At 45.3% G+C, this 204,702-nt stretch overlaps 2 protein-coding genes and 1 pseudogene across 4 annotated transcripts; 1 reads left to right on the top strand and 2 right to left on the bottom strand.

The window, feature by feature from the left end:
* Positions 1-18,470: 18,470 nt before the first annotated feature.
* On the bottom strand, positions 18,471-62,999 carry XKRX (XK related X-linked). 2 transcript variants are annotated; one of them, XM_069985913.1, is made up of 4 exons: positions 62,834-62,999; positions 62,295-62,762; positions 25,394-25,656; positions 18,471-21,910 (listed from the first exon to the last, which is right to left on the bottom strand). In XM_069985913.1, the coding sequence occupies exons 2-4, from the start codon at positions 62,615-62,617 to the stop codon at positions 21,189-21,191; spliced, it is 1,308 nt and encodes a 435-aa protein (XP_069842014.1). In that variant the 5' UTR covers positions 62,618-62,762; positions 62,834-62,999; the 3' UTR covers positions 18,471-21,188. The 2 variants fall into 2 exon arrangements, with proteins under 2 accessions (XP_069842014.1, XP_069842015.1); XM_069985914.1 differs by lacking the exon at positions 62,834-62,999 and having other exon boundaries at positions 62,295-62,826.
* Positions 63,000-63,319: 320 nt separating this feature from the next.
* Positions 63,320-151,151, top strand: ARL13A (ARF like GTPase 13A). 2 transcript variants are annotated; one of them, XM_069986480.1, is made up of 10 exons: positions 63,320-63,850; positions 129,962-130,030; positions 138,637-138,707; positions 140,508-140,757; positions 142,343-142,448; positions 143,276-143,460; positions 145,086-145,200; positions 146,336-146,558; positions 147,692-147,790; positions 150,411-151,151. In XM_069986480.1, exons 2-10 carry the CDS (start codon positions 129,972-129,974, stop codon positions 150,503-150,505), a joined length of 1,203 nt encoding a protein of 400 aa, XP_069842581.1. In that variant the 5' UTR covers positions 63,320-63,850; positions 129,962-129,971; the 3' UTR covers positions 150,506-151,151. The 2 variants fall into 2 exon arrangements, with proteins under 2 accessions (XP_069842581.1, XP_069842582.1); XM_069986481.1 differs by lacking the exons at positions 63,320-63,850; positions 129,962-130,030; positions 138,637-138,707 and adding an exon at positions 139,886-139,942.
* LOC138766694 (U2 spliceosomal RNA) lies at positions 106,945-107,093 on the bottom strand (annotated as a pseudogene).
* Positions 151,152-204,702: the final 53,551 nt, after the last annotated feature.

Genomic DNA, 204,702 nt, shown 5'->3' with positions numbered 1-204,702 from the left:
TAAGAATGTCATGAATACCATGCTACCAGCAAACCTGCCAGACTGTAGGCAAATAAAGAACTATTCTCTCATGGTCTGTAGGTTGTACTAGTTGTACCCAGCAGCATCATATAGTTAACATGTCATTTTAACCATATATACATGTTGAAAATTTAAAAACCTACAAAATCAAGTGTCTTTTTTTCTAGTTTCTCCCCACTAATACTATGTTGTAAATTGAAGGGAACTGTCAAAAAACAGCAAAAATGAGAAGACAGAAAAAAAAATCTTAATGGTATGGATCTTAGGGCCCTATTCCACCGGACGATTATCGTTCAGATTATCGTTAAATCGTTCGAATCTAAACGATAATCGTTCGGTTGAAATGCAGTAACGATTAACGACCGAACGAGAAATCGTTGATCGCTTTATAAGACCTGGACCTATTTTTATCGTTGCTCGTTCGCAAAACGTTCGCAAATCGTTCGCATTGAATAAGACATCGTTCGGTCGTTCGCAATAGATACGAACGCAATAGCGAATAAATACGGAAGAAGAAACGATCGCAATTACGATCATAAGTAACGATTATCGTTCCATGGAAATGAGTGAACGTTTTCAGGTCTTTCGCAATAGCGGTCGTTTGAGATCGTTAATCGTTAACGATTATGCTAACGATAATCGTCCGGTGGAATAGGGCCCTTAGAAAGTGAGACGGCGCTCTGGAGCTCCCTAGTGTTCTACTGGTTCCCTCTCAGAATGTCTGCCTTATGTGTTCTGTGCTACACGGTACACAAGGAAGCATTTTTTAATCATTTTGATTGAAAAATTGATATATTTCATTTGATTTTACCAAAGAGATTGTTAATCAGGCAACAAACCAGTTAAACAGTTTTTTTCTGTTGATCAGTGGCTACAAAGCCTCTAATTCATTGACGCACAATTGATATAGAAAAAGTTCAAAAGGATGTTGAAAAACTTTAAGTTTCGGATAGCTCCCTATTGTGCACAGGGTGCTGAGAATGAAGCTATGTCTCTTACCTTCATCCTTGGTGGCGGTCCTGTGCAGTCCTCTTGCCGAACAGTCCAACCCCTGGCCAACCCGCTCCCCTGATAATCATTAGAAGGAGCGGGCCGGCCGGGGCGGATCCTCACTCTGGGGGTAGGGCGGTGCATTTTTACGGGAATGGTGCTGGGGATGAAGGTAAGAGACATACTTTCATCCTTAGCACCCCATACACAATATGGAGCTATCTGCAGGTTAGATTAGTCTAGCCTGCTGATAGTTCCCCTTTACATTTTCATGCAATATGATATATATTTTATGTTCTGGACTAGTAAGAAAATACATCTAACCTACAGTGAACTACAGTCCTAGCTTCCATACAGTGCACGTTATTGATATCTAGGTGTTGTCTGATCTATTTACTATGAGGAAGCATATGGTCCCTGAGGCCTATAGTCGTCACAATAACCCACCTCACCTATTTGACTTTGTAAGATCCATCTCAAACTTGTAACTGACTTAAAGGGGTAGTGCGGCGGTAAAGAATTATTGACAGAATAACACACATTACAAAGTTATACAACTTTGTAATGTATGTTATGTCTGTGAATGGCCCCCTTCCCCGTGTTCCACCACCCCCACCCGTGTACCCGGAAGTGTGGTGCGCTATACATACCTGTCACGTGCCGACTTATCTCCGATCTTCAGTCTGCGATGTCGTCTTCGGACGGCCGGGCCGAATCCCTCCGAGCGTCCTGAGTGCCGGCCGCCCTCTTCAGCGTCATCAGATGCTCAGCCGCGATTGGCTGAGCACAGTTTGGCTCAGCCAATCGCGGCTGAGCAGCTGATGACGCGGCCGCGTCATCGGCTGCTCAGCAGCGATTGGCTGAGCACAGTCACTACCTCAAGCACTACCTCAAGCACTACTGTCACCTACACCTATTACTGTTCACCATATTGCACTGTAAAGTGCAATAAAGCTATTCCCTGTTTAAAGGGGTGCTCCAGCATGGGGGCACTTTCTGGGGGGGACCGGGGAGGAGGTGGCTGAAATAAAAGATGTCCACTCACCTCCCCGGTTCCAGCCGCGGGTCACTCATCGCGGCGCTCCAGTACCCGGTTTCCGGCCGCTTCCTGGTGGCGGGAAGGAGGCGGGATCCGTTTGAAGTCCGCTCGGATCCCGCCTCCTTCACTGAGTGGCTGAGCGGCCCTGAGACGTAGCGTCTCGGGCGGCGTCAGACACCAGGAAGCGGCTGGGGACCGGAGCGCCGCGATGAGTGACCCGCGGCTGGTCCCCCCCAAAAAGTGTCCCCACACTGGATAACCCCTTTAAGTGCTGGACTCTGTGCTGATTCTCTCGCCGCACTTGCACTTGCACCCTCACGACTGTGATACCCTTACAAGTGCCAGTGCCCATGTGCCCAGGGGTTGGTAACACCCTGACAAGTGACCCAGCGACAAAACACCAAACGCCCAACTGGTGCTAAACACCACAGCACCCCAGGCCTCGGCATATATATTTGGCCTGTTCCCTGATGCCTTGCACCAACTCTGTCTGGTTCTTGGGAACCAGCTGCTGCTCACCCACCGGGACCTCACTGCCACCTGATTCCCCTTAAGCCACTGAAGTCCATCTTCCGCATCCTGGAGCGGGATAAAGGGTGAGGATCTAGAAGGAAACTAGAAACTCCGCTCCCTGGTGTGGCCCAAAGTCAAACCGGTTGAGCAGCACAGCGGGTCCTCACTGACTGTCTGTTACAAGGAGGCTACTACTGCAGTATAGGTAAGGTACTGCAGGAAGGTAATGAGGACTAAGAACAAATAGAAGGCAGTCTGTGAAGGAGGAGAAGAATGTAGAGCAGTTTGAGAGGAGGACCAGAGGGAGCAGTCTTTGAGGGACAAAAGGTTAGAGGGGAGCAGTCAGTGATAAAGGAGAAAATATGGTGTGATAAAAGAGAAACATTCTGTTAAAGGTGATGGGGGACATTTAGCAAGGTACGCCACGGTGTACACCATGGCATATATGCCCCTTCTCCGTAGTGTACGCCGGTCGTTTCCCCCGCTCGCCTAATGGGTGGGCAGGAGGGGCGCAGTAGGGTGGGGAGGAGGCATGGCTTCCCCCCATGTCTGATTTATCATGATTTACGCCCGCTTGCAGGTATAAATCATGATACAAATCTATTCCTGCTGAAAGCAGGTGAAGACTCACTGTGCAAAGCCTGGCCTATTGGCTTTATTCACTAATCGATTTTTTTTTAGCGAACGATAACACATAACACATGTGGGAACGTGAACGATATATGTAGTGTAACAAATAAAAGGGGTTATGTGTGAGATCAACTGATAGAGAGTCTAACGAGGTGAACCTGTGATTTCCTATACCCTAGGAGATAGTAGTGACAAGTGGACAAGAAAGGGGACAGGTCCTCAAGGAAGACTTATTTGTCAAAAAACAAGTGTAGATGGAGATAGTGGCAAATGGTATAAAGCATATAATTTATTTACTATGTAAGTCGTTGCTTATAATAAATGCATAAAATACATGATAGGCTGATAAATCATAAGAATATTGAAGACAGTTATATATTGCAGATAGACAAACATGTATTTAAAAAAAGATCCTAAAATCAGAAAGATAAAAATACATAGTACCAAAACCAGCAGACCTCGGGGTGATCAGCCCCAAGGTTGTTGGAAAAAAGTAAAAGTTGTAAAAATATGTATAAAGTTATCAATAGTTCATTTAGCCATAAAATGGACTATTATGGGGATGCGCAGGAGATGTATATACAGTACATAAAGCCCGTTAGTGAGAGCATCCTTTATTATAGTAAAATCTGCAATGTGCAGTAGAACTCATTAATCGGGTAATAACCGGCTTTTTAGAGGAAGTTAGGGCATTAATAAGTGTAGTTCGGCCCGATTGTTCAATAAAGTCTTACTAATTGCAGTAAGTCGATGGCGCTGTATGCACCGCTCACCCGTCTAGCGGCTTTGGAATACCTGTGCGGTGTCAGGCCGATGGAGTATCCGGGTATGCGCTGCTGTTGGTGAGTGATCTTCCTGGTTGCTATCAGCGCTTTGGGCGCTCGCGTGGGCAGCGGGTTGAAGCTCCTTTTATGGTGGAGAAAAACTGCGCATGCGTATTGTGCTTTGTTGACCGCCGGACCTCGTGGGTATTTTGGCGGTAAGTCCACTTGTGTATTATTATTACGATTATTTTGCGGTCGTTACATGGTCGTTTAAAACGTTCGCCGGGGTGATCATGACCATATGACACACCTACTTTTTTAAAAACGTTTTTATGAACGACTGAAAGATTTCTAATTTTACGAACCGATTAGCGAATTATCTTTCAAAGACCAACAATTTTTTTTCGATGTGCTGAAAAACAATTTTGAATGACCCACCAACGATTTTGCAGTTGTTGTTCGCCCGTTTACAGCTATTCCACGGAATGATTATCATTAAGGAGCGGTCGTTGGAGCGAGTTTATGAACGATAATCGTTCCGTGGAATAGGGCCTTAAGAGATGTATGCCTCTTAGTATATGTGTTTTTCCAGCCATCTCATCTGTGAAGTGGTAAAGTGCATAGGTGTACAAGAGTGTAAGAATGTAATGGTTCCCAACCATGTGACAGGTATAGTGGAGATAGTTGTGGGATTTACAAAATCTGCACAAGATTAGTGAGGATTACCAGGGTGACTTGGCCATTTAGATCTTGTGGTTACTTCTGAGTAAGGAAAGAGCAGTCTGTTTGAGAGAGGGGGCCATGACATGTATTGTGTGAGGAAAAGAAGTATGGGAGCAGTTTGTGAGGGATGTGTTCATAGAGGGCAAACTGTGGGAGGGAGGACATAGGGTACAACTGAGAAAGAGGGGGAACAGAAAGCAGTATGAGAAAGGGAAAACACACAAAGAGCAGCCTGTGAGGGACAGGGGGCCAGTTCGGAAGAGACTACGAGAGACATGGGCCCATGAGGGTATTGTTCGATAAATTATTAATTTCTACCATGTATGCTAGGCAGGGGTGCTAATGACCACAGCTTTCATGAGTCATATTTTTCTATTAAGAATAAGAGGAATAAGGGCACTGTACAGAGCTATCAGAATAGATGATTCATGGGAAATACAAATATTTTCTAAACGGCCAGGTCAAGGGAGGCCACCTAAAACAGTATTTCTCAATAACCTACAATTTACATGTTAGAACAATCATTAGTATTGATTCTTATCACTGTTTAAAATGGTACATGTACTAGCATTACACAGTTTATGCAATATCTTCTCTATCCACTTACCAGTTACTGTAGTGACTCAAAAGTCACTAAAAATAATAATAATAAATTATAATTTTTTTATATACTGGTTTGCAAGTTCTTTGCAGCCAATGGACATTTTAAGGCCTCATGAACAGGAGAGTGCTGATCTCCTCTAGCTTCTCCTCTCCTTCCTGCTCTGCTAGTGCACAAGTGACATCACAAGTGCACCACAGAGTTGGGGGAGGGAGGGCCTCTTGTGGCTGAAGGCATAATGCTGCCTTCAGCCACATGAGTGATTGACAGGGTGGGGAGCCAATGGCACAGTGCTGTATCTAACTGGGTGATTTACTATTGAGGCAAAGTGATATGCGTATACTAAATCACATTTTTGACTTGTACTGAGACATTCAGCGTGTCCCCGAGTAGACGCGCCTGCATCTCTCAACGTTGGGACCAATGTGAGAGATCATTAGGAGAGACATACAAGCGGTCAGTGACAACAAACATGTTTTATGCTTATCGCTTGTTTGTCATATCCTGTAAAAGTCGATAGAACAGTAGTTCACTAGCTTAGCACCTATGGCCAAGATGCTTTTACTCTGACCGTTATCTCTGCCTAAAGTACATTAACCCCATCATCTCGGTAAGAGAGGTATGAGACACCCAGTTCTATTTTAGCTTACCACTGCACAATGGTTGTTTGAGCACTTCCCATTTTATAATATAATTAATAAAGGTTAAGTTTTAGGCCTCCGGGCTACCCATAGCCCCACAGTAGAAAACGTTATAGCTTTCCTCCTAGACTTGGCTGGGATCCCCCCCTCGTCCTGTATCTAACTGTATGCACTCCTGATCACGGTGCATGCAATGCATCCAGAATTTTGGCCAGTTTCCGGGTGCTCCCATAGACTTTTATGGGATCATCCATAACGGAATTCTGGGCTTAAATAGGACTGGTTCTAAAATTTAAAAACTGATGACGCGTGGCCGCGTCATCAGCCGCTCAGCCGCGATTGGCTGAGCACAGTTATGCTCAGCCAATCGCGGCTGAGCTTCGGATGACGCTGCAGAGGGTGGCCGGCACTCGGGAAGATCCGCCGGCCTCCCGAAGAAGACGTCACTGCTGACGATCGGAGACCGTGGACAACACGAGATGCGGTGAGTATAATGCACCACACTTCCGGGTCTAGCGTGGGTGGGGGGAAACACGGGGAAGGGGGCCATTCACAGACATAACGTACATTACAAAGTTGTATAACTTTGTAATGTGTGTTATTCTGTGAATAATTTTTTATCGCCGGACAACCCCTTTAATAAAATCAGAACATGTGGATCATACAGTAAAGATACTACCTTTAGATAAGGTAATATTCTTTGAAAAAGGAGCAGATTATTCCCCATACTTCCCACATTTTTTTCCAGTCTAAGGTTTTTTTCTCTCCCTCAAACACTATTTTGATCTTCCTGTTTTTGAGGCTTACCAATAGGCTACCTTGCGGTAAACCCACTGTATTTACTTCGGTAAGATGTTCATTGTATTGTTGACATTCTTCAGAGTGTTCTTCAGCTAACCGACTCGTTTGAAGAGGTGTTAACTGAGGAAAAAGGAGTCTGTGTCAAAAAGGTATTCCCATGTATTCCTGGGACATACCAAAGGGGTGGCCATAAGCAAGTATAGTCTCCTTGTAACGTTTCATCTGTTTTGCAAATATGCAGTGGACAGAGAATATAGTGTAACCATTATAGAGTGTGAACTCCTTTAGCTTGGAAGAGGTAACCTTTTCTGTTATGTTAGCCCTCTAGGCAACAAGACAGTTATGGCATACAAAAGTTGCAAATTTTAGCACAAGCCCAATTTTGCACAACAGTTTATGTGACCGTTCCACTTTTTTGAGGCTCAGACCACTTAAAAAAAAAAAAAAAAAAAAAAGTAGTTAAGGCTTATTGTAGGGTTCATGGCCTCCAGAGGCGGGTGGATTTACTATTATACACGGACTGGAGAGAAAGGAACGGCTGCACAACCCATCTATGGCTAATACTAATGCCGCTAGGCCTATATTAAAAATCAACACCAGAGTGTCTGTATATGATTTGATCAAGCCATAATAGCCGCTAACTCCACACCGTGTCGGTCAGTGACCGCCGCCCCCGCAAAGCAAGCACGTGCAGGGAAGGGGGGCCATGGAACGGCCCTGCAACCCCCATGTCACAGGACCAGACCCAAAAAGCCCCACAAGGACCCAGCCAGCACCACCGGCGGGGAAGGCTGCCCCCAAACGACACAAGTATGGATATGGTTTTACACTTACCATTGCTGCTCTCACAGAATGGGGAAAACATAAGGTACTGACATGTGAGCACAGGCATATCCTGCTAATTTTGGTCATGTGGGTCTTATAAAAGAGTGCGAGCTGTTCAGAGAGGGAGAACTGTAAAACACGGACTGAAGAGAAAGGAACGGCTGCACATCCATCTATGGCTGACACTAATGCCGCTAGGCCTATGTTAGGTCTTCCCCGCCGGTGGTGCTAGCCGGGTCCTGGTGGGACTTTTTGGGTCTGGTCCTGTGACATGGGGGTTGCAGGGCCATTCCATGGCCCCCTTTCCCTGCACATACACGCTTTGCGGGGGCGGCGGTCACTGACCGACACGGTGTGGAGTTAGCGTAGGGACCCGTGTGAACCAGAGGACCTGCACGTTGGTACATGGGGCTATTATGTCTTTATGAAATCATATACAGAAACTCTGGTGTTGATTTTTAATATAGGCCTAGCGGCATTAGTGTCAGCCATAGATGGGATGTTCAGCCGTTTCTTTCTCTCCAGTCCGTGTTTTACAGTTCTCCCTTTCTGAACAGCTCACACTCCTTTATAAGACCCACATGACCAAAATTATCAGGATATGCCTGTGCTCACATGTCAGTACCTTATGTCTTTCCCATTTTGTGAGAGCAGCAGTGGTAAGTGTAATACCATATCCATACTTGTGTCGTTTGGGGGCAGCCTTCCCCGCCGGTGGAGCTGGCCGGGTCCTGGTGGGCCTTTTTGGGTCTGGTCCTGTGACATGGGGGTTGCAGGGCCGTTCCATGGCCCCCCTTCCCTGCACGTGCACGCTTTGCAGGGGTGGCGGTCACTGACCGACACGGTGTGGAGTTAGCATAGGGACCCGTGTGAACCAGAGGACCAGCACGTTGGTACATGGGGCTATTATGGCTTGATCAAATCATATACAGACACTCTGGTGTTGATTTTTAATATAGGCCTAGCGGCATTAGTGTCAGCCATAGATGGGATGTGCATCCTTTCTCTCCAGTCCGTGGATTTACTATAATCCATATAAATAACAGCAGAAATCCACACTTGCTTGGTGCTGGCGTAAGTTTCATTGTGCGGCAGACGATATGTCAGAGACTCCCCAAACTCATTAACCCCTTTAGGACTGGGCTAATTTTGGCCTTTAAGGACCAGAGCCCACTTTTCAAATCTGACCTGTAAAATGTTGTAATAGTTCAGTGATGCTTTAACTTATCCAAGCAATTTTGAGATGACATACTGTACTTTGAGGTATTTGGGCCAATATACTTACAATTTTTCTTGTAAAAAATGCCAGCATTTAATGAAAAAACTGCAAAATTATCATTTTTCTAACTTTGTATTTTCCGCGGTCACTGTGCAGGTTATATCATGTGATAATTTTATTGCCAGCGTTGTTATGCACATGGCGATACCAAATCTTATGTTACTTTCCCACTAGGGGCAGATGTACGTTGGATTATAAAATCCAACAGGGGCAGGGGGAAATTGATTATTAGTACAGCACTAAATTACCTCCCACCGTACCCGAGACATCATCAGAACTTGGGGGGGAAAAGTCCTGTCGCGGCTGACGGACTGGCCGCTCAGCCAAGCAGTGACTAGAGTGGCGTCCTGCCTCAGTCACTGACTGGCTAAGCGGCCACGGGGAGAGGTGACTAAGTACTTGTAATCAATTTTTCCCTTGCCTCTGCCTGCTGCCAGCCTTTATAATTCACTGGACTTCTACTTTAACTGATAAGATATATAGTGCTGATTTGCACTGCAGTGTATTATAACTGTCAGTATTACACTTACAGGCATAGCAAATCAGACTTTGTCTTTACCCCCCCTCCCCCCATATGTAGTATTCCCTGGCTGTCTCTTTTAGTTATGCCCCCCCCCCCCAGCAGACAGCATCCCCATGTTAGGCACCTCCCCCACCTATCTGCAGCACACATCTGGCACCTCCTCTTTCCATGCTTAGTGCACACCCATCATGTACCAGAGTGCTTTGGTTGGGAGTGGCCTCTTGTGGCCAATGGCTCCTCACCCATTCACTGCTCACAGTTAAAAGGAATACTTGCAGCAACCGGCGCAGAGAGAGCTAAACAAATGGGGGCCATGCCGGGATGGCGGGACATCTCCATAAAATTGGGAATGTCCTGCCAGATCTGGGATTGATGTGATGTATGTCAATGTAACTAAATGACTAAACACAGCTTCAAATCTACACAATTAAAGCTGCTGCAGTTCCTCTTAATAGACCGATAAAAAGAATTACGTCCTGATTCTGTATATAGGAGGGTGGAGGAGGAAGAAATATCATACCTTGTTACTTTCATTTCTCCCCTGCTAAGTTTCTGTGACCCCAGGCTCACATACTTTTCTTGCACAACTTATCCTCCCCCACATCTAATTAGACCAGTTGTTGCGTCTGACTTATGGGATGACACGACATGTAATGATATGTGCATGTTGACCTAGGTGTAAGTACTATGCATAAACACTACACATCTGATACTTTCATTTTGTAGTAGGTAACATACGTCTTGGACCTCAGACTCTGACTTTTAGCCTCAAAACCAAATTTTTGGGCAAAAGATCACTGATCTCAGGGAGACAAGCCAAAGAAAACACTGTTGGCTGCCGAGAAAAGCACTCAATTTTTTTATCAACAGGGTTATTCAGGAATAGGAAAAACACTTTTGTTTGCAAAGACAGGAACCCTCATTGTCCCATAGGTTACGTGTGGTATTGCACCTCAGCTGTATTCACTTTAGAAAGGAGCAGCATAATCACTTCCAAACCGAGGACAAGAGTGGAGGAAAGTGGCCATGTTTTTCTAAGCCTTGGCTAATCTCATTAAAGGGTACCTGTCACCCTGGCTTCCGGGTCGAAGCCAGACCAACCACCCGGTGGAGCCCCTTATACTTATCCCCCTCTCAAAGTCACGGTCCCCGTCCCACCGCCGAGAAATCCCCGCCAGAATCCGTGCGCGCGCTCACCAGAGATGAGACCGACGCCCATAGAGAATCACTGGAGCAGTCATTCTTATTCCTATCTCAGCTCATCTCCATCAGAAAATGGATAACAAGCTGATTGCTGGAGGTCCAACTGCTGGGGCCCCATCCAATCCCAAGAATAGAGATTAATTATCCTCACAATAATTATACTGCCTATACGACAGAATGTGCTTCATTCATTTTCTTTGAAGCCACTCAACTTTTCAGAGCACCATGGAGGATGAATAGCGTGCAGGCCACAGTAAGCCCTTCCAATAATTAAATGCAGAGACAATTGCACCTCCACTCTCAGGATAGGTGGGGGTCCCAGTGGTCAGATGCCCACCTATCAGGTTCTTATCCCCAATCTTATGGCTAAGGGATAACAAACCTTCAGAAATAAAAGTACACAAGAGAAATGGGACATATTTAAGAGCATCCTGGGTAAATCGTGTGAACGACACATACCATATGGGAATAAACGTAGTAGAAATAAGAGAAATCCAATGTGTTAACTACAGCTGTAAGGGGTGCAATAAATGATAAGAAACAAGCGTTCAGACTACTAAAACAAGAGGGTAGTGGGGAAGCACTGAGCAACTATAGACAGAAGAATAGAATGTGTAAAACGCAAATAAAAGAAGCAAAAATAGCAACAGAAAGAAGGATAGCCACAGAAAGTAAAACAAATCCCAAAATGTTCTTCACCTATATAAATAACAAAAGACTTAAAACCGAAAATGTTGGTGCCCTCAAAAATAATCTGGGTGTAATGGTGGAGGGGGAAGAGGAAAAGGCCAATCTACTAAATACATTCTTCTCTACTGTATTCACAGAGGAGAATCCCATAACAGACGACATGACTAGGGATAATGTTAATCCTCCCATAAATCTCATCTGCCTAACACAACAAGAAGTGGGGAAACGCCTTAAAAACATTAAAATCCATAAGTCACCGGGCCCAGAAGGTATCCATCCTAGAGTTTTGTAAGAATTAAATACTGTGTTGGACAGACCGTTATTCCTAATATTTAAAGATTCTATTACGACAGGGATTGTTCCACAGGACTGGCGCATAGCTAATGTGGTACCAATATTCAAGAAGGGGTCAAGGAGTGATCCTGGAAACTACAGGCCCGTAAGTCTAACATCTATAGTAGGTAAAGTATTTGAGGGGTTTGTAAGAGATGCTATACTGGAGTATCTTAACGAAAATAATCTTATGACGCAGCACCAGCATGGATTTATGAGGGATCGGTCCTGTCAGACTAATCTGATCGGCTTCTATGAAGAGGTAAGTTATAGACTGGACCTGGGGGAGGCTGTGGATGTTGTGTATCTGGACTTTTCAAAGGCATTTGATACTGTGCCGCATGAAAGGTTGGTCTACAAAATGAGGATGCTGGGACTGGGGGAAAACGTATGCAAATGGGTAAGTAACTGGTTGTGTGATAGAAAACAGAGGGTGGTCATTGATGGAAAATATTCAGATTGGGTTTTAGTTACTAGTGGGGTACCACAGGGGTCAGTGTTGGGTCCACTTCTTTTTAATATTTTTATTAATGATCTTGTAGAGGGGCTACAGAGTAGAATCTCAATTTTTGCAGATGATACTAAACTGGGTAAAGTAATCAGTACAGAGGAGGATAATATCATATTACAGAGGAATTTGGAGAAGCTAGAGGCTTGGGCGGAGAAATGGCAAATGAAGTTTAATGTGGATAAATGTAAGGTTATGCATTTGGGCCATAGAAATAATAAGTACAGTTATGTGCTAAATAATAAAACACTGGGTAAAACTACTTCCGAAAAGGACCTGGGGGTATTGGTGGACAGTAAACTCAACTTTAGTGATCAGTGCCAGGCAGCAGCTGCCAAGGCTAATAAAATAATGGGGTGCATCAAAAGAGGTATAGATGCTAAAGATGAGAACATAGTTTTGCCTCTTTATAAATCACTAGTCAGACCACATATGGAATACTGTGTACAGTTTTGGGCACCGGTATATAAGAAGGACATAGGTGAACTGGAGCGGGTGCAGAGGAGGGCAACAAAGGTCATTAAGGGAATGGGTGGGTTACAGTACCAAGACAGGTTATCAAGCTTGGGGTTATTTATGCTAGAAAAAAGACGTCTTAGGGACGATCTGATCACAATGTACAAATATATGAATGGACAGTACAGAGATCTTTTTAGTGGTCTTTTTACTCCTAGGTCCGTAACAATGACAAGGGGGCATCCTCTACGTCTAGAGGAAAGAAGATTTCATCATCAGCATCGACACGGGTTCTTTACTGTACGAGCGGTAAGACTGTGGAACTCTCTGCCACATGATGTTGTAATGGCCGATTCATTAAATAAGTTCAAGGGAGGCCTGGATACTTTTCTTGAACAATATAATATTACAAGTTATGGGCATTAGATTTCTGGTGATACGTTGATCCGGGGATTGTTCTGGTTGCCATTGCAGTCGGGGGAGGGGGGGAGTTTCTCCAGGTGGTGGGGCGGTTGTCTTCTGCCCCATAGGGGTTTTTCGCCTTCCTGGATCAACACAGTAGGATTCTCCTAGGTTGAACCTGATGGACTCTTGTCTTCTTTCAACCTTATTTACTATGTTACTATGTATGTTACTATGAGAGTACCTCTTAAGGCTATGTTTAGGTCGTGTTCCCGAAACACTGATGAACACATTTAGTTTAAACTACTGTCCCATGCATGTATGGATGGCCATTCACTGTAGCTGGGATTATCAGCAACATTGTGCTACCACTGGTGACTGCATAGGGGTGTGAGTTCAGCAGCGTGCATTCATTGGCATGTGAGAAAGCAGACAAAAGGTAGGAAACACAGAATGGGGGAAGTATAATGCTTTTACATTTCCCTTTCCAGCTGCATCCTCTGCTGCAGAAAATCTGTAATTCATTTTCCTACCAATAAGAAATCAGTGTTTACTGATCAGAACTATGGATGACTTACTGAACGTATTGTATCTAATATAGGACTGTGTTAGACATCTGTACCACTGATACTTGTGTAAAGCAGATCTTAGGCTGCATATGATTTTGGGAGTTTTACAGTTTAAAAGTTTGTGCTAGTGTGCTGTCACAGCTGCGCAGCTGTGTCAGTACACTAGCACAGACTTTTAAACTGTCCAGTCCACAGAACACTGTGCGTGTGGGTGTGAGAACTGCGTTTGGATCACAGTCCAAATGCATAAGTGGACACACAGTCTCAGGTTTAACCCAGCTTTGGCATACCTTTGGCTAGAGCTAGCATTCCTTAGACCAGCGTTTCCCAACCGGGGTGCCGCGGCACACTGGTGTGCCGGTAGAACCCGCCAGGGGTGCCGCGGGATCCCGGTAGGAAATGCGCGCTGTCACTTTAAGCACTTTAATGCACAGATCATTTTGATGTTCCGCCCGCTCACACATTAAAGTGAGCATAAAATGTAGGAGCAGGAAGTTTCAGCATCCTGCTCCTACATTCACTCCCATAGGCTGCCTGCACTTCATACCAGCAGCCTATGGGAGGCCGGGACGTGACCTCTCCGGCAGGCGTGATGATGTGACGTCATCACGCCTGCCGGACGTCCGGTCCCCGCGGCTTGCAAGATGGAGCCAGAAGAGGAGGAGAGCTGCTGCCTGCAGCCACAGTGCGGATTAGGTGAGTAGGATGTTTGGTTTTTTTTAGGGGCAGAGCAGAAAGGCATTATTAGTTCATGGGGGGCACCATTACTTCTTGGGGGCACCTCTGGGGGAATTATTACTTTATGGGGGCACCTCTGGGGGCATTATTAGCTCATGGGGGGCACCTCTGGGGGCATTATTAGTATATGGGGGCACCTCTGGGGGCATTATTAGTATATGGGGGCACCTCTGGGGCCATTATTAGTATATGGGGCACCTCTGGGGGCATTATTAGTATATGGGGGCACCTCTGGGGGCATTATTAGTTCATGGGGGCACCTCTGGGGCATTATTAGCTCATGGGGGCATTATTAGTTCATAGGGGGCACCTCTGGGGGAATAATTAGCTCATGGGGGCACCTCTGGGGGCATTATTACTTCATAGGGGGCACCTCTGGGGGCATTATTAGTTCATGGGGGAACCTCTGGGGGCATTATAAGCTCATGGAGGCACCTCTGGGGGCATTATTAGTTCATGGGGGGCACCTCTGGGGGCATTATTAGCTCATGGGGGCACCTCTGGGGGCATTATTAGCTCATGGGGGCACCTCTGGGGGCATTATTAGTATATGGGGGCACCTCTGGGGGCATTAATAGTATATGGGGGCACCTCTGGGGGCATTATTAGTTCATGAGGGAAACTCTGGGGGCATTATTAGTTCATGGGGGCACCTCTGTGGGCCTTATTAGCTCATGGGGGCACCTCTGGGGGCATTATTAGTTCATGGGGGCACCTCTGGGGGCATTATTAGTTCATGGGGCACCTCTGGGGGCATTATTAGCTCATGGGGGCACAGTGCGGGATCCTACATACAGGGGGCATCCCACATTCCTACTCGCTTTACTGCACATAACACCAAACAGCGCAGTTACTTTGGGAGCCTACAGGAGGGAGAAAGGAAGTTGCTAGAAATGTGCGGAGCCTAAATTGTTTGTCTCGCAGGTTCTGAAGAGATGAAACGTATCTGGAAAGAATCATCATGGAGGACTGGACTGGATGGAGAGGAAAAGGGAAAGTGACGCCTCAGATCAAAGAACACCTGTGAGTCACTGTATGATGGTTTTCTTATTTTGTAGAACATTATTTAGTAGGGGTGCCCCGAGGAAATGTTTTTTTCCAAGGGGTGCCCCGAGGTGGAAAAGGTTGTGAAGCACTGCCTTAGACTATGTTAACACAAAGTAAAAATAGAGAAAAGGTGGCTGCTTTTGCTATTTAAAAAAAATGACAGTTTTTGCCGTGATTTTAACTGACTGCAATGGCAATGCATTGAAGTCAATGGAAAGACGGACGTCCAATGCACACAATGTATTGAATAACGGACCTTTTTACCACAGACGTCAAAATAGCTGGATCCATTTCACGAGTCAGTGTTTAGTATTACTATTTATAATTCAAAATAAGGAGGGGAACAAAAAAAAAGTATAATTTGGGCGAATTTACTAAAACTGGTGTCTCACAAGGCAGTCTTGCACAAAATCCCGCTGCTGTTGGATTTGGCAGTTTCATTTTGGGTGCCCACTTTTTTGTGGCGTTTTTCTGGTCTCCAAAAAGTGCTAGAAAAGTGTTTTGGGTTTTTTTCATGCATTTGCGTTTTCTTTGGTGGTTTAGGCATTTTATGGCTGTACTTCCCCTTCCTCTGCCATCACATGACATAGTTGCTGGACCAAAAGGGTGCAAAAACGCATAAAAAAAAAAAAAAAAAAAAAAAAAAAAAGCCACACACAGCAATGGCGTTTTTGAGATGACAAGAACATTCCCATTGAAGTCTAAGGGAGGAAAACACCAGTTTGCAAAAAAAAAAAATTAAAAAAAATGCCACACCCTTAGCATGAGTTTTGGAGGAACTGCCCAGAGCCCCAAAAAAGAGAGGAGACAAAAACGCATTTTTATTGGTGTTTTTCTGAGATTTTAAGTAGTATGAAGCCAGCCTCCGAGCTATGCTTCGGGTAATGAACCAGCCACTGGAAACTGTATGTAGATATCTATGTGGGCTCCAAAATACCGCAGCTTTCTACAAAATTTTGGTACTTACCATCCTGTCCTCTTTTACATGAAGTCCATGTAGGGTGGTGGGTGGCAACAGATTCGCCTTAAGGGAGGCTTATATAGGAGAGGGGGTAGTTCTTACCTTGGTAACTTATTGTGGACATTAATGTCTGATGAGTGGAATGTTGTCATATTTCTATGCAAGAGATTACAGGCAATTTTACGTTTTGTTTTTTTTTTACATTTATTTAATCTTTGAAGATGGCAAAGTAATACCTTACAGGGGTTGTCCAGAGAGCAGAAAATGGAAAATACGTTCACCTGAGACAAGAGTGAGAGCGTATTATATTGCAATCATGACATGCGAGTAAAAAAAACAGCACAAATGCGATGGTTAGTAGGCACGCGAGGTCAATGTAACAACAGGAGACAGGTGCAGGGGGGAAGTGGTGCATCCGGGAGAAAGAATAGGTTTCTGCCTACTGGACAACCCCTATAAGATGGTATTAGCACCTCGTATAACTTAACATTTAGATACATATGGACACACAAAAATTTATGGTGTAAAAGTTTGCAAAGATGGCATATTTGTACTTATAAATAAACACAGCAACAAAAACAACTTCAATTAGGGTATGTGCACACTTCGGAAAATAGATGGAAAATCCGTTGCGGAATCCGCTGCTCGCAGACTGCAACACACGCGTCTCCGGCATGTTATAGACTCCATTCTATGCAAGGGCGTATTCCGTAGTCCATCCAAAGAATGAACGTGTTCATTCTTTGGATGGATGACGGAATCTGCCCGCGCATAGAATGGAGGCTATGACACGGGCGGAGACGTGTGTGCCTGTCGCAGATCACGAGCGGCCGATTCTGTGATGGATTTTGCGTCTTATTTTCCAAAGTGTGCACATACCCTTATAGAGGAACAGTGCGTCACCTATAAAAATAGTAGTCAGGCACATGGTGGTTATGTCTCACATGTAGATAATAGCACTATAAAACAGTGCACATTTGTCCCCAAATTAGCTGTGGCAAATTCACATGATTTGTTGCGTATTTTGCTGTGAAAATGCTGCATATAGCCAAACTCTGATGGGGATGTCTGAAGGTTCAGAAAGTTTATTGGCAGGATTTTTTTTTAAATATAAAGTACTCAATAGTTAAAAGGGGTATTCTAAATTATATTAATATATTATACTTAGCCTCCTCGCTCCTCCATCTTTTCTGTGTCAGTCCTCTCTTGTACTCCTTTGTGTCTGTGTCGGTATGAGGAGCTTCCAGCTCTGCCAATCAGTGGCCCCAGTAGTGTCCTGTGACTGAGACATGTACAGCATAGTGGGGAACCAATGTGGAGTGGCAGTTGATCAAGGTGGGTAAGTATAGTTTTTTTTTTTTTTTAATACTATTTAAATGCACCCGAAGCACAGTTAGATAGAAAAAAATATCTCTGGAATACTACTTTAAATCCCTATCTTCATCCAAGCTCAAGTCCCTGCCAGTCTTTGCTACAGGGTACAGCAATAATATGGTGCATCAACATGCTGTATCTAGTGGCTTGCAACAACTATAGCCAAGAAATAGATATAGCAGCCACATGTGGGGCAATTGCACTGGTGAGTGGGAAAGGAATAGGTGAGTACTGTTTTTTTTTTATTTTTATATTAGAATATTTGTGTCCCCCCCCCCATAGTACAAAACTCTTTTGATGATGCTCTTTGAATCAAAACTTAAAAGATTCCTGAAATGTGAAAAACACTTGAGAATGTTAACCTAAGGCTTCTACCTTTGCCAGATGAAGCTTTATTTTAATTCCTACATTTTCCACCGAAATCAATATACATATTTCATAGTGTTCAGTAATAGCCTCAATGGGGGCTGTATGACTACCACTTTAAGTGGGCTAATGGTCATACAATGGAAACAGCATATAAATTTAAAATACAAAATAAACCCAGGATTATTGTCCAATGAGGCAGAAGCGCAGCAGACATTAAAATAGGCCAGCTAATCCTCCTGACATCTATAAAACACAGCAGTTATCTGATCAGCTTTGCGAGTGGTAAAATACAGCTGTAAAAAAGTTACAGAAAAAAAGGTTATAAGAAGACCCAAGGCCCTGTGTACCTTACATCAAGGCCCTGTTTTAGGTCTATATGCTGAGGAAAATGGTTATATACTAAACATATCCAAGGGGCCCCATTCACACAAGAGTGTCCTTTTGGCCTCCAGAGAACTGGTATACATAGCAATGGCATATACCTTTATTAGCAAATATAGGAAAGCACAGCAGACTGACCTTCCTTTACAGTGGGCTGCCACAAAAAATAAGTTACAGTTTTCCAAAGTCAAAGGTGACATGTGTCCGTGTACACACTTACACATACGTCGCAGGAATAAGTCTAGAAATCTTCCTGATTTTGGTTCGGTTCGATTTCAGCTTTTATCACATGTACAAGGCCACATCACACAAAAATGCAGTTGATTTTCAATCTATATGTGCGAGCAAAAAAATTTGTGTGGAGTGAGCACTAAAATGTTTGAATGTCAATGGGAGACTTAAGCATTTAACCAGGTGTCCCCTGCTCGGCAGAGTGGAGGGTATCTGGTTGAACTAAAAACCTAAGAAAGTTCTTTCTCCCACACCATGTTATTCTGTGTGAATTTACTTATCACAGCATGAATTTGTACCTATGTTGCTTTTTAAGGTGAAAAACAGTAACAATGTAACAAAAACATGCTGTGATAAATACACACAAAAAGAAGCTGGCAGAGGAGGAAGAACTCGGCATAGGCAGCGATCACGTCTTTGCAGGATGCACTTGACCATGAGTTGCATGCTTCCTCAACACAAAATTAAATACTTTCCACTAGTAATTTTGGATTTCCCCATAGGATTCAGAGTGGACAATCCACAGAAAATCTACAACATTTAATGTGCTGTGGCTTTAAAATCTGCACCTCAATATCTGCAGCAATATTTTCCTGCCATGTGTGGATGAATACTGTTAGGATCTCATCCACTTTGTTGGTACTGTTATACACTACAAATGTCTTTCCCCAAATCCAGCATAGCGGCCCAGTGTAAACGCACCTGAACACTGCTAATAAATAACAAAATAAAACCATCTTATTTGCATTATAATCAGAGATGTAACTAACGTGGTAACATGAAATACAGTGACAGAGGAGAAGGAATGTGACATATCTTCTGACAGCTAGAATACCCGGAGCTATAATTAGAAAACATGAGTAAGAGATATACTATGGGTATTGGAAATTACAGTATTTATGTTGCCTCTTCCACAGGAAGATCCAGTGACAGCACATTATGAACAAGGAAGTAGAATTTTAATCGACTGACAATAAATGTAATCACAGTAACATAGCGCTTTTGTGCCGCAATTTCGGAAAACCCCGTGGCAAAACTGTACCGTGCGGACACATCCTAGACCACTCAGTGATTAAGAACAGGTATTAGTCAGCCACACACCTCTGCTTAAGGATTTTACTCCCAACACTGGTGTATGTAAAGGCTGAACTAGCGATCCAGCAATTGTACCTGTGGCCCTCCCCACTCTATAATAGAGCAGTATAAAGCTCCTTAGACGAGCACAGAGGATTTAGTTTTTTTCACCGATACAATATTTTATATGATGTAAAATTCTATTGAAATAGTAACATATCAGAAATACTGCTGCTGTTGCCCATAGTAATCAATCAATTGATTACCTTTCCCTTTGATCAGCGATATCTGTCTATTCGGCCCATAATTTTCCCAAGTAACAGGGCCCTAAAAACACTCGATTTTCTGCTTTAGCTAAAAGACGAGGGACACCTTTTAAAATCAGACTATATTCTTGGTGCATATTCACATTTGTCATCCTAGTAGGACTTGCAGAAATCAAACTCCTGACGTATAACTTTACGTAGTATTAAGCCAATGGCAAATCCAATGCACATTCTGTATGTCTTACGTGATTTCAGCTTTTTCACAGCACTGTAATACATTCAGATTTTAAAGGGAATTTGGCCACCACATGTGAATCCACCCTGAAAGTACACTAGAAAAATGTAAATGGTGTCAGTGCTTGTGTTTCTAATAGACAGTCTTGAGAGGCTCTCATGTGGAAATCTATTAGTTGTAGAGAGTTGGGCAATTCTACCTATGGAAAAAGCATACATGCTCCTCTAGTGCCATCTATAGGCAGCTGCCCTGTAAGGCAATATCCAGTGCAGAAACTGTCACATAGAAATACCATATGGAATCACTGATATGGTAATACAGCTCTGTAAGCAATAGGACCGGGTACTTAATTTAGGTTCTCCATTGCAGCATTCTGACACAGTTATGCTCAGCCATCAGCTGCGTTATCAGCTGCTCAGCCGCGATTGGCTGAGCACAGTTATGCTCAGCCAATCGCGGCTGAGTAGCTGATGACGCGGCAGAGGGCGGCCGGCACTAGGGACGGTCGGAGCAGTTCGGCACAAGATAGCGGACGGGGGTCGGCTAGAGGCAGGTATGTATAGAACACGGGGAAGGGGGCGATTCACTAACATAACATACATTACAAAATTGTATAACTTTGTAATGTGTGTTATTTAGTGAATAATTGTTTAGCGCCGCACTACCCCTTTAAGATTTTGGAATAACCCCTTTAAATAGGTCATATGTGGCAATGTGGCTACCTACAGGTGACACTAAAGAGATAGTTTTCTTCCATCTGAAGGAGCTAGTTTACATAGGCCAGATGTCATCTTAAAAGGTGACTCATTATTATATGTACCAGCCAACAACACCTGCAACAATAGTTCTAGTTAAAATGTTAAGGTGTGTGACCGCAGGAAGTAGCCTGAGAAATTTGATAGCTTTGAACGCAGTAAAATTTCATAGTGATGATGACAATTTACCATAGCACATAGCAGATGAGCACAGTGTGCCTCCCAATTACAAGTCAGGCTTCCTCTTTACACATCAGTCTCTTTTCCGCCAACAAGGGTATGAGTCGGCTTTCTTCTTAGGCAAGAACACATTATAAAGTCTGAAACATTGTTGCTAAAAATAGATCGGCAAGGATGAAAATACTGATAGAAAAGGAGCATAAATGAGACAGCAGCACAGTATCCGACCAACAACTGTACCACGAGTAATGGGGAACAAAAGTACTCAAACCCATCCTCTTTATAAAAATACCACAGTAAAATAAGGGCTGCATTCTCCAGCAGTCTGAAAGTATAATGTAGACCCAATCTCCCCCAGTTCTGAGACTGGTCAATTAAGTCCCTTTCACTTAAATTGAGCTGAACTGCTGACCAGCAAAACATGTTGATAGCAGAGTATAGCAAGGTGACCGTACCCAGAACAGTCACTGTGCCTAAGCAGCTGAAGTTCTTTTCCACATTCTGAGGAAGGCTCGACCCACTCTTCCAAAAGTAGATCCACGGTAAAAGGAAAAGAGCAATCAAGTTCACCAATGCCACAGCTGCCACCCAGACCTTAAGCGCAGAACAGAACAACACCAGAACAGTGACACGGGTGGCGATCTCCAGACATCTCCATACAATGATGCAGAGGAAAGCTGGTACGCTCAGATGCACCTTGTAGTCATCATATTTGATTTGGATGGCCAAAACGTTTAGAACCAAAGCGCCATAAGTGGTTGAAGCTAGAGACATAGCCATGAGGACAGCTGAAAGAAAATGGAAGAAAACAATAATGTTACCATAATACTATTATTAATGTAGTTCAATGTAATAAACTGACAGTTATTGTAAATTTATTTTAACATGCCCTGTGTGAACATATGACGGAGTGCAGTTACAGCATAGTACACAGAGATACTGTAGTGACCAAGCAATCCTGGTTTAAATTTGGCCAAATATGGTGTAATGCTGTAGACTGCAGTAATTCTAAGAAGAAAATCCACAGCATGTATAGTACCAGAAAGGGGGAAGAGATTTTATAACTCTCATCCACACGCTGCAGAAAAATCTGCCAAGGAAATTGACCTTTTCAAAACATTCTGCATTCACTTAGCACTTTTTTTGTGTGATATAACTTTTGTTGTGTTGCATACACCTGTGTTTTAATATATATTAAGTCATGATTGACACCTGCTATGTTCAGAATTTGCATTTAGAGACCCACAATAGTCTGTCATCATTTTTGGTGCTTGGCTTAACCTTCATGTTTCCAAAGATCCAGTGATGTTCTCTCCCTTTTTGTTTGTTTAGATCTTATTAAATGTATGTATATAATAAAGAATAGAAGGAACAAAGGAAAAAAGGAAGGGTGTACGGTCCAGCACTCCAAGGCATTCGGGGAAGATAGGCTAGTAAAAAATAACTTTTAATCTGTACTGTTAAAATAACGTTTTAAAACCAACGCATTAAGCGCCATGGCGCGAAACGCGTTGGTTTTAAAACGTTATTTTAACAGTACAGATTAAAAGTTATGTTTTACTAGCCTATCTTCCCCGAATGCTTCGGAGTGCTGGACCGTACACCCTTCCTTTTTTCCTTTGTTCCTTCTGTGAATCCACGTTCGGCCGCGTTTGGGATCCGTGCACCCACCCATCCCCCTCCAACATACAGGGAACCTACTGTCTGCCAGTTCCAGGTGAGCTGATCCAACTCCTTACTACTTTCAGTATAATAAAGAATAGTCTATGTATACCACTTCTGTCTCTGTATGAGCAATCAGTACACAATGCCTAGTTCTGCCCTACTGTCAATTGAGGTTGTGTGTCACTATATGTATAACTTCTAGTATTATTGGTACCACTGCTGGTTCTATTCCTAGTGCTGCTGGTATAATTAAAGGGGAACTCCAGCGAAAGGTTTTTTTTCCTTCACATCAACTGGTGTCAGAAAGTTATACAGATTTATAATTTACTTCCATTTAAAAATCTCAAGTCTTCCAATACTTATCAGCTGATGTATGCCCTGCAGGAGGTGTTGAATTCTTTCCAGTCTGACCCGGTGCTCTCTGCTCCCACCTTTGTCCATGACAGGAACTGTCTAGGGCCATAGCAAATCCCCATAGAAAACCTTTCTTGCTTTGGACAAACAGAGGTGACAGCAGGGAGCATTGTTTCAGACTGGAAAGACAACAGTTCCTGCAGTGTTGGAACACTTGAGATTTTTAGATAGAAAGTTATATAGAGTTATCATTTACTTCTGACAGGAGTCGATTTGAAAGAATTGCATTTGCTGGAGTTCCCCTTTAAGAGAATATTTGTCCCAATAAGAGTCCTTCCAATAAAATGGCCATTGGCAATGTGTAGAAGAAAAGGCATGCAGCTCAAACCTAATACCGCCCCGTCCCCCCTTTTAAACTTTCTGGTTCATGTGCCTAGCAGTGGGGAAACCATGGTTGCTTGCAATGGTTGTTCTAAAAGCATGAAGTAGTAGAGAGAAATATATGCAATATCAGTGTCATACAAGGTGAGTAAATAACAAAAAAGCTGTGACATGAGCAATGTTAGCAGACACCGGATTTGAAACAAGCCAGGTACAAAAAACGAAAGATATGAAAAATAAACAGAAGTGACTCAACAGGAACCTGTGGAATTAAACACTATTCACAAGCTCATATTTCCCAGCTACAAGTTTGTGAACCTTATCAACATATTCTGCAAACATTTGACCTAAAACAACAGATTGCTTAGTCGTATAGGTAGATTTAAAAAAATAAATAAAATCAAACAAATAAGTCAAAAATATTAGACCTGATAATTTATTCACTGAGGAAAATCACTATCAGGTCCTCTATCACTATCAATGGCCAAAGTATGTGAACCTTTAGGCCATACCCCCATGCATACACTATTGGCCGTGCATTGCTGGCAGTATTATTAGGAGGGAACGGTTTAAGACTTTAATTTTGTATGCGGTATATCTTTAGTGGTCTTGCCCCCACCTGTTATAACATATATTCAATATATAAAAGTTTATACATTTAGTCCAAGAGAGACATAATTTTTTACAACAGTCTTCTAATATGGATGTAGCAAAGTTACCGCTCCTGTAGTCCACCAGGGTAAAATCCATAAATAGTAAAAGAAGGTAACAGCATCCAAGCGTTGTAAAGTGCAAAAAAGCTAAATGCTTTATTCCATTATGGCAACATAACAGCGACGTTTCGACCAATGCGGTCTTTTTCAGCTTTAAAAAGACCGCATTGGTCGAAACGTTGCTGTTATGTTGCCATGATGGAATAAAGCATTTTGCTTTTTTTTTTTCCACTTTACAACGCTTGGATGCTGTTACCTTCTTTTACTATTCAATATGTAAGTCATGATTAACACCTGCCATATTCAGATTTGGATCTAGAGACCTACAATAGAGTCTGTCATGATTTTTTTTTGGTGCTTGGTTTTACCTTTATGTCTCCAGTGCTCCAGTGGCAAGTGTTACCTTCAAGTGTTTCTATTTTATTCATTGTATTTATATAATAATGAAATAGAATTTTTTATATTACTATGGAGTGATCTTTTTTCTTATGTAGGATTCTACTGTTATTGAAAATGTATGGCCACCAAAGATCCCACTACTTTAGCCGATGCCTTCATTAATTCTTAAAAGCAAATTCTTTGTACAGGTATTCACCAATAGGTGGCTCTGTATCAGTATTTTTTGCATAAATTGAGGCAGTCATAGATGTATAGGTGATCAGCCAGTATTTCCAAACAGTGTGGCCTCTTCGCTCACCTGACCTCACTTTGTGTAATTTCTGGTTATGGATTTTCTTGTAAGGGCCAAGTTTATTGTTACATACCTAAATCAATGCCACAATAAGTGACCACTAAGCTGTCAAGTGTAGTCATAACCTTTAACATTTAGCTGCAAGTTCTCGTCAGGAACACTTGGAGTTAAAGAGATTAGCAGCATCTAGGAACCTGTTAGACCACGGGGTGCAAGAAAAGATGACGGCTTAGGGGGCCCAGTGTATTGCAGGAGTGGGACCCCTGATGTGGCAGGCCTCGTAGCAGTCGCTATGGTGGTAGTTACGCCCCTGAAATGAAGCTGCACTGTATGAAGGGCTAAAGTTCTGATGTAAACCTGATGTAGTTTTAGGCCAAATTATGCAGAAATATAGAACATTCTTAAAGGTTCACAAACTTTCAAGCACTGCTGTGTAAAGCAATTATGAATTCAGTATATAGCCTTACCTCGTGTTGCTGGGACATATCGCTGCAAGACACAGACGTACAACTGAAGGGTTAGTTGTGGTGTTGAGCCGAGGAAGGCTTGAATAACAGCCGTGCGCTTAAAGGCATTACGGTGTGTAGCCAGTCTTCTCAATGAATGTCCGACTTCTCGTTCTTCTTCTTCAAACACCCCCCAACCACGTAAATGCTTTTTGCGAGAGATGCTCACATATGGCTCTTCCTCACGACCCATCTGGCAGTATACGATTAGGGCTTCCACACATCTAAGGGATAGTGTAGTGGGACATTTTTATTATGAGATAGAATGGTTTCTTCATAGTAAAGTAGAAACATGCTATAGATTTATGCATAGTAAAACCTGAAAATATCTATAAAACCAGGCAAACTTTGGCCGGGTTCACGCTTACTGTATCTGCGGGGGGAAGGGGGGGGGGGGCCAGAGCGGGGACCTGGTAAAGTATGTACCCGGCCGTGGTGGTGTCGGGGTTAGGAGCGCTAACATACTCGCAGTGGGATGACAATCCCGCTGCGAGTATGTCATCCCATTGAATTGAATGGGAAGTTATCCGCGGTGGATTTTGCTGCAAACTCGTAGCGTGAAATCCTCTGCAGATACAGTACGCGTGAACCCAGCCTTAAAGGAGTTATCCTGCGCTTCAAAAACAAGGCCACTTTCCTCCAGAGACATCAGATTTATCTGTCAGATAAATCTCTCTGTGTAAACGCACCCTAAGGGTACGTTTACGCAGAAAGATTTATCTGACAGATTTTGGAAGCCAAAGCCAGGAATGGATATAAAAAGAGGATAGATCCCAGTCTTTCCTTTATGACCTTATCCCTGTTTATAGTCTGCTCCTGGTTTTGGCTTCAAAGATCTGTCAGATAAATCTGTCTGTGTAAACGCACCATTACAAAACCCCAGCCAGTGCTGTCTCTGGAAGAAAGTGGCCATGTTTTTGTAGAGCTGAATAACCCCTTAATTACCAGGGGCATACATTTACGCCCCCACCGCCTGGGCCTTGGAGCAAGAGGGCGTAAATGTATGCCCTGCCGGGGGTCAGCTGTATGAGGCAAGCTCAGGAGCTAAGCTTATGCTGCGTTTACACGTAACGATAATTGGCCGATCGTACGATTAACGATGTCGGAGTAACGATTTTTTTTTCATAACGAGCAGCGTTTAGACGGTACGATATATCGTACGGAAAATTCGTTGTGCAATCGTTTTGCGAACGCTTAAGCCTATCTCACACATTGGTTAAATCGGCGAACGACTGTTAAAAAATTCGCAAATTGTTCCGTGTAAACGACGAATTGATGACATGTTGAAAGATCAAAATGCGCGATGTATCGTTCGTCGTATGATCGTTCGCTGCGTTTACACGTACGATTATCGTTCGAATTCGATCGTTATCGCGCAAATTCGTACGATAATCGTTACGTGTGAATGCACCATTACTTTATAGCGAGTGAGGAACAGCTGCTATCAGCAGCTGCGCCCTCACCCTCAATGGCGTCCCTCCATTAAGCCATTAAAAGCTGCGATCATTTAAAGTGTCACTGTCGTAAAAAATTTTTTTCAGAAATCAATAGTACAGGCAATTTTAAGAAACTTTGTAATTGGGTTAATTAGTTGAAAAATGATTTTTTATCATGAAAAAGCAGTTTGAAGCTCTCCCCCTGGAAAAATAAGAAACCAAAACAGGACAAAGAGTTAATTAAAAGCTACAAAGCGGGCTCTCTCCTCCTACAGTCACCACTGAGCTATCTGACAGCTGAATAGCCTCTGAATAGCTCCCCTGCTGAGGGATCCTTTGTTCTGTTTTCTGCTGTTGACATTTCTGCTCCGTCTCTTTTCCCCCCTCCCCTCTTCATAGAACAAACAGGATGCGTCTGATTTAGGTCTCCTGATTCTGAGGAGTGGAAGACAGAAAGGAGAGGAGGGGGGACCTGGGAAAAGGCTTTTTAAATGCAGATAATGGCATATTTGCCTAATGAACCCAAATACAAAGTTTCTTAAAATCGCCTGGACTATTGATTTCTGCAAAAAAATTTTTTTACGACAGTGACTCTTTTACACAGAAAGATTATCTGACAGATTATCTGCCAAAGATTTGAAGCCAAAACCAGGAGCAGACTATAAACAGAGATCAGGTCATACAGGAAAGCCTGAGATTTCTCCTCTTTTCAAATCCACTCCTGGCCTTGGCTTCAAATCTTTGGCAAGAGCCCTTAGTGTAAGTGACAGGAGCAGCTCCTGTCACTTACCAATCGGAACCCCTGCAGATTGTTTGGCCTGACTGCCGGAGGTCTCTTAACTTCCTCCGTGCAGTCAGGTCTTCAGTCTTTTGATAGAGTCTGACCGGCAGGCTTTATCAGGTAGATCACAGATTACACTGATCTCTGCTATGGCATAGCAGTGATCAGTAAGTGCAATCAAATTTATGTATGTAAAAGTCCCCTGGGGGGACTAAAAATGTGTGAAAAAAAAAAATACGTTTTTAAAAATGCCCCAAAGCCGATTCCCCAATAAAAGTCAAAATCACCCCCTTCGCATTTTATAAATAAAACACACATAGGTAATAAAATTAACATATAATATACTGTAGCGTGTAATTGTCTGATTTATTAAAACAAACCAATATTATTCCCGCACGGTAAACGGCGTGAACAAAAAGCGGTAAAAAAACTCAAGGATCGTTTATACTTTATTAATCTGTATATTAAAATAACAAAAGGTTATCAATATGTCCCATCTACACAATTGTGATACTAATAAAAACCAGAGATCATGACGCAAAAAATGACGTCCCATACAGCCCCATAGGTGATAAAATAAATAAGCGTTATGAGTCACAATAGCGCTATTGTAATCATACCTATTTGCAAAAAAAAGAATAGAATAAAGAAAAAAAATGGCAGTTCTACCGTCAAGTGCATTACGTAAACATGGATGACCCCCCCCCCCCCCAATTTGCAGAATTGTATTTTTTAATCCCAATTTCACCCTATGAATGATATTTTTTGTTCCGTTTTATGGTAGATTAAAAGGCGGCATTACAAAGTACACCTGTTCCTGAAACAAACAAGCCCTCACATGGCCCAGTAGCGGGAAAAGTTATGGGTCTTAGAAAGCGAGGAGGAAAAAACGAAAACGCGAAACTGAACATTGGCGCGGTCCTTAACCTCTTAAGGACATAGGACGTACCGGTACGTCCTATGTCCTCACTTGCACTTCAAAGCGGGGCCGCGCGGCGGCCCCGCTTTGAAGTGCCGCGATCCCGGGTGCCGCGTGTAGCCCGGGACCGCCGCTATTAGCGGGCACGGTCTGATCGCCGTGCCCGCTAATTAGCTAATCGGAGGCAGCTGTCAAAGTTGACAGCTGCCTCCGATTACCGGAGGCAACGTTTCCCTGGTGTCTAGTGGGGGAGATCGCTCCTCCGGGACCTTGTCCCGGAGGAGCGATCTCCGTTACTGATGCCGGCCGGGGACGCGTCCAAGATGGCGCCGTCCTCGGCTCGGCACTCGTTCGTTTTCGGCTGCAGCAGCCGAAAGCAAACGAGTGCCGATCTCATGGATCGAGGAACATGCATAACAAGTCAGTTTTACCCCAGGGCGAATGGCGTAAAAACACATTTCCCCCAAATAAAAGAAATGCGTTTTTTTTTTCAATTTCACCACACTTCGAATTTTTTTCTGGTTTCGCAGTGTACTTTATGCAAAAATTCAGCCTGTAATTGCAAAGTACAATTAGTGACGCAAAAAATAAGGGGTCATGTGGGTTTCTAGGTGGAAAAATGCAAGTGCTATGACCTTTTAAACACAAGGAGGAAAAACCGAAAACGTAAAAACGAAAATGGGCCATGTCCTTAAAGGGTTAAGGGGTTAATGAGACAGATTTACTTTACTTGACAGTGTACTTAACTGTACCATGGGCTCTGGGCTATTCGCAAAACTTGCCCCCCCCCCATGGCATATCTACCGGTATAATTCACCTTAGGCACCTACCCACCTATTTACTCGCTCTCCATCCATACTGACCAAAATGGTAATAATGCCCCCTTCTGCAGCCCATGCAGTATAAGTTTCCTTAATAGAACCCCCCCTAATACTACCGCATAAAGTAGATGCCCCCACAAAGTAGTTACCCCTTATTTCCCCCATGCAGTAGGTAATCACATAATAGTGCTCTACATAGTAATTAATTCCCCCAATAGTGCCCCCTAAATTAAATTAGTTAAAGGACAAGTGCCATGAAAAACTTTTTCCCAGTAATTGAAGCACATTACAAAGTTATATAACTCTGTAATATGCTTCAATCACCTATCTGCCTCCCTTCCCTGTCTTTTCCCCCCCTCCACCCCCCACCAGGAAGTGTCCTGACTCACAGAGACCTGATTACTGTCGTCACCGTCACCAGGCAGCTCCTTCTTGTGAGGATGAGTCATCAGCAGGAGGGCTGCTCTAGGTCCTGTTACACCAGCCCCCCCTCCCCGCCTTGTCAGGTGACTCTGCTTGCTCAGCTTATCTTCTCTAGTGACATGACTCCTTCACTGAGTCCATGGCAGCAGGAGAGAGGGTATGAGGGGAGGGGGGAGCTGCCTATGTGCCGGAGTCAGTCTGAGGGAAGATAAGCAAGTGAGATGTGACAAGTGATGGCTTGCAGTTGTTCAGCCAATCGGAGCTGAGCAAGCCTGTCACCTGACAAGGCAGGGGAGGGGGGAGGCTAGTGTAACAGGAGAAGGAGCTGAGAGAAGAGCTTGGTGACGGTGACGACAGTAATCAGGTCTGTGTGAGTCAGGACACTTCCTGGTGGGGGGTGGAGGGGGGAAAAGACAGGGAAGGGAGGCAGATAGGTGATTGAAGCATATTACAGAGTTATATAACTTTGTAATGTGCTTCAATTACTGGGAAAAAGTTTTTCATGGCACTTGTCCTTTAATTTCCCCAAAAGTGCTACAATACTTTTCCACAAGTAGTTAACTCCCCCAATAGTGCCATGCAGTTCCAAAATTGGAACTCCAACTACCCCCTCCCCCCCACCAGGTGACAGGGCTGGCTGCAGGATGCGTCCACACCACTCTGCCTGTCCTCGGACAAGACTCCCCAACTTCTAGGCCGCAGGCTTAAAGGGGTACTCCAGCGGGGGGAGGCATTTTTTTCCTGGGACCAGGGAGGAGGTGGCTGAGGGAAACGACGTCCACTCACCTCCCCGGCTCCAGGGGCGGGTCCCGCATCGCGGCGCTCCGGTTCCCGGCCTCTTCCTGGTGTCTGACGCGGGCCCGAGACCTGAAGTCTCAAGTCCACTCAGCCAGTCAGTGACGGAGGCGGGATCCGTTTCAAGTCCACTCAGATCCCGCCTCTGTCACTGACTGGCTGAGCGGACCTGAGACGTATCGTCGCCACTGGAACCGGGGAGGTGAGTGGACGTAGTTTCCCTCAGCCACCTCCTCCTCGGTCCGAGGAAAAAATGCCCCCCCCCGCTGGAGTACCCCTTTAATAATATGGGCGGTCCAGGCAACCGTACAGACTGCCCATGTTATACCTGCTGCAATGTCATGCTGGCCAGCTTAGGGAAATCTATTGATTTCCTCAGTGGGACAAAAATTCTTGCACTAAGGGCCACATTTTGACATACCTGCACTAGAAAATGAACAAGATTTATCACAATGGCTCATGTGGTTCAATAACTTTGGCACTGTAGACACTCTATTAGTTGTCAAAAATATTTTTTTTTGGCAAAAGGCTTTCCCAAGCTCCTCAAGTGCTGTAACACCTTACTCCTCCTCCCATAACTGACCCTGCTTGGGACTCATTTTACAGGTGTCAATCAAGCATTGTAACTAGACATTCCAGCTTGTAACTAGACTGGTAACCTACACAATGAGCTGTCAACAATGGGAGGCCAAATATTTCATGTGATGTGCCCTACAAGCTTAAAGGGGTACTCCAGCAATTTTTTTTTCTTCTTTTAGATTAGCTGGTGTCAGAAATTTATATAGATATGTAAATTACTTCTATTTAATAATTTAAAATTTAAAGTGTTTCGGTACATATGAGCATGTTGTAAGTCCTGCAGGAAGTTGATTTTTTTCCAGTCTGACACAGTACTCTCTGCTGCCACCTCTGTCCCCGACAGGAAATGTACAGAGGAGAGATTTTCAACAGGGATTTGCTACTGTTTTGGATAGTTCCTGCCAGGGACAGAGGGGGGCAGCAGAGAGCACTGAGAGTTGTAGTACAGCGCTATCCAAAGCAGGGTGCCACTCTCCTATGTAATGTATATTCTTACATACAGTACACAGTGGGAGACTGTCCGACACAATCGCTGTGTGAGGCATGATCCTGTTGGGAAGGTTCCCCCTCCCCCCGGTTCTACGTATAAGGATACTTCATATGTTTTTACGCCATCCGCGTTGTGGTAAAACTGACATGTTATCTATGTTGGTGAAGTCAGTATGTTTACGACGATAGGCAATTTACATAACTTTTATTTTACTGCTTTTTAAAAATTAAAACTTAAGATGTTTAAAACTGCTGTCTTATCATCCTTATAACACTTGGGGGCGATCTGAGACGTAATTTTTTGTGTCATAATCTGTTCTTTTTATTGGTAGTTTTATCAATTCGTGACGACTAATAGTAGAGATCCCCAATTCCTGATAGTGGTATAGTAAGGAATCACGTTGCAAACCTTTTTTGTACCCCCCTGGCAGTGCCATGACTGTGCTGTACTAAGGTGGATGGTTAATGGCCATCGGATGGTCAAAACCATTCAAATTCCTCATGTAGCCCTATGGGAAAATTAATTGCCCACCCCTGGGTTAAAGTAATGTATTAAAATCTGATTTTTAGTATTCAGAGTACCTCTTTACTGTACATGTTAAATGGACAGCAGAAACGCAGTATGAACGAAGCCTAATGTGTAAAATGTGTATTTAGGACTGGGGGACAGAAGATACCTGCTCAGCTGCTCTTTTCTACTAAAAACAAACTGAACAGTAGAGATGAAGTGAATCTGACGAAATCAGTTTCGCAGCCAATCGGGCACTTAAAGGGGTATTCACCCCCAAGAGCTAAAAAAATGTAATGCCCCCAAACCTAGCTGGTCTTACTCACCAAGTCCCCCTGAGTATTTTGAGACGTCTCCCATCTTTCTAGCTGCTGCCGTTCCTGAGTTACAACTTTTTCTAAAACATGGCCTATATCCAAGATAGGAAACTACATTTCCCATCATGCAATGCTTATGCCTGATGATGGTGAAGTAGCAGAGCTGAGACAATGAAGGAGATGATGACAGTGTAGCAGAGCTGAGATGGCTGTGTCGGCGTAGCAGAGCTGAGTTGGGGAGACCGCGTAGCAGAGCTGAGTTGGCGGGGACGCCGGTGTAGCAGAGCTGAGTTGGCGGGGACGCCGGTGTAGCAGAGCTGAGTTGGCGGGGACGCCGGTGTAGCAGAGCTGAGTTGGGGGGGACGCCGGTGTAGCAGAGCTGAGTTGGGGGGGATGCCGGTGTAGCAGAGCTGAGTTGGGGGGGACGCCGGTGTAGCAGAGCTGAGTTGGGGGGGACGCCGGTGTAGCAGAGCTGAGTTGGGGGGGACGCCGGTGTAGCAGAGCTGAGTTGGGGGGGGACGCCGGTGTAGCAGAGCTGAGTTGGGGACGCCGGTGTAGCAGAGCTGAGTTGGGGACGCCGGTGTAGCAGAGCTGAGTTGGTGGTGATGCGGGCGATTGCGAGGGGCGGAGCTTGTCGCGGGGGGCAGAGCTAGTCGCGGGCGATTGCGGGGGGCGGAGCTAGTCGCGGGCGATTGCGGGGGCGGAGCTAGTCGCGGGCGATTGGGGGGGGCGGAGCTAGTCGCGGGCGATTGCGGGGGCGGAGCTAGTTGCTGGCGATTGCGGGGGCGGGGCTAGTCGAGGGCAATCGCGGGGGCGGAGCTTGCCGGGGGGGGGGGGGCCGCGGGTGAGTGCGGAGGCTATGCTGCAGGTGAGTGAGGGATGCCACGGGTGATGGGGGGGGGGGGGGGCTGTGTGCTCAGGGTGAGTGAGGGATGCCATAGGTGATGGGGCGGTCGGTTGTGGGGCGGGGGCTGTGTGCTGCGGGTGAGTGCTGGACGGTGTGCTGGGAGAGGGGGTGAACTCTGGGCTGGGGGTGACCAGGTGGCTGCTGTTAGAGAGGGATGCAGTCACAGCTGCGCTGATCACTGTCTCCCTCTGTAACAGCAGCCATCCCATCAGTGTTCTCAGTCACTTTACTGTGCTGGGACTGAGGACACGTGATGCCGACACGGAGGGTGGGGGCCAGGAGCAGGGAGTGTGTCGGGTTGGACTGAGGTCTGATGATTCTCTGCAATCCGTGGGGGTGAATGCAGCTGGATAACAGCAAAACTGTGCAGAATCCATAATAACTTTATATGGGAAAGATGGAAAGCTACGGGTGGGCAGCGTATTAATGCAAAAATAATTTTGGGGGGAATACCCCTTTAACCTCTTAAGGACATATGACGTACCGGTACGTCATATGTCCTCACTTGCACTTCAAAGCGGGGCCGCGCGGCGGCCCCGCTTTGAAGTGGCGCGATCCCGGGTGCCGCGAGTAGCCCCGGACCGCTGCTATTAGCGGGCACGGTCGGATCGCCGTGCCCGCTAATTAGCTAATCGGAGGCAGCTGTCAAAGTTGACAGCTGCCTCCGATTACCGGAGGCAACGTTTCCCTGGTGTCTAGTGGGGGAGATCGCTCCTCCGGGACCTTGTCCCGGAGGAGCGATCTCCGTTACTGATGCCGGCCGGGGACGCGTCCAAGATGGCGCCGTCCTCGGCTCGGCACTCGTTCGTTTTCGGCTGCAGCAGCCGAAAGCAAACGAGTGCCGATCTCATGGATCTCTGCAGCATATCTATGCTGCAGAGATCTCTATGAGAGATCAAAGTATATATACTAGAAGTCCCCCAGGGGGGCTTCTAGTATATGTGTAGAAAAAAAAAACAACGTGTTGTTAATAGTAAAAAGCCCCCTCCCCTAATAAAAGTCTGAATCACCCCCCTTTTCCCAGGTTTTAAATAAAAGTAAACAAATAAATAAATAAATAAACATGTTTGGTATCGCCGCGTGCGTAATCGCCCGAACTATTAATTAATCACATTCCTGATCTCGTACGGTAAACGGCGTCAGCGCAAAAAAATCCCAAAGTGCAAAATTGCGCATTTTTGGTCGCATCAAATCCAGAAAAAATGTAATAAAAAGCGATCAAAAAGACGTATATGGGCAATCAAGGTACCGATAGAAAGATCACATCATGGCGCAAAAAATGACACCTCGCACAGCCCCATAGACCAAAGGATAAAAGCGCTATAAGCCTGGGAATGGAGCGATTTTAAGGAACGTATATTGGTTAACAACGGTTTGAATTTTTTACAGGCCATCAGATACAATATAAGTTATACATGTTATATATCGTTTTAATCGTAACAACTTGAGGAACATGCATAACAAGTCAGTTTTACCCCAGGGCGAATGGCGTAAAAACACATTTCCCACAAATAAAAGAAATGCGTTTTTTTTTTCAATTTCACCACACTTTGAATTTTTTTCTGGTTTCGCAGTGTACTTTATGCAAAAATTCAGCTTGTCATTGCAAAGTACAATTAGTGACGCAAAAAATAAGGGGTCATGTGGGTTTCTAGGTGGAAAAATGCAAGTGCTATGACCTTTTAAACACAAGGAGGAAAAACCGAAAACGTAAAAACGAAAATGGGCCACATCCTTAAAGGGTTAATTCGGCTTATTGTGTTTTTCCCAGATTTGCTTTGCATGGTGACCATACGTTAACTTATACTTACGCAGTTGTAAATATTATGCAGTTGCGTACATCACAAGATAAATGTTCGCATGTACGAAAATGATTGTTATAACCATTCCGATCAGCGAACAAATTGTTCGTATCGGTGAGCACAAACAATTAGCGGCATTTTCATACATGTTCGCTCGCCACTATTTTTAATTAAATTAATTTGTATGCAGTTCATGAATATTTGCGAATTTGTGCAAATATTCGCTAACTTTGCAAAACAAAATTCCGAGTGATTCGCTCATCTCTACTGAACAGGTTAATAACAAATATTGCAAAAATGTTTAAATTACATTTTTCAACTAAAAAAAATAAATACATTGAGGGTTAGGCTGGGTTCACACTTTTTTTCATCTGATTTTGCAAAAAACGGATGGAAAACAGATGCATTTGGGTTCATCAGTTTTGATCCGTTTCTCCATTTTTCTATTTTATAAAAAAAATTGTGTACGTTAAAGGAGACCTGTCACCCCCCCCCCCAGTGCCGGGACAGAGCCCGGCCGACCCCCCGATGCAGACCCATATACTCACCGCTTCCCAGAAGTCCCGCTCCTGGACCTGCTCCCGCTGCCGAGATATCTCAGTCCGAAGCCATGCGTGCTCCAGTCATTCTCTATGGGCATTGGACTCATCTCTGGAAGCGTGCGCACGGCTTCAGATGGAGATATCTCGGCAGCGGGAGCGGGTCTTCCAGGATGCGTTGAGTATATGGGTCTGCACCGGGTGGTTGGCCAGGCTCTGTCCCAACACAGGGGTTTTGATCAATTTTTTTAAATAATGGATGTCAATTCTTGTTCAGTCCTCCAAAAAAACCTTCAGAAAAACTGCCAATGCATTTCTTCCATGTATTTGCATTTTTTCTGTAGTTTTTTACTTTGTGTGAATTATCTTTTTTGTGGTTTAGGCTTTTTTTTGTGCTAAGCCAGAAAAAAAAAACAGCAATGGCGTTTGGGACATCAGAACAATTTTACTGAAGTCTATGGGAGAAACAATGCCACAGTTTACCAAAGAAAAGCCACATCCTTAGCATGCTGTTTTGGAAAAACTGTCAAAGCCTTAAAAACGCCAGAAAGGAGAGAATTAAAGCCAACCTCCAAAAAACGCCATGTGCGTAAGGCATATTATAAACCTTCCATTTACATCTGGCTGCTGGAGTTTAAAAAAAGCAAAAACACATTTTTCCAAGAGTATAAAGCAGTGTGAAGCCAGCCTGCACAAGGCTGTGATGGAATACAGGACAATAGGCAAGAACATTGGCACCTAATAGAAAGTGATGAAGATGTCAAAGAAATCGCTATGAGACAGCCCATCTTTTTATATAGACGTACACGTACAATTAGGGACTCACTTGCCACTCTGAACACCATTAGCAATAAAAGACACAGAAATTGGTTGGAAAACAGCGCCCCTAAAGGTAACCATAGATGTGGGTTTTGTTCCTTTTGTAACCATATGCAGGAGGGAAGGGATGTGACCGTAGGAGGCACAGGATGGGAAGTTAGACAACTAATCACTTGTAGACCTAGTTTTGTGGTCTATGCCATCCTGTGCCCCTGCGGTCGCTTCTACATAGGTAAAACCATTAGAAAATTGTTTATTAGGTTCAGAGAACATTGTAATTCTATCCGGACAGGAGTAGGCTGTACACGCTTGATAAATCACGTAATTGAGGAACATAATGGTGATAAAGGTGTCCTTAAATTTCTAGGTCTGGAAATTGTAAAACCTTCTAGTGATGGAGGAGACCGCCATCAGCGGCTGCTGAAGCGGGAGTCCTGGTGGATTATGAGAACAGGAGCCCTAGGAGCTCTAGGACTCAATGATAAAAATGACATGAGTATCTTTATATAGTTGTCTGTTGTTCATCTTTGTATTCCTTTTGTAATGGTTTTAAACTGTTTATATTATATGTATTATACTACTTTGTATGGCGTGTCCACATTTTGGTTGGTACATATGGAGTTAATATGGTAACCATGACAACAGCTACAGTGTACGCATAAAGCTGCGCCAGCTGTATGACGTAGATTATGTGAGCCAGTTGAAGCGCGCAAGCGCGAAACGCCGTGGCTCTAATCTGTGGAACGCACCTTCTGCTTGTTCACTGCTCTTTTCCTGTAATAAAGCATCGTATTCCGCTCTACATTGGTGAGTTGCCGTTGTTCATCTATTTTACTATTAAGAACCTTGGTGAAAAGGCAACAACTGTTGCGCAAGTATTAGAAAATAGAAGAAACACAAGATGACAGTCAATGTTTCACGGTCTGGGGCTCAATGTAAAATCCCTCCTCATGGGGTAAGGATGATTCTGAAAAAGGTCAGGAATCAGCCCAGAACAACACAGGAGAACCTGGTCAATGACCTGAAGAAAGGCGAGACCAGTATCAAAGATTACCATTAGTAACACACTACGTCGTCATGAATTAAAATACTGCCGGGCAAGCAAAGCCCTCCTGCTCACGTCAGCAGGTGTCCAGGCCAATGAAGTTTGTCAGTGACCATATGGATGACCCAAAGGAGGAATGGGAGGTCATGTGGTCAAATGAGACAGCACCGTATTGACGGGAGGATAGATGGTGCTATGCATCATGAGATTTTGGCCAACAACCTCCTTCAGTAAGAGCAATGAAAATGGGTCGTGGCTGGGTCTTCCAGCTTGACAATGACCTGAAACGCACAGCCAAGGCAACTAAGGAGTGGCTCTGTAAGAAGCATTTCAAGGTCCTGGAGTGGCTGAGCCAATCTCTAGACCTAAACCCAATAGAAAATCTATGGAGGGAACTAATACTCAATGTTGCCCAGTCACAGCCTCAAAAACTGAAAGATCTGGAGAAGATCAGTGTGGATGAGTGGGACAAAATCCCCGCTGCAGTGTTCGCAAATTTGGTCAAGGGCTACAGGAAACTTCTGACCTCTGGAATTGCAAACAAAGGTTTCTGTACCAAATATTATGTTATTAGTCTATTGTATCAAATCATTATTTCAGGCAATAAAATGCTAAATCAATATTTAAAAATCAAACAATGTGATGAATGGAATATATCTGTCTCTCACAGTTGAAGTGTACCTAAGATAAACTGTAAGCCCACTTCCAAATACCAGCTTAGACGACCTCTTTGGATTTTTACTGTGATCTGTATTCCATATGCTTTGTATGTTTTGACTTATTACAATAATGTGAAGCTTACTTACACAGTAAACTGGTTTTTCCTGTTCTGAACCAGTCCTGGGCAGATGTAGGATTTTGGTTTGCATTGCAAGAAACACATTTAAAATTTGATAATATCAAGTCCATTTAAGGTGATTAACTCCACTTCTGTGCTATAAGGGCAATTGGGTGAAAACATTTTCCTGTATGATATTATCCATGTCTAGAATATTCTCATTTACCAGGAAAATGAATGTTAGTGTAAATGCGATAAACAAATGTAATGGAATTATTCATTTGGGAGTTGTCCACGATCCTTAATGGATATTCTTCTTATGTGTGCACTAACTTGGCAGACACCAAATCTGTTGGCCTGCTGCCTAGCTACAGCATGAAACAAGTAACAACAAGGCAGCGTCTTATTCCTGTCTGACCAGCCTTATCGCCTGTATTGTAGATGTGCCACCGTGATTTCTCACTGTTCTGTTCAGTGTTATGGCTTCTGTTTATTGAAGCTGGGAGAACATGGCATCTCACCAAATATACAGATCAGAATCCTCTGCTAGTCTACTGGAGACAAACACTGGAGTGTGGAATGGGGGGCAGGGTGCAGTGCTTCAGAGAGTGAGCGAACATCACTGTATATAGCATCCAGGCCGGGCCAGAGAAAACCCATGAACTATGTAAGGCCCCATTCACATTGTTGTGTACCCTCTCTCAGGCCATGCATTAGCATCCGTAAAAGAAACCGTTGCGTTGCCAATGACATTAAAGTGTAACTGTCATTTCAGGGTCAGTACAAGCGATTTTAAGAAACTCTGTAATAGGTTTTATTTAGCAAAAGAGTTTCCTTCTGTCCTCAAAAAGCAATTTTCCTAGCTCCCCCCTCACTTCAGAAGAAGCAGGTTTTCTGTGTCCATTATGTTCTATGTAAAGGGGAGGGGCTGAGAGGAGTGAGCACGGAGGAGAAAAATAGCAGTCCTGTACAGCACAACACCCTGCAATCTTCTCTCCGCAAGTTCCTAGATAAGCACTGACCTTTCTGACCTCTGAATCCAGCGTTTTAGGTGCCCAGACCGTCTACAAACAGCTGCCCTTCATGTCTCCTCTTCCTGCTCGCTCATCTCCCTCGGCCCTTCTCCCCCTTCATAGGGATATAATGGACACAGCAGAACCTGTCTTTACTGGCTTCTCTGTAATAAAGCCAGATTTGCCTGATCATGCAATAATGCACAGATAAGAAGTGAGAGGAGGCTGGGAAATTGCTTTTTGAATACAGAAAGAGGCTTTTTTTTGCCTAATAACCCCTATTGAGTTTCTTATACTACTGATTTCTGCGGAAAAAAAAAAAAAAAAAAGACAGTTACACTGCTGATTGAGGGGTGAGGGGGCCAGTTACACTGCTGATTGAGGGGTGAGGGGGCCAGGCTGGGGGGCGCTAGCAGGAGCCGGGGGTGCCAGGGCGGACTGGGGACAGCGGCAGTGGGACGCTGGGGCACACCGGGACGGTGGCACCAGGAAGCCAGCAGCAGGAGAGGCAGCAGGAGGCCGGGGACCTGGGTGCAGGCCGATGTGTTCTGGGGGAGAGGGGTACAGGCGGTGGAGGGTGCGCAGGCAATCCAGAACACCAGACGCTTTCCTGACATGTATTAGGAAAGCGTCTGGAGCTCCCATACACTTCTTTGGGAGCGTCCGGGCCGGAATTACTGACAAAAATAGGACCAGTTTTAAAAATAAAAACCACTTTAGTTTTGCGGAACGGTCCTAAATGGAAATTGAATTAATTTTACAGCTATCTGAAGCTACAAAATGCTTCTGTACATATAGACAGGAAACATATAAAAATAACAGCTTTTTGGAGGGATTTTTTTCCCCTCTGAGAAAATAGAACAGTCCTATAGATACTCTGAAGGACACTCTCCTATTTTTAGCTGCACTGACGCCTGAAGTAAATAAGAAAAAAAAAAACACAACTCACACATACATATATATGTGGAGACTACAGCCAATAGATGATCCTTCAGTGCAGCAACCAAGATACTTACCCTCCTACAGTATAAGGCTATGTTCACACTGCACTACCACTGCAGCCACTATTCAGTGAATAGCGACCGCAGAAAACCCTGTCAGTTCACACAATGGAGTGAGCGGCTCCAGCCGCACGCTCCATTGTGTGCTCTGGGGAGTTCTGATGTGGGCGCGCACGGATGGGCCTGCATCAGAACCCAGCGGCGCTAAAAATCATCCGACCAGTACTGCAGTACCGGCCGTGATGATTCTTTCTGAGACTGGCCGGGTCATGGAACGGCCAGTCTTATACAGCGTGTAACCATAGCCTAAAGCGGCTGCACTACTCGAGTTTTGAGTGATGCTGCCTCACATACTCAGTACAGTTATCGGACAATAATACAATGCCCTCATTTTGTAGCCTGTTAAAATAAACGGAGCTTAAAACACAGAGAAAATGAGCAGCACAAGAATACTGAGCGCTAAGAAGGAGCACGGGAGTCCCAGAAGGAAACTCATACAGATTGACTGCACATCAGGGCCTATCAGGACAGCACGCATGATGTGCAGCATTTAAAGAGGTGATACAGGACTAGAAAAAACAGCTACTTTTTTGCAAAAACAGCACCGCCCTTGTACTAAGGTTGTGTATGGTATTACAATTCAGCTTCAATGGAACCTCACCCAAACTAAGGACAAGAGAAGTGCTCTTTCTGGAAGATACCAGACATGTTTTTCTGAAGTCCGCTCCATATCCAAAATAGCGCCAGCCCGGAAACTATATTTCCCATCGTGCATTGCTTCTCCCTGATTGGTCTGTTTGTATCTGCCCCCCTAGGCTTTCATCACTGATCATCACTACATTGCCCAGGAAGCACAGTGATCAAGGGGGGCCCACACAATGATCAATCATCACACAGTTTGGGAGACAGAGGGGTGCTGCCAGAGAGAGGGGGTGGGGGTTGCTCTCAGCACAGAGCAGAGACTAACCTGCAGCAGAGACTGGGGGGCTGCTATGAGAGACCTGGGGGGGCGCACTATAAGACACCTGGGGGCGGGGGCGCACTATGAGAGACACCTGGGGGCGGGGGCGCACTATGAGAGACACCTGGGGGCGGGGGCGCACTATGAGAGACACCTGGGGGCGGGGGCGCACTATGAGAGACACCTGGGGGCGGGGGCGCACTATGAGAGACACCTGGGGGTGGGGGCGCACTATGAGAGACACCTGGGGGTGGGGGCGCACTATGAGAGACACCTGGGGGGGGGGGCGCACTATGAGAGACACCTGGGGGGGGGGGGGGGCGCACTATGAGAGACACCTGGGGGGGGGGCGCACTATGAGAGACACCTGGGGGGGGGGGCGCACTATGAGAGACCTGGGGAGCCGCCGCTACTGTATGAGAGACCTGGGGGGGATGCTGTCATGCCAGGGGAGCCTGCTGCTGCAGATGCCTCCTTCTCCCTCACTGTGTGTCCCGTGTTGCCCGTTGCCACCACCTCTGATGTCCTGGAGAGCAGTTGCTGCAGATGCCTCCTTCTCCCTCACTGTGTGTCCCGTGTCGCCCGGTGCCGCAGCTGCTGGTGATGTCTCCTCCTCCCTCACTGTATGTCCCGTGTCGCCTGCTGCCGCCGCTGCTGGTGTTTCCTTCTCCCTTACTGTGTCCCTTGTCGCCGCCGCCTCTGATATCCTTATCCCTCACTGTGTGTCCAGTGTCGCCCGTGCCGCGGCTGCTGCTGATGTCTCCTCCTCCCTCACTGTGTGTTCAGTGTCGCCTGCTGCCGCCGCTGCTGGTGTTTCCTGCTCCCTTACTGCGTGTCATGTGTCGCCCGACACGCAGCACACAGTAATGGAAAAGGAAAACCTAGCGGCGGCAGCAGGCGACACGGGACACACAGTGAGGGAGGAGGAGACATCATCAGCAGCTGCGACACCGGGCGACACGGGACACACAGTGAGGGAGAAGGAGGCATCTGCAGCAGCATCCCTTTCAGGTCTCTCATAGCGGCTTCCCAGGTCCCAGGACATCAGCAGCAGCAGCGGCGGAGGCAGCACCAGGTGAGACATTAGCAGCAGTGGTGGCGACACAGAGTTCACAGGGCAAAGAAGCTAGGTGTACAGCACAGTGACACTACACATACAGGAGGAAGGAAAGTGCTCTCATTGGTTCACATGTTCTCCCTCTCTTCAGTGGGCAGGGTTAGAAGAGCTATAACCCGGCCCATTAAAGAGAAGGAGCACACATGATTCCGCCTCGGAGGGTGGGTGCCAGGAGCAGGGTCGGACAGGACTGAGGTTAGATGCTTTTATGTGTCCAAAGGGAATTTAAGCACCTTAATAGCAGCAAAAATGGTCCAAAAGCCATAATAAGTTGATTTTACAAAACAGAAAGCTATGGGTGGGCTATTTATTAATGCAAAAAAAGATTTGGGGTGGGGTGGGGGGGAATACCCCTTTAAGCACTCTATATTTTTGCTTTGTACCACATATTTTTCATGGGAGTTAACTTCTGTAAACCAGAGCACCACTTTAACTGGAGCCTTAAGGCCCTATTCCGATATCGGCCGCTACGAACGAATTGTCCTGTGGAATAGAGTGCAACGATCAGCCGACATCGTTCATGTCGGCTGATCGTTGCAGTCGCTTGTTTTTCAACATGTTGAAAAACAAGCGACTGATATAGCAGCGATCTGCTGCTGTCGCTCCATTGGATAGGAGCGTCGGCAGCAGACGCTGCTATATCCTATGGGCTGCCCGGACGATCTAGCGATCCTCCGAGCAGATGCCGATGCCAAGATCCTCCTTTCAAACCATGGCCCGCACACGGCGCTGGTCTATTCCCGGTCACTGCCCAGCCCCCCCTAGTGTGACGATCTGCCCTCCACTCGTTGACGCAGCTCCATAATAACCAATAGAGCCAGGTCATTGAGGGGAGAGCAGAATGTCTCACTGAAGGCAGACAAGCCCGTCTCCAGTGACTGGGAATAGAGCGGCTCTGTGAGTGGGAACCGGACCGCTGTTCAAATTACAGAACGGCGGCACTGGCACCAATCTAATAATGTAAAGATCTTAAAGCAATGTACCTGCTGGTACATTCACTTTAAGGCAGGCAGATATCACCCTGTGGGTTAGGGCCAGTGATTGGCCAATAAATACTTTGGGTCACCTAATACAGTATTTAGCTGTGGTGTGTGCCAGTGACTGGCTGACCGAGCATTTCCCGTATGTTGAGAAGGCAGCTGGGCCTGAGCACTTGAAATTTTTCTTCAATCCCCAGACAGCCCCTTATTACCCCCTATTCACATTCCAATAGACTGTGCCATTTTCCACAAGTACCTAAATATAACAGACCTCATTCACACATGACTATTTCTTTTCAGGCCTCAGAAACTAGGATCAGCAATGTCCTAGACTAGAGAAACCATCCATATGTAAATTGTGATGCACTAGTTTTTGCAAGACCACTGGCAGGAGCCGGCCTAGGGGTTGCCAGGCAGTGCATCAATAAATATGGATGTAAGTTGTTCTTTTCAAAACAGACCCACTGATTTCTACGGGAGCCTCTGTGATTCAAAAATTGACCATATTCAAGTGCTATTTTTTGTATTACACATGGATCTGTTATACAATTGGATGTGCAGATGACTCCCTGGGTCCTAGTTCTGTCAATAACTCAGGATCCTGATTTACAGACGGAAAATACTAATGTGTGGATGGGGCCTATTTCTTTCACAGCATTCCAGTGTTCCTTGTCTACACTACAGGCACTACCAATACTTCCTGACTGTGTGCTGGATCCCAGTTTTCTATGTATGTAATATGTATCATAAACCTACTGGGGCAAGAAATGCTAAGATGGAAAGGTTCTTGTGAAAAGGACATCAATCTGTATTCAAGAACTTAAAGCGACTCTGTACCCACAATCTGACTCCCCAAACCGCCTGTACCTTCGGATAGCTGCTTATATTTCAAGATGTTTCCTGGGGTCCGTTTGGCAGGTGATGCAGTTATTGTCCTAAAACACAACTTTTAAACTTGCAGCCCTGTGTCAAATTGGAGTGGCCTAGAGTGTGTGTGCCCAAGCCTTACACCGCCTCTCCATCTCTCCTTTCTGCCCTCCTCATCATTAGGAATGCCCTATTCATCACCTGTCTAAACACTGCACATGTGCTGGATCGTTCAGGCCCATGTGCAGTGTTCACACAAGTGATGAATGGGAAAACTACTGCCCAGGGCATTCCTAATAATGACGAGGGTGGGGAGGAGGGACGGAGAGGCGGTGCAAGGCTTGGGCACACACACACTGTAAGCCACATCAATTTGACACAGAACTGCAAGTTTAAGAGTTGTTTTCTGGGACAATAACTGCATCGCCTGCCAGACAGACTCCAGGACAGATCTTGGATTAAAACCAACTATCTGAAGGTACAAGTGGTTTGGGAGCGGGGGGTGGGGGTCGTACAGATTGTGGGTACAGAGTCGCTTTAAGGCCACTTAACTACCTCTTTGCTATGCACGACCACAGGTATACAAAAAACGGATGCCCAACAAAGGCCTATTCACAGTCAGTTGTTGGACGCCGTACGCAAGAAGGCAGAAAGATGCGTTCCTCCGTACAGCCTGAACTGTCCTATTTAAATGAAGGGAATTAGTTCAAGGATCCATTAAAATTTCACTCTCACGCAATAGCAAAGCACCAGAGAATGTAAACAGATGTAAACCCAGCCTTACAATGTATCACTCCAGTACAAAAGTATACACAAATATACACAGTCATGGGTGGAATACATAAGTATTATAGAGAATCTGTCAGCTCTCATGACTGGTCCGTTTCTTGCATTCCCAATGAAGTAACTCTGCAGCAGTTTTTTTGAACTCTATATTTTACTGATTCTATTCCACTGATTAAATAGACAACTGGCTGTTACCATTCCCTTTCTCCAATGTCAGTGTAATGCCATGCACAGTCCAATGGCGTCCGATCATCACGGATAGTATCAGACTGTGTAGAAATATATCTGGTAACATCAATGTGCTGGTGAGATACAGAGACTTTCTGTAGATGATTAATTTCCTCTTTTGTGTGACAGCTGCAGCTCACATGATCACACACAACTCAATATATATGTTTAGTTATAGTCCTAATGCGGATAGTACAAGATCCATTCTATTCCTTGGGCCACTGCACATTACGGTGACTTTCTCAATGCATCTGCCTGGAGCCTGGGTGTGTACAGTCCATGACTGTGGGAGGCCCGCACAAACCACTCCATTGGCTGCTTATACCCGGTTGGTGGTTTGCAGGAGACCTTACTCATACATTTCCTGGAGGAAGAACAGAAGTTCCAGATGCTCCAGAATTCAAATAATCACAAATACTACAAAGATTTACTATAATGGTGCAGTCACACGTACAGGATCAGCTGCGGGTATCAAATCAACTAAGTGATCAAACATAGCATCAAATCTGCTGTAGTTCCTGTACGGTTCACAGCTGACTTTATACAAGCATACCTACACCTGTAATACAATCTTGGGTCTGATGGCGAAACTGACAGCCGAGACGTTTTGTAATCTATATTACAGCCATATTTATATCTGCTGGTGTGACACTGGCCTTAGAGCCATGCCAGATAAGGCAACAAACAAATCCAGGGACATCCTCCCCGATACTTTACCTTTCTTTCTTCAGCTGGCCAAAACTGCCCTGGCTACCTTCTCCCAGCTACAGCCAGACTCTGCAGAATTTTCTGTCTTCAGAAGAGATGAGCGAGCAGTACTCGATCGAGTAGCTATTCAATCGAGTATTGCACTACTCAAAATATTAGTTGTCAATCGAGTATCAGATCGAAAATTCGAAACTAAATGAGTAAAGATGAGACCAAGTCTATGATGACACCTTTAGAAAATGATGCAAACACCTCTGGAATGCAATTGGGAAAGCAGGGAGGCAGTATTACACTACTATCACAGGTGTGTGCATCATTTATTAAAGGTGTCATTATGGACTTGGTGAAATCAAAGTGGTCGAATTTAGGTTTTCAAGAAATTAGCATTTTTTCCCCCATAGACTTTAATGGGGTTCAATATTCGATCAAATAGTCGAGTATTCTGGTCTATTTGTATCAAATTTCGAACTTTTGAATATTTTACTCCTCGCTCATCTCCAGTCTTCAGTTTCTCGCTATCCCACAATCTATCTTATGGGTGCCTTCACACCTACCGTATCGCAGCAAAAAATCCACAGCGGATCCGCAGCAGATTTAACTAAATGAATGAACACAGCATCAAATCCGCACTTACAAATCTGCTGCGCATTTTCTACTGCGATACGGTAGGTGTGAAGGCACCCTAAAGGAAAATAATCACAGCATCCCACAGCATGCCCCCTGAAAATAATAACACACTGTGGGCCCAGAATATAATGACATTGTCTAGTAAAGGCCTCTTCATGACATTGCCAACATTGTATTTCTGGTTCTTATTACATCTTAAATAAAAGAGGAACCCATCACTGAAGAGGATAGACCTCCGCTCCAGCCCCATTGTTATCTTGTTCCGCACCATAACATTTCAGCTTATCCTTCTTAGTGATGCAATGTTAAAGGAGAAGTCCCCCTAAACGTTATTCAAACCAGCAATATACACTTATTACAGGAAATGCTTATAAAGTGCTTTTTTCCCTGTACTTACTACTACATCAAGACTTCACTTCCTGAATAAAATGGTGATGTCACGACCCAACTCCCAGAGATGTGCGGGCTGTGGCTGCTGAATGAGAATGATGGCAGAGGGATGCTCAGTGTCCCTCCAGTACCCTGTGTCCCTCAGTGTCCCCCTGTCATCATCCTCTCCAGCAGCCACAGCCCACACAGCTCTGGGAGTCAGGTCGTGACATCACCATTTTATCCAGAAAGTGAAGCCTTGATGCAGTAGTAAGTGCAGGCAAAAAAAGCCCTTTATGTGTATTTCCCATAATAAGTGTATATTGGTGATTTGTATAACTTTTGGGGAGCAATACAATATGTTAATAAAATTTTTTTCTCTTCTTTTTCTCTTTTAAAGGCGTACTCCAGACTGTTAACTTTTTTTTGCCAATACATTGCTTTAATAATGCTAAATAATGTTTATGACTTTGTAATATAACCTCATTAAAATAAATGTATAGTTTTTTTCTGTATTACTGAGCTTCCGTTTAGTGGCAGCAGTAAGAGGCGACACAGACACCTCTACTGTCACCGAGACTTCCAAGGTCCCAAGTGCTACCATTTATCGCTATGCAGAGCAGGGTCCCGTTCCCCCTTGTACTGTAAATTCTTACAGTATATTGAGGAGGAGAGGTAAACAGACCCAGGCATACTTACATGTGTATTTCTACATGGGGCACTCATACTCTATAGTACGGTAAATACACTTCACAGACTGTATGAATAACAAATATAAACTGGCTATTATGGTCCCATCTGCATTTACAGCAGCAGTGGAAAGATTCTGTTGCATGTTAGACAGTGCAGACATTTTTCCTGTGACCTGCCTGACCTCCCTCCCCCAGCACTGTCATCCGCCCTACAACTACATAATAAAACTCACAAGTATTCACCACCCAGTGTCCTCAGGAGCTACAGCCTTGAGCAAGAGGAGGAGAATACTGAGAGTTCAGTAGAGGGTTTGCGGAGCCTAAATAAAACTCTCCTATCTACAGATTAACCTAAAGATGTTTAAACACCTTCAATAACTGTTGGCTGAGCTATTTTTCAGCCAACAGTTCTCTCTCCCATGCTTCCTTACACACGAATGTTCAACATGACAAACAATTCATATAATCTCTATTAGGAAGGGTGGCAGCAGCTTATCTCTCCAAGAACAAAGTGGTCAGGCAGTGGGAGTCCAGAGAAACTCTGGCAGTCACCTGTATACACTTTATAAAGGCCAATGTCCGTAAAAAGCGTATAGGGACCTTGGCTGGGATAGCTGTTGTGAGGCCAGCAATAAAATTAACAGAAAAGAAGAGCAGGCAGCCAAGCAGATATACTGGTCAGTTTGACATGCGCCTGCATCCCAATTCAATGGAAATTAAGTTTATCCCGGCCGGTACTGCAGAACCAGCCAGGATAAACTTCACTGACACCGGCCGTTCTGTGACACGGCTGGGTCAGAGAACGACTGGTGTCTCACATAGTGTGAACGTGGCCTTACAGTAGATCTTTTGCAGAGAAGAGCAGTGTCAGGCCATATCACATACGTCACGCTACAGAATCAGATGAGGTGTACTAGAACTCTCAGAGTAAGTTGAGGTGGAACTGTGAGGGGTCTGATAGGTCAGCAGGCCCAGACCAAACCACACATAATACAGTGTAAACCTATGTTTAGTGATCTGTGTGGGTGTCACATGACCCAGTTGCAGTACTGAAACACATGGATGCAGCAGAGCTGGAATGAAAGAGATGGCACTGCAGGAAAACTACAAGTGGGGAGTTATAACATTATAAATGGCAAAGAAACCCACCATGTGCTATAGGAAAGGCGAACATCGGTTACAAAAATGCACGAGGAAGGGCAACAGTGGTCTACATTTGGAGCAGCTCACTGCCAAAATTAACCAGGGGACCTAATGTCTAAAACTGTTAAGTGTACCCTGGGGAATAGTTTTGTGGCATTCTCTGAGCCTATTCATCATGTGGAAGACACTATTAACCGATCTGGGTAGGAATCCATGCTTGCAGATCACATAAACCCATACATGCAGATTGTCTTCTTTGCGGCCGATGGAATCAGCAAGTCACATGGCTAGAAATGTCAGACACTTTTTTGTTTGTTTCTTTTTTAAATATTAGTATCTAGTAATATAAGAAAAAGTGCTTCAACCAGTGGCTGAAAAAAAAACATTAGAAAAATGAGTCCTAGATCTGCCATAGCCAAAGTATGAATCTACAAATCTACAACTCTTCCTCAGCTCTCCCCTATTTTAACTACGGTATGTCACAACTAGAAGATGGAAAATTTTGGAAAATGATAAATAAAGTGTTAAAAAAAGTGTCCTCTACCTGGACTTTGCTTCTATTGCTATGTAATATCTGATTAGTAATTGTTACTAGGGCAAAAGCATAAAAACATCCATCACTGGTAAACTTGTATTACAGCTGAGTAAACAGTCTGTACTGTATAAGATCTCAGAGATGTCAGTGTGTTGTGTCTCCTGCAATAATCCATCTACATACACTTGTGGTCATACAATGTTTTGTAAGATAACTTTGTTCTTCAAAGAAGGTTGAAACTTTATGAACTTTTTTTTTTCTAACTTAGTGAACAAGTGCCAAAAATAGATAAGGACACACCCAACCAGTCAGGCTAGGAAAACAGCAATAACAGCACCGTCATAGTGTTGTTGTGATCTAACATCTATGGCCTTGTGCATACGGCTGTTTTACAGATTTGTTACATGAAGTAATATCCCTGCATGAAAAGCCATGGGCCCATCCTGTCCCTCCACGTGCCTATACAGGGACACTAAAGGGGAAATAAGGCTGCAAATGTATGTGTATGAAACCACACTTCCTTGTGCTCTCTAATGGCCAATCAATGTGATGGAACGTTCAACAACACTGAGCGGTAATTGCACAGTGCAAGGAAACAGCTGCCCATAGCAGCCAATATATAAAAACAAATAAATAAAAAAATCTAAAACCAATGTTTTCTTTGCATTAGTTTTAATTCACTGGGTGAAGTTTATCAATGTTTTCACCAGAAGACTGTTTGAGTGGAGTACACAAAATCACGGATAAATCCCCCCATGGTGTATTAAAGGGGTTATCCAGTGCTACAAAAACATGGCCACTTTCTTTTATAGACAACACTCGAGCATGCTCGAGTCCATCCGAACCCGAACTTTCGGCATTTGATTAGCGGGGGCTGCTGAAGTTGGATAAAGCCCTAAGGCTATGTGGAAAACATGGATATAGTCATTGGCTGTATCCATGTTTTCCAGACAACCTTAGAGCTTTATCCAACTTTAGCAGCCCCAGCTAATCAAATGCTGATCGTTCGGGTTCGGATGGACTCGAACCCGAACCCGATTCGCTCATCTCTAGACAACACGACTCCAGTTCAGGTGTGGTTTGCAATTAAGCTCCATTCATTTCAATGGAACTGAGCAGCAAAACCCCGCCTAAGCTGGAGACAAGAGTGGGGCTGTCTCTGGAAGAAAGTGGCCATGTTTTTGTAGTGCTGGATAACCCCTTTAACTCCTTCAGGGGGAACAGCCCTTTGTCACAGTCAGATCTTATCCCAGTCTTAGGGGCCTATTCCACAGGAGTGATAATAGGGCCCTTAAACCCAGGAGCTCTCATCAGACACCTACAATGATTATGGGATCATAGGAATAATACAGGAGATAACACAGGGGGGTTTCCACACGGAATCTCGGCGCAGATTCCGTAGTGTAAACAGGCCTTATTCCTGAAAACCTCTTAAAAGGAGAAGTCCGGTGAAAGTTGTCATTTAAAGCGACTCTGCACCCACAATCTGAACCCCCCCCCCCAAACCGCTTGTACCTTCAGATAGCAGCTTTTAATCCAAGATCTGTCCTGCGGTCTGTTTGGCAGGTGATGCAGTTATTGTGCTAAAAATTTACTTTTAAACTGGCCTACGGGAGTGGCCTGGATTGTGTATTAGGCTGGCACAACCTCTCTGTCCCTTCTCCCCGTCCTCCTCATCATTAGGAATGCTCCAGACAGATTGCCTACTATTCCCCCCCTGTTTAGCCTGGCACACGGGCTGAATCGTTAAGCTACCTGTGCAATTTTCAGCATGGAGAGAATGTTCTAGTGGCATTCCTAATGATAAAGAGGGTGGGGAGGAGGGACAGAGGGGTGGTGCAAAGTTAGGGCACAGATACGCCCGTAGGGCACGGGGTTGTAAGATTAAAAGTTGTTTTTAGGACAATAACTGCATTACCTGCCAAACGGACCACAGGACAGATCTTGGATTAAAAGCAGCTATCCGAAGGTACAAGTGGTTTGGGGGGGGGGGGGGGGGGGGGGGGGGTCAGATTGTGGGTACAGAGTCGCTTTAAGTATTGCCTCCAAAAGTTATACAAATCACCAATATACACTTATTACAGGAAATGCTTATAAAGTGCTTTTTCCCTGTACTTACTACTGCATCAAGGCTTCACTTCCTGTATAAAATGGTGATGTCACGACCCGACTCCCAGAGCTGTGCAGGCTGTGGCTGCTGGAGAGGCTAGAAAGATGGCAAAGGGATGCTCAACTTCCCTCCAGTGCCCTGTGCCCCCTCAGTGTCCCCCTGCCATATAATGGTGATCTGGTATACTGGTGATCTGTCTAACTTTTGGGGGACAATACGATACTTAAAGAATTTCTCCTTTAAGGCGTACCTGTCATGATGCCCGCTGCAGAATCAGCATCAATTTCCTGTTAATTCAGATTTTCAGGTGTCCTTGGATACTAATGTGCAATGTGACCATTGAATCCAATGCGGTTCACATGCATTACGTTTTCACAGTGTATTGGAGACTTGAACTTCCAGATTAAGGCCCAGTTAAAACTATGGAATTGGCGCTGAGATTCCGTGCAGAAACCCCTACGTGTTGAATCCTTCAATGTGTTTGAATGGGAGGGCTTGCACTCCTCTGCTCTCCGCGCTTAAAAAATTGACATGGAGGTGGGGAGTTTTCCCCACAAAATCTCTGCCCCGATTCCATAGTGTGAACAGGGCCTAACAGAGGAACTTGCTGCTGATCCGGCAGCAGACGACAGGACAGGTACCCTTAAAGGGTCTATTCAAACATACAGCATCTGGAGCAGATTTGGTGCCGCAGATTTGAAACTGCAGATTTTATTTTGCAATAAAACTAAATGGCGGAACACGGCATAAAATTTGCTGCAGATCCTGAATGTGTGAATGGATGTTTCCGACGTTTTGCACCATGCATTAAAGCGATTTTGTACCCACAATCTGACCCCACTAAACCACTTGTACCTTCAGATAGCAGCTTTTAATCCAAGATCAGTCCTGAGGTCCGTTTGGCAGGTGATGCAGTTATTGTCCTAAAAAACTACTTTTAAACTTGCAGCCCAGTGTCAAATTTGTGTCGCCTAGAGTGTGTGCCCAAGCCTTGCACCGCCTCTCCGTCCCCCCTTATCATTAGGTGCCTTAACGATCCAACACATGTGCAGTGTTCAGACAGGTGATGAATAGGAAAAATCCTGGCCATGGCATTCCTAATGAGGAGGAGGGCGGGGAAGAGGGACGGGGAGGCGGTGCAAGGCTTAAGCACACACACCCTAGGCCACGCAAATTTGACACAAGGCTGCAAGTTTAAAAGTTGTTTTTTAGGACAATAACTGCATCACCTGCCGAACGGACCTCAGGACAGATCTTGGATTAAAAGCTGCTATCCGAAAATACAATCTGTTTGGGGGTTAGATTGTGGGTACAGAGTCACTTTAAATTCTCTGAGTATATAGCAATAGAAAAAGCATCTTTTGGGTACCCAGAAGAGTAGAGGGAGCATGCTCAGGTAGCCTTCAATAACTGACAGAATGTTCACCTGTATGTTATAGCTCCCGTAAAAAAAAAATTTTACTTAGAATTTTTGTATCTTTCGTCCCTTTAAGGAATTTTTAAAATGACAAAAAAAATAAATATATATATATATATATGTATATATATATATATATATATATATATATATATATATATATATTATATATATGAATATTGTGCAAGACACATTAGATATCCAGCAAAACATGGTAATTGCAGGCATCCCGCACAACCCTATTTCATTTTTCCATTCTAATTTTTGTTTATGCCATTAAACATTAAATATACAAACATTAAAAGAAAAAACAAAATGAAATAGGTTAGTTTGTGTGGAAGGTATAACTGACAATGGAACAATGGTTTGACATCAGGTATTAAAACTTAATGGCCTAGGTTAACCAGGTACCCTCTGCTCTGACGAGTAGGGGAGCTCTTGGTAAAAGGCTTAAGTCTCCCATTGATTTCAATGGGGCTCCTTACTAGAACAAGCACATTAGCATTTTACTACTTGCTCAACTCTAGTACCCCGCTGTCACTGAGGGCTGTCAATGTAGCTTTGTGTCTTGCGTGCCATAGTTATCCAACATTCTTATGTTAGAAGTGAAAAAAAAAAATCAGTCTTTAAAAAAGGTCCAGGGAAACACAAAGGTCCTTATACATAACTGTTCTAAGAAAAGTCAGTACTGTGTAATAATAAGAAGCGTGACTTCTATCATACGGTGGCTCATGTGATTACATGATTCCAGTTATTTTATGGTTGAAACTAGGGTGCAAAACGTCATTGTCTACTGAGGCAAACCTTACTCCATTCACAACATAGCTATAAAAAGACAGGGAGCCAAGGAGAATCTCTATAAAATAACCTACTTAGTGCACTTATATTAGAGGCCGCTAATGGAAACCAACCACCTAAACTCTGAACAACCCACATAAAGGTATTTACACAGACAGATTTATCTGTCAGGTTATTAAAGGCAAAGCCAGGAACAGACTATAAACAGAGAACAGGTCATAAAGGAAAGACTAAGATCTCTCCTCTTCTCAAATCCATTCAATAACCTGTCAGATAAATCTGTCTGTGTAAACACACCAATAGATGCTTTACATATTGAGAAAATATTGTTTTACCACCAAAGTATAAAACTATCTCTCACAAAATCAGGATTAACCCATCATGTTACATGGTAAAAATGAGTCAGTACAACCCAAAATGGCAGCATCACCAGGACATCAAAAGTTCCCAGAGCATATGCTGAGTATACAGATCCCTAAGAGAGTAGCTTTGCAGGTGTAATGTATATGTATATCCAAAGGATAACTTATAAAGGGATTGCACAGATGGTTACAATGTACGTACTGAATAAAAATGAGGAGTAAACAGACTCTTGCATAAAAAAGTTAAATGAGCTGTCTGGGGGTAACAATATTGTTATATGTGCTGGGATGCTGTAAAGATTAGTAAAGTATTAACACTCACCTACCCTAAACCCCCACACCTGCTGCCCTTAGGGTATTTGCACACTAAGGAACCCGGGCAGATCACCTGCCGTGGATTCCAGTTTGCCCACGTACGTCTCTGGTCAGGCAGATTCTGCTGTCCACATGAAAAATGAACGGGTTCATTCTTCAGGTGGATGGCAGAATCTGCCTGTGCAGAGAATGGAGTCTATGGCACAGACGGAGATGCGCATGGCTGGGAGTGGAGGCGAGCTGCAGAATCTGTGGCAGTGATCCGCCAAGGTCCCATAGTGTCCATATACCTTTACACTCCTGTTCTCCACTGGTCCCCACTACTTCCTGGTTCCTGGGGATGCGCTGTCCCTGAAAAAAGTACCCTCTCAGTCAGGTACAGAATAGGCGAGTAATACTATTTTTACATCAGCCCTAGGCATATATAAATATATATCATATTAGAATATAAAAATATATTTATCCCTGAAAAACACCTTTAAGAAAAAGACAGTTCAACCATGTAAGGGTGCAAGGGTCCTTTCCGATGCTCGGATCAAAGTGGGAGTGGGATGTAACTGTAGTCTGCAGGATGGGAGAAGTTGGGGCCATCCACACACTGCATTTTGTGGCAGGAAGGACATATACTTGACTCAAAAACTGAATAAAAAAGCAGCATGTGGGCTGCAGTCAGATTATCTACTGCTGAAAAACTATACAATCCCCTGGACACATAGAGGGCCAGCTGCAAACTAAAGTGACAATACAAAGTGACCACTTAGTAGTAATGACTTTCATGTAAAAACAAACCAGTGTATATGCTGCAGATTCATTGCAGATTTTCCTCTCACATAAATTGGCCATATAATGAATTTTGCATTATACTATGGATTCACAGCAAAATCTGTGTTTGTTTGTAAACTGCACGTAAAAGCCTACAACATATACTGTACCTCCACAACCTGCTGCAGAGGGAAATACATGGAAAAAAGCCATATCAGAAGAGGCTCTGTGTATACGTGATCTAACATGCCATGCAAGAGGATGTCAGGACTGAAACATGGAAAAACAGGAGGAGTATAACTCTGCAATAGGTCACTAATGTACAGTTACATCCAAATTCTTCAAAAAAAAAACCAAGGAACCAAACAAAAGTCATCAAGACAGCTTTCTACATGGTACTTGTGGATTACAGCTCAGCAATATTATACTGACTATACAGCTATGTTATCTGTTGTTGTATAAATGTGTGTACTGTTGGCTGCCATGATGATTCTGGACCACACCATCAGAAAAAGCCTAATATCCAGCCAGGTAATAGCCTATAAGGATACAGAATCAACAAGCCAGACAGGAGAGAAGCTCCTAGCCCAGTTCTTCCATGTATAACATGGTCTGTCTACGTGCTGCAGACGGGTACTTTGTTATACTGGACAGTACCCCATGCAGTACCCTTCTGGAACATTCATACAATATGGTACACTGACCTACAGTATACCAGTTACCATACAGTATGGTGTCTGAACACTTTCATACAGTTGCCTATATTCTGCTATACACTTGGGGTTGCCACTCAGCCGGTAGACCGCTGGCCCAGCTGGTGTTCAGAGAAAGAGGCTGGTATCAGTCAAAGTTTTTGTCTTCTTCTGTTAACCAGTAACATAATTTGCATGTGTATACTGCTAGCACGCAGACAACATGGAGCTCGGTGTCAGCTGCAGCGGTGACAAACAGGATGGCAGGTGTGTATTCTGCTTCCTCTGGGTCAGAACAGACCAAACAGAGGTGTGAGGCAGGGGGGTGGAGGCATGAACTCAGAAAACAAGCTGAACAAAACCTATCAGTGTCTTTTGTCTCTATTAGGCATTCAGCTGTATGTGGCCGCTCTCTGCATCCCACATTCATGTTCAGTAGTCAGAATTGGAGATAACCCCCTAGATGCCACAGTTAATACAAACAGCATAATGTAAGCAGGCAAATACTGTGTACCACTCCTGTCAGAGAAACATGGAAGATTGTCGGCAGAAGGGTGGGTATAGGTTTATCCCAGGCAGGTTTACATTGAGTTCAGTTTTAATTAAAAACACTTCCTTCTTTAACTTTATTTACTTCTTAAGGCTACGTTCACACTACGTATATTTCAGTCAGTATATGTATATTTCAGTCAGTATTGCAACTAAAACCAGGAGTGGATTAAAAACACAGAAAGGATCTGTTCACACACTGTTGAAATTGAGTGGATGGCCGCCATTTAATGCTGTTATTTTTTTTGTTTGCTGTTATTTTAGAACAACGGCTGTTATATCGAAATAATGGCAGTTATTTACTGTTATATGGCGGCCATCCACTCAATTTCAACATTGTTTGAACAGATCCTTTGTGTTTTTAATCCACTCCTGGTTTTGGTTGCAATACTGACTGAAATATACGTAGTGTGAACACAGCCTAAATATGTTAAAAGGTTTCTATCATTTCCCCCTTTCTATCATGCCCCCCCTTTCCCTTCTTTCCTCCAGACTATACAGATTTAGTTCCTTTAGTCTTTCTTGAAATGTTTTATGCCTGACACCCTCCACCATTTTTCTAGCAGTATTTGGAACCGTTCAATGTTATCGATATCCTTTTTTAGGTGAGGTCTCCAGAACTGGGCACAGTATTCCAGATGGGATCTCACTATAGCTCTATACAGCGGGATCACATTTTCCCTCTCCCTACTGGTTGTACTCCGCCGCGATCCCAGGTGCCGCGTGTAGCCCGGGATCGCGGCTATTAGCAGGCACGGTCTGATCGCCGTGCCCGCTAATCAGGTAATCGGAGGTAGCTGTCAAAGTTGACAGCTGCCTCCGATTACCGGAGGCAGACGCTCCCTGTTGTCTAGTGGAGGAGATCGCTCCTCCGGGACGTTGTCCCGGAGGAGCGATCTACGTGTGTGGTGCCGGGGTCCGCTCCAAGATGGCGCCGACCCCGACTCGGCACTCGTTTGTTTTCGGCTGCAGCAGCCGAAAGCAAACGAGTGCCGATCTCATTGATCTTTGCTGTATACAGCAAAGATCTCAATGAGAGATCAAAGTGTATATACTAGAAGTCTTGTGTAAAAAAAAAAAGTATTGTTATTAGTAAAAAGCCCCCTCCCCTAATAAAAGTTTGAATCACCCCCCCCCCTTTTCCCATGTTTAAAATAAAAGTAAATAAAAAAAAATGTTTGCTATCGCAGCGTGCGTAATCGCCCGAACTATCACATTACTGATCTCGCACGGTAAACGGCATAAGCGCAAAAAATCCCAAAGTGCAAAATTGCGCATTTTTGGTCGCATCAAATCCAGAAAATTTTTTATAAAAAGCGCCCAAAAAGTCGTATACGCGCAATCAAGGTACCGATAGAAAGTAAACATCATGGCGCAAAAAATTACACCTGACACAGCCCCATAGACCAAAGGATAAAAGCGTTATAAGCCTGGGAACGGAGCGATTTTAAGGAACGTATATTTGTTAACAATGGTTTAAATTTTTTTTGCAGGCCATCAGATAAAAGAAAAGTTATAGATGTTATATATCGTTTTAATCGTAACGACTTGAGGAACATGCAAAACAGTTTTACCCCAGGGCGAATGGCATAAAAATAAATACCCCCCCAAATAAAAGAAATGCGTTTTTTTTTTTTTTCAATTTCACCACACTTTGAATTTTTTCTGGTTTCGCAGTATACTTAATGCAAAAATTCAGCCTGTCATTGCAAAGTACAATTAGTGACGCAAAAAATAAGGGCTCATGTAGGTCTCTAGGTGGAAGTGCTATGGCCTTTCAAAAAGCCTAAAAAAAACAACAAAAAAACCCACAAAAACGCAAATTGGCCCCGTCCTTAAAGGGTTAAATAAATCCTTCAATTCAGAAATCTTTGCCAACAACAATCTGCCGATGTGATACTCGGATAGAGGATTCCTCCTCCCCAAGTGCATTATTTTACACTTGGAAACATTGAACTGTACTTTCCATTGTTTGCACCACTTATCTAGTAAAGCTAAATTATTTTCCATATTACTGACACCACTAGGAATATAAACCCGATCACACACTTTTGTGCCATGAGCAAACAGGCGGTCTTTAGGGGACTGAACATATCTAAAAGGTCCAAAAAACAAAATAAAATAGATTCTGGTGGTGGATACAATCATAACCTCCTCTGATGAGCGAAAGGAGAATAGAGATGCATAGGATGAGAATAATGGAATACCTGAATGCAAAAAAAGAGGGAATGTCTGAGTATTTAGAGAAACATGAGCTAACCTGCAAGGAAATAAGCAATAATTGAGTATATAGATAAGGGGGGGGGGGGGGGGGGGGGGGGTAGGTACTTGAACATAGTAGGTATAAAAATGAAGTGAATGAGACTATAAGGCCATATCTAATGAAAGTTAAAGTACTGTGGGTATCAGTGTGAAAGCTTGGGAAGGGGAATGACAAGGGGAGCTATACGGATGTGACCAGAAGGCTGCTCCAGGACCACAGACAGATTGGGTAGTAGGGTGTAAAAGGGTGGATATCCTGGACTCTATAATAAAATATAACACTTATATGACGTCCATATTGGTAAAATCAAGCTATAACTAAAGTATACAGCATTGTTGAGCTCCATGATGGTTATGGTCAGTGGCTGGTGGATTGGACACTGGGGTCAGGTGTCTCTTTCTTATATGAGGGTAGGTGCATAATTGGGTGTTCATGGTCGGACAGTGCAGATGAACGTAGGGCAATAGAGGAGATATAGTTAAATAGGTGGGGAGAAATAGCAATGCATCTGAAGTGTGAACCCAGCCTAAGCACCCTATTCCACGGGTCGATAATGTAAACGAACGCCAATCTGCTCGATCAGACTTGTTTACTGGGCCTATTTCCCGGCCCGATGATCGTTTAGTGAGGGCTGCCAGGACATCGTTACCGATGTCCTTGCAGCATACATTACCTAGCAGGGCTTCTCTTCCGCTCGGTCTTCATTCTGGTCCCCCGTGCAGCATCAACTACGAAGCGGCGTGACTGAGCTGTCAAATCGCTCAGCTAATCAGAGGCCGCACCGAAGCTGCTTCTGCACGTGGGACCAGGATGAAGACTGAGCAGAGGAGAAGCCCTGCTAGGTAATGTATGCTGCTTGAATCGGTGCGGTGGACCGATGATTTTACGCCTAGTTTGGGCTGATCGTATTCTCTATTCCACAGAGCGATAATCGCTCTGTGGAATAGGCCCCTAGCCCCATAAAGACACTACAGTGTGAACTTGACCATACAAACACCGGTTTCTGGAGCAAAAGTGGATCCATGAAAAAGGCAGAAAGAATGGTTACAAGCTGAACTGACTAATAAACTGAACACTGCAATTAGATTGGAGAAAGGGATATATAAAAAGAGGAAAGCAATGAAAAAGTATGAAGCTATATAGGGTCCGTGGGTGGACCCTCCAGGTTTACAGTCTCATTTCTTAAAACGTAATCCCATGGAGGCATTTCTGTTGTTAGCCGACCAGAAGAGGGCAGCTTTGAGAAGTAGGCCTTAAACCACTAGCACCATAACTGAATGTTTTCTGAAGTTATAGATCTCAATATCTGTTGGAATGAATGATGGTATGAATGTTTTGTGTGAGTCTGACCCCCTGTCTGTCGGGGTTTCTATGTTAAATTCTATGGTCGGAATACTGTTTTTATGTCCTAGTTGTGTATTATTGATATACATTTTCTCTCTTTGAGATATATACAATTGTAGGACATACTGTTTTAGGGGCTTGGGGGGGGTGGTTTGATTATGGGTGGGTATTGGTGGGGGAGAGAGGGGTTATTTTGCTGTAAAATTGAAAAAAAGGCAGGCAAAGCTTTGGGAGGCAGCAGGTTATATGCAGAGGCCATAAATCATACTGTCTGCTACACACCACTGACTTCATTGACCCCATGACCTGCAGATGATAGTTAGATTAGAATGTAGGGAAGTCAGAACTGCAAAGGTCTTGTTATATGTGTCAGACATCACTACACTACAAGTGATCACTACCCCTTCACATGGAGCACAGGGTATAGTATGGCCATAAATACGATCACCAGGAGTAGTCACAGTGCACTGACTCTTGGATATGTCAGGTGCTTTTCTTCTTGGAGAAGCAATAAAGATAGATTCCTCGCCTATTCCTCAGTGTGCACATACCCTTCCTTATGATTATAAACAGGCTGGGGAGGGGGGGGGGGGGGGGGAGGCGATTGGCACTTTGGGTTCCACCTCAGGCAGCAGAAAACCTGGAATTGGCCCTTCCCCTCTCTAAGGTATCCACTCCTGTATCTGGCTCCAGAAAACAGGCTTAGGCTATGTTCACATCACTTTCAGTTTTGTTTTGTGACAACGTTTTGCCATTTGCCCGACGGATACATCTTTTGTGCAGGACTCAAACATGTAGTCTTCCACGCTTTTGAGTCCTGTACAAAAGTAGTGTACGTCCTGCCCATTCAGGTCAATGGGGCCGACGGCCACACGTCTGCATCATTTTTTGATTCCCCACTTGGTGCTAAAAACATGTGAACTTAGCCTTAGATACATCGCCTCTCTGTCATAGTCACTCCTGTATATTTCTCTAGAAAAGAGTGCTTAGATACATCTCCTCTCTGATGTAACTACTCCTGTATATTGCTTTAGAAAAGAGAGCTTAGATACATCGCCTCTCTGTCATAGTCACTCCTGTATATTTCTCTAGAAAAGAGTGCTTAGATACATCTCCTCTCTGATGTAACCACTCCTGTATATTGCTCTAGAAAAGAGAGCTTAGATACATCGCCTCTCTGTCATAGTCACTCCTGTATATTTCTCTAGAAAAGAGTGCTTAGATACATCGCCTCTCTGTCATAGCCACTCCTGTATATTTCTCTAGAAAAGAGTGCTTAGATACATTGCCTCTCTGTCATAGCCACTCCTGTATATTTCTCTAGAAAAGAGTGCTTAGATACATCTCCTCTCTGATGTAACCACTCCTGTATATTGTTCTAGAAAAGAGAGCTTAGACACATCGCCTCTGTCATAGCCACTCCTGTATATTGCTCTAGAAAAGAGAGCTTAGATACATCGCCTCTCTGTCATAGCCACTCCTGTATATTGCTCCAGAAAAGAGCTGATACATCTCCTCTCTGTTGTAGCCACTCCTGTATATTGCTCTAGAAAAGAGTGCTTAGCTACATCGCCTCTCTGTTGTAGCCACTCCTGTATATTGCTCTAGAAAAGAGTGCTTAGATACATCGCCTCTCTGTTGTAGCCACTCCTGTATATTGCTCTAGAAGAGTGCTTAGAGACATCGCCTCTCTGTTGTAGCCACTCCTGTATATTGCTCTAGAGAAGAGTGCTTAGAGACATCGCCTCTCTGTTGTAGCCACTCCTGTATATTGCTCTAGAAAAGAGTGCTTAGCGACATCTCCTCTTTGATGTACTCCTGTATATTGCTCTAGAAAAGAGTGCTTAGACACATCTCTCTGTTGTAGCCATTCCTGTATATTGCTCTGGAAAAGAGTGCTTAGATACATCTCCTCTTTGATGTACTCCTGTATATTGCTCTAGAAAAGAGTGCTTAGATACATCTCCTCTCTGTTGTAGCCACTCCTGTATATTGCTCTAGAAAACAGGCTTAGATACATCTCCTCTGTCCTGTATCCACTCGTGTATGTGCCTTCACCCCCGTTCCCCTTCCCGCCCGGCAGCTGGCAGTCAGTTGGCAGTGCCAGGTCACCAGCGCTGACGTGTGCGCTTCCTCCTGCCTGGAAAGGTCGCAGGGCAGGTCCCGGCAGAGCTCCCGGGGTGGGTGCAGACCTCCCGGGGGCGGCAGCCGCCGCTCCTCCCCGTTGCCCCCTGTATCCGGCACCGGGCACCCCGCGCCACGTACCTTATGAGGGGCCCAAGCTGCAGCAGGTGCATGAGGAGTACGAGGGGTCGGTCCCTGCCCAGGTCCCGGTGGATGAAGGTGAGGGTGAGCTGCACCATGATGGAAGGGACCAGCATGAAGACGATGGTCAGCGACATCCACACTGCGTCTTCCGTGCGTTTATACTCGGCGATCATCACACAGGCGGCCACGGTCTCGGCGCAGAACAGGAGGGTGGAGGTCAGGATGCTGAACGGCGGGTGAGTGCGGGAGCGCACCGACATGTAGCCTCCGTTCTCCTGTGCGGTCTTGGGGGAGTGCGGAGCCTCGGAGACCCCCTCCATGCCGCCCGAAAAGAGTGATGGAGCCCCCTGCTCCTACGCCACACACTTCGGTAGTTCAGTCGGTAAACACGGGGAGTTGCCGGGGTCTCAGAGGGAACACCTCTCGCAGCCACCGCGGCCCCGCTGGGCTCATGTTACCCGCAGTCTGGAGAAGACAGAGGAAGCTGGTGAGAGGTGTGCCCGGTGTGCCGACCCCCGCCCGCTGCCCGCACCCACCTGCCCCGCTGCCCCCGCTAGCCCTTCTCTTCTCAAGCCTGCGGTATCGTCCTGCCGCTTCTTGCCGCTGTTCTCTCCTGAACCCTCCGGTGCCGCCCGGACTCCGCTCGCTGCCGGCTTTCAGTTGTCTACTTTCTGTGTTGAGCCTGATGTGTGGCAGCAGGTGTGTCTCTCCCCTCCGCTGGGTCCTAGGTCCCTCCCTGTTCTCTGCCCACAGTGATGTTTACAGCTCTCTGCTACATGCTTCATCTTATTCTTTACTAGAATTCGATTTCTTTTTTAATAGACAAAGAGGGAGATTTATTAAACATGGTGTAAAGTGAAACTGGCTCAGTTGCCCCTAGCAACCAATCAGATTCCACCTTTCATTCCTCCCAAACTCTTTAGAAAATGAAAGGTGGAATCTGATTGGTTGCTAGGGGCAACTGAGCCAGTTTCACTTTACACCATGTTTGATAAATCTCCACCAAAGACTAGTATGACCAACAATACTATAGTGTTACTTCTACTACTACTATAACCAACAATACTACTATATGGAAATAATACCGTCATACCAGGGACACTACCCTTACCACTAAGTAGTAGTCTGACTAATACCTACATACAGTTACTGAATAAAACTCACTGTACTGAAGCCAATGTTCCTGACAATAAAGAGGTAGACAGCAGGATTATACAGGCCCTGGAGTCTGTATTAGACAATGCAGTGCACTCACCTCACTTGACTTCTATCTTCTGTATCCAGCAGAAACCATGAAGACTTCCTCCAGCCACAGCTCCAATATACCGCACCACAGCTCAGGTTCACATCACATTTGGGCTCTCCACGGCACAGATATGTAGGAAAATGGGGCGCCAACGTCTCTGTGCACAGAGAGGAATGGTCTCCATTACTTTCCCTGCATATACAGGTTTTGTCTTAGACACATGGCCTGCTGCACTGCATGACAGAAAAATATACCGAAATATAGTCACCAGCTGAAAGATATGGGACCTCTGCCTTTCCGTTCACAGGTATGTCTACACTTTATTTTCACATTTTTCTGATGTATCCATGGAGGGAACAAATGTGATGTGAACAAACCCCTCAGGCTCCTTAGGGGCCTATTACATGAACTAATTATTGGTTGTACTTGGCCGACTACCGGACGTGTCGGCTGATAATTATTTCATGTAATAGCTCGTGCTGAAAGACAACGATCAGTCAACATGCACAATGTCAGCTAATCGTCGTTCAGCATAATGCATAAAAACGACAACGACAGAGTAGTATAATGGCAGCATAGGAGCGGCAGCAGCAGAGCGCCAAACTCTTCTATGGGCCGCCCGGAAGATCTATAGATCGTCTGAGCAGCTCCCTGCACCCCCTGCTCCTCTCTGCTTGATGTCTGTGCATGTGATAGCACAGACAGCGAGCGGGGAACGAGGAGCAAGCAAACACCAAACTGACAGGCCGACGCTCACTTGCTCCTAAATATCGAGCCGTGTAATACGGCCCTTACTGTCCAGCATATGGCTTTGTGCTTTTGGTGACTCCATTGGGCATGTGATCCCAGAGTACCAATGCCTGCCTATCCACAAGTAATGCTAATAAGAAGCCCTTAAAGTACACCGCACAGCTGGCATATGGCTTTACAACAGCAGGAAAGCAGTTAGGCTACATTCAAACATCAGTATATTTTTCTGGATAAAATTGGATGATCATGGATGATGATTTTTTTCTCTGCAATCCGCAAAATATGATGCATAGTGCATCCGTATTGTGCTTCGTATTTTGCTTAGGTGTTCTCTGCAAAATGCGGAGGCTCCCATAGACTTCTATTGGAGTGTCCGTACTGCAATTACGTACCGCATTGCAACCAGTCCTACTTTTTTACGTTGCAAATCCTCAAAAATAGAGCATGTGGCAATTGCTCCATAGGAATTAATGGGTTACAAAGTACTCCGCATTTGTGGATCTGCAAATACTGAGAACTTATGCGGACGTGTGAATAAGGCCATACAATCAGTTTGTCTCCACTCTTATCACCCAGATGCAAGGCTTGTTGCCATTGTCTAGTATTTATGACTCTCCCTTCCATTGACTCTGGAAGCACCTTCATTTGAGTTCATCAAAGTGGACTGGGTGTAGTCCATGTTGGCTCCTACACACACCTTACCGTGCTATCAGTGAAATTATTAAAGGGGAACCCCACATAAGGGAAACTTGTTTTCTATTAAAAGTACATTAAAGGGAACCTGCGAACCCCCCTTGCCGGGGCAGAGCCCAGCTGAACCCCCTCTAGAGACCCTTATACTTACCGTGGAGAACGAAGTCCCGCTCCTGGAGGCGCTCCCGCTGCCGAGATATTACCGTCGGAAGCCCGACTTGTGCGCATCAGAGATAAGTCCGATGCTCATAGAGAATGATGGCTCCATTCATTCTCTATGGGCATCAGTGTCATCTCTGGTCCACGCGCGCGGGCTTCCGACGGTGATATCTCGGCAGCGGGAGTGCCTCCAGGAGCGGGACTTCGTTCTCCGGGGTAAGTATAAGGGTCTCTAGCCAGGGGTTGGCCGGGTTCTGCCTCTGTACGGGGGGTGACAGGTTCCCTTTAAAAGTTATATAGATGTGTCTATATAATGTATTACCATATCTGTGAGGTTCTGCCACACTGGTAGCTGATTGAAATCCAGGAAATGAAGAAAAATGGCCTCTGTGCCAATTCACATTGGCTTCTGCTCCCTCTGCTCTCCCACCTTAGGAGACAAATATTCCATGCCTCTGTCTCACATTGTGTGTGTTTGCTGATGATGCAGACAGGAGGCTTGGCTGGATCCCCCAATCTCCTGAGTGATTCACCATCTGTGACCGGCCAGAAGCAGCTGCTGTTACAGGTAGAGAATACAGCGTGCTGTGTGCTGTTACAGGTAGAGAATACAGCGTGCTGTGTGGTGTTACAGGTAGAGAATACAGCGTGCTGTGTGGTGTTACAGGTAGTAGCTGTGTGGTGTTACAGGTAGAGAATACAGTGTGCTGTGTGGTGTTACAGGTAGAGAATACAGCGTGCTGTGAGGTGTTACAGGTAGAGAATACAGTGTGCTGTGTGGTGTTACAGGTAGAGAATACAGTGTGGTGTTACAGGTAGAGAATACAGTGTGCTGTGTGGTGTTACAGGTAGAGAATACAGTGTGGTGTTACCGGTAGAGAATACAGTGTGCTGTGTGGTGTTACAGGTAGAGAATACAGTGTGGTGTTACAGGTAGAGAATACAGTGTGCTGTGTGGTGTTACAGGTAGAGAATAGAGTGTGGTGTTACAGGTAGAGAATACAGTGTGCTGTGTGGTGTTTCAGGTAGAGAATACAGTGTGCTGTGTGGTGTTACAGGTAGAGAATACAGTGTACTGTGTGGTGTTACAGGTAGAGAATACAGCGTGCTGTGTGGTGTTACAGGTAGAGAATACAGCGTGCTGTGTGGTGTTACAGGTAGAGAATACAGCGTGCTGTGTGGTGTTACAGGTAGAGAATACAGCGTGCTGTGTGGTGTTACAGGTAGAGAATACAGCATGCTGTGTAGTGTTACAGGTAGAGAATACAGCGTGCTGTGTGGTGTTACAGGTAGAGAATACAGCGTGCTGTGTGGTATTACAGGTAGAGAATGCAGCGTGCTGTGTGGTGTTACAGGTAGAGAATACAGCACTGTGTGGTGTTACAGGTAGAGAATACAGTGTGCTGTGTGGTGTTACAGGTAGAGTATACAGCGTGCTGTGTGGTGTTACAGGTAGTAACTGTGTGCTGTGTGGTTTGGACCACAATGAAATGATAAAGTACTGCAAATAATTCAGTAACACAATGAAACTGCAATGTGTGAACACAGCCTAGATGTTTTGCAACAGATTTGGGTGGGAAATGGACAGCGTGGAGGACTGTGATGGACAGCTCAGGGAAAGCAATGCATTCTGGGAACTGCTCAACCAGGAACTACAGAAAAACAATACAGAACAAAACCCCCTTAAAACAAATGGATTTGTGGTAGTTTCAAAACTGGAATAGATAGGTAAGTAATGTTGTATGCTTCTGCAGAAGTTTCAATTTTTTTAACCTCTACCTGGAGTTCCCCTTTAATGCTCGTCTGAGGAAGTTTCTGCCACAAAAATCACCAATATCTGCTGCCAGCAGCTCATTCTGCAGTTTCCCACCAATCATGTCCTAGATGTGCGCCAAGGGAGACAGATTTGGAGACGCTGCTAGCCATTGTAGCATGTTTAGGCCACACAGGCGGCACTCAGCAGCATGAAGAACATGTGGCTTGATGTCATTTTGAAAAATGTCTCCTGTGACACTTTGAAGAAATGGCCGTACCATTGGATCTACGACCAAATCAATGTAAGGAGAAACTGTTTCTGCACCACTTTGAAGACTAGAGGGGTCCAGCTACTGTGCATTATGCTCTCCCCCACACCATAATTTCAGGAGTAGTACCAGCATGATGTTCCCTCCTCATTCTTGAAATTGCAACACTAGGAAGTACAAGTCGTAAGGTTATGGTGCAGAGCAAGATGGCAATGGAGACTGGTATGGAGGTCTGTCCTATTGAGCAATGAGACCCACATTTGTCTCCGATATATTGCTAGCCAGCAATTGGTCTAAAGACCATAAGGCCAGTGCTTGAAGAGGCCCCTTATGAGGGATTGTCACATGCTTCAGAATACCAAGGCATTTTGAATCATTGTATACTTCCAAGTTTGTGGAAACTGTTTTTCAGGGAAGCCATTTGGGCTGGGTGGGTACAAATGGCCTCCTGGATGAATGGACAAATATCCCAAATTACCAGGGAAGCCTGCTAATAATACTGATGTAGGCTAGGGCGAGAAGGCTGCTTGTTTCATGTGATACCTATCATGTGACTATAACTGTGGGACAGTCTGTGTATTCATATGCAATGTGATGGGCATGTGACTTCAAAAATTTAACCCTAGCCTTGAAATATAGCAGCAAGCAATAAACAATAAAAGGTTCTGGTAACAAAGCCACTGTCTGTCTTTGTCCATTTTATAGCTCACTGCTTGAGTATTGTTCTATGTCGGCTCATGTTTGACTGTTGCCTTTAACCGACTGACTGTGCTGCTGTCTCATGTCCTATTTCCCAGACACTCCACATAGATGGCTCGATTTCCTAATATAGCCACAGGCCAGCTGCAGACACAGCCTGTCACACATAACTCTTTATAGCCCAGCGTGAGAGTACTCTACTGCAAAGCTATACTTACAGTGTGCATTCTTGCGGTGCTTGAAGATGGTTCCCGGCCTCTCTGTTTATTCAACTATAAGGGCATGTCATCTACTCTACAGGTGCCTGGTTTATATTGACTACTGAAGGATAAAGAACAGACCACCATTATAAGATGGGTGGGATCAGCAGAGAAAGGAACTGAGAGGCAAAAACAACTACTATAGAATAATAATCATTTTTATTTATATAGCGCCAACATATTCCACAACAATTTTTGGGGTACATCCAGAGACAAATCAGACACACACATGAGCGGGGGTCCTGCTCGCAAGAGTGTACAGACTATGAGGAGTGCTTCATTGTTAGTATGGTCCCACCATCTTTATAAATGGGATAATGCAGGTAACTGTGGGTTAACCAGTCACTAACCAGTTCCTGTATGTGCAGGTGCTGAAGGTGGGAGTGAGAGTTTTGAATTATGGAGGATATGAGGCGTAAGTCATTAGCAGAGTGTAAAGCACGGGTAGGGTGGTAGACAGACATGAGGGAATAGATGTAGGGAGGTGCAGCACTGTGAAGAGATTTGTGGGTTAGAAGGAGTGTATATTCTGTTCTTAATAGGGAGACAGAACAATGACTGACACAGGGGGGCATCAGTACAGCGACTGGACAGGGTGATATGCCTGGCTGCTGCATTAGGAATGGACTGGAGAGGGAGAGTTTAGACAAGGGAAGCAAACTTTTAATTGCCCCCCCCGACTGACCACAAACCCTTCAACTCTAGTCATAACCATTAAACATGTTTTTTTTTAGCGCTGGATAAGCCCTTAAATATTTAAGTGCAAGTGCTAGTCAGAAGCGCTTGCAGTTGCAGCACCCAGGAGGCCTGCCCAAGGGTCCCAGGGTACTCCAGGATTTGGCTACTTATGCGGCGGGCCCAGTAGCAGCTGCTGTGGCTGCTATGGTGGTAGTTACGCCCATGGCCGATTAGTAAGAAATTGCAATAGTCAAGACAGAATAAATCGGACAAACAATGAGAGTTTGGCTGATGAAAGGGACAGATTTTAGAGATTTTTTTTTTAAAGGGGTAGTGCGGCGCTAAAAATTATTCACAGAATAACACACATTACAAAGTTATACAACTTTGTAATGTATGTTATATCTGTGAATCGCCCCCTTCCCCGTGTCCCACCACCCCTGCCCGTGTACCCGGAAGTGTGTGGTGCATTATACATTACCTGATCCGTGTCGAGGCAGTCCGCCATCTTGTACCAAACGTCATCTTCGGACGGACGGCCGAATCCCTGCCGCCGCTCCCCCTTCGCCGCGTCACAACTGTGCTCAGCCGCGATTTGCTCAGCCAATCTCGGAGAATTAGTAGGGAGCGGTTGGCTTCAGATTTAGCAGTCAGGAGATCATTAGAGACTTTAGTTTCTTTAGAATGGAAAGGACGGAAACCAGACTGCAGTGGGTCAAGAAGAGAGTTTTCAGAGAGATATGGGGTTAGGCAGGAGTAGACCAGACATTCCAAGAGTTTAGAAATGAAGGGGAGATTAGATACAGGTCGCTAGCTGGCAGTACAGGATGGGTCCAATGATGTTTTTTTCAGAAATGGGGTGATGATAGAGTGTTTGAAAGTCGATTCCAAAAGAAAGGGAGAGGTTACAGATTGTAGTTAAAGAGCTATGTACCGCACATTGTCTCCCCCAAACCACTGGCACTCCATTGTAGAGCTCCTCCTCGTGCCCAGTTCAGGGGGTAGGCCTGTCTCCCGATGCTGGTATTAAGAAGAAAAATGACTTTTATCAATGTGGCAGGGCGGGCAGTCAAACTGGCGCCCTAGGCCTGCAGTGCCCCGCCTCCCTTTACTTTCAGAATGCCCCTGGGCTGGATGGAGCGAGGAGAGAGGCACCACAGGTCTAGGGCACTGATACTATACACAACGCCAATTTGACTGCCCGCCCTGGTTTGGGATATTGGACAAAGAAGAGTTGAGGGTAGTGAAGTGGGATTGCTTAGCAGAGAAGTAACTTCAAAGAAGCACCATCAAAGAAAAAGAGTTCTAAATATGTGCCAGGGTTGTGGCTGGCTGCGTCAAGCTGTTTGAGGTACAGGGGGTGCAAGTTTGTCCAGGGTGGCTTTAAGGGTGTCCTTGTTGTGTTTGGCATAGAAGGTATGGAGCTTAACCTGTCCGCTTTCAAGAATAAATGTTATTAAAGGGGTTGTCCAGCGAAAATCTTTTTCTTTCAAATCAACTGTTTTCAGAAAGTTATATAGATTAGTAATTTGCTTATATTTAAAAAATCTAAAATCTTCCAGTAGTTATAATCTGCTGTAAATCCTGCAGGAAAAGATGTTTTCTGTTTAATCTGAAACAGTACTCTGCTGCAGCAAATCCCCATAGAAAACCTCTTTTGCTCTGGACAGTTCCTGTCTGGGACAGAAGTGGCAGCAGAGAGCACTGTGTCAGACTGAAAACAAAACAACATTTCCTGCAGGACATATACCAGCTGATAAGTATGGGAAGACAGGAGATTTTTAAATAGAAGTAAATTACAAATCTATATAACTTTCTGAAAGCAGTTGATTTGAAAGAAAAATATTTCCGCTGGACAACCCCTTTAATGAAATTATCAGCTTTAAGGCCCTATTCCACCAACAGATCTGACGACAGATTATCTGCCAAAGATTTAAAGCCAAACCCAGGAACAGACTATAAACAGAGAACAGGTCATAAAGGAAAGGCTGGATTTCTCCTCTTTTCAAATCCACTCCTGGGTTTGGCTTCAAATCTTTGGCAGATAATCTGTCGTCAGATCTGTTGGTGGAATAGGGCCTTTAGTTGCAAACAAATTGTAAAAGTAGCTGAGCTGCTGGTGTGGACAGTTTTGCAGCCCTTCTTCATATGTCATAAAGAGTTTCATAATTATACAGTAAAATAATAAGAACTGTCACAGAGATCCCAGCTAATCGCTAGTATGATCAGTTTATAGAGTATTATGCTGCACTGCAGGCTGGAGAAAGGAATTAGTGCTGATCAGCCATAGTCACAATAGAAATAGAAGATTTTGGTACACTTATTTCTCCTGCTACCACTCTCCATCTTGATGCACTGAGCTGAAGCATAAAGAAGCACTTTGTTTTTGCAAATAGTTTTAGATTTCTATGTAGCTTTATGCCTCCATCTCTTGAGTGTAGAACTATGTCCCTAGTGGTAACTGATGAGGGTAGCAGCCAGCTATTTATACTGGTCTAACCGTGACATTACAGAAATGTCTTTCCCGTTCACTGATGTCCCAACCACACTGACATCTTATTTTAACTGTAATTTTTTTTTCAGCATTCAGAAGAGAAGCAATGTTAGGCTGCACTGAAAAAAAAAAACAATAAAAATGGTGCACGGCTATAATATTTTACACTAAAATGAGAAAACATCAGGGAACAATTGATATAAAAAAATGCAGGCAAAAAAAATTATTCAACATTTGTTTCTGAGGGAAGCCTTAACCCCTTAAAGGGGGTAGTGCGGCACTAAACATTTATTAACAAAATAACACACATTACAAAGTTATACAACTTTGTAATGTGTGTTATGTAAGTGAATGGTCCCCTTCCCCGTGTTCCCCTCCACCCCGGAAGTGCAGTACATTATACTCACCGCATTTGTCGACCCCCAGCCGCCATCTTGGGACAATGACGACATCTTCGGGGGGCCGTCCGAACCGCTCCAGCCGTCCCTTATGCCGACCCCCCTCTACCGCGTCATTAGCTGCTCAGCTGCGTGACCCTTCTCTGAACTCCCGTAAAGGGGCGATCATGTACAGGTATGTCATTGGTTCTTAATGGGTTAATGTCTCCATATAACTTTGATCAGTTGTACCCACTGTACTCCTGACTTTTCACTGGCAGATGATGTCAGTGGAGATAGGGGTTGGGTGTTATAGAAAATCGCACACAACCCCTTTGTTTTGGGAGAGGTAAGCCACTTGTTTTGGGAGAGATAAGAATGCTCGGCCATGCCAAACGTCCCTGTGTACGTTAACACATAACTTACTGTTCTGCCATCAGGTGTTGAATGTGTATGACCAGCTTTAGAGTAAAGCCCCTATTACACGGTGCGACAGAGAGGGGCGCTTGCTTGCGCCTCTTTCCCCGCTCGCTAATCGGTAGATCGTCCGGGCAGCCCACAGCAGATAGCAGCGGTCTGCTGCCGCCACTCCTGTTCCTTGAAAGGAAAACGACAGCAACGATCAGTCGACATTGTTCATATCGGTTGATCGTTGCCTTCTATTACACAGGACGATTACCGGCTGTAACAGCCAATATCGGCCGATAATCATTCTGTGTAATAGGACCTTTACAAGCAAGTTTATTGGCTCTGACCCAGGGGCGTAGCTAGGGGTTCAGCCTAGGGGGGGCAAGTGAGGCTCAGTGGGCCCCTAACCGATTATGTTACCCATAGGTAACAGTAGATGACACTGCTTTCCGAATAATAAAGTGTATTTTCTACTACATTATTCATAGTGAACAGGGACTGAGAACAGTGGAAAAGACTTTCTACGTTTCACATATATAACCATGTAAAAATTAAAGGGGCTATCAAGCTTTGCAAAAACATAGCTGCCTTTTTCCAGAAACAGCACCTCTATCCTCCAAAGCTTGGATGGGGTAGTGCAGCTCAGTTCTACTAAAAGAGAATGGAACAAAGTTGTAATACCACAAACAACCTAGAGGAAGCTATGGCACTGTTTTTGTTTTCTAATTAGCCATCCATCCATTCTATCTTTTTATCTCATATCTGTCTAATATCTATTGGGCAGCACGGGGACTACACCATAGCTGGTGGTCAATGACTAAATTAGCAACACCTGAAGGGTATACCCGCAGTACCAGTAGCGTAAATGTATAGTACAAATGCTGGGTAATAACAATAAATAGTCCCATGGAGTTTAAGGCAACTATACTAAATAAATACAAAAAAATACAAAAAAAGCCAGACTACTGCAATATAACTAAATGGAATAATTACTGTACTAATTCATAGAAACAGTACATTAAATATGTAGGAGAAGTCAGCACTGATAATCATGGTGTACAGGATATATGAGAGCAGCCAATTTATGCCTCCATGTAGTATTTAGACCCAATTTTAGTCCCCATATAGTTTGCAGGGTCCCTCTGTGCTCTCATATAGTAAAACAGCCACCATCTATACCCTAACATAGTAGATTTTTCCCCCCTTGTTCCTCCATATAGAAGATAGACCCTCCCTGTGCACCCCCATATCAGCACCATGTCATGTAGGTAATCCCATGGTATGTATTCTCCATGCAGCCACCCCCTTCCCCAGCAGTAATCTCCCTGGTGGTTAGACACCACTACCACCATCACTGTGAGCAGACTGTAGCTCCAAATTAGGTTACCCCTTTTTCAGTTAGCTCCCACATCCCATACCCCAACCCCCATAGATAACATCCTTCCACAAAGTTAGCCCCACCCACATAGGTCTCCTCTATAAATAAGCGGGGAAAAAGCAATACTTACCTGCTGTGCGGTTGCTTTACTGTGGTCTTCTGATGCCAACTCTCTCCCTGCTCTGTGAGCGCACGAGTGACATCAATTATGTACCACAGTGAGGGAACGGCCTCTTGTGACCACAACAGTGATTGGCAGGGTGGAGAGCCAGTGGCGTAGCTACCATAGAGGCAGGGTAGGCAGTTGGCATGGGGCCCGTGCAGGAGGGGTCTGGGGGAGAAGGTAAGAGCGTGTGTCCTTCTGCTCAACCCCTTGTGTACTGCAGTGTGTCCCAATGACCCAATGTTTACTTACATGCTGCAACACAAAAAAGGGTTAACAAGCAGAAGACAGAGATCTCTGCTTCACTGCACTGATAACCTCTGACCTCTGTTCTCCAGCTGGCAATCAAGTAGGAAAGGAAAATGTGCAGAGCTCCAGTACAGAGGTCAGGGGTTAACAGTACACCAGCAGTAAAGCACATATATACCTTGGTTTAGGAGTAACTTGGTTTAAGAGTGTTTTGGTTTAAGAGCTCACAGTTTTTCAAAATTGTGACTTGGTTTAAGAGCATTGCTGTGGTTTACGAGCTCCCTGTACTGGGTGGGAGCGCAAATGGGGGAGAGGCATGGTCTGCATAGCGGGGTCTACAGCAATGTACTCTGACCCAGGAAGTCTCCCTCACCTTCCAAATCATATCAGATCCACTTCAGGCTGGGGCTTACATCAGGGGACTGGACTGTGGGGGTAATCTCTTCATAGCTGTTACCTCTCTCTCCCCGGACAGAGAGTGCTGCATGTATGTGCCCACATCTGCCCTGCTCATTCCTTCATGCACCCTGCAGTCTCTGTCCGCCCTTGTGTTTCCCATCCTCTCCATTACTGTACAGTAACTTATAATATCACATATTCTTCTGTTTCTGAATGTTTGTTTCATTTGTTTTACATGTTATTTAGAATAATAAATCCTTATTTTTGGGGTGTGGAACCAATTGTATGTATTTTATGATTTCGTATGGGAAAATTTGCTTTGGTTTAAGAGTGCATTGGATTACAAGCACAGTCCAGTAACGAATAATGCTCGTAATCCAAGGCACCACTGTATATATATATATATATATATATATATATATATATATACGCAGTGCTTTGTGTTGTGCATAGGGGGGGGGGCCCGTTACAAATTTTTGCTATGGGGCCCCGTGAATCCTAGCTACGCCCCGTGGAGAGCCAACGCTCTCCTTGCCTATCACCCTGATGCATTCAATTGTATGTACTCCTTGCATACAGGCGCTTACAGCTAAATGGTCAGACACAACATTCGGTAGCCATGTGGGCCCCCCGGGAGCACTGGTTGCTGGCCAGGGGCCACCTACAGCCAATAGACATTTGTTAAGTCTGTCTGCAAAAGCGATAGCTTTGGCGGACACCATTAACTGGCAAAATCTTCAGTGGGCACAGGAGCGGCCGCCCCCTCTGCCCCCACCAAATTACGCTACTGCTCTGACCTTTTTTTATCAAGGTGTTCAGAGGAAGTATATGGTGATAAGAATATATGACCCACGGCCATTGTGGGTGATAAAGTATATATGTGTTTGGGTACACAATGACCTGACGCAGCCACTTATTATTATTCATATTATCTGACAATGTGTAAACTAGAGTATAACTTAGATAAGGAGGGTAAAGTTTATTGCTGATGCTGTTAGAGTGATAATTGTCAGGCCTATGTGCTGTCATAAAACTTCTTACAGCCCCTATCGTGCCACTTTACTTATGGGCAGTATGGTATAGTTTATGTGTTGCTGTGCTAGGGCTGGGCGATATGGGCCAAAATTAATATCGCGGTTAATCACACATGTAGCCCCGGTAACGATAACTGAACGATAATTTTGACACGCCCTTTTTTGCAAACCACACCCATTTGCTATGAAAAACTGGCAATATCAAAAAAGTAAAAAAGAACTCACTGAGCATGACTATACGGGGGGCGGACAGGGGTGTATGACTATACAGTGGGGCGGACAGGGGTGTATGACTATACAGGGGGGCAGACAGGGGTGTATGACTATACGGGGGGGGGCAGATAGGGGTTTATGACTATACAGGGGGGCGGACAGGGGTGTATGAGTATACGGGGTGGGCGGACAGGGGTGTATGACTATACAGGGGAGGCAGATAGGGGTGTATAACTATACAGGGGGCGGACAGGGGTGTATGACTATACAGGGGGGGCGGACAGGGGTGTATGACTATACAGGGGGCGGACAGGGGTGTATGAGTATACGGGGGGGGGCGGACAGGGGTGTATGACTATACAGGGGAGGCAGATAGGGGTGTATAACTATACAGGGGGCGGACAGGGGTGTATGACTATACAGGGGGGCGGACAGGGGTGTATGACTATACAGGGGGGGCAGATAGGGGTGTATGACTATAAAGGGGGGGGGGCGGACAGGGGTGTATGACTATACAGAGTGGCGGACAGGGGTGTATGACTATAGGGGGAGGGTTGTATTACTATACAGGGAGGTGCATGCTGGGACCTGTAGTCCCCTCAGTAACAATACAGGGCTGTAACATAGGAGGAATGAATGGGCTGCAGCAGGATGCCACACACAGTAATGTCTCCTATAACTTATTCTGCCTGCTGCAGCCCATTCATTCCTCCTATGCTACACTCCTGTACTGTTACTTAGGGAAGTGCAGCCACCCCTAAATGCTGCTCCTCCAGCTCTGACTCACCAGTGTCCCTGCACACAAAGGAAAACGTGCAGTGATCGCCGGCCGGGTGTGTGGGGGGGAGCCTCGGACGGGAGAGGTGGGGGGCCCTCGGACTGGACTGGACGGAACCAGTGGGGTGGGGGTGCTTCAGACGGAACCGGACCGGTGGGGGGCATCGGACGGGTGAGGTGAGGAGCCGCAGACCGGACCGGTTGGGGTGGGGGGTATCGGACGGGTGAGGTGAGGAGCCGCAGACGGGACCGGATCGATGGGGGTGGGGGATATCGGATGGGTGAGGTGAGGAGCCTCAGACGGGACCGGACGGGTGAGGAGGGCGGGCGCTTGGATGGGACTTGCGGGGGCGGGGCATTCTTACACTGCTGCTTCTCCACCACCTCCCGCTCTGATATTAGCACCCCTGCACATAATGTACAGCGCTAATGCCGGGCGGCGCGCGTGTGTGCGGGAATGCGCTCTCACAGGATGGGGGCACTGACAGGGAGATAGAAAAACAAAAATACCGCAGATACCGTCCTGGCTAAGTTGAGATCGGTTAACCGACGCCAGTGACGGTATTGTTATTTTTGCGGTATACCGCCCAGCCCTATGCTGTGCTCAGGGGCGGACACAGACTGCAAAGGGCCCCTGTGCAAGAAATTTTTTTGGGCCCCTATAACCTATTGGTTTCTCAACCTTTTTGCCTTAACGATGCACACATATGTACGACCGGGTATCTGCTACATGTGTCCCATTTTCTTAGGAGGGCCCTACAGCGCAGCACAGATGCCAGGGCCCACTAAAGGACTGTACTACAGTCTGTGCAGGCTCCAGTGTGGGACTGGGGCACCTGTGGCACACCAATAGAACTGATCATGGGGGGCACCCAAATAATGAACCCGTCAGAAGTGACATGCTGACCTGCTCCCATCTTGGACTGATGTATCTGTGACCACAACTCCTGGAATAACAATAACTACAACTCTCAGAATGCCTTATACTTATGAAGCTCTCAGGGTTTGCTGGGAGCCGAGTTGTCTGCTCATTTGTACTTCAAATCCTAGCACATCCCGAGGGCTGCAGTAAATGCTGGTAGTTGTAGTGTTTACAGCTGTTGTACTTGGAGGGTTCTGGCTGCATTATACACTGGAGGCTTTGTGGGAGATCAGAATATATAGCTCAGAGTGTGGAAGTGACCCCAGAACAGCACTAAGAGGAGATAAAACAAATGGGCCCTTAATCACTGTTGGGGCACAGGTGGGATACATGTACGGTATGTGGCTGCACAGGTGGGATACATGTACTGTATGTGGCTGCCTAGGGGGAGATGAAAGAGAAAAACAACCATGCTGCAGGGTGGAGGGGGGCACATCCTCTATCTTGCAACTTCCAGCAGCCTGACAGACACACTGACAATAACCACTCACTGTCAGAGCTGCTGCTCCAGGGGGGAGGGGGGCACAACCTCTATCTTGCAACTTCCAGCATCCTGACAGACACACTGACAATAACCACTCACTGTCAGAGCTGCTGCTCCTCTTCACACCCTGCAAGATCCCTCCAGCCCCTGTCACCCAGAAAAAGGAGTTTTGGTGCCCTAGGCAGAGAAGGCAAATGGTGCCCCCCAGTGTATAGCCCACACATACAGTATAGCTTCCTGGCTGCCCCCACATAGTGTATAGCAGGGGTCCCTAAACTTTTTACACAGGGGGCCTGTTCACTGTCCCTCAGAGCGGTGGAGGGCCGGACTATATGCTGCTGCTATATCTGGTCCGCAGGGAGCCATTGCCGCTGGAGAATGACACTGTCTCTGCCCATGAAGAGAAGGTGGAGTGGAAGCTCATACTGCTCATCTGTCTCTGGTTCAGGAGAGGAGCATTGGGGGTGGCTTAGGATAGTGGAGTTGTAGTTCTACCACAGCCACACAGGAGCATGCTGGGAGCTGTAGTTCTACCACAGCCACAGAATCATGCTGGGAGTTGTAGTTCTACCATAGCCACACGGAATCATGCTGGGAGTTGTAGTTCTACCACAGCCACATGGGATCATGTTGGGAACAGTGGTTTTACCTAAGCCACACAGGAGCATGCTGGCAGGTGTAGATCTACCACAACCACACAGGATCATGCTTGGAGTTGTAGTTCTACCACAGCCACACAGGAAATTGCTGGGAGCTGTAGTTCTCCCACAGCCACACAGGTGCATGCTGGGGGTTATTGTTCTACCAAAGCCACACAGGAGCATGATGGGAGCTGTAGTTCTACCACAGCCACACAGGATCATGCTGGTAGTTGTAGTTCTACCACAGCCACACAGGACCATGCTGGAAACTGTAGTTCTACCTCAGCCACACAGGAGCATGCTGGGAGCTATAGTATTATCACAGCCACACAGGAGAATGCTGTGAGCTGTAGTATTACCACAACCACAGAGGATCATGCTGAAAGTTGTATTTCTACTATAGCCTCACAGGATCATGGTGGGAGTTGTAGTACTACCTCAGCCACACATGAGCACTAACACACACTCCATTAGCACACACATTCCACTAACACACACAATCCATTACCACACACACACACACAGATACATATTATACATATACTCAACCACACAGCATTAGCAGTGGAGGATGACACTGCTCTCTGAGCGGAGAATCATATGCCTCATCTGTCTCTGTCGGGAGGGGGGCAGGTGCCTGTCTCCGCGGGGCTGGAGGTGAAAATAGCGCCCCATGTAATTCAGCAGGAGATGGCGCCCTAGGCCATCGCCTACCCTGGCCTACCCTTTGTCCTGACCCTGATGTCACCACATGCTCTCTGTCTCCTCCTCACACAAGGTATGCTGGGCAGTGGAGTACAAGTATGGGAGGGGCTGTCAGCAGCTGCAGGAGGAAAGGAGGAGAGAGAACCTGCACTTCCCGAGTGCTGATACCGCCTGGCGGGCCCCTCTATTGGCCTGGGCCCTGTGCAGCTCTGGCTGTGTTGGTTTTTATGTTCAAAACTCTGTCTGGAAAAAATGCATGAAATACCTGCTCATACTGAGCTAGTTCATAAGCTGTCTCTGGTTGCCAGATTATTAGTAGTAGCCCCTTTTACATGGCAATATTTTGCATCAGCATTTGTAAGATCAGATCGGCAGCAATGAGATGGATGGATGTCAGACCTCCTTCAGTGAGCAAATGGAAAAAACTAGTTAATTCCACGCTATCATATGAGTTTATTGTATACAAGCACAGAGGTTGCCCTGGGAAATTCCGCAAAGTGTGGGGTTGGTGGTGTGACTCACCTCTGACGACATTTCAACCCAGTAGATTTATACGGATTGGAGAACACAATCTCCCTTCCCCTCACGGGGGGGACTAGTCTAACTCTATATATTTCTTGCGTGCGGATGCCTTTCCCAGTGATAATGTGATCTGTGCGATAATTGATACATTGTGCTACCTTCTTTTTTCTGTACTGCTGTTTCTGTTTTATGTTTGATTACTTAGTAGACACAAGTATATTTCTTTCTGCTCTGCTGAGCTGTCATGTACATGTTATGTTATAATATGTGATATTGCTTGTGTCTGTTCTTTATCCTTCAATAAAAGGAGTTTAAAAAAAAAAGATCAGATCGGCAGTGGGTCCAAAACATGGAAGTGCAAATGATTTGATTGTAGTTTCCTTTTTTCTGCACAGGTTCCATTTCTAGTTTTGAGTTAGCAGACTTCCAGAATTTAGAAAACTGTCTCTCTAGTGCCACCTATTAGCGGTAGCTACCCCATAAGTCTTCTAAGACAGGACCCCTCAACCCTTTTTCTATTGGAGCCTCATCCAACAGAAGAAAGTGATGCCTGGGCCTCACCAGACTGACCAAGAGGTTGCCTGAGCCTCACCATCTGTGGTAGAAGTCTATGCAAAAATAAAAGCTCTTGCTCAGCCCACCCTTATTGTTTCCTAAACGCTATATAACATTAAAATGATTACGCAATGAGTCAGTAATGTTCCTAAAACCCACTTGGCGGGTCTGCAGCAAGTCCCCTTGCTGCGTATTTGCAGCGAGACTCGCTGCAGATCCCGGCCCTATACTTTTAATGGCAGACAAACACACAGCAGGTATGTACATCCCTGCTGCGAGTTTGTCTGCAGCCCACCCTATTAACCCCGCCGGAGCTGATACTTCACCTGATCCCGGCTCTGGCGGTTCCCGATGTCTTCAGCAAGCCAGAGCGGGGACCAGGTGAAGTATATGCTCCAGCCAGCCGCCCGCAGCCCCGGCCGCCCGATCGCCCCCACCGCAGCACCGATTGCACGCCCCCCCCCCCCGCAGCACCGATCGCACGGCCCTCCGCAGCACCGATCGCACGCCCCCGAAGCCACGGCCGCTCGATCGCCCCCCCTACATCCCCGGCCGCCCGATCGCCCCCCCCCCCCCGCAGCACCGATCGCACCCCCCCCCCCCGCAGAACCGATCGCTCGCACGCCCCCCTGCAGCCCCAACCGCCCGATCGCCACCCCACCCCCCCCCGATGGGGGCTGCAGGGGGGCGATCGGTGCTGCCGGGGGGCTATTGAGCGCCCGGGGCTGCGGGAGAGCGTGGAAGCGATCGGTGCTGCGGGGGGGGCGTGCGATTGGTGCTGCGGGGGGGGGGGGCCATTGGGCGGCCGGCCGGAGCATATACTTCACCTGGTCCCGCTCCGGCTTGCTGAAGACATCGGGAACCGCCGGAGCCCGGATCAGGTGAAGTATCAGCTCCGACGGGGTTAATGGGGTGGGCTGCAGACAAACTCTTTTTTTGTCTGCCATTAAAAGTATAGGGCCGGGATCTGCAGCGAGTCTCGCTGCAAATACGCAGCAAGGGGACTCGCTGCAGACCCGCCAAGTGGGTTTGTAGCCTTAACCACAAATTGTTGAAATCAGAGACTGCAAGGATTGTGCAAATTGTGGACTTTTGTAAAAAACTGCCTCCACAGCTGTGCCTCACCAACACCTAGGTAGCGCCTCAATGCACCTCACACTTTGAGAAGCACTGAACTAAGGGCCCTTTTACACAGAAAGATTATCTGACAGATTATCTGCCAAAGATTTGAAGCCAAAACCAGGAACAAACTATAAAGAGAGATCAGGTCATACATGAATGCCTGTGATTTCTCCTCTTTTTAATTCCAGTCCTGGCTTTGGCTTCAAATCTTTGGCAGATAATCTTTCTGTGTAAAAGGGCCCTAATGGTGCGTTTACACAGGCAGATTTATCAGACAGATTTTTTAAGCCAAAGCCAAGAACAGACCATAAACAGGGAATGGGTCATAAAGGAAAGACTGAGATTTCGCCTCTTTTCAAATCCATTCCTGGTTTTGGCTTCCAAAATCTGTCAGATAAATCTGTCTGTGTAAACGCACCATAATGCTACGTTTACACGAAACGATCATCGGGCGAATTTTCGCGATAACGATCGAATTCGAAAGATAATCGTATGTGTAAACGCGGCGAACGATCGATAAATCATTCATTTTGATCTTTTAACATGTTCCTAAATCGTCGTTCGCAAAAAATTCACCGATCGTTCCGTGTAACCAGTCGTTCACTGATTTTACCTATGTGTGAGATAGGCTTAAGCGATCGCAAAACGATCACAAAACGAATTTTCTGTACGATATATTGTTCCATCTAAACGCTGATCGTTATAAAAAAAAAATCGTTACTTCGAAATCGTTAATCGTACGATCGGGCGAATTATTGCTCCGTGTAAACTTAGCATAAGGCTATGGGCCAAGCCAGGAACCTATTCATCCTAACCTCAGAATAATAATTTGCCAGCACATCTAAATGTGTGTACAGAGAATGTGCTAGTGACCAGCAGTGTATGTCTCAGTGTAATGTCCTGAAGATTTAAACAAATCAATCATAAATATACTGTGGTGTAAGCCACTTTCATATCTCACTTTCTTTCAGAAACAGCACCACTCTTGTCAAGTCTGTGTGTGGTATTGCAGCATAGTTCCATTGAAGTGAACTGTTAAGTGTAATACCACACACACACATCCTAAGGACGGGTGTGACCCATTCTTAGGGTGCCTTTACACAGACAGATTTTTGAAGCCAAAGCCAGGAATACATTTGAAAAGAGGAGAAATCCCGGTCTTTCCTTTATGACTTGTTCTCTGTTTATAGTCTGTTCCTGGCTTTGGCTTCACAAATCTGTCAGATCTGGCACCCTTAGAAGCTATGTTTCTCTAATCCTGGATAACTAATCCTGGATTATTCCTGAGTGGTGGTCAGTAATAGATAAGGCTGTGTTCAAATGTTGCAGTTGCATTGAGGTACTATTGTGGTACAGTTCTTGCTCTGTGAAATGTGCTGTCCTGTGACAGTACCGCAATGCAAAAAATGACATAGGAGAGCGCACTTCCAAAGGAATCTTCATTGTTTAATGACACTATAGTTTCACTGCTTGAGAAGAATTCATCTATAGAAGAAATATTGCACTGGTGTCATTAGAGAGTGAAGATTTCTTTGGAAGTACCCTCAGCTATAAAAAATTTTTTTGGTTACTATACTGTCCTAGGTCTGGTCTGATGAGACGTGCACCTGCATACACATACAGTGGTACCTTGGTTTAAGAGTAAATTGGTTTAAGAGCGTTTTGGTTTAAAAGCTCACAGTTTTTCAAAATTATGTCTTGGTTTAAGAGCATTGCTTTGGTTTAAGAGCTCCCTGTACTGGGTGGAAGAGGGAGTGAGGAAGGGGCATGGTCTGCATAAAGGGGTCTACAGCACTTTACTCTTACCCAGGAAGTCTCCCTCACCTTCCAAATCATATCAGATCCACTTCAGGCTGGGGCTTACATCAGGGGACAGGACTGTGGAGGTAATCTCTTCATAGCTGTAACCCCTCTCTCCCCAGACAGAGAATGCTGCATGTATGTGCCCACATCTGCCCATCTCATTCCTTCATGCTCCCTGCAGTCTCTGTCAGCCCTTGTGTTTCCCATCCTCCATTACTGTACAGTAACTTATAATATCACATATTCTGCTGTTTCTGAATGTTTGTTTCATTAGTTTTACATGTTATTTAGAATAATAAATCATTATTTGTGGGGTGTGGAACCAATTGTCTGCATTTCTTTGATTTTTTATGGGAAAATTTGGTTTAAGAGTGGATTTGGATTACAAGTACGGTCCCGAAATGAATTATGCTCGTAATCCAAGGCATCACTGTATATTTTTTATGGTGCTGCTTAGATACTTTTTCTCCTAAGTACAGCAGTACAACTGCAAAGTATGGACACAGCTTAAAGCGTAACTGTGATATTTTTTTTATTGCAGAAATCAGTAGTATAAGCGATTTTAAGAAACTCTGTAATAGGTTTCATCAGCCAAAAAAGCCTCCTTCTGTACTCAAGAATCAATCTCCCAGCCTCCTCCCCTGACTTCTTATCTGTGCATTATCAGGCAAACACGTCTTCATTACAGAGAAGCCAGTGAAGACGGGCTCTGCTCTCTCCATTCTATCCTTATGGAGGAGGGAGGGGCTGAGGGAGATGAGGGAGCAGGAAGAGGTGACATGAAGGTCAGCTGTTTGTAGACTGTCTGGGCACCTAAACCGCAGGATTCTGGGGTCAGAAAGGTCAGTGCTTATCTATGAACTTAATGAGAGAAGATTGCAGGGTGTTGTGCTGTGCAGGACTGCTCCATGCTCAGTCACTCCTAACAGCCCCTCCCCTCTCCATAGCCACATAATGGAAACAGAAATCCTGCTGCTTCTGCAGTGAGGGGGGAGGCTGGGAGATAGCTTTTCCAGTCCAGAAGGAAACTCTTTTAGTACATAAAACCTATTACAAAGTTTCTTAAAATCGCTTGAACTGTTGATATTTAATGTTTTAGAAAAAATGGCCCTGAAATGACAGTTACGCTTTAAAGGCCCTATTCCACGGGCCAACCGTGAGGAGCAAACGAGCGCTGTCAGCGCTCATTTGCTTCTCTTTCCCTGCTCGCTGCCACACGCGGTGGCAGCAAGCGAGTGCGGGAGGGGCCGCGGGGGGCTGCCTGGGTGATCGTCCGGGTAGCCCATAGAGGATAGTGGTGGTCTGCTGGCGCTGCTTCTATTCCACGGAGCGACGGCAGCAGATCGCTGCTATCACAGTCGTTTGTCTTTTAACATTTTAAAAGACAAACAACAGCAACGATGGCCAACATGAACGATGCCTGCTGATCATTGCCTCTTATTCCACGGAACGATAATAAGCCGTAACAGCCGATATCGGATGAATATGGACGATAATCATTCCGTGGAATAGGGCCTTAAGAGGCCATCGGTTTGTGGGCCTAATGTGTCACTATTTGTTCAGTTATTCTGAAGAAATTTGTCCTTCACAATCTGTAATGTTTATGACATGTTGTAAAATCCTCAGTTTCTGTTTAACCAGGTTGTACAAGCTGATACAGGATCTATTGTTTAATGAGGCATGTGGCATACTCATAAAGCATCTTGGTACTAGGATATACAATATAGCAATACACTAAATAGGTGAAGGGCCTGGAGGCCGCCACACACCACATTCTGTTTGCCGAACCTGGCTGGGGTAGCAGATTCGGTTGACTTAAAGGGGAACTCCAGATAAGGAAAACTTGTTTTCTATTAAAAGTACATTAAAAGTTATATAGATGTGTCCCAAACCCCTAAGTGATTCACCATCTCTGTACAGCCAGAAGCAGGTGCTGCAACTTCAAAACCCTGCAGTAAAATCAGGGCTATGTTCACACATGTTGGAGTTTCATTGCAGTACTGAAATTATACTAAACAGCAGAGATGATCAGAGCCGGCACTGCCAATCCCACCTAGAGAAAAAAACGAGGCATAAACAATATATCCCTGTAAGATAATATGGGATAAAGTCCTTATTGTGGGGCTCAGCTTCAAAGATAAAAGATGTTTTACCATAATATGTGCGTGGAAATGAAAAAAAAAAAATTTAATTCAAAAAGTTCTTTACTTTATTCCAATATCAGCGTTACAGATAGAGAATACAGTGTGCTGTGCGGTGTTACAGGTAGTAATTGTGTGCTGTGTGGGTGGGACCACAATGAAATGATAAAGTACTGCAAATAATTCAGTAACACAATGAACACAGCCTAGATGTTCTGCGACAGATATGGGCAGGGTGGAGGATTGTAATGAACAGCTGAGGGAAAGCATTGCAATCTGGGAGCTGCTCAACCAGGAAGTACAGAAACACATACGGAACAAAAAACCCCAAAACAAATGAATTTTTGGTACTTTCAAAACTGGGATAGATATGTAAGTAATGCTTTATGCTTCTGCAGAAGTTTCTCTTTTGTTAACCTCTAACTGGAGTTCCCCTTTAAGAATGAAGTCCCACAAACTCTAAGTTCAGCAGGCAGGTCGGTGAGAGAAAATAATAAGTGAACTCACCCCTGTGCCTCCATTGCATCGCTCCCAGGTCCAGTTCACAGCAGCTGGTTGTCATCTGCTAAAAAGCGTGTACATCACCGACCCACCTTTTCCAGCAGTAACATCACGTCACGGCTGCACCATTGCCAGCCTAAGTCACTGATTGGCTGAGTGGGCAATTACTCATCTGCGGATGTGACGTTGCAGCTAGAAGAGCTGCAGGACCCTGGCTGCTGTGAACAGGACCCAGGAGTGTGTGTGCCTGCATCATAATTTACCGTTGCACACAATGGAGCTATTGTGTGAACTGACATGTCTGTGCGGCCGCTATTCAATAAATAGTGGCGCACAAAACTGACATGTCAGTTTTTCGTGCGGCCAGTTGGAATCCAAGCCGGAGTGTATACTATGTGTATACGCTCAGGCCGCAATTCCAATCATTCAAATGCAACGTACGTTTTGCATAAATCATGGCTGTTCTTGCAAATTACAACAACGGCCGTGATTTATGTAAAACATGCTTCTAAATATTTCTTGATTTATGTGTCTTCATCTCTTTTCACCTTCACCTATTCTTGGTTACATGATTTGCTGTTTATAAGATCTCTTTAGATATGGAATGTAGGTTAATCTTTGCAAATGCAATCTTGGATTTTTACATATGTACAGTGGGCATGGAAAGTATTCAGACTCCTTTAAATTTTTCACTTTTTGTTTCATCGCAGCCATTTGGTAAGTTCAAAAAAGTTTATTTTTTTGCTCAATAACCCCTTAACGACCACGAGCATACATTTACGCCCCTGCAGCCTAGGCCTTGGTGCAAATGTGCGTAAATGTATGCCCTGCCGGATGCTGCGCTATGGTGCGAGCTCAGGAGCTGAGCTCGCTTTATAGCGGGTGTGGACTGGCTGCTATCAGCCTGCCATTAACCCCTTAAATGCCGCAATTGCACCGCGGTGTTTAAGTGTAAGTGACAGGAGCATCTACTGTGACTTACCATTGGGGACCCCACAGTGTGTCCGCGGGGGTCCTGATTGCATTGTCTGACTGCTGGAGGTCTCTTTGTGCAGTCAGATCTTCACTCTTCCAATAGATTCTGCCACAGGCAGGCTCTATCAGAAGATCGCAAATAACACTGATCCCTGCTATGGCATTGCAGTGATCAGTGTTGCTGATATAATGTATGTAAGTTATAGTCTCCTGGGGGGACTTAAAAAGTGTAAAAAAAATTAATAATATTAATTAACATATTATATGTCGAAACGTGCGTAATTGTCCGATCTATTAAAATTAAACAATATTTTTCCCCCACGGTGAACAGTGTGAACAAAAAATGGTAAAAAAACACCAGGGTTGTTGATTTTTTATTACATTTTATGTATAAAAAAATTACTGAAAAGTGATCAATACATCTAATCTACACAGAAGTGATACTCATAAAAACTAGAGATCGAGGCGCAAAAAATTACATCACATACAGCCCTGTAGGTGAAAAAAAAAAAAACGCTATAAGAGTCACAATAGGGCCATTTTAAATAAAGTTACATAGTTAATACGGTTGAAAAAAGACAAGGAGGGCATGGATACAGGGAAGGGGGACGGATGATGATAGGTTCTATACATATGCATTTATGTTATTTTGTTCTAAGAACTTGTCTACGCCGGTTTTGAAGCCTTCCACTGTTTTTGCTGTGACCAGATCCTGGGGTAGACTGTTCCACAGATTCACTATTCTCATGGTAAAGAAGACTTGTCACCTCCGGAGATTGAACCTTTTTTTTCTCCAGGCGGAGGCAGTGCCCCTTGTCCTTTAAGGGGGTTTTACCTGGAACATCTTTTCCCCATATTTCTTGTAGGGGCCATTTATATATTTATTTTAATAAATTAATCATATCTCCCCTTAAACGTCTCTTCTCCAGACTAAATCTCTCCTCATAACTAAGATGCTCTATTCCCCTTATTCGTTTAGTTGGCCGTCATTGTACCCTTTCCAGCTCTAGGACAGCCTTTTTATGAATCGGGTTCCAAAACTGGACAGCATACTCCAAAGCTTTATAAAGCGGTAATGACAATATCCTGCTGGCCTTAGAAGCAGCTGACTGACATTGTGTGCTGATCTGTAGTCTATTATCTACAAGTACACCCAGATCCCTCTCTACCAGCGACTCTCCCAGTAGGACATATGATGCATGTGGGTTATTAGTACCCAGGTGCATAACTTTACATTTATCCACATTGAAACTCATTTGCCAAGTGGACGCCGAAACACTCAGTGTGTCTAAGTCAGCTTGTAACGTCTGCACATCTTCCATAAACTGTACTGTACTACAAAGCTTGGTGTCATCTGCAAAGATAGAAACATTGCTGTTAATTCCATTCTCCATTTCATTAATAAACAAGTTAAACAGAAGGAGTACACCACTTATTACCGGGGACAATTCGGAGTAGTTTTCAATCCAGTTACAGACTAAACTTTCCAAACCTATAGACCTTAATTTACCCACCAGGCGCCCATGAGTCAAATGCTTTAGCAAAATCCAGGTACACTACATCCACAGCCGCCCCCCCCCCCCCATCCAGGCTTCTACGCAGGGGCGTAGCTAATATCTTCTGGGCCCTGGTGCGAGAGGTCAACTTGGGCCCCCCCCCTTTCACGACCAAGTGATGCTACTGGTAGGTGTATGTGTGTATATAGATAGATAGATATGTACCGCAAGACAGATATTACCAATAACACCAGCATATAGAAAGAAAAAATATTATCACCATATATATTACCGCCATACTGTTACTGACTAAATCCTGTACACTGAGACCAATATTGCCAATAATACCAGTATACAAGTATGAAATATTACCATCACACCACAACCACCACATACTAACACCGCAACATACCGACTAATACCACCACATACTGACTAACACCACCGCTGCTACTGAATAAGATCCACTGTACACATATCACTATCACCTCATACAGTCATATAGAAGTGGACGCAGAGGTATACACCATGTAAATTACAATGCAGTTATATCAGGTGACTCTCAGGGGACGTCTTCTCTGATTGGAGTTCTTCCCTTTTCATTTTCTTCTTCTCCATCTGCCCTGGGCCATTATGAGAACTTCTCCGAGCCACGAATCCACAGAATCTGCCAGAGAAACATATTAGGCTCCTCACTCTGGCACCATCTTCATCTCTCTACAAACTGCACATCTGTACTGTCCCCTTTACACCCTCATTTAGTGGGTAGCCCTGACACTATGTGACCCTCCCTTATAGTATATATAGAAGGCCCCCACTGCATGTTGCCCCCCCTTATAGATGGCCCCATCTCCCCCTTCCCTTATATATTGCCCCCTCTTCTCCCCTCTCCCTTAGAGATGGCCCCCTCTTTTCCCCCCTCCCTTATAGATGGTCCCCTCTTCTTCCCCCTCCCTTATAGATGTCCCCCTCTTCTCCCCCCATTATAGATGCCCCCCCTCTTCCCCCATTCCTTATAGATGCCCCTCTCTTCCCCCATCCCTTATAGATGCCCCCCTCTTCCCCCATCCCTTATAGATTCCCCCCTCTCCCCGTCACTTATAGATGCCCACTCTTCCCCCATCCCTTATAGATGCCCCCCTCCCTTATAGATGCCCCCCTCTACCCCATCCCTTATAGATGGCCACCCTCTTCCCCATCTCTTATAGATGCACCCTCTTCCCCCATCCCTTATAGATGCCCCCCTCTTCCCCATCCCTTATAGATGCCCCCCTCTCCCCCGTCCCTTATAGATGCCCCCCTCTTCCCCATCCCTTATAGATGCCCCCTCTTCCCCCATTCCTTATAGATGCCCCCCTCTCCCCATCCCTTATAGATGCCCCCCTCTTCCCCCATCCTTTATAGATGCCCATCTCTCCCCCATCCCTTATAGATGCCCCCCTCTCCCCCATCCCTTATAGATGCCCCCTCTTCCCCATCCCTTATAGATGCCCCTCTCCCTTATAGATGCCCCCCTCTCCCCCATGCCTTATAGATGCCCCCCTCTCCCCCATCCCTTATAGATGCCCCCCTCTTCCCCCATCCCTCATAGATGGCCCCCTTTTCCCCTATCCTTTATAGATGGCCCCCTCTTCTCCCCCATCCCTTATAGATGCCCCCTCTTCCCCAAGCAGAATTAAAAAAAAAAAAAAAAAAAACAAAACACACAAACTCACCTAACAACCCGTTCCCCCGGCGATCCGGCAGTCGCGCATCAGCCGGGGGCCCGGACGAGCCCGCTCTTGTGACCGCAAGCAAAACAATGCTTGCGGTCACAAGAGTGATGAAGGGGGCTGTGCAGTGGCAAGGGGGGGCCGGGTCGCAGCGGGGACCGCTGCGACCCTGGTAGCTACGCCACTGCTTCTACGTACCTCTTCATAACAACATATTAAGTTAGTTTGACAGCTTCTATCCTTAGTAAAACCATGCTGGTTATCACTTATAATACTATTAGCCACTACATATTCCTGGATATAGTCTATTATAAGCCCCTCAAATAGTTTCCCCACAATGGACGTTAAGCTTACGGGTCTATAGTTACCTGGGGAAGTCCTAGAGCCCTTTTTGAAGATCGGCACTACATTTGCCTTATGCCAGTCCCTTAGCACAATACCAGTCACCAAATAATCACTGAATATATCATACAAGGGAAATTACAGAACTGAGTTCCCTAAGAACTCTGGGGTGTAATCCATCAGGCCCTGGAGCTTTGGTTACATTGTGTTTATTTAATTTATCTTGCATCATATCTATGGTAAGCCAGTTCAGTACATTACACGTTTCAGCAGCACTGGCCCCGCCCACCTCGGCACTGGCCACACCCACCTCATCTCCATTCTCTTCTTTAGTATATACTGAGCTGAAGAACCCATTAAGTAACTCAGCTTTCTCCTGATCCTCAGTTATTAACTCACCGTCACTATTTTTAAGGGGTCCTACATGCTCTGACCTTGGCTTTTTTGCATTAATATAGATGACCCTTCTCATTTGAATATTTTTAATGCCCCTTTTTTTGTCATTTATAGCCCTTCTAACCTTGGTTGTAAGCCATGTGGGGTTTGATTTTAACCGTTTATATTTGTTACCCACAGGAAAATATTTGACAGTACAGTTATTTAATGTGGATTTGAAGATTTCCCATTTATTAGCTGTATCCGTATGTGACAGCAGCCGCTCCCAGTCTATGCCCTGAAGTTCTGCCCTTAATCCAGGAAAATTGGCCTTTTTAAAATTAAATGTTTTTGCCCTCCCAACATGTCTTTTGTTTTTTACACTTTAAGCTAAAAGTCACTATATTGTGGTCACTATTACCCAGGTGTTCATGGACAGTGACATCCCCAACCAGCTCAGCGTTGTTAGAAATCACCAGATCCAACAAGGCATCACTTCTAGTTGGCTCCTCCACAAACTGGCCCAGAAAATTATCCTGCAGGAGGTTAAGAAATTCTCTCCCCTTTGTAGTTTTAGCTGAACCGTGACCCCAATCTATATCTGGGTAGTTGAAGTCCGCTTTATTTGTCTATGCAACTGACCATCTAACACCTCAGTAATGTTGGGAGGTCTATAGATTACACCAAGAATATTTTTTTCACTCTTTACCTCCCTCTGTAGTTCTACCCACAATGATTCCACATCATCACAGTCCTCACCCGCTATTGCATCTTTTACACTCACTTTAATATTATTTCTGACATACAGACATACTCCTCCTCCCCTTCTGCCCACCCGGTCCCTTCTGAACAATGTGAATCCCTGAATATTGACAGCCCAGTCATGTGAGGAGTCCAGCCATGTCTCAGTCACACCAACCACATCAATGGACTCCTCCAGAACCAAGGCCTCTAGCTCCCCATCTTGCTGACTAGACTTCTGGCATTAGTAACCATACACTTTATATTACCATCTAATTTAACCCTTTCATTATAAGAAATTGGTTTTTGTTGTATTGCTGTGGCTACAATCATCCCCACTGCTCATCCGCAACATATAGATCTCCTTATCCACTGCTCTTATCCTCCCCCAACAGGACCCTTCTTCTCCCACCTCAATGTTCTGTCCCCTCTCTAACCTATAAGCCACTATATTACATACTACATTGTCCTCCCTCCACATCCCTAGTTTAAAAACCCCTCCCCCCCTCTAGGATTCTCTCTCCCAGCACAGCGGACCCCCTTCCATTGAGGTGTAAATTATATGTGGAAAACAGATTGTACCCCAATGAAAATTCAGCCCAGTACTCTGAAAACCCAAACCCTTCTCCTCTACACCATGACTTGAGCCATGCCTTTAACTCCCTAAGCTCCTGCTGTCTCCCCTGCGATGCGCATGGCACAGGCACTATTCCAGAGAATACCACCTTGGAGGTCCTTCCCTTCAACTTAGCATCTAGTTCTCTAAAATTATTTTTAATAGACCTCCACCTACCGTGTGTCCTGTCATTGGTTCCCACCTGGACCATGACAGCTGGGTTATTCCCAGCCCCCCCCCAAGTAATTTGTCCACCCTTTCCACCACATGCCGAACCCTGACAAATATGCCTATTTGCAAAAAGAGTTTTACTGTTAATAACAATAATAAAACATAAGAAAAGCCAAAACCCGCATATCGCTGTATTCAGACTGACCTATAGAATAAAGATAAAAAATGCATTACGTAAACACGGAAGCCCCCTAAAATATGCGGAATTGCATTTTTTTATTCCAATTTCACCCCATAAATAACATTTTTAACATTTCCGTCATACATGTTATGGTAGATTGAAAGGCGCCAACACAAAGCACACCGGTTCCTGAAAAAAACAAGACCTTACATGGCCTTGTAGCTGGGAAAATAAAAGAGTTAAAGCTGTTAGGAGGCAAGGAGGAAAAAACTAATATGCTAAAATGAGAATTGGTGCGGTCCTTAAGGCCATTTTGGGCTCTGTCCTTAAGGGGTTAATGTACACTCTGTACCTCATCTTGACAGAAAAAAACAGAAATGTAGATATTTTTGCAAATTTATTAGAGCAATGTCTTATTGGAAGGTTAACCTTCGGCCCAGTCTGAAGTCCGGAGCACTCTGGAAGAGGCTTTAATTCAGGATCTCTCTGTACTTGGCCGCATTCATCTTTCCTTCATTTGCAACCAGTTGTCCTGCGCCTGCAACTGAAAAACACCCCCATAGCATGATGCTGCCAACGCTGTGTTTCACTGTTGGGATTGTATTGGGCAGGTGATGAGCAGTGCCTGGTTTTCTCTACACATAACGCTTAGAATTAACACCAAAAAGTTTAATCTTCGTCTCATCAGACCAGAGAATCTTATTTCTCATAGTCTGGGAGTCCTTTAGGTGTGTTTTTTGGCAAACTGTATGCAGGCTTTCATAAGTCTTGCACTGAGGAGAGGCCTTTGTCAGCACACTCTGCCATAAAGCCCCAACTAGTGGAGGGCTGCAGTGATAGCTGACTTTGTGGAACTTTCTTCCATTTCCCTACTGCATCTCTGAAGCTCAGTCACAGTGATCTTGGGGTTCTTCTTTACCTCTCTGCAACTCTGGAGAGACTTTAAAATGGCTGTCCACCAACGTTCACCATCCAACCTAAGGGAACTGAAGAGGATCTGAAATCTGGACGGAAGAAGGGCAGAGGATCCCCAAATCTAGGTGTGAAAAACCCGTTTCTGTGCATGGGCTGGCTTGCATCTGTAGTCCTATATGTCCGCGATCCTGCACGTCTGCGGTATAGCTTTCTTGTAGTTGTTTTGAGGAGTTCTATTCCAGTCACTGAAGTATGTAACAAACGGATACAGAAAAAGTCCATTCTTCTCGCAAGGCGCGCGCCCCGTTCGGTGGCGCGTAAGCACTTGCTGGGAAAAACCTGAGCGAGAATCCTTCTGTGACGTCACAGATACTACGGGTCGCTTTGTGAGGCAAAAACTTCCTCAACGTGTTTCAAAGGATACATCCTTCTTTCTCAAGAGCATCTTGCACACCTCCACAATTCCCCTATATAGGTACGTATTCTCTTCTCTAGTTTAACCCTTTCCTTTCAGGTGGTTTTTACAAAAAGGCAAACAATTCAAAATCCGCATTTAGCCCTACCGGTTGCATACTATTAAATAAGAAAATGTACTCACTTTCTTTTTTGGACATTTTGTGGATATAATTACCTCCCCGCTGATCTACTTTCACTCATTCCAATGCCCCGAAAATAGAATCACCAATTTGACCATTGTGGTGTTCTTTAAAGTGCCGTGACAGTGGATGACCGTCAAACTGTCTTTTAATATTATACATATGTTCAGACATTCTTTTGTGTAATGTTCTTTTCGTTCTCCTTATATATAATTTGTTGCAAGGGCATTTAAGAAAATAAATAATCCCTTTAGTTTTGCAAGTGTTGTGGCCTTTAATATTATGAATTATATTATGATGAACAAATTTGTTCATTCGTTTCACATTTGTCATACTAGTGCAGCATTTCAATAAAGGGAGGAAAGAGAAAAAGAAAGGGCAGAGCGCCTCATAGGGTAACTCCGTATAGCAATAGCTGATAATGCCACAGATACATAGTTACATAGTTACATAGTTACATAGTTAATACGGTTGAAAAAAGACACATGTCCATCAAGTTCAACCAAGGAGGGGATGGATACAGGGAAGGGGGAGGGGTGATAGGTTCTATACATATGCATTTATATTATTTTGGTCTAAGAACTTGTCTAGCCCTGTTTTGAAGCCCTGTACTGTTTTTGCTGTGACCAGATCCTGTGGTAGACTGTTCCACAGATTCACAGTTCTCATGGTAAAGAAGGCTTGTCGCCTCTGGAGATTGAACCTTTTTTTCTCCAGGCGGAGGCAGTGCCCCCTTGTCCTTTGAGGGGGTTTTACCTGGAAGATCTTTTCCCCATATGTCTTGTAGGGGCCATTTATATATTTAAATAAATTAATCATATCTCCCCTTAAACGTCTCTTCTCCAGACTAAACAAATGTAATTCTTTTAATCTCTCCTCATAACTAAGATGCTCCATTCCCCTTATTAGTTTAGTTGCCCGTCTTTGTACCCTCTCCAGCTCTAGAACATCTTTTTTATGAATCGGATTCCAAAACTGGACGGCATACTCCAGATGAGGCCGCACCAAAGCTTTATAAAGCGGTAATATTATATCCCTGTCCCGTGAGTCCATGCCTGTTTTAATGCATGACAATATCCTGCTGGCCTTAGAAGCAGCTGACTGACATTGTGTGCTGTTCTGTAGTCTATTATCTACAAGTATACCCAGATCCTTCTCCATCAGCGACTCTCCCAGAGTAACTCCCCCAAGGACATATGATGCATGTGGGTTATTAGTACCCAGGTGCATAACTTTACATTTATCCACATTAAACCTCATTTGCCAAGTGGACGCCCAAACACTCAGTGTGTCTAAGTCATCCTGTAACATCTGCACATCCTCCATAGACTGTACTGTACTACAAAGCTTGGTGTCATCTGCAAAGATAGAAACATTGCTGTTAATTCCATTCTCAATATCATTAATAAACAAGTTAAACAGAAGAGGGCCCAGTACTGACCCTTGGGGTACACCACTTATTACCGGGGACCATTCGGAGTAGGAATCATTGACCACCACTCTCTGGGTACGATTATTAAGCCAGTTTTCAATCCAGTTACACATTAAATTTTCCAAACCGATAGAATTTAACTTACCCATCAGACGTCCATGAGGAACTGTGTCAAACGCTTTTGCAAAATCCAGGTACACGATATCCACAGCCGCGCCGCCATCCAGGCTTCTACTTACCTCTTCATAGAAACATATCAGGTTGGTTTGACAGCTTCTGTCCTTAGTAAAGCCATGCTGGTTATCACTTATAATACTATTAGCCACTACATATTCCTGGATGTAGTCCCTTATAAGCCCCTCAAATAGTTTCCCCACAATGGACGTTAAGCTTACGGGTCTATAGTTACCTGGGGAAGTTCGAGAGCCCTTTTTGAAGATCGGCATTACATTTGCCTTACGCCAGTCCCTCGGCACAATACCAGTAAGCAAAGAATCACAGAATATTTCATACAAGGGTAGTGAAATTACAGAACTGAGTTCCCTAAGAACTCTGGGGTGCAATCCATCAGGCCCTGGAGCTTTGGTTACATTGAGTTTGTTTAATTTATCTTGGACCATATCTATAGTAAACCAGTTCAGTACATTACTGGCCCCAGTACTGGCCCCACCCACCGTAGTACTAGCCCCACCCACCACAGCTCCATCCTCTTTTGTATATACAGAACTGAAGAACTTATTAAGTAACTCAGCTTTCTCCTGATCCCCAGTTATTAATTCCCCTTCACCATTATTTAGGGGTCCTACATGCTCTGACCTTGGTTTTTTTGCATTAATATATTTGAAGAATTTTTTGGGGTTTCTTTTGCTTTCTATAGCTACCTGCCTTTCATTGTGAATTTTTGCTGCTTTTATTACATTTTTACAGGTTTTGTTGACTTCTTTGTAATGTTTAAATGCTACAGCTGACCCCTCTGATTTATATTTTTTGAATGCCCCTTTTTTCTCATTTATAGCCCTTCTAACCTCGGTTGTAAGCCATGTGGGATTGGATTTTAACCGTTTATATTTGTTACCCATAGGAATATATTTGGCAGTACAGTTATTTAATGTGGATTTGAAGATTTCCCATTTATTAGCTGTATCAGTATGTGACAGCAGCCGCCCCCAGTCTATGCCCTGAAGTTCAGCCCTTAACCCAGGAAAATTGGCCCTTTTAAAATTAAGAGTTTTTGCCCTCCCAACATGTTTTTCTTTTCTACACTTTAAGCTAAAAGTCACTATATTGTGGTCACTATTCCCCAGGTGTTCATGGACAGTGACATCCCCAACCAGCTCAGCGTTGTTAGAAATAACCAGATCCAACAAGGCATCACTTCAGGTTAGGCTCACCTGATTAGGTTGTGAGCAGTCACAGCCACTTAAAAGCGTTTGATAAATATTTCTCGGCCGCTGCAGGAGGGGATCCACCGTAATCCCAAATAAAAACCACATCATCAATTAACCTTTTCCATAGGACCAGGCCCGGTCTATGGAAAAGGTTCATTGATGATGTGGTTTTTATTTGGTAGGGTGATCAGAGCTCATTGGATCAGTTTTTAATCAATATTAATAAAAATGAATTTTATAAAAATTTTACACCTACATCTAGTACCACCGGTATTCATTTTTTAGACCTCACTATTTATATGCAAGATGTCCAATTGTGTACCAAAACTTATCAGAAGCCTACTGACAGCAATAGCTTCATCTCCCTTGATAGTTGCCACCTCCCGATGTGGCTTTTGAATATTCCACGCAGTCAATTTCTACGACTAAGAAGGAATTGTACATACAAAGAAACATATGAAGAAGAGGCTTATACACTCCAAATTAAATTCTTGCAGAAAGGATACCAACTAGTGGAATTTAAAAAAAATAGAAAAGAAGTGGGAGAGATGGAGAGAGAACAACTAGTAGTAAGTAAGCAGAAGGAGAAGAAATATGATGAAAAAAAAATGGTTCAAATAATCAGTTCGATATCCCACTCATTACAACATACTCTAACCAAGCAAAGAACGTGAAACAAATTATACTAAATCACTGGGACATTCTTAAACAAGATAAGATTATAGGGGAATTTATCCCGGACAAACCTAGAATGATTTATCGCAAAGCAAGTAGTTTGGGGAATAAAATAGCCCCCACTGTCCTGCAAAATAGTGACTGTCACAATAGTGATAGCAAGGGGGCAGTATCATATGAAGAAGGCTTCTTTCCCTGTAGGAAGTGCAAATGCTGCACTAGTATGACAAATGTGAAACGAATGAACAAATTTGTTCATCATAATATAACTCATAATATTAAAGGCCACATCACTTGCAAAACTAAAGGGGATTATTTATTTTCTTAAATGCTCTTGCAACAAATTATATATAGGGAGAACGAAAAGAACATTACACAAAAGAATGTCTGAACATATGTATAATATCAAAAGACAGTTTGACGGTCATCCACTGTCACTGCACTTTAAAGAACACCACAATGGTCAAATTGGTGAATCTATTTTCGGGGCATTGGAATGAGTGAAAGTAGATCAGCTGGGAGGTAATTATATCCACAAAATGTCCAAAAAAGAAAGTGAGTACATTTTCTTATTTAATAGTATGCAACCGGTAGGGCTAAATGCGGATTTTGAATTGTTTGCCTTTTTGTAAAAACTACCTGAAAGGAAAGGGTTAAACCAGAGAAGAGAATACGTACCTATATAGGGGAATCGTAGAGGTGTGCAAGATGCTCTTGAGAAAGAAGGACGCGTTGAGAAAGTTTTTGCCTCACGAAGCGACCCGTAGTATCTGTGACGTCACAGAAGGATTCTCGCTCTGGTTTTTCCCAGCAAGTGCTTACGCGCCACCGGACGGGGCGCGCGCCTTGCGAGAAGAAAGGGCTTTTTCTGTATCCATTTGTTACATACAGTACTTCAGTGACTTGAATAGAACTCCTCAAAACAACTACAAGATAGCTATACCGCGGATGTGTAGGACTACAGATGCAAGCCAGCCCATGTACAGAGTGTGATTCATTGATAGTCACGATTACAATTAGTTTTAGTACTTAGCGCGGCACAACACATCCTGTTTACAATTTTATTATTTATGAGTGGAGGCAGTAACCACTAGTTGTAGCTCCCAGCAGTACATACACTGGTGGACAAACAGTTCTGCCATGAGTGTATTATATCAGGAGTGCGTTGTTTTATTCCTAAAAATTAAGGAGGTGGTGGATTGGGACAGGTGAGCATGCCTTTTTTTTCATATTCATATTTTCTTATTCACATTAAAACATCTGCTCAGAAAACTCCTTTAGGTCAAGTTCACGCAATGTATTTTTTTTTTATTAAACAACGGCCGGCGTTGCAGGTTTGCAAAAATGGCCATTGTTTAATCACAGAGGCCGATTGCATTAACCTCTATGGAACCACGAATGTAGTGTATACACACTGTATACACTACGTCCAGGATTCCATGCGGCTCCACAGAATACTGACATGTCTATTTTGTGCGGCCGCTATTCAGTGGACAGCAGCCGCACAACATAGACTGTGCACACAATGTAAAATCTTGTTCCCGGACGTACTTTACATTGTGTGCTATGGCTAATTGGACTGCAGGAACACCCGGATGTGCTTGCATTCCAATTAACTTGAAGTGATGTTCACCCTGCTGATGCTACAGTATCGGCCGGGTTAAACATCTCAGACAGTGGCCAATCTGTGACATAGCTATGTAACAGAATGGCCGCTGTTTTGCCATGTGTGAACTTGGCTTTAAAGTGTACTTGTCATGAGGGGCAGGATAATAACACATGTGACTCCCATTCTGATCCAGTGGTCTCATGTGTCTTCATCACCATGGAGACCTAAATTTCCATCGGCAGTGGGCCCCTTGTGACGGATACATTATAACTGAAAAGGCACATTCAAACATGCTACCAAAGCACACAGGGTAACATCTGATAAGATTAGAAAGTTTGTCTGTGGTTTCATGCAGTAAGATATAATCTTTTACACTTCTGAAGAAAATTGATTTGCACTTTTAAATGTTCTCTAATGTCTCAAACTTTAAAAATTGAAGCATTATTGTCATTTAAATTATTTTTTTTACATGTGACCCAGACAGGGGATACATTTAGTTCGGTCGGGGTCTCAGTGAACCATGCTACTGTGCAGTGGCGTAGCTAGAATGTGGGCAGACCACACAACTGCTATGGGGCCCGGGTTCCCAGGGGGCCATAAAACTACTGGAAAATCTCACTTCTGATAATAACCCATGCAGATGGTGAGGGTGTTAGCAGTATATATAACAGCACAGACACTCATAGGCTGTGCTGATTACCAGACAGCTGGGGCCCTGAGTATTCAGCTCCCACTCTGTGCAGATGACCTGGTGACCTTTTCTCTGCCCCTGTAACGGCTCTTGCTCCACACTGACCTTACACAGATAATGCTTTGGAACTTATGGGGCTTAAATTCTCTGGCTTCCTTACATATCTAAAGACATAAGAAGTAGCGAGTTTCCAGTTTTTTTTTCAGAGGCCCTGCTGCTCAATGCAGCTAGTCTCAATTTTCTGGGGTGATTCAGTGGAGGAGAGTCAGGCAGGACTTATGGCCACTTGTTGTGATTTTCAATACATTTCTGTAAAAGAAATGCATTTTGCAACACATTTCTATAGAATCAGAACATGTGGACACATTCATTGTGGAGCCCTGCTGATAGTAAATGGGAATAAAGATGTCTCAGCACCTGAACTCATATGCAAATTTCACAAAGCACCTCCCAGAAGCCACAATGTGAAGCATTTCAATTATATTTTCAATTAATCACGGCCGTTGTTGCAAACTGCGACACCGGCCCTGATTAATTGAGAATAAACATTGCATTGAAGTCTATGGAATCCTGGTCAGAGTGTATACGCTCTGTAAACACTCCGGCCGGCATTCCCCGCAGCCACACGAAAAACTGACATTTTTGTGCGGTTGGTATTCATTGAATAGCGGCGGCACAAAATTAACTGTGCAGACAATGTAAAGTGCGGCTACGGCACTATAGGTAATTGGAATGGGGGCACACCGAAATATGCCCGCATCCCAGACTTCCTGCATGTGTAGATGTGCAAAAGCATGTTGGTGTGTGTAGAAGTACAGTATGTATGCAAATGTGTGACAATAGGTGTAAAAAAATATTTGTATGTGTTTAAAAGTGGGCCTGTGTGTAAATTATGTGCATAAAGTCATGCTTGCGTGTATGTTAAAAAATTAAAAGCACATGTGATCTGTGAAAGTTGACTTTGTGTAAAACCAAGCGATCCAAAAAAATTTTTTATATTAATATGATACCAATAAAAATATTGATCGTGGCACAAAAATGAGCCCCCAAGAAGGATTGTAGATGGAAAATTAAAGGTGTTATGGCTCATAAAAGGCCAGGAGGAACATTGCTTCAATGTGACCTGGATGTCAGTGTATTAATGATCTTTGGTCATGAAAGAGTTAGGCTGCATTCACACGTTCCGGGAAGTTGTCTGTGCTCACGGATCCGTGCACACGGACAATTTTAAAGCCCATTGCTTTCTATTGGGCTATTCAGACCTTCCGTCATAACTCCGTCATGTCATAACTCGGAACGAAAGCATGGAACGGATTCTCTATAGAAATCAATGAGATCCGTATTTTTCACGGATGTACATGGATGTGACATCCGTGTTCATCCGTGAAAAACACGGATGTGATGTAATCAATGTAATTTAAAATGCTGTAAAACAGATCCGTGAAAAAAACGGACACGGATGCAAAACGGAAGCAAAACGAACTGTTTTGCATGGATCACGGAGGTAGCTACCGGACCACAATCACAAACAGGGAAAATCACTGAACATGTGAATGCAGCCTTAATAGAAAAAAATTAATCTGTGAGTACAACCTTAGGCTGTGTTTACATAATGCATGAACAATGGCCGATATCCGGCATTTAAAAACAGCCGGTTGTTGCAAGGAAAACTGCATTAATTTCAATGCAACTATTTCCATGGCCGCAGCGAAGAACAGACGTTGTTCAATACATTGTGTGAACAGCAGCTGCTGTTTGCATGGACTTAAATGAAACACATTTTTTATGGAAAGAACAGAAGTAGTTTTAATTACAAACAATGGCCGTACTTGTCTTAAAAAATATGTTGTGTGAACGTATGTCAGTGAGGCAAAATCATTAAGGACCTGCCATCTTCTTTTGGCCAATAGGGGACATGTGACTGCATGAATGTTGTCAGTCATTAAATGAAAGACCTGCGAGTTTCTATTGGCTGATACATTTCAGCTATTTGCATATGTTCTGTGATTAGCTGGTTAGGGCTGTGCAGTGTGCAGTTCTGCCATTCATTGCTATGGAAATTTTGAAACATTACAAATCTGATCAAAACCAAAAATACTTAGCACACCTGGGTCTGAGTCTGTGTGCAAAGCAGTTTGGGCTGTATTAATTGCAGAAAACGTAGCTGGAAGACGAATAAACAATACAAATTGCAATATAGTGATTTTTCCCTGCATGCACCTGTACGCCCTGGCTGCCTGTCACCAGATGACCCTGGGCGTACAGGTACATCCAGAATGCATATCCTGCTATGAAGCACGCTTCATAGTAGGTGGGTGCCAGCGCCTGCGCGCCAACACCTTGGCCATTAATTTATAGTCAGTATTAAGCAGGGATATCGGGTGGTAGGATTCAACAAAAAGGGGGTCCTTGCCCTTCTTAGGGATGAGAACGATGTTTGCCTGCCGCATAGATTCGGTGAGCTGTTTCTTCTCTAAGGGCCCTATTCCACAGGAACGATAATCTGCCGAATCGGCCCCATTCTGCCGATTATCGCTCTGTGGAATAGAGAGAACGATAAATAATCGTTCCCCCACCGCGCATCGCTACGGTGGAATAGCGGTGCGCGGCAGACGACCGACGATTTGAAAAGCAGCATACATTACCTGCAGGGCTTCTCCTCCGCTCTGTCTTCCTCCCCGGGTCCCGCGCACTCTAGCTTCAGTATGGCCTGTCAGCTGACGGAGCGCTTAGCCAATCACAGGGCGGGACCGCCGCGGCTTGTGATTGGCTGAGTGGCCTGTCAGCTGACCCGGGGAGGAAGACCCGGGGAGGAAGACAGAGCGGGGGAGAAGACCTGACAGGTAATGTATGCTGCAAGGGCTGCAAGGACATTGGTAACGATGTCCCTGCAGCCCTCGCTCAACGATCATCGGGCAGTGGAAAAGGCCCAGTAAACGAACGGCGATCTAGCAGATCGGCGCTCGTTTACATCGTTGATCGGGCCCTGCTCGGCCCGTGGAATAGGGCCCTAAGGATTCACTAGGTACTTCAACTAAACAAGGAAACAACACCTCCCCAAATTCGCGGTATATATCAAATGGGAGCCCGTGCGAGCCCGGAGCAGTCGAGCCAGGGGAGCAGCTAAGTGCCTCCCGCAGCTCCTCCACCCCTATCTTTCCCCCCAAATATCGTGCCCGTTCCTGGGAGATACTGGGTAGCTTACATTTTACAAAGAAAGGCATCATAGTCGTAATCTCTTACAATTGACTATAAAATTCCAGCCTACATTTACTGATTCCCATCCTTCCATAGATCATACCCCTCTGCTTATTTTGCAAGGCTGTTAAATAGGAGCTGCCTCCTTAGGCCTTTATGATATTGGACAACAACCTCCCAGGCTTCCCTGTTTCCCAAAAAATTTTCTGACCAGCAAAGAAGCACTTTTGTTGCACCTTACCACAAAGAAATTCTGAATACTTATCTTGGGCTAGTCTGATCTCTTGAGCTCAGATTGAGAACTCTTGTTGTTAACAAATATATGTTCCTTAAAATCGCTCCATTCCTAGGCTTATAGTGCTTTTAACCTTTCGTCTATGGGGCTGTGTAATGTGTCATTTTTTGCGCCATAATGTGTTCTTTCTATCAGTACCTTGATTGTACATATGCGACTTTTTGATCTCTTTTTATTCCAATTTTTCTGAATTTGATGCAACCAAAAATGCGCATTTTTGCACTTTGGAATTTTTTTGCGCTTACGCCATTTACCGTGTGAGATCAGGAATGTGATAAATTAATATTTGGGGCGATTACGCACGCGGCAATAACAACCATGTTTATTTATTTTTATTTATAACATGGGGAAAGGGGGGTGATTCAAACTTTTATTAGGGGAGAGTGCTTTTTATTTATAATAACACTCTTTTTTTTTTTTACACATATACTAGAAGCCCCCCTGGGGGACTTCTAGTATAAGTACACTGATCTCTCATTGAGATCTATGCAGTATAGTAATACTGCATAGATCCATGAGTTAGGCACTCTATTGCTTTCGGCTGCTGCAGCTGAAAACAATCAAGTGCCAAGCCGGGATCAGTGCCATTAAGGCGCAGACCCTGGCCGGGTGAGGACGCGGCGATCGCTCCTCCGCAACGCGGCAATCCCCCCACTAGACACCAGGGATAAGGCTGCAAGAAGTATTCAGATGCAGCTGTCAACTTTGACAGCTGTATCTGAATCCTTAATTAGCGGGCACGGCGATTGGACCGTGCCTGCTAATAGCCGCTGTCCTGGGCTACAAGCAGCACCTGAGACTGCTGTGGTTAAGAGCCGCGCGGCCCTGCTCTGAAGTGCCCCCAAGCGACCCAGGACGTATGGGTACGCCCAGGGTCGTCTAGGGGTTAAAGGGCTGCCAACAAGGAGCGGCACTACAGTTACTTTTAAAGGGTCGGCATCAAAATTGCTCTTCAAGGGGCCGTACCTCACTCCTTTTTAAAGGGACAGTCCATAAGTAGCTCTTAAAGGGACGGTAACAAAGTTGCTCTTAAAGGGACAGCACCACAGCACTATAAATATTGCCAGTAACCAGGGGCGGATTAACTTTACCGTAGGCCCTGGGCTGTTCACCAAGCCTGGGCCCCCCCCACCCCACTGTAACTATGGAAGCACTAGTGTAGTGTTCATATTACAGGATAGATAATATCATGATACCTTGATCTGTGCAAAATTACAGTAAAAAAGCTGCTATTTTTTGCAAATCATGGCAGAAATGTAGCCAGGAGACAGTAAACCACTAAAATATAAGTCTTTTTGGATGGCCATGGGCCCCCCAGGAGTTCAGGGCCCCGGGATACCGCTCGAAAAGGACCTATTATAATCCACTACTGCCAGTAACACAGTACCAGTGTCTTCTTAGTGGCTCTCTTTAACCCCTTAGCGACCCATGACGTATCTGATACGTCATGGTGCCGCTCGGGGTGTTCCAGGACCCCGCTCTGAACGGCGCTGATCCCGGCTGACACGTGCAGCCGGGCAGTGCCTCTATTAGCCGGTGCGGGTCCCGTTGCCGCACCGGCTAATTAAGCCTCTAAGTGCAGCTGTCAAACCTGACAGCTGCACTTAGATGCTGTGCTCTCCATGTCCCTGGTGTCTAGTGGGACGGATCTCCCCCCCGCGATGCGATCGCGGGGGGGAGATCCGTTATTCTGCCCGTGCCGGGCCTCAGCGTCGGAATGACGCTGATCCCGGCTCGGCAATAGATTGCTATGGCCTGCAGCAGGCCAAAGCAATCTATGACCGATCTGATCGATCTTTGCTGTGTATATACACAGCATTGATCTCTATGAGAGATCAATGCTGTTTATATACAAGTCCCCCAGGGGGGCTTCTAGTTAAAGTAAAAAAAAAAGTAAAAAAGTGTTTTTATTAATAAAAAATCCCCTCCCCTAATAAAAGTCCAAATCACCCCCCTTTTCCCATTTTATAAATATAAATAAACATATTTAGTATCGCCGCGCGCGTAATCGGCCGAACTATTAATTAATCACATTCCTGATCTTGCACGGTAAACGGCGTCAGCGCAAAAAAATTCCAAAGTGCAAAATTGCGCATTTTTGGTCGCATCAAATCCAGAAAAAATTTAATAAAAAACGATCAAAAAGTCGTATATGCGCAATCAAGGTACCGATAGAAAGAAAGCATCATGGCGCAAAAAATGACACCTCACACAGCCCCATAGACCAAAGGATAAAAGCGCTATAAGCCTGGGAATGGAGCGATTTTAAGGAACGTATATTTGTTAACAACGGTTTGAATTTTTTACACACCATCAGATACAATAAAAGTTATACATGTTATATATCATAGTAATCGTAACGACTTGAGGAACATGCATAACAAGTCAGTTTTACCATAGGACGAACGGCGTAAATGCAAAACTCCCCGAAATCAAAACAAATTAGTTTTTTTTTCAATTTGACAGCGCAAATGATTTTTTTCCGGTTTCGCAGCATATGTTATGGAAAAATAATGCCTGTCATTGCAAAGTACAATTGGTTTCGCAAAAAATAAGCGCTCATATACATCTCTAGGTGAAAAAATGCAAGCGCTGTTGACTTTTAAACTTAAAATGGAATAAGCAAAAGCGCAAAAACGAAAATTGGCTTTGACCTTAAGGGGTTAAAGGGAAATTATTGCCTAGATCAGGGGTGTCAAACTCAATTACACAGTGGGCCAAAATGAAAAAATTGGAGAAAGTCGCGGGCCAACCTTAATATTTAATGAAGAGTGCATGCAACATTTCTGGCACTGCCTATCCTAAAGTAATTGTCCCCACATGGTAGTTACCCATTATATCCCTCAAGCAGTAGGTAATCCCATAATTGTGCCCCATATAGTAGCTCCCCAATAGTGCCCACATACCAGCCAGGCTTACTATTAGATCCCCACATAGTAGCCATCCGTTCCAATAGTGCCCAATATAGTAGTCAGCCCTCCTAATAGTCTCTTATATAGTAGCCAGCCCTTTCAATAGTGCCCAATATAGTAGCCAGCCCTCACAATAGTCTCTTATATAGTAGCCAGCCCTCCCAATAGTCTCTTATATAGTAGCCAGGCCTCCAAATAGTCTCTTATATAGAAGCCAGTCCCTAAAATAGTCTCTTATACAATGCCACCCCTCCCCTATAGTTTTATATAATAGCCAGATCTCCCAATAGTCTTTTATGTAGAAGCCAGCCCTCCCCAATAGTGTCTTATATAGTAGCCAGCCCTCCAAATAGAGTCTTATATAGTAGCCAGCCCTCCCCAATAGTGTCTTATATAGTAGCCAGTCCTCCCAATAGTGTCTTATATAGTAGTCAGCTCTCCAAATAGTCTTTTATATAGTAGCCAGTCCTCGCAATAGTCTCATATAGAAGCCAGTCCCTAAAATAGTCTCTTATATAGTAGCCAGTCCTCCCCCCAGTCTCTTATATAGTAGCCAGCTCTCTCTAATAGTCTTATAAAGTAGCCAGCTCTTCCCAATAGCCTCTTATGTAGAAGCCAGCCCTCCAAATAGTCTCTTATATAGTAGCCAGCCCTCCAAATAGTCTCTTATATAGTAGCCAGCCCTCCAAATAGTCTTTTATATAGTAGCCAGTCTGAGCGACTGTCCGGACCACTCATATTATAATCTGCTGCAATGTCAGGCGGGCCAGATTTAATACAGCAATGGAAAAGCTCAGCGGGCAAAAAATAACGGCACTGTGGGCCAGATTTGGCCCGCGGGCCAGAGTTTGACATGTCTGGCCTAGAATTGCTTTAACTGATTCGAGGCAGATACTAAAACATGCTTTTTTTCTAATTTGTTTCTATTTTTTTATGTTCACTGAACCTGGAAGCACTGCAATGCCAGCTCAATGCCTGGAGAGGATAGAGCAAGCTCTTTTTCCATCTGCCTGTTCTAAAAATCTATTCAATATATGGGTCCCAAATAGGGGATCCTAGCCAAAAAGCTGGGATACAATCTGTTTCTATTTTCTGACAGTAGGTTATTTTTTTATTTTTGTAGTTTTGTTATGGCCACTGCTATTTTTCCTTAGCCTTTTTTAACGATCTCTGGTGACATGCTTTACTGCAAGACTCATTGACATGGACGATAATAGAGTCTGTGCTCTTGAGATGAATGTGAAACATTACTGAGTATACTATGTGACCTTTGAAAGCTCATTCCACAGTTGCCATTGTCTAATACTCATGCTAGCTATCTACTAGTTTCACCTGTTACTGTGAGGGCCCTATTAAAATTAGCAATAATCTGCCAAATCAGGCCGATTGAACAAATCGCTCTGTATAATTAAGACAACAATCAGTGGTGACAATGATCATCGGCTGATCGTGTTTTTTGGTCCTGACTTAAAATCGTCAGCTGGCGACTGAAGCCGGGAAGATACAGGGGAGCAGAGTAAAGCATCGGGGAGCGAGAACAGGTATGTATTTTTTGTACACATTCACCAGCTGTCAGCAGCTATTACACGTAGTGATGCAGACTGCTGATGAATGTGTAAAAAATAATAAATAATAATAATAAATAATAAAATAATAAAGTTCATACATACCTGCCCATGCTCCCCGGTGCTTTCCTTTGCTCCCTGATTTCTTCTAGCCTCTGAAGCGACAGGCTGCTCAGCCAATCACTGGCCGAGACAGCCACGGCCAGTGATTGGTTGAGCGGCCTGTCACTTCAGAGGCTGACTCTGCAGTTCTTGTGGCAGCTGCGGGACGGAGCAGAAGCCAGAAAGATACAGAGGAGCAGGCAGAAGCATTTGGAATGCGTGGACAGGTATGTATGAACTTTATTATTTTAAACTTAAGGCAAGGGCTGTACAGACATCTCTAACAATATACCGTATTTTCCAGTGTATAAGACGACTAGGGGTATAGGACTACCCCCAAATTTTCCAGTTAAAATATAGAGTTTTGCAGTGTCGGACTGGGCGACCGGAGGATCCTCCGGTGGGCCCCTCCCCCACTCCCACTAATCGCCCAGCAGCTGGGGCTCCCAGACAGCCATAGAGTGATGCTGCCTATACTCAGTGGGCCCCAGCATCGGACCTGCTACAGTAGGATAAATCGATGGTTTTGCCGGGACTGCCCAATTCTGAGGAGACAGCCCTGGAAAAACCGTGTCCCGGGTTTGTCCCGGGAAGCTCCGCACCCTCAGCGGGAAGCCCCGCCCCCTTCCGGCATTAGCGATCTCACTGAAGCAGAGCAGAGAGAGGAGTCACTGGGGGAATGGAGGAACCATACAGGTGAGTTAACAGTATAGAATTTTTTGTTTTAAATAAAGATGGAGGGGCTGGAGAATGATAAAGGAGTCTGTAGTATGGTCATGAGGGGCAAAAGGATGAGAGAAGTACTACTATGATGATGTATGATGATGGAAGGGCAGGAGGATGAAGGGGGAAGGAGGATGATGGAGGGGTAGTAATATGATGAAGGGGCAGGAGGATGAAGGGAGTAGTATGATGAGGTAGGAGGATGATGGAGGGGTAATAATATGATGGAGGGGCAGGAGGATGAAGGGGGTAGTATGATGATAAAGGGCGTAGTATTATGATGGAGGGGCAGAAGGATGAATGGGTAGTAGTATGATGATAAAGGGGTAGTAGTATGATCTTGGAGGCAGTGGCGTAGCTACTGCGGTCGCCGCCGCGACCGGGCCCGCCACGAAGGGCCTCCCGATCAATCACTCTTGTGACCACAAGCATTGTTTTGCTTGCGGTCACAAGAGTCCGGCTCCGTCTTCCCCCGTCTGCTGCGCGGCTGCCGGGGGTGTCAAGTCTTATCCCTGGCAGTGCGCGCATCCCAGAGCTCCCTGCGCGCCTTGGGCCCTGACTTCCGGTTCCAGCGCGCAGGGAGCTCTGGGATGCGCGCGCTGCCGGGGATAAGACGCGACACCACCGGCAGCCGCGCAGCAGCCGGGGACAGACCAGGAGGAGTGAGGATTAACGTGGGAGCGCGTTGTCAGGTGAGTTAAGTTTTGTTTTGTTTTTTATCAGCCTGCAGGGTGGGGGGAAAGAGGGGGGCATCTATGAGGGTGGGAGGAAAGGGGACCATCTATGAGGGTGGGGGGAAAGAGGGGGGCATCTATGAGGGTGGGGGGAAAGGGGCCATCTATGAGGGTGGGCGGGAAAGAGGGACCATCTATAAGGGAGGGGGGAGAGGGGGACCATCTATAAGGGAGGGTGGGGGGAGAGGGGGCCATCTATAAGGGAGGGTGAGGAGAGAGGGGGCCATCTATAAGGGAGGGGGAGAGGAGGCCATCTATAAAGGAGGGGGGTAGAGGAGGCCATCTATAAAGGAGGGGGGTAGAGGAGGCCATCTATAAGGAGGGGGGAGAGGAGGCCATCTATAAGGGAGGGGGTAGAGGGGGCCATCTATAAGGAGGGGAGAGAGGAGGCCATCTATAAGGGAGGGGGTAGAGGGGGCCATCTATAAGGAGAGGGAGAGGAGGCCATCTATAAAGGAGGGTGGGGGGAGAGGGGGCCATCTATAAGGGAGGGTGGGGGGAGAGGGGGCCATCTATAGGGGGGGGTGAGGCGAGAGGGGGCCATCTATAAGGGAGGGTGGGGGGAGAGGGGACCATCCATAAGGCAGGGTGAGGAGAGAGGGGGCCATCTATAAGGGAGGGGGTAGAGGGGGCCATCTATAAGGAGGGGAGAGAGGAGGCCATCTATAAGGGAGGGGGTAGAGGGGGCCATCTATATGGAGGGGGGAGAGGGGGCCATCTATAAGGGAGGGGGTAGAGGGGGCCATCTATATGGAGGGGGGAGAGGGGGCCATCTATATGGAGGGGGGAGAGGAGGCCATCTATAAGGAGGGCAACATGGGGGGAGAGGGGCCATCTATTTGGGGGGGCAACATAGGGGGAAAGGGAATATGCAGAGGGGGCATATATTATTAGGGGGTCACATAGAGTCAGGGCTACCCACTAAATGAGGGTGTAAAGGGGCCAATACAGAAGTGCAGTTTGTAGAGAGATGAGGATGGTGCCAGTGCGAAGAGACTAATATGACTGTCTGGCAGATTCCGTGGATTCGTGGCTCGGAGAAGTTCTCATAACGGCCCAGGACGGATGGAGAAGAAGATGAAAAGGAAAGAAATCCGATCAGAAAAGACGTCTCCTGTGAGTCACCTGATATAACTGCACTGTAATGTATATGGTGTATAGAACCTGTGTAGAGCTGCGTCCACCTCTATATGACTGGATGAGGTGATTTAGTATACTGGATTTGGTCAGTAACAATATGGTGGTGATGCAGGGGCGTAGCTAGGGGTTCAGCCTAGGGGGGGGGCGAGTGAGTCTGAGTGGGCCCCCAACCTATTATGTTACCCACAGGGAACCTCAGTAGACCCCAAACAAATAGAGGTGTAAGTACAGTGCAGACACATCCAGTGACTCACAGGTGACGTCTTCTCTGATCTCTTTTTCATCGTGAAGACTCTTCCAACCACAAATCATCACAGCAGTATCTGCCAGACAAACATCTTCAGCACCTTACTTTTACAGCACCTTTAACCAACTCTATACAAACTCTCCATCATAGTGCCCTTAAACAGTAACTGAGACATCTGTGAAGACCAATCTGTAGTCATTTTCCTTTTCTGTGCTTCTTTCTATACTTAGATCCCTTCTTTATGCCTGTATCTGTAGTTAGGATCAATCATTGTGTCCTCATCTGTAGTAAGACCCCCTCTTCGTGCCCCATCTGTAGTTGTGCTCCCTCTCTTTGCCCTCTGTAGTTAGCCACCCCCCCCCCCCCTTTGTGTCCTCAACACTAGTTGGGCCCCCACTTTGTGCCTCCATCTGCAGTTAGCCCCCCCCCCTTTGTGCTAAATAAATGATACCCCTTTGTCCTAATGAACTGTACCACTGCCCCCTGGATAAACGGTGCCTCTTATGAACTGTTTCTATATTAAATAGTGCCCCTGTCCCCGTATTATACTGTGCCCACAATGTAGTTTGCCACTGCCTACCTAATAAACTATATTACTACTGCCCTCCAATGTACTGTACCACTGCCCCCTCTAATGTACTGTACCACTGTCCTCTCTAATGTACGGTACCACTGTCCCCTCTAATGTACGGTACCACTGTCCCCTCTAATGTACTGTACTACTGTCCTCTAATGTACTGTACCACTGTCCTCACAAATGTACTGTACCACTGTCCCCTCTAATGTACTATACCACTGCCCCCTCTAATGTACTGTAACACTGCCCCCTCTAATGTACTGTACCACTGTCCTCTAATGTACGGTACCACTGTCCTCTCTAATGTACGGTACCACTGTCCTCTCTAATGTACGGTACCACTGTCCTCTCTAATGTACGGAACCACTGTCCTCTCTAATGTACGGTACCACTGTCCTCTAATGTACTGTAACACTGTCCTCTCTAATGTACTGTACCACTGTCCTCTCTAATACTGTACCACTGCCCCCTCTAATGTACTGTACCACTGTCCTCTCTAATGTACTGTACCACTGTCCTCTCTAGTGTACGGTACCACTGTCCTCTCTAGTGTACGGTACCACTGTCCTCTCTAATTTACGGTACCACTGTCCTCTAATGTACGGTACCACTGTCCTCTCTAATGTACGTTACCACTGTCCTCTCTAATGTACGGTACCACTGTCCCCTCTAATGTACGGTACCACTGTCCCCTCTAATGTACGGTACCACTGTCCTCTCTAATGTACTGTACCACTGTCCTCTCTAATGTACTGTACAACTGTCCCCTCTAATGTACTGTACCACTGTCCCCTCTAATGTACTTTACTACTGACCTCCTAAATCATTTTTTTTCCAACCAGTGGCTCCTCAGCTGTTCCTAAACTACAACCTCCATTATGTCAGCAGGACATGATGGGAGTTCTAGTCTTGTAGCGACTGGAGGGTCACATGTTGGAGAACACTATACTAAATAAACCTCCCCCCTAAATTATTGTTTCCCTACCAGTGGCAAAACTACAACTCCCATTGTAGCCCTTGTGGCAGGACATGATGAGAGTTTTAGTTTGGTAACAGCTGAGGAGCCACTGTTAGGAAGCAATCATTTAGGGGTACAGTTTATTTAGTAAAGTGTTCTCCAACATGTGACCCTTCTGCTGTTCCTAAACTACAATCTCCACTATCTCCTGCCAGAAGGGCATGATGGGAGTTGTAGTTTTGCACTGAGTTGTCACAGGTTTGAGAACACTACTAAATACACTCTACCTAAATGATTGCTTCCTAACCAGTGACTCCTTAGCTGTTACCAAACTACAACTCTCATCATGTCCTGTCACCAGGGTACAATGGGAGTTAGCGCCGCTGAGTTCTAATGCGGGTGCATCCGCATCACAACTTCCCACTGCACATAATGGAGCGTGCGGCCGAAGCCACATGCTCCATTGGCTTTCTGTAGTTGCTATTCATTGAATAGCGGCCGCAGAAAACGGATATGTCAGTTTTCTACGGCGCTGCTAGGGGTCCCAGCCGGAGTGTCTACTATGTGTATACACTCCGGCCGGGATTCCTCAGAAGGCAGTACTACATAAGTTCCGTAGAAATCACGGCCATTGTTACAACGGCCATGATTACTACGGAACTTATGTAGTGTGAACATAGCCTTAAACACTAAGTTTTACTTATCTCTTCTTACATCACATTACATACACTCAGGGACACACACACATCCCATGCACCCAGGGACACACACACATCCCATGCACCCAGGGACACACACACATCCCATGCACCCAGGGACACACACAGGGTCGGACTGGGCCACCGGGGAGCCGGGGGATCCCCCGGTGGGCCCCACCCCCTCCTCCCTCTTGCAGGGCCCTTCCCCTAAGCCAGAGAGGGGCCTCCCGTTTGGAAGCTGCCTAGTGTCGGGAGCTCAAGGGGCCCCCTGCTGGCTCCCACACTGCTGGGGTGAGTTCAGCACCGCATCAGGGCCCGTTCTCTCTGTAATCATGGGCCCTCCCCTCCCCCTGCTCACCTGACTCCCTTACATCAGCAGTGGGCCTCAGCGCTGCCCTCTTCCTGCCTGTCACCAGAGCAGCAGCAGCAGCAGCAGCAGCAGGGCCTCCTCCATCCCCCCTCCCCTCTGCAATCACGTGACTCTCCTGTTGCTATGTGTGCAGTCGGTGCACAGGAGAAGGGGAGAGGCTGCAGGCTGCCCGGCCTGGCTGGGAGAAGAGAAGATGGAGACAAGAAGACTGAAGCTTCCTGCCCTGCTGAACATGTGAGTGTGTGTGTATATTCTTGTCTATCTGTCATCAGTGTGTGTCTGTACATGTGTCATGTGTTTATGCATGTGAGTGATATATGTGTGTGTTTCCTATCATGTATATAGTGTATATTATGTAATGTAGTTCTATAGATGGTTTATATGTGTAATCTGCATGCTTTTGTATCTGTGTATCCATGTTGGTGAGTCTGTGTGTGTTAGTATGATTAGATGTATATATGTAAGGTGTGTTGTGTCTGCATGTTTGTGTATGTCTGCAGTATGTCTATTTGTGTATATATGTATACAGTGTGTATGGCTGCAGTATGTCTGTGTATATATGTATACAGTGTGTATGTCTGCAGTATGTCTATTTGTGTATATATGTATACAGTGTGTATGGCTGCAGTATGTCTATTTGTGTATATATGTATACTGTATGTATGGCTGCAGTATGTCTATTTGTGTATATATGTATATAGTGTGTATGTCTGCAGTATGTCTATTTGTGTATATATGTATATAGTGTGTATGTCTGCTCTGCAGTATGTCTATTTGTGTATATATGTATACAGTGTGTATGTCTGCAGTATGTCTATTTGTGTATATATGTATACTGTATGTATGTCTGCAGTATGTCTATTTGTGTATATATGTATACAGTATGTATGTCTGCAGTATGTCTATTTGTGTATATATGTATACAGTATGGATGTCTGCAGTATGTCTATTTGTGTATATATGTATACTGTATGTATGTCTGCAGTATGTCTATTTGTGTATATATGTATACAGTATGTATGTCTGCAGTATGTCTATTTGTGTATATATGTATACAGTGTGTATGTCTGCAGTATGTCTATTTGTGTATATATGTATACAGTGTGTATGTCTGCAGTATGTCTATTTGTGTATATATTTATACCGTGTGTATGTCTGCAGTATGTCTATTTGTGTATATATGTATACAGTGTGTATGTCTGCAGTATGTCTATTTGTGTATATATGTATACAGTGTGTATGGCTGCAGTATGTCTATTTGTGTATATATGTATACAGTATGTATGTCTGCAGTATGTCTATTTGTGTATATATGTATACAGTGTTTATGTCTCCAGTATGTCTATTTGTGTATATATGTATACTGTATGTATGTGATGAGAAGTTCACACTTTGGAGGTCCAGTTGTGCCGGAGATCCGTGAGGCTTGGGCTCTGATCAGCTGAGGATTCTCACATCACAGATGATAGGTGTTGTAGTTGATATAACAGTAATGCTTTAATCAATGGATGACGGGTTTCATCAGATGAGATCATCAGATCTATTGAGGATTCCCTTAGAAACACATTATCCATTGATTTAAATCTTACTCCTACGTCTACTACAACTCCTATCATCTTTGATGTGAGAATCCTGAATCAGCTGATCAGCGCCCAAGCCTCACGGATCTCCTGCACAACCGCCATTTAATGGCAAATAATTGGCGTTATTTTAAATTTTAACAGTGTGTGAACAGAGCCTTTCTGTGCTTCAAATCCACTCCCGGTTTTGGTTACAAAAAAATGACCAAACTACTGTGTGAACCTAGCGGTGTGACACCATGCTTACCGCTTTCTTTCCACTGCAATTATAAAAACTTTTGACATCATGCAGACATGTGAAATGTTTTGATCAGTCAGTGTCAGTGCTGAGACCTCCTGTGGTGGCTAGATCATCACTCCATCAGTCATGTTACACATGACGGGCCCATAGACTATAATGGAACCCATCTCCTATAATGAGTGCTCAGCCCCTCACTTGCATTGTGATGGACTGAGTGACATTCTGGCCATTGTTGGGTGTCTCACCCCTGAGACAGATTAAACTTTTAATCACATCTGTCTGACATTTTGTATTGACCTTAAAGGGGTACTCCAGTGAAAAATATTTTTTCAAACTAACTGGTGTGAGGAAGTTATACAAATTTGTTTATTACTTCTAATTAAAAAATCTCCAGTCTTCCAGTACTTTTCAACTGCTGTATGTCCTGCAGGAAGTGGTGTATTCTTTTGAGTCTGACACAGTACTCTCTGCTGCCACCTCTCTATGTCAGGAACTCTCCAGAGCAGGAGAGGTTTTCTATGGGGATTTGCTGCTGCACTGGACAGTTCCTGACATGGACAGAGGTGGCAGCAGAGAGCACTGTGTCACACTGTATACACCACTTCCTGCAGGGCATACAGCAGCTGATAAGTACTGGAAGACTGAAGATTTTCAATTAGAAGTAATTTACTAATCTGTAACTTCTGATATCAGATTTAAAAAAAATATTTTTTTTTTTACCAGAGTACCCCTTTAACGCTTTAATGACCACTGATGTGCCTTTCATGATGGTCCTTTAAAGTCTTATTCTAGCCCAACAGCTTGTGGTGAGGCAAAACCGTCATGGGTCTCCTCTGCTGGAGATTGTAATAGAGGAGCAGACTAGATGGTCATTTTTTCCTTCATCTCCTGAGGCTGTGTTCACACATGACATTTTTTATGTGTTTTTACAGCAATATTGTTGGAATTTCATTAAAGTTTCTACATAAATGGTGCAGTTTTACCACAACTGCATAAATCAGTAACAACTGTATAAGTGACTGGCAGTGCACTAGTATTGCTGGTCACATACACAGCTCTATGCAAAGTCGCTGTACTAACGTGAAAGGTTTGGCGCTGATTATGTCTTTATATGTTGGGTGGGCCCCAAGAATCAATTTCCCTGGTGGGCCAAGGTACCCCAGTCCGACACTGGACACACACACATCCCATGCACCCAGGGACACACACACATCCCATGCACCCAGGGACACACACACATCCCATGCACCCAGGGACACACACACATCCCATGCACCCAGGACACACACATCCCATGCACCAAGGACACACACACCCCATGCACCCAGGACACACAGCACTTACTGTAATTGCAGGGAAGCTCTGAGGGGGCCATCTCTGGTGCAGCTCTCGGATCTTCTCCTCACAGTCGGACTCTGGGCCCCTCCTCTTCTTCTGTCCCGACATCCGAGAGCAGGAAGCAGCCAGAGGAGGTAGTGAGGGAGCGGGGGAGGGGCCCGGGCTGTGAGGAGGGGGCCCTGTCTGTGTTTCTTCTGCCCTGGTATAGAGTGAGCAGACACACAGACAGGAAGCTGCAGTGTCTGCCCTGAGAGCAGCAGCCGCTACTTCCGGCCAGCCTTAAAGTGGCAGAGCAGCCTAATTAACATCCGGCCTCTGCGGCCCTTAAGTGTACTGCGGGGGACCAGCCCGGGGGCCCCCAGCCTTGGTGGGCCCGGGAGCGACCGCCCCCTTTGCCCCCCCTCTAATTTCGCTACTGTGGTGATGGTAGTGGTTGTGGTGTGGCGGTAATGTTTCCTTCCTATACACTGGTATTACTGGTAATATTGGTCTCAGTATACAGGATTTGGTCGGTAACAGTATGGCGGTAATATGTATGGTGATAATACTTTCTCTTCCAATATGCTGGTGTTATTAGTAATATCTGTCTTGGTGTGTGTGTATATATAATATACACCAATAGCATCACTTGGTCGTGAAAGGAGGGGGGGGGGCCCAAGTTGGCCTCTCGCACCAGGGCCCAGGAGACATTAGCTACGCCCCTGCTTGGAGGTGCAGGAGGATGAAGGAGGTAGTAGTATGATCTTGGAGGTGCAGGAGGATGAAGGAGGTAGTAGTATGATGATGGAAGGGCCGGAGGATGAGACGGGTAGTACTATGATGATGGAAGGGCAGGAGGATGAAGGAGGTAGTAGTATGATGATGGAGGTGCATGAGGATGAAGGAGGTAGTATTATGATGATGGAGGGGCAGGAGGATGAAGGAGGTAGTAGTATGATGATGGAAGGGCCGGAGGATGAGAGGGGTAGTACTATGATTATGGAAGGGCAGGAGGATGAAGAAGGTAGTAGTATGATGATGGAGGTGCATGAGGATGAAGGAGGTAGTAGTATGACGATGGAGGGGCAGAAGGATGAAGGAGGTAGTAGCATGATGATGGATGATTTGGTCAGATACAGTGTGATGGTATGTTCAGAGGTACAGTATGGTGATTATATATATATATTGTAGGGATCTTCCCGGGGGATGGTGTGTTTGGACACAGTTCACAGCAGACTTGGACTTGTAAAATAACAGCTTGGCGTTTATTTTCAGCATAAACAGTCCGTAACAGAAATATAGCAACACTGTGCTTTAAGAACAAAAACAAAAGGTCTTGCCCGTCTGGGCGCTAACTAACAAAAGCAGGTTACCTCTCTGACACTTCAGTCGGCAGTATTGCAGGGTGTGAACAGGCCCCAGCAGCGGCTGTCTTCCCAGCTCTCACCAAACAGCATGCAGGCTGTTCACTCCTGGCTGAGAGAGAGAGACCTGTACACTGAGCACACCTTTTGCCTTCTCAGGCTGATTGGGATCAGAGCTCACCTGATCCCAAAACCCACACTGGATCGAGGGGGAGGGAATGGCAAGTCCCACAACCAAAACCTACCTGCCATTCCATGTAAGTCCAGGCCCGGCAATAATAAATAATAGCTCAGCAGCATAACACTGCTGAGCACAGATGCCTCCTGGACTCACCATCTCACACTATGTATCAACCTGGGTGAGATGTACATCCCCTCGAGCACTTTACCAGTGACATGTCCACATATCCCCCCCCTCTTCTTCAGACCGGAGGGCTGAGCATTTTGTCCCCACAGACAGTGTACCCTAGATAGGGCGTCAGCATTTGCCTGTAATTTCCCTGGCCTGTGTTCCACCATGAAATTAAAGTTTTGGAGGGAAAGAAACCACCTAGTCACCCTTGCATTTTTCTCCTTGTTTAATTTCATCCATGTTAGGGGGGCATGGTCTGTCACTAACTTAAACCTCCTGCCTAGTAAGTAGTACTTCAGGGATTCTAGGGCCCACTTCACTGCCAGACATTCTCGCTCAACTATGGCGTAGTTTTTCTCGGCCGGGGATAGTTTCCTGCTTAAGTACATCACCGGGTGCTCCTCGCCATTCACGACCTGTGAGAGGACGGCACCTAACCCTGTGTTAGAGGTGTCTGTCTGTACTAGAAACTCTCGCCTAAAGTCAGGGGTAACTAGCACAGGCTGTTGGCACAGGGCAGACTTAAGGCTTTGAAAAGCTTTCTCAGCCTCTGGAGTCCATGTCACCATTGCGGACTTCGCACCCTTTGTCAGGTCAGTTAGTGGGGCTGCAACTGAAGCAAAATTCGGCACAAACCTTCGGTAATAGCCCGTAATACCCAGGAAAGCTCTGACCTGTTTCTTTGTGAGGGGTTGAGGCCAATTCTGTATTGCCTCAATTTTATTTAGTTGTGGTTTCACTAACCCCCTCCCAATAATGTAGCCCAAGTATTTGGCCTCCTCTAAGGCTAGTGCACACTTCTCTGCATTGATGGTTAACCCCGCATCACTTATGGCATCTAACACCGCCTGGACCTTACAGAGGTGACTTTCCCAATCCGGACTAAAAATGACCACATCATCGAGGTAGGCAGCGGAGTAATCACCATGTGGTCGCAGAATCAAGTCCATCAACCTCTGAAAAGTGGCAGGGGCTCCATGTAACCCGAATGGCATCACTACGTATTGGAAGAGCCCATCAGGGGTGGAGAATGCAGTCTTCTCTCTAGCCTTAGGAGTGAGTGGGATCTGCCAGTAGCCCTTTGTGAGATCGAGGGTAGTTATGTACCTGGCATTACCCATCCTTTCTATCAACTCATCTACCCTGGGCATGGGGTAGGCATCGAACTTGGAGATCTCATTTAACTTTCTAAAGTCATTACAGAACCTCCAAGTTCCATTGGGCTTTGGGATTAACACAATCGGGCTGGACCACTCGCTCTGGGACATCTCAATGACTCCTAGGTTAAGCATACGTTTTACCTCAGATGATACCGCCTCCCTCCGTGCTTCTGGTATCCTATAGGGCTTCAGGTTTACTCTGCTTCTAGGCTCAGTTTCAATATGATGACTAATGAGATGCGTACGCCCTGGTAGGTCAGAAAACTTGTCTTTATTTCTCTGCAGGAACTCCTTAGCTTCCTGCTTCTGGGATACTGATAGGGTGTCACCAATCCTGACCGGAGGGATTGGTGGTGACAGATGACCAACAGGCTTTGTCGCCACCAAGGATTCCCTGTCTTTCCAGGGCTTGATCAAGTTTATGTGATAAACTTGGAAAGGCTTCCTTCTACCTGGTTGGTGTACCTTGTAGTTGACCTCACTGATCTTCTCTACAATTTCATAGGGACCCTGCCACTTTGCTAAGAATTTGCTTTCTACCGTGGGAACAAGTATGAGTACCCGGTCACCTGGGCTGAATGTCCTGATTCTGGCAGAACGATTGTAAATTCTGCTTTGGCCCCCTTGCGCCCTCTGGAGGTGTTCCCTTACTAGGGGCATTACAGTGGCTATACGGTCCTGCATTTGTGCTACATGCTCTATAACACTCTTGTATGGGGTGGACTCACTTTCCCATGTCTCTTTCGCTATATCCAACAAACCCCTAGGGTGACGACCATAGACTAATTCGAAGGGAGAGAACCCTGTGGACGCTTGGGGTACTTCCCTAATAGAAAACATCAGGTAAGGTAGTAAGTGATCCCAATCACGACCATCCTTTTCCACCACTTTTTTTAACATATGTTTCAGGGTTTTATTAAACCTCTCCACTAACCCGTCCGTCTGTGGGTGATATACAGAGGTACGTAGGTGTGAGATTTTAAACAGTTTGCATAGCTCTTTCATTACCTTTGACACAAATGGGGTACCTTGGTCAGTCAAGATTTCCTTGGGGATCCCCACCCTGGAAAACATATAAAACAATTCCCGTGCAATTGTTTTAGAGGCAGTGTTTCTTAGGGGTACAGCCTCAGGATAGCGGGTCGCGTAGTCCAACACCACTAGAATGTACTGGTGTCCCCTAGCCGACTTTACAATGGGACCCACCAAGTCCATTGCGATCCGGTCAAAAGGTACCTCTATGATGGGGAGTGGGACCAAAGGACTGCGAAAATGCGACACTGGAGCGCTAAGCTGACATGTGGGGCACGACTCACAGTATTTTTTTATGTCAGCATAAATCGCGGGCCAATAAAACCTCTGGAGGACTCTCTCCTGTGTTTTATCTGTCCCCAAGTGGCCCCCAAGGACATGATTATGGGCCATGTCGAGTACCTGACGCCGGTACGACTTAGGCACCAGAATCTGTTCCACCACCTCATCATTAATCTTAGTGACTCTATAGAAGAGATCATTAGTCATAGAAAAATGTGGACATTTTTTCTCAGCTTCTGGTTCCTGAGGTACCCCATTCATAACAGTGACCTGCTCTCTCGCATTTTTGAGAGTGGGGTCCTGTAATTGTGCAGTACCAAAATTATCCCTAGACACCTCTAAGTCTGGAACATTCTGCGCAGTGGGAGGAGCCTCTTCCTCACCTGCCAGGACCTGCAAAGGAAAAGCATCATTTTCATCCTGTACATTTTTATCATTTACCGTGGGTAATGCAATAGACTTAGGGGTCTCCTCACTCCTTTCAGGGGATTGTTGTTTTCCCCATAGAGCCCAGAACAAAGGAAAATCACGCCCCAATATCACATTATGCATAAGATTTTTAACCACACCCACTTCATATTGTACAGCGCCTAGTTCAGTCCCGACATTAGCCCGTACTATAGGGTAAACCTTTGTATCACCATGTATGCATACCACACTCATATGTCTTGCTGGCACAAAGTCCCCAGTCACCAGGCTGGCATGCACCAGGGTGACAAGGCTTCCTGAGTCCAGCAACGCCTTAACAGGAAAGTCATTTACAGTAATGTTGCAGACTTGTGGTTCAGTCTCTAGTCCAGTGACTGCAACAAAAGACGGCTCCGCAAATAGCGACTGACGCCGGCTAGCGTCACACTCCATGGGCTCAGTGGTAAGAGGGCAATGGGCAGACATATGTCCCGTCTCATGGCATCTCCAGCACTGGATAGGGCCTGGTCTCCTTGGCAGGGAGTCCTTTTTAGGGCCACTTAGCCCCCGGGGACCACCACCAGTCTTTTGCCCCTGAGACGCCTCCTGAGCGCTCTTCCCTCTATCAGCACCCCTCCACACTCCCCCAATAGATGGAAGTCTCTTACCAGCTGACGGCACAGGTCTGGCACTCCGGGGAGGTGACGGTGCTGCAGGAACATCACGGAGGTAGTCCTCGGTCGCCTGGAACCTCTCCACAAGGTTGACAAGTTCGTCGGCACTCTTAGGGTCACCTTGTCCCACCAAGCGTTGCAGATCAGCCGGAAGTGCGCGGAGGTAGCGATCCATCACGACCCTCTCTAGGATCTGGGCAGGAGTAGAGGTGTCTGGTTCCAACCACTTTCTTGCCAGATGGATCAGGTCGTACATCTGGGACCTCGCTGACTTGTCCAGACTGTAGCTCCAGTTACGGACCCTCCGGGCACGGACAGCAGCAGTAACTCCTAGTCGGGCGAGTATCTCTGCTCTTAGCCGAGGATAGTCTTTGACCTCTTGCTCACTGAGGTCATAGTAGGCCTTTTGAGGTTCGCCTGTTAAATAGGGAGCAATGACCTCTGCCCACTCAGTGGAGGGTAACTTTTCTCGCTCAGCCACACGCTCAAAGACAGTTAAGTAGGCCTCAACATCGTCATCAGCAGTCATCTTTTGCAGCGCACGCTGCACAGCTCTTCTCACAGACAAAGTCTCTGGCGCGGCTGCTGCCACCAGCTGGGGATTAGCACCTGCAGACGCCTCTTGCTTTGCTATCAGGTGCTCAATAAGTCTCTGTTGTTGAGCCATCGCTTGTTCGTGGCGCAGATTGGCGTCTGTCAGAGCCTGTTGTTGCTGCCTATTAGCCTGCTGGTGTGCAGCCAATGCCTGCTCATGGCGCAGGTTAGCAGCCTCCTGATCCTGCTTAGCGGCTGCCTGAGCCTGTTGTTGTGCGACCAACGCCTGTTGCTGTTGCAGACTCACTTGCATTAGCTGCTTCATCATTTCCTCCATGTTGCTTGACTGTTTTTGGAGTGAAGCAGCAGCCTTCACCCAGGACATACGCAGCTGTAGCCAAGTTGATGCACACCGTTGCCCCTAGCAACTGTTTTGCCCGCTCCGCAGCACCAATTGTAGGGATCTTCCCGGGGGATGGTGTGTTTGGACACAGTTCACAGCAGACTTGGACTTGTAAAATAACAGCTTGGCGTTTATTTTCAGCATAAACAGTCCGTAACAGAAATATAGCAACACTGTGCTTTAAGAACAAAAACAAAAGGTCTTGCCCGTCTGGGCGCTAACTAACAAAAGCAGGTTACCTCTCTGACACTTCAGTCGGCAGTATTGCGGGGTGTGAACAGGCCCCAGCAGCGGCTGTCTTCCCAGCTCTCACCAAACAGCATGCAGGCTGTTCACTCCTGGCTGAGAGAGAGAGACCTGTACACTGAGCACACCTTTTGCCTTCTCAGGCTGATTGGGATCAGAGCTCACCTGATCCCAAAACCCACACTGGATCGGGGGAAGGGAATGGCCAGTCCCACTACCAAAACCTACCTGCCATTCCATGTAAGTCCAGGCCCGGCAATAATAAATAATAGCTCAGCAGCATAACACTGCTGAGCACAGATGCCTCCTGGACTCACCATCTCACACTATGTATCAACCTGGGTGAGATGTACATCCCCTCGAGCACTTTACCAGTGACATGTCCACAATATATATATATATATATATATATATATATATATATATATATATATATATATATATATATACGTTAGTGCTGTTCTGGGGTCACTTTCACACACTGAGCCCCCACATAACTATGTATTGTGATCTCCCACAAAGCATCCAATGTACTGTATAATGTACCTAAGACCCTCCAACCACAACAGCTGCAGACACTACAACTCCCAGCATTTACTGATAGTCTGCATCCCTCAGGATATGCTTGGAGTTGTAGTACATATGAACTGCCACTGTAGAAAGATATAGTGCTGGACCTTCAGGGCAGATTACAGCCACCAGAAGCCTCTACACAACAATCACTTATTAAAGGTTTGTTCCCTCTGAAACTACAACTCCCAACATACCCTTCATTAAAGCTTCATAAGTGTAGGGTATTCTGAAAATTATAGTTTGGTATATACTTGCCCTATAAGACTACCCCTCTTCCAACACACACCAAATAAAAATTGATAAAAACATCAGACAGCAGCAAGATCTGAGAGGCAGAGAAAAAGGTACAGTAATAACAGTAGGATATGGGCCAGACAGGTAAAAGAGGTTGGTTTTTCTGGGCACAGTGCCACTCTACCATATCTCTTTTTCCATACCCCGGACACCTGCAGCTTGCTCTACCTTTAAGTGGAAGCAGTGGCCGTTTTCAGCTCCCCCATGTGGCGACTGCAGATTCTCCAGTTTGGTTCTGAAGTTTTTCTGCACCTGCCTTATAGGACGACCTCTGACTTTTGGGAAGATTTTCCTGGTAAAGCAAAATGAAAAATTTAATTAGAAAATATATTACCAAAAATGAAAAAAAAAAAATAAAAAAAATAAAAAAATAAATAAATATATATATATATATATATATATATATGTTTAACATTAAAACCTTATTTAAACAATAGGTCATTTTCTGATGTTACATTCCCTTTAAGTAATAGTGCTTATTTAGTGTTTCCAAGTCCTATCACAGTAAAAGTACCCCTTTAGTTACACTGCCCCCAGATAGTTATAATGCCTCAGCACAATGAAAGTGCCGCCTGCACAAAACCTGCCTAACGCCCACCCTATGGTAAAAGTAGCAGCTCATGCCTCTTCTGGCCTGGGGACTGTAAGGTTAGCAGCTTGACATAGATAAGAATGATCATATAAGTGCAATTTACAGACCTACATTTAGGTATCTGGGCCCTGTTAGCCATAGAGGCTGACGGTTTTCTGCTCCTCCATAGTTTCATCCAGTAGTGTAGATACAGTTTAATATCATGGGGTATGCCCTTCATGATGACATTACTGGTGAATATTTAGCAACTGTAGAATTGCCTGCGGTCGACTGGGCAAGTGAAGAATCCTTTTTTGAAGTAGTACAATAAATTGATATCTATAGTTTCCTTTTAGATAAGGTGTCAGACATAAAATATGTTTTTTTTTTAAGAGGGACACATGGGAAAAGGGCACGTTTTATTAAAAAGACAACAAAGGTAGACTAGTCATAATGTTTGTTTAGTTTAGGTGTCTTGTGACTAGTTAATTAGGTCATCGTATCCCTCCCTTCTTACTACATGGAATCTCAGGATTGTGTTTCCCAGAGTCCTCCATTCTCATCCTTGAGATTAGCCGTACACTAAAGCAATTAATCAGGATTATAGATTAGTAGAGTTATGGAGGGAGCCGTGTGGACGTCTAGATCAAATTTGCAGTAAGTTTTATATTGCTTAACCTTGCTTAGTCTATTACAAACTTGTTTCCTATATGTAAAATGTATCTCATCAAACAATAACTGTTTAAAGCAAACCATATGTTCTTGATTTTGTTAGTTAAGATTTGGATGTGGCTCTGCCACCTGCTTTGTTTATATGAGATTGGGTGTGTTCAGTTTCCTGCTTAGCAAATCTGGCTCTTGATGGTGAACACTTTGATTCCGTTTGAAGAAAGTAATGATATTTTTGCAAGGAATTAGTATATCTATATGTTTTGGTAATGTTGTTTATACTATTGTGCTTCTATTTATTATTTATTTGAAACAAATTTATGAAGAGATATTCTGGTTCAAAAAATTTTGACTTGATAGGCGATGACAGCTAGATTAAAGGAGAAGTCCGTCCAAAATTAATTTTTGATATGTTGTTACTTATGAAAAGTTATACAAATTTCTAATGTACATTAATTATGGGAAATGCACATATAGAGCTATTTCCCTTAATTTAGTAGATCAGGAAGTGTTAGAAATATCTCTGAAGAAGTGACGTCACGACCCAGGGTGTAATTCCTATGGAGTGTCCAGCAGGGGGCGCTCTCTATATAGAAGTCTATGGGACTTTATTGTTTCTATGGGTTTCTATGTAATGTAATGTAATGTAATGTAGTGTACAGTGCTTTATTGAATGAATACATCTATGGAATACTTTGGGGAGCAAGTGTCCTTGCTCCCCAAAGTATTGCATAAATGTATTCATTCAATACATTCAATACACAGTAAGCACGCCGATCCGCCGCATTTCCGCCGATCCGCCACACGCTGATCCGCCGCATTCCCGCCGATCCGGACCATATACATTGAACTACAGCTCCCATCATCTGCTTCTAGTATGAACAGGTGATGGGAGCTGTAGTTGGGTAATGGATATGACATGCCGCCGGGCGCAGGGGGGAGCCGCTCAGTACACAGCAGCGCTCCCCCCTCCTCCTTCCGTGATAACTTCCGCCTATACCAATGCTGAGTCCCTGCCTGGCCGCCGCTCTCCGCTCTCCCCCCCCATACATACCGGCTCCCGATGCATCCTGGTGTCCGCGCTGATGCCGGGAGCCGGTATATGTGAGCGGAGAGCGGCGGCCAGGCAGGGAGTCAGCATTGGTATAGGCGGAAGTTATCACGGAAGGAGGAGGAGGAGGGGGGAGCGCTGCTGTGTACTGAGCGGCTCCCCCCTGCGCCCGGCGGCATGTCATATCCATTACCCAACTACAGCTCCCATCACCTGTTCATACTAGAAGCAGATGATGGGAGCTGTAGTTCAATGTATATGGTCCGGATCGGCGGGAATGCGGCGGATCAGCGTGTGGCGGATCGGCGGAAATGCGGCGGATCGGCGGGCTTACTGTGTATTGAATGTATTGAATGAATACATTTATGCAATACTTTGGGGAGCAAGGACACTTGCTCCCCAAAGTATTCCATAGATGTATTCATTCAATAAAGCACTGTACACTACATTACATTACATTACATTACATAGAAACCCATAGAAACAATAAAGTCCCATAGACTTCTATATAGAGAGCGCCCCCTGCTGGACACTCCATAGGAATTACACCCTGGGTCGTGACGTCACTTCTTCAGAGATATTTCTAACACTTCCTGATCTACTAAATTAAGGGAAATAGCTCTATATGTGCATTTCCCATAATTAATGTACATTAGAAATTTGTATAACTTTTCATAAGTAACAACATATCAAAAATTAATTTTGGCCGGACTTCTCCTTTAATGAAGTTAAATTTTACAACCGTATTTTGCTTTTATTTTACTATGTGTGAACATAGCCTAACACATAAATTCTTAGATTGTCTTAGCATAATTGTTTATTTCAATAAACCCTCTATCTACGAGAAAAGAATGGATTTTTTTTAACATATAACAGTAACTGTTTAACTTCACTTGTATTTTTATACTACTTTTTTTTTAAATTATCCTATATTCTAGAAAATGTGATAATCTGGCCATAACAGATGTTGCTGGCACAAAAGCCATGTTGCTGGTGGTAAAATTTGTGGTTTGGTATTGCACACATAGCATTATCTCTTTAAAGTACAGAACATTAAGTGTGCAATCCCTTGTTTTCCAGGGTTGTATTTAGAAGCCAGACATCTGGTATCTGTGCTGCAGACAGCTTAAGCAAATGATATCACTGCTCATTTTGCTTGCTACATCAGATGCAGTAAGGTGGGTCAGGCTGGGTATTTGACAGTAAAGCTGAATGTGATGCAATTAGAGATGAGCGAACCGGGTTCGGGTTTGAGTCGATCCGAACCCGAACATTCGGCAATTGATTAGCAGGGGCTGCTGAACTTGAATAAAGCTCTAAGGTTGTCTGGAAAACATGGATACAGCCAATGACTATATCCATGATTTCCACATAGCCTTAGGGCTTTATCCAAGTTCAGCAGCCACCGCTAATCAAATGCCGAAAGTTCGGGTTCGGATCGACTCGAGCATGCTCGAGGTTCGCTCATCTCTAGATGCAATCCTAGGCAGTAGAATGCTGTGCCTTCTTAAAGAGAAATAAGGAGCCAGGCTGAACTTGGGTAAAAACATTTGTTTTGTTCTGACAAAAAGTTTCGAGAGAAATATCTTCTTCATTCACGTACTGGTGCAAAAATACAGCAATATATGCATCATGATATTCTACTTATTAAAACAGAATAATATTGTAAATAATGCATATAAAATAATAAAGAGCTCGTCAGAATAAATGAAAAAATATATGCATAATCTTAGTCCCTATACCTTATACATTCCAACATACATGTTCCTACTACAGATGCCCAGTGCAGTAGGAATGTATATATACGCAGGGCCAGCCTTAGGGTAAATGGCGCCCAACCTTTTTTTGGTGCCCCCTCTTAAGGTAACATAAAGCTCCTTCAGCCTCCCATGCCTCCAGACAACAGCCATCACGCGACCCCCCCCTCGCCATACACACAACTACCCCCCCAGCCATTCACACAACTACCACCTCCAGCCCCCCAAACTACAGCTCCCCAAACAACTACCATCTCCAGCTCTCCACCCAACTACCACCCCCAGCCCCCCACACAGCTACCCCCCCCCCAACTACCCCCCCCCCCCCCCCCCGCAAACAACTATCACCCCGCCGAGAGTTCTCTTACCTGAGCGCCAGCATGGCATGACTTCACCCAGACCGCACGTCCCCTTTATGATTGGTTGGACATGCGGTCCAGGTGACATCATGTTCCGGCGCTGCGGAGGGGAGGAGAGGACCTGAGCGTTTCGGCAGAGAGCTTCACTGCACATCAAACTACAAATAGAAGTTAGATGTGCTGTAATTCTGCCAGAGCCCGTGAGGAAAGCGTGGGGCGCTCAAGCAGTCACACAGCACATCAAACTTCTATTTGTAGTTAGATGTGCAGTGCAGCTCTCTGCCTGCAGGAGCGCCTCCAGCTGGCCGGGAGTGAGGCGCCCAGGTCGCATACACCAAAGGCCGGCTGCAGGACGGAGGTATCGGCTGCAGGAACGGGCTGAGTGCAGCCCGGCGGTCAGCTGTTTAACAGCGTTCGCACATGTTGTTGTTCTAAGACTATTGTTGGACCTACATGTTGTTGTTCTGGCTATTTTAAGAGACAAGTGAAGCAGATAGGAAAGAGACATGGAAAGACCCAGAAGTCAAAAATAAGTGCAAAGCCGTGATAAGCCAGCGATCAAGGTCAGCAGCTAGATTAGGAGGCAAACTAAGGATTCAGAACTGCAACTGGGCCCACAAAAGGGTGATCCAAGGAAATAAACCCTCTAATGGGTTTTCAAGTTTATACTGAGCCAAATTTTGATAAAGACACACACTACACACACTTAATTCACAGTTAAAGTCCACATATGATGATCAGGACATACACTCAACAGCTCCATGTCTCGGAAGGCACACTTCAGAGATGTAGATTCACAGGAAGTGAGGAACAAGGAAAAGAAGGCTTTAGCCTCCCCAGAAAACCCCTTTAAGCCTTTATGTCCAAAGGTAAATTTTGTGTTGAGAACTGATGTTTCATCGGGATGTACATGTCAGGGGAAGCAGTTGAATCAATATAATGCATGCAACCAGACCTGGCCAGGCTGCTTATCACAATGGGAAACCAGACTAAGGACTGTTTACACAAACTATTTGATGGTGCCCCAGAGCGTGACATCACTACCACATCATAACACATTTGGGGGTGCATTTTTTTTGTTATTAAGGGTACAAACCCACTTGACGTATTTGCTGCGTGAATCAGTCTTAAAAATAAGCAGGCAAAACGCAGGTTGGCTTTATACAATTGTTCTGTGTTAAAATACGCAATTGCGTATTTTTGAAGTATGAAGCTACATGCATTTTTCACACAGGTTGTTAACAACTGATGCTTTGCTAACAACAAGCTTCATGCTTCAAAAATACGCAATTGCGTATTTTAACGCAGAACAATCGTATAAAGCCAACCTGCGTTTTGCCTGCTTATTTTTAAGACTGATTCACGCAGCAAATACGTCAAGTGGGTTTGTACCCTTAGCAGGTCTAGGAGCTGTATTAAAACCTCCCTCTATGGAAAACTAAATTTTTTATTGTCATTTTCATGTCACTCATTACAGTTAATGAGAAAAAAAACCACTGAACACTATAATCCGTATTTAACTACTGTCTGCGAGTTCATTTTAAATCCAATAAGTTCTATGTAAACACTACAAAAAACAACAGAAAATTACTGTTTTGGTAGTATTCAGTAAATGTATTTTTATACAATACTGTACCTAAAGCTCCTATAGTCCAGACATCTACATTCATAGAAGGAAAGTAAATTAAAACCTGTAAGTCAAGGTTAGGAGAGGCTGCCGGCACAGAATAAGGCTTCATATACGCAGCTCTCCTCCAGTAGGAGTTGACGTTACTTTATACAGCATTCACACAGACCCTTTATATGGAGGGTCATTTGTATTTGGCACAAGTACTCAGAGGTGCAATAATCTGGAGCCTGAACTTTGCTGAGCTTGGAGCAAGAACTTCTAAAACTCCATTTAGATTGTGATAACATTCTTCTTTATAAACTGTATTTTAATCACATATTCTCTCTCTTTTGGCAGACATTGGACAATGTTCCACCTGTTTTCTCACTGTTGGCGCTGGGTTCAGATAAAACAAGAACCAGTCAGGTAGGAGCGTGCTGTAATTAGAGATGAGCGAACTGTTTGAGTTCACACTCACCGGATCTCTCAGCATTTAAATTCAGTGGGTCTGTTTGGAACAAAGCAGTTAACAAATGTCCCATGTTCCTCTGCATCCACAGGATCATTCTGCATTCTGTTAATACCACCACTCATAAACAATTCCCACCAGACGTTATCTAAGTTTTTTTTTTACTTAGAGATTTTTGTACCCCTAGCTTTATAATTGCTTCAACAGTGGATATACAGTATATATGTGTGTCAAACCTAGCAGAGATAGTAAAGGTAGAGTCACAAGCAACATGCTCCTAGCGGATCTCACGCTGTGCATATCTCAGCAAATCCACTGTGATGCTCTTTACCATTACAGTCTTTAGCCCTGCATTCTCACAGCAGATTTTAATTCCACTGTGAGAATGTAGTGGCAACTTTCTTCAACTATTTCTATGCCAGGATGGTAAAAATAATATATAGAAAAGAAACAGAAGATTTGTAAGAGTTGAAACGTCACTACATTGTTTTATGGAGGAAGAAAGATACAAGTTTTTTTCTACATTGGATGCTGTCATCCGTTGCTTTTCTATTGGACTTTTACGGATCCATGGCCTGGGTGAATTCTATGTCCAGAGGGAAGCCAGTATTGGCCCCCAACGGCTTTTGAGTGTCAAGACCTGACTCCCAGAGCTGTGCTGGGATGCTAAGTGTCCCTCTAGTGCCCTGTGTCCCTCAGTGTAGCCATGCCAGCATCCTCTCAAGCAGCCACAGCCCGCACATCTCTGGGAGTCGGATCGTGACATTGGGGGGGGGGGGGGGGGGGGCAATACAATACTTTTTCGCCGGACTTCTCCTTTAACACATGCAACTCTTTTGACATTCAACAACTACTACTTGCCACAACTTTAGCACTCAAAGAATGTAATTATGTATAAATCACTGTATCAGACATTTATATAAAAGGGTTGATGGGTTGATTTGACATCTTAATAAATGCTCAGTGTGAAAATAGACAGCTGTAACAGAAATCATATAGTCGACCTCCAGTGGGTTTCAATCTCAAAGCTCTTCTTGAGGTACACATCTCCACTGTTACAAGAAAGGATGCTTCTTGGATATATAAGCCCTCTATGGGAGAACAATGATTGAATGTTGTGATCTGGGGCTAGGGCCCGGCTTACACTGCTTCAGCCGACTAGATTGCAGAAAACTCAATATATTGCTTTGGACTGCAGCTGTAGCCTGATTAAATCAATTTGTAGTGCTTCAAAATTTGCACTGTAGCCCAATAAATACAGATAAATGGATTAAACGCTCGTTTAGCGAACGACAAGCACTGATTTTCTTTCTTTTAAACAAAAGATGTTTAGACGAAAAGATAAATGGCTACAAAAGACATTAATATGTAATAAGTAATTTAATACTGATCCCTGCTATGACAATTGTTTACACCCAAAGACTTTTATTGCATTTTTACAGTACACAACAGATGACTGTATGAGTATATTAAGTGTAAACGCTAGTGACTTACAGTCATTGTACATAATTCTCAAAGAACAACGTAGTTCCAACATATTTCAAATGAAGAACTCAACAATAAACTGAGACAGAGTTATAAGTCCATCCTTGGTATAAAGAATTATATTGAATTCTGAAGGAAAGAAGAAAAAAAATGTATCTGGAGGAGGGCAGTCTGGCAAAACCAGGTGAGATCTGGAGGATCAAGTTTTGGAAGGGAAATTTTTAAAGCACCCAATGTGCCCTTGAGATGCTTGGTAAGACACCACTCAGTAAGGGTGAACAGCAATAGGGTATATATTAGTTCAGAAGGACTAAAAAAATGTTTGAGAAACTCCTTCCATTTTTGGAAAAACCCCTTTGCATAACTTTGGCTCTATCAAGGAAAAATAATTGTTTAAGACAGTAAGACAGGAGGATTTGGGGAGGGGGGGGGGGAGGCTGCTGTTAGCTTCTCATGTAATATGTGGTAAGTGTTGATACTGGTACCAGTTGTCTGCATTTGCGGGTACTCCTATATGAAACAATGCTTACTAAGGGAGTATCTATACAAGCTAACTTTTCGGGCTAAATCCATAACCTGAGTCCAGAAGGTATTAAGGGGAATTGGGGGAAATAAGGGGGTATTGCACTTGGGACAATTACTATATGTAGTCTATTTAGACAATTTGTCATAAAACCACACGAAAAGGCATGAATGGTATCATGAATAAGTTTAAAGGGGTTATCCAGCGCTACAAAAACATGGCCACTTTTCCCCTAGGTTTTGAAACTCAGTTCCATTGAAGTAAATGGAGCTTAATTGCAAACCGCACCTGAACTGGAGACAGCAGTAGGGGGAAAAGTGGCCATGTTTTTGTAGCGCTGGATAACCCCTTTAAGTTGCCTCAGTCTTTGCATAGGGGGACATTAAGTCCAAGGTTTTCTGCGCAGGGCGTAAAAATGTCCCGACAGTACGGTGACAGCTACATAAAATCCTGTGCGCACCAGTGTGTGCGTCAGTGAATTCTGAGGTGGCGTAGGTTTCCTTATCATTTTTCGGTGAGAAAAATGATAAATGAAGCGGACCCAGAGTCCACACCTCCTCCTAACTCCCTTGTGAAACTGGCGTAAATTGGCCACATGCGAATATTTATTCGCAAACCGGCCATCTGCAAATAAATTTATTCGCATCTGGCCATTTAACGCAAAAAAATACAACTTTTTCCTTTGATAAATTTTCCCCATAGACTTTGGAATCATTTAACCATTTGACCCAGTTCTCTCCAATCTGGCATGATGTCTAAGATAGGCATACAATGCTGTGATAGAATGACCAGAGCATGTAGTAATGATGGTGTCAAACATGATAGTGGGAGCTTCTCTCCTCATATTGTTAAGAAGAGTTGAACAATAAGAATGTATTTGGGTTTATTGCAGGAAATGAAATGCCATCTGTTGTCTGTAGTGTGCAGCAAGTCCCCCATCTTCCTTATTGCCTTTTATTTCCAAACACTGAAACGTTTACTGGACTATCCAGGTGGGAAACCCGGGTTACCTCAGAGAGGGAGGTACTTTGAACAAAGGAAAGGAAGTTTAGAACTCTTTCTCAGTATCTTCTAAGTATAATATCACAAAGCAAATCACAGCTTTTGACATCAGACAGCAAGGTGGGCAGGGGACCATTGCCAAGGATCGTCAGATGCCAAGGGTGGGCTAGAGACTTCTTAATGCAAGGTTAGAATGAAATGAGGTCTCATGTTTCTAATCTAAAATGTGATGGGAAAGGCAGGTTATATTATATCCACAGACATCAGGAAAATGCACCCCACATGCACTTGCTAATGCTATGCAAGGTATGTATGATGAATTTAGTAAAGGTAGAATTTAAAGTAGTAATATACGAATGTTTAAGAAGAAGTTGTATTCTCTGGAGGGGGCATAAAATTAAGTAAAAGTTTACATTTTTTTTGGACGGCAATGTGTGTATGTGAGTTATTAAGGGAGTACAGTGATTGATATGTTTTTTTATATTTTTCTTCCTAGATAAGTAATATATGAGTGTTGATGTGAGACTCCTACAGCTTGTAAGTCAGTGGATTGCAGGGGCGTTGCTTTGTGCAACAATAGAAGCTCTGATTTGGTTACATTTATCTTGTATCCAGCATATTCCCCAAAGTGTTCCAGGGTATCCAGTATGGATGGAAGAGCTGTAATATTGTTTTTAACAATTAAAATAATATCATCTGCAAACAAAGTGGTACATACTTCTTAGTCACCTACATGTATAACCTGGATAACATCAGGAGAGTTTAAAGCTGACAGCTCATTGTGGAGGGGTCTCCGCTGAACACTATCTAGGACAGCAACTTCTAACGTTGGTGACAGCAGCCTTGCCTTTAATAAATCCCATTGTATTTGGGAGAATTACTATATAGAACGTCTATTTGCCATGATTGTTGAAAGAATTTATGAATCTACATTGATTTAAGAAATGGGTCAGTACAAACCTGGTAAAAGGGCCTCTTTCCCAGGTTTTAAAATTAACTTAACATAGGATGTATTGGCAGAAGGAGGGAGGTCACCATTTCAGGGCTGATGGAATTGCTCGGCATTAAAGGTGGAATTTTATGCCTTTTTCAAACAACTCTGTGCAAACAGGACTAAAAGCCATACACAACCGTATGACATTGGCAGAATAGACCTCAAAAAGGACCACTTTCAATCCCTGGATCAGGAGCAGGGTAGTATGAGCCTTAAAGGTACAGAGAATTCCTCCTTTTCGTTGAGGTTGAGGTATCTCAAAATGATTTGCCTTGGACAGACAGGGTGCAATGTTTTGCTCTCATGGTTTTGGGGAGGGGGAACTATTCTATGCTTCCTTTTAACTCTATAGGAGTGTGTAATCCCTAGTGCTTCAGGGAATTTTGTTTCAGACAATTGCTCGGTCCGACTATATGTAAGGTATTGTATCACAATTGTTTTTCTAAATCATCGATACGATCATGCAGGATTATATTAGTCTTCATAAGGGTTTGAGTTTGCATTTGATTGTGAGAATCAGAAGTGGTATCCTCTATATGAGAAATCCTTTGTTCTATTTCCCCTATGTGTGAGACCAGGGCCGCTTTAACCAGAGGGCACATGGTGCACGTGCACCGGGCCCACTGGTTAAAGGCCCCCCCCCGAGCAGGCCGGCCTTTGCTATGTGCGACCAGTGCGGACGCACAGGGCTGCGGCCACCAGCCTGTCAGGCGCACCCTGCAGCCCCCCCATCTGCGCTTCAGCAGCGGTACTGACAGAGAGAGAGCGCTATTGGCTCCCTCCCTGTCAGTCACTCTTGTGGCCGCACTTCCTGCGGTCACAAGAGGCAGCACTCTCCCTCTGGCGCCCGACGTCACTGGAACGTCGGAGCGAGGGTAAGGGGAGTGCAGCCTCTTGTGACCGCTGCAGTGTGGACCCAGGTAAGTATAATTGTTTTTTTTTTAATGTTATATGGGAGGAGGAGCGCACGGGGGAGGGGGAGCACAGCAAGGGGGGCTATATACTACTGGGAGAGCTATATACTATTGGGGAGAGCACAGGGGGTCTATATACTATGGGGGGAGTACACGGGGGGCTATATACTATTGGGGAGAGCACACAGGGGGTCTATATACTATTGGGGGGAGCACAGGGGGTCTATATACTATTGGGGGAGAGCACAGGGAGGCTATATACTATTGGGAGGAGAGCACAGGGAGGCTATATACTATTGGGGGAGAGTACAGGGGGCTATATACTATTGGGGGAGAGCACAGGGGGTATATATACTATTGAGGAGAGCACAGGGGGTCTATATACTATTGGGGGAGAGCACAGTAAGGGGGCTATATACTATTGGGGAGATCACAGGGGGTCTATATATACTATTGGGGAGATCACAGGGGGTCTATATACTATTGGGGAGAGCACAAGGGGTCTATATACTATTGAGGGAGAGCACAGGGGGCTATATACTATTGGGGAGACCACAGCAAGGGGTCTATATACTATTGGGGAGAAAACAGGGGGTCTATATACTATTGGGGGAGATCACAGGGGGTCTATATACTATTGGGGAGATCACAGTGGGTCTATATACTATTGGGGAGAGCACAGGGGGCTATATACTATTGGGGGAGACCACAGCAAGGGGGCTATATACTATGGGGAGAGCACAGGGGATCTATACACTATTGGGGGAGAGCACAGGCCGGCTATATACTATTGGGGGAGTGCACAGCAAGGGGGCTATATACCATTGGGGAGATCACAGGGGGTCTATATACTATTGGGGGAGAGCACAGAGGGGCTATATACTATTGGGGGAGAGCACAGGGGGGCTATATACTATTGGGGGAGTGCACAGCAAGGGGGCTAAATATTATTAGGGGAGCGCACAGGGGGGCTATATACTACTGGGGATGGCACACAGAGGGGCTATATACTACTGGGGAGAGCGCACAGGGGGGCTATATACTTCTAGGGGAGCACACGGGGGTCTATATACTAATAGGGGAGCGCACAGGAGGGCTGTATATGACTGGAGGACCACACGAGGGTCTATATACTACAGGGACATCTTAAAACTATGTAGGCACAGAGGGGTGTAACTATATAGGGGTACAGAGGGGTGTAACTACTATATAGGGGTACAAGGGACCTAACTACTGTATGTGTTGGAGCCTAAAATATTTGTCTGGCAGATTCTGGAGAGAGGATTCACAGCCAGGAGAAGACTTCAAGGTGACCCAGGCTGGATGGAGAGAAAAAGAATAGGTGACAGACTCTGATCAGAGAAGACGCCCCTGGTGAGTCACTGGATGTAACTGAACTCTGTTATACTGTAGGGTCTGTAGTGAAGGGGTCATGATGTGGCGGTATTATGTTATGGTATCATTGGTGATATCTTTGTTTTGTTCAGTGCAGTTTTCATGTAATATGTAATCACTCTATGGTGGAAATAGTGTTATTAAGGTAACTACTGTATGTATTGGGGCTCTTAATACAGTGTGGGGCAAATTCAGTACATTATACCATGTGCAGAAAGGAAAGAGGTGGGGGGGGGGCACTCTTGAGGGCTGTGCACCAGGCCCACCAATGTATTAAAACAGCCCTGTGTGAGACATGTGAAGTGACTTCAGCCTGCAACTGTTGTAGGGAGGAACAGGATACCTCGGAGTGCTGATTGGAGTGCACATGTGCAAAGGTCCTACACCAACGTGGAAGTCCGGAGCAACGCTAGCATATCTCGATGTGTACCATGTTTTAAGTATCCTGGAGGTTTAAAAAAGAGAGCCCAGCGCTCTTGAAACGCGTTACCTGTGGATATACACCAATAAAATATTCGTTCTATACTTATGGTCTGCGCGGGGACATATCTCCCTTTTTCATTTGGATTCTACGTACCCTCCAAACACAGACACCTGCTGTCTTATTGAGACTCGCCAGATATAATATAGATATTATAGAACCAAGAGGTTTAAAAGCTTGACCTCAGTTGCTTTACAAGGTAGAGGGTGATGTATTTTTGAACACGAACCCACTTGAGTGTGTTATGGGTTTGGAGGAGGAATCATTTTCTGCTCCACCTTCACCTCTTTTTCCATCTAATAGAGAATCAGGATATGTTTATACAGTGAATTATGCACAACTTCTATGTGCCTTTCTACAACCAGATGCATTTATGCATGTATTTTTATGCATTATTCAGTATGTTAAGTAGCTTTTTAAATTAATGTATTCATTTTTGATAGAATGCATGTAGATTTCTTTGGGACTTCATTTTATAATTAAAGGAGTATTCCTGTTATTCATTTTTTTATTTTTTAACCTGTGCTGGGGTTGTACAAATGAAAAATAAATGATACCACAGCTCCTATTCCAATGACTTCTGTACTAAGACGTCTGTACTAAGATGTCTCCACAGTACCTGACCCTTGGCCAAATATATATATATATATATATATATATATATATATATATATATATACAGACATATATACACTGGAGGATCCCCTTAAAAGTGGAAATGATAGAATAGGTCCACACACAAGGTGTGAAAAGTGTGTGTATATATATATATATATATATATATATATATATATATATATATATATATATAAAACCAATTAGAGCAATTATGAAAGCTAGGGGTACAAAAATCTGAATCATAAGAGAATTAAAGTGTCACTGTCATCATTATAACAAGCAAAAGCTAAACCAACAGTAAATATGAAACAAAGCAAGTTAGCAATTTACATTCATTCCTGTGTTTAGACTTTTTTTTTCCTTTAAAGAGTCTTTACACAGGAGGTCCAGTGTTTCCTTGCTCATCTGTATGCTCATGGAGAAGACAGTCATGTGATTGATGAATGCAGTGAGCCGTGACACTCTGTACTGGTCAGACTTTGTGTGTTTAGTCTCTTTTTTTAAACCAGCACAATAGTAAAAATCTGCCTTCAGGGGATTGGACCTTGATTTCTGGTAAGTATAGCTTTCTTTTACAGCTTGATACCAACAAAATAATGAATGTAAATTGCAAACTTGCTTTATTTCACATCTGCTGTTGATTTACGTTTTGAAAGTTATAAGGGCAGTTGCACTTTAAAGTAGGTGCTCCAGGACATCTACATTAAGGCCTATATAATCACGGATGACTATGCTTTTCTTTACAATAAACAATAGTATCCCAGTGTGCCCTGGCCAATGTATGCCACTGGGACAAGTGTTGTAAATGGCATGTGCCAAATAATAATATTTCCTTTATTTATATAGTGCCAGCATATTCCACAGTGGTGTTTAGATATTAGATTAGATTAGCGTTGTTCACAATCTATATGTTTTTTTGAAGTGTGGGAGAAAACTCTTGTAAACTCAGGGAAAAGAATACAAACCCAGGATCCTATTACCTTTTACTTTTTCCTTGACAGTTTTGAAGTTGTCTAGAAAAAGGTGCTCGGCTAAGAAGCATTCTAAAATGTGCGTTATTGAGTTATTATTGGCAAATGCCATTTTTTGGTGTAAAGTATTCATAAATAAGTCCCAATGTATTTTATAACTTGTATGTTTCTTTCATGCAGAAGTGTGACTGTTCTCTTCTTGGGACTGGAAAATGCTGGCAAAAGTTCAATAATCAAAGTTATAAAAAGAGGTAATTGGATGGTTAATGAAATAAATATGTCATTGTTCACGCAAGTACACTATATCTAGCACAGCACATCGAAGACCCACTTTTGCCACTACTGGCATCACTTGAATGCCAGACACTTGGTCCCAGACACTCAGCAAGCTGTCATTTTGCAAAACTGCCCATGAGAACAGAAATGTCAAAATGCCTGAAAAAAATGTGGCAAACACAAAACAATATGTTGGTATTGCATTTCATGTTTCCCCATTGACTCTTAGTTAACATCAGTCTGCAGCGCCATGCAACAATTTTGTAAACGTTGAATCACAGCTTCTTTTTTATTTTACAAGAGCTAAAAGCTGAGCTGTGATTGGTTGCTATAGGCAGTTTACACCAGGGTATATTTTACATCCTTTGATAAATCTCCCCCCTAATCTCACAGCCCCCTCAGCCTCACGCTAACTTCACCTGTTTTCCAGCATGTATTTTTTACCAGCCTCCGGCAATCTCTCAGAGTTTAGATCAGGGATGGAGAACCTGCAGCCCTCCGTCTGTTGCAAAGCTACAGTTCTCATCATGCCTGGACAGCTAAAGCTAGTTTTGCAACAGCATGGGGGCTGAAGGTTCCCCATCCCTGGTTTAGATGTTCAGGAAGAAGCACAGAACTAACAGAAAGAAGAGAAAACCATGTCCAGGGTGGTTTAAAACACAATGAAAACCATTGACCTGGCCAAAAAGTGGATGATTTATTGGGTACCTTGATACCTAAAAAGTCTAAAAATTGTTTATAGATGGGGAAGAAACATTGAGAACCATTTGGTCAAGAGTTATATAGGACAATAAAACATTTAAAGGTAATAGCGGGGTGTATCTGTGTCCTTCAGTAGGTGGGTTGTACAGGAGAAACATTAAAAGTGAGAATATAGGGATACAAACCCATAATGTATCTACCCACTATGTGCATTACTGAGGTCACCACCTTCTGGGTCTTAAAAAAATTGTGTCATGAAAAAAGGAAGGTAAAATCAGATGTGTATCATATACATATATGTGAAGGAAAACAAAAATGCTACTATTAATAAAGAGACTTACTATAATGCTTTTCTCTTCCATGAATCTATGAATGTCCTGATTTCCTCTCTGAGCTGTGATCCTGCTATGACCATGTAACAGTGCACACACTTTCCCACAATCCCCTTGCTTGCATGTGAAGTGAAAACTAATTGCCAGAATTATTGGGACAGATCTGGAGACTACAAGTGAGCTAAGCATGGGTGACCCAACCTAGGGGAGACAATAGAGCAACAGGTTAACAAAACAACACAGACATGCGGGATTAGTAAGGCTTTAAATGATACATTTTAAGAAAAGCTTGTACATTAAAAATATGTTTTATTTGACATAATCCATCAGTATAGACCTAGTTTTCTACACAACCTTTTTAAGCTTACTGAGGTCTGTAATATTGAAGGGGGGGGGGGGGGGGGTCAGATAAAAATGCTCTCCAGAAGTTAGTTTACACTGATTTATTTGATAATTATAATGTATGATGACATAGGAGGGGACATGCCATGTTTTACCACATGTTTGTGTCTTCAAAAATTAATTCTAATGTATATCACAGATCTCCAGTTTTGTGGCCATAGACTTTAACAGACCAAACATAGTCTACAATGTTGACTACATTTAGTCAACTTGATGGTCACATATGTTTTGTTTGAGGCATCCAAAAGTGTAGTAAACTATGCCTCTGGGAATTATTGGAAGAATATTGAACTAGGTGAAAAACAATCTAACATATACATGTTACTTTATCCTTCCTAGGTCCACCATGTCAGATCTCTTCATCTAGTGATGCATTCAGAACAGAGCTGCGTTTTGACCAGTTTGAGCTCACTCTTCTTGAGCTTCCCAGTGGACAAAAGATGAGGGCAAATTGGCGGCTGTACTACCCTCATGCGCATGCTCTTGTGTTTGTATTGGATGCTAGTGACCATGGGCGCATACAGGAAGTGGCAGGTGTCCTTTCAAGTGTCCTAAAACACCCTAAAGTGGCTGGAAAACCATTTTTAATGTGAGTACCTGTTTCAATCTCTCATTTAGATTTCATAAAGAGCCTCAAATGCCAAGGCAGAAGTGTGGTATTCTATGCTCCTTTATCTTTTTGAGAAAAAATATCTGATTGTTGAATAAAGTTAAAAAGACAGTACATTATGTTAAAACTTTTTTTTTTAATTTTTGCTCCAAAATGCTAAAGTTTAATGAAACGTTAAACTCTTCATATAGTTACATGTTTCTTTACATTATAATTTCAAGCATACAAGAAAGACTATAGCTGGCGGAATGTACAGAGACAATTCCTGTAGTCTTTAATGTGAATCTGACAGCAGAAGCTCATTTTCCAAACTGCTGACTGTTACATAGCTGTTAGGGCAAGGAGACATGTGGTACCATTCCTATATCTGTCTGTGCTTCCAGAACAGAGAAAATGCTTTTATTATCCAGTGCAAAATATCAAAGAAGCTCCTGATCTATTAAGGGCTTTAACACCTCTTCCCTCCCCCTCTCATACCTGACCCTGCTTGGATGTTCAGGGGAAGGTTGTGTTTCCTTTATATTTTATGCATTACGGTGGATTTTAATAAAGGAACTTACACTTCATGATGAGTGCCGCAGAACTTTTCTCATTATATGTATCTCGGTTAGACCTTTGGCAACAGAGCACCACCTGTAATCTATATCGATATCAGTTCCACATGTAATCTATATGGACTGTGGGCACCTATGAGGAGTCAACCAGCATTAACCCCTAGATGACATAGGACATACTGGTAGGCCTTGGGTGCCTGTCCCCAGACGACCCTGGGTGTACCGGTACGTCCTGTGTTATAAAGCGCGCTCCCTTTCCCATTATATATAAAATAAATAAATAAATAAACATATGCGTAATTGTCCAATCTATTACGTATACATGTGAGGTATACATTGGGAGTATTTCCTAATGTATACCTCCAACAGATGTATTCTACTCTACAGTATTATAAATCACCCATAGAATCCCATGTTATACCATGTGGTACAGGATGCTTCTGTATATAAGTATATACAGCAAAAAAAGTTACGCTAAACTTTGCTATCTGTTGGGTAAACTGATATGGAATTGTACCAACATATACTCCAAACATAAGGTCATACCTGAAATAACACATAACAGTTTTTTTTTGTTTTTTTTTTGCAGTCATAGATTTATTACTGTATATGGCACAGGTATCAGATTGTGCCCCCCCAGCTGTGGCAAAAAAACAATTCCCATCATGCCTTTGCAGCTAAATTATTGGCTATATTTATTGTACTAGGCCTTGCTGGGCCATGGCTGCACTGTTAGCCTGCGAGCGGACTTGTCCCTAGTCTCAATTTCGCTCAAGCCTGTGTCTATCATATAGTGCCAGCTGGTACCCCTGGCCATTGGTTGCCTCATATACTGCTTTTCCAACAGAGAACTCCCTGCTGGACTTGTTTGTACTTCACCTACACACATAATGCTGATTGACTGTATACAACGAGCTGTGTCAATTATTCAGCATGAGTGGGGCAAATAGCTATTTAAGGAAAATGTAATATACCCATGCTCATATCATCCACAATTTTTCTTTTTTCAGATTAGCAAATAAACAGGACCGAGCCTCTGCACTTCTACCTAGTGAGATTATTGAACTGCTGTCATTAGAGAAACTGGCAAATGAAAATAAGACCATTTGCAGAATTGTAAGTTTTTTAGATCTTTAATTTTACTGATCTTTAATCAGTAGAAGTAGCCAGAAAATGATATATAACATATAACATGACAGGCCAACTGTAATCATTGAAAGTTATAAGCATATTACTGCACCATGTCAAATGAGTAGTCTGTGACATCACAACCACTGCTGACAAATGTATTTATTTGAAAAGCTAATGTACCATTATGATAACTGTTTTTTTTTTTTTCACTACCTTGACGGTGCTCTGCGCTGTTTTTTTGTGCATTGCCCTGGCTCTTTCCCCTGGTGGCGGGCCTGGTACCCCAGTGTGATGATATTTCCTCCCCACAGTGACACACCTCCATTAGAATCAAGCAGGGCCATGTCACTGAGGGGATATCATTACACTACGGGCGCCAGGCCCACCTCCAGGGGAAATAGCCAGGCCGGTGCACAAGAAGGAAACGTTGCTGAGTGCAGGAATTGGGCGGTGTTTTTTTTTGTTTTTTTTTTAAAAGGACCGCACCACCGGGATCACTGCACCGGCACCGGTAAAATAGTTAAGGAAAAAAAACCTGTTATCATATTGATACATTTGTTTTAATATTGATGTACAGTAAAGACAATGATTTCCTGCTGCTAGTTAAGTAGAATATGTTAGTTCTAATTGTCACGCAACTTCATTTGGTTTTCCACAAAGCAAGAGGTGACCATACTAGTCCTGGTTAGTGTGAAGATGCATGGACAGGTTTTATTTAATTGAAATTGACTTTTTGTGGCAAGTCAGAAAGTCCTATGGATTTTTGTAACACGGCTTACTTACTTATTTTATGTCCATGTTTAATCGTGTAGGAACCATGTTCAGCAAGTACAGACTTCCATTCCAGTCATGACTGGGCTATTCTAAAAGGACTGCGTTGGGTCTTACGATCTGTGGCCATCAGCTATTCTACCCTTAGTGCTCGAATAATACAAGACAGTGCAGAACAGAAAGAAAATATTCACCACAGAATATCTGTGAGGCCTCAAAATCACAGGTAATATAAAACTGTTTCATTACGCTAGGTTACATAGTTAATATGGTTAATAGAAGCTTTCCTGTTTTTCCTTCATCTAATGTTTTTTCTTTGGCAGCTGTTGAGTAATAGTTGAGTTTATGCCACATTAAAAAAATATTTCCGAGAAAAAAAAAAAGGATTTTTAACCCCTTCCTGTCAGCAATCTGCATATATACGTTCCTATTGTACATACCCCGTGTAGTAGGAATGTATATATATATATACGTTCCAGACTTCAGGGGCTGGGCTGCAGTGAGAGCAGTCCCGCACACATAACTGTGTTCGGGGACAGAGGTAATGAGAGGCAGCTGCGATCCTGCAGCTGTGCCTCCTTAACCCCTTAAACGTTGTGATCTATAGCGATCGCGGCGTTTAAGGTACTCAGTGACAGAACAAGCTTCTGTTTCTGAGTGATCGGGACCCGACTGCTTGTGCCAACAGGCGGGGGTAAGTCTCTTACCTCTGTCCTGTCAGATTGGCGATCCATGTATAGAGTCTGCTCTTAGGCAGGCTCTATATATCGATTGTCAATAACACTGGTCTATGCTATGCTATGGTATAGCATAGATCAGTACATGCAGTCTATTGGCTGCATGTTTTTCAGTGATAAAAAGTGTAAAAAAAAAAAGTGTAATAAAAAAGTTTTTAAAAGTATTAAAAAACCCTTATAAACCCCCCCATAAAAGTTTAAGATACCCCTTTGCCAATTATAAAAATACTAAACAATAAATAAATAAACAAACATATTACATATCGTAGAGTGTGGAATTGTCCGATCTATTAAAATATAACATTATTGTTCCCGCACGGTGAAGGCATAAACAGGGGGAAAAAAACACACCAGAATTGCTGATTTTAATAAATTATATATCAGAAAAAAAATTATAAAAAGCGATCAAAATGTTTCTGTTACACCAATATGATGTTAATAAAAACAAGAGATCATGGCACAAAAAAATGACACCCCAACCAGCCCTGTAGGTGGAAAAATAAAAGTGCTATCGCTCTTAGAAGTTGGGGAGGAACATTGCACTAATTTGACCCAGACTTTTGTGCATCAAGGGGCTCTGTCTTGAAGGGGTTAAATCTACTACGCTAGAAAAATATACAGATTTGTAAATTACCTCAATTTCCCAAAACATGCCTTCTAGTACTGCTGTATGCTCTGGAGAAAGTTGTGAAGAAAGTTGTGAAGACAATGTTCCCTGCTGCCACCTCTGTCTATGTCAGGAACTGTCTGGATTAGGAGAACAAAGTGAAGGGTTTGAAGTTTTTAAATAGCAGTAATTTACAAGTCTAGCACCAGTTGTATAGTGTTCCATATATTCAATTAAACTGCATATAGTGCTCCATATACTGCATTACAAGGCAATTATCCCCTCAAAGCATACCTCTAAAATATTGTGGCTGATTGAGGAAACCATGATTTTTTTTCCTGTTACCATAGTCCACCATAAAAAGAAGAAATTTCTTATTATATTATCTGATGATGTTTACATTTTTACTTATGTATATCCTTAGATTCATAATCTAACAAAAAGTGTAAAACATTAAGTTGTTACTGCATATGGCATGTTTGCATTTGTTTTATATTTGTTTTCCAGTGATGTGTTGGGGTGGGATATGCCTCACGACAGCCTCACAGAGCTTGTGGAATACAAACCATTTCCAGGTAGCAAGAAAAGGCCTCTAAAACCCATTCAGAACATTTGGAATCAGGTACAACTATATAACAATTGTACATATACTTACATAAAGATAGTATGGTGGTACCTCGGTTTAATAGTAACTTGGTTTAAGAGCGTTTTGGTTTAAGAGCTCACAGTTTTTCAAAATTGTGACTAGGTTTAAGAGCATTGCTTTGGTTTAAGAGCTCCCTGTACTGCGTGGGAGCAGGAGTGGGGGAGGGGCATGGTCTGCATAGCGAGTCTATAGCCCTGTACTCTGACCCAGGAAGTCTCCCTCACCTTCTAAATCATAGCAGATCCACTTCAGACTGGGGCTTACATCAGAGGCAGGGGCGGATTAACTTTACTATGGGCCCCGGGCTGTTCACCAACCTTGGGCCCCCCCAAACCACTGTAACTATGGCAGTACTAACTAAGTCTTTTTCCTCCATAATGCAGCCTGTAAAGGACCTGTGGTGACATCATTGTCACATGATAAGGTCCATCAATATATTCTTTAATGTTACTGTATTGTTTCCTGGCTGCAGTTTTGCCCTAATTTGTGCAAAATTGCGGTAAAAAGCAGCGATTTTTATGCAAATCATGACTGAACATAAGTCTGTTTGGGGGGCCATGGGCCCCTCAGGAGCTCAGGGCCCCGGGCTACCGCCCGAAACGGACCTATTGTAATCCGCTACTGATCAGAGGACAGGACTGTGGAGGTAATCTCTTCATAGCTGTAACCCCTCTCCCCCCGAACAGAGAGTACTGCTATACAAGACACATTTAGGCTATGTTCACACAGCGTAAAAGTACAGCAGTTGTTGCAATCGGCAACAACGGCCGTACTTTGTACGCCTAGGAACGCAGCATGCTCTTCTATAGGATCCCGGCCGGAGCGTATACACATAGTATAGGCTTCGGCCTTGATCTCATACGATGCCACAAACAACTGACATGTCAGTTTTCTGCAGCCGCAATTCAGTAAATTGCGTCACCGGCCGCTTGCTTCATTGTGTTCTGTGAGGAGTTCTGAGTTCTTAATTTAAAGTAATGCACCCATGTCTCAACTTAAAGGGTTTGTCCCACCAGTGTATGATCTTGTAGCTAAGCAGAGTTCATGTTTTCAGTGTGAGTGCCCTTTCTGCTTCTCTTTTCCTTTTATCTATTGTTTTCTGCTTTTATAGACTGGACACAATCTAAGCAGCATCAATAAAAAGCGAAAGAGAAAGGTGAAAGTTACTAAAACTGCACCCCCCCAAGTTCTGAAAGTAAATCATAATGGAGAAGATGAGCAGGGACCTGAAGTTAGAACATCGCCCTCCAGAGGCGTTCAAATTTGCCATAATCTGGGACACAGAGCTGTTATCATGCCAGATACACAGGATAATCTACAAACAACTGATGACGGTAACGTAATGCACAATATCAATGTACAAATGATCAGCAAATTCAGCATAGTTATTCTTCTTGTCAAATCTTATAGGGTGTTGCAAAAGGCAAATTTAAAGCACATTAGAAGAGGAGTAGGGTCAGAGATAGGTCACAGTATGAGCACTCTCGCTTGGGCTCCTCTTCCCTCCGCATAAAAAACACAGAAGCTCACGGCCGTGGTGAACACTCCTGTGTATAGGGGGGGGGGGGGACAGGCAGCAGGAGATTTAACTGACAGCGGAACAATCGTTCAGTCATCAGTTACTGAAGGTGTATGGCCGCCTTTAGGGACAGACAAGCCAGACATCCCACTTCCAGTGAAGCCACAGTGATGTTTTTTAAGCCAGAACGCAGGGACAAAACTGCCTAAAACTTATCAATAAATTGGGCACAAACTATGTAACATAGAAACATTGAAGATTGTCGGCAGAAGAAGACCACTTGGTCCGTCATTTCAAGTGTTTTTGACACTTATAAAACTTTTTGACCTGTCAAGGTTCTCAGGGATAAGACCCCCATCAATTTCTAGATATTAACAGGAGAATTGTGGCTGCTTCGCTCCCCAGCTTGGTGTTCAACATGTCTCATTGCAGGAGATAGGCTCCATAGACTTATAATGTAGCCCATCTCCTGCAATGAGTTGAGGAGTGAAGCGTGCTGCTACATGCTTCACCTGGATTTAGAGATCAGTGGGGGTTTCGGGACAAAGATTGATCAATACTTTTAACATGTCTGTGTGACAAGTTTTTTTAAAAATGACAGTAGCACACTAAAAAGAAAAATGGAAAGCTTACGCATGCTTTATTTTATGATGTGGCTTTCATGTGGAATATGACATGAATTTTGCATCAAAATCTACATGAAGCCCACATAACCATAATTTCAATGGGAAATTTTAAATCTGAATTGACATCAGTTCTTGGTGTGCTTTTTAGCCTTTAAGTCAATGGGGCCAAAAATCTCCTGCAAAAAAAGTCAAAACCACATAAAAACATATCAAAGCTGCTTTGTTTTTAATAACCATCTAATGTTGTCCACATGGCATTTTGATTTTCTTGCTAAAACTGTCCAAAATTTGACATAATAAAATATTATGCTGATTTATACAGGTTCCAAGAAAAGAAAGAAAAAAAAGAAACCTGTTTCAAAAAAACAAATAAAATCTCTGGACGTTGGAGCCTGCACTGGGGAGATGGAAAACACATTTGGTGAGTTCAGCTTAAAAATATTATGGCAGCACATTATCAAAAAAAGACAGGGTTGACATATGAACATGCCATCATTGTGGACAATGTTCAATATAAAATGCTCTTCTAAAAATTTGTTTTACTCCTGTGAGGATCTGTTCCAATTATTGGATTATTATAATTGAACACAGCATAGTACAAATACACATATAAATACATATAAGCACATACACAGCAGACCCTTCTTTCTGTATGTGCTACCTCTCCCATCCCACTGTATCTAAATTCTTATTCACTGATCTACATATTTTTCTAGTTTGCCCTGTGATGCTAAATCCTAAACATTACTAGTTATTTTTCCTGAAAGACTCTAAGGTCATAACTAGTAATGGAAGGAAGCACATTATGAGAGTCAATGGTCATCCAGCTCTTAAGAACATGGACATTGCAGAACATTGAGAGACATGCAAAGAATATCTGGGAGTGTTCCTCTAGACTAGGCAAATGGATCCAGAAAACAGTATTTATATCATTACAAGTAAAACAATAAAGAATCAATGCTTACCTCTTTGCCCTCGCCCCGCTGTTCTCCTATGGGTCTTCAGTGTCCCGAGACGATCCTGCCTCCGCTTCTGAGATGGACTAGTCTTGAGGGTGACAGCCCACTCAGCCAATCACTGATCGCTCCATTAGATGTTTAGATACATGTGAAGGACTCAATAGAGAATTAACTGTCAATTGCCGGAATTCCGTGAGAGGAGCATACGCTCAATCATTCATCCTCCGGCCAGAAAAAAAAATTATTGGCAAAGGTCCAAAAGGACCAAAACAGTTGCTATTAATGTTGTGGTATTCTAGCTTTTATTATGAGCATAATTTTTTCTTATAGGAAGAGAAAATGTTATATTTTATCAAAGTTTGAACTAAAACATACATGTCATCAGGAAAAAAGGGGTTTAAAAAAGCCAATGACTAGATAGGGCTAGTCATCATTCCCTCTCTATCCCTGCCTTAACCTTCTGAGAAAACTAAGCTGTTTTTATATTTTTTTGCACTAACCCGGACTGAACAATGCAAAGAAATCATGCAGAAAGCACCAAGACCCTAAAAACACAGCAAATGCAAAAACATCAAATTTGCCAAAAAACTCACAAAACAACTTCCAAATACCAGAATAATGATCAAGTGCAAATAGAGAAAAAGAAAACCGATGAGGAACACAGGACCAGAACATGTGACAAACCCCATAGTCTGGACTTGATAGATCCTCCGCCTGAACATCCACTACTCTCTGGCATCATACTTAGGGTGCGTTTACACAAAGAGATTTATTTGGCAGATTCTTGAAGCCAAAGCAAGGAATTGATTTAAAAAGAGAAGAAATCTCAGTCTGTCAGATAAATCTCTCTGTGTAAATGCACCATAAGAGACTATTGCTTAGCAAGTTTATTGTGTTCAGTAAACAGAAAAAGACAGTATAGCAGGATTTCTGCTACCGATAACACATGCATCTTTTGGTTGGTGTCATTGATGATGTGTGGCCAGTTTAAAGGCCCTAGTACACGAGCCTATGGTGAGGAGCAAGTGAGAGCTGACCTGTCAGATCAGTGCTTGCCCCTTGTTCCCCACTTGCTGCCGATGCTATTACACACGCCGACAGTGAGCAAGTCAGGGGTCGCCAGGAGGTGTGGGAGGGGCTCCCAAGATGATCTAAAGATTGTCCAGGGAGCCCATAGGACATAGCAGCTGTCTGCTGCCGCCGCTCCTATTGCTCAGAGCGATGATCACAGACCACTAACAGACCATCGTTAAAATTTTTTTCAACATTTTGAAAGACAAGGATCAACATCATGCATGTCGGCTGATCGTTGCCTTTTAACAGTAGCTTTTACACCAATGCATTATTGGTCATAGCGGCCGATAATCGTCTGTATATGGCTGATAATCGCTTGGTGTAATAGGGCCTTAAGTGACAGTAACAACCACTATACCACGTTATGTTAGGTAGGGATCAATGCAGCCCTGCTTTCACCCACACCACTCTCCCTACCTGCTTGGAAAGTCCACCTTAGATTGTGGCCCCTAAATTGGCAATGGTCTCTTCAGTTCGATAAGTGCACAAGAGAGAAAGTCAGAAAATTTGAGTCAACACTGATTGGGCACATATGGGCAAAATGTTTAGACAGATAACAAGTCAGATAAAAGTCTGGTTAGGTCAATATCTTGCATGGGCTATCATGCATGGGCATCAGCATGGAGTGGGAATTTATCAGACAGATGTACAGGTATGTCATTCTTGAGGAATTAGGTAATTTGAGCTAAAATGAGACAGGATTATTGCCCGAAATAATATCATATGGACCAAGATATTGAACTTGCCAGGCAGTACCATCAATGACAAATGTATCCTTCTTACATTGTTACTTATTTGCAAACTTTATCTAGATGTCCCAGGATCTACTCAGGTTCTTTCAAACGTGAGTCCAGTTACAAGACAGCTGTCTGCCTTCCTCTTTATTTTCCTGATGTGGGGACATAGCCATAAAGCGTAAAATATCATTGCAATGTGTCTTTCATTATTCCATTTTTTGTCACTATCCCAGCAATATTGATTCTATTGTCTCTATTGTTTGTCTGACAGATCTTTATCGAAAAGCTATGCATGCCCTTAAGCAGAAACAAGAACAACAGAGGGACAGACCTCGTAGCAATCAAGAAGTTAGCCCAATGCAATAAGAGAAGCCATCCATGGTGCCAGCAAAATGTACAAAAAAGTGTTCGATCAGCTTATGGAAGGGGCTTTATTCTTTCCAAGTCACCTCTCCATACAACTGCATCTGGTATAACAGTTCAGACCCATTCAAAATTGTATTTTATTCAGCCTAAAGCACTTTATATTAAGCTAGATTTGGCAATCCTTGATGTGTTTTTCCTTTTTGTACCAAAATCAAATGGGATTTGCATAAGGCCCTTCCCCCACCCCCACCCCCACCCCCACCACCAAGCAGCAATGACATCTATTTGCAGATATACATAGAATAGGGGATTACATGCTGATGAGTGGGGTCCCATCAGTCAGAAAAAATTATACCTCATTTTTTTTTATCAATGGAGGTCCCGTGAGTTAGACCCACGAAAGAGATTAGCATATCCTCTATCCTATGTACAATTGATAACTATTGGAGATGAGAATAGCACCATGTAATATTGGCGAGAATAACCCTAGTATTATGGGGTACTAATAGAAGAAGGCAAAAAAAGAAAAAACATAAAAGGCACATGACTGAGAAACAACCCAATAACCCCAACATTACAACATACTTATTAAAGGGAACCTGTCACCCCCCTGTGCCAGGGTGAAGGACATGCAACCCCCCACTAGAGCCCCGGATACTTAGCCCATCTTACCAAGTCCCATTCCTGGAGCCGATCCTGGGACGGAGATATGCCCGTCTGAAGCCCGGCGCACAGGCTGCTGAGATATGGAGAATGAATAGAGTCGTCATAGAGAATGAATGGAGCTATCATTCTCTATGGGCGTCGGACTCACCTCAGCAGCGCGCGCGTCGGGCTTCAGACGGGGATATCTCCTTCCCGGGACCGGTTCCAGGAACAGAACTTGGCAAGATGGGGTAAGTATCCGGGGCTCTAGCGGGGGGTCGGGCGGCTTTCACCCCGCCACGGGGGCTGACAGGTTCCCTTTAAATTAAAGGGATACTCGGGAGAGTTACTTTTTTTTAAATACATTGCTATAATATTATTTTATTATTTTGTAAAATAACATAATTAAAATAAATGCATACCTTTTGGGTTATACGTCTATTTCTGTCTCTGCACAGCCAGCAGTAATACAATCACTGCCCACTGTGCAGAGGCTGGCGCACACAGTGACCGTAACAAGCAGCTTCCCTCCGAGTTCTTTATGTTCTAATAGAAATTTACTGTATCACTAGTGCTGATAAGAGCAGGGGATAGGGAACTGCAGGGATTAGACAGCCCTGTAGTTCCCAACATGAGCATTGGTGGCAGCAGAGGGGCCCATGTTGCCCCTCAGTGGTGCCTCTCAATGGAAATTGATATATAAACAAAAAAAAGGATAGAACTGATAGACCTGCGGCTGGAACTTGCTTTCATAATACAAACATAAACACTCTGTAGTTCATAAGATGTCTGACATTATCTGACAGAATTTTTCAGCCAAAGCCAAGAACGGACTATAAACAGATAACCGGTCGTAAAGATAAGACTGAGATTTCTCCTCTTTTCAAATCCATTCCTGGCTTTGGCTGAAAAAATCTGTAAGATAATCTGTCAGACATCTTTTGGTGTAATAGAGCCTTAGAATTTTAATCAATCTACCTCAAGGTGTGTGTATGACTGGTAATATCACAGTTGTACACTAGATGGTGCTGCAATCAAAGAAATATGCTCACGAACATGTACTAAAGAAATGTGTGTTGCTAAATGAATAACACAAAAATGTTTTCACCTCTAATGCTGCGTTTACACGAATTGATAATTGGCCCGATCGTAAGATTAACGATGTCGGAGTAACGATTTTTTTTTCATAACGATCAGCGTTTAGACGGTACGATATATCGTACGGAAAAATCGTTTTGCGATCGTGCGCCCGCAGCCCGGCCCCCCGCTCGCAGCCCGGCCTCCCGCTCATCCGCAGCCCCCTGCGTCGGCTCGATCGCCGCCCCACCGCTCTCATCGCCGCCCCCGCCGCTCTCATCGCCGCCCCCACCGCCTCTCTCATCGCCAGCCGCCGCCGCTCCGGTCGCCCCCCCCACCGCTGCTGCTCCGATCGCTGCTCCGGTCGCCCCCCCCGCCGCTCCGATCGCCACCCCCCCCGCCGCCGTCGCCGCGAGCCGCCGCAGGGGGCTGCGGATGAGCGGGGGGCCGGGCTGCAAACGGGGGGCCGGGCGGCGGGCGGCCGGACTATCGCGCGACGACTGTTTACACGGAACGATCTGCGAATTTTTTGTAAACGACGAACGACGATTTGATGACATGTTGAAAGATCAAAACGGACGATTGCTCGTTCGTCGTTTTATCGTTCGCTCCGTTTACACGTACGATTATCGTTCACACTGCGTTTTTGCAATCCGTTTTTTTCATCCGTTTTTTGAAAAAAAGGGATGCAATTGTGTGCATCCGTTTTGATCCATTTTTCCGTTGACTTCTAATGTAAAAAAAGGGTCAAAACGGATCAGTTTTTTTTGACGGACACAAAAACGTAGCTGACACTATTTGGCTATGTTCACACAACGTGAAAAATATTGAAAAGGCTGACGATTTTGATATTAAAAATAAAGTTTTTGCTGCGATTAAGCTGACTGCAATGGCTATGCATTGAAGCCAATGGGGCGGACGTCCAGTGCATTGAATAACAGACGTTTTTTTCCGCGGACATCAATTGAACATGATCATTATTTTCGGACGTCTTTTGCAAACAGCGTACGTTTTTAATTAGTAGTTCATACACAGTTTTTCGTTTGTCACCATTCCTTCTCCGTTTTTACTATTAAATTCAATCGACTTTTTAATTAAGCCGCACCCAAAGGAGAATTAGTAACCCAAACTAAAATAATGTGCAAACACCAGTCATTGCATTAAGGGGAGGCCAGACAACTAAATGCCGTCCGTTATTTTAGATTCAAAATAACGGACATCATTTTAAACGGAGCTGAAAAAAACGTTGTGTGAACATAGCCTTTTTGTGTCCGTTAAAAAAACGGATCCGTTTTGATCCTTTTTTTTTACAATAGAAGTCAATGGAAAAACTGATCAAAACGGATGCACACAAATGCATCCGTTTTTTTAATCAGTTTTTCATCTGTTTTTTTGCAAAAAACGGATAAAGAAAAATGGATTGCAAAAACACAGTGTGAACCTAGCCTTAGTGTAGAAAGAAATCATAAACACTATACGGCATGCACACCATGTAGCTTACGTAAGGCTGGGGCTACACAGCAACTTTTTGAAAAGCTATTGATTTTACCCCTTTAGTGTCTTTAGTTTTTGCCCATTGTATTTAATTCACTGGATTCTTTGGACTGTAGCTCTATAGTTAAAATCTGTTTGCAACACCACAAAAATCACAGTGTAGACTAGGCATAAAAAAATCAGAAGAGTAAATAAATCAGTAGAAGAGTAAGTTTCAGTCTAGGCACACGCATTTACAGATTATCAGGTGCAAAGCGTAAATGATGCCGTTATGTACATTTCAGCCTAGAGTTATGCTGCGTTTACACGAAACGATAATTGGGACGATCGTAGATTAACGCTTAAGCCTACCTCACACATTGGTTAAATCTGCGAACGACTGTTCACATGGAACGATCTGCAAATTTTTTGCGAACAATCAACGACGATTTGAGAACATGTTCAAAGATCAAAATGAACAATTTCTCGCTCATCGTTTGATCGTTCGCTGTGTTTACACGTACGATTATCGTTCGAATTCGATTATTATTGCGCAAATTCACACGATAATCGTTACGTGTAAACACAGCGTAACGCACATGCGTACAGATAATCAGGTGCAAAGCGGAAATTGCGTTCCAATATGTTCCAGTATGTTCGAAAATGATTGTTATAACCATTCCCACCATCAAACAAATTGTTTGTGATCAGAAAACACAAACAATTATGAACATGTTCGCTCATCACTAATCAACAATGGGAGGGGTAGGAGTGGCATATCAGGGGGATTTTTATAAAAAAATTTTTTTTTACCATGACGAGTCCTACAGGTACAGCTATAGTAATTGACATGGGAATTAGAGCTGCAATTGTCATCTGCTGGTCTCACATGTTGCTGCAATGCTGTACAGATCACTTCCCAGCAGCCTCCTCTTGTATGGGTACTGGTGTGATAGCCCTCAGTAGTATGCAGCATATGGCTGTCCCTAACAGCCATACACTGCATACTACTGAGGGCTATTATACCCTGTCTCAGACGATGTTGACACGCTATTGGGCTGCTTTTATAGTGCACTCTGCTGGGGGTGCAATTTACACTCAGTATTTTATTTACCTCCCCTGATGACTTCAAGTGATAAAACACCTAGGGAGCAATTGAAGGGCGAGTGTAGGGCCATGAACCAGGGGTAGTATGGGGCAGGAGCCACCCTTGTTATGTCTGTTCCAATGGTTCTCTGAGCTTGCAGGGATATATTGGTGCACCAGTCTCAGGGAATACCAGGGACAATTTTCTCCTGCGCCTTCTACTGTGTACTACCATCCTGTCCGCGAGTGACCCGATGATCACACATACAAGACTATGACGTCTCCACACCAAGTGCCAATGAGGTGGTCAGATTGCCGATCCCACTGTTTACAATATTAAAGGTCATGGGCACTAGATTTTATATGATAGAGCGTTGATCCAGGGATTTATTATAATTGCCGTATTGGAGTTAAAAAGGCATTTTTCTCCCTGTGATGGGGCAATTGACGTCTGCCACATAAGGGTTTTTGGCTTTCTGTAGGTTAAACTTGATGGACTCTTGTCTTTCTTCAACTTTATTGATATTAGGATTGGGACAGGGAGACACAAGGACAGGTGAGCCCTGAACCTGGCACCCACCCCGCTGTCCCTACCTTCTTGCCTCAGATGCTCTAAAATAGCAAACGGACAACTGGACGGCAGTCCCTAGGCTGGCTGAGTGAAACTCAGAACAATACAAGACAGACAAAACACAATAAGGAGAAGTCAGAAGTCCAAGTCAAATACCAAACGGGCAGCACAGTACAAAATCGTGTCCAAAGGGGTAGTCAAAGGGTTAATAGCGGAAGTCAGGTAACCAGGAATCAAATACAGACAAAAGGCTAGGTCAAGTAACTCTAGGGTGAACCAGGTACTATCGCAGGCGAGGAATGAGAGCTCAGGGCTGATACTTATGGAGCCTGGAGTCCCAGCCCCAGACCTGATTAGGGCTGAGGCTCCAGGTCCTGCCCAGATACAGACATCTAACTGGTGAGTCAGCTGTCAGTCAATAATTAGTGAACACACACAACACATAAGCTGATCAGCCAGGGGAGTGAAACCCTGGGCTTTGCTACAACACAGAACAGCAGAGCAAAGTTAGTGAAAAACATATGGCTGCTATGGACGCTGAGCCCAACGCCCGGCCCGAGTCCTAACAATTGACTAAATTACTACGGCAGGTGTACACCAGGGAGAAGGGGTGAATCTGCACCTTATCCCTGGCATACACCTCGGGCGGACGCTGCATAAATGTCCCCCTATGTGTGTAGTCTCTTTTTTTTCAACCACCACAAGACTAAAAAGCTGCCTTCATGAGACTGGACCTGGATACAAGTAAGTATAGCTTTGTTTTAAAGCATTATAAAAAAAAAAAAATCTATGTAAACTGCAAACTTGCTTTATTTCACATCCCCTGATAGATTTAGATTTTGAAAGTTATAACAACAAGTACACTTTAAAGGGAACCAATCACCGGAAAAACGCATATAGAGCTTTTGAAATGTGCTTTTAGAGCACACAGCACACTTGCCACACGTGTTTCCATAGCCTCCGTGCCTTCCCCGTGTAAGCCGCAAAGTAACTTTATAAAACTGGCGCCCTGTATGCTAATTACCTGAGGTAGTCACCTGGGCGGTGTTCGGCTAGCAGGTAGTCACGGTCCCCTGGGCGTTCTTCCACTGTAATCACGCCCCTCTGGGCGTGATTCAAATGGCCGAGTAGCTGTGACATTCTGATGCCGGACGCCGCCGCACATGCGCAGTGCAGCCGCTTCCATTCCGGCGGTACTGCGCCTGTGCAGAATAGCCTCGAATAGCCTGTTAGCCGGAGTTTGAGGCTATTCTGCACAGGCGCAGTCCAACCGGAATGGAAGCGGCTGCACTGCGCATGTGCGGCGGCGTCCGGCATCAGTACGTAAGCGCGCCGACGTATGGCACGGCGCGCTCCCGAGTGATGCCACAGCCACTCTGACATTTGAATCACGCCCAGAGGGGCGTGATTACAGCGGAAGAACGCCCAGGGGACCGTGACTACCTGCTAGCCGAACACCGCCCAGGTGACTACCTCAGGTAATTAGCATACAGGGCGCCAGTTTTATAAAGTTACTTTGCGGCTTACAGGGGGAAGGCACGGAGGCTATGGAAACACGTGTGGCAAGTGTGCTGTGTGCTCTAACAGCACATTTCAAAAGCTCTATATGCGTTTTTCCAGTGATTGGTTCCCTTTAAGTGAGTTTATAGAAAAATTATCCTAAATTTACACAAATTACAGATTATTTTTTTTTTACAAAAAGTTCTCACTGAAAATAAATATTTTGCACTAATGCAATCATTAGTCTATGAATAACTTATATTTACCCTAAAAACTCCAACAACTTCTGCAAAAGAGAGAGCTACATAAAGCTAAACCGACACATTTTTTTCTCCAGTATAACATGGCGCAAAAATACCTATTAACAAAAAACAACAGAAATGCTGCTTATTTCACTGCCCCCACCTTCCAAGTAAAACATGTATGTCCCAAGATGGTGCCAAGAAAAACTTCCATAGAATGTGTTCTCATTGTGGTGGTCTGTATACATCTCTTCATAAGGATTAGGCACTGTGGCTATTTTAAAATATGTCCCTTTTGCTATAACATTATTTGTTTAGCTTACTGTGCTTTGCTACGTCTGTATGCATTATTTTACCTTTGCCTACTATCTCACATGTGTGTTTGTGTGGTGGCTTCTATGTCATAGTGCTGGATGTTTTGTGTCCATTTTTATTATTCGAATAAAGATATCATAGTGAAGTCTAACAAATTGTGTGCAAGCCGTTTTTGTAGGTTAGAAAAGTACTAAACTGTAAAATAATAACCTACACCGTTTGGGTATTGTTGTGTTTGAACCAATCTGTTGAATAAAGTTGTCTTCTTATTTTTATCAAGATAAACAGTAAAAAAACATAGGGGGAGATTTATCAAACTGGTGTAAAGTAGAATTGTCTTAGTTGCCCCTAGCAACCAATCAGATTCCACCTTTCAATTTTTTAAGAATCTGTCAGGAAGGAAAGTGGAATCTGACTGGTTGCTAGGGGCGACTGAGACAATTCTACTTTACACCAGTTTGATAAATTTCCCCCATAGAGATGAACGTATACGTTAAAAAATAACAACTGTATTTAATTCATTTAATTACAAGCTGATGTGTGGTAAAGGAAACAAAATGTTGTTCCTTAAGGGTACGTTCACACCTTCTGGATCCACAGCGGATTTGACGCTGCGAGTTAGCAGCGAAATCCGCTGCGGATCCAGTACTGTGAATTTGAATGGGTCCCATACACGCAGCGGACCCGCTGCGTGTATGGGACCAGGCCCCTTTAACCCCTGCGCCGCCGGCCGAAAGCCGGCCGGGACCCATTCAAATTCACAGTTAACTCACTGCTAACTCGCAGCGTCAAATCCGCTGCGGATCTGGTAGGTGTGAGCATACCCTTAAGCAGCCCTGTTAGGGACCTGGGGGCTCCAGAAACAACATAACAACTAACCAAACTAGCAAGGTGATCATTTTATTAAACAAATGTCCAAAGTGGAGAGCAAATATATTTTATATTTGAACATGATCCCACCTGCAGGATTAAACACAGAAAATGAACATTTATATAGAAGTTTTCTAATGCTACGATGAAGGCTTAGGCTAGGTTCACACTGCGTTTTCAGCATCCGTTTAACGGATCAGTTTTTTGCAAAAAACGGATGCATTTGTGTGCATCCGTTTTTGATCCTTTTTTCCATTGACTTCCATTATAAAAAAAAACCGATCAAAACGGATGCGTTTTTTTTGACGCACAATAAAGTACTACTTTTTTGACTGCTAAAAAAAAAGGATCCATTAAACGGATTGCAAAAACGCAGTGTGAACCTACCCTAAGAGCCAATATAGAGAATACCTGGAAGGAAAACAGGGAAAGAAAGACCAGTCTTTTGAAACATGTCGAGTCTATTTTGCTCTTCTATGGCTTCCGTAGGTTTTTTGGGTGACTTCACCACTTGCCCTTTGTGGAGGTAGTTTTACCTATAAACAAGAGCAGTGATACCAGCCAGACCGCGTGTTTATAAGGAACATAAGCGTTTGTTACGGTAGTTATATAAGGACTTCTTGGATATTGACAGGGCTGGCCTTTGGGGTGTGCGATAAAGGGCGCCTCACTACCAGCTACCGGGGAGGGGCACGCTTCAGCAGACAGACAGCTGCATACCAATCTTAGAAATAGAAGTTAGATGTGCTATCTGCCTGCCAGAGGCCCTCCTCCAGCTGGCCGCCTGCCCTCTTTCCATTGAGATTCGTTCGGGGCGTTCCGGGAGACAGGCAGCACATCTAACTTCTATTTCTAAGTTAGGTGTGCAGCTGTATGCCGAAGCGCCCCTGGCGGCCCTTCTCCTACAGTGCATAGTTCCTGTCCTTCACCATCCTGCCCAGTGTTGTAGCATGACGTCAGCCAGAATGCAAGTCAAGTCAATCAGCGGTCCAGGTGACATCCTGCCACAGCTGGCTCTCTGGTAAGAACTTGGTGGGGGCTGTAGTCGTGTGGCGGGCTGGGGGGGATGTAGTTGGGGGGAGGGCTGTAGTTGTGTGGGGGGCTGGGGGGGGCTATAGTTTTGGGGGTGAGGTACTTGTTTGTATGGCTGGGGGGTAGTTGTTTGTATGGCTGGGGGTACTTGTTTGCATGGCGGAGGGCTGAAGGGGTGGTTATTTGTATAGCTGGGGGGGGGTAGTTGTTTGTATGGCTGGGGTAATTTTGGTATGTTAATGGCTGGGTGGGCAGTTGTTTGTATAGCTGGGGGATAGATGTTTGTATGGCTGAGGGGGTACTTGTTTGTATGGCTGGGGTTATTTTGGTATGTGAATGGCTGGGTGGGTAGTTGTTTGTATAGCTGGGGGGTAGATGTTTGTATGGCTGGGGGGGGTACTTGTTTGTAGGGCTGGGGAGTACCTGTTTGTATGGCTGAGGGCTGAGGGGGTAGTTGTTTGTATGGTTGGGGGGTAGTTGCGTGTATGGCTGGGGGGTACTTGTGTGTATAGCTTGGGGGTAATTGCGTTTATGGCTAGAGGGGGAAGTAGTAGTTGCATGTATGGCTGGGGGGTAATTGCGTTTATGGCGCAAAAAATTTTTTTTTACACAGCGCCATTGACCATAATTCCGGCCCTGGACACTAGATTTTGATAACATTGAGGAATGAATTTAAAGTGGACATCACTCATCAGAACATGAAATCTTCCTTAGAATGTTAGTGGGACCAGGTCAGAAGGCAACAATCTATTGATATATACATATACCTACATATGTATGGCATAGGGTAAAAGAGCAGGTTATATATATGTTGTATAATATATATTTTTTATTACCACATAGTGACATCTACTGATCAAATGCAGCATTACATCATTTATCTTTTGATACTTACATATACACAGCAGCAGTGGACACAAGGGTTCTGTGACATGGCATGTGTAGAAAACAAGCTTGTGCGTTTCATGCATTACATAAAACACAAAAAAGTGTTTTATGTAATGCATGAAATGCATAAGCTTATTTTCTACCAGACCAAGTTATTGAACTATCTTAGACCAAGTTATTGAACTTGGGGGAAAAGGCTGACAGCCATTATCTTATAATTTTTAGGTGAGCAACAATATGGAGAAAGCCACATCTAGGACAAAATGTGTAGAGATAGTAATCGGCACTACTTTAGCCAATGTATGTAGCAGTTTAACGGATAGCAACAGAGTATTGCACTAAGAAAAGTGATGGTGCTCACTTATCGGATAAGTCCCATTCTGTGCTGTAGGCGGCTTGATGAGAACGTTGGCGCACCGCCGTTCGCTACAGCACGCCTTTGGATGCTTCACTGGAGTTTGAATAACCTCCCTCACACCCAGAAGGGTGTGATTACATCGCTGAATCGTCCAGGGGACCGTGACTACCTTGCAACAGCCCTTGGGGGTCATTAACATACGGCGCGCCAATCTGTAAAATAAGTTTATATGTTTTACTTTGCAGGGACGGAGGTTATAGGGACATGTATTGGAAGTGTGCTGAGTGATTTATCAGCACATTTCCCTAGCTTAATATGCATTGTTACCATGATTGGTTCCCTCTAACAGAAAATTCCTAACCATTGTTAGTATGCCATATACCCTAGCTCCTCATGCCAAAAACAGCAGCTCCCAAATCTGAGCTCTTCGCTGTATATCCACTTTATTTTATTTTAAATACTGTACATAATATGTCTGGCTCATGTCTGACTTGTTTCAGGTTACTACTTATAAGCATAATAAGGAGCTCCGATCCAGCAGCAGTATTAAAACCTTTATTAGCTGTTGAAACAAAGGCATGCCTATTCAGTTCGGGTCATGTTTTAAAATTATCATTATCCCGCACATTTTTTTGAAATAGCATCTTCTTTTGCAATTCTTTTAGACAACCTAGTTTATATATTTTAGTGAAATATGCATTGAAACCTAATGACACTTATTTTTAAGGGGTCTTCCTGGTTTAGTTCTTTAAAGGGGTTACCCAGCAAAAATCTTTTTCTTTCAAATCAACTGGCTTAAGAAAGTTTTATATAGATTTGTAGTTTACTTCCATTTAAAAATCTCAAGTCTTCCCATATTTATCAGCTTCTGTATGTTCTGCAGGAAATGTTTTCTTTTCTGCTGACATCGCTGCCCGTGACAGGAACTGTCCAAAGCAGGAGAGGTTTTCTATGGGAATTTGCTACTGCCCTGGACATTTCCTGCCACTTACCGCACATACTCTCTCCAGCATGCACACATAAAAACCTGTTCTAAAGATTTGATCATAGATGGTTCCTAACACTAGCAATGGCCTCTCTTGGACTCACATTAAGGATAGCTTCACACGTACCGCATCGCAGCTGATTTGACTAAATGAATGAACACAGCATCAAATCTGCACCATCAAATCTGCTGTGAATCCGCAGCAGATCCGCAGCAGATTTTACAGTGCGGATTTAATGCTGTGTTCATTCATTTAGTCAACTCAGCTGCTATACGGCACGTGTGAAGCTACCCTAAGCCTACAAACTGGGCATGAAGGATCCAACTAATCTCTTGTTTAAAACTGAGGGGGCTGAGCATGCAGCAGTCCCAGAGAGGTCATTAAGGATTTCTGAGCATACAGCAGTCCCAATGAGCCGTCAGGCTATACTGAGTGTGCAGCTTTCCCACTGAGGCTGTCAAGGAAGAGTGGACAGTGTAAGGATGCCTGGAATGGCCAAACCTGGGAGAAAAATGTCTAAAATAGAGAAAAGCCGTGGTCCTGGAATTTGATAAACTTAGAGGATACAGCTTTGTAAAGGATTTCCAGCACAGCCTTGGGTACACCTGCTTCTATCACTCGGCCAGGTGTGTTGTCTCCAGAACCTCTTTCATCATCAACAGAACCTGAGGTGTGGGAGGAAGAGCCACAACAGCCTATGTAGGCCCGCTGAAGATTCTTAGCTGTCTGTGTTTGACACCTTCGCCAGGAGCAGAATCCATCCCTACAGCAGCTGAATCCCACTTGTCAGTCCCTTTTACTTTCAAGGGAGTCCCCAAGTTTGCAGACTTCATCCCCCTTCTGCATTAGGGGCAATCCCCAAGTCAGCAGACATCCCCATCTCACCTTCTGCTTGACGGTACAAACTCACTGGGCGCTGTGGATCCCTGCCCTGTACAGTCTATGGGCAGACAAACTCGTTTGTCAGCAGCCCGCCCCGTTATCCCTCGGCAGCCAGGGCATATACATCACCTGCTCCCTGCTCCGGCTTGCTTCGGGGCTTCCGGTGTCTTCACGTCCTGCTCAGCCAATAAGTGCGCTGCGGCGGGGCAGCGCACTGATTGGCTGTGTGGGAAGTAACGAGAACCCCCGAAGCAAACCGGAGCGGGGACCAGGGTATGTATATACTCTGGTGGCTGGGGGTTAACGGGGCGGGCTGCTGAGAAACTTGCAGTGGGATGTGCATCCTGCTGCGAGTTTGTCTGCCCATAGAGTGTACAGGGCAGGGATCTGCAGCGGGTCTTGCTGCGAATTAGCAGCGAAACTCGCTGCGGATCCGCCCCGTGAGTTTGTACTCTTAAGGGCAGTCCCCAAGTCAGGACAAACCATCTCCTCTTCTGCTTTGAGGGCAGTCCCTAAGTTGGTAGGCACCTTCTCCTGTAGTGACAGTTGTTTCCCCGGAACCAGAGGGGGTATCTTCCACCATATTGGCAGCCACTACATCTACAGACTCCCAGTTGTGTGTGGGCCATTAGGAGTAACTGGATGCTCAGATGTCATAAAGTCCACAGGTCAAGGTCTCTTGGCCCTGCATATGCGAGGCAACCTGTCACCCCCCCCCCCCCCCCCCCCCCCGTGCCGGGACAGGGCCCGGCCGACCCCCCGTTGCAGACCCATATACTCACTGCTTCCACTTCAGTCATTCTCTATGGGCATCGGACTCATCTCTGGGTGGGAGCATGAGCATGAGTCAAGCAAATTTACAGTAGGCTCATCTCTAGTTAAGTGTGTAAAAAACATGCCACTATTGGGATTGCTACTGCTGTCTTTTATAAAGGATCACATTTGGTGATTATTTTATGCGGAAACTACCTGTTATGTGCTAAAGGGCCTCTATTTAAAAAAGAGACTTTTAAGTCAAAGGACACTATACTGATTTACACTGGCAGAAGTCTTATGTAACCTCGTGATCACTACGGCAGTCACCAGACTGTTGTATTACAGGTGTTTATAGGATAGCTGTTATATGGATGCTGTATCAAGTGACTCTTAAAAGTTAAAGGGGTACTCTGAACCATGAAGGATGCTGATTACAAGTGCTGTTTACAAGTTAAAATTCGTAACAAACCTTGGTTGGGTTCACTCATCTCTAGTTCCTGATGATTGAAGAATAGCCAATGTTATACTCATCCACAAGTAGTGCAGTAGAGAAGAGTCCAGTAACTAATGGACAGTTAGCTTGACATCTGTAGTAGTACAATTTATGAAAACACTTCTAAAAAAAGAAGATAATTGATCATCTAAGAATCAAAAATTTGATGGATCCAAACCATCATGGCTTTACTGCGGGCCGATCATGTCAGACTAATCTCATTTATTTCTTTGACTATTTCATGAAAGTGCTGGATGAAGGTGGTGGTGTGGATATCGCCTATCTGGACAGCAAAGCCTTTGATACAGTTCCGAATAAAAAGCTGATAGAGAAGTTAGTGAAAATTGGAGCTGATCCCTGGATAGTTCAGTGGATTTGTTGTTGGCTGAAGGATAGATATCAGAGGGTTTTTGTGAATGAAGTGTATTCTGAACAGGGGTCTGTTCTGGGTCCTGTTCTTTTTAATATGTTTGTAAGTGACATAGGAGAAGGTTTGGTAGACATGGAATGTCTGTTTGCTGATGACACTAAAGTGTGCAATAGGGTTGATATTCCTGCCAATAATATGAAAAATTATTTAGCTTTACTAGATAAGTGGTCCAAACAAAGGAAACTGCAGTTCAATGTTTCCAAATGTAAAATAATGCACTTGAAAAGAAGGAATCTGAGTATCATATTAGAAGTTCTGTGTTGGCAAATATTTCAGAAGAGAAGGATTTAGGGGTAGTGATTTGTCTAAAAGTTCTCCATTCTTCACAAGAAACTCCTGATGGTGTAGATAGTCTTAGAATATGCCAGATTGCTACTTCTTGAGATAAATGGGACATGTAACAGTTGGTCTGGGCAGACTAGCTGGCAAGGGTAGTAACTACCCTAAATTGCCAAACAAACAGTACAGGCAAATATGTAGACACGGGACACACTAGATGCAGGTAACAAATGCATGTGACGGATGTTGAAGATGAAAACACAGGTGTGGCTCACAGGTCACACAATGCAGTTCACTCAGTGCAGGAACAGGTAACTAGTAAAAACACAGGACGGGTCTAGTTCACACTTAGGACAGGAACCAGGACAGCAGGTACAGGAAGAAACGTAAAGGCTACCGGTGGCCACCAGTAGCCTTCACATTTCTTCTCTTATGTGCATATCTTTTTTGGCAAGGCTGGATTATGATTTGTACAAATAAAAATTCCCTAATTTGCATATCACTTTGAGTGCTGTATTACTTCAATTTTGCTACATGGGATTGAGGAATCTCTGACTACTGGTACCACTACTCACGATTTTTGCGGATCCGCAAAAATAGAGCATGTGTGAATTGCACCATAGGAATTTATAGGTTATAAAGTACTCCATATTTGTGGATCCACAAATACTGACAACTTAGGTGGACACGTGTATAAGGCCTAAGAATGCAAGTTCCTCTGAAACATTAGCCTCTGAAAACACCAGAGCTGAACCTTTAGAACTCTAGGCAATGCTATGTCCAACCATACTGCAGTTGTGAAAGCCTCCTTCTGAAAATACTCCCCAATACTTATTTTTGTTATTTTTTCCTTCCTCTTCTCGTCTATTCTTAAAACAGAGTGTAATTTATATTTTAAGGGATTTGTCTGGATTTTTAACATTGATGGCCTTTCCACAGTGAGCAAGGTTCTTTGGAGCCACTGTCAGAAGTCCTATGCTGTCTATTGTGCAGTGGTATCTACTGATTTGAAGGATGTCTAGTGAGCAGAAGACAGCTTAAGCCCTCTGCTCACCAGTGCTCACGTTCTTACATCCCAAGTCTTAGAATTAAGCCTTCCAAGATGCGGGGAGGGCGGATCTAAGCAGTTATTTTTGCCTGCAGATAAAACTACACCAACACGCAATGTCAAATAGCTGTACAGCTGTGTAGAGTCAACATCTCTGATATTGTGGGGACACTGTGCAGCTATTGGACATCACACGTGGGCGTAGGGTCGTCAGCATGCGATGATTGTGACGTAGTTCTTCCCCCTCCCCATGTCTTGAAGGGGAGGGGGGGGGAGAAAAAAGTTTTATTGCTGGGGAGCAGAAGTCTTTAGCCGTCTTCTGTTGACCGGTCAACCCCTTTAGTGACTTGATAATATGAAGGATTTGTAGTCTGTTATTTTATGCTACTTTATTTGGTTTAATATTGGTAAAACCATCAGGAATCTATAACATCAGAGAAAATCTTGGATCCACAGACTGTGGTTTATTAGAACATGATATAACAGTGTATGCTAGTATGCTGTATAAATTATTACTTTAAAGAGAAGCTGCATAGATCCTGCACACAGAAGATACTGTAAGGATCTGTTTGACCTAATGATAAAAGTGATCTGTTTTTGTGTAATTAGCCCATATATGTATTATGTTTTAGTAACCATACTTCAAGTATTTCTGATGTTAGGATTTCTGGGTACATGCCGTGAAACGGCCATTGCCTCATGGAACACACTATATATTACTCACCACTGTTTATTGCTATTGACAAAATGACTTTTTGGAATCTACTGGATAGTAAGTTCTGGTAAGAAATGATCTAGCTCAGATAATGTGCTCCGACCAGATTTTGGTACTCACTGCGTAAAGCTTCGGAACTGTTTAAGGCCATGTTCACACACTGTATTTTTAAAATAAACAACGGCTGTTATTGCAGGTTGCAACAATGACCGCTTTTTATTGACAATGTACAATTTAATTAAAGTCTATTGAACAACAGCCGTAGTGTATACATGCTGTGTATATACTTGAGTATTTTTTTTACGCACCAGTTAATTAAAATTATTACATTTCTCTGAAGTACACCTTTAAACTCTAGATTAAAACCTGTGCCCACTATTACAGGTGACTTCAGGTGCCTAGTGGTCGGCTTGCCCATATAGCATTACCTTCAGCTCCATAATGCATTGCAGTCAGCCCCATAAAGCCTTTCACCCAGCACGTCACTACAAGAGCCAATAAAGGACAGTAAAGACACTAAGGTTTACACAGTGAAAATGTTAGCTTTAAATCTCCTTTTTATAGTAGAGCAATCGAGAGAGTTAGAAACACAGAAGATTGTCATCAGAAAAAAACACCATCTGGTCCATCTAGTCTGCCCTAATATTATCTCCTTTCTTATTACCTTAGGATAGATATATGTTTATCCCAGGCATGTTTACATTGACTTACTGTGGATTTACCAACCACATCTGCCAGACATTTTTCCAAGCATCTACTACACTTTGCCTCCCCTTCATTGTGTCCCCTTCATTGGTTATGTTCACACACACAGTATTTTGGTCAGTATTTGTAGTCAAAATCAGAATTAAAACTGACAGAGAAAAATTATAGAAAAATTTGCATAATTTCTTTGTTCTCAACTCACTCCTGTTTTTTAAATAAAAATACTGACCAATATTCCATGCATGAACATAGCCTTATGCGTTATGTTTAGGGTAGTGCAGTGCTTCTCAATTTCAAGTTTTGAAGATTTCCTTAGTATTTCACAGGTGATATAATTATACTCAGGTACATCAGGTATGATCACAGGTGTTCTTTGTATGGCATATCTTCAAGACCTGTTGGTGGACCATGAGGACTGGAATTGAGAAGCACTGGTGTAGTGAAAGGACTAGTTAAAGCGAATGTACCATCAGTACATTCGCTTAAAGTTTTGCACATGGATAGAACGACGCCGGTGTGGGGAAGCTGGTGCCGCAATCCTTTTTTTGAACCACGGCCCAGTTACCCCGTACGGCACCGCTCTATTCCCGGGCACTGGCCCGCCCCCAGTGGGAAGAGCCCCTCTATGATGTGGCTTCATTGAATGAGTATATTACAGAGACAAGGAGTGGCCCCAAAAGCACTATATAGACCAGTGCCATTCTCAATTCCAGTCCTTATACCCACCAACAGGTCATGTTTTGAGGATTTGCTTAGTATTTCCCAGGTCATATAATTATACACTGTGCATCAGGTATTATCATAGGTGTTGTTTGTATGGGATATCCTCAAAACATGACCTGTTGGTGGACCATAAGGACTGAAATTGAGAAGCACTAATATAGACACATGCAGGCTTGTGCTGTGTGACTGTATACCACTGAACATTTTATTTTCACACAAACAAGGTTTTTTTGCAACACTATTTTGGCGGCTATCTTGTTGGTCATACATTTGTGTACACTGCAACCTTGTACAGCTAAACGTTTCCACATAGTGAATGCAACCATGTCCTGTATTGCTCTAAACCTGTCATGTATTTTTTTTTTTACATACCACTAGAAGTGACTATTGAAAAAAATGTGTGCATTACTATTCTAATCTGGCGGAATTTCTCATCCATCATTGCCAGTCCTACAGAATATATTGTTTAGCTTAAGGTGGCACACACTTTTATAGTATTCCTGTCTCCTCAATATACAGTATGCTACAAGAGGAAGGAAAAGAAAAAAATGTCTCTAATCACATTCATTTTTGCTAGGGGCAAAGATTATGTTTTATTAAAAGGTTCACGAGGATTTTAAATATATCGGCCACCTCTATTCATGTCCTCCATTCTCGCCACAAGTGGGGGTTTACTATTACTCTCCTTCACCTGGTTAAATTTGCGAAATCTTTGCCAGGGTCTTAGGGTGCGTTTACACAGACAGATTTCTCTGACAGATTATTGAAGCCAAAGCCAGGAATGGCTCTGAAAAGAGGAGAAATCTCAATCTTTCCTTTAATACCTGTTTCCCTTACGTCCACAGCGGCACAGTTTGGGTTTATTGCCCCTGTGAGCTTAGGCAGGACAAAAAGAATATTTAATAGCAAATAATAACTTTAATGAATATACAGAGGATATGGCCCCTACTTCCTCTGGTATAAGAGGAGGCCGCCCCCCCACATCAGTGAGTTATTTTTGTCCTGAGAGTAGGCAGAGCGCTTCTCTCCCTCCTCCCTCCCTTGTAGTTCCTCTCTGTTTCCCTCCAGCTCTGCTTCACCTGTTCCTTGGACCGGCACATTTGGCATTGGAACGCAGATGCATTTTTTGTCACTTCCGCTCCCCTTCAGGCGACCGTAACTATGCCTAGCGTCCGGAAATGCGGCGTGCGCCGGAGCTCTGATTTGGCTGTAGGAGCAGAATTAACCAGGTATTCCTTGCAGAGGTGTGGGAGGCAGGTCCCTGTTTTTACCTCTCAGGTAGTAGTGTATTGGTGTATATACTAAGTAGCGTTTTTTTCTCAGAGATTCCACTGCCGGATAACAGCAAATTTACCACTTGCCTGCAGACCTACAATCCAGGATAACGATAAACCCTCCTGGATGAAGTCTATTCCTCTGATTCTGAGACTGAGAGAAAGAAGAAAGAAAAATCTCTCTTTAATCCTGACAGGATATCTAAAATTGTTAAATATGTCCAGGCGGTCACCCAATCGTCAGGGCCGTATTAACAGCTGCTGCTGCCCTAGGCACTAAACCTGAAGACGCCCCATCTTGGGGAGTGTGGGGGAACGTGGTTTCGGCCACATGCATTTCTCTACATGTAGAAACGTTTCTGAATAGTGTTTTCCATGGTTTTTAACTGCTTAAAACATAAACTGTGACTGGATAACACAGCCATACCAGACCTGACCAATACCACATACCCCCTCCACCTCGAAAAGACACCAGATTTACTGGCAAGTGTGAACGGGAGGTGGGAGACTAGAAAAACTAAATACGGCCCTGCCGGGGGGGGCGTGGCTTAGCTATGGAGCCGTGAGGACGCTCATCTGTGGAGCTCCGCGCCAGGCACCGCTATCCGGCCGTATATCGCAGGCATCCGTGGCTCTGCTGACATGTCACGCTCTCAGGGGACTCAGCCTGACATTTTGGGCCGTCCGGTCACCCGCTCGGTTGCGGCAACCCCGGGCATAGACCGTTTCTTTCGGCCTTCTCCTCCAGCCTCACAGTCGGGCCTGCTGGGCAACATGGCGCCCGCGCCCGCCCCGTCGCAGAGTGATTTGCTGCCATCCTCACAGCTACAAGGGGTAAGCGACTCGGGTGCTCAGCATCTCCCGCCCGATACCTCCCTGGCCCCCGCGCACCCCACCTGGCCTGATCATGGGACCTTGCCCCGGGTTGAGCGCGACCCTGCTGCCGCATCACCGCCTGGCTCCCCGGCGGCCATAGTGCACTCCGAATTGCAGCTGCTGCGGGGGCTCATCCAGGCTCTCCCGTCTAAGCAGGACCTGGACGCTGTGGTCCAGAGGATAGAGGCCGCGCAGCAGCAGGCTATAGAGGCGGTCAGGGAGGACGTCTTGGCTCTTACTACCCGCACCACCACAGCTGAGGAGGCTATTGGGGCCCTTACTGCTAGAGTTGCAGTCCTGGAATCTGAGACGTCCTGGTCTCATAGGCAGCTCCAGTCCTTTGCCCTAATGCTAGATGACCAGGAGAATCGGGGGCGACGGAATAACGTCCGCCTGAAAGGCCTGCCGGACCGGGGGGCTCGGGATGACCTTTTACACCGTGTCACTACCCTTTTCAACATGGTTACCCACAGGCCTGAGGAGGCGACTTTCACGGTGGATCGTATACACAGGGTGGCCCGCCCACAGGCACAAGATGGAGCTACGCCTCGGGACGTCCTCTGCCGCCTACATTATTACACCGATAAGGAACTCATCCTGAGGGCGGCTAGGGACTATGGGCCCATCATGTTTGAGGAGGCGGAAATAAGGCTCTTCCCTGATGTCTCCGCCAGGACACTCTATATGAGAAGGCTGCTAAATCCGTTGCTGGTCCTGGTCCGTGAATGTGGTGCCATATACCGGTGGGGCCACCCCTTTCACCTTATAGTGAAGCGTGGAGAGCGCTCCTACATCTTCCGCAACCCTGATGACCTCCCGGGGCTTTTCTCTTTCCTGGACACTCCACCCATCTCGATTCCGAACTGGCTGTCGGTGGACCGGGTGTCACAGCCGCAGACCCGATCACGCCGCCGCTCTACCTCGGTCAGACGCGGCTCTTCCCCACAGCTGCCTTTCCTGGACTACCCCACAGGTCCAGACCTCTCCGCTGGCCTCCCGCAGGAAGCTTAAGAGCCCATGTTGCTACTAGACTGGTTCTACCCGGATGTACACGTCCAGTTGGGTTGTATGGTTTGCTCTATTTGCCTGGTCGGCTCGCTTGGTGTACCCACGACTGGTCTTCCAGAGTGTCAGAGACTTAATCTTCCTGAACTATATGTCCCTCTTTTTCTGGATCCACTGCCTGGGTCCTATGAGAGTGTTTTATGTTACATTCCTGTGATAAGCATAACTATGAGTATGAACATATGTTTCTGTTTAAGCTGATGTGCCCTGGGGGGGTCCCATTGCTCGTTTGCGCTGGGCCCCCTCCAGTGTTTTTCCCTTTATTCTTTGTTTCTTTACGGCCTGATGCGGTTGCCTGGCTGCGGCTCCCCTCCGTGGCTTTCTACCTCCCCTCTACTCTCCCCTGAGGCTTGGCTTAGTTGCCTCCTCGGTGGGTTTCTTCTGGATTTCTTCCTTTCAGTTCCGCTCCCCCCCCACTTTTTTTTCTTTTTTCTCTTTCTTTTTCCTTTCTTCTCTTTTTCTCTCTTCCCCCTTTCCCCCTTCTCCTAAACCCTTCTGCTGTTCCCGGGAGCTCCCTTTAGGCTCTCGGTTTCCTTGGGTCCCACACCCGCCTCCCTCCCCCCTTCTTTTTTCCTTCTTCCCTCCCTCCTTCCCCTCTTTCCTCCTGTATCTCCCCGGGTTATTTGTTTGTTGTCTTGTTTGTTGGTGTTTGTTTTTGTTAGTCCCCCCCCTCCCATCGCCCCGAGTCATACTGATGCCTATGGCGCCCCCTCCCGCAGAGCTCCGGGTTGGGTCCCTCAATGTTAAGGGCCTTCATGACCCCGGCAAGCGCTCGATACTGATGAGCTTCCTGAGGAAACAAGCGCTCCATGTGGCATTTCTCCAGGAAACGCATCTGCGTGAATCTAACCGTATTATCCTCTCTAACTCCACTTTTCCTTCTGCCTACCATAGCTTCTCGCCAAATCCCAAATCCTGTGGCTCGTGCATCTTGGTTTCCAGGAGTCTTTCCTGGGAGCATGTGGAGACACGTACGGATGAGGAAGGTAGGGTGGTGCTCTTGAAGGGCCGCATCGCTGCACATCTTTTCACCTTTGCCTCTTTTTACTTACCAACGGCGGGCCAGACCCGTGCCCTTTCCATGATGTTGGAACTCTTGGACGACTTTGCAGAGGGGACACTGGTCCTGGGGGGAGACTTTAACCTGGTGTTGGACCCTCAGTTGGATACTTCCACGGGCCGTACACACCTTAGTCAGGCGTCAATGGGGCGCATCTGTAATACACTGCACGACCACAGGCTAGTGGACGCATGGCGTCTCTGCCATCCTGTGGATCGGGACTACACGTTCTTTTCCCCAGCCCACAATGTCTATTCTAGGCTCGACTACTTCTTTCTTTACCACCGCGACCTTGGCTTATTGAACCGGGCATTGATTGACAGTATCACATTTTCAGATCATGCCCTGGTGGTAGTTGGTTTATCACTACCTGCTCTTCAGCGGCCTCAGTGGCAATGGAGACTTAACTCTTCTCTCCTCCAGGAAGTGGTTGTTAGGTAAGATGTGGAGACCACGTTGACACATTACTTCCAAGACAACTTAGCAGCGGATACATCCCCGACGTCGGTGTGGGAAGCACACAAATGTGTGGTGAGGGGAGTGCTGGTGAAACATGGGGCTCGCCTTAAGAAAGACAGGACCTCAAAAACAATAAAACTTCTGGACCACCTTAGAGAGCTCGAAACAGCTCATAAGAGGGCCCAGACCCAGGACTCTACCACCGCTCTGATCCAGAAGCGTGATGAATTGCGTGCTCACTTGCTTCACAATGCTAAAGCCACCTTGTCCAAGTGCAGACGCTTTTATTATGAGCACGGTAACAAACCCGGCAGAGCGTTGGCTAGAGCGTTGCGAGCGCAACAGGCACGGTCTTACATCCCTAAGATACAGACTGGTCGGGGCTCAACGGCACATCTCCCAGATGAGATTGCGGGCGCGTTCCGGGATTACTACGCAGACTTGTACTCTATTGATGGTTCTAACCCGAATGTAGCGAGTGAGGGTTTCAGGGAGCGCATTCAGCATTACCTTGCGGAGTCTGGATTTTGCCGCCTGGAGTCGGATGCACTGGAGGGTCTGGAGGGGCCTATCTCCCAAGCGGAGCTCTCCCTGGCTATTAAGGAATCTCCTACCGGTAAAACCCCGGGTCCCGACGGCCTATCCTTGGCCTATTACAAATCTTTCCAAAATCTCCTAGCTCCACATTTCCTGTTGGCCTTTAATTCGATATCTGGATTGGGGGTGTTGCCCCCGGATTCCACACGTGCGCACATAGCTGTGATTCCCAAGGAGGGCAAAGATTCTTCACTATGCGGCAACTACCGTCCCATTTCGCTGTTGAATGTGGACCTAAAACTCTTTTCTAAGATCCTGGCGACACGCCTGTCCACGTTGCTGGGGGGGGTCGTTCACTCTGATCAGGTGGGCTTCATGCCGGGCAGAGAGGCCAGAGACAACACCATTAGGGCCATTGACCTTATCCATAAAGCTAAGACCATGGATCTGCCTCTCATGCTTCTGTCTACTTGTAACGCCCGGAGTAGTGGATCCACTGGACCGGCACCAGCGATGGCACAAACCTCACCAGGGAGCGGAGTCTAAGGGGCCGCTGGTTTTCACCAGAGCCCGCCGCAAGGCGGGATGGACTTGCTGCGGCAGGCGACCCCCAGGTCGCTACCCCTGGCTTGGTTGCTGGTGTCGGCAGGCGAGGCGTGGCAGGAGATGGCACAGGCAATAGTCTGCAGATGAGAGAGCACGTGACAGGCTGGACACGGGAACAGGTGGAGTGACAGGGGAACAGGAACCAGGAACAGGGACTTGGGACCAGGTAACGGACAGGACTCAGGAACAGGGACTTGGGACCAGGTAACGGACAGGACACAGGAACAACAGGGAGCTGGGCCAAACGCTATGGGAAGCATGTAGAGGCTCCAACACAGGGGACAGGGCATGCTGGGATTTATAGGGGAGTGATTAGGTGCAACTACCAATTAGGAGCGCACTGCCCCTTTAAATCTGAGACAGCCGGCGCGCGCGCGCCCTAGGAGGCGGGGACGCACGCGCCGGCCGGCACAGCGGGAGACAGGAGCGTGGAGAGGTGAGGCGCCCCCCGGGGCCGAGGTGATAGCAGCGCCGGGTCCCCGACTATGGACACCGGCTGCTGCATGGGGCAGGAAGCGGTCGCGGCGGCGGCCCGGAACGCGGGACGCCGCCGCGGCTGTGACAGTACTCCCCCCCTTTGGCCTCCCCCTCTTTCTTGCCTGCAGATGGCACAGGAAGCCACAAAGTCTTTGACATCTTGAAACAAACTGGGCCACCAGTAGTGGCGAGAGATCCGTTGGCCGGTCTTACGGACTCCAGGGTGCCCGGCCTCCAACGAGGAATGACCCCACTTCAAAATACCTCTTCGAAGCGCAGGGTGAACATGAGTCTTTCCGGGGGGTACTCTCCGAAGCGAGGAGGTGACGACTGGTGCTAGGCGATCAGGCGGTAAAACATGGCAAGGGACTGTGGGTCTGTGGACGAGGACCTTCTGTAAGTTCTCCCGGTGGTGAGAGGACCCGACCTTAGTCTTGGGTACGGAGAGAGGGTACACCTCAGCAGAGAAGGCATCCGCCGAGTCTTGGTCTTCTGCCGGTAGGTCGGATAGAGGCTTGGCTGGGACAGGAAACGACATAGTACTCTTGGTCTGAGGTGACCTGAGACACTGGTTGGAACAGTCCTGACCCCAACTGAGAATCTCCCCGGTTCTCCAGTCCAGTTGAGGGGCATGTTCTTGCAGCCACGGGAGTCCCAGGAGGACCGCGGGGGAAGAATGGGGCAGGACGTAGAAGGATATCTCTTCTTGATGTAAAGGACCCACCTGGAGGACTAAAGGTGCGGTCTGGTAGTACACACGGTCGGTAAGAATTTCGCCTGTGACCGAGGAGATAGTCAGGGGCCTGGCTAGTCGGGTCACGGGTAGCCGCCATCTTTGGACCAATGTTGCCGCAATAAAACTGCCTGCTGACCCAGAATCGAGGAAGGCAGTAGTCTGATGATTTCGTCCTGAGAGAGTCCGGATGGAAACTGGCATAGACAGACTTGGAATGGTGGCATTCACACCTAGGGACACCTGTCCCACCGGACCTAGGTGCGAGCATTTTCCGGATGTTTGGGGACGTAGGGGACATCCCAGCCGGAAGTGATCGGAACCACCGCAATAGAGACAGAGATTCTGCTCCAGGCGCCGGATTCTTTCATCGGGCGTCAGGTGAGCCCGTTCCACCTGCATAGGAATCTCAGGAGAGGGTTGGGACATCGAAAGGTCAAGATTCTGGAAAACCGGCGCCAGCTGGGGATGGCGACGGGAACGGGTTAGTAAATGTTCATGCCGAACCTCCTCCTCCCTCTCCGAAAAACGAGTATCAACTCGGGTGGCCAGTAGAATGAGTTCGTTCAGGGAGGTAGGCAGGTCTCGGGCAGCGAGCACGTCTCTCACACGACTAGACAGGCCTTTCTTGAAGGTGGCCAATAGGGCGGCCTCGTTCCAGTCCAATTCGGCTGCCAGGGTGCGGAACTGGATGGCGTAGTCACCAACAGAGGAGCTGCCTTGAGAGAGGTTGAGGAGAGCAGTCTCGGCTGAAGAAGCACGGGCAGGTTCCTCAAAGACGGAGCGAAACTCGAATAGGAAGGCCCGGAGATTGGCAGCAACTGGATCATCACGGTCCCACAGTGGCGTGGCCCAGGCCAGGGCTCTACCTTCTAATAGGCTGATGATGAAAGCCACTTTAGAGCGCTCGGTGGAAAACTGACTACTCAAAAGTTCAATGTGCATGGTGCACTGAGTCAAGAATCCTCTGCACAACTTAGAGTCCCCAGAGTACTTGCTTGGGAGGGCCAGTCGGAGTGAAGAAGAAGCGTCAGGAGGTGGTGTGCGCTGGGCAGTAGTCTGCTGCTGTAAGGCGGCAGTGAGTTGCTGGATCTGCTGTGACTGTTTCTGGATTTGTTGCGCCTGCTGAGTGACCACTCTGGCGACGTCACGGAGATCGGGCACCTCGCCGGGATCCATGGTTGGAGCCTACTGTAACGCCCGGAGTAGTGGATCCACTGGACCGGCACCAGCGATGGCACCAGCGAAGTCTAAGGGGCCGCTGGTTTTCACCAGAGCCCGCCGCAAGGCGGGATGGACTTGCTGCGGCAGGCGACCCCCAGGTCGCTACCCCTGGCTTGGTTGCTGGTGTCGGCAGGCGAGGCGTGGCAGGAGATGGCACAGGCAATAGTCTGCAGATGAGAGAGCACGTGACAGGCTGGACACGGGAACAGGTGGAGTGACAGGGGAACAGGAACCAGGAACAGGGACTTGGGACCAGGTAACGGACAGGACACAGGAACAACAGGGAGCTGGGCCAAACGCTATGGGAAGCATGTAGAGGCTCCAACACAGGGGACAGGGCATGCTGGGATTTATAGGGGAGTGATTAGGTGCAACTACCAATTAGGAGCGCACTGCCCCTTTAAATCTGAGACAGCCGGCACGCGCGCGCCCTAGGAGGCGGGGACGCGCGCGCCGGCCGGCACAGCGGGAGACAGGAGCGTGGAGAGGTGAGGCGCCCCCCGGGGCCGAGGTGATAGCAGCGCCGGGTCCCCGACTATGGACACCGGCTGCTGCATGGGGCAGGAATCGGTCGCGGCGGCGGCCCGGAACGCGGGACGCCGCCGCGGCTGTGACACTACTGACGCCGAGAAGGCATTTGATAGGGTCAATTGGCCCTTTATGATGGAAGTGTTGCGTTATCTTGGCCTGGGTCCCAACTTTATGATGTGGATCGCTGCTCTTTATAACAATCCCTCTGCCAGGGTGAGAGTGAACGGCCTCCTTTCAGAGGACTTTGCAATAAGAAACGGTACAAGGCAGGGTTGTCCACTGTCCCCCCTCATTTTCATTCTGACCTTGGAGCCCCTGCTTTGCAAAATTAGGTCTAACCCGGACATTGGGGGGGGGTGCCTGTGCGCGACACCACCCACAAAGTGGCTGCATATGCCGACGACTTGCTATTTTTCGTTTCTAACCCGGTCATTTCTCTGCCCAACCTGATGACTGAATTGGAGGCGTTCTCCCAGTTGTCCAACTATAAGATTAACTTCTCCAAGTCTGAGGCCCTGAATATTGGCATGCCTGATAGGGTGGTGTCGTCGCTCAGGTCTTCCTTCCGGTTCCGGTGGGCCTCTTCAGCTATCCGCTATCTGGGAATTTCTCTCCCGGCGGACCTTACTAAATTATATGCCTTAAATTTCCCATCCCTTCTCGCCAGGATACAGGAACAGTGCGCTGTGTGGACCCGGGGTTTTTTCTCCTGGTTTGGCAGATGTTCGATCTTTAAAATGACCATCCTCCCCAGGCTCCTCTATTTCTTCCAGTGCATCCCGACTCGCATCCCCTCCTCCTTTTTCAAAACGCTAACCTCCCTACAGATTAAGTTTATTTGGAACAACCAGCATCCCCGCCTTCGGCGTGCAGTCTTGCACCGCCCTAAGAATGCCGGAGGCCTTGGCCTACCCGACTTTCGAGCCTATCACACAGCGGCCTTGTTGACCCGTGTCATTGACTGGTGCCGACACGCGGATATTAAGCCCTGGGTGGGTCTGGAACAGTCTTTCACCAGCACTCCTCTCAACTGCACCCCTTGGATACACTTATCGTACCTGCCTAGGTTGCGGTCGCACCCCACTAATGGCCCCACCCTACTAGCATGTGCTAGTTCCTCTTGTCGCTCCCACCTTCTTCCGCTACACTCTGCTCAATTCCCTGTCTTGGGGAACCCAATGTTTACCCCTGGGTTGGAGGATCCGGTTTTTCGGGCCTGGGTGACGGCGGGACAGTACAGAGCGGATACGTTCCTGAGGGGTTCCGAATGGACGGCCCCCGCGACGTTGCAGACACAGACAGATCCGGTACCTTTGGGCTCCTGGCGTGTGGCTCAACTGCGTCACTTTCTGCGCACCCTACCTGACCCTTCCTCTTTTGACACCTCTAGGACCCATTTTGAAACCCTTTGCCTAGACTCTGGCCCATTGAGACACTCTCTCTCTCTCACCTACTCTGCTCTCTTGTCCCCTCTGGACCAGCCCCCTCCTGACTATTTGCTAAAATGGGAGACTGACTTGAACTTAACCCTCACCCCACAACAGCGGGAACGCATCCTGATTCTGGTACACAAGTCGTCCTTGAGTTCTGCCTTACAGGAAACGGGCTACAAAATCTTGACTCGTTGGTATAGAGTACCAGTTAAGTTGCATTCGATCTGGCCTCACGTGGATCCAATGTGCTGGCGGTGCGGTACTTCTGAGGGCACCCACCTACATGTTTTTTGGTCCTGTCCTGTTCTGAAGCCCTTTTGGGATTTGGTGAAGAGAGTCACACTTCAGGTGACGGGTAGCCAGATGGAACTGACCCCGTCCCTCTTCCTCTTGCATCACTGTGCAATTCCTGCCTCTAAATATAGGAAATCTCTTCTGCGCTTTTTGGTCATGGCCGCGAGGGCCTGTATCCCTCTTTACTGGAAGCGAAGCATCCCCCCGCCGATATCGCTATGGGTCTCCAAGGTCAACGATCTTATGTACATGGAGGACCTTACTTCCTCCTTGCATGATACTCACAAGAAGTTCCGCAACACCTGGTTTGCCTGGATGTCCTTTAAGGACACTCCGGACTATGCCGTTTTGGTGGGCAACCCTCCTTCAGATTGATCACTTTGCCTTGGGGGCCCATAGGATGGTTTCGGCCACTGGGCCTTGCCTCTGGCTTGACCAGGGGCTTCCCGTGGACTCCCGCGCTGGGGGTGGGGGGGGTTTTGTGTCCCCCTTTCCCCCTCCTCTCCCCTCCCCTGTTTAGATGTTTAGTATGTTTTTCGTGTATGCTCATGTTTGTCTCCCCCCCCCTCCACCCCATTGTTCCCCCCCTTCTTCCCTCGCTCTTGTCCCCCCCCCCTGCCTCTCTCCTTCTTCCTCTCCCTCCTTCCCCCTTTCTCCCATCCTCTCCCCTCTTTACCTGCTCCCAGCTAGTCCCTTTGGGGGCGGGTCTCTTTTTCCTATATGCATAAAATGTTTGGGGGACGGGGTGGGCTGGGCCTCCCTGCCGGGCCTGTAGGCCGGGGTTCATTGCCCGTGCTCTTTGGGTTTTGGTTTGTTATGCAACTGTTATTTATATCACCTGTTACCTCTGTGCACCTTGTTCTTTTTCTTCTTGATTGGCCTGCTGGGTCTGGCGGGCGTGTTGCTGCGCCTTTCCCGTATTCTCCGTAAATAAAGAATTTAAAAAAAAAAAAAAAAAAAAATACGGCCCTGCCAGTTGTCTGAGGCCTCCTCAAAATGGATAGCTTTATTTCTGACTTTATAAAGTCCGAATGGAAAAATCCGGACAAGGACCCGGCTATAGGCAAAATATTTTGGGCTCTTTTTCCTATTGATGAGGAACAATCTAGTTCCTGGATAAAACCACCTAAGCAGGACGTCGCCATTTCTAATCGATCTAAGAACATTCAAGTTCCTGGGGACTACGGTTTAAGTTTAAGGGACCCAATGGGTCGTCGCATTGAGGTGTCTCTAAAGAGAGCCTATACTACAGCAGCCGGACAAAGCGCTATTGCCATAGCTAACCTTGAGGTGTCCACTGCCCTTAGGAAATGGTTACAGCAAATCCAGGATTACATAGATTCTGGAGTCAATCGAGCTTAGATCCTTGATTCATTTAAGGAGGTTAACCTTGCCATGCAATACGTTTCAGATTCCGCTACTCACCAGGCCAGGCTAGCTGCAAGATACATTGCTTTGTCCACAGCTGCTAGAAGAGCCTTGTGGCTCCTACCGTGGTCAGGGGATAATCCATCAATGTTAAATTATGTGCAATATTCAGTATTCCCCTGGTAAACTCTTTGGCCCAGAGTTAGATTCCCTTATGGAGGAGCTTTCTGATCGTAAAGGCAAGTCTTTGCCTAGTGCAAGTAATCCTTTGCCTAGTACAAGAAGTCCTTTTGTAGATATCGGGACAATTATTTTAAAAGAGAGAGACAATACCGATTTAGAGGAAGAGGGAGAGGATCTGGAAGCTCCAGAAGAGGAGGTGTTTCTAAGGGTAGTAGATCCTCCCAAAAGAAGAAAGACTTCTGACGCCAGTCTCCCGGTCAGAGGTCGCCTCTCCAATTTCCTTCCAGCCTGGAAGAAGTGGACCAAGGACTCTTGGGTCTTAAACATAATAAGGAGAGGATATGCCCTATCCTTAGAGCTAGGGATGGTCCGAACCTGCCAAGGTTCGGGTTCATATGAACCCGAACGCTCAGCACCAGATTCCCAGTTTTCCAGGCGGTCCTCCCGCTGGATCCACCCGCTCCACGGAGCCGGCAGACAGCGGGAATCATTACCGAGGGTTCGGAACTGTACGAACCCGAACCAAACTCGGTTCGGACCATGCCTACTTAGAGCCACTGCCACCAGAAAGGTTTGCGATTTCATTGCGTCTTTCTCCAGAAAGCAGAGGATAATGGAGGACTCTATGCTGGATCTCATAAAGATTTCTGCTCTGGAACCAGTACCTATGGGGGAAAGAGGTCAGGGAGCATACTCGCCAGTATTCCTAATCCTAGCATGGACAGATGCAATTAAGACACACACTTACTGGCGCCGTCTGCTGGCATTCAAAATGAAACGCAGCATTGGGGCAAAATGCAAAGAGCCGAGTTCTTCTTGTGAGGCCCCACGCCTCATCAGCTGCCGTCGCTCCCTGATGAATCTGTCCCTCACACTGGACCACCTGGTCTCCACATGTTTGGCTGAAAGCAAAAAACGTACAGACATTAGTAATATATGAGCGTCAGGTGACCATAACAGTAGAGTTTCTTGTTTGACATAGTGGGTAAATAACTTACCAATGATCAACTTCTGTAATCTACTATGCTTGTCCCAACCTGGGTACACAATCCGGGCAACCTCCCTCCATGCGGCACTCCGCCTTAGCCGGCTTGTGTACCCAAGCGCAGGGCCGTCCCATAGCAGTGGTCCCGAAGCCCTCAGGAAAGTACAGATTAATTATAGACCTGTAAAGTCCGTCTTGAACAGAGGGAACTTTCTTGCATCCTTGGACCTAAAGGATGCTTACTTTCATATACTGATTTTTCACGATCACAGGAAATTTCTAAAGAAGTAGCTTCGGTGATAGCAGTTCTCAGATTGCAGGGCAGAACAGTTGTCCCGTACCTGAATGACTGGCTATCGATGGCAAGGTCCCAAGACCTTCTCAGACAGAACGTCTCCCAGACTTTGGACCTTCTCTTCGACCTAGGCTGGCTGGTAAACTGGGAGAAATCAGACTTGACTCCCTCTATCCAGAAGACTTACCTGGGGTTTGTCATAAATACCCAGGACATGAAATTGTTCCTAACTCCAGAAAGGAAGAAAAGAATTCTGAAGGGATACCGCTTTCTGAGAGTACCTTGCCAGGTCTCTCTGAGGACTCTGAAGTACCTAGGACTTCTAACGTCTACAGCAGAAGCTGTGCCTTGGGCTCTTCAGTCAGAAGTACTCCAGCATTGGAACAGATCATATACGGATCTAGAGAGGAAGATCAGACTCCCTCTGTCTATAAGACAGTCTCCACAGTGGTGGTCAGACATAAAAGATGGAGCAGATATAGAAGAGCCAAACTAGATAGTACACACCACGAACGCATCGAGCCTTGGATGGGGAGCTCATCTAGCTCAGAGGACAGTCCAGAGAAGATGGTCCTCATCAGAAAAAGTTAAGTTAAGGGCCATTTTCAACATGGGCTCTGAACCCTGTGATATTCAGTCAGATTGTCACCAGATGGGGCCATCCAGGGATAGATCTCATGGCAACTTGCCAGAATGCGAAGCTCCCGACATTCTGCTCGCTTTACCAAGAAGTCGACCCAGAGATAGTGGATGCGATGTCCATCAGATGGAATTACAGCCTTGCATACATATTTCCGCCGGTAGTTATGATTCCGAAGGTCCTAATCAAGATCAAGCAGGACAGAGCCTCAGTAATCGCAATAATCCCATTCTGGCCGAAGAGATTGTGGTTCTCCCAGGTCATGACCATGAGTTAGGGGACATACTGGAGGTTGCCACCTTGGCAGAACCTGGTGTCTCAGGGCACATAGCTTTGCCAGAACCTGGGGTCTCATCATCTGATGGCCTAAAACCTAACAAGTCCCTATTGAAGGCCAAAGGCTTTTCTACCAGGGTCCTGGATACACTTTCCCATTCCAGAAGTGAGGCCACTAATATATCTTATGCCAGGATCAGAAGAATCTTCCAAGCTTGGAGTTCTTCTCATAAAATAGACCCCAGTACTCCATCTGCGCCCCAAATTTTTGAGTTTTTACAGGATGGGTTCGATAAAGGCTTGTCACCCAGTACTCTTAAAGTGCAACTTGCCGCCTTATCAGCCTTTCTTCATTAAAGACTTTTACAGGTTCAAGAAATCAAAGACTTTATAAGAGCAGTGTCCAGACTTCGTCCAAGGATCTGAGGACTTGTGAGTCCTTGGGATCTCTCTTTAGTCCTAAAGTCTTTAAGTAAAGAGCCTTTCGAACCGCTTTCGGAAATTCCTTTAATCTCTTAAGGACGCATGACGTACCGGTACGTCATGCGCCCGCAAGAAGCGTTCAGAGCAGGGCCACGCGGCGACCCTGCTCTGAACCGACGCAATCCTGGGTGCCGCGTGTAGCCCGGGACCGCGACTAATTCAGTAATCGCATGCAGCTGTCAAAGTTGACAGCTGCATCCGATTACTGTATGCAGCACTTCCCTGGTGTCTAGTGGGGTGGATCGCTCCTCCAGGACGTTGTCCCGGAGGAGCGATCCATACATCCTGCTCTGGCCCGGGTCTTCGCCAAAATGGCGCTGATCCCGGCTCGGCACTCGGATGCTTTCGGCTGCAGCAGTCGAAAGCAAACGAGTACCGATCTAATTGATCTTTGCTGTATAAGTATACAGCAAAGATCTCAATGAAAGATCAGTTCACTTATACTAGAAGTCCCCCAGGGGGCTTCTAGTATAAGTGTAAAAAAAAAAAAGTGTTGTTATTAGTAAAAAGCCCCCTCCCCTAATAAAAGTTTGAATCACCACCCTTTTCCCATGTTTTAAATAAAAGTAAATAAATAAATAAATAAATAAACATGTTTGGTATCGCCGCATGTGTAATCGCCCGAACTATTGATTAAACACATTACTGATCTCAAACGGTAAACGGCGTAAGCGCAAAAAAATCCCAAAGTGCAAAATTGCACATTTTGGTCGCATCAAATCCAGAAAAAATGTAAAAAAAGCGATTAAAAAGTCGAATATGAGCAATCAAGGTACCGATAGAAAGTAAACATAATGGCGCAAAAAATGACACCTCACACAGCCCCATAGACCAAAGGATAAAAGTGTTATAAGTATGGGAATGGAGCGATTTTAAGGAACATATATTTGTTAACAATGGTTTGAATTTTTTACAGGCCATCTCGTAATATAAAAGTTATAAATGTTATATATCGTTGTAATCGTAATGACTTGAGGAACATGCAAACCAAGTCCGTTTTACCCCAGGGTGAATAGCGTAAAAACAAATACCCCCTAAATAAAAGAAATGCGTTTTTTTGGTTGAATTTTTTCCTGGTTTCGCAGTGTACTTTATGCAAAAATTCAGCCTGTCATTGCAAAGTACAATTAGTGACGCAAAAAATAAGGGCTCATGTGGGTGGGAGAGTGAGTGGAAAAATAACCTCGGCCAAGTGTGTGGGAGAATTGCAGACCTTATCTTCAGTTGAAACCTACACCACCTTATTCACAAGACAACGTGCTTTTAAAGTTCCTTCCTACATTTTCTCCCAAGTTTCCTACCTTTTCCAACCATAATCAGTTGGAAGTCATCCAGGTTCTCTCACCAGAACTGAAAGCAGAAGACCCGGAACTTGGGAGCCTGGACGTGGTAAAATGCCTGAAGACCTCTCTTCTTAGAACTCAAGACTTCAGGAAATCAGAAAATTTGTTTTGTCCTTTTCTGGATAAAACGGGTTTAAAAGCATCCAAACCCTCAATCTTCAGCTAGATTTATGAATATATCAATTATTGCTATCAACTGCATGAGAAAGACCCAGCTGAATTTACCAAAGCACACTCAACTCGAGCGGTGGCAACTTCGTGGGCTGTGAAAGCTCTCATCGAATTGGAACAGATCTGTCAATCAGCATCTTGGTCTACTTCAAGAACATTTTTCAGACATTACCGTATAAAAGGATCTTCCTCTTCTACCATGGACTTTTCCCTTTTGGGTAGTCAACCAGGCATTCAAATTTCCCAACCCTTGGGATTAATGTACATGCTAAATCCCCAATTGTGCCATTGTGGACATAAGGGAAGCTTACATTTGATTGATAATGTGTTTTCCCTTAGTCCAACAGTGGCACAACACTCCCGCCCTTGAATATTATGTATATTTGTTTTTGTCTTTATAGCTAACTCACTGATGTGGGGGGCCGGCCTCCTCTTACACCACATAGAGGAGGGGCCATATATTCTGTATATTAATTAAAGGTATTATTTGCTATTAAATATTCTTTTTGTCTTGCCTAAGCTCACAGGGGCAATAAACCCCAATTGTGCCGCTATTGGACTAAGGGAAAACTAATTATCAATCAAATGTAAGCTTCCTGTTTATAGTATGTTCCTGTCTTCAATAATTCGTCGGATGTCTGTCAGTTAAATCTGTCTGTGAAAACACGCCTTTATATATTTATATTAAAACATAAGAATGACGCCCATTTCTTACGCAAAATACAATTTTGTCTTTTCTTGTTTGCAAATGCATGTGATACATTTGCTAGGTAGGAAGATACTATAGAAAAAAAACCAATACAAACTGGGAGCCGCTGCCCAACTAGATTTGTCAACAATTTTAAAGCGACTGTACCATCAAGTACATTTGTTTAAAAGTGTCACTGTCGTTGAATTTTTTTTATTTTTTTAAGAAATCAATAGTACAGGCGATTTTAAGAAACTTTGTAATTGGGTTTATTACCTGAAAAATACATTTTTATCATGAAAAGCAGTTTGAAGCTCTCCCCCGTCTTCATGGTTTTCCATGGAGAGGGGAGGGGTGGAGGGAGATGAGGCACCAAAACAGGACAACAAAGAGTTAATTTACAGCTACATATGGGCTTTTACATAGCTCCAAGTGTGTTATCCTTTGTTCTCTGCTCTCTGCTGGGAACTAATCTCCCTCCTCCCCCCTTCCCTCTCCATAGGTTACACAGGGCTCGACTGATGTATGAGTCAAGATTTCATGATAATGAGCAGTGAATGAGAGAAAGGAGGGAGGGGGGACCTGGGGAAAGTCTTTTTGAATGCAGATAATGGCATATTTGCCTAATAAACTCAAATACAAAGTTTCTTAAAATTGCCTGTTTTTTTCTCGTTGAAATACCCTTTTAATATTCTTCTTTCATGAAGGTTTGCTTTACTATGATGGAACTATGGATGGAGGAACAAAAACACCTCAGAGAATTATCTCACCATATTCTCTAGTATTCCTTTTCTCAAAGCTTCAACGTAAGAAATTTGAATTGGATTTGTGTGAATAAGTCCTTTTAAACAGAACATATTTTGTACCCAGCTTGCTGATGTTTTTGTGAACTGCCCTACTGCAATGCATGTATCAGCTAGATGCCTCTCTGTACTCCTAGATTTGTCAGTGCTCCACCACCCCTGCCACTCAAAGTCTTAATGCAGCAGCAGTTATAGCTGTATTACTGCACCTACTACCGCAGGTAACACTGCTACTGAACCTGCATCCATCTCCTGGCTTGTTCGTCATTTTCTATACTCTACTGCTGCGGCTGTCACTCTAGCTACTACTAAAACCATCCGCATTGCTAAAATTTCACTCTTGTCCTGAAATTGCATTTTACATACTGTGCTACTGCTGCCACTGGTGCTAGCCCTGCACATACACATGTCTCCTGCATTGTCAGTCATGTTCTATACCCAAAACTGCTTTCAAAAAGAAATAATTTTGGGAGGACTTTAATGAAGGAAATATATCTACTGTTCTACTATTCCCCAAAAAAGGATACTTTTTGCACTTTGTTAGGTCAAGAGCTCGTAAACCCCCTAGATATATTTTTTAAAGGAGTCATTTGCAAAATGGTGGGGGATGATTTTTATGTTTGATTAAATCCGGTTGTGTCTTTTAAAATCCGCCTGGTGCCTTGGTTAGACCAAAAAATTATCTTTTAATCTGTAGCAAGTCAAACTGGTGTGGCCCTTTCTTCCTCCCCACCACCCTTATCATTAGGAACCCCCCTGGGCAGGTGCAGTTTAGACAAGTTAATAGAAGATATCCTTCCTGAGGATGGTCCTAATTAGTGATGAGCGAACATGCTTGTCCGAGCTTGGTACTCGTTCGAGTATTAGGGTACTCGATGGTACTAATTACTCGGACGAGCATCCCGCGATACTCGACAAAAATCTCATCATCTGTTTCCTGTAAGTTTCGGCACTTTTTCTCAGCCAATAAACATGCAGGAGACTCTTTGGTACATCCTGCGATCACGTGGGACCCATACATGTCGATAGCAGTGATTGGTTGGCCAGATCAGATGACCCTGCCACATAAAAATTGCGGCCGCCAAGGCTCGGCTTACATGCATGCTGGAAGAGATTAGGGACAGAGCTGCTGCTGGTCAGGGAGAGCTTTAGGGAGGGAATTATCGTTCCAGTAGGCAGGGAATACTAGCGAAACAACCAAACAGCCCTTGTAAGGGCTTCAAATAGTTTTTAAATTGTATTACTACAGACTGCTTGCTGGTACTCACAGTGCAGCTACCACGATTTCAGCAGCACATTGTGGTGATCGGCTGCTGGAAGAAAGGGGACATTAGGTGTTGCATACAGACCCCTAAGAAGTGCTCAGTACTATTGGGACCTCTACTATACTTTCTGATTTCTGTATTTCTTATGCAAGGCATATCTAAGTTCACTACTGCTTGTTCAGTGTAAAGGGGGGTGTCAAAGAGTGTATATAGGTGCAGCCACCAACAGATTGTATCCTACAGCCCAGCAAAAACTAGTGGGCCCTCTACTACATTTTCTGATTTCTGTATTTTTTAAGCAAGGCATATGTAAGTTCATTACTGCTTGTTCAGTGTAAAAGGGGTGTCACAGAGTGTGCATGGGTGGAGCCACCAACAGATTGTATTCCACAGCCCCCTAAAAACTAGTGGGGCCTCTACTATATTTTCTCATTCTGTATTTCTTACGCAAGGCACATCTAAGTTCACTACTGCTTGCACAGTGTAAAGGGGGTGTCACAGAGTGTGTATAGATGCAGCCACCAACAGATTGTATCCCACAGCCCCCTAAAAACTAGTGGGCCCTCTACTACAGTATATTTCCTGATTTCTGTACAGTACTTCTTACGCAAGGCATATCTAGGTTCACTTCTGTTTGCACAGTGTAAAGGGGGTGTCACAGAGTGTGTATAGGTGCAGCCACCAACAGATTAGCTGGGCCCTCTACTATGTTTTCTGATTTCTGTATTTCTTACGCAAGGCATATCAAAGTTCACTACTGCTTGTTCAGTGTAAAGGGGGTGTCATAGAGTGTGTATAGGTGCAGCCATCACCAGATTGTATATCACAGCCTCCCAAAAACTTGTGGGACCACTAGTATATTTTCTGATTTCTGTATTTCTTACGCAAGGCATATCTAAGTTCACTACTGCTTGCACAGTGTAAAGGGGGTGTCACAGAGTGTATAGATGCAGCCACCAACAGTTGTATCCCACAGCCCCCCAAAAACTAGTGGGACCATTAGTATATTTTCTGATTTCTGTATTTCTTATTCAAGGCATATCTAAGCTCCATACTGTGCACTGTCTATAAAATGGTAAACCCCAGGGGTAAGGGTCGAGGACGAGGGCGTGGGGTTCCAAGCGATGCAGTTGGCAGAGGCCGTGGTTTAGGGCAGGGTGATACAGCAGCACTGGTTGAGGAGGGAGTAGTGGCACACCCCAGACATTCACTCCCTAGCTTCTTCTCGCACCTTATGGGGTCTCAGGGTACACCACTATTGAAACCGCAGCAGCGTGAAAAGGTGATCATGTGGATAGCAGGTAATGTGTCCAGTAACTTATCCACCACCCAGTCTTCCACGCAGTCCACCCACGCTATCCAAGAGAGTGGATCCCTTGCTCCAGCAACTCAGCCTCCTTCCCCACAGCCTGGCCCCTCCAGGGAAAGAAGGGATTCAGATCCACCACCACCACCATGCTCCCAGGAACTCTTTTCTGGACCCTTACCTGAGTCTGAGCAACCGGAGCAGTCGATCTGTACCGATGCCCAAACTATGCAGCTCACGCGGTCAGTGGGTATGAGAGTGAGGACTTGCAAGCGGGGTTTGAAGAGATGTCTGATAATGATGATAAGACTCGGTTGTCGGAAAGTGAGGTTGTTGTCATAGATGTAACTCAAAGTGGGGAACAGAGTGAGGAATTGGAGGAAGAGCTGGTGGATAAGGACAAGGTGACTGACCTGAGCTGGGTGGATAAGCCTAATAAAGACAGTGCTTCTGAGGGGGAGGCAAGTTCACCCGCAGAACCGGTTGGAAGAGGAAGAGGGGTGGGCAGAGGGAGAAGCAGGGGCAGAGTGAGTAGATCAGCAACTGTTTCACGGAGTCAAACTCCCGTGGCCAGGCTTAGATGTTCCCAAGTCTAGAGGTTTTTTAACCCCTTAGGGACCAAGCCTATTTGGACCTTAATGACCAGGCTCCTTTTTCAAAATCTGACCTGTTTCACTTTATGCGCTTATAGCTCAGTGATGCTTTAGCGTATGCTAGCGATTCTGAGATTGTTTTTTCCTAACATATGTTACTTTATGTTAGTGGCAAAATTTGGTCACTGTCTTGTGTGTTTTTTGTGAAAAACATCAAAATATCATGAAAAATTTGCATTTTACGAACGTTTAAGTCACATTATCAATATGTCCTCTTTATTCTGGCTTCATTTCGTAACATATTTCACTTTTTTAGGGTGTTACAAAGCTTAGAAGTGTATCAGCAAATTATGAAATTTTCATAAAATTTCCAAAACTGATTTTTTTAGGGTCCAGTTATTTTTTTAAGTTGATTTAGGAGGCTTGTATACTGGAAACCCCCATAAGTGACCCCATTTTGGAAACTAGACACCTTAAAGAATTAATCTAGGGGTATAATGAGCATTTTAACCCTACAAGGGCTGGAGGAAAGTATTCACAATTAGGCCGGAAAAAAATGGAAAATAGAAATTTTCCAATAATATATTTGTTAAGATTAAAGTATCTCATTTTCATAATAAACATGAGAGAAAATGCACCCCAAATTTTGTAACGCAGGTTCTCCTGAGTACAATGGTAACCCATATGTGGGCGTAAACCACTGTATGGGCACACAGCCGGGCTCAGAAGGGAAGGTGCGCCTATTAGCATTTCCAGTTCAGATGTTCCTGAACAAGTTTCTGAGCGCCAGGTGCGTTTCCAGAGCCCCTATAGTGTCAGCAGAATAAACCCCCCCCCCCCCAAAAGTCACCCCATTTTGGAAAGCACACCCCTCAAAGAATACATCTTGGGGTGTGGTGACTATTTTGACCCCACGGGTATTAGAGGAAAGTATTCAAAAGAAGACAGTAAAAATGAAAAAAATTGAATTTTTCCAATAATATGTATGTTTAGTTTAAAATTTCTCAATTTCACGAGGAACAGGGGAAAAAAAGCACCACAATATATGTAACACAGGTTTCCCTGAGTAGAACGGTACCCCATACGTGGGCATAAACCACTATATGGGCACACAGCAGGCCTTAGAAGGAAGGGAGTGCCAATTAGCATTTTCAGTGCATGATTTTTCTGAAGAAGTTCCTGAGCGCCAGGTGCGTTTGCAGTGCCCCTGTAATCTCTGCAGAATAGAACCCCCCCATTTAGGAAATTGCACCCTTCAAAGAATTCATCTCGGGGTGTGGTGAGCATTTTGACCCCACAGGTATTGGAGGAAAGTTTTCAAAACTAGACAGTAAAAAAGAAAAAAATTTAATTTTTCCAATAACATGTTTGTTTAGTTTGAAATTTTTCAATTTCACTAGGAACAGGGGAGAAAAAGCACCCCAACATTTGTAACAGAGCTTCTCCTGAGTACAATGGTACCCCATATGTGGGCATAAACCACTGTATGGGCACACAGCAGGGCTAAGAAGGGAAGGAGTGTCATTTTAGTTACAGGCAATATGTGGGTGTTTACTGGCTATCTGGGGTGGTAATGGACAATCTCGGGGTGTTTACTGGGTATCTGAGGTGGCGACAGGCAATCTGGTGTTGTTATGGGCAATCTGGGGTGGTTACAAGCAGTCTGTGCCAATCTGGGGTGGTTACGGGCAATCTGGGGTGGTTACAGGCAATCTGGGGTGGTTACAGACAATCTGGGGTGGTTACAGGCAATCTGGGGGTGTTTACTGGCTATCTGGGGGTGGTCACTAGCTATCTGGGGTGGTGATGGGCAATCTTGCGGTGGCGACGGGCAATCTGGGGTGTCGACGGGAAATCTGGGGTGTCGACGGGCAATCTGGGGTGGCGACGGGCAATCTGGGGTGGCGACGGGCAATCTGGGGTGGCAACGGGCAACCTGGGGAGGTAACAGGCAATCTGGGGAGGTAACAGGCAATCTGGGGTGGTGACGGGCAATCTGGGGAGGTTGCAAGCAATCTGGGGTGGTGACAGGCAATTTGGGGTAGCTACGGGCAGTCTGTGGCAATCTGTGGTGGTTACGGGCTGTCTGCGATGGTTAAGGGCTGTCTGCGATGGTTACGGGAAATCTGGGGGGTTATGGGCAATCTGGGGGGCTACGGGCAATCTGGGGAGGTGACGGGCAATCTGGGGTGGTGATGGGCAATCGGAGGTCGTTACGGGTAATCTGGGGTGGTTACGGGTAATCTGGGGTGGTTACGGGTAATCTGGGGTGGTTACAGGTAATCTGGGGTGGTTACAGGTAATCCAGGGTGGTTACGGGTAATCCAGGGCACTTGACTTTGGTGACAGGTAAAAAAGTGCCGGCACCATTTGGAACAAGCGATCAGTGGTATATAGTATATACCGCTGATCGCTTGTACTGGGACCACACCGGGTGGTCCCCAATCATTGCCTCATGCTCTCTGCCACCTCTGGTGGTGGAGAGAATGGAGCTTTGATCATTTTTAGAAATTCCATCACTGTGAACAGAGTCTGTTCACAGTGATGGCGGCGGCCATCTTGGATCAGATGGCCGCCCAGGGAGGGGAGGGTCAGTGACCAGGTCACTAGGGTTAATTCTGGGGACAGGGGGGGGACATGTTCTCATCTCCTCTCACCATGGATTCACTGTGAGAAGAGATGAAAGCGTTCAGCTGCGCTGGCAATGTCTGTTACCGGTGGCCGCCGGGGACTGGCCGGGACTGAGCCCACACTCTGCCCCAACCCCTCAGCTACCTCCGGTAGCTGAGAGGAGGGGGCTTCGGGCATTACCGGCGCCGCTGCACTATTCTGTTTGTTTTTTTAACTATTACCACTTTGGCGCAATAGAAACTATCTTCCTAGCAAAAACCCACAAAAACTGTTGCCGCATTGCAAGATCCATAGCGTTCTTATCTTTTGCGCGACAGAGCTGGTTTGGGGCTTATTTTTTGCGGAAAGATCTGTAGTTTCTATTGATACCAAGTTTTATATGTATATGACTTTTTGATCTCTTTAATGACGTATTTTCTAAAGTGGATTGATAAAATACAGCTATTCTGGTACTGTTTTTTTATATTTTTTTACAGCGTGTGTCGTGCGATATAATTATTGATATAGTTTTATAGATTGGGTCGTTACGGACATAACAATACCAAATATGTATAGGATTTGTGTTTTTGATCACTTTTATGTCACATTTTATTGGCTATAGGGAATGTAATGCATCTTTATTATTGGGGGGGGGGGGCTGGGGGGGGCTGTGTTGTGTTTGGTGCACATTTTTTTCACTTTTTTTTACTTTTACACTAGTGTACATTACTGTACACTAGTCTAAAATACTTAGATCACTGATACAATACATTGCAGTACCTGATGTACTGCAATGTATTGTATCATGCCTCATGCTGACAGGCAATAGCCACAGCCACCCCTGTCAGCATGAGGCATCTCCATGGTGACCCTGGGGGCCTTCATTAGGACCCCGGGATCACCATGGAGACATCGGAGGACCGGACGGTGCTGCGGGACACCGCGATCACGTAAGTGACCCACGGCGCCGTCCGGGTTCCACCGGGACCCGTTAGATGCCGCTGTCATGGTTTGACAGCGGCATTTAACGGGTTAAACTGCCCGGAGCGGAGAATTCTCCACTCCGGGCAGTTACATGAGGGTGTCAGCGGTCACACTGACCGCTGGTGACCTGCTCTGCTGCCGCCGCCGGGCGGTAATTTATTCCTATGCGTCCGCCGTTAAAAGGCGTACGCATCGGAATAAAGCCCATTAGTGGCCGCCGTGAAAAGGCAGCATGGCGGTCACTAAGGGGTTAAAGAAAATGCGGATGACCGACAGACTGTAGTGTGCAATGTTTGCCACGCAAGGATCAGCAGGGGAGCCACCACTGCCAGCCTAACCACTACCAACATGCACAGGCATATGAGTGCTAAACACCCCACTCAGTGGAACCAAGGCCGTTCAGTCAGTGCAAGTCACAGCCCTGTTCCTTCCGCTGTGTCACTTGCTGGCTCTGTCAGTCCCCCGCCCAGGCCCTAGGCATGAGCGCCTCTCACCCTACACACACCCCTTCACCTCCACTATGCTTCACACCCTCCAGCAAGGTGTCCAAGTGCAGCGTTTAACTGTCCCTGCAGCAGACCTTTGAACGAAAGAGCAAATACACTGCCACTCACCCTCACATTTAAACAAACTGTTGAGCCTGGAGATGCTGCCCTTTCGGCTAGTAGAGACAGAGGCTTTTAGGAATCTCATGGCGGTGGCTGTCCCTCGGTACTCTGTCCTCAGCCTCCATTACTTTTCACGGTGTGGCGTCCCAGCCCTACACCAGCACGTGTCAGATAACATCATCCGTGCCCTGACCAACGCGGTCAGTGACAAGGTCCACCTAACCACGGACACGTGGACAAGTGCTGGTGGGCAGGGACACTATATCTTCCTGATGGCACATTGAGTCAACTTGGTGGAGGCTGGAACAGAGTCTGACCCTGGTTCCGGTCAAGTGCTGCCCACACCGAGGATTGCAGGACCTAACTCAGTCGCTTTCTCTCATGATTTGCATACCTCTTTCTCCTCCTCCTCTTCTTCCTCCTCCTCCTCTCTATTACCCTGCACGAGCACGTCGCCTCCATTTTGAAGCGCTAGCTGCATTAGCACTGCGGTGGGTAAGCACCAACAGGCGGTGTTGAAACTGCTGAGCTTAGGCGACAAGAGGCACATGGCCCAGGAGCTCTTGCAGGGCATCTCGGTGCAGACAGATCTTTGGCTAGCGCCATGGAGCCTCCAACCAGGCATGGTTGTGTGTGACAATGGACGGAACCTTGTGGCGGCTCTGCAACTCGGCAGCCTCACACATGTACCATGCTTGGCCCACGTGTTCAACCTAGTGGTGCAGCGGTTCCTTAAGACCTACCCCAATTTGGCTCACTTGCTCACCAAGGTGCGGCGCATCTGTGCGCATTTCCACAAGTCAACCATGGATGCTGCCACCCTTAGGTCAGTGCAAAGGCGCTTGCAACTGCCGGCTCACAGACTGCTGTGCGACATGCCCATGTGGTGGAATTCAACCTTCAAGATGGTAGCCAGGGTTTACCAGCAACACAGAGCCATTGTGGAATGTCAGATGTCAACCTCGGTAAGAAGCGGTAGTCAGGTCAGTCAGCTACCTCAAATCTACAATGGACGAGGACGTGGATGTTGTGGATGTCTGCTATCTGTCAGGTACTGGGCCCCTTTGAGGAGTCAACCCAGATGGTCAGCGGCGATGCCTCCATCATCAGCCTCACCATCCCGCTGCTGTGTCTGCTTCAAACCTCCCTGCTCAGCCTGAAGTCTGAGACTTTGCCTTGGTCTCAGGAGACAGGTGAAGAACATCCGCCGCTAGATAGCCAGACCACTCTGACGTCAGTTTCTCCCCACGGAGTAGATGATGAGGAGGAAGAGGAGCAGACTGCTGCCATGACTGAAGAGGGTACCCATGCTCAATCCTTAGTTGTTGAGCGTGTATGGCCTGAAGAGGAGGAATTGGTGGAGGAAATTAAGCCTATTGAGGAGAGGGAGTTCTTGCGTGTTGGGACCTTGGCGCACATGGCTGACTTTATGTTAGGCTGTCTTTCCCGTGACCCTCGGGTTAAAAATTTTTGGGGCAACACCGATTGCTGGGTGTTCACCCTCCTGGGCCCTTGGTACAAACAAAACTTTTCCACTCTCATTCAGGCCGAGGAATGCAGTATGAAAGTGAATCAATATCAGCAGGCCCTGGTGCAGAAGCTGAAAATTTACTTCCCATCTGACACCACTAGCGCCAGAGAATGTAGTTCTGTGGTCCAAAGAGCGAGGAGAGGAGGGGTGGAGCAGGCAGCTTGTCAAGGGGCAGGGGAACACTCTCCAAGGCCTTTGACAGTTTCATGGCACCCCAGCAAGACTATGTCAACCGTCCCTAGTCTAAACAGAGTAGGGGGGAGGCCTTCAGAAAGATGGTGAGGGAGTACCTTGCTGACCATACCAACATCCTTCCCGATCACTCTGCTACATACAACTACTGGGTTGCAAAACTGGATACGTGGCCCAAACTGGCAATTTATGCCTCGGAGGTGCTGGGCTGCCCTGACGCTAGCGTGTTGTCAGAGCGGGTCTTCAGTGCAGCTGGTGCCAACATCACTGATAGGCGCACCACTGACAGGCTGACATTTATAAAAATGAACAAAGCCTGCATTTCACCTGAATTCAACTGTCCACCCGGGGAAAGCAGCTCATCATGAATATTGTTGGTATCTCCTCTCCTCCTCCTTCTTCCACCATGCTTGGTCTGGCCTAATATTTTGGAGGCTCACGTGCTACCTTACTCACTTTTAATTGTTTTCTGTGTCCTCACAGCCATGCTCTGACGTCACTACGTCCGCCGAGGAGCGGGACTGGTTGCCGGGGGCCCACCAATTGCGTCCCCGGCAACCAGCCAGCTGTGTTATCTTTTTTTTTTGTGTAGCCGCGGCCAGGGCCTCACCACCCCCGGTCGATCGGCATCAGGTGTACCCTTGATGGTGACTGACAGCTGGTCTAGCCAGTTAGTTGTCAGCACCTAGTTTCGTGTCCACTTTAAATCTCTGCCCCTGGCCTCACCCCAATTTTATGGGAGGCTCACTTGCTTCCTCACTAACTTTTAATGGTTCTCTGTGTGCTCACTGCCATGTTGTGTCTGTCCTAATTTTTCGGCAGCTCACTTGCTTCCTCACTAACTTTTAATGGTTCTCTGTGTCCTCACTGCCATGCTGTGTCTGGCCTAATTTTTGGGAGGCTCACTTGCTTCCTCACTCACTTTTAATGGTTCTCTGTGTCCTCAATACCATGCTCTGACACTACGTCTGCGGAGGAGCCGAACTAGTTCCCGGGGGCCCGACGATCGCGTCCCCGGCAACCAGCCATCTGTGTTATCTTTTTTTTTGTGTAGCCTAGGCCAGGGCCTCACCACCCCGGGTCGATCGGCATCAGGTGTACCCTTGATGGTGACTGACAGCTGGCCTAGCCAGTTAGCTGTCAGCACCTAGGTTCGTGTCCACTATAAATCCCAGCCCCTGGCCTCACTCCAATTTTTTGGGAGGCTCACGTGCCTCCTCACTCATTTTTAATGGTTTTCTGTGTGCTCACTGCCATGCTGTGTCTGGCCTAATTTTTGGGAAGCTCACTTGCTTCCTTATTCACTTTAAATGGTTCTCTGTGTGCTTACTGCCATGCTGTGTCTGGCCTAATTTTTGGGAGGCTCACTGGCTACCGCTTCTACCTTGGTCACTCTGTCCTCACCGCCATGCTGTGCCAGGCAAAATTTTGGGGTGGTTCATTTGCTACCTCTGTTTAAATGGTTGCCTGTGTTCTAACCGCAATGCTGTGTCAGGCTAAAGTTTATGGTGGTTCATATGCTACCTCTCTTTTAATGGTTCCCTGTGTTCTCACCGCCATGCTGTGTCAGGCTAAGCTTTTGGATGGTTTATACGCTACCTCTGTTTTAATGGTTCCCTGTGTTCTCACTGCCATACTGTGTCAGGCTGAGTTTATGGGTGGTTCATATGCCTACCTTTGTTTTAACCAGGCTGTTGCCCAGAATTTGGCATAATGGTGCAATTAGCCAGCCTTAGAGACATCCATACATGCTGCCCCTGCTGTTTCCTGTCCATTTCCTTTGTGTTTCCATCATTTTCAGAGGTTGACAGGTTTTCACACGACTTTCCCTCTACCAAACTTGTGTCCCCTGCAAAAATGCTCGAGTTTCCCATTGACTTCATTGGTGTTCATTGGGGTTCGTTACTCAAAGTAAGCACTCGAGTATCGGGAGATATTCGTCTCGAGTAAGGATCACCCGAGCATTTTAGTACTCGCTCATCACTAGTCCTAATGATGAGGAGGGAGAGGAGGATGAAAGGTGGGGTGAATTGGTGGACACAGAGTCTTTCATTCCTTTGAAAACCCAATATGATGTCTGAAAAACACCCTAATCAAAAAGAAGGCAAGAAGACAAGCACCGAACTAGGTCCACTCATGCAGAATCTAGGTCATAAATATTAGGTAGAGATGAGGGTTTTGCTGATCTAAACGAAAAACTTTATTTGATCTGCGCTCCACTAATCAAACCACCAGCCTTGTAGCGCTGGTCAGCTCCCTGCCTCTTCCCCCCGGGTGCCAGGAAAAGCTGGATCCAATCCTGGAAAAAAGCTGGATGCAGCTTTTCCCCGGCACCAGAGGTGGAGTGTCAGGAAGCAGAGCAGCGCTGAAAGGCTGGTGGCTTGATGAGCAGAGCGCAGATCAAATGAAGTGCTTCGCTTCTTTTAGAATATCAATTCGCTCATCTCTAATATTAGGTTTAAATTTTATGTTAAAGTGGTTGTCTTGCCAGGACTTCTTTTAATATAACTGTCATGTTGCAGAAAAAAAAAAATTAGATAAAAATTTTGAAAAAACAAAAAACAAAAAAACACAAGGGCACATGACAACAGTGGTGTCTATACCTCAACAAAAATGTCAATTACTTACAATTACAGCTTAACAGCTTATTGTCTGCTGAGGCATGGCCTCCTACTCTTCTTGAAAGGCGGCCCTCGGGTCAATAAGGTTCTGTGGTACAGAGTTATGAGCCCCTACATGGTAAATCAGCTGATCGCATGTTAAAGGGGAACTCCGGATAAGAAAAACTTGTTTTCTATTAAAAGTACATTAAAAGTTAAATATATGTGTCTCTACAATGTATTACCATATCTGTACAGTTTTGCCACACTGGTAGCTGATAGAAATCCAGGCAGTGAAAAAAAAATACAGCGTGCTGTGTGGTGTTACAGGTACAGAATACAGTGCTGTGTGGTGTTACAGGTAGAGAATACAGCATGCTGTGTGGTGTTACAGGTAGAGAATACAGCGTGCTGTGTGGTGTTACAGGTAGAGAATACAGTGCTGTGTGGTGTTACAGGTAGAGAATACAGCATGCTGTGTGGTGTTACAGGTAGAGAATACAGCGTGCTGTGTGGGTGGGTGGGACCACAATGAAATCATAAATCACTGCAAATAATTTAGTAACACAATGAAACTGCAATGTGTGAACACAGCCTAGATGTTCTGCAACAGCTTTGGGTGGGGAATAGACAGGGTGGAGGAGTGTGATGAACAGCTGAGGGAAAGCATTGCATTCTGGAACCTGTAGTCCTGTGTACAACTGATAAACCAGGAAGTGCAGAAACACAAAACAGAACAAACCCCCCCAAAACAAATGGATTTTTGGTAGTTTCAAAAATGGTTTCATTTTTTTTAACATACTACTTGAATAACATTAGTTTAGTTATGTAGCTCTGCATAACCAGCACAAGCCTAATTTCATAATCGTGGACGACAATGCTCCAGCTACTCGAGGTAGCATCATAAGGGAATGTCTGCTGGAGACTGGGATACCTCAAATGGAGTGGCCTGCACTTTCAGTGACCTGAATCCCATAGGAAACCAATGGGATCAACCGAGTCATCAAGTAGAGGCTCGTACCTCTGTACCCCAGAACCAGCCGTCCTTTAAGAAGTGTGGGATGCAATGCCTCAGCAGACAATAAGTGACTTGTGAACAGCATTAGACTTCATTGACTAGCTGTAATTGATGCTCATGAGCAGATGACAAGTTATTAAGACATTTTTTTTGTCAGGCTATATGCACCACTGTTGGCTTTTGTTTCAATAAATTGTTTGAGATGAGGAAATCTCCATTGCATGCTACTTCTTAAATTTCCTACTTTTAGGATTAAATATTGCTGTAACATGAACTTTTTCGGTTTTCTTTCACAAGCCAAATATCCATAACTTTTTGTAAGTAGTATGACAGAAATGGCTGGATCCAGAGGTTTTTTGAAGGAGTACTTCAGCAAAAAAAAAATTCTTTCAAATCATCTGGTGCCAGAAAGTGCCAAAGATTTGTAATTTACTCCTATTAAAAAAAATTTCATAGAAAATCTCAAGTCTTCTACTGTATTTTCCAGTGTATAAGACGAGCACGGACTTTTAAGAAGATTTTCAGGGGTTTGTCTTATACAAAGGGCTGTTGATAAGTCTTTGGCTTTGTGTTCCTTTTTATTCCTAGGGTAATGAATGTTACATCACATGAAATTTTTGTTTCTGCAAGGAAAGCCCTCAAAGGATATTCATGGTGATATGTCGCAGACATTGGGGGACCACTGTCCTTCATATTCTACAATTAAAGGGGTACTCCAGCGGGGCGGCACTTTTTTGCTGGGAACGGGGAGGAGGTGGCTGAGGGAAAAGAAGTCCACTCACCTCCCCGGTCCCAGCGGCGGGTCCCGCATCGCGGCGCTCCGGTCCCCAGGAACCCCTTTAAGAGCTGGGTTGCCAAATTTAAAATGGGCCACTTCAGCACCAATGATGAAGGATGTCCTGGACCACCGAGAGTGGTTGTTGTTTTAGAGATTGTCAATGCTATGCACAATCTCGTACTGGAGAATCAGCAGACATCATGGGGATATTTCGTGAACATGTTTGTGTCATTATCCATTAACATTTGAACATGAAGAAGCTATCTGCAAAATGTTTGACAACAGATTAGAAAAGCATGTGAGTGAAAACTTTCTGGTCAGCCTTTCCACACTGATAAGAACTTCCTAGTCACTATGGATGAGACCTGGATTTATTTGTATGACCATGAAACCAAGAAGCAGTCAAAAGAGTGGAAGCACAGTGGTTTTCCTGGTTCAAAGAAGTTCAAGGTGCAAAATTCAGCCACTAAGGTCATGGCGTCTGTGTTCTGGGATAAGGAGGGTATTGCTGCTAGTGGATTACCTTCACAATGGTTCCAGCATTAATGCAAGGTATTACATTGAACTTTTGGACCAATTAAAGGCAGCTCTGAAGACCAAAAGGCACGGCAAGCTGTCAAAAGGAATCTTGTTCCTGCAAGACAACTCCATTCACACTGCACAAGCGACCATGGCAAAACTGGTGGAGCTAGGCTTCTAGCTGGTTGACCACCCACCTTATTCACCAGATCTAGCTCCCTCCAACTATCATCTGTTTCCAAACCTGAAGAAACCCCTAAAGGGTACCTTATTTCACACCATTTCTGATGCAATGGCTGCTACAGATGAATGGTTTGGGGCACAACTGAAATCCTTCTTTTTGCAAGGCTTACAGAACTTGGAATACCGATGTAAGAAGTGTGATCACATCAGTGGAGAGTATGTGGGTAAAGTAAAAGACTCATCAGCACCCCCTCTTACGCCAGAAAATATTTACCTAGCAGTCGAGCGTCTCATCGGCCGCTACTGATGACGTAAGCCACACCAGGCAGGGGAGTTTAAGAGGAAAATGGTCATCACCAGAGCCCGCCTCAAGGCATGACGGATTTGCTGCGGCAGGCGACACCCAGGTCACTACCCCTTACTTGGCTTGCTAGCAGTGGTGGGTGAGGTGCAGGCCCGGATTGGTAATCTGCCAGATCTGGCAAATGCCCGGTGGGCTGCCCTGATTGGCAGCACAGGGGCCGCCTGGTCTGCATTTTTTCATTTCTGTATTAATGTAAAGCTATAGCACAGGGGCTGGCCACCGCTGTGCTGCTTATAAACCTTACAAAAAGGGCCCCCACTAGACACTGTGAGGGCTGCCTGCAGCTGCTGACTGACACTGAGGGCTGCCTGCAAACGCTGACAGCGTCGTCATCATCATCATCATCTCCACAGTAACACACACATGCTGCCGGTCTGGATGCTGCAGCAGACATTGCCAGATGCTGTCGCTGACGGCTTAGAAGAGGAGGAGGAGAAGACCATGTTCTGTAGTAGTGCTGGGCCAGCTGTCTGCCTCGTGTGTGTCTCCTATTTGTGGTGTGTGAGTGAGAAATGTCCTGGGCTGTTACCTGCTCTGACTGCTGCCCTGGGGTCCTCCTGTAGAGGGGGTCCTGGCTGGCTCCGCCTACTGACACCTCAGGTCTGCAGGCCCGTCCATATTGTGGAGGTGAAGAAGGCAGCAGGTGAGTTGTGTGCAAGAACTTGCTTACTGGAGTCCTGACACTGCTCCCCTTCTCCTTACACTACTACACTGATCCCTCTGCTCCTCACAGTGTCTTCTGTCACTGCTCCCCATCTCCTTACACTGATCCCCATCTCCTTACACTGATCCCTCTGCTCCTCACAGTGTCTTCTGTCACTGCTTCCCTTCTCCTGACACTGCTCCCCTTCTCCTTACACTACTACACTGATCCCTCTGCTCCTCACAGTGTCTTCTGTCACTGCTCCCCATCTCCTTACACTGATCCCCATCTCCTTACACTGATCCCTCTGCTCCTCACAGTGTCTTCTGTCACTGCTTCCCTTCTCCTTACACTGCTCCCCTTCTCCTGACACTGCTTCCCTTCTCCTTACACTGCTTCCCTTCTCCTTACACTGCTCCCCTTCTCCTGACACTACTCCCCTTCTCATGACACTGCTTCCCTTCTCCTTACACTGCTCCCCTTCTCCTGACACTGCTCCCCTTCTCCTGACACTGCTTCCCTTCTCCTTACACTGCTCCCCTTCTCCTGACACTGCTCCCCTTCTCATGACACTGCTTCCCTTCTCCTTACACTGCTCCCCTTCTCCTGACACTGCTCCCCTTCTCCTGACACTGCTCCCCTTCTCCTTACACTGCTCCCCTTCTCCTGACACTGCTCCCCTTCTCCTGACACTGCTCCCCTTCTCCTGACACTGCTCCCCTTATCCTTACACTGCTCCCCTTCTCCTTACACTGATCCCCATCTCCTTACACTGATCCCTCTGCTCCTCACAGTGTCTTCTGTCACTGCTTCCCTTCTCCTTACACTGCTCCCCTTCTCCTGACACTGCTCCCCTTCTCATGACACTGCTTCCCTTCTCCTTACACTGCTCCCCTTCTCCTGACACTGCTCCCCTTCTCCTGACACTGCTCCCCTTCTCCTTACACTGCTCCCCTTCTCCTGACACTGCTCCCCTTCTCCTGACACTGCTCCCCTTATCCTGACACTGCTCCCCTTATCCTTACACTGCTCCCCTTCTCCTTACACTACTACACTGATCCCTCTGCTCCTCACAGTGTCTTCTGTCACTGCTCCCCATCTCCTTACACTGCTCCCCATCTCCTTACACTGCTCCCCATCTCCTGACACTGCTCCCCTTCTCCTGACACTGCTCCCCTTATCCTGACACTGCTCCCCTTCTCCTGACACTGCTCCCCGTTCTCCTTACACTACTACACTGATCCCTCTGCTCCACAGTGTCTTCTGTCACTGCTCCCCTTCTCCTTACACTGCTCCCCTTCTCCTTACACTGCTCCCCTTCTCCTAAAACTGCTCCCCTTCTCCTGACACTGCTCCCCTTCTCCTTACACTGCTCCCCTTCTCCTGACACTGCTCCCCTTCTCCTGACACTGCTTCCCTTCTCCTTACACTGCTCCCCTTCTCCTGACACTGCTCCCCTTCTCCTGACACTGCTCCCCATCTCCTGACACTGCTCCCCTTCTCCTGACACTGCTCCCCTTCTCCTGACACTGCTCCCTCTGTCTTCTATCACTGCACCCCTTCTCCTTACACTGATCCCTCTGTCTTCTATCACTGCTCTTCATCTCCTTACACTGATCCCTCTGTCTTCTATCACTGCTCCTCTTCACTGTGTATTATCCTGAATTATAATAAATTTCAGGGAATCATAGCGTATTTTACTGGATTTTAGGGATAATAAATGTATGTCATAATTAATATCACAGGCCATGATATGTATATAGTGAATATCAGGAGCCCATTGTTTATTACAATAAAGGGGACAGAGAACAGTTTATACCGCCATACAGTGCATGGCAATATATAGTGGACAGTGTGTGGAGCTGTTGTGACACTAGTCTTTACATACAGGATAAGGATCTGCTGCAAAATTGAGCTGCCACAGATACCAGCAGGGTAAGGTCTTGAATTAATCCCTGGACTGGTAAAACAAATGCCCCCTGACATGGATCATTAACATTCTAACGTCTTTAAGTATCGATTTGACTCGGGGAGTGTCAACAACTCACAGTTTAGGGGACACAGATTTTTGCCTTGCCTGGTGCTGACAGCCTACGCCACTGATCTGCAGGGTGATAATACTCTTCAGCATCTGCATAGACCTGTTAACTGTTGTGCGTGGCACAATTGACGCAGTGGTTGGGGGGAGATTTGTATGTGGGCTGATGGGGTTTGTGTGCCAGGGCTGCTTTTCAGTCCCAGTCCGGCCCCGGTGAGGTGCAGCTGGGGCATGTAGACAGGTCAGACAGTAGGAACACAGCAGGAAGCTCAGGCAGAAATCCCAGGCAGGTATCATGGGCAGGACAGCTGGGACCAAAATGCTCTGAAAGCAATGCAGAGGCTCCAACAGCTGGGTTAGGACAGGGGCAGGAAGTTATAGGGAAGTGCCTTGTGCAATTAAGGGCATACTGCCCCTTTAAATTTCACTGACGAGGAGCGAGAGCAGGAGCATGGCAGGGTAAATTAGTACATGGTGGGGGTCAGGGCCGTTTCTTCTGCCGGGTGGGTCGGGCGACGGCATTGGGCGCTGCCAGCTAGGGGGCGCTAGTGGCCATCCCACGGGACCTCACCTAGTGGTGTTAAATAGCTTGCCGGGCCACAGCCATCCGCGCTCATCTGCTGCCGCCCCCGGCTGCATCTATATCTCCCCCCATCCCCCGAGCATCAACCCCTGCTCTGGCTGCAGCGCCCGACCCCGCCGCCAGCTTCTCGACTGCAACCCCGCCTAAGCCCCCCCCCCTGGTATTGCGTTCATGCTTTGAGCGCACATCACCTGCTGCTGCCACCGACCGCTCTCATCTGCTGCCATCCCCGCCGCCCGCAACCCGGCTGCATCCCTCCACGGATTGCGCTCATTACAATGGGGACAGAGCACAGGGGGACAGAATTACAATAGGGACAGAGCACAGGGGGACAGAATTACAATGAGGACAGAGCACGGGGGACAGTATTACAATACGGACAGAGCACAGGGGGACAGTATTACAATGAGGACAGAGCACAGGGGGACAGTATTACAATGGGGACAGAGCACAGGGGGACAGAATTACAATACGGACAGAGCACAGGGGGACAGTATTACAATGAGGACAGAGCACAGGGGGACAGTATTACAATGGGGACAGAGCACAGGGGGACAGAATTACAATGGGGACAGAGCACAGGGGGACAGTATTACAATGGGGACAGAGCACAGGGGGACAGTATTACAATACGGACAGAGCACAGGGGGACAGTATTACAATGAGGACAGAGCACAGGGGGACAGTATTACAATGGGGACAGAGCACAGGGGGACAGAATTACAATGGGGAAAGAGCACAGGGGGACAGAATTACAATAGGGACAGAGCACAGGGGGACAGTATTACAATGAGGACAGAGCACAGGGGGACAGTATTACAATGGGGACAGAGCACAGGGGGACAGTATTACAATACAGACAGAGCACAGGGGGACAGTATTACAATGAGGACAGTATTACGGGGGACAGTATTACAAAGGAGACAGGGTTCAGGGGGGCATTATTACTATATGGAGGCACAGCAGGGGATCCAACACACAGGGGGCAACCCACATACCTACTGACTTTACTGCACATGACACAAAAATGTGGAAGGAAGTTGTTGTAAGTGCGGACCCTAAGATGTTTGTCTGGCAGGTTCAGAAGAGATGAAAAATGAATTGTGGCTGCAAGAAATCATCATTGTGGTCTGGGCCGGATGCAGAGGAAAAGGAAAGTGACGCCTCAGATCAGAGAAGACGTGACCTGTGAGTCAACGAATATGGAGGGGGGGGGGGGGGGGGACGTTTCTATCAAGATTCACCCTGTAGTCAAAATTACCTAGAAACTGCCCTGGTGGGGGTTTATGGAGTGCAGGTGGACCCATGTTCTGGCATCAAGGACGCGGCATCCAAGACAGCATGAGCGGAGCAGAGTTGGCTGCAGCCTGTAATACGGATCGCGGCCACATCCATGACAAGCTGCTGTATGCCCTGCAGGAAGTGGTGTATTCTTTCCAGTCTGGAGAGTAGGAGAGGTTTTTTATAGGGATTTGCTTTTGCTCTGGACAGTTCCTGACATGGA

Source organism: Dendropsophus ebraccatus, chromosome 10 (genome assembly GCF_027789765.1).
Source record: "Dendropsophus ebraccatus isolate aDenEbr1 chromosome 10, aDenEbr1.pat, whole genome shotgun sequence".
Classification (NCBI taxonomy): Eukaryota; Metazoa; Chordata; class Amphibia; order Anura; family Hylidae; genus Dendropsophus; species Dendropsophus ebraccatus.
Note: the sequence above shows the minus strand (reverse complement) of the source record. Positions and strands in the feature narration are given on the sequence as shown.

What these genes read in the sequence shown, in the direction of transcription:
- XKRX (XM_069985913.1), bottom strand. Translation starts at nt 62,617, where the DNA reads ATGGAGGGGGTCTCCGAGGCTCCGCACTCCCCCAAGACCGCACAGGAG. An exon ending in CAGCTTGGGCCCCTCATAAG is followed by an intron (nt 25,657 to 62,294) that starts GTACGTGGCGCG and finishes ACTATCCCTTAG; the next exon opens with ATGTGTGGAAGCCCTAATCG. An exon ending in ATATGTCCCAGCAACACGAG is followed by an intron (nt 21,911 to 25,393) that starts GTAAGGCTATAT and finishes ATTTTCTTTCAG; the next exon opens with CTGTCCTCATGGCTATGTCT.
- ARL13A (XM_069986480.1), top strand. Translation starts at nt 129,972, where the DNA reads ATGTTCCACCTGTTTTCTCACTGTTGGCGCTGGGTTCAGATAAAACAA. An exon ending in GTGAGGCCTCAAAATCACAG is followed by an intron (nt 143,461 to 145,085) that starts GTAATATAAAAC and finishes TTTGTTTTCCAG; the next exon opens with TGATGTGTTGGGGTGGGATA. An exon ending in GGAGATGGAAAACACATTTG is followed by an intron (nt 147,791 to 150,410) that starts GTGAGTTCAGCT and finishes TTTGTCTGACAG; the next exon opens with ATCTTTATCGAAAAGCTATG.